This window comes from Tachyglossus aculeatus, chromosome X1 (assembly GCF_015852505.1).
Source record: "Tachyglossus aculeatus isolate mTacAcu1 chromosome X1, mTacAcu1.pri, whole genome shotgun sequence".
NCBI lineage: Eukaryota > Metazoa > Chordata > Mammalia > Monotremata > Tachyglossidae > Tachyglossus > Tachyglossus aculeatus.
In genome coordinates, this window is record NC_052101.1 from 84,259,751 (window position 1) to 84,482,630 (window position 222,880).

General features: G+C 47.2%; 5 protein-coding genes, 1 long non-coding RNA gene and 1 other non-coding gene across 16 annotated transcripts; 4 read left to right on the forward strand and 3 right to left on the reverse strand.

Moving 5' to 3' along the window:
- The first annotated feature begins 36,176 nt into the window (after positions 1 to 36,176).
- On the forward strand, positions 36,177 to 98,682 carry CBFB (core-binding factor subunit beta). Of its 2 annotated transcripts, none has more exons than XM_038740127.1 (6): positions 36,177 to 36,504; positions 37,148 to 37,234; positions 43,640 to 43,756; positions 83,306 to 83,422; positions 87,337 to 87,463; positions 96,457 to 98,682. In XM_038740127.1, exons 1-6 carry the CDS (start codon positions 36,427 to 36,429, stop codon positions 96,477 to 96,479), a joined length of 549 nt encoding a protein of 182 aa, XP_038596055.1. In that variant the 5' UTR covers positions 36,177 to 36,426; the 3' UTR covers positions 96,480 to 98,682. The 2 variants fall into 2 exon arrangements, with proteins under 2 accessions (XP_038596055.1, XP_038596054.1); XM_038740126.1 differs by having other exon boundaries at positions 87,337 to 87,432.
- Positions 95,732 to 139,592, reverse strand: LOC119919583. Its single transcript, XR_005447705.1, has 3 exons — positions 139,371 to 139,592; positions 133,694 to 133,806; positions 95,732 to 96,200 (listed from the first exon to the last, which is right to left on the reverse strand). It is a non-coding gene; the product is annotated as an uncharacterized LOC119919583 (long non-coding RNA).
- On the forward strand, positions 139,553 to 179,753 carry CX1H16orf70 (chromosome X1 C16orf70 homolog). 4 transcript variants are annotated; one of them, XM_038740122.1, is made up of 17 exons: positions 139,553 to 139,860; positions 140,017 to 140,137; positions 144,673 to 144,755; positions 148,415 to 148,498; positions 160,106 to 160,149; positions 162,170 to 162,249; positions 163,298 to 163,392; positions 163,894 to 163,991; positions 165,470 to 165,582; positions 167,806 to 167,939; positions 168,497 to 168,580; positions 169,617 to 169,699; positions 172,378 to 172,421; positions 173,324 to 173,406; positions 174,784 to 174,842; positions 176,938 to 177,010; positions 177,553 to 179,753. In XM_038740122.1, the coding sequence occupies exons 2-17, from the start codon at positions 140,074 to 140,076 to the stop codon at positions 177,637 to 177,639; spliced, it is 1,308 nt and encodes a 435-aa protein (XP_038596050.1). In that variant the 5' UTR covers positions 139,553 to 139,860; positions 140,017 to 140,073; the 3' UTR covers positions 177,640 to 179,753. The 4 variants fall into 4 exon arrangements, with proteins under 4 accessions (XP_038596050.1, XP_038596051.1, XP_038596052.1 ...); XM_038740123.1 differs by having other exon boundaries at positions 139,553 to 140,137; positions 173,363 to 173,406; XM_038740124.1 differs by lacking the exon at positions 172,378 to 172,421 and having other exon boundaries at positions 139,553 to 140,137; positions 173,367 to 173,406.
- LOC119920489 lies at positions 155,024 to 155,161 on the forward strand. The gene has a single exon (XR_005448231.1). It is a non-coding gene; the product is annotated as a small nucleolar RNA SNORA7 (small nucleolar RNA).
- An 8,750-nt stretch (positions 179,754 to 188,503) lies between the features above and the next one.
- B3GNT9 (UDP-GlcNAc:betaGal beta-1,3-N-acetylglucosaminyltransferase 9) lies at positions 188,504 to 191,809 on the reverse strand. Its single transcript, XM_038740006.1, has 2 exons — positions 191,514 to 191,809; positions 188,504 to 189,833 (listed from the first exon to the last, which is right to left on the reverse strand). Exon 2 carries the CDS (start codon positions 189,763 to 189,765, stop codon positions 188,566 to 188,568), a length of 1,200 nt encoding a protein of 399 aa, XP_038595934.1. The 5' UTR covers positions 189,766 to 189,833; positions 191,514 to 191,809; the 3' UTR covers positions 188,504 to 188,565.
- A 2,333-nt stretch (positions 191,810 to 194,142) lies between these two features.
- Positions 194,143 to 205,790, reverse strand: TRADD (TNFRSF1A associated via death domain). The gene is made up of 5 exons (XM_038772801.1): positions 205,591 to 205,790; positions 199,714 to 199,860; positions 196,408 to 196,685; positions 195,968 to 196,154; positions 194,143 to 195,689 (listed from the first exon to the last, which is right to left on the reverse strand). Exons 2-5 carry the CDS (start codon positions 199,850 to 199,852, stop codon positions 195,379 to 195,381), a joined length of 915 nt encoding a protein of 304 aa, XP_038628729.1. The 5' UTR covers positions 199,853 to 199,860; positions 205,591 to 205,790; the 3' UTR covers positions 194,143 to 195,378.
- Positions 205,791 to 205,946: 156 nt separating this feature from the next.
- Positions 205,947 to 217,026, forward strand: FBXL8 (F-box and leucine rich repeat protein 8). Of its 6 annotated transcripts, none has more exons than XM_038740080.1 (3): positions 205,947 to 206,004; positions 214,702 to 214,899; positions 215,694 to 217,026. In XM_038740080.1, exons 2-3 carry the CDS (start codon positions 214,748 to 214,750, stop codon positions 216,733 to 216,735), a joined length of 1,194 nt encoding a protein of 397 aa, XP_038596008.1. In that variant the 5' UTR covers positions 205,947 to 206,004; positions 214,702 to 214,747; the 3' UTR covers positions 216,736 to 217,026. The 6 variants fall into 6 exon arrangements, with proteins under 6 accessions (XP_038596008.1, XP_038596005.1, XP_038596006.1 ...); XM_038740077.1 differs by lacking the exon at positions 205,947 to 206,004 and adding an exon at positions 209,997 to 210,023; XM_038740078.1 differs by lacking the exon at positions 205,947 to 206,004 and adding an exon at positions 210,654 to 210,685.
- Positions 217,027 to 222,880: the final 5,854 nt, after the last annotated feature.

A 222,880-nucleotide genomic window follows, 5' to 3' on the forward strand; every position in this document is an offset into this window, starting at 1 on the left:
AATATCAGTACTGCATTTTGTTGTTTTTGTTTGGGTTACTGTAAAGCTGTGTACACTAGTCATAAGGACTGTTGATGTTTGTCAATATCAATATCGCATTAGCTGCCAGATTACACTGCACTTTGGGAGAAATTCTTTGGGTCAGGGTTACCACTCTTTTCAACCCATGTGTTGTGAGGTGTAGAATCTTGCCAATTCCCCAGGGCCATCAATTGGCTGCATCAGGTCAACAGCCCGGGTCACTCACTGAGTGACTGAGAACCAGTTGCTGACAGTGGTGTTCCTCATTTCATTGGAATTTGGGAGGAAGAGGTATTCTGGGGCCAACTGAGCTCTCCCGAGGTGTCTTCGAAATGAAGGAAGATTGGTCCAACACAAGTAGAGAGGTCACCCAGTGGTTGACTTGCTCTCATCTGCCAGGGATCTAGTCCCTCAAAACAGTTATATGCTATTTTGGCAGGTCATCATGCTCCCCTTGATAGGTGGTGGAATTTGCATAGCCATGTTGGAAGGCTGTTTCTGGAAATCAAATAAAGGTCCCAGCATCAAAGGCAGCATCTTCGTCCTTTAAAGCAAGAAGATGCTTATTGCACCTGGAGTTTAGGTCAGGTCTGAGACTCCATAATACTACCTGAATAAAACCCAAGAGCTGAACATAGTGGGCTTCAGAAGTAGGAGGACTAGATCTCTTCCTGAGACTCCAATTTTCATTAGGTTGATGATTTGGATATTATTTTAAATATAAGGACTATTGAGCTTGGGCTCATTCAAAACTTTTATTGAACTACACTATTAGATGAAGAGTAAGCTGGGGATTCGATGCCAGAAAATGACCTCTTTGGTCAAGAGAAAAATGGTTGTGGCTATAAGTAGTGCTCCAGTGTTATCTAGATCACACTTCTTAAAGATTAGGTTCATAAGCAAAGTTCTAACCAGGCAGGACCTTCTGGCTGCACTGGTCTGTATTGAGTTTAGTTGTTAGTCAAAAATCAATTGATGGTATTTTAGTGCTTACTGTTCTGGTAAGCACAACCATGTGCCAAAACCATGATCCCTGCTGTGGGCATAGCGGGGCAGCAGATGTCGATCATGTAGGTATAGCAGGAGCAAGAACAAGGATGTAGTGGTTAGTAACATCAGCATATTGGGGCAAAATGACCAAATGAATAATTGAATATGTGTATGCGTTATTGCTGAAGGTGGATGGCAAGAGCACGGGCTTGGGAGTCAGAGGCTGTGGGTTCTAATCCTAGCTCCACTGCTTGTCTGCTGTGTGACCTTGGGCAAGTCACTTGGCTTCTCTGGGCCTCAGTTGCTTCACCTGTGAAATGGGAATTAGGACTGTGAGCCACATGTGGGACAGGGACTGTGTCCAACCTGATTTCCTTGTATCTACCCCAGTGCTTAGAACAGTGCCTGGCACATAGGAAGCACTTAACAAATATCATTATTATTATTATTATTGTTATCTCTCAAAAATCATGCCCACCATGCCTAAGCAAGATATCTGGTCACAAACTATAGCCAGGAGCTTTCAAGAAAGATAAATGATATAATAAAATCTCCAACTCCAAACTCAAACTAGACATTTGCAACAGTTAGAACTTACTGTTGAAGCTTAGTACAGTGTTCTGCATATAGTAAGTGCTCAATAAATGCCATTAATTGAAGGAGCATCATTTTCTTCCTCTTCCTTCCAGTCAATTTCTTTCTTTCTCTTTGTCTATTTGTTTGAGACAAGTGTTCAATCTTTAACCTCCCTTCTCTTCTCTCCCCCTCCATCCCACAAAAAGTGTGTAAAACAGAAGGCTGAAAGCTATTTGGATAGCTGTTCCACCTTATATCCCCCAGCTGCCACTTTAGCCCTTCTGAGCGACTCACAACCCACCCCACCAGTGAACCATTTATGAACATATTTCATATACTCCAAAATCCAATTTATTTCCATGTCTGTCTCCCCCACCAGATTATAAATTCCTTGAGGGCAAGGATCATGCCTACTACTTTCTCAAGCACACTGCACACAAGAAGCGCTTAGTACAGTGCTCTGCACATAGTAAGCGCTCAATAAATACGATTGATGATGAGGAAGCACTCAATCAGTGCTATTAAATGATTGACTGATTGACTAATTCTGTAGCTGTCTGTAGAACTCCAGGGCTGGGGTCAATCAGTCAGTCATATTCACTGAGCACTTACTTTGTGCACTGGAGTGCTTGGGAGAGTACAGTGTAACAGAATTGGAAAACATATTCCCTGCCCACAAGGAGCTTACAGTCTAGGGTCAGAAAATGAATGCAGCTCTGAGGGCTCTCCGGAGAGCCCTCATTGGAGGTTTGCAGAAATCTGGCAGAAATGGGAACTCTAGTAATTGCCCAAGACACCTCAGGGACAGAGGAGGATATTTCCAAGAGACCTTCTCCACACCCCCACTTCCTGGGCCAACAATTAGCAGCAGTTTGGGTGCAGTTGTAAATTTTGTCTGCCCTAAATTACAGGCACAAATGCTTCATTGCACCCATAATTAGGATAATTATACAGCGCTTTGTATGTGAACAAGGTCTTTGATCTTGGGAGTTTAGTCCCTTCAAAACGGCAGCTAGTGGGGGCTGCATCTTCCAGGTGGGAAGACTGAGGCCCACATAGTATGGAATAGAATCATCTGGTCTGTCAGATCTGGAGCCTCAGACAGAAGAGGTTAGATATTTTACCTTCCTGCAGCTCATAAATGGGGCTGGTTAGCCATATAACCCCCAGACTGAGGGTATAATCGTCTCATTTCAGGTACAATTAAGCATTTGCGCCTGTAATTTTCCCAGCTCAAGGAGTGCATCTAAGCTAATTAGTATGCAAGACAGGGCAATCTGGGGTCACAGGGGATGGGGGAGAGCAGACCAATTGCCAGTACCTTTTGCAGAATCCCAGCCCTAGTCAGAATATAACAGACCTAGGGATGAGCAGATCTCCAGCTCCACTCCTAAGAAGAACACATGCCTCTGAGAAAGTCAGGGAGGACAGAACCTTAGAGGCCTTTTTAGTCCAAGTGTCAGGGTTTAAACTGTCTGCAGTCAAACCCTGCCAGTTGAGCAAGCAATCTCCCCAGATAATGTGAGGGTCTCTCTAGGAGGGACACCAACTCCTCCAGGCATCATTCATGATGTTACATTAATTACCCAAGCACTATCCAGGATAGAGCTGCTCCCTCAGGACTAAACCTCACACAAGCTTTCTTCAAAATTTACACCTCATCTCCATTTTCTTGTCCTCAGCATACTAGTGGATAGAGAGCCTGGGAGTCAGAAGGTCCTGGGTTCTAATTCCTGCTTCGCCACTTGTCTGCTGTGTGACTCTGGGCAAGTCACTTCACTTCTCTGTGCCTCAGTTATGTCATCTGTAAAATGAGGATGAAAACTGTGAGCCCAATGTGGGACAAGGACTGTGTCCAACCCAGTGACCTTGTATCTACCCCAGCATTTAGTATGGTGCCGGGCACATGGTAAGTGCTTAACAAATTCCACAAATATTATTATTATTATTATTGGAGTGTTTGGGTGGGGAGGAGGACAGAGGACATGCTCACCCATCAAACAAATGGCTATTTCAGCTACTGTGTGGGGGACTGAAAGCGGAGCGCACACATAAGCCAGGAAGACAGAATAAGTGAAATACAGAATGAATCAAAACTACATAGCAGAGGACTCTTGGTAGACCTCTGCAGCAGTCAGATGAACCTGGTGGCAGCAGTCCAGTGAGGGGTTACTCTTTTTTTTATGGTATTTGTTAAGCACTTTCTAGGTGCCATACATTGCACTGAGCGCTGGGGTAGATACAAGATCATCAGGTTGGACAAAGTCCCTATCCCAATCAATCAATCAATCGTATTTATTGAGTGCTTACTGTGTGCAGAGCACTGTACTAAGCGCTTGGGAAGTACAAGTTGGCAACATATAGAGACAGTCCCTACCCAACAGTGGGCTCACAGTCTAGAAGGGGGAGACAAAGAACAAAACCAAACATATTAACAAAATAAAATAAATAGAATAGATATGTACAAGTAAAATAAATAAATAAAGAGTAATAAATATGTACAAACATATATACATATATACAGATGCTGTGGGGAAGGGAAGGAGGTAAGACGGGGGGGTGGAGAGGGGGATGAGGGGGAGAGGAAGAAGGGGGCTCAGTCTGGGAAGGCCTCCTGGAGGAGGTGACCTCTCAGTAGGGCCTTGAAGGGAGGAAGAGAGCTAGCTTGGCAGATGGGCAGAGGGAAGGTATTCCAGGCCAGGGGGATGACGTGGGCCGGGGGTCGATGGCAGGACAGGCGAGAACAAGGCATGGTGAGGAGATTAGCGGCAGAGGAGCGGAGGGTGTGGGCTGGGCTGTAGAAGGAGAGAAAGGAGGTGAGGTAGGAGGGGGCGAGGTGATGGAGAGCCTTGAAGCCGAGGGTGAGGAGTTTCTGCCTGATGCGCAGATTGATTGGTAGCCACTGGAGATTTTTGAAGAGGGGAGTAACATGCTCAGAGCGTTTCTGGACAAAGACAATCCAGGCAGCGGCGTGAAGTATGGATTGAAGTGGGGAGAGACATGAGGATGGGAGATCAGAGAGGAGGCTGATGCAGTAGTCCAGACGGGATAGGATGAGAGCTTGAACGAGCAGGGTAGCGGTTTGGATGGAGAGGAAAGGGTGGATCTTGGCAATGTTACGGAGCTGAGACCAGCAGGTTTTGGTGATGGCTTGGATGTGAGGGGTGAATGAGAGAGCAGAGTCGAGGATGACACCAAGGTTGCGGGTTTGTGAGATGGGAAGGATGGTAGTGCCGTCAACAGTGATGGGAAAGTCAGGGAGAGGGCAGGGTTTGGGAGAGAAGACAAGGAGTTCAGTCTTGGACATGTTGAGGTTTAGGTGGCAGGCAGACATCCAGATGGAGATGTCCTGAAGGCAGGAGGAGATGCAAGCCTGGAGGGAGGGGGAGAGGGCAGGGACAGAGATGTAGATTTGGGTGTCATTAGTGTAGAGATGATAGTTGAAGCCGTGGGAGCGAATGAGGTCACCAAGGGAGTGAGTGTAGATCGAGAACAGAAGGGGACCGAGAACTGAGCCTTGGGGAACCCCCACAGTAAGGGGATGGGAGGGGGAGGAGGAGCCTGCAAAAGAGACTGAGAATGAATGACTGGAGAGATAAGAGGAGAACCAGGAAAGGACAGAGTCTGTGAAGCCAAGGTTGGATAGAGTGTTGAGGAGAAGCGGGTGGTCCACAGTGTCGAAGGCAGCCGAGAGGTCGAGGAGGATTAGGATAGAGTAAGAGCCGTTGGATTTGGCAAGCAGGAGGTCATTGGTGACCTTTGAGAGGGCGGTTTCTGTGGAATGTAGGGGACGGAAGCCAGACTGGAGGGGGTCGAGGAGAGAGTTGGTGTTGAGGAATTCGAGGCAGCGCGTGTAGACAACTCGTTCAAGGAGTTTGGAAAGGAATGGTAGGAGGGAGATGGGGCAATAACTAGAAGGTGAGGTGGTGTCAAGAGAGGGTTTTTTTAGGATGGGAGGGACATGGGCATGTTTGAAGGCAGAGGGGAAGGAACCAGTGGAGAGTGAGCGGTTGAAGATGGAAGTTAAGGAGGGGAGAAGGGATGGAGCGAGAGATTTCATGAGATCTCACTTGGGGATCACCGACTTAATCTCCATTTTACAGATGAGGAAACTGAGGAACAGAGAAGTGAAGTGACTTGCCCAGGGTCATACAGCAAGTAAATGGTGGAGCCAGAATTAGAACACAGGTCCTCTGACTCCCAGGCCAGTGCTCTTTACCGCTAGGCCACACTGCTTCTTCATTAAGCAAAGCCTTTGGGAAGAGCTGGATGCCAAGTGACAGCCTCGAAAACAGAGACAGGCCATGCCTGTGTGAGTGCACACAATGTGAAAGGGATGGTCAATTACATATTTGGCTTTTCGGGCACCCTGACACATGGATGGGGTCTCACCATCAGAAGCATCATCTTGGACAATGAAGGCCACTCAAGCCTAGCTACTCTCTCTCCCTTTTGCATTGCTCTTGCACTTGGATTTGTTCCCTTTTATTCACTTCACCCTCAGCACCACAGCACTTAATACATTGTATTGTAATGTATTGTAATGTCTGTCTCCCCCCTGTATCCTAGACTGTAAGCTTCTTGCGGGCAGGGAACATGTCTGCCAACTCTATTATACTTTCCAAAGTGCTTAGTACAGTGCTCTGTACACAGCAAGTGCTCAATACTTTTGATTGATTAATTGATACATCTCTGGACCATCCACACACCCCCACAGAAAAAATAAAACTATCCCTAGAGCCTAGACCAAGACAAGGAAGCAGCTGGTAGGGTGACTGTCACATATCCAGAATGTGAGCAGGAGATGGATAGATCTCATCACACACTCTGCTGCTCTACCTTTTCTGTTGCTGTCACTCTCTCCCGGCTTAGGATGGGGTCACAAATAGCCAGTCCTATTCCAGGATTGTCACTGTTTATTGTTGTATTGTACCTCCCCAAGTGCTTAGTACAGTGCTCTGCACACAGTAAGCGCTTAATAAATATGATCGAATTAATGAATGAATGAACTTCCACTATCACCCAGCATCTTGGAGTCTCCCCGCTCCTATGACCTTCTAGATAGTCCTTTCCACTCTCCATTCTCTTTTTTATGGTACTCGTTAAGTGCTTACTATGGGTCAAGCACTGTTCTAAGCGCTGGGGTAGGTACAAGTTAATCAGGTTGGACAGAGTCCCCGTCCCCCATGGGGCCCACAGGCTGAGTAGCACGGAGTTGGATTTAATCCCCATTTTACGGATTGGGGAACTGAGGCACAGAGAAGTTAAGTGACCTGCCCAAGGTCACACAGCAGACAAGTGGTAGAGCCGAGATTAGAACCCAGGTCCTCTGACTCCCAGACCTGCGCTCTTTCCACTCCCCAGATATCACAAGGAAGTCCATCCATTAGTAGCCTTCACAAATTGGCATGGAGCCCTTGCCCCATCACCCTTTCAGAAAGACATCTGGGTACACTATCCTAGAGTAACTTACTTAGGTTTAGTTCGAGCCCCCACCCAAAACTCCCAGCATCTCTATAGGCAGCACTGGCTCAGGGCTTCACAACGTTGCTAAAATCTGTCCTTTCCTCTCCATCCAAACTACCATGTTAACCCAAGCACTTATCCTATCCCCCTTGATTATTTTATCAGCCTCCTTGCTGATCATCTTGCCTCCTGTCTCTCTCCACTCCAGTCCATACTTCACTCTGCTGCCTGGATCATTTTTCTACAGAAATGTTGTCCATGTTTCCCCACTCCTCAAGAACCTCCAGTGGCTTCCCATTCACCTCTGCATCAAACAGAAACTCCTATCAGCTTTAAAGTATTCAATCAACTTGCCCCTTCCAACCTCACCTCAGTGCTCTCCTACTACAACCCAGCCCACACACTTTGCTATTCTATAATGCCAAACTACTCTCTGTACCTCCATCTCAGCTATCTCACCACCAACCCCTTGCCCACATCCTGCTTCTGGCCTGGAATGCCCTCCATCTTCATATCCCACAGACAATTACTCTCCTTACTTTCAAAGCTTTATTGAAGTCACATCTCCTCCAAGAGGCTTTCCCTAACTAAGCCCTTATTTCCTCTCCTCCCACTCCCTTCTGTATTGCCTGATTTGTTCCCTTTATTCACCCCGACATCAGTCCCACAGCGCTTATGTACATATCCATAATTTCTATTAATGTCTGTCTCCCACTCTAGACTGTAATCTCATTGTGGGCAGGGAACACATCTACCAACTCTGTTATATTGTTACATTACACTCTCCCAAGTGCTTACTACAGTGCTCTGCCCACGGCAAGCGCTCAGTATATACAACTGATTGATTGATAGTTACAGGAACGCTCCACCAGATGACATGGGTCCTACATACCCAAAGCTACCCTTGAGGATCAGTCCTGATTCTTCAGGCAAGAGTGCCCTTTGGCTAAGATGAATGTTGTTGACCCTTGTAATGGACTCACAAACAAGTGTTATTTACACCTGTGCTATTTCCACATTAGGCTCATGTCACAGCAAGTCTAGCCAGGAGAACCATTCCTAAATTGCCCAGACCCTTGCAGCTTCCATTGGATAATAATCCACTGGATCCCTTCTAACTAGTCCCACTTCATCTGGGATGATTTCCTTCTCTTCCCAACAAAGTTTCCTTGGTCTCACTTTTCCTAGGCCCCAGGTTTCTGAACAGAAGCCCCCTGATGGACAAGGCCTCACCTTGTTTATTCTCCTCCTCCCGGCAATGAAGCTTGTTGGCCCAGCTCTGTTACCCAGAATCTGGTGTCGTGAGTCCTTTTGTGGAGCAGGGACTAGGTTGACCCCAACGCTTAGGGCAATGCTTGATAGATAACATAATTAGCTACCTAATATGCAAATATGCGGGTGTGTTTGAGAGACAGATATAACACACATCCCTGCTGAGGATTCACTAGGTGACGGTAACAACCTCTTCTAAGACATCCTGTCACAGTCATTTTTTGGACAGCTCCAAAACCTAACAGGAGTGTTGGAATGATCAAGGGGCTGGGGCAGGGTGGAGGGATAATGAAGGGGGTGGGCTGCCAAATCTTCTTTAAAAAAAGAGACTTGCTCCCTTTGTTCTTCCCCCCTCCCAGCCCCACAGCACTTGTGTCCATATCTGTAATTTATTTATTTATATTAATATCCATCTCCCCATCTCTAGACTGTGAGATCCTTGTGGGCAGGGAATGTGTCTGTTTATTGTAGTATTTTACTCTCCCAAGCGCTTAGTACAGTGCTCTGCACACAGTAAGTGCTCAGTAACTACGACTGAATGGATGAATGAATGAAAGAAGGATCTTTTAAGTTGCAGTAGATTAGCTATAGTCAGAAGGTCAGTGCTGGGGAGGAAAAGGTGAAAAAAGAGGGTAAGGGAATGAAGCAATCTCCCTTTCTCTAGTCCAGCTGTCAAGGGGGCATTTCCGAGGCCCAGGAGGTCTCCCATTGGTTGCCCAGTTGTCCAGAGGAGAGGCAGAAGAAGAGAGGTCATTCTTCAGGCATTGGATGACTCCTACTACTGGGCTGTAGCACCAACCACCCAGCAGGCATGCTGCCCTATGTGACATCATCGCCTGGAGCCTGGGAAATGAATGTGGCGGGGCCAATTGGCCATTATGAATTCACGTAAAGAGCACGAGGCTCTTAAGGAGAGAGCCCCGGGTTGAAACCAAAGTGTTTTAGGAAATTAGCAAAGTGGCAGGAAAATTGATCAAAAACTGGTGGAAAGCAAATGGATTCCGGTTTCAGTCTGATTCATGAGTTTGGTCTAGCAGGTGTAGGTAATGAGCATCTCTCTCTGACAGACCATGAGTAAGAAATTGTGCCATCCCAAAGGAATGCCTTGGGTCTTGGTGGAAGCTGCCTTTCAGAGCATGGAAAACCAAGACTTCCAGGCTGGAATGGAAATCTCTTTGGGTCTTCTCTTCTGGCTTCCCTACCTTGGTTCCCTATCATGATTTCTTCAAATAAATGAGGTTTTTTGCTCCTGAAGAATGCTGACAGTGAGAGCCAATCTTAAAAGGCTGCCTGTCCCAACCACATGCACGATCTGTACAGGAATGTGGCATCCTCACTCTGGATAAAACCTCTTCCGAAGGAAATAATTCACCATGCATTAGAAAGACTAAGTGGCTCGGGGCATTAGTCATTGGGCTGTTGACCTCAGGGACTCAGGTTCAAATGCAGTTGTAACCACACTGACAAAGGGAAAATGTATCAGAGTGAGAACCCTGGGAGTGATTAACAGCTGAAGAGCAGCAGAAAGCCGGGAATTCCTAACGCACCTTGGGACCAGCAAATGGGGGAAGCAGGGGAGCTATATTTCTTTCAACCAAGGGAGCTTTCAATAATGGGAACAAATCTTCCTTCAGAACCAAAATAATCCATCTGGTGTTGTTTTAAAAGGCCCTTCACATGTAATATTACACCCCAAGTGGCAATTTTGTAAAGTAAAAACTTAAATAAGGTGAATGGGACTATTTCTGTTGTTTTCTAGTGAACTGTGGTGTTGATGGAGTGTTGGGTGTTTGGAAGAATGTTCCTATCAATCAATTAAACAATCAATGGTACTTATTGAGTGCTTGGGAGAGTACAGTGGAGTTAGCAGTCACCATCCCTGACCCTAAGGAGTTTACAGTCCAGTGATGGGGAGAGGGGGTGGCGGAGGTGTTTCGGGGAGAGGCAGTAAAAGAAATTACAAATAGGGGAGGCAGCAGATTATGAGGATATGAACATAAGTGCTGTGCGGCTGGGGTGGGGTGAGTATCAAAGTGTTTAGGTAGTATGGAGCTAAGTGAAGCAGAAGGAAGGGAGAATAAAGTGATCTGAGAAGTTAATCAGGGAAGGCTTCCTGGAGGAGATCTGATTTCAGTGGGGCTTTGAAGATGGGGAGTGTGGTGGTCCATTGGATATGAAGGGGGAGGGAGTAACAGGAAGGAGGAAGGACGTGAGCCAGGTGTCAATGGCAAGGAAGACAAAATCAAGGCCCAGTACACAGGTTGGGATTAGAGGAGCTAAGTAAGTTGAATTGAGAGTTGGTTTGTAATGCGAGAGGAGCAAGGTTATGCAGGAGAAGGAGAGCTGATTGAGTGTCTCAAAGACGACAGTGAAGGTTAGGACAGTGAGGAGTTTGATGTGGAGATGCGTCGGTAAGCATGGGAGGTATATAAGGAGTGGGGAGGTGTGCACAGAATGAGTCTTCAGAAAAATGATTCAGGCAACAGAGTGACTATATGGATTGGAGAGGGGGGATGCCAGAGGGAAGGAGGTCAGTGAGGAGGCTGATGCAGTAGTTGAGGCAGGATGTGACAATTGCTTGCAGAGTAGGGTGTGTAACAGCTCTGGAACGAGCGGCAGGCGGGTGGTGAAGGGATCCCCTTAAGCGCTTAGTACAGTGCTCTGCACATAGTAAGCGCTCAATAAATACGATTGATGATGATCCCCCTGGATAAACTTTCTAGGATGAACTTGGATGGACTTCTGCAAAATGGTACATATGATTGTTGCCAACTTGTACTTCCCAAGCGTCTAGTACAGTGCTCTGCACACAGTAAGCGCTCAAATATGATTGATTGATTGATTGATATGATGCCATTATGCTATGCTGTGTGCCCAGGGTACCACTTGTGACATCACTTGTGTCTGGGTGTCTGATATCCACAAAGACCATCAGTGAACCTCCGACCTCCAGAAGCCCCTTTCAGCTCTAGGACTCTAAAGATGAATCACATAATGCAACTGTCTCCTCTCGATCCAGAGAAACAAACCCAGATCAGAAAGCATTTAAGAGCATTTAAGAGCAGTGAATGCAAGAGGGAGAAATAGGAGTTGAGAGTGAATATAATAAAAATAGACATTTTTGCTCAAAATTGGCAGTTATAATCAAGTGGATGAGATGCTTGCTTTTGCTATGAGAGGATAGTGGATGGGGACAGTCTGGGTCTAGATCTGAACCAATGATCTGTGTGAGAAAGCTTCATCTCTCCCTAGAGGAGGCACGCCTGGGGCTCAGGCAGTCAGTTTATTCCGGCTATTTATGGAAAAAAATCATTTTGGGTAATGTATTCAAATGATTATCTTCCACCCTCATTGTCATTCAGCCAGCAGATGAAATTTTATTTTCTACAATAATATGCTGAATGGAGTTGAAAGCAGCATGGCCTATTGGATAAAGCATGGGCCTGGGAGTCAGAAGGATCTGCGTTCTAATCCCAGCTCTACCACTTGTCTGCCGTGTGACCTTGGGCAAATCACTTAACTTCTCTGGGCCTCAGTTACCTCATCTGTAAAATAGGGGTTAAGACTGCGAACCCTATGTTGGACAGAGACTGTGCCCAACCTGATTATCTTGTATCTACCCCAGTGCTTAGTACAGTGCCCAGCACATAGTAAGCACTTAGCAAATACCACAATTATTATTATTATCATAATAATAAAGGCATATCTACATTTACAATGTAAAAAATGTAGGTGTGTTAATCAAAACTCTTTTTTTGCTTATCATTGAATTTTGAATTTACATCAGCGTAGAGATGATAGTTGAAGCCATGGGAGCGAATGAGGTCACCAAGGGAGTGAGTGTAGATCGAGAACAGAAGGGGACCAAGAACTGACCCTCGGGGAACCCCCACAGTAAGGGGATGGGAGGGGGAGGAGGAGCCTGCAAAAGAAACTGAGAATGAACGACCGGAGATATAAGAGGAGAACCAGGGGAGGACGGAGTCTGTGAAGCCAGGGTCGGATAGCGTGTTGAGGAGAAGCGGGTGGTCCACAGTGTTGAAGGCAGCTGAGAGGTCGAGGAGGATTAGGATAGAGTAGGAGCCGTTGGATTTGGCAAGCAGGAGGTCATTGGTGACCTTTGAGAGGGCAGTTTCCGTGGAATGTAGGGGACGGAAGCCAGACTGGAGGGGGTCGAGGAGAGAGTTGGTGTTGAGGAATTCGAGGCAGCACGTGTAGACAACTCGTTCAAGGAGTTTGGAAAGGAATGGTAGAAGGGAGATGGGGCGATAACTAGAAGGTGAGGTGGGGTCAAGAGAGGGTTTTTTTAGGATGGGAGAGACATGGGCATGTTTGAAGGCAGAGGGGAAGGAACCAGTGGAGAGTGAGCGGTTGAAGATGGAAGTTAAGGAGGGGAGAAGGGATGGAGCGAGAGATTTCATGAGATGAGAGGGAATGGGGTCAGAAGCACAGGTGGCTGGAGTAGCACATGAGAGGAGGGAGGAGAGCTCCTCTGAGGATACTGCTGGAAAGGATGGGAGAGTAGCAGAGAGTGTTGAGAGCCGGGGGATTGGAGAAGGAGGGGGAGTGACTTTGGGGAGGTCGGACCTGATGGATTTAATTTTGTTAATGAAGTAGGAGGACAGATCGTTGGGGGTGAGTGCTAGTTGGCTGTTCACTCCTCTCCCCAGGTATCTCTGCTCCCTGGCCCCCTTAAGAGGTCCACCCTACTCCAGCACATAGTATTTTGTATCTGCTCTCTGTGACATCATTATCTGCCAATTTTATTATTGCCATAGCATGTTAATCGTTAACTACCCCCTGTGATGCCATCGCCTATTTATATCATCGCTACTGTTTTATCGCTTCTGCATCTCAATTGTTAACCTCCCACTGTACTGTCACTCGCCCTGCTGATCTCACCATGAACTTTCAATTCCGCTGCTCCCAACAGCCATTCCCATTCCTCACCTTTCCCTTCCCCTCTCCCACCCAGCTTTGTCCCTCCCTCTCCGCCACCAAGACCACTCCCCCTCACCCCCTACCAAGGATCCCTCTGTACCAGCGCCAATCCTCCGCTCCTCCCTCCCAGCCCCCTCCCTCCCCTCCTCCCCACCCCCACCCCATTCCAGTTCTCCTTTCCCATCGCCACCCCTCTTCCCACTCTCCCCGCCTAGGCCCCCGCCAACTCATCCCAATCCAAACCCTCCCCACCCCTCACACCCTTCCCCCTCCCTCCCCTCCCTTGACAGCTACTGCCAAGTGTGGCCTCTGGAACCCCGCTCCGTTTTAAGTAAGAACCCTTTCATCCTGGACCTATTCCTTTCCAGCTCTCTACTCCTCCTCACCCTAACTGAAACATGGTTGTCTCCGGACGACATGGTCTCTTCTGCTGCTCTCTCCAGTGGAGGCCTCTTCTTCTCCCACTGCCCCAGACTCACCGGAAAAGGAGGAGGTGTCGGTTTCCTTCTCGCCCCCCAATGTTGCTTTCACACTATCCCTCCTCCCCCTTCCCTTTCCTTCCCTTCCTTTGAAGCCCACATTATTCGCCTCTACCACCCCCTCCAGATTCTTGTAGCCGTCATCTACCGCCCCCCCCCAGCCCCACCTCCAACTTCTTTAACGATTTTGACCCCTTCCTCACCTCCCTTCTCTCCTTTTCCATGCCCACTCTGATTCTCGGAGACTTCAACATCCACATGGATATCCCTGATGACTCCTCTGCTGCCCGCCTTCTATCTCTCCTTGACGCTGCCAACCTCCTGCTACACCCCACCTCACCCACTCACCAACTTGGTCATACCCTTGACCTCATCATCTCCTACCCCTGCACTGTGTCCACCCTCACCAACTCTGAAATCCCTCTCTCTGATCATAATCTTCTCACCTGCCTCCTCACTCACACTCCTTTTCCCTGTAAATCCATATTACTCCCTCACAGAGATCTCTGTTCTCTTGACCCCATCCATCTTCCTGAGCGCCTCACACCCCACCTCGCCTCCCTCTCCTCTCTACCCAGGCTTGATGATCAGATTACTGCTCTCAAATCTACCCTTTCTACTCAGCTAGCCTCACTCGCTCCCATTTCCCTTCGCCGCTCTCGTACCACTAACCCACAGCCCTGGATCACTGCCACTGTCCGCCTCCTTCACTCTTATGCTCGAGCTGCCGAACGCTGCTGGCCAAAGTCTAAACACCATGCCAACCTCGTTCACTTCAAGTTTATCCTTTCCTGCCTTAACTCAGCCCTCTCCTCTGCCAGACAAAACGATTTCTCCTCCCTTATTGACACCCATGCCCATCATCCCCGTCAGCTCCTCCGTACGTTCAACTCCCTTTTCAGGCCCCCGGTTCCTCCCCCTCCTCCTTCCCTCACCCCCAACGATCTGGCCTCCTACTTCATTAACAAAATTAAATCCATCAGGTCCGACCTCCCCAAAGTCACTCCCCCCCTTCTCCAACCCCCCGGCTCTCAACACTTTCTGCTACTCTCCCATCCTTTCCAGCAATATCCTCAGAGGAGCTCTCCTCCCTCCTCTCAAGTGCTACTCTGGCCACCTGTGCTTCTGACCCCATTCCCTCTCATCTCATAAAATCTCTCGCTCCGTCCCTTCTCCCCTCCTTAACTTCCATCTTCAACTGCTCACTCTCCACTGGTTCCTTCCCCTCTGCCTTCAAACATGCCCATGTCTCTCCCATCCTAAAAAAACCCTCTCTTGACCCCACCTCACCTTCTAGTTATCGCCCCATCTCCCTCCTACCATTCCTTTCCAAACTCCTTGAACGTGATGTCTACATGCACTGCCTCGAATTCCTCAACACCAACTCTCTCCTCGACCCCCTCCAGTCTGGCTTCCGTCCCCTACATTCCACAGAAACTGCCCTCTCAAAGGTCACCAATGACCTCCTGTTTGCCAAATCCAACGGCTCCTACTCTATCCTAATCCTCCTCGACCTCTCAGCTGCCTTCGACACTGTGGACCACCCGCTTCTCCTCAACACTCTATCCAACCTTGGCTTCACAGACTCCGTCCTCTCCTGGTTCTCCTCTTATATCTCCGGTCGTTCATTCTCAGTCTCTTTTGCAGGCTCCTCCTCCCCCTCCCATCTCCTTACTGTGGGGGTTCCCCAAGGTTTAGTTCTTGGTCCCCTCCTGTTCTCGATCTACACTCACTCCCTTGGTGACTTCATTCGCTCCCACGGCTTCAACTATCATCTCTACGCTGATGACACCCAAATCTACATCTCTGCCCCTGCTCTCTCCCCCTCCCTCCAGGCTCGCATCTCCTCCTGCCTTCAGGACATCTCCATCTGGATGTCTGCCTGCCACCTAAAACTCAACATGTCCAAGACTGAACTCCTTGTCTTCTCTCCCAAACCCTGCCCTCTCCCTGACTTTCCCATCACTGTTGACGGCACTACCATCCTTCCCGTATCGCAAGCCCGCAAACTTGGTGTCATCCTCGACTCCGCTGTCTCATTCACCCCTCACATCCAAGCCGTCACCAAAACCTGCCGGTCTCAGCTCCGCAACATTGCCAAGATCCGCCCTTTCCTCTCCATCCAAACTGCTACCCTGCTCGTTCAAGCTCTCATCCTATCCCGTCTTGACTACTGCATCAGCCTTCTCTCTGATCTCCCATCCTCATGTCTCTCCCCACTTCAATCCATACTTCATGCTGCTGCCCGGATTGTCTTTGTCCAGAAACACTCTGGGCATGTTACTCCCCTCCTCAAAAATCTCCAGTGGCTACCAATCAATCTGCGCATCAGGCAGAAACTCCTCACCCTCGGCTTCAAGGCTCTCCATCACCTCGCCCCCTCCTACCTCACCTCCCTTCTCTCCTTCTACAGCCCAGCCCGCACCCTCTGCTCCTCTGCTGCTAATCTCCTCAGCGTCCCTCGTTCTCGCCTGTCCCGCCGTCGACCCCCGGCCCACGTCATTCCCCCTGGCCTGGAATGCCCTCCTTCTGCCCATCCACCAAACTAGCTCTCTTCCTCCCTTCAAGGCCCTACTGAGAGCTCACCTCCTCCAGGAGGCCTTCCCAGACTGAGCCCCCTCCTTCCTCTCTCCCTCGTTCCCCTCTCCATCCCCCCATCTTACCTCCTTCCCTTCCCCACAGCACCTGTTTATATGTATATATGTTTGTACATATTTATAACCTTATTTATTTATTTATTTATTTTACTTGTACATATCTATTCTATTTATTTTGTTTTGTTAATATGTTTGGTTTTGTTCTTTGTCTCCCCCTTCTAGACTGTGAGCCCACTGTTGGGTAGGGACTGTCTCTATATGTTGCCAACTTGTAGTTCCCAAGCGCTTAGTACAGTGCTCTGCACACAGTAAGCACTCAATAAATACAATTGATTGATTGATTGATTCTCTTCTTATCACTGCCTAGGCTCAGTTAATGATGATGCTGTTTCCACTTCTGCAGACTGGGGGCTTGGACATACATCAGATATCAATCACATCTGAGAGATTTTAAGGTCATCATGATGTTAGTGTCAGCAGCTTTGGTCTGGCTCCATCTCTGCAGTCTCCCATGTAAACCTCTTCTGCCCAAGCAGGCTTAGCCCCTCCTCCTAGGGTTGTGGTGTTTGTTTTGTTAAGTTGCAAAATTCTGGGTGCCTTAAGGTTAGAAGTAGCTGCCCCAAACAGAATGACTGGCACTTCGAAATGCTATTCTTGCCTACTCATAATAAATTTTTCAAACCTAGTGATGCCTAGAAAAAAAGTACAGCCTCAAAATATCCCTTAATCAATTAACTAATCAATCACTGAGAAAGGATAAATAATTCAGATCTTATTTCCCATTTCTCTTACTTCTTACCTCATCCAAACAAAGCCCTGTAGGCTTCCCATAGATGGCCTGCTGCCTCTCTCTCTAGGGTCATGCCTCGGCATTTCAATGCCAGTGGTGGCATTGGTCTGATAGCTTGCTCCCTTCAAGAAATTTTTTAGCGTGGCCCTCTGTATGGGTAGTGGCCTGCTTCATGGGGAGGGAGGGGAAAAGGGGACCAGAAGGGGCTCATTGGAAGAGGGTGTGTACTTCCACCCACTCCCCCCAAAACAGAGTTGTCTTGCTTCTACCTTCCTGGGGCTCTTTAAAGTTCACACCTGCCCATCTGGGTGGCAGCTTGCTGGATGCACCAGGGGAGTATGGGTGAGAGTTGGGGTCACCAGAACCTTTGTCCCAGCCCCGACTGCCTCAAGGCCACCCCCTCTTCTCAAATTCCCACCACCCTTTAAGATTCTGCAGTGGGTGAGGAGGCCTCCTTTTAGGCTCTCCAGGGTGAACCAAGGATGAAGGTAGCATGGCCTAGTGGATAGAGCTCAGGCCTGGGAGTCAGAAGGATCTGGGTTCTTATCCCAACTCTGCCACTTGGCTGCTGTGTGACCTTGGGCAAGACACTTCACTTCTCTGTGCCTCAGTTACCTCATCTGCAAAATGGGGATCAAGACAGTGAGCCACATGTGTGACATGGACTGTGTCCAAACTGATGATCTTGTGTCTACCCCAGCACTTATTACCTGGCACATAGTGAGCACCAACCAAATACCATGAAATCCACCATATTGCCATGCCCCTGGAGCTGCTGTCTCTCTCTGATACTTCTACCTTCTCCCTAGTTTCCCATCTAAATGCAATCTCTCCCTTCCAAAGCTGACCAAGGCAGGCAGCATTTTCATGCATTTCACAAATATCAGATCCCTTCTGCAGCCCTGCCATGCTTTACACAATCTTCTACATGAACATCCAAATGTAGCAGCCCCCTACAGTGTGGCACTGGCACTTAGAGGAATGGCATCAGTTTGCATGTCTACTTGTCCAGGACACATAATAATAATAATAAATAATAATGATGGTATTTGTAAAGTGCTATGTGCCAGGCACTGTACTAAGCACTGGGGTGGATACAAGCATATCAAGTTGGACATAGTCCCTGTCCCGTGTGGGGCTCACAGTCTCAATCCCCATCCCCTAGAGAAGGAGCATGGCTCAGTGGAAAGAGCACGGGCTTTGGAGTCAGAGGTCATGGGTTCAAATCCCAGCTCTGCCAATTGACAGCTGTGTGACTTTGGGCAAGTCACTTCACTCCTCTCAAGTGCTACTCCGGCCACCTGTGCTTCTGACCCCATTCCCTCTCATCTTATGAAATCTCTCGCTCCATCCCTTCTCCCCTCCTTAACTTCCATCTTCAACCGCTCACTCTCCACTGGTTCCTTCCCCTCTGCCTTCAAACATGCCCATGTCTCTCCCATCCTAAAAAAACCCTCTCTTGACCCCACCTCACCTTCTAGTTATCGTCCCATATCCCTCCTACCATTCCTTTCCAAACTCCTTGAACGAGTTGTCTACACGCGCTGCCTAGAATTCCTCAACAACAACTCTCTCCTCGACCCCCTCCAGTCTGGCTTCCGTCCCCTTCATTCCACGGAAACTGCGCTCTCAAAGGTCACCAATGACCTCCTGCTTGCCAAATCCAACGGCTCATATTCTGTCCTAATCCTCCTCGACCTCTCAGCTGCCTTTGACACTGTGGACCACCCCCTTCTCCTCAACACGTTATCTGACCTTGGCTTCACAGACTCCGTCCTCTCCTGGTTCTCCTCTTATCTCTCCGGTCGTTCTTTCTCAGTCTCTTTTGCAGGCTCCTCCTCCCCCTCCCATCCTCTTACTGTGGGAGTTCCCCAAGGTTCAGTGCTTGGTCCCCTTCTGTTCTCAATCTACACTCACTCCCTTGGTGACCTCATTCGCTCCCACGGCTTCAACTATCACCTCTACGCTGATGACACCCAGATCTACATCTCTGCCCCTGCTCTCTCCCCCTCCCTCCAGGCTCGCATCTCCTCCTGCCTTCAGGACATCTCCATCTGGATGTCCGCCCGCCACCTAAAGCTCAACATGTCGAAGACTGAGCTCCTTGTCTTCCCTCCCAAACCTTGTCCTCTCCCTGACTTTCCCATCTCTGTTGACGGCACTACCATCCTTCCCGTCTCACAAGCCCGCAACCTTGGTGTCATCCTCGACTCCGCTCTCTCATTCACCCCTCACATCCAAGCCGTCACCAAAACCTGCCGGTCTCAGCTCCGCAACATTGCCAAGATCCGCCCTTTCCTCTCCATCCAAACCGCTACCCTGCTAATTCAAGCTCTCATCCTATCCCGTCTGGACTACTGCACTAGCCTTCTCTCTGATCTCCCATCCTCGTGTCTCTCTCCACTTCAATCCATACTTCATGCTGCTGCCCGGATTATCTTTGTCCAGAAACGCTCTGGACATATCACTCCCCTCCTCAAAAACCTCCAATGGCTACCGATCAATCTGCGCATCAGGCAGAAACTCCTCACCCTGGGCTTCAAGGCTCTCCATCACCTCGCCCCCTCCTACCTCACCTCCCTTCTCTCCTTCTACTGCCCAGCCCGCACCCTCCGCTCCTCCACCACTAATCTCCTCACTGTACCTCGCTCTCGCCTGTCCCGCCATCGACCCCCGGCCCACGTCATCCCCCGGGCCTGGAATGCCCTCCCTCTGCCCATCCGCCAAGCTAGCTCTCTTCCTCCCTTCAAGGCCCTGCTGAGAGCTCACCTCCTCCAGGAGGCCTTCCCAGACTGAGCCCCTTCTTTCCTCTCCCCCTCGTCCCCCTCTCCATCCCCCCGCCTTACCGCCTTCCCCTCCCCACAGCACCTGTATATATGTATATATGGTTGTACATATTTATTACTCTGTTTATTTATTTATTTATTTATTTTACTTGTACATTTCTATCCTACTTATTTTATTTTGTTGGTATGTTTGGTTCTGTTCTCTGTCTCCCCCTTTTAGACTGTGAGCCCACTATCGGGTAGGGACTGTCTCTATGTGATGCCAATTTGTACTTCCCAAGCGCTTAGTACAGTGCTCTGCACATAGTAAGCGCTCAATAAATACGATTGATTGATTGATTGATTGATTCTCTGGGCCTCGGTTACCTCATCTGTAAAATGGGGGTTAAGACTGTGAGCCCCCTGGGGGACAACCTGATGACCTTGTAACCTCCTCAGTGCTTAGAACAGTGCTTGGTACATAGCGCTTAATAAATACGATCATTATTATTATTATTGTTTTACAGATGAGGTAACGGAGGCCCAAAGAAGCTAAGTGACTTGCCCTTCCAAGACAGCTTTCAAAGTTTCTTGCCCCACTCAATCCCCAAGTCGTTCCTGATATAGATAGAAAAGACTCCCCCGGCTTTCAGCATACAGAGTGGGACTACATCAATCGATGGTATTTATTGAGTGCTTACCATGTGCAGAGCACTGTACTAAGCGCCCGGGAGAGTACAACACAACAGAGTTGGTAGACACCTTCCCTGCCTACAATGAGCTTATATGCTGGGTCCCTTGAAATTTTTCAGCTAAGTTAGTCCCAGACATATCTTAAAGATGGTGGCAGGAATCAGCTTTATTCCGTGGCTCTATTCTTCTCAGTTACCAGGAACGAGTTTGGCGAGCTGGCCTTTTGTAGGAGACACAGGTGACACACTCTTGGTAACAGATCAACCTAGGGCTTTTGCCTTCGCTCTAAGCAATGGCCAGGCTGATGTCTGCAGTGGGTTGGGCTCAACAATATATGATTTTCATTGTTGCGTTTTCACTATTTTGTTTCTTCTGAAGGTAAAAACCAAAGGAAGGGAACAATAACCTTGAATTTAAAAGCCCTTGTATTTAAGAACCAACTGCCAAAGAAAAAAACAAAAAAAACAAAAGCACATCACCCAGTTATCAAGACACACCACTTGGTCCCTCATTCATAGAACCCCAGGAAGAAACCTCAAGAGGCCATCTGATCCAGCCTTTGTTTAATTCCAGGCAGGTGAATGTCCAAACCATCCAGGTTAGATGATTGTTCAGGACTGTAAGCTAGTTCTCTAGTCTGTAAGCTCATTGTGGGCAGGAAATTCATTCATTCATTCAATCGTATTTATTGAGTGCTTACTGCATGCAGAGCACTGTACCAAGCACTTGGAAAGTACAATTCAGCGACACATAGAGACAATCCCTACCCAACAACAGGCTCACAGTCTACAATGTCTATTGTTATGTTGTACTCTCTCAAGCGCTTAGTACAGTGCTCTGCACACAGTAAGTGCTCGATAAATGAATGAATGAATGAAGTGCTTGACAAATACCATTGATTGATTGATCGCTTGATTGATTCATCCCGTTTCTTCAACAAAGTGGCCATTTGTCTCAGTCATAAAAAATATTCCATTCTGGAGAGTCCAGGGAGCAGACTGCTGGGGAGGACAGGGCTAGAACAGAAAAAACAACACTGGAGACCAGCACTCTAAGAGTTAAAGAGGCAAACTATGAACTAAACTATGCCTATGTAAAAAAACAAAGTCCAGAGTCCAGAAATTGCTGAAAAATGAGTTAAAGAATCGGGATAGCTCTATAGTCTGATTAGTAAAAAAAAGAGATTAGAATACATTCATCTGAGATAAAGAATCAGTGAGAGATGTATAAGTTTACTTAGGCACAGAGCAAAGTTGAAGCCTCTATTTGTCTTATACGATCAGCTCATTAGGAGGTTTAGGACATTTTTTCCAAAAATAGAACTGAGGTAACCAGGATGTCAAAAAGCTTGAGCTTAATAAGTTTGTGTTGTCAGTGCTGTTTATAAATGTGGCTGCACATTTATGGGGTGAGTCATCATCATCATCCTCATCATCAACAATTAATATTTATTAAGTGCCCACAATGTGCTGTAATGAATGAATTTTGTCTGGCCCCAGCCTCTGCCATTTCTAAATTAAGATCCTTCTGGATGGGTTTAGATGAGAAGTAGCATGGCCTGGTGGAAAGAGCTTGGGCCTGAGAGTCAGAGAATCTGGATTCTATTCCTGTCTCTGCCACTTTCCTGCTGTGTGATCCTGGGCAAGTCACTTCACTTCTCAGTACCTCAGTTTCCTTATCTGCAAAATGGGGATTCATCACCTGTTCTTCCATCTACTTAGATTATGAGCCCCACGTGGGACCACGTGTTTGGCCAGATTACCTTGTATGTACCCCAGTGCTTAGAACAGTGTTTGGCACATAGAAAGCACTTAACAAATACCACTAGTATTGTAAGATCACCCAGGATCTTGATGATCCCAGAAAGAGGGGGCTGGATGATGCCCGTGAAAGGCTGGCACGTGTTGCCTTTGCCTCAGGGAATGTTTACTGTTATACTGTACTCTCCCAATGATTTAGTACAGTGCTCTACATACAGTAAATGCTCAATAAATACAATTGACTGACGGACTGACTTTGCCCTGGGAGCTCTGCTTCTAGGCCCTCTATGTCGAGGGGTCCATCTACTCTAGCCTCCATCCCCCCTTCATCCAATGGTCTGTTTACAGTCTGGTCTTGCTCAAGGAATGGTACGATGCCAAGCGTAGCATTTGCCCAGAATGTGGCCACTACCAACTTTGCCCCATCCCCACGATGCTGTTTTTCTGAATTGATCATGTGTTACCTTGTCTGGAACAGGCTACAAAAGTACAGACAGACTTCTGTGGGGTGCAGAGGTTGCTAGTGGCCACAATCGGCTGCCACATGAGGGTCCCATTCCCCTAGGTTTCATTCATTCATTCATTCATTCATTCAATTGTATTTATTGAGCACTTACTGTGTGCAGAGTAGTACAAATTTGGGAAGTACAAATCGGCAACATATAGAGACTGTCCCTACCCAACAGTCTCAGGGCTGTGAGGGTGAGTGGGAGTGTTGGGGGTGGGGGGGGGGAGGGGGCCTGGCAGGGGGCAGGGGAATCAGGAGTTCCAGGGTTTGTTCCTATTTCACTGTTTAAACCATTTGACAACTCTGTACAGCCTGGAGTTTAGGACTCTGGAAGGATTCTCTCTTTCCTCTTTGGGTTGTTTCATGCTGAAACAGCACACCTAGCAAAGCATCAAGGTATTAGAAGGTTAGGCAAGATAGAAAGATTAGCAGGTAGCCACAATAGACAGTCAGAGACAAGCAGACATAGAGAGACAGAGAAGGAAGAAATTTAGAATAACCTCAGAAACTGTGGGGAAGAGGGGATGAGGATCGCGATTCTCTGCAGCCCGATCCTTTGCAGGAGTACAAGGAAGCAGAGTGGCCTAGTGGAAAGAGCTTGGGTTTGTGAGTCAGAGGACCTGGATTCTAATCCTGGCTCTGCCTCTTGCCTGCTGTCTGTGACCTTGGGTAAGTCACTTAGTTTTAGTTACCTCGTCTGTAAAATGGGGATTGAATCATTCTCCCTCTTACTTAGATTGTAAACTCCATGAGGGACAGGGACTGTGTCCAGAGTGATTACCTTTAATCTATCCCAGTGCATAGTACAGTGCTTGGCACAAAGTGCTTAAAAAGTACCATATTTTCTTTTTAAAAAACAGTTTCCTCACCTGTTAAATGGGAATTAAATGCCTGTTCTCCGTCCTACTTAGACTGTAAGCCCCATGAGAGGCAGGGACGGTCTGACCTTCCTTTTCTTTTTAAATGCTTGTTTATTAAGCACTCGCTATGTGCCAGGCACTATACTAAGTGCTGGGGTAGATAGAAGCTAATCACGTTGGACACAGTCCATGTCCCACATGGGGCTCATGGTCTTAATCTCCATTTTAGGGATGAAGTAACCCAAGCAGAAAGAAGTGAAGTGATTTGCCCAAGGTCACACAGCAAAGTCAGGTCCTCTGACTCCCAGGCCTGTGCTCTTTCCACTAGGTAGGCCACACTGCTTATGATTACTTTGTATCTACCCCAGCGGTTGGCAAAGAATACACTTAACAAATGCCAGTATCATTGTTATTACTGTTAACTGGCTAACACAGTAGCTCAACCATTTGAGTTGGGAAGGAAAGATTTCAAGAAGTCAAACTTGCAATTTTATGGATGAAATCATCAGTCTCCTTTTAGGTAAACAGATTTATTGATCCTGATATTGAAGACATGCTATTTTAAGGGGAACTAGTTACTATTTTTGTTCCCTTTTTAATTGCAGGTCAGCAAGGCAAGCCAAAGAAGCCTGTGAGGAGACATTAACACATGGAAGGTTCTAGAAACTGTTCTTAAGCTCAGCTCCCTGAATAACCTTGGACTGTGCAGCTTATTTTAGGCTTGGAAAATAAAAACAAGAAGAGGCTCAAAACCGTGTGCTTTGGCACCAAGAAGGATTCCTTTTAATGAACTCCCCAAAATAAGCTTGAAGATTTATTTCGGAGCTCATTTTTGGCAAACAAGGTGAAAATATCTGTTTGTCTAACTCAAGGGAAAGTGACCCAATATCATAACTGTGCATGGATTTGAATATATAAGTACATGTTTATTGTTGTTCTTCTTGCGTTTTTGGCCTGATGGGTGCCTGGGTATAATGAACCCACACTAGACGCCACAGCAGAAAGGTTTGCAGCATTTGCAGAAGCCATTCCGTGAAGACAGCCTTTCTTCCTGCCTCAGGTCAAGAATCAGTGGGCAGGAAGCTCACCACACAGTTCATACTTTGACTTCTCTGTGGCTTCGTTCGCCCCAGACATCAAAAATCCATGTTCAGGGTGGAGCCAGACCCACCGAACCTTCAGCTCTCACCCCTAGGGTCCACAAACAGCCTTCTCTCTGCCAGGCAGATGGAGACATTAGAAATGTAGTATCTGGCTCTTGGGCATCAAGGACTGTGGATTAAATTCAGCCCGGTCACAAAAGATGCTTATTTGACTCCTAAAATAAGGCTTGGCTCTGCCTCCATTTCCCAAAATCATTCCCTCTTCCCCCCCACTCCTGGCCAACGCCAACGTAATAAGCCATTACGTGTCAGCCATTGGGGCAAATACAAGAGATCATCAGGTCGGACACAGTACCTGTCCCTCACAGTCTAAGTAGGAGGGAGAACAGCTATTGAATCCTCAATTTCCAGAGGAGATAACTGAGGCCCAAGGAAGTTAAGTGACTTGCCCAAAGTCTCACAGTAGGTAAGTGGTAGAGCCAGGACTAGAACTCAGGTCCTCTGACTCCCAGGCCCATGCTCTTTGCACTCAGCCCTGCTGCTTCTCTAAAAGAATGCAAGTCCCAAGGAAAGCAATAGGGAATAAAAACAAGAGCCAGAGTACAGTGAATTTATTCAGCCCCAGGACCTGGTTTTCAGAAGGCCTATTGCCTGACTTCCAGAAGCCTGGACGTGATCTAGTGGTAATAGTATTGGTGGTGGTAGTAGTAGTAGTAGTAGTAGTAGTAGTAGTAGTTGTAGAAATAGTATTTATTAAGTGCTTACTGTGGGCAGAGCTCTGTACTAAGAACAGGTGTGATTTAGACATGGTCCCTCTTTTGGTCTCTGAGCACATGGACCATTGTCAATTTGGATTGCTTGTTATTATAAATTTTTAAAGTTCTATTACGTTATAGTATATTCCTGATTCTACACAAGAGTCTTGTCCCCATAATCCAGTTGTGTGTTCCTTGTGCAGGGCCTAGCTAGGGTAAGGCTGACAGATGTTCTCCTGCTGTTATGCCTCAACTAAGTCAGGTTTCCTGTGTGGCTGTTGAAGCCACATAGGAAATGTGTGTTGCTAGTGACCACAGAGTGAGACTTCCCTTGAATCTGACAAATACCCAGGTCTAACAGAGACTTCGGTAAAGTGGGAGAAGGTTAGTATTCTCCCTTCCTATCCCAGCAGCGCAAGTTGTTAGCACTTTCCTTCGTGAGGAGGGGAAAATTGGGGTGATGATACTATACATATGCTCTGTTGAATTATACTGTTTGCCATTTATCTGTAAATGTTACAAGTAGATGATTAATCTGAATCACCCAACTCAAATGCGACTTCTATGTGTGTTCAGCTGGAGTGTGCGTGACTACCATGAAGGATGTCCAGTTTCTCTTTCTCCCTGGGCCATGACTCCCCTCGCCAGGGGCGAAAGCTAAAAATTCCCATTTACCAGAGTAGCAAGAGGGTGTAGGGAAGGGGCCCAAGGCATTTGAAACTGCAGCCACGGTGAGTGGGTGAGTAGGCATTGTTGGGGGATGGGAGGGCGAGGGGGCAGGGAGAGGACAGCTGAGGCATTTAAAACCACAGCAGGGACAACAAGCAGGTGGGTTTGTGCGAGGGGTGCTACTCCAGCCCGCCCACCCTGCCGTGCAGTGAGGAGCTTGATACAAGCTGGCCAGGAAGTAAGCAAAGGAGGAGGGAAGGCCGATTGATTTGGAACAGGCATCACCCGAGGACAGAAGAAATAATTATTACAGTAAAATAAGAGTGAGCAGAAAAACACTGTGATCAGGAATGTTGTCTAACACGGCAAACTAAGCCCAGGGCAGAAGGCTGCAGAAATGTTTTTCAGCCACTCCCCAAATCCAGAGGCGGCCAGCCGATCGTGGCAGGGACTGCAGAGCTGGCAAGTCATCCTGACCTGATGAAATATGGCCTTCTTTCTGGAAAGAAACCAGTGGTCAAAAAACGGTCCCCTTTCTTAGCCAAATTGGGTGATAGAGTGCGTTCCTGTTAAAGGCTCCTGGGGCAACACCTCATTATTCTGTGCCAGCCACTAGCTTTAACATAGGGATATGAATCTCTTCCGCCCTTTTCAGTGATGCCTGTTTCTGTTGACCCCTGCCAGTCTGTTCTCTCTCCCCATCCATGTTGGCTGTCCTCCCTGCCTGCTTGTTGTTTTTGTGGCTCTTGATTGAGGAAATTTGTTTCCAGCACCACTTCCTTCAGCTACTACATTGCAAAAACAAAAGTGATTCTTTCCAGGCTGAAAGGTCTTCTCAAATGCAATTTCGTTTTCTTTGTTTATCTTCTCAACTTGGCCGCTAGCTCACCTCCCCTGTAAAAGTTGACCTGTATTTCCCATCACCCTGTCTATACCCCCCAACCCCACTGCCTTTGCTACATTCCCCTTCTCCTCACTTTGGCTCCAATTTCTCTAATGCTGCTTTGCCCAGCTCCCATTTTCCTCAGATTAGCATTTTCAGATTGCAGCAGAGTCTATTCTTTCAGTTTTCTAGAGATTTGTTCTTTCTCTCCCACCTTTCCTCCCAGAGGTGGTTGATATATTGTCCAGGAACCAGAAACTAAATTCTTTCCTACTTCTCTTCTTTCCAATTGCACTCAAATTCCTTCCCTTCTCTCTTTCCTCCTCTGCAATTCATTCCTTTCTCTCCTGCTCTTTCATTCATTCAATCGTATTTATTATAATAATGATGGCATTTATTAAGTGCTTACTATGTGCAAAGCACTGTTGTAAGCGCTGGGGAGGTTACAAGGTTATCAGGTTGTCCTACACGGGGCTCAGTCTTAATCCCCATTTTACAGATGAGGTAACTGAGGCACAGAGAAGTTAAGTGACTTGCCTAAAGTCACACAGCTGACAATTGGCGGAGCCAGGATTTGAACCCATGACCTCTGACTTCAAAGCCCATGCTCTTTCCACTGAGCCATGCTGCTTCTCTATTAATTGAGTGCTTACTTTGTGCAGAGCACTGTACTAATTGCTTGGAAAGTACAATAAATCAAAAAAGAGAGACAATCCCTGCCCACAACGGGTTCACAGTCTAGAGGTGGGGAGACAGACATCAATACAAGTAAACAGGCATCAATATAAATACAATTATAGATATACTCTTCTTGGTTCCTGTCCCCCATAAGTTCCCAGCTCCCCAGGTTTCCTCTTCTTTTCACTTCACCTGCTCTCTTTTCCTCTTCTTCCCTTCACCTCCAGGCCCTGCTTCCTTCCTCATCCTCTGGCTCCCAAATCCAGCTCCTCTGCCACACCCAGCCAAACCTGCCTGGGGCAAATCCAACACTTAGGAAAAGAAAATCCCCAAATCAGAGGCAGTTTTGTTTTCAAACCAAAGGGAGACTTGCAGCTAGTTCTTTCTGTTGTAATTTTGCCAGGTTGACTGCAAGCTGAATGTTTCATGGATTGTTCGCTGTATGACTATGCATTTGTGAGGGCTTCTTGGTTGGCTGGAAAACCCACTGGATTGACTCTCCATTGCTTCTAATCAATCACTCGTATTTACTGAGTGCTTACTGTGTGCAGAGCACTATATTAAGTGCTTGGGAGAGCGCAACATAACAATGTAACAGACACATTCCCTGCCCACAACAAGCTTACAGTCCAGAGGGGCAGATGGACATTAATATAAATAAATAAATTACGGATAGGTACATGAGGGCTGAGGGACTCTGAGAGGAGATGAAAAAGGGAGTAAGTCAGGGTGATTCAACGGAGTGAAAAAAAAGGAAAAGAGGGCTTAGTCAGGGAAGGCCTCTTGGTGGACACACGCCTTCAATACGGCTTTGAAGTGGGGAGAGAGCAATTGTCTGTCGGATATGAAGAGGGAGGGCATCCCAGGCCAGAGGCAGGACATAGGCGAAAGGTCAGTGGTGAGATGGATGATATCAAGGTACAGTCAGTAGGTTGGTATTAGAGGAGCAGTGTGTGGGCTGTATTGTAATAGGACAGCAGCAAGGAGATGTAGATGTCAAATCTACATCTCTGCCCCTGCTCTCTCTCCCTCCCTCCAGGCTCACATCTCCTCCTGCCTTCAGGACATCTCCATCTGGATGTCTGCCTGCCACCTAAAACTCAACATGTCCAAGACTGAACTCCTTGTCTTCCCTCCCAAACCCTGCCCTCTCCCTGACTTTCCCATCACTGTTGACAGCACTACCATCCTTCCCATCTCACAAGCTCGCAACCTTGGTGTCATCCTTGACTCCGCTCTCTCGTTCACCCCTCACATCCAAGCCGTCACCAAAACCTGCCGGTCTCTCCTCCGCAACATTGCCAAGATCCGCCTTTTCCTCTCCATCCAAACCGCTACCCTGCTTGTTCAAGCTCTCATCCTATCCTGTCTGGACTACCGCATCAGCCTCCTCTCCGATCTCCCATCCTCCTGTCTCTCCCCACTTCAATCCATATTTCACGCCGCTGCCCGAATTGTCTTTGTCCAGAAACGCTCTGGGCATGTTACTCCCCTCCTCAAAAATCTCCAGTGGCTACCAATCAACCTACGCATCAGGCAGAAACTCCTCACCCTCGGCTTCAAGGCTCTCCATCACCTTGCCCCCTCCTACCTCATCTTCCTTCTTTCCTTCTACAGCCCAGCCCGCACCCTCCGCTCTTCTGCCACTAATCTTCTCACCGTGCCTCGTTCTCAACTGTCCCGCCGTCGACCCCTGGCTCACGTCATCCCCTGGCCTGGAATGCCCTCCCTCCCCACATCCGCCAAGCTAGCTCTCTTCCTCCCTTCAAGGCCCTACTGAGAGGTCACCTCCTCCAGGAGGCCTTCCCAGACTGAGCCCCCTCCTTCCTCTCCCCCTCCTTCCCCTCTCCATCCCCCTGCCTTACCTCCTTCCCTTCCCCACAGCACCTGTATATATGTATATATGTTTGTACATATTTATTACTCTATTTATTTTACTTGTACATATTTATTCTACTTATTTTATTTTGTTAATATGTTTTGTTTTGTTGTCTGTCTCCCCCTTCTAGACTGTGAGCCCACTGTTGGGTAGGGACTGTCTCTATATGTTGCCAACTTGTACTTCCCAAGCACTTAGTACAGTGCTCTGCACACAGTAAGTGCTCAGTAAATACGATTGAATGAATGAATGAATGAATGTAGGAGGGGCAAGGTGATTGAGTGCTTGAGTGCTTTAAAACTGTTGGGAAGGAGTTTCTGTTTGATGCAGAGGTGGATGGGCAACCACTGGAGGTTCTTGAGGAGTGGGGAAACATGGACTGAACGCTTCCTCACCCTGATGCCCCACTTTTGGTACACTGCGGCTCTTCAGGAAGCAGCTGAGGGAGAAGGGTAAAATACTCTCTTGTCAATCAGGCATGCTGTTATTATGGTTCTCAAGGTGAGCTCTAGGGAGGACTTTATGGTTCTCTCAATCAATCATATTTCTGAGCGCTTACTGTGTGCAGAGTACTGTACTAAGCACTTGGGAAAGTAAAATATAATAATGTAACAGTCAGTAGACACATTCTCTGTCCTTTGTCAGTTGGATACTGAGTGTTAGATTAGACCCATACTGATTTGGGGCAAAAATGAGTATTTCCACAAGAAAAAACACTCTAAGAAATACCCTTGCTCCACGCAGGCTTGACCAACATCTATCCTGCTTGTTAGGACTTGGTGCCCATATCTATACTCAATTCCTTATGCATGTTACCTCTACATCACCCAAGAAATCTACATTTTGATTACTTCACATTATAAAATTTAAAGCAGCATGTTTTAAGTACTACATCTACTACATGGAATGATACCTCTAGATTGTAAGCTCATTATGTTGTCTTGTACTCTCCCAAGGGCTTATTACAGTGTTCTGCACATAGTGTTCATCAGTTTTATTTACTGAGTGCTTATTGTGTGCAGAGCACTGTACTAAGCACTTGGGAGAGTTCGATATAACAGAGTTGGTCGACATATTCCCTGCCCACAACAAGCTTACAGTCTAGAGGGGGAGACAGACAATAATATGAAAGAATAAATTACGGCTATGCACATAAGTGCCATGAGGTTGAGGGAGGGGTGAATAAAGGGTGCGAATCCAAGTACAAGGGTGATGCAGAAAGAAGTGGGAGAAGAGGAAATGAGGGCCTAGTTGGGGAAGGCCTCTTGGAGAAAATGAGCCTTCAACACGGCTTTGAAGGTGGGGCGAGTGACTGTCTGTCAAATATGAAGAGGGAGGGCATTCCAGGCCAGAGGCAGGATGTGGACGAGAGGTCGGAAGCTATTGTTATTATTTTATTATTATGATTATGTTTTTATTATTATTATTTTACTATAAAGTATAATATATAGCCATTCTCCCAGATGCTCAGTAATTGATATAGAATAGAGTCATCCATCAGTGAAAAGATGATACAATCAGTTCTCCGGTAACATGGGCATAATAATACACTAACATTACACTTGTGTTATGGTAAGTGTGCCGAGATAGGTGCGGCGTGCATACGCACGGCCATTTCTTCTGACATCACAATCACTTCCTATTCAAATGAAAATACACTATCAAGAGAATGTTCCATAATTCCTTAACAACATTCTAATCAAAATGCACAGTGAAATGGATATTATGGGAGAGCTGAGTCAATCTGGTAAAACATCACATAGCACTGTAGATGCATTCAAGGAAAACTATATCATCTGAATTACTTCTTCAAAATTAACCAAAAAAAAATAAAAAAAACTTTTGGACAAATACAGAACTCAAAACGTATGCAGGGAGGAGAGGTTATAAGTATCTTACTATCTTTCTGAAATTTTTCTGCTCCTATGCCTATTTTCCTCTTTCCACAACTCCCACTCCAATCTTCTTTTATGATCTCCTATTTCTGTTCTGTACTTTTTCAGGACCTCCTGGGATGGTGCTGCTGAGAAATCCACAAACCCTTTCTTCCATGGCTTCAGAGAGAAGGGGGAGAGAGAGAGCCTCCCAACATGAAGCCCTAGCTTCCGGGAGCTGAAGGAATTTGACTTCAGGGCAGCAGTACTAGCAATGGTATTCATTGACTGTGTTCTCGATATTCTGTAATGTTTAAGAGTGTATGCAAAATGTAAGTTTTAATAATCGTGGTATTTGTTAGGTGTTTATCATGTGCCAAGCACCATACTAAGCACTTGGGTACATAATCAGGTTAGACACAATCCCTGTCCCACATGGGGCTTACAGTCTAAGTAGGAAGAAGAACAGGGATGTAATCCCCATTTTACAGATGAGGAAACCAAGGCACAGAAAACTGAAGCAATTTGCCCTGGATCACACAACAGACAAGGGGCAGAGTCAGTCAAGTCCACTGACTCCCAGGCCCGTGATTCTTCCAACTAGGCCTTGTTGCGTCTCTAAATCTGAAATCCCCTTCTAGACTGTGAGCCCACTGTTGGGTAGGGACCGTCTCTACATGTTGCCAACTTGTACTTCCCAAGTGCTTAGTACAGTGCTCTGCACACAGTAAGCGCTCAATAAATACTATTGAATGAATGAATGAAATGGTATTTGTAATATTTTTAGAAGGGTATCTAATAGTAATAGCAATAATAATAATAATATTTGTTAAGCACTTCCTATGTGTCAAGCACTTTCCTAGGCAGAGGTAGATACAAATCAATCAGGTCTGACACAGTCCCTGTCCCACATAGGACTCACTGGCTATGTAGGTGGGAGAATAAGTAATGAAACTCCATTTTACATATGAAGAAAGTGAGGCTCAAAGAAGTGACCTTCTCAAGGTCACACATCAGGCAATAAGAATCAACATGGCCTAGTGGCATGAGCACGGGCCTGGGAGTCATAGGACTTGTGTTCTAATCCCGGCTCCACCACTTCACTGCTGTGTGACCTTGGGGAAGTCACTTCTCTGTGCCTCAGTTACCTCATCTGTAAAGTGGGGATTCAGACTGTGAGCCACATGTGCGACATGGACTGTGTCTAACCTGCTTAGCTTATATCTATCCCAGTGCTTAATACAGTGCCTGACACATAGTAAGTACCTAACATAATTTTTCTTTAAAAAGTATCAAGAAAGCTCCTACAGCCACAAGTGATGGCCAGGCAACGTTCTTGTGGTTAGGAAGGGGAGGAAAGAGGAATGGCAATGGAGTGCTTAGAGAGGACCCAGACCAAAAACTAACTAGGGCTTCAAGGCTTAAAGCCAGCTAGTTCTTTAACTATAGTTGGGCACAAATGGGGAACCTGAACAATTGGTAGAGCACAAGAAGACTGGCCCCCATTTGGCTGGCACATTCCCTGACATGACCCAATTGAGTACTGCTCAAGGCCACGTGGACTTGAGATTTTGGTTTCAAAGGCAACATGCCTTTCTATAACCTACCCCAGCAGGTCTGCATCTATGGCCATATTCCTGTAGAATGAGTTATGTTCTGTCCTGATTAGTTAAAAAAAAGTCCCAAGCAGGTTTCTGCCCTTTCTCCTATCTCCTTCATCATGCTGATTCTTTTGTTTCCAACCCCTCCTTTGCTGCCTGCATATTATTTCCCCTTTTTACTGAATCTGTTTGAATTTCCTCAATTATAACACTATAATTTGAGACATTTTAAGAGACAATAATTCTTGATTTAAAGCAGCAAGCCCCAGTGTAGTGCAGGGTAGTGGGATGTACTCTGCACACAGTAAGCGCTCAATAAATACAATTGAATGAATGTGACATAACACCCCCATATCAGCCTCCTGAATATTTCAAATCACACGTTCTACCTCTATCTCATCTTGCCGCCAACCTCTTGCCCACGTCCTGCCTCTGGCCTGGAATGCCCTCCCTCCTCATATCTGACAATTACTCTCCCCCCATTCAAAGCCTTATTGAGGCACATCTCCTCCAAGAGGCCTTCCCTGACTAAGCCCTTCTTTCCCCTTCTCCCAATCCCTTCTGCATCACCCCGAATTGCTCCTTTTATTCACTCATCCCTGCTCCCAGCTCCACAGCACTTATGTATCTGTAATCTATTTATATTAATGTCTGTTCACACACACCCCAGACTGTAAGCTCGCTGTGGACTGGGAATTGTCTGTTACACACCCAAGCACATAGTACAGTACTACACCAACAAATATGTTCCCAGCTTCTCTCCTGAGACAGAGGGTGTAAGTTTTTAGCTATTACTTGGATAGAATTCATGAATTTATTAGCTTTTAAAAAATAGTGGATTTTATACAGTTTTAAATCATGTGCTGATTTTGCATCATATCTGATGGTTGATAACATGTTACACACCTCCAATTATTCTTTTCAGAATCTCCAGTCTTTTAGAAATGTTGATCACACTTCTCATGCCTTGGTCGCATATAAAAATAACGAGCGGCCTGACTTCCAATTCAGGGTAGAACATTTCTCGAGTAAGATGGGGTGTCGTTTGTGGGGAACCCGTTAAAACTGCAGATGCTTCTCCTTCCCTGTTGCTGCTCTTTTCTTCTTGCCCTGGGTGCTGAGATGAGACCCCTTCCCAACTAAATACTCTGGGACTCTGAGGTTTGCCACAGCCCCTGACTGCCAGCCTTTGAGTCAGCAATTCCCGGATTCTGGGGGTTTGTGGAATAGTTCTTTTCTTTCAGGGGCAGCCCTTTGAGGCCAGGTCAAATGTGGATCAGGGCGCGCAGTCCTGGCTCTTGCTCTTTTGGATTCGGTGAAGGGAGATATAGGGCGTCGGGTTGCGGAGGAAGAGAGGAGACCACTCTTTGGGGAGGTAAACTGGACTGCTGGCACGCAGAGGGTGAGGAAACGGGGGAAGAAGGGAGAGAAAGGGGGAGGGGGAGAGAGGAAGAAGAGGGGAAAGGAGATGAGGGGGGAAAGAAGAGGGCCAGAGGGGGAAGGGGGGAGAGAAACTGACTGTCGAGCGGAGGGGGAGCAGGGGTTTCCCCTTTACAGCGCACGGTTGGGAGGGCAGCCACAAACTGTTGGGGGAGTACCTGCCCGCTGGGGAGAGACACCGCCTTCCGTGGGTAGAAGGGGGTGGGTAGTGGGTTCAGGAATGGCATCTCCATCACCCCGGTGTCCGGGCTCCCCGGCCCGCCCCGGCCACTACTCGAGCCACTTGCAACGGGAAGCCGGAAACAAGCTAGACCGACCCACCCCCGGCGGTTCGGGGGGGGGGAGGGGGGAAGCTGCCCCCCTTGGCGAGCTTAGTACCCGGTTGCTGGAAAATACGCCCCAAGAGCCCCGCCGGCCCCTTCCCCGGGCACCGAGATTGCGCAGGCCTGCCGCTCGCAGCCGCTAAAGTCCAGCTCCGCCCGCTCGGAGGGGCTGCACGCGGGGCAGGCACAGGACAGGCGCATGCGCGGCAGTCCGGAGACTTGTGAATGGTGTGACTTGTTTGGCTGGAGTTTCCGAACGAGCGAGCCCAGAGGGGGGAAGGCAGGGAGGGGCGCGGAGGAGAGGGCAAGAGTGGGGGGAGAAGAGGAGAAGAGGACAAGAGTGGGTGGAGGAGAAGAGTGAGGGGTTGGAGAAGGGGAAGAGTGGGTGGGCGAGAATAAAACTCATGGGGAGAGAAGGGGAGAAGGTAAGGGTGAGAGGGAGGGAGGGTGGGGGAGCGGAGAAGAGAAGTAGAGGCAGGGGAGGAGGTAAAGGAGAAGGAAGAAGTTCGAGGGGAAAAGAAAAGGGAAGAAGTACTAGGGGAGAAAGAAGGGAAGAGGTGGGGTGGAGAAAGAGAAAGGAAGAAGTAGCATGGAGAAAGAAGGGAAGAAGTTGGAGGGGAGAGGGAGAAAAAAGTAGGAGGAGGAAAGAGAAGGGAATAAGTGGGGGGAAAGGAAGAAGTAGGAAGGGAGGGGAGAAGAAAGTAGAAAGGGGAGGGAGAAGGAAGAAGCAGGAGGGAAGGGAGAAGTAGGAGGAGGAAAAAAGAAGGAAAAGAGGAGGGGGAAAGAAGGGGAGGAGGGGGGAAAGAGAAGGGGAGAGGGAAGGAGGAGGAGGGAGAAGGAAGGAGGGGAAAGGAGGAGGGGAAGAAGGAAAAAGGAACGGGGAAAGGGAAGGAAAAGGAGGAGGGGGAAAAGGAGAAAGATGAGAGGAGGGGGGAAAAGGATGAGGGAGGAGGGGGAAAAGAGAAGGATGAGAGAGGAGGGGGAAGAGAAGGATGAGAGAGGAGGGGGAAAGGAGAAGGGGGACTAGGGAGGGAGGAAGGGGGGAGCAGGAGGGGAAGTGAGGGGGGGAAAGGTGGTAGGGGAGGGAGGGGAAAAAGAGGAGGGGAGAGGAGAAGGGAGAGGGAGGGAAGAAAAGGGAGGTGGAGGGCGGAGGCAAGGGCGGAGGGATAGCGGGCGCGCGAGAGGAGAGAGGGGGGAAACAAGAGGCTGAGACAGAGGAAGTCGCAGCGGCTGCAGCAGCGAGGCGGCGCGCGAACTCAGTCAGCGCGCGGAGCAGGCTCCGGCGGCGGCGGCGGCGCCACAGACGCACACCCCGCCGGGCAGGAGCCGGGGATCAGCAGAGTAGGACAGAAGACAAAGGGAAGTGCCGCGGTCGGTGATTCCGAGCCAGCGGCGAACAGCACTCGGAGCCCGGGTCCATCCCCCCGGCAGACGGCGGACCCAGGCGCCAGGCATCTCTCTTCAGCCCCGGCCGACCCCGCCCGGCCCTTTCAGGGCGGGAAGATGCCGCGGGTCGTTCCCGACCAGAGAAGCAAGTTCGAGAACGAGGAGTTCTTCAGGAAACTGAGCCGGGAGTGCGAGGTGAGGGGTCGGCGGGCGAAGGGCTGGGAGATTGGGTGGCCCCTCGTAGGACCGAGGAAAGGGCGGGGGGCCGCCTCTCGGCCCCCGGCCCCGGAGTGGGGGCGAGGGTAGAGGGCAGGGGGTAGGCGGTTCCCGGCGTCAGGTTTCTTGAGGTTCGAGGACCCGGGCGGGTAGGAGAGAAGTTTCGGTGCCTCTTGTCAAAGTGGCCCGTCTCTTAAACTTCCTGTGAGGCGGCGGTGGCGGCGGGATCAGGAGGCCGGTGCGTCCCGTCGGATGGCATTTTCCCCCCACCTCAGCCCCAGGAAGGGAGACTCCTCGCGCCTCTCTCTCTCTCTCTCTCTCTCTCTCTCTCTCACCCCCTTCCCCCTGGCACCCAGAGCGTTCGTCGCCCCGGACGAACCCCGGCTCTTTCCCACTCCCGGGCAGATGCTGCGGAGAGCCGGGGCCGGGCGCGGTCCCGGGTGAAATTCGTTTCCCGTGGTTTTGCAGGGCCGGGGGTGGGGGTGGGGGAGAGGGTGTCAATCTCTCCCTCCATGGTGTCTGTGCCGCAGACTTAGCTTCCTCTTATCTCCGCGCAACCAGCCCAGGCGGAGAGTCTTCAAGGATTTAACTTTTGATTTTTGGCTCCTCCTGTTCTTTTCAGATTAAGTACACGGGGTTCCGAGACAGACCTCACGAAGAGAGACAGGCGAGGTTTCAAAATGCTTGCCGAGACGGGCGCTCGGAAATCGTAAGTGCTGCTTGAATGAAATCACTCCCTCTTCCCGCCAACCCCTCCCTCCCCCCTGATTCGGAGGGTTTTTACCTGTTGAGTTTGGCTTCGCTCCCGCCTCTTCGCCCCCCGCCCCAGGTTGTTTCAGAAAAGCGTACGGTTCCAACCCGGAACTCTGCAGAGCTGTGAAACCCGACTCACTTCCTACTGAGAATTCGAAAATATGAAACCAAGGTCGGAGTAGTTAGCGTTTTAACAAGGAGGACGTCTGTTTCACTGCCGCCCGCATGTTTGTTGGCATGTTTCTTGATAGGGTTTATAATCGCGCAATAAAACAATGGTGCTAATAAATTTTACTCATTAAAACGAGAAACGGCTACTGTAAGGGCCCCTGAACCAAACCGAGCTAACGACCATTTTCACTTTAGGCTCGACGAGGGGCAGGTATGTTTCCTGAGGGAAAAGGACCACTTAGGAATTCAGTCAATCATATTTATTGAGCGCCTACTGGAGGCAGAGCTCTGTACTAAGGGTTTGGGAGAGTACAATAGAATTAATAGTCATCACCAGTCCCTACCCTTAAGAAGTTTGCAGTCTAGCAGGGTTGTAGCCTTCAGGAACTCGGAATTGCTTAGAGGATTAATATGAAATATTTGGTTACCTAAGAAGAGTTTATGTCTTGCATATTAGAAGCCGCAGTTTACTAAGCAGAGGACCTTGGTAGAAATACAAGCCAGTGAAAGGGTAGGCACATGTCAGAGAGCCTGTCAAGCACCCCTGTTTTTTTAACTAATGAAACAAGTCTCTCTCCTACCTTGGGGTTCTCGTGCTCATAAAAGATAAAACTTCGGAAACAGGAGAAAAGTGTTTTCTTAGAATGTAAGTTCCTTGTGGGCAAGAAAGGTGCCTCTCTGTTTTCTATTGCCTATAGCAAATTCGACTAACCTTTGATTATCTGTGGTAGAAGTCACGGATGGCATGCCCACATGGAAAACAGTTCACTCAAGGACCCCATTTTTGGCAGTAGTTGTAGCTTTCTCTGCCACCAAACCTTTTACTGGAGCTTTTAATAAGTAGCAAAATTGATTAGCTAGTTTCGTCTTTCATTTATCCTTTGTGCCGCTTGATGGAAATAAGATGTGTGTAGCTGTCCTTCATGTTTGAAGGTGATACAGCTGACTGAATTTTTATCAGATGTGGCTGAAATCGAGGCGCAACTGACAGTCGCTTCCATATGATATACGTGTAGTTTTTTTATTGGTTTTCATACCTCGAAGATTGCCACACCATCAGGCACAGTCGTGGTTCTCTGAAGATGCCTGGTTTGAGTTTGAGTGAGGCAGGTAATTTGGGGGGCATCATTTCCAACCCCTTTACCATGATGGGGTGAGTAGTCCCTTGCTGTGTAGGGCTGCTGAATGGTGCTGTCATTAGCACTAAAGCAACTAATGCTAATTAGCACTCAGTGACATGGCAACAGAAAGGATAAAGAAGAGAAGCCAGGGGCCTGGATACTCCACCAACTGGATAATAAATCTTTGAATAATTGAGTTAACTAGATTATTTAATATTGGAGTGCTGGCAGTCAATCAATGGCCTTACATTGTAAAATGGAGTATCTTTGTCTCAGAGTTTGGAACTAATTGTGGAGATTTTGTCATATTTATTTACAAACAGGAAGGAAATGTCCATAGCTTAAATATTGGGAGTTAAGCATTAGGAATCAATTTCTTGCTAAACAAAAGATGGATTAAATGAAAGAAAATGCCTTATCTTTTATATACGCTCCTTTTGCTTATAAACGCGATGTACTAATTTAGAGTTCTTTTTTTAGATAAAAGAATTATATGCCTAAGCAAGGTACCTTTTAAAAGGAAAAACTGACTAGCTTGTATATCTGTTTAGGGGTATAGTATGTGGATTAGATATGGCCTGAGAATCCACATGGCACAACTTTTTATACCATTGTTATAAAGTGCAAATATGAAGTTGTTTAAAGCTTCAATCAGTTGTCTAAAAATCTGATCTTTATCAAATAATTGGATTGGAAATAAATTAACGTTGTCATGCCAACTTTTTCTCACCTGAAAGGATTTCCTGTATCAGATATGGGGTACAGCAAATGCAGTGTAAAATTTTAGAAGTTATGGACTGTCAAACTTGCTATTTATATTTGTGCATTCTAATGGTTATCTCCAGGCATGTTTTTATAAATTTAGTAAAATTCATTGGACAGTTTAACTCTTCTATATATCTGGCATGTAAAAAAATCATACTTTGTAAAGACGCTCAAAGACAATCTGATAAGATTACAAAATTAAATCCAGTTATTTCCACTTGATGCTTTGATTTTTCAGGATGTGTGCATTTAAGAAATCTATTTAATTTGAGCTCCCCTGGAACTTTTCAATGTTTTAACACATAGTGGATTCATAAGCAGACAGTCTATTGTACTCTTGTATACCTGTGACTGAGTTGATTTGCAAAAGAATTCTAGTTAATATGATATTTTATTAGGACAAAAATCTATCAAATCATCAAATTCTAGAATTATGGGGAGAAACATTTTTAGTCAAGTCTGTGAAATTTGTGGCAAAACTATTTGGTTTATGGAAAAAAAAAACTACCTCCATCTAGTATACTCCTGGTACAGATATGGAAGGATGTCTGATATGATTGTTCAGTTATACATGGAGGAATGTAATGTGTGAAATGACTGCAGTTGGAACTTGATCAAACATTAAAAGGACAACATGCTAAAAATGTCCTAATTTTCTAACAGAGGATATCTATTCTATTTTTCATCTTTTACAAAGGGGTGTTTGGGTTTAAAAGGACATTCTACAGTTTTGAAACCAGGAAAATGGAAAGCATATCCTTTCGAGTTGTGCATTTTCTGGACAATGAGAAGATGAGTTACTTCACAGAAACCCTGTAGACTAAATAGTTGTCAGTTTGCAACAGAAGAAAATATTTTCATTCAGCTGTGTTCTTCGAGAGTACTGTTCCATTCTATCCATCATAACCGTTTTTTTTTTGTAGGGGGAGACTGGATTTATGGGTTTAGTAAAACTGGACTCCTTAGCAAATTACAAAAATGAGATTTAATATTTTAAAGAGATTTCTGTAGGGACAGCGCAGTGTTCCAATTTTGATTTTGAAAATAAAAAGGATAAGAGAATGGTAAAACTAGAATGTTGCTGCAAATTAAGATTGAATGCCTTGATTTTAATGGGAATAAGAGGACGACAGTTCTTAGGTAGGCAAAATTATGTTTTAGGATGTAGTTTTTTTACTTCATGGAGGCTCTTACATAATCCTTTTAAACATTTTATCTCAGTTTTGGAGGTGCTTTTGTGTGTATGACAATTTACATTAAAAGCCAACATTCTGAGAATATTATGAGGGATATCAAAGTTCTGTTTGGTCTGATAAAACTACTAAAACTGCATTTCTGAAGTAGATTACATATGTGCTAGGAAGACGTCAATATCATAATGGTACTATTCCAGTATATTTTGAAGGATTGTTGTGTGGGGCAAATATGTAAAGACATGCAAATCAGCATTTTCTTATCATTTTACTACCCCCTTGCCCCACACAACCTCTTTTGCCTGAATTTATGTAACTTGAAAATAATGGGAGAAATAGACTCTAATATCTTGAAATTTAGGAAATGTATCTAGTGCAGATGGAGTCATACTTCCAGGAGACCCATAACTTTAAAGTTTTCTTGTTCATGCATAGGCAAGTTTAAACCATCTATTAGTTTAGGTTTTGCATAGTATGGACTTCTCTACGTTCTCCCCCCTATTCCTTCTGCCCTGAGAGCAAGGAGTCTGGCAAAATAATTGGCATAAAATGATGAAACCTCCTGAGGTTGGCAGCTTCACAGGGGGTGAGGTAATACAGACTGATTTGTCTTTGTATGGCCCCCATAGACTCAGACATTAGGTCTTTGAGAGGTAGTAGAGGTGACTGTTCATTAGATGCACTGAACTTGTCTTAAAGAAGCAGCGTAGCTTAGTGGATAGAGCTTGGGCCTGGGAGTCAGAAGGTCATGGCTTCTAATCCCGGCTCTGCCACAGTGGCCTTGGGGAAGTCACTTCACTTCTCTGTGCCTCAGTTCCCTCATCTGTAAAATGGGGATTAAGACTGCGAGCCCCATGCAGGACAGGGACTGTGTCTGATCCGATTTGCATGTACCCATCCCAGTGCTTAGTACAGTGCCTCGTACATAGTAAGCACTTAACAAATACCACAATTATTATTATTGTTACTATCGTGCCAGCTTCCCCACTTCACACTGCAACATGTCTGTGGCATGTAAGTGTAGATTTTAATTATCATTTGATGCAGACTGACTTTCTCTTGGATACACCTGCTTTGGCTGCCACCATAGTCTATTACTATTTAGCATTTGTTTTGACTAGAAAGCTGAAAACATTTTTCTCTAATTCTCAATGGTATTCTCTTTTGTGAATGAATTGGTTACTTTTATTGCTTTGATTCAGTTTGGAGTTTCAATACATAATACTAAAGAGATTGAAAAAAATTATTAACTCTGAAGATTCAGTACCATGCTTAGACAAGTTTTTGTTTAATGTATTCCATATTCAAATTAAAATGTTTACAAATGGGTTCTGGTAATAAACTGATTTTACAATTCTTTTAGGATAACGTCTTGTGCAATGTTGGTTTTTTGCATTTATAAAATTACTCAGTCCCTCTTGGGAAATTTGTGTTGACATTCCTTAAAAAAAAAGGAAACTCTACCATGAAATTAAATGACTTATGTTTGCTGCTTTATGGAAATCATAAAGGGCATTGGAAATAATGTAAATGGAAGGCAACCCTGTCTTAGAATGCTAGATGCCTGAAGCGTAAATGATGGAGCAAAAGTATTTTCTAAGAGGCACACATTGAGCCTGTAGTCCAGTTTTGGGAGGTGACTTGAATGTACCAAGTAACCATGTTTTTTATCCTAATGTAATTACAGTACCTGAGGAAACAGTGCTAATTTGTGTATATTGTAACTATTTTCTGCATCCTGAATTTAATAGTGAACATGTTTTATTTGAATCCTGTTTCTGTAATATTTCAATCACCTTACCATCACTAATTGCATTTTCGCAAATGTCTAATGAATGATGAGCAGAAATTTATATGGCAAAAGTGATATGAAGTGTAAAGTTTGTCAACAGTATAATCAGAGCACTACATAATGGAAATAAAGAAAGCATTTGTCTTTGCGTACTTGTATATTCCCCTTCTTTTATAAATAAGGGGAACGCTGCTGCTACTGAATCAAAATAAGGAATGTAGCTATTTAAACAACTTGTCTTGAAATGTGAGCCTTTCACATTTAGTTGAAATAGGAGTATGCTACTTAAAAGCAAATTACTCCAAAGCTTGCCTCAGTTAAGGCCAAAAATGTTCTTTACCAGTGGTCTTGAAAAAAGTTCATTGGGCAACATTTTCATTTTGATGATGGAAACTCATTGTTTTAAGGAAAATTGTTTTGGAGTTCTTTTTTTTTTTTAAGTGCTTTTCCTTATACTGATTCCAAGAAGAAGAGCAGCATAATTATCTCCATTTTAAAAATAGGGAAACAGGCACAGTGATTAGGTTGTTTAGGGTCATAGAGCATATCAGGCACTGTTGCTTTGAATACTGAGCCAGACTATCTTCTATCGCTGGTCTCTTTGAAGAATAAATATTAGGTTAATATTTTTCTCCACTTCATTCTACCTCTTCCCCTTAATACAGATCAGACACAATTTACCTTTTTGGTAGATATCCAAGAGGACAGAATTTCAACCATTGAAGTTGTCTGGGATTGGCTACATGTGGAAGCATGAAGTAATTTCTATCAGCAGACCACACTCTTTGCAAAGGGGGAATGTTCCTGTTTCTGTTGAGATACTGTCATCTCGATCGAAGAGAAAGCAAGAAAAAACAGATTTTTTTTTTTTCCAAATGCTTTATGACTAAATCCTGAGAAGGTTTTGGAACTCCCTGTCTTTGTTTCAAGTCATGGTAGCCTGCATGTTGAAAACTGTTTAGTTTTAAGCAATTTTGGCATAGCTCTATTTTTTTAATAGAAATTTTAAGTGTAGGGTTGATAGCTTCTAGCCAGAATTTCGCAATATGAGATTCTAATGTCAGCAAAAAATGATCTGAAAGAAAGTATTGATTCCATGTTGAATTTTATATCTAAGCAGCCAATGGCAAATGTCATCAAAGTGGAATCAGATGTTTGTAACTTAATACTTAAGAAAAATGATGAGTGCATGTTTTTGACTTTAAGTATTCTCTGTGCTGCTTGGCTTAAGACATAAACTGATGTAAAAATAAATGACTGCCTGCATAATTTATGTAATGTCTTGCTCCTGATCCTGTTTGTATTGATTTTTCTAAAAGGCTTTTGTGGCCACAGGAACCAATCTGTCTCTTCAGTTTTTTCCGGCCAGCTGGCAAGGGGAACAGCGACAAACACCGACCCGAGAGTATGTCGACTTAGAAAGAGAGGCAGGCAAGGTAAGAAAAAGTGCTCCAAATTTTAAGAATATTTACATTAGTAGTTAGTAATGCCATTACAGCTTATCCGATCAAATATAAGTTAAGCCTTGAAGTCTTTCTTTGTATAATTCTAGGCATATTATTTTATCACAATAAAACTTTATTACAACATTCTTACATTTACATCCATGTAGCGTTCATTTTTTTAAACTCTTGTAGTCTTTCCATAAAATAAATGTTATGTCCATATAATTTCACATTTCACATTCCTAGCTGTGCTCCTGTAAAGTTATAAGTAACTTTAACTATTTTGTTACAGTGTGTTTGAAGTATTGTAAAGATGCTATTGGAGAAATGAGTTCAGGAGGTTCTGCAGGATTATAAATGCTTTTAAAATACCATTTAAGAATATTACCCTAAAAAGTATCCCTATATAGGATAATTTCATTTGCTTTTGTTTTCATTGTTTCTGTCATGCAGAAGTAATAAGATAAGGAAGAGCTAACTCTACTTTCCAGGATTTTGGAATCTAGTAAAAGATAAAACCAGGTCACCCAGAATTGCATTTTCGTTACCAGGGAGGGGTGGGGGTGGAGGACTTGATATTTCAATATTGATTTCTTCATTTTGTTTCAGTGAATCTTAATCGTGAGAGTGATGCTCATAAAATCTGGATTTTTTTGGTGGTTAACATAACATTTTATTTTGAATAAGAGAGGCTGCATGGGAGTGCAACTGATAAAATTGATAATTTAAAATATGGTTGGAAGAATTTGATATGGTAAAATGGGTGGACAAAATTATGTAGCAAATCTTTATGCAAACCCTCCATTAAAATATTTAAATCTGGTTTGTAGGAAATTTCAAGGTATTGTCTTGGTCTTGTATCATTGGAAGGAAGACTACTCTAATTTATGTATTTACTTAGTTTTAGTTAAATAAGAATAAATCAGCCTTTAAAATGTTTTAGCTTCAGTCATCTTCCAGTTTTTGAAATGATTGATCAGTGTATCCACTCTTTGAGGCAAATCATTTATTATCAAAAATTATGAAATACAATTTTGTCATTTACATTTTATTGTAGACTATGTAGTTAAGCAGTTATTCCAGAAAAACAGTATCACTGGGTTTAATTTTACCAGGAGTTTTTTTCCTCTACTTAAAAAAATTAAATTGGCTCTTAAATTTTTTTTCTAAAAGATAATTTCTTTTGAAAAATTTGACATAAATAGTCCATTCTTGTTCAAGTAATCAAAGGAAAATAGATTTTTTTCAGAGGGAATTAAGTATTCTTTTTCAGGATTTGTTTTTAATCAGCAAAAGGATTCCCAATAAACTGCATTCTAATCATTTTTTCCTTTTAAAAAAATTTGAGTATCGTTGGTAAGTTTTTTGTGGCCTGTAACCCAAGTTGAAATTGGTTTTGTGTTTTTAATGCAAATGTTATAGATTTTCTTATTTCATACTAACAAGGGGAACAGATTTTCAGTCTCTTGGTTTTTGTATGTTAGATATGGTGGGTGGGGCTGTGGAAGACTGCTTGAAGAATTTGAATTCTTTGGGCTACCTAACACAAATATTTCTGATATTCTGATATGTCTGAAATTACAGAATGGCCATAATTCACATACATTTCTAAAATTTAATTTAAACTTCCTAGAAAATCAAAGCAGTGCTATAAGGTTTGAACTGCTTTAAGATGTCAGCAGCCCTTAATATTAATGTCACGTAATTTTCCAAGGAACTATCATTTACTCTGTGACTCTGGTTTAATGTTGCAAACTCGTTTTGCTGTTCAATTTAAGGAAGTAACTTTTGTAGCTCCCGGAACAATGAGAAAATAGATTCTTGAATAGAGTCAATTACTACATTTATGCCATTTATGCAATTTTTTAAAAATTCAGACCTATACTGCTTAATTGTATGGGAATAACCATTTCAAGCCCAGAAAAAGATGTTAACTGTATAATAATACATTCCTTACATTTTTTAACATCTTTCCTTGAAGAAAGCTCTCTTAAATATTTTTTTAAAGCATTGGAATTACTGTTTTTCAGTAATTGATGAATGTGTGTTCCAGAAATCCTTACACTTGTTTTCAAAATGTGAATACATTGACTTAACTCTTCATCTATTGCTGTCAATATTATTGGAGAACAATATCTTCACAGAAATGATGCCCTATCTGCTCTTTTCAAGCCATATACATTTTTTTGCCAAGTAGGGAGATGACTGGTTTAAGGAAATAATGCTTTGGGTAAATAGACTTCATTGTTAAATTATATAATTCAACTGTTTACCAAATAGCATCTCTTATTCACTGTATATAAATGGATATGGATTTTTTTAAAGCAGAAAAAATGAACTCGGGAAACCTTGAGCTCTAGTTAGAGTGTCTTGGCATCCAAGCTTTACAGATGTGCAAAAGCAGATATTACATAAGGTTCTTTACTGTTGTCCCCAGTCTTTAAATATGTTCCCTGCTAAAAAAATAAAATGAAATAAAGAAAAGACGCCTACCATTATATTGGTCTATAAGTAGAACCCTACTATATAGCACTTGTCATGTATTCAAATTTCAGGATATGCGCTGAAGTCTTTCTCTTGTTTTATTATCCCTAGAGTACATAAGTAATTGTAGAACTTGCCCATTATTCTCTAAAATGTTGGAATCATTTAATTATGTTTCCAGATATGACAGGATGAGTCCCATTGGGACTTTTAGGCTTCTTGGCAGAATTAAAATAAGGACAGTCAGAAACTCATGATTTTAAGTGATGTGTTTATAACCAATAATTTTTTTTATATTTGTTCAGAATTGCACCCTTCTGTCCCAGTATGTTTTTGTTTGCTTTGTTAGATTTCACCAGAACCCAGATATAAAATTAATACCTTATAGATAAACTGTAATAGTAAAAGTGGCCCAAACAGTGGCCCAAACCAGAATTCTCTATTAAGCAGCACCTTATCCAAAATTCCTGCTTAAAAGCAGGAATTGGAACTTTATCAAATGAAGGCAAGAACAGAATGTTGTAAATGAGGACTTCCCACAGAAAGCTCCTTGACTCCAGATCCCTATATGTGGAATATGGATGGAAATAACAATTTTGAGTCCAGAATAAAAATAGGTTAATTTTACAATAATAAATTCCTTAAACTTTTTTAAGCATCATTCCTCAAAGAAGCTCTCTGAAAGAGAAGCACCAAGCTAATCTCAGATATTATTCATTAGAAGAGACTGTTTCTAAGTTAGCCAGTGAACAAACATTTAGGATGTAGAAATGAAAGTTGTCTTCTCAAACTGCAGTTGGCATTTCCAAAGTACTCACAGTTGTGTTCGATCTCTGTGTTCACATTGACTCAACATTCAAATTTCTGAAGAGGGTCAAAATGCTATCTGTCATGGTTGGAAAATTACACTTGTCGGATTGCCGCTGGCTACCAGATACTTCCAGGCCCTCAGTGGTTACTGAGCAGGTAGTCAGCCAAGGGTGCCCTGTTGAGAGACGAAAAGCACAGGCTGCACTTGCAGCTCAGCTCACCTTAATCTCTTTGTGCTGGACACCTTCCCCTTTCAACAGCCGACAGGGCTGGGCTTGGAGAAGGGACTGTTGCCGCCCCTGATGTGAATATTTACTCCTGAACTGGCTGGGCATTAATGAACTTCCTTCATTTCAGTTTGCCTTTTAAAAGCTCTCAGAGTCAGAATCTCTTTCGATTGTAGTTATCATCATCATTACAAGTAAATATTAAGAATCTACTTTTAAGTTGGCAGGGTAAATTAGTCAATTGTATTTATCGAGCGCTTACTATGTGTGGAGCACTCTACTAAGCACTTGGGAGAGTGCAATATTAGACACATTCCCTTCCCACAACGAGCTTACAGTCTGTTATAAGAAGGGTATAAAGGAGTTTAGGAGCTCAGACACCCGGTTTCAGAATCAGCTGTACCCAACAATGAAATACCAGCTTCAACAAAATGCTGCAACATACCCAAACAAGCCTTTTGTGGACATTAACTCATTCCCATCTCCAGAGCCCCCTGGGCAGTTCAAAAATTTTACCAACTTGTTGTTTGTTTTTCTGTTCTGTTTTGTGGTTTGTTTCTTCTCCAACATGATTTTTTTTCTATGTTAAATTCTAGTCTTTGGATTAAAACTTTTCACAAAATGGTTTCTGATTGAAACAGGGGAACATTCCAGGTAAAAAAAAAAAAAAGCTCTCGATACACCAGAGAAGCTTGATGTAGCTCAGTTTTAAATTCTATAAATGTATTTGAGGTTTCCTGTCCCATCTTGAAGTAGCAAAGGCAAACATGAGTGACTTTAAAATCAAAACCTCAATATTCTCACTTTACACTGCCATTATGGAGCACTCTGGACCAAGTGTTGCAGGTCCCATCCTCCCATCCCATGCCAGATTGACTACAGTGAAATATTTCTGCAAAGGTCAACTAGGGGCCAGGCTTAGGGTGGCAAATTTTAAATAGCAATTTAAAGACTTCAGTGGGCCCAAGACTGCACTCACTTGTGTTCACATGCCGAGTCTTGGCAACAGCATATCTGTTACATCTAGACTCTTCACACCTTCATCCCTTCCCCTCCTCACCCTTGACTGTCATTCAGCTGACCACTCACTTTATGAACATTTTTCAAACTCTGCTAATTCTGTTTTCTAATGTCACTGAGATAATGAGGATTAATAGCTCCTCATCACAGTTCAATAACCAACATCAGTGGAATGCCTTGTGCTCCTCAGTGTAACAGTAATGACAAAACTGATTCCTGTCAATTGTCTAAAATGTATACTGAAAACTTAAATTAGGGGAAAGTGTGATCTAATGGTTAAAAGTGAAATGCAGATGTTCAGCATTCTATTTCTTGAGCTACACCAGTAACTGGCTGAGAAGACAAAATATATATCAACTCCTCTTTGTAAAGTAACAGGGTAACTTTCTATTCATACCCTGCACACCCAGATGCCTCATGGGACCAGCAGGTCATGGGGAGAATTCTAAGCACTGTATGTAAATGCAGTACTTAGCAATAAATGCAGTAACTAGCTAGGAGGGCCAGGCGCCAGATTTCCTGCCTATATAAAACTCTATTTTCTTTTTGTCTCAGGGTAGATATTAAAAATAATTGGAGCAATTTTGGTAACCATGCTTTATGATAATAGCAACTTGTTTTGGTGGTTGTTGCTTCCATTCCTCAATATAAGAAAGAGAAACCTTGCATTTAGTCAGATTGGAACCAAGAACACAATGTATTTTCAAATACTTATGGATTTCTTTGTATAGACAAAATAATTATGTGTTTTGGATACCCTATAGTATTTCAAAGCCATGTCATTTCCCCTAATTGGGGATTTCAAAGCAAAATCCACACATTTCCTGATGCTTAAAATAAATGCATTTGCCCAAATTCGATTGAGGATGTGCAGTTGTTCTGTTCTGAAGCTAAGTCCTTTTTCCTAACTTCCCCAATAATGGTGTGATTTTTTCCACATCCTCTTTGGGGAACCAAGAGGAATGTTAAGAGAGAGGGGAAGAAGATGGAGAGAAAAGAGAGTGAAGCAAAACCTGGAGATGAGAAGGGTTAAAAATGGGCGGTCAAATATGATTCAAGAAGGAAGGAAGAGAAGATGATGGGGAAAGAAAGGAGGGTGAGTGGATATATATGAGACCTCGAAGTGATGGAAAAAGAAGGAGATTTGTGGGGATGTTCCCAGTAATGCCTAGGCCAGTGCTCTTCCAAAGTAGGCCCTCAATAATTACCCTTCATGGGGATGGTTATACTATAGGGGAGGCAGTGAATTGAGTCCAATTGACATTTATATTTGCTTTGCATACAGATATATTTAGATGAAATATTTCATTTGAATTCTTTAAAAATAGAATTCCACCAAATGGCATTACAATTATGTCTTAAATTGTATTCTTTCATTTTAATTTATCCAATAATATGCCATTGTTTCTAGGTTATTCTTATTGTCTTAGTTGTCTTGTTCTAGCATGGCAAGCACGGGTAGCAAAGGAGGGGTGTTGAAGTTTTTTCTTTCACAAATTTGATGTCAGGATTGAAATTTTTTAAAAAAGAGATTGAATTCTAACTGTTCACGTATCTAAGTTAATTCTAATTAATGTTTTGGTGCAAGTTCTTTCTGATATTTTATATATTGAAAAATCTATCCCCAAATTAACGTGATCAAGTTTTTTCATTAGGTGGGATGATCTGCCCTGCTGCCCCCCAGAATGATTTTGCTATCGGGCAGGGTGGCAGCTGCATTGGGGAGTTGAGAGGTGGTAGTTAGCAGCTTCAGGAGGGGGCAAGTGCAGTGAAAACCTCCTCAAAGACAGTCCCCGAGATTAGTAGAAGCCGCAGCATTTCATTCATTCATTCAATCGTATTTATTGAGCGTTTACTGTGTGCAGAGCACTGTACTAAGCGCTTGGGAACTACAAGTTGGCAACATATAGAGACGGTCCCTACCCAACAGTGGGCTCACAGTCTAGAAGGGGCAGATAGACAACAAAACAAAACATACTAACAAAATAAAATAAATATGTACAAATAAAATAAATAAATACGTACAAACATATATGCATATATACAGGTGCTGTGGGGAGGGGAAGGAGGTAGCGTGGGGGGGATGGGGGAAGGGGAGAGGAAGGAGGGGGCTCAGTCTGGGAAGGCCTCCTGGAGGAGGTGAGCTCTCAATAGGGCTTTGAAGGGAGGAAGAGAGCAGCAAGCATATTTGTGGTGGGAGAAGCTACATGGCATCGGCTGCAATTCCCCCTTATTTACAAACTCTTCTGAACTTCTTGCTGCCTGCCTTTGGAGCTTCTAGTTATAGGAGGTGCTGCTCTCCCCATCACCATTGAGGTTATAATCCAGGTGGATGGCTAATCTGCAGGGGAGTGCATATTGGTGTGGAGCAGAGTGTCAGGGGGAGAAGGAGGTATGTGCTGGTGTGGAGCTGTTGCCCGCCAACTGTCTATCCATTTATCCTTCCTTGTGGCACTTGATCACCTCCCTAGTATTTTAGTGCCTATTATGTGCAGAACATTGCATCAAGCAATCATATTTATTGAGGGATTACTGTATGCAGAGCATTGTATTAAGTTCTTGGGAGAGTAGAATATAATAGTTACATGTTCCTTACCCACCAAGGAGCTTACAGTCTAGAGGACTAGAGGATTGCTAAAGCTTACAGTCTAGAGGATTGTACTAGACACTTGGGAGAATACAATAAATGTAAAAGCCATAGTTCCTGCCTTTGAGCAGCTTGCAATCTTTAATGGGGAAAATAAGCAGACATAAATGGCAAATAAAGTGGGAGCAGGAGAAAAAAATGTAAATTCATTCATTCAATCGTATTTATTGAGCGCTTACTGTGTGCAAAGCACTTTACTAAGCGCTTGGAAAGTACAGTTCGACAACAGATAGAGACAATCCCTACCCAACAACGGGCTTACAGTCTAGAAGGGGGGGAGACAGACAACAACACAAAACAAGTAGACAGGCATCAATAGCATAAAAATAAATCAATAGAATTATCAATATATACACATCATAAATAAATAAAATAAATAGAATAATAAGTATGTCCATATATACATACACAAGTGCTGTGGGGCAGGGAGGGCGGTATAGCGGGGTGGGGGGGAATAGGGGTGATGGGGAGGGGAGGAAGAGCAAAGGAAAAGGGGGATTCAGTCTAGGAAGGCTTCCTGGAGGAGGTGAGCTTTGAGGACCTGGGCCTTTATCATGACCTCTGCAGCTTTGGCCTCAGCCATTCTCCTCTCTCACTGGTGTGTCAAACCACCCATTCCCAGCAACACACCTGTCACTTCACTCCCAGTCAATTCAGGCCCACACAATCTCAACCCATCCCCTGCACAATGTGGTCAACAAAATAGTGATTTTGCTCTCTTGAGGGCAAACTCTCCTTCCTCACCCAGTCACTGCTCCTCGTCACCTCCACCAAAACCTGGCTCCCTCCCTCTCTCAAGCAATCACCTGTATTAAGTGCTTAAACGTGTGTACTGTACTAAGCACCTGGAAGACTATGATACAACGGAATTGGCAGAAACGTTCTCTGCCCCCATGAGAAGCAGCGTGGCTCAGTGGAAAGAGCCCGAGCTTTGGAGACAGAGGTCATGGATTCATTCATTCATTCAATCGTATCTATTGAGCACTTACTGTGTGCAGAGGACTGTACTAAGCGCTTGGGAAGTACAAGTTGGCAACATCTAGAGACGGTCCCTACCCAACAGCGGGCTCACAGTTTAGAAGGGGGATTCACATCCTAGCTCCGCCACTTGTTAGCTGTGTGACTTTGGGCAAGTCACTTGACTTCTCTGTGTCTCAGTTCCCTCAACTGTAAAATGGGGATGAAGACTGTGAGCCCCACGTGGGACAACCTTGACTACCTTGTATCCCCCCCAGCGCTTAGAACAGTGCTTTGCACATAGTAACTGCTTAATAAATGCCATTATTATTATTATGTCACAGTCAGCACTTAGAACAGTGCTTTGCACGTAGTAAGCAGCGTGGCTCAGTGAAAAGAGCCCTGGCTTTGGAGTCAGAGGTTATGGGTTCAAATCCCGGATCCGCCATCTGTCAGCTGGGTGACCTCGGGCAAGTCACTTAACCTCTCTGGGCCTCAGTTACCTCATCTGTAAAATGGGGATTAAAACTGTGAGCCCCCCATGGGACAACCTGATCACCCTGTAACCCCCCCAGCGCTTAGAACAATGCTTTGCACATAGTAAACGTTTTATAAATGCCATTATTATTATTATTATTAAGTGCTTAATAAATGCCATCATAAATACAACTGCTGGTAGCCTAGTGGCCAGATTATGGGAAAATAAATAAAGGGAGCACAAAAAACAATATATATAAGTACTTGGGATGACTCTGGTGTTGACATGAATGGGTCAGTGGAAATTAAGTGGGGAATGTCCCCTGGCGGAGGTGGGTTTTCAGGTGAGCTTGGACCATGGAAAACTCTCGCCCCTTCCCTCCTCTTCTCCTTGACTTCCATCTTCAACTGCTCATTCTCCACTGGTTCCTTCCCCTCTGCCTTCAAACATGCCCACGTCTCCCCCGTCCTAAAAAAACCCTCTCTTGACCCCACTGCCCCTTCTAGTTATCACCCTATCTCCCGCCTACCCTTCCTTTCCAAACTCCTAGAACGAGTCATCTACACTCACTGCCTCAAATTCCTAAACTCCAACTCTCTCCTAGACCCCCTCCAATCTGGCTTCCGTACCCTCCACTCCACCAAAACTGCCATCTCAAAGATCACCAATGACCTCCTTCTAGCCAAATCCAATGGCTCCTACTCTATCCTAATCCTTCTCAACTTCTCAGCTGCCTTCGACACTGTGGACCACCCCCTTCACCTCAACAAGCTATCCAACTTTGGCTTCACATACTCCGTCCTCTCCTGGTTCTCCTCTTATCTCTCCAGGCGTTCATTCTCAGTCTCCTTTGTGGACTCCTCCTCCCCATCCCATCCCCTTACTGTAGGGGTTCCTCAAGGGTCAGTTCTTGGTCCCCTTCTGTTCTCTATATACACTCACTCCCTTGGTGAATTCATTTGCTCCCATGGCTCCAACTATCATCTCTATGCTGATGACACCCAAATCTACATCTCTGCCCCTGCTCTCTCTCCCTCCCTGCCTCCAGGCTCATATCTCCTTCTGCCTTCAGGACATCTCCATCTGGATGTCTGCCTGCCATCTAAAACTTAACATGTCCAAGACTGAGCTCCTTATGTTCCCTCCCAAACCCTGTCCTCTCCCTGACTTTCCCGTCACTGTAGATGGCACTACCATCCTTCCTGTCTCACAAGCCCGCAACCTTGGTGTCATCCTTGACTCCATTCTCTCATTCACCCCACACATCCAATCCATCACCAAAACCTACCGGTCTCACCTCCACAGCATCGCCAAGATCCTCCCTTTCCTCTCCATCCAAACTGCTACCCTGCTGGTTCAATCTCATCCTATCCCGATTGGATTAGTGCATCAGCCTCCTTTCTGATCTCCCATCCTCCTGTCTCTCCCCACTTCAGTCTATACTTCACTCTGCTGCCCGGATTATCTTTGTAGAGAAACGCTCTAGGCATGTCACTCCCCTCCTCAAAAATCTCCAGTGATTGCCTGTCAACCTTCGAATGAAGCAAAAACTCCTCACTCTCTGCTTCAAGGCTCTCCATCACCTCGTCCCCTCCTACTTCACCTCCCTTCTCTCCTTCTACAACCTAGCCCATACACTCCGCTCCTCTGCCGCTAACCTCCTCACTGTGCCTCGTTCTCACCTGTCCCATCATCGACTCCTGGCCTACATCCTTCCTCTGGCCTGGAATGCCCTCCCTCCACACATCCGCCAAATTAGCTCTCTTCCTCCCTTCAAAGCCCTACTGAGAGCTCACCTCCTCCAGGAGGCTTTCTCAGACTGAGCCCCCCCTTTTTCCTCTCCTCCTCCCCTCCCCATCGCACCCCCTCCCTCCCTCTGCCCTATCCCCTTCCCCTTCCTACAGCACTTGTATATATTTCTACATATTTATTACTCTATTTTATTTGTACATATTTACTATATTTTATTAATGATGTGTATATAGCTTTAATTCTATTTATTTTGATGGTATTGACACCTATCTACTTCTTTTGTTTTGTTGTCTGTCTCCCCCTTCTAGATTGTGAGCCTGTTGTTGGGTAGGGACCGTCTCTATATGTTGCTGATTTGTACTTCCCAAGGGCTTAGTACATTGCTCTGCACACAGTAAGTGCTCAATAAATATGAATGAATGAAGGACTGTGATCTGATGGATTTGAAGGAGGAGAGAGTTTCAGGCAAGGAGCGCATAAACGATGGGTAGGAGACAGAAGAGTGGAGAGTGAGCCACAGTAAGAATGTTTAGGAGGAGCAAAGAGTGTAAGCTGGGCTGAAGCAGGTGAAGAGGCTGAATATGTAAAGAAAGAGCTGTCGGAGAGCCTTGAAGCCAATAGTAAGGAACTTCTGTTTGTCGTGGTAATGGCTAGCCAGGGAGTCTTTTGAGGAGCAGAGTGATGTGTTCTGAAAAAAGCTTTAGGAAGATGACCTGGAAGCAGAGTGCCTCAATTAGTAGTATTTTTTTTTGAGCACTTACCTTGTGCAGAGCACTTTACTAAGCACTTGGAAAAATGCCATACAGTAGTTGGTAGGCACAATCCCTGACCACAAGGAGCTTAGTCTATGGGGGGAGACAGACATTAAAATAAATTACAGATAGGCGAAATAATAGAATATAAGGATATGTACATAAGTGCTGGGTTGAGTAACAGAGTGCCTAAAGGGTACGTAGCCAAGTGCATAGGCACTACAGAGGAGAGGGGGAGAATAGGGGAAATGAGGACTTAGGGAAGACCTCTTGAAGGAGATGTGATTTTAGGAGGGTTTTGAAGGTGGGAAGAGAAGCGGTTTGTTGTCTGTCGAATATGAAGGGGGAGGGAGCTCTAGGCCCAAGGGAGGATGTGGGCAAAGGGTCGGCAATGGGGTAGATGAGATGGGGGAATAGAAAGTAGGTTGGCGGTAGAGGAACAGATTGTACGGATTGGGTTGTAGTAGAAGATCATTGAGCTAAGGTAGGAGGGAGTGGGCTGATTGAGTGCATTAAAGCCAATGGTAAGGGGTTTCTGTTTGATGTGGGGGTGGATGGGCAACCAGGGAAGTAGTGTGACCTAATGGATAAAGCACGGGCCTGGGAGCCAGAGGGCCTGGGAGCCAGAGGACCTGGGTTCTAATCCCAGCTCCACCACTTGCCAGCTCTGTGACCTAGGGCATGTCACTTAACTTCTCTGTGCCTCACTTTCCTCAACAGCAAAATGAGGATTCAATACTTGTTCTCCTATTTACACTGTGAGCTCCTGTGGGACAAGGATTGAGTTCAACCTGAATAACTTGTGTGTACACCAGTGTTTAGAACAGTGTTTGACACATAATAAGCGCTTAACAAATACCATACAACACTCCAGAACAAACAAAAAGAAAACCAACTGGAGGTTTTTGAGGAGTGGAGAACTATGAACTGAATGCTTTTTTGGAAGAATGATCTGGGCAACAGAGTGATGTGTGAACTGCAGAGGGGAGAGACAGGAAGCAAGGAGGTCTGTGAGGAGGCTGATGAAGTAGTCAAGGCAGAAAATAAGTGCTTGGATCAGGTTGGTAGCGTTTTGCATGGAGAGGAAAAGGTGGATTCTAGAGATAATAAGAATGGTAATTTTTAAGCGCTTACTATGTGCCAAGCACTGTTTTAAGCGCTGAAGTAGATACAAGATAAGCAGGTTGTCCCACATAGGTCTCACAGTTTAAATCCCCATTTTACAAATGAGGTAACTGAGGCTCAGAGAAGTAAGTGGCTTGCCCAAGGCACTCAGCAGACAAGTGGTGGAGCAGGGATTAGAACCCATGTCCTCTGACTCCCAAGCCCGTGCTGTTTCCACTAAGCCACGCTGCTTCTCTATGTTGTGAAGATAGAATCAAAGTGGAGGTAGCAAGTGTAGACAACTTGCTTAATAGTAATAATAATAATTATGGTATGTGTTAAGTGCTTACTATGTGCCAAGCACTGTTCTAAGCACTGGGGTAGACACAAGGTCAGCAGGTTGTCCCACATGGGGCTCACAGTCTTAATCCCCATTTTCAAGATGAGGGAACTGAGGCACAGAGAAGCTAAGTGACTTGCCCAAAGTCACACATCTGACAAGTGGAAGAGCTGGGATTAGAACCCACGACCTCTGGCTCCCAAGCCTGGGGTCTTTCCACTAAGCCACGCTGCTTCTCAAGGTTTTTAAGCCACACTACTTAAGGTTTTTGGAGTGTTATAGATTGAAGAGGGGAGAATCTGGAGACAGGGATATCAGTGTAGAGGCAAATGTCTTGTACTTGGGAGGTGATGAAATCTTGAACTAAGGGTGGTACACTTGGAGAAGGGGAAAATTTGAGACCTATTGTGGGGGGAAAATCTCACAGATTTAATGACAGGTAAAAGACAGATAGGAATCAAAAGTAACTCTAAGCTTCTGGAACAGGAGCAAATGGTAGTGGTTAAGTGAGGAGAGTGGGTTTTACAGGGAAGGTGAGTTCATATTGAGTTGAAAATGCTTTCCAGACATGGATATCCATGCGCAGAGCTCCTGCAGGCAAGAGAAAATGTGAGAGAAGGCAAGAGATTGGGGCTGGTGATGTAGATTTGGGGGTCATTCATATAGAGTTGATAGCTGAAGCTGTTTGAGCCTATGAACTCCCCTGAATAGGGGATTTAGAACAAAGCCTTGTAGGACACCTGCAGTTATATAGGGTGAGATAGGGAAGAAGAGGTTGCGGAGAAGTAGGAAGAGAACCAGATGAGTACCTCTGTTTACAAAACCAAAGATGGAGAACATTTCTAGACGAAGGGAGTATCAAAGGCAGCTCAGAATTGATACTTTCCTAATTTGGTTCCTTATGCCTTTTTGCCCCCTGTTCACTAGAAGTTCAGCACTGTCTCACTTTGTACTTCAAATAAACGTGGTCACTTTATTGGAAAAAAAGGGCTTCATGTTTGAGGATCCTGTTTTTTGTCTTCCCCTCCATTCCCCTCCACACAATTTCCAGGATCTGCCACTTTTTCTCCATCCATCGAAATAGCCACCACAATGGTATCTATCATATTCCAGCTTGATTACTGCATCAGCCTCCTCACAGGTCTTCTTGCCTCAAGTCCATTCTTCACTCTGCTGCCTGGATCATTTTTCTAACATGTTATTCATGCATCTCTCCATTCCTCAAAAATCCACATCAAGCAAAAACTCCTAATTATTGATTGGCCGTTAAGGCACTCAGTCAGCTCTTTCTCCTACTTATCCACTCTCTACACCCCTGCTTGCACTCTTTATTGCTGTCAAATTAATCTAGTCACTGTGCCTTGTTCTTCCCAGCTGTCCTCTTGCTCATGCCCTCCCCCATGCCTGAAATTTACCTTCACCTTCAAATTTGACAGACTGTGCCCCATTTCCAAAGTCCTTCTGAAATTGTATGTCCTCCAGGACACCTTCCCTGATTGATTTCTAATCTCCTGTTTTCATATCCCTCCCCACCCCCACTGCCTTTTCTGCACTTCTAACCACTCACAACCACCTAAAGCAGTTTTATACATATCTTAAATACTCTATTACTAAAAGTGCATCCCCTTTTCCTTCTTCCTCTATCTACAGTTGATTTTGGGGCCTGTCTCCCCTGCTAGTCTGTATATTCCTTAAGGGCAGGAATCACACCTACTAATTCTTTCAAACATTCCCAAGCACTTAACACAGTGCTCTTCACACACAGGTGCTCAAAAAATACTGTTGTGTGGTTGAAAACCCATTTACATTGCATCCCAGTCAGACACCTTTATTGAGCTAGCCACATGGTCACTTAGGTTTGTTTTAATTAAAAAATGTGTGAGTACAGACCAGACCAGCCTTAGACTAGAAGTGCATTCCCTTGCATTTAAAAAAAAAAATGAGCATCATTCGATAGTATTTATTTGATGTCTACAGTATGCAGTGTGGAAAACTGGACACTAGAGAAGTAGTTTGACCTAGTGGATAGAGCTCAGGTTTGAGAGTCAAAAGGTCCTGGGTTCTAATCCTGCCTCTGTTACTTGTCTGCTCTGTGACCGTGGGCAAGCCAGTCAACTTCTCTATGCCTCAGAGAAGTAAAATGGGGATTATGACTGTGAGCCCTATGTGGAACTGTGTTTAACCTGATTAGCTTATATCTACCCCGGTGCTTAGTACACCACCTGGCACATTGTAAACACTTAACAAAAACCATATTTAATAAAAAAAAAACTTGTGTGAGTGCAGTAAAAGTAACTTCTATTAGTCCATTGTAAATTAGCTTAATGATTTGGGGACACGGGTCTTTATGCCAGGGACTTTTAGGTACTGTCATGGGTAGTTTGAGTTTAAGTGTTTTTATGATAGTGGTATTTATAAAATGAGGGGTGTGAGATTAGTATTTTTTAATTTTAAAAGTCAATTAAATTGCTCAAATGCTATTTCCTTATTTTTATATGGATTCAAAATCTGATGTGACGGAGGATCAAAGATAAACAGGTATTCACTTCATGTATGTAACTCAGAATTTGTCCTTTTTAGTTAATCAGTATTTACTGTACGCCATTTTAAAGAAGTATGCTACACTTTGTTTTTTTTGCTTCCTTTCCATCAATCTGTCAAATACCTCACAGGTGAGTGAATGCAAAATATCTAAGCTGAAATCTACAAGTACTTCTGGTATAATGAATAGTAACAGGATTCTTTTAGTCTTTATTTATTTGGTTTTCTCCCACATTTTGTGGCTCTTCTTTTCCCAGAGCCTTTACAGGAACTTGCCTGCTGGATCTTTGTCCCAGAATAAATATTGTTTCTGTCTATATACCACCCACAATTTGGCAAGGTATGATAGGACTCCTTGGATGTTAGCCCTGGGAAATGATTGTTCAGAGTTGGCCGGTCCCATTCCCTCTTTCTCCCCTCCCCAACATTCCAATCACTGAAATCAAAAATATCTGCTCCAAAGTTTCAACTGTAAGGGTCTCCCCAAGAGTAAGGCAGCTATGGTCAACAGTATCCACATTAGACCTAGTTTTTATTTGTATTCTGATTTCAAGTACTATATTGAACTGCTGTACTATGGGCTTTGGGGATTTTTTTGAGGGGGTGGTCAAGTATTGATCAGTGAGAATATTTGTTGAGAATAGCAACATTCAGTTGACAATCTTGGAGAGTGTCTCATTTGCTTTACAGTAGGAGCATACTGAACTAACAAAACACCCGTGCTGTGTACCGATGTAATACCCATTTGGATGTAGACATACAGTCACTAAAACAGTCAGAGATCCCTTGCTGACGCAGACGTGTGCAGACCTCCCCCATAGATGTCCAGACCCAGACTAGCAGGGAAGGGGAATGGAAGCACTGAATGGAGGAGGATCAGAGGGTAGGACATAGAAAAGTGGGGAAAGCACAGAATGAACGCAGTGAGGAAGTGTGAAATGGGGAATGCTCTGTGGAGAAAGGGCTTGCAAGACTTGGAGGGGATTTGGGAGAGGGTGGTATTTAATAATAATTGTGGCATTTATTCAGAACTTACTCTATGCCAAGTTCTGTACTAAGCACTGGGGTAGATAAAGTGCAGTCAGATTAGACACAGGCCCTGTCCCACATGGGGCTCAAGTGTAAGACAGGAGGAGAGAACAGGTATTTTATCCCCATTTTACAGATGAGGAAACAGGTAGAGAGAAGTTAAGTGACTTGCCCAAGGTCACAGGACAGACAAGTGCCAGAGCCAGGATTAGACCCAACTCCCCTGATTCCCAAGCCCATCCTCTTCCCAAAGAAGGTTTTGTAGGGGATAGGATCAAGGGAGTGGGTGACTCGGAGGTGGTTTGAAGGGGTGGGGGGATCAGAGCACCAGTCAGAGGAGAGGAGGGATAAGGACTTGCATGGGAGGAAAGAAACCCGAAGAAAGGATGAGGGGTGACCACTTTTCAATTTGAGCATAGGGTGAGGCCTGAGTGGAAGGTAGGAGAAGAGGGGAGAGAGGAAGAGGAAAGCAAAGGTCTTACCAGTTTTTCCTCCACTGCTGCTTTTGAGCCTTGTTGAGGGCAGGGGCTGGGCACAGATGATTTGAAGAAGGAATGGAGCTGTATGCCTTGCTTTTTTTTTCTTTTTTCTTTTTAAATAAATGCTGTCTGTTAAGCACTTACTATGTGCCAGGCACTGTTCTAAGTGCAGGGGTAGATACAGAGAAATCAGGTTGGACACAGTCTTTGTTCCACATGGGGCTCACAGTTTTAATCCCCATTTTACAGCTGAGGTAACTGAGTCACAGAGAAGTGATGTGATTGCCCAAGGTCACACAGCAAACAAGTGGCAGAGCCCGGGATTAGAACCCAGGTCCTTCTGACTCCTAAGCCCGTGCTCTGTCCACTAGGTCACGCTGCTTTCCAATGTGCCCCCGGTCTTTAGCAGCTCTGGCTTAGCTAGCCTGTTTTTGGCACTGCCGCTTTTTGCTGTTGCCAGTGGGCCTGAAGTGGGGCAGCTCACCCCCTTGGGAATGATGCAAAGGATGGGTCACCGCTTCAGGTCCTGGGGACGTGCTGTACCAGCAGAGGGCAGGAAATAGAACCACCATGCTGGCTCCACCTCTGGCCCCTTTACATCTTGGGTCCATGGTGGTCAGGCTATCCCAAAAAGCTGTGGTCACCCATGTCTCTGACTCTGCTGCCTCCAGGGTCATTAGCGGCGAGGCTGAGCTCAAGCATGCACAATGCTGCTTTTTTTCACTCCTCTGCTGGGCCATGCTCCTCCACAGCAGCTCTGGGAGGATGCACACTGTGCATACCCTTTCAGAGCACCAGCAGCAGTCCCCCCCCACCCCCCATGGCAGCTAGCTTGCCATCAGCCATGCTAACCAACCCCAACCATTGGCACCGAGCACTTCAACTAAATGCAGTCCGGTTGCTGTCTCCCAGTAAGTTACAAGTCCATTGCCCTTTTTGTAAATATCTCCATAATGTAAATGGAGAAAATAAGATTTACCCAGCTGAGTTCTAGTTTTTCTATTTACTCTTTATTGCCCTTATAGAAAGCTGTTCCTGTCATTTACTATAATTAAAAAGTCTAAATCGAACAGATCTAAAGTACCTTTCAAATGCATTGAGTTTACTTCAAGATGAGGCTTTCTGTGGGTAGCATGTTCTTCTTGCTTTGTGGTAAATGATGTAAATACGGTATTTTCCCCCTATAGTTTTTAGTATGATTTCATTTCGGGAGGCATAGGTTTGCTGCTTTACTCCTGGTTCATGGCTATAAATTTTCCTCAGGAGTCAGATTTTTTGAAAAAGAAAAACAGATGTTGCCTGAGTACAGAGCATTGGACTGAGACTCTGGAAACCCAGGTTTTATTTCTGCCTCTGATACAACCTTGCTGTGTAATATTTTAGTCATTTATCCACATTGTTTCTTATATTCCCCATCTAGCAAATGAATTTTAAAATTACCATTTAACTCATAATGATGGTGATCTGGATAAAGCAAATAGGAATAAAGTGCCTTTCTATTTAACGATTTACTCAATGTAGTACGCTTTACTTTTAATTTATATTAATCTTAGGAGTTCTCTGTTCTCTAAACTTCTTGCCCAACACAAACGTTGCATTTTGGATTACATTAAACAATTTTTGTTATAACTAAATAATTTTAATTGCAAGTTTTTTTTTTATCTGAAAGCTTTCATGCGTTAGAATGTTATTTACTCTTAGACTTGTAAGTTACTTCAGGTGAAGTAACTGTTAAGATAACCTGTGTGGTATGGGTAGTAAAATGAGAGTATGTCAGCAATACATTTAATCTGTAAAACCAGTTAACCTAGGAAACATTGATTATGCCTGACACAAGGGAATTGTCAAAACGCTTCCCTTTCTACTATAGAGAATGATTGTGTGAAGCATGCTAATGTTTTGTACCCTCTCCCCCCTCCCCCCCCCAAAAAAAAAATATCTACACTGCTTTTGGATACATCCTATCCCAGATTCATGGCTATAACTTTTTGGCTCCTGTCCCCGATGCTTTTTCACCCAGTTTTCTAAAGAAGATCACAAAGGACAATTCATTATTTCAGTAGTATTTATTGTGCACCCAGTTTGTGCAAAGTGCTGGGAAAAAAATATACAGGTGAGAATTAAGACATACCTGGCCCCTATGATGCTCACAATCCAAGAATGCAGAGGAGCGGCAATGGACACACAGGGCAAGATTGAAATAACTGAAAAATGACATAAAAAGACAAGAACATTCAATTTAATACAATAAGAACAACACCGTTGTGACTGGAGGAGCAGTTCAGACTTTTCACCATTCAGGCTGGCCTGTTCAAAGTCACAACACCCACAGTGAAGCTAGAATTCCATGAACATGTCCTCACCAGTATTTGTGCTGAAGAGTAGAATAGTTTCAATCTTCCTGTATCAAGAAATATGAAAACTGTCTTTAGACAGCTATACAGTTATTCTGTCCTGAATCTTAAGTCTTTCAAAAGTAAAAGTTCTTCTCTAATTTCCCACAGAATAATAGGGGGAAGTTGATTTTTGTGCTGGAATGAAGTATCTTTTGAATTGTTTGACTGAAAGACCATATGATTTTCGGAATCCAGTGTTTCTGCTGGAAAAGTGCATATGCTGTCACCTTTGTTTCCTCTATGCATAATTTGTTATATTCTTAAGCTTATTTTTCTGTTCGAAATTTAAGAAATTGCAGAGTAGAAAGCATCGTGTACTTAAAAAATGTTGAATAATGACATGGGGAATAACTAGTATGTTTCTAATAACTAATCATTTTGCCTTAATTGTTAAAGATAAGGCTCTTTATCATTTCAAAACATGCAGAATATTTTTAATTACCTATGCTAAAGGAGTGGGAGCATTAACACTACAAATGATCATGATCTACATGCACACCACTCAGAAACCCACACACATTAATCATTCCATAGGGACTCACTGCTCCAGCATGTATGCCCTACTTCCAAAACACATGAGTTAAAGGCATCCTGCATAGACCAAAAGTCCTTTACCTGACCCAAACTGAACTCTAGGATAGCACAACTAGATCCCTCACCCCTAGCCCCTACCAACTCCTCCAGACATTTAACTTCCTCCTGAAAACTCCAGTGCCTCTATTTCCTCTTTAACACCCGACATCCTTGCTAATTTGTTGACAGGCCATCAGGCTTAAACCCAGTTCCTCAATATTCTCCTTCTACCTGGCTTCCAAGAGATCTCCTGCCTTGGACCCCATCCCCTCTCACTTCTTAAAAACTTTTTTCTACCTTTCCTCCCCATCCCCCTTTTTATTATAATGTTCTCACTCGCCTCCAGCTCCTTCCTCTCTGGCTTAAAACAAGCCTAAGTCTCCCCCAAACTGAAGGAGTAGTAATAACAGCATTGCTCTTGACCACCTACAGAGTGAAATGCACTGTCCTAAGTGCTTGGGAAGAACAGCAGAAGCCCAAGACATGTTTTTTGTTCATAAGGATCTTACATTATAATGGAGGATAGACACATGAAAATATTTATAAACAATGGAATCAGAATAAAGTGACTGTTCATTCACTGATATGCTAAAGGTGGCTGTTGCTTGATAAAGCTTCAGGGGTTGGGAATTAGTTGGGGAGGTCTTGGAGGAGGTGGGATTTTCAGAAGGCTTTGAAGTTGGGGAGGGCTGAGTTCTGGCAGATTTAGTGGTTAAAGAAATTTCAGGCTGGGGCAACAGCATGCGCAAGGGGCTGGAAGTGGGTGAGATGAGCTGGGAAATGGTTAGTAGGTGAGGTCAGGTGGAACAAAGTGTGAACTGGGAAGTAGTGGGTAAAGAGAGTCGATATGTAAAATAGAATGAGACGGCTGGAGAACTTAGAAGCCAGTGGTAAGGGGTTTTTGTTTGCTGCAGAGGGACTTGGGCATCCATTGGAGGTTTATGAGGAGTAGGGAGGTTTGTGCTGGGTGACGTTTCAGGAAGATGACCAGGGCAGCAGCATGGAGTATGAACTGAAGAGGGGGAGAGGCTGAAGGCCGATCCATAAAGGAGCACCAAGACAGTGGTCAAAGGCAGAATTGCAATTTGTGGATGCACTCAATGCTGATTGGGGTCAGGTGAGACCTGATCATAATGTTGGGAGTGAGTCACTGTGTCGGCACACAGTTCTATAATGCAGAAGTCCTGAGTTAAGGCAAACCTCATGTTATACTCACAGTTGACTTTGTTAGAACTTTTCTGAGCACCAGAGTTCATGACATTAGGAGAGAAGGAAAGACTCTTCAAGAATCTGGACTGGAAACAGTAGTCTGTTACTTCTTTTGCCCCGACTCCCTATCTTCTCCATTAACTCCCTTGATCTAGCCAGAAGGGAGGAGCCACAACCAAAGAAACACCCGATTTCCTTGTTTCCATTTTGTTCTGTTGGGAAGGACTGGTCACACTGCCATAGTTCCTCTTAGATGTTCAGGCTACCCTATTGCTTATTTCCATGACTGCTGGTCCATTTAGATCTGGTTCTGGCCCTTGGACTCTCTGCAGCCTGGATGTCCTCGGTAACTGGCAGGTGAGGAGGGTAGTGGATACATTGCTTGATGCACTGGCTCGGGTGTGCTGTGGGAACAGCAGGAGGGGTTGGGAGAGAGTAAATTAGAAAGGTGCAGATCTGTTTTCTTTTTGGTTTTTTTAACTCCCTTCTCTGCATCCACCCCTCCCTTTTTCCTCCCCTTGGAAATAGCTTAAGCAAATTTACTGAAGAGATGAGGGTGTCCAGAACAAAAGCTTCCCATCCTCATTTTTTTTATGCTGTGTTCTCCAGATTTTCTGTTTCATGCCTGTACTCTTGTGATCCCTGGCAGGGACCAGGTTCCTTTTCCTCTGGCCCCTGCGGTTTGCTCTCTGGTTCCTTGCCATAGCTTCATCAGTCGTTTCGTCGCTGCCTTAGTCTATAGCTTTGACTGTCTTTCTGGGCCCAATTTGAAGCCCAGGAGCATTGGGTGGGAAGCAGGGTGAGCGATTGGGCCATCCACAGTGTCGTTCTCTGTGACATTTCCAACTCTTTTAACCTCTTTACTGTCTAACCTGTTCATCCTAAAGTCAGCACTGCTTTTGTAGGGGGAAGGAAAAGACTTGGCCTGAGAAGGGCTATGAGGGTGTGCCTGGAAAGGTCTGCCCAGAGTTCACAGGGCACAAGAAGGAGAAATTGCAGCTTTCTGCCACGTGGAGCAGGCCAAGGCAGGCATACCTGGCCAGGAGGGGAATTGTATTTGCATGCCCTCTTGGTCACTTCTGGAGAGGCTCCTGCTGGCCTGTTAACAATAGCTGAAGCTTAGGTGGTTCCAAGGGAAGATGAGGGCAAATAAGGTGAGACGGGGGTGAGGCGCTCTAGCCAAAGAAACCAAGCTGAAGACCTTCCACAGAAGAGAAAATGAATCATTCAAAGCTGTGTGTTTCTTTTGCAGCTTTATAATATGCAATGCAGTAATATAACAATCAGTTGCAAGGATGTAAAAACAGCGTGCTTACTGGGGCCAGGGAGAAGACCGATGTTTTGATTCCATGTGCACCATGGTGCACCTGTGGGTAGCCAGTCTTCTGGTTCTATTCCAGACTGATTTTTCAGCGATTCTGTCTCTGGTAGACACAGCACTGAATGCCTTTATGTCTAGTATCTTTACTTTAAGTACCTAGCCTCATCAATCAATCATTAATGGTATTTATTGAGCACCTACTCAGTGGAAAGCTGCACTGTATGTACCAAGCTCTTGGGAAAATACCACAGAAGCAATAATTACTGCCCTTCAGGAATTTACAGTATATTGGGGTGGGCAGAAAGACAGAAATGATGTACACATAATGGAAGCAGGTGGGAGATCAAAGATACAAAAGGAAGTAGTACAATGGATCAGAATGAAATAGTGGAATAAATAATTGAATATTCAAATATTCTTAGGTATATAAGTGCTGAGGATAGGAATGAAAGTGCTAGTGTGGTGTTGGAATGACTTGACCAGGGTGGTGTTTATTAATCAGGGAAGGCTTCCCAAAGGAAGTGGGCTGTGGTGTGCTGGATTAGTGGGGACAAGGAGTTCCAGGCTGGGAAAGCAGGCATGAGCAAGAAGCCAGAGGTGGGAGAGGGAAGACTATGGGACCGTTAGGAGGTGAACTTGGAAGGATCAAAGAGAGTAAACTGGCGAGTAGCATGGCTTCGTGGATAGAGCACGGGCCTCTAATTCCGGCTCTGCCACTTACCCACTCTGTGACCTTGGGCAAGTCCCTTCACTTCTCTGTGCTTTTGTTACTTCATCTGTAAAATGGAGATTAAGATTGTGAGCCCCATGTGAGACAGGGACTGTGTCCAACATGATTATCTTGTATCTACCCCAGTGCTTAGAACAGTGCCTGGCACACGGTAAGTGCTTAACAAATGCCATTTAAAAAAAAAAGAGTAGCAGTATATTGGGCTATGAGAGAGACCATCTTGTAAAGCCTGGTCTAGCCCAGCCTGAGCTATACTTGGGGGTTTGGTGTCCAGATCTAGACTTGGTTGGTCAGGACCAGGAAAGGACATGGGCCACAATTTGGGGGGGTGGGGGGGGGGCTACTGCCATGCAGGTGAAATTAACTCATGTATGTGTTGTGCTCCCCACTCTAACTGCGTAGGCTTGGTGCAAAAATAGAGCCTGGTCACTAGATAGTGGGACTCTGAATAGAAATTGCGGGAACAGCCCAAACCTGCATGGAACTATTCTTTAAATTATTCAGTTAGTTGTCAAGACCACCTCCCCTCCACACATCCCCAGCCCCCTTAGCATGTTTAGAAAGGAAGTGAAACTAATTTTTCAAATAGTGGCTCAGTGGAAAGAGCATAAGCTTTGGAGTCAGAGGTCATGGGTTCAAATCCTGACTCTGCCAATTGTCAGCTGTGTGACTTCGAGCAAGTCACTTAACTTCTGTGCTTCAGTTACCTCATCTGTAAAATGGAGATTAAGTTTGTGAGCCCCCCGTGGGACAAACTGATCACCTTGTAACCCCCCCCAGCGCTTAGAACAGTGCTTTGCACATAGTAAGCGCTTAATAAATGCCATTGTTATTATTAAAAATAATAATAATAATAATAATGGTAATAAAAATGTATTTCTTTAATCTAGTTCTTAACTGGTGAGTTAAAATCATGAAATTGAACTGTCACTTACTGGCATCCTTTTTGGCAGCTATGAACTCAAAAGTTGGCATGGAAGAAGGAAGCTCAACATTCAACACCAGAGATTGTCCCTCTGGGACAGAATAGTTTCAGTGAAATAATCAAATATCCCACTCTACGTTCATTAATTATTTAGTGCCTTTTGAGTGTCATGGGAAGGCAGGTACATTGTGGAGCAAGCAATATGAGTTTTTGCAGTTGTCACTGATTAAAAATACTTCAGCAAACTATTTCCTATCAATTAAACTAATTTATATTGATGAGAAATTGCAATGTTGGGAAAACTGAACTAATGCATTCATTTGTTCTGTGATGAACCTCATTCATGATCTTGGAATTTTCAAGATATTGTAATTAAAACAAACCTAACATGGTATGTACAAAAAGAACAATATGACATTCTTTTTTTTTCCTTATAGCTAGCCATTTCATTCAATCGTATTGAGCGCTTACTGTGTGCAGAGCACTGTACTAAGTTTCACTCTGCATCAAGCAAACACTCCTTTCCATTGGCTTTAAGGCTTTCCACTAGCTTTCTTTATTTTCAGGCTCTCTTCACTTTGCTACTCCCCGGTGCACACCCTTTTTGCTTCTTCCACACTCAGCCATTTCACTATTCCTCATTATCAAGTCTCCCACTCCTGACCCCTTGTTCACATTGTTCCCCCCAATCCGGAACTCTTTCCCCTTCCACATCCCCCCAGATACTCCAGACACAAGCTCTACTAAAATCCCATCTCCTCCAGGAAGCCTTTCCCAATTAATTCCCTACACCCTAAATCCCATGAACCCAACAGCTTCCTATAGCACTTATATGTCCAGGTAGATGAAATTATTTAGTCTGATATTTTTATCCTGACGTATTTGTACTACTGTCTATTATGTCCTTGTTCTTCCTCATGGCCCCCTTCTTTGTAAATCATTTTTATCTATCTTCTGTCCCAATAGATTGTAAGCTCTTTCAAGGCAGAGGTTGGGTGTTTAGCTTTGTAGTTTTCCAAGCGCTTAGTACAGTGCTCTGCCTTGAGGTGCTCTGTAAATACCATTGACTGATTAATAGCATCAAGAAGTATGTGCAATTCAATGTAAGGAAAACAATTTTTTTAATTAGTCTTTTTTCAAAGTTGGTGGGATGTAGAGGCAATTTTAAAATGTAAAGAACCCCGTGTGAAAGAAAACTCTCATTTTAGTATTCATGTTGTGAATACTAAATCCCAAATTCACACACATGTGCACAACTGTTTCTTTCAACTCTGAGGTCACATTCTACCGAGGCAGGCACATATTGTCGGAAGAACGTTCCCTAATTCAGCCACCACATTCTATCCAAAAAGCATAGCGAAAACACATGTTCTGGCAAAGTTATTTTTAAAAGTTAACGGATGCATAAGTGTTCTGTTGTAATGGATTTTTATTCAGTTGCTTTTGGAAAGACTTTTAATTTGAATAAAAAATGTGAAACTTAAGTTTTTCAATACATTACCACCATTTAGCAAAGTTTTATTAAGTTCAGAAGGATACTGTAATTTGATGTCAAATCCCTTTTGGTCATTTGCAAGAAAATTTTGAGATGTGGTACAGTCTTGCCTCATAACTTGGTTTTTTGGGTTGATGAAACTGTCTTTTCTTGAAACCATTGTAGATAAGTAACACAAGAGAATAGTAACAGGTGGTGACCAATTCTTTAAATGAACTTTGTCATAAAAATGAAAGTTAATATCACGTTTGCTGTTAAAGACACCCTAAGCTTTAAACCTAAGGCCTACAGGAAAGCAGCATGGCTTAGTGGAAAGAGCACGGGCCTGTAACTCAGAGGACCTGGGTTCTAATTCCGGCCTTACCACCTGTCTGTTTTATGACCTTGGGCAAGTCATTTTACTTCTGTGCCTGTTACTTCATCTGTAAAGTGGGGGATAAGGCTGAGAGCCCTATGCAGGACATGGACTATGTCCAATCTTATATTCACCCCAGCACTTAGTATAAAGCCTGGCACATAGTAAATGGGTAACAAATACCACAATTATTATTATTATTGTTATTGTTACTAATAATAATACTAATTTTTTTAAAAGGCCAACTGCTTCACAGGCAGGACCCCAGCCTACAAAAGTCAGCATCTGGATGTTTTCAGAGAAAATGGAAATAGCAGTAGAGTTAGTTCTCCCAGAACATGTGTTTTCACTACACATTTTGGATCGAACACTACTGGAGAATTAGGAAACTTTTTTTCTTTTTTTCTTTTTTCTGGACAACGTGCAGCCATCTGGATACAACGTGGGGTGTTGGCAGAAATGATTGTGCACGCGGACATGGCATAACACAATATGAGTTTTTCTTAATGCAGAGTTTGTCAAGAACATAATTCCCATGTTCTGGGAGGACTGACTCTATTGATGAGGGGGTGACGTTGTAGGAAGCAGAATGGCCTAGTGGAAAGGCACAGGCCTGGGAGTCAGAGGATTTGTATTTGAATCCCACCACTGCCCACTACGTGACATTGGGAGATTTGATTAAATACCAATTCTCCCACCACCTTAGACTGCAAGCCCCATATGGGGCAGGAACTGTCCAACCTGATTATTTCGTATCTACCTCAACATTTAGTGGCACATAGGCTTTAACAAGTACTGATATTATTAATAATTTATTATTGTTATTGTTTGGGTACGAGTGGTACCATGACTGAATAGAAAGGACAACCCACATTTGCCTACTCATGAATGTAACTATTCAATATACCTGAAATATTTATTGTCTTCTCCCTTTTTGGAAAATTTCATTCACTAGAGATATCAGTACATTACCATTCTAGTACATTAAATGATACTCTAGTGGCCTGAAAGACTGTAAGCTCATTGTGGGCAAGGAATGTGTCAGTTTATTGTTGTATTGTACTCGCCCAAGCACTTAATACAGTGCTCTGCACACAATAAGCACTCAGTAAATATGAGTGAATGAATGAATGAAAGAGATAGTACCCTCCAAAGTTATGTCTGGTTTGTTACCTTCACTTCTCCCTCTTCTGGGACATTAGATATATTATGGTTGGGTTAAAATTACTGACCAAATGATTAAGTAAGAAACTGAAGCAAATTGGAGATCAAGAGAAAGCCATGGACAAAGTCAGAAAAGGCCAGTCTTGTAGCCTTAACTTCCCAATGGTCCGACTGGGGCCACATCAGACTTTTCAGACCACCCCTTTCTCTTTATCCATTCTCCCCATTCCCTCCACCTAAAACACATACACGCACGCTCCCTCAAATTCCGAGAGACAAGGACCTGAAGCTGGGATAAACAGTGGTATTTTTCCTTTCTCAGCTCCCGCACCTATATCCCCTACCAACTATTCTAGACTTGAACTTCCTTCTGAAACCTCCAGGGCCCCCACCTACTCTCTCCCTAATCTCTGACGATCTTGCAAATTGTATGCAGAAGATAGACATCATGAATGATGAACCACCCCAAGGATCCCACCTCTCCATTTCCCTCCTTCCTGATATTCTTCCCCTCTACATTTACATTCTCCTCCAAATCAGCTGAATCCCCTCCTTCCTGATATTCTTCCCCTCTACATTTACATTCTCCTCCAAATCAGCTGAATCCTAAGACGAAACCTCCAACTCATAAAATCCACCCTCTGTACTTGTTCCTTGGGTTCCATATCCTTTGGGCCCTTAAAAAAAATCTTCATTTCCACCATCCTCCCCTCTCTGACTCCTCTATCTTCAACCTTTCACTCCTGGCTCCTTCCTGCCTGCCTATCAACACACCCAAGTCTTCCCTATGCTGAAAAAATATCCCTTGACCTTACCACATCCTTCTGTTATTGCTTCAGCTCTCTGCTCCCACCCCTATCTAAATTCCTTGAAAGAGCAATATTCATCTGATGCCTCTGTTTCCTGTCTGCCAGATCACTTGTAGCCCTACAATCTGGAATTTTCCCTCTCCTCTGTACTGAGACCATGCTCACCACGGAGTCCAAGCTTTCTTCTGCTGAAGTCTCTTTTCTGATCTAAACCTTTTTGACCTTTCCGGTACTTTTGACAGTCAGTCATTCTCTCCTCCTAGAAACTCTCCTGGTCTTGAGTTTAGACACAGTAAACTCCTGGTTTTCATCCTACCTCTCTGACCACTCTGTCTCCTACACTGACTCCTCTTCCTCTCTCATCCCACGAGGTTCACTTCTGGGCCATATACCATTCTCCCTTTATTGTCATTGCCTTCCAACTACACTCCTGTAATAGCCTCCTTTCTGGACTCCCTGCAACAGTGTCTACTCTCTTCAGTCTCTCTTCCCTAAGCTGGGAAAAAAAATCCCTCGACAGTACCACATCCTTCAGTTATTGCCTCAGCTTCCTGCCCTTACCCCTATTTATTCTAGCCATCAGGTCCTAGGCTGTCCATCAGCTGGCTTCTTCCTTTGTACTGTGGCTTCACTTTTTCCAAGTACATCCCACCACATCCCAAGCACATCCATTGTTCATGCTTTTCCCCTTGTCTGAAATGTCCTCCCCACTTAACTTTGCCAGCCATATCCCTCCCTTTTTCCAAAGTGCCCCTCTCCCCACCTCTCCCACTCCTTGCCAAAAATCTACCTCTTTCAGGACATATTCCCAGATTAACTCCCCACACCAATCTTCCTGGCCATGCCTTCTTATCAGTCAACTCATCACATGTAGTTATCTGTTCATTGGTTACTGGTTTATTCAGTTGTCTCCATCCTCTCAATCATTTGATTGATCATTTTATATCTGTTATTTCTCCCATTAGGTTGGAAGCTTTTCCAGAGCAGGGAATGCATCTTTGGCTTCTGTATGTTTCCCCAGGTGTCTAGTCCAGTGTTTTCACATACAGTAGGCACTCGATGAATACTTTGCAAGAGTTTTAAAACACATACACACATACATGACAGAGGGGTGTACAGGACCAGGAAAAGAGAGTAGAGCCATGTGTAGACTTTGCTCCACACACACTCACTGCCTGCCCATTGCCCAGTTAAGCAGTAAGAGGGAGGAAGGTGAAGGGGACATGTCCATGCTCTTTGATTTAGTTTTATTTACTTGCCCTTGCCTGGCATCAGCTGGGCTACATAGCAATTAATGATATTTGTTGAGCACTTAGTGTTAGGTACTCTAATGAGTGCAGTAGTTGCAAGGCACAAATTCCCTGCCTTCAGGGAGCATACAATTTAATAAGGGGGAGGGAGGAGCAGGGAATTCAGACAAAAAAATGTACAAATAGTAAAAGCAAGGGGGAATAGCAAGGATAAAGCAGAAAGCAGTGTAAACATATCGGGAAGAAACAGCTGAACAAATAACGGTGTGCTGATAAATATATAAATATCAACAAGTATACGTACATGAGTGCTGATGAGAAGATTAAAATACACAAGGGGTAGGGGTGGATATTGGGCTAATGGAGAGAGAGCATGGGCCTGGGACTCAGAGGACCTGGGTTCTAATCTCCACTCTGCCAAGTGCTTGCTTTGTGACCCTGGGCAAATCGCTTAATTTCTCTGCGCCTCCATTTTCTCAACTGTAAAATGGGGATTCAACACCTATTCTCCCTCCAACTTAGACTGTGAGCCCCCCTGCGAGGTAGGGATTGTGTCCAACCAGATTGACTTGTATCTATCCCAGTGCGTAGAACAGTGCTTGACACATAATAAGCTCTTAACAAATACCGTAATGATGATGTGACTGGGGTGTTGTGAATTAATTAGGGCAAGCTTCCTGGGGGAGGTGGGATATTAAGAAGGCTCTGAAGATTGAAAGAGCTATGGTCTGGAGGATTTGCGGGGAGAAGAATTCTAGGCCAGAGGAACAGCATGAGCAAAAAGTCAGAGGCGGGAGAGTTGAGAATGAGGTAAGTTGGAAGGAGCGAAGAGTGTGAGTTGAGTATCAGGTGAAGAGAGCTAATGTATATGATGGAGAGCCTTGAAGCTAATGGGTTGGGAGTTTCCCCTCAATGTGGCGATAGGCAGTTGTGGGAGATTTTTTAAGAAGCTGAGGCTTGTGTGCTGAGTGATTGTTTCAGGTTGAAGTATGGACTGAGCTGGGGAGAGACTGGAGATAAGGAAACCAGTGAGGAGGCTGATTCAGTAGTCTAATCATGATATGACAAGACCTTGGACCAGGGTGATGGGTGTTTAAATGGAGAGGATCTGGGAAATGTTATAAAGGAAAAAATCGGCAAGATCTGATGATTTACTGAATGTTACATCTGAAGAGCACATTCCTCTCTTAAATGTCGGCCTAAGCACAGGCGCCCTCCCCCCCCCCAAAAAAAAAATCAGGGGGGTGCACTTAAGTGAGCCAGGCTCCATCCAAATCTGCAAAGCACTGAAAAATTTGGGAAGAGCTTGGGCTGGGCTCTGAAAATTCAGCCTATGTAGAGCTGTAGAAAGCAGCATAGAGGGAGAGTGAGTACTGGGAGAAAAGCAGGGCAAATTGACAACATGTTTTTGACCTGGGCCCAGAATGGTGATTTCTGCTAACATTGTCTAAAGGTAAGAATTGTAATGCAGCAGCCCGAATATTCCAAACATCATCATATTTGGAATGATGACTCCTAAAAATGTATCTTTCTAGCTCTGATTTACAAGTTATGTGCAAACTATACAAAGAAGTGCATTTTTTCCCCACTGGGTTTACAATTCAAATTAAGGTTAAAATTCGCCAGGGTGAGAGACTGGGTTGAGAATAGTGAGACTTTGAAACTGGGTCTAGAGGGGTTAGCACCGAGAGGCAAAATGAAGATTTACAATTCATGGTGTTAGGATTGGTCAGTGCCTTTTTTTAGGAAAGAAATAGTCTTCATATAGTAAAAGTACAAATCATAGAATAGATTTGGAAGGCTGATGATCAAGTGGCCTCCCAGTTATTTGAAATAACAGAAGGGTTTTGCTAATTTGAAGAGTGACACGTCATTAACTGCTAATAGGCGCTGAAGCCGAAGTCACAGTTTGAGTAATTTGGACTCTCAGCAAACTGACCTTTTTAGAGCACTGGAAAATTGCTCTTTTAAGATCTGTTCTTTAAATATCTATGTCTTGGCTCTCTTTTATATTACCCAGGAAGCAGTGTTTGACAAATTAAGTTAAATCATTGTTGGAGAAATGATTTTAAAACATATGTCATATTTAATATGATTCGGGGGCAGGTGGGAGTAGCAGTGACTGCAGTAATCATCCAGCAGAAAAGCAACTGACTGTGTATTTATGAATGGGTGGGAGCATGTGATAAAATCTGGATGAGTCAGAGCTTAGTCCTGGAAAAATGACTGCAAATGAAAAGGAAGGGGCATACCACTTCACTGGGATCTCTTATTTCCTGGGGGCTCATGACTGTCACAGTAGTAACGGATTCCTGATGGCTGATTCACTAGTCAGTGGGAGTTGAGAACTGTAATGGTTGCCTGGTGACAAAGCTGGTGACAGCTTCGGGGAGGAAATGGTTCAGTTCCTTTAGAGAAGAGTCACCCTCTTTAAACAAAAAAAACCCAACAGGCTGTCTGTCACCTCTGTAAACTAATCCATTGAGACAAAGCAATTAGTAGAAATAAAAAGAGTTATTTAGTAAAAGAGTTGGGTTTTAGGTCTTTCGTGGAACTGGCTTTTCAATAGGAATACAATTATCTGAAACTAGCATGGGTCTTTGGAAAAGAAAGATTTAGAAAAGTGAACAAAGTGGCCATGTGCTTATCCAAGATTTCCAAAAGTTCAGATAACTGAGTTAAAAGTAGGTGTGGTTATCAGAACAAGACTAAGTCCCAATCAATTTGGGACACTGGGAATTGGGATGACAGCTAAATACAGTTGTGTTCAGTTAGGGACAGGTGCCTGTCCAATTTTGTTCAGAAATCTGGACTTTTTTTGGCCATCTGCTATTGGTGTGGATTTCCACCATTTAGAGAATGTGTTCCACTGTACTTTAGAAAAATATGAATTCCTCGGCAATGCCCCAAAGAGGCTTGGTTTATAAGGATGATTTATCATTACAGGCAGAGTGGACACTACCTACCCTGCCTACTCCACCATTTGAACCCTACTTCCGGCTCTTTGCCACTTGCTGCTTGCCTGAATGTTAGGGGGCCAAACCAGAAGCATGAAGGGGAGAGCTCTTGCTCTTGTGGTTCTGCTTCTGCCTCTTTCCTACTTGCTGTTTACATATGCAATGAGAAGACAACAGCTACCAAAGTGTATGTACAGGCAGTCCTCGACTTAACGACGATCCGAGTTAGGACGAATGACACTTCCGACGTCTCTGAATTTACACCCCTGTTTCAGGTTTACGACGTCGGGTCCGACTTTACGACGCCAGGCTCTTAAGGTAAGTATTATGTAACCCCATCCCCTCCCTCCTCCTCGCGGCTTTCCTGTTTCCCTTCCTCACACTCACCCCGTTGCCTCCCCACCCCCAGCCCCCCTCCCCAACCACCCACTCAATGTCACTCCTGCCATCGCTGCCAGCCCCTTCCACGGCCTGCAACCCCTACCCTCCAGGGCCGCAAATGCGAGGAATGGGGCTGGCATCCGTGGTGGCAGGAGCAGCAGCTGTAGGGGTTGCTACGTAGCACCCCCGCCCCCGTCCTTCCCCGCCACAGCTGGTGGTGGCGTGAGCAGCAGCAGCTGGGGGGTTGCCTCGCAGCCCCCTTCTGCAGCCACCCCAGTTTGGTCCCAGACCCCCGGCTTTGTGGTTCTGGAGGGCGGGGGCTGTGGGTCACAGCAGTGGCAGGGGGTGCGGAATACTCAAGCTCCAACCAAGAACCTTCTAAAAGTCCCTTGAAATCGCCTTAAAACCCCCTGGAATCCTCAGCTGATCAGACCCATTAGCCCATTTTTTGTAATAAATATATAAAGGGCTTAAAAATCTGTCTATGTGTTGTAGATCATTTGTAGGTAGGGAAAATGCACATTGAACAGAACAGTACTGTGCTAGTTTCCCTATGTACTGGATTTTTAATAAACTTTCTATGTGATTTTTATGTCCATGATTATTATTTACAATATGTATATACGAATGTGGCTACATTACTCATCTGTAATTGAATGAGTACTGGGTGATTTTAGTTAAAAAAAAAAAAAACCCGTCTTGGTTCAGGATCCAAGCCCCCACTTATAATATGGCTTCTGTGGGCAAGTTGGTTCCAATCTACAATGTTTTGACCTTAAGTTGCCTATAAGATGAAGTTATTATGTGCCAAACCTGAGAGGTGGCCACCCTCCCCCTTCATGTGGTAGTGTAGTTGGTCCTGGGTGAAGGGCCAAACACTGCATTGACAGTTGAGTACCTGAGTGGCAGTGTGTGCCCCTCAGGTCACAGGTGACTAGGAGAAATTGGATAGTTTTTAGCATCTTGTCATGTAATCTACTTCTTACTACTCTTGTGAGATTCCACATCTTCATATGAGCACCTGATAAGTATGATATGCCAACTCGTATGTTGCCAGGACACCTAGCTCTCTTTTAATGTGGGATTGCGTTCTTGTGGAACTCCATGTTCAGGAAAACTCGCATTGTAGTGCTCACCATGTCCTCCAACACGCACAGCTGGTTCTCCCAATACCTTGCCGCATAATATCTAGGCAGGTCTGTGTCGGAAGAGCGTTCCCTAATCCTGCAGTCGTATTCTAGTCAAGACCCGGAGTGAAAGAATGTGTTCTGGCAGAACTGAGTGTTCATCTGATCTTTCCACCAGTAGCATGTAATCAAAATCTCAGCAATTTATGAGATTCTCTCCCTAGTAATAGAGGATGAGGCAACAATGTTCAGTTAGGACAGTAATGTGAACACTTAGACTCCATTATGTAGTAAACCTTACTCTAGTACAGATCCCAGTTTAGTAGGATCCCTAAAGGACCTCTTCTCTCTCTCTCGCCACCCCCCAATACACACCCTTTTGGAAGGGGCAGGGGAAGTTGCTATTGCTTAGTTCCCAGAGTTCCTTTACCTCTAAGCAGTGGCAGTGAGCCAGCAAACTGAGGAAAAGGGAGAGAAGGGGGAGCGGGCTCCCCCTCTGTATCCATCCAGAGGTCTCCAGCTCACTGATACTTGGGACTGGATCCACTTGGAGAGGGGCCTTCAGTGGCAGCAAAGAGCCAACTCCAGGTGGGGAAATAGGAGGGGCAAGAGCCTCACTTATGTCCTGCTGGGAAAGTTTTTCTAGTTAGGTGCAATGTTCACATCAAAACTGTAGTCTGACATTGGGGGATCTCTGAGAAGTCGGTAGTGATGGAGACCCAGAAATCCACATTATAACATGGTACCCCATCTTGTGAGAAAATTTTTGAAGATATGGGAGAGGTAATAAAATAATGGTACCCAACCTTTTTTTTTTTAACTTTTCTGTAAAACTTCAGAAACACATTCCTGATCGTTAATATATGACCAGTTTTTTAAAAATCAAATTATTGCCTTGATTGAAATTGAAGTCCTTATGGAACCCATTGTAATTAAAATTTTAAGAAATTGTTTTAGAAAGGCAGTAAAGTGTTTTATTTTAAATGTCCAAGTGGAGCATAACCATATTTTTTTAGAGAAGAATCTGCGACTTTGTTAATATTAAATCAAGGTACTACTTTAAGGAGATTTATAGGATCTCATATTGAAATAAATGCACTTTAATGTGTATATCTTCAAATCCTACCTATCACATCAATTTTGATGGGGTATGTGTTTCCTGAAAAATGCAATCTTTGACTAAATAATTGGGAGGGAAAATTGAATATCGTATTTGATTTCCTTAACAAAAAGGGTATCTTCCTCAATGAAAAATTAGAGTGCTCCACTTGAACTATGCTATTTTGGTCACTTAAGAATTCTAAAGGGGAAACATTTTATGTCATGACTGGGCCAATGTCTTGGATTCAGAAGTAAAAAATAATGCTCCAGCCAGTCAGGAGATTCAAAAATCATGTCAATCTGGCAGAAGCACAACTCATGTAAGGCAAGCAGGGCAGCTGTTCATATCCACACACACGTATCTCTTCCCCTCCCACCCCTACCCTGGACTGAAAATGCATCGGTAGGGGTGCCATTCATGAAACTTGCCCCTAAGCAAAAATATTTTGTTACAGCATTGGCGCCAATATTCTTTTGCTTCCGAGAAGAATGCTGATCAGTTGATTTCGATCTCCATAGAGGTTGAATAAAGGAAAATGCATCAAGGAGAATTTGTTTTTACATAATGAGTAACTTCTGGACTTGGGGTGATAAAACCGGAATAGGCTATCAGGGAAGGTTTTTGGAGAACTCCAAAGAGAGTCTTTAATGGCCAGATAGTTTTAAAGGTGCTTAAGAGTATTACTTCCCAATTAAAAACAAATGCTGATGTATTGTGCATTGTTAGTAAAGAAAGGTGTTGGTTTGAGTAATTATCAAGGAAATTTAGATACTGTCCATAGAATTTAATCCCCTGAAATATTATATTAGTGACTGTCATTTTCAAATAATGTGTCATGGCTAGATTGAAAATTGGAAATGAATGGACAAATAAATGGCATGCTGGCACATTTATTCTACACACTCATTTTTCTTTGTTCTTTTCTCCTAATATTAAAAAGGGAAAGGTGTGGGTCTTGAGCAGAAAATGTGGTCAATCTGGTTAAGTTGGTATGAGATATAAAAGGTGATATTGTTTGGGCTTTTGTGAGGTAGAATGCTAAGTTAGTATATGCAGATATTTTGCACCAAGCATATGATAGGACCTCTGTGTTCTGTGTTGAGAATGGTAGAGAGGAACTTATCTGAACAGAAGGAAATGTGTGGTTAAACGGTTTCGGCTATAACGGTAGACTATTTCCCTTCATCCTAAAGTGGGGGGTGGGGGGAGAAATGAAGCTTTATGTTTCTTTCTCTGAAATGAGGAAATTGCATCAATATGGTTGATTGGATCTTTTGACAGGAAAAATGACTTTGTTCAAAAGTGGGAGGGGGTGGTATAAATAAATATAAACAGATGGTAGCTCAAGTTAAACACTGAAGAGTGTTTTAATGGAAATTTGTCAATGTATTAGAGTTATACAATAGGTCTCCTTTCTAGTTTCCAATCCGTTAGGAATGGGAGTCCTCATGACGCTCCTTGGGAGTGCCTCATGAAATTAGTTAATTGGATGAGTTAAACCCACCACAACAAACCCTTTTCTTAGCTTTTCATTAAACTTAAATTTGCCAAAGGATTTTTTTTCAAGTACTGCAAAATAGCATCACAAAATCAAAAAGTCAATATCCACAGATCAGAATGCATTGAGCCGAGGTCTAAAGCCTCAAGTCTAATAGGATCACCATTTCCCTGTGTATATAGTGGAAGCCCAGGGCACTGGCCCAAAAGAGCATGCATGTGCAATGTGTACTACTCCTTTAAATAGCCTGAGCAGTGGGGGTTGCAGCGGTCATAAGGGTGATGCTGAGAGCTGGGGCTTCTCACCTGCTCTTGCCACTTCTGATCTGCTTTTGCATCAGGCAGCAGTGAAAAGTGCAGGAAACCCATCAAGAAATGGAGCGGTACCAGTCAGAGCAGGTATGGCTAAAAAGAAGCCACAGTCATTGCCCACAATCAATCACTGCCGGGTTTGAGCATAGGGAACAGGATAGTTGGTGGCTGGGGTTGACTTATTCTTTTATGCTCCTGTTATGATTGCTCTGTTTTTTCCTCGGAACGGCACAAACTTGAGGGATCCAATGGCAGGAACAGGTTTTTTTCTCGCACGCTCTGACCGCTTTGCTCTACTTCATGCCGAAGACAGTTCTACTAATAGTAATAATCGTGGTACTTGTTAAGCGCTTACTATGTACACAGTACTAAGCGTTGAAGTAGATGCAAGAAAATCAGGTTGGAAACAGTCCCCATCCAACAGGGGGGCTCACAGTCTAAGTAGGAAGAAGAGCAGGTTTTGAATCCCCATTTTACAGATGAGAGAACAGAGGAACCTACCGAGAAGTGAAGTGACTTGACCAGGCAAGTGGCAGAGCCGGGATTAGAACCCAGGTCCTCTGGCTCCCAGGCCCATTCTCTGTCCACTAGGCCATGCTGCTTATCCGATGAGTATATCCCTGTGTCAGTCGATCGATAATATTTATAGAGCACCTAGTATGGGTAGAGCACTATACTAAGCACTTAGGTGAGTAAAATAGAATTGGCAGGCACGATCTCTGCCCTCAGGGAATTTACAGTCAAACGGTGTTGGTGGGGTGGAGGGAGACACTGAAATAAATTCCAATAGGAGGAAGTAATAGAGTATAAAGAGATGTACTTGAATGCTCAAGGGAGTTGTGAGTGCTTAATTGTTTAGGTGGCTTGGAAGTGCTGAAATGGCAGTTGGGGGTGTCAGGTGGGGAGATTAGAAATCTTTTGGGAGAGGCCTTCTGGAGATGTGATTTCAGAAGGGCTCTGAAGAAGGGGAGAGCAGTGGTCTGCCACATATGTATGGGAGGGAGTTCCAGGAAGAAGGGAGGATATGAGTAAGAGTGCCTGTGTGTTGCTGAGAGAATTTTTTTCAGTAGTGTACATTTTTTTTCTAATTCAAATATGAATCACTGCCTTTTATTTAAAAAATGCTCCATAAGCAACATTAAAAATGTATTTATGATTTTTGATTTTTTTTAATAGGACAGACTAAAAGGGAGGTATGGTGTAAATATATTGAGTGATTGTAATATTCAAGTTTCCTTTTTTATATAAATTTGACATTCCAAACATATGCACACACTTTGTAAAAGTGAAGTTATTACAGGAGGATGGCTCAAGTCAAACAGATTTCTAGAGTAAGGAGAAAGCAAGGGTAGTACAATAAATAAAGATTGTGGCAGGGGAAAACTTTAATTTCTTATCCTTGCCACCATCCAAAACAAAATATTAGACTAGATAGAAATTGGTCTGACCCAGCAGGGTATTGTTTGTGCCTTATATAACTATTCTTGCTCTTCAGGTCTAATTAAAGGCATTAATTGGCAGAAATTACAATTTTAGATCATAGTTTAAATACTCAGTTCTGCCATAGCGCTGATTTTCACACTGCATTTGAGCTAGAACTTGATGAGACGGCAGATATAGGGCAAGTTCCTTGAACATCGTGTGTCCATCTGGTTACAGCGCAGTGGGGTGTTGGACGAAGCTGTTGTGCACATGCACACGGCATCGGTCACAGGGTGAGTACTACGGTGTGTGTTTACCTAAATGTGGGTTTCTGCAAGAATGCAAACCCCCACAGTATTGGAGAACCGTGTGTTCTGTGTATAGAGAAAAATCAATGAAATTAAGTTGTATAAGAAAAATTGGAGGAAACTTCCTTACAGCTTGGTATAAACTATCCCTTTGGTTAAATTGCACAATCTGATTGAAGCCTACAAGGAAAAAATGCTAAATAAAAATAGAATATTTAGAGGGATCTTGGTCAAGGATCATTCCATAGAGAGGAGCAACGTAGCCCAAGGGGGTTTTTAAAGCCTCACTCACAAGCATTTTTGCCCCTTTTCACTCCCCACTCTCCCATCATTTTTGTCCCTTTTCACTCCCCACTCTCCCATCTCACATGGAAATGTTTGCCTATGTTGCAGCAAAGCTTGCTGGGTTGGATCAGCATTCTTAGCGAAGCTCAGTAGATATACTTGTCTAGTGAGTGATGAGTGAAAAATTAAGGTCAACGAGAGGGATGCCCCCTGTCTTCGGTGAGTAATTCACCATCATCGTAGAGTGGCACTGAGAGAAGATCTCAAACAAATTCAGGCAAACAAGCAGAGGAACATTTCATCTAACCAGTAGTAATTGGGTTTGACTGGTAAAGCAGGCCAACGTTTGTTACCCTTACTTGTTAGACTCTTAGGAACACGTAAAATAGCCCAGGTAGAAAGAAAAATAATTTTCACCACTTGGAAATTGCTGTTAATAATAATGATTACAGGGCTGAGTGTCTTCACTGATGTTTTTTCTAGTTAAACTTAAAATTCAAGTGTTTGATAAGCAATGACCTTTCTTTAATGCCCTCATTGTCACCTTTTGGAATATACAAGATTCTTCATTTGTTTGGAAAGTTTAATAGTTTTTGAGCCAAATAAATGTTCAAGATAGTGAAATTCTACAGTGAAATAATTTTTAATTAAACCCAATTAATAAAACTCGTTCTATTTAGCCTAGTTTCCACATTATCAAATTAGCCTATGTAATTTGGAGATCTATTATATAGAGATTCACACACACACACTCTCTCTCAATCTGTAATCAGTTCCAGGAGGTTTAAAGAATGGAATTATCTACCACTCCAATACTTCTGCTCCTTAAACTGCTCCCTCCCAGAATCAAACTCAGAAGAAATCAGTTCTGGGGTCCAACCCTGTGACAGGCTTAGTACACAAAGAGTGGAACTGCCATGGCATTGGTTAGTTCACTTTCTAAACCCCCTGGGCCTTGGGCCGTCAAATATCTGCACTGTCCGGGTAGGGAGAGGGATTCAGCAGGGAGATGCTATCAAGGGCTCTACTGCTCATAGGGAGGGTTGGGGCCTGGAAAGTGCAACCCCTTCAAATTTTGACACTCCCCACCCCTCAGGCAACCAACCACTTGAGCTCCTCCTGAAACCAGCTCTGTATAATTAAAATTGGTTTTGGATTTTTTGGTGTGGAGTGGGGAGGGGCAGGTGATGGCTTTTTTTTTACATCAGATAAACTCGAAGTTCTCTGAAGTTCAAATTTTTGAAATTCGATGCACATTGTGGAGTTTAGTTTTTATTAGTATTTTGTTTTGCCATGTTTTAGGTGTACTTGAAGGCTCCTATGATTCTGAATGGAGTCTGTGTTATCTGGAAAGGCTGGATTGATCTACAGAGGCTGGATGGTATGGGCTGCTTGGAATTTGATGAAGAACGAGCCCAGGTAAGATAGTTTCAGATTTCACATGTACATGCCTGTGTTACGACAACAATTTCAACTGACCACCAGGAACAAGGAGACAGCATGATCACTGAGCTGGAGTCTTGAGACCCGGATTCTGCTTCTGACTGCTCCTAATTTGGTCTATGGATTTTGGGGCTCTCCATTTACTAAATGAAATAAAATAATAGAAGCCCTACTATACAGATCATACTTTAAGGAATAGTGAAGTGCTTAGGTATTAACTGGGTGAGAGCTAAAAACAAAACACGCATCATTATTTTGGGGGGAAGGGGATGGGGGAGAGGGGTTATCAGGCCGACTCTAAGGAAGGGAAGTGGGATGTATGTCAACTCAGTGGCTGCAACTGCAGCGTGGCATTTAAAGTGCCCCCAGCATTATACCTCTGCTCAGGCAACTTTGTAGGCAAACTTTTGTTGCTTGAGCAGGGCCAGGCAGAGAAGAGCTGCAAGAAGTCCCGAATTTCTCTGGGGATGCCAGGGCAGCAGCAGAGTAGAGTGGAAGAAGAATGGGAATGCCAGGAGTTGATACACCGAGAAGGTAATCAATATTTAAGGTATGTCCTTAAGTAAGAAGGATTTATGCCTTAAATTTACCAAGTATAAATAACTCGGGTCACTCGTTTCCTATTTCAGAAACTAGTTCTTGTTACAGTAGTTATCAGTTAGTGATCATAAAACAGATTATTTTTAATATTGTTGAGAAATGAATGCTCTGATTTGAAAGCACACACAAAATACAACCATTCATATTTGTTACAACTTTGGCTCTTCTACCTATGTCAGAATGTCCAGTGGAAATATTTCTATATGAAATCATCTTGAATTTCTCTAGATCTGCATTGCATACGGTTACAGTTCTGTCCACTGTCTAGTATTTCTTTTAGGGATTTATAAATAAAATATGGAACTGGTTAAGTGTGGAGGGTTATATTCTTGGATAGGGAGTTGTGGGAAGAAATTGCCAACTCCCACAAAGAGAAGATGCAGCAAAGACTCCCGTTTAGTAGAGGAGAGTATTTAGTGGAAGAAGAATTAGGTCTTTCCTAGTTACCTTGTCTCACCTTACACCTAGCCACAGTGCCCTTGTTACTTCTGCCACCACTTGTTTCTCCTGTGTTGCCATAAAGTCACTTTATATCTTACTAAATACAGCATTCACTTTCCCCACTACCTATGGTAACTGTGAAAGAAACAATAATGCGGTTTTTTCCCCCTTGTGTAACCCCAGAACAAACAGAAGTGTAACAAATAGCAAAATGCAAAATCGAGTCTCCCTTGTTCCCTGGAACCAACTGGGGATGGATGACTTAGGCCAATATGAACTTCCCCGAGGGCTGCTACCAACAGGAGTGGTCACCAGACTGGCCTCAGGAATGCAGCAATTTGAACAGCTGTTAGACTCGCTGCGTTCATCTCCTCATCAGTAAGCCAGAACAAGAGTACTTCATAATTCCCTGATTGTCACTTAAAAGGAAAACTAATTGATAACTCTTGGTTAGCAATTTTAAGTTGTTCAGTGACTTCATCATTTGACTTTGAAAAGCACAGGTTTACAGGTGACAGTATTGACTGATGATTTTATTTAATGATGGCTACAAAGGACATTTTCATGTTGTTTCACAGGTGGCTTTAGGGTGCTGAATAATGCTTTAGGCCAAAAAGGCAATTTGCCATTTATTGAGACATAAGACATCTTGATTTTTAAAAATTAATCCACCTGGCCTCTTGGAATATTAAAACTTAGTTGGGTTCTTAAGGGGTGGATTATGTTGTTTTCTCAAAAAAAGAAACCTACGTTTTCAGTGGTATAGAACGAATTCGGGTTATCCAAAAATACTGTTGACCAGTTACTAAATTCCAGGGCCAGATTCTCTAATTCATAAATTACCAAGACCTGTCCCACACTGCCTAATTTTATTAGGTTTTGTTCAGTGCTTCAAAGCCTCTCTGCCTAAGGGTGGACAGAGGAGATTAAAGGAAATAAAATTTGAACAGACTCATTTTCATATTTGTTAGGACCTTTGCTGAGGGATTTGTGGGGAAGGAGATTAACACTCTTGGCTGAAGTCTGATTTTTTTTTTGGAAGGTCTATAAATTCCACTTATCTGAATAATTCCTGTCTCCCATTACCACAGATAATTAAATTTATTCTGTATTTAGTATGATAAATGCAGATAAGGTTCTTTTTATTTATGCATATAGCTACTGTTTTAATATTTTAAAACATAGCATCAATTCCAAAATGTTTTTAAATCACAAAGTTACAAGTTACAAGCCCAGTTACAAGTTCATTCTAGTGGGTATTGTTTAATATAAGTACTGTACATTAAAATATTAACACAGGGTTTTTTAAAGTTATTGTTAATTAATAACTGGCAGTGAAATGTTTATGAAGTGCCTTGAACTCTTAGGAGTAACGATAAATGTGAATTAAAGAACTGCACATTGTGAAATCCTGTTTTACTGCCAGATTTCAAGCTTTGACATGTATGTAATTGTATTTGTAAATTCTCAAGTTGTTCCCTCATCTTTCCTTCTCCTCCTGCCTTTTTGTCTTTTTGTATTCATTCTCTTACCATGTATACCAATAGTACACTATATATAGTTACCTATGTATTAGCAGCATAATATTCAAATATCTTAGATCTTTAAAAATTTGAATTTGAAACTGGGATAGCTTGGATTTTACAGTGACATCAGCCTGAAAGTCAGGATTTGGTTGATTAATAGCACAACATCCAATTTGAAAACAGTATTATCCTGATTCTCTGTGAAAATCTGTTCATCATAAAGATGAATCAATGGCATTCGGCCTACAATATTGATTAACTGCCCACTGTGGGCCAAGCACCATATTGGGTGTTGTCGACAGGGAGGGTGTCAGAAAGGAATGAATGAGAGAGAGGGGGCCTTTCTTCAAGGGTGAGCAAAAACAAAGAAAGGAAGCATCATTGTGGGAAGGGAAGGTGTCTATCAACTCTGTTATATTGTATTCTCCCAAGTGCTTAGTACAGTGCTCTACACACGCTAAGCGCTGAATAAATATCATTGATTGATGAATGCACGAGATTGATCAGGACATGATTGACAAACATGAACATAATCTAAACAGATGTGTTCCATATGCTTTTGGGCTGTTCTCAATCATTTGTGTTCTCTGAAAATGGTACAGAGGTGGAGAAGAGGAGCAAAGAATGATAAGCAGGTTTTTGCTTAGCTGGAGGTGAGGGCAAGGGAGGAGTGGGAGATGAAGCAGAGTGGCCTAGTGGAAAGATCATGGGCCTGGGAGTCAGAAGGACCTGGGTTCTAATCCTGCCTCAGCCACTTGCCTGCTGTGTGACCTGGGGCAAGTCACTTCCCTTTTCTGTGCCTCAGTTGCCTCATCTGTAAAATGAAGATTAAGATCATGAGCCCCATTTGGGTCATGGACTTTGTCCAAACTTTTTAGTTTATACCTACTCCAGCACTCTGTACAGTGCCTGGCACATAGTAAGCACTTAACAAATATCATAAAAAAAAAGAAAAAATGTAAACTGGAGTATGTAGTGGAAAGCCCTTCATTATTATGCTCAGCAAACTGAAACTGGATATACAGTGATCTGATCGTGATCTCAAAGGATCCTGTTAGATGGGTCGTCCTGCTAGTCCTTGACAAACCTGCACTCCCCTGGTCTACAGGCAGGTAATAGAATTTGAGTAGTAACTAGAATATTGGAGGTGTATGAACACAAAAAACGACAGCCTCTTTTTAGAAATAGCCCAGACTTTAATTTTTCTCTGTGGATGGTATTTGTGGGAGGGTAGAGCCATACTTTGAATTTTGAGTATTGTTTAGCTTCATTGTAAATGAAAATGAAGTTAATGGCTTCATTGCATTTGATTTCTTTTGATAGCAGGAAGATGCATTGGCTCAGCAAGCCTTCGAAGAGGCTCGGAGGCGAACACGTGAATTTGAGGACAGAGATCGGTCTCATCGGGAGGAAATGGAGGTGAGAGTTTCACAGCTGCTGGCAGTAACTGGTTAGTACTTTACCCACTCCCAGGCTGTATTTGTAATATTTGACTATATTTTCATTTAGTAGAATGATTTTGTTACCGTTTGAAAGTCTTATACTTTGATTTTAAGCATAATTGAATCCTAATCCTGTGGGAATAGAAAATGTACTATAATGAAAACCTTTAAATATTATTTTCTGGTGTTTTAATTTGTGGATATCCAAGTTGAGAATCATCACTGGAGCAAACTCCCATTTTTTCCCCAATTCTTTTGTTTAAACATCCTACCTTTTATCGAAGAAGAAGCGTGGCTCAGTGGAAAGAGCACGGGCTTTGGAGTCAGAGGTCATGGGTTCAAATCCTGGCTCTGCCACTTGTCAGCTGTGTGACTTTGGGCAAATCACTTCACTTCTCTGTGCCTCAGTTACCTCATCTGGAAAATGGGGATGAAGACTGTGAGCCCCACATGGGACAACCTGATCACCTTGTAACCTCCCCAGCGCTTAGAACAGTGGTTTGCACATAGTAAGCGCTTAATAAATGCCATCATTATTTATTTATTTTATTATTACCTCTTCACCCTTATTCTTTTCAAATTGTTTGGAAAATTCTACTTATGTAAGTAGAAAGAATTTGCTAGTTAGAAAACCAAACACTTTGATTTTATAACACATTTTTAAAGAAGTATGTGATTCTTTGACCATCATGCTACTGTATGCTTTTATATGCATGATTATCATCCTGTTTAGAATTATAGGTAACCTGATTTTTTGCAGTTTCTTCTAGGTTATTTCAGGAAAGCTCATGGTTTGTTTGTTTTTTTGTTGTTGGTTTTGTTTTATTTTTTCCTTGGTGATATGAAACTGTTAATGGGGTTAACTTTTGGTTGTTGGTTGTAAGGTTCCACTGCCAAATGTTCATAAAGTGGTTTTTTTTTTCTAAGGCTAGCATGTTGGTTGTTTTGCCAGTGCCAGCTGAGCGTCCATGATTTAGGAAAGACTTACCCAACACACAATTTCTAATCATTTGCCTGGAGTCAAAGGGAAACTGCTGTGAGCATTCTACTGCTTTCATGCCTACTCTACAAGAAAGCACATTTTAAAAGGCATATAATGGGTGCTCAGAGATTTACCAATCATTCTGGTCAGACCCCTGCTCCTATTTCTGTGCAAGTTCCTATTTCTCTAACAATGAACCTTGCTCCAGTGATCTCATTGTTATGAATATTCAGTCATTCATCACAATAAGTGGCTCCATCATTTATGTCACAAGCATTTTTCCCCTCTGGGCTTATTTGGCTACAGGCTTTTTGCTTTATTGCTTTTTTGCTTTACAACAATTGTTGTAATTGTTATTCATTCATTCAATCGTATTTATTGAGCGCTTACTGTGTGAAGAGCACTGTACTAAGCGCTTGGGAAGTACAAGTTGGCAACATATAGAGACGGTCCCTACCCAACAGTGGGCTCACAGTCTAGAAGACTGTGTTATCAATGGTTTGTTATGTATAATAGCCTTTGCAGTGATTTTTTTGGCATGTGTTCATTTTGAATATTATAGATAAATGCACAGTTATTCTTCAAGACATTATACTTCGAGATAGAGAATAAAGTCTTTAAATATTTAAAATCAAACAGACCATTTTCCCCCTTCAGTAGCCAAATGAAAGCCTAAGAAAACAATGTGCATCTGTTTACCAGTAGTACATCCTTGGAATCATATGTGGTTGGTCCTTGGGTAGCATTTTTCAGTATGGTCTCATCTGCTATTTTTTACTTTCAAGTACTGACACTTTCACCCTGGCCTTCTGGTTTGTTGGTTTAGCTTTGTCTTTTCCTGGTTGCACGCTCATGGAGCACCCTTAATCGTGGGACTTGAAACATTCTGCAAATAATAAATTGCACCTTATGCTCCCCTAGAGGTTATGTGACTTCAAATCAGCTAGTCCTGTGGAAGAGAACTGGGGGATCTTGGGAGTATTGAGGCGGGAAGACTGGTGGAAAAAGCCACCCTGGGGGAGCCTGGCCTCTTGTCCTTACCTGCCTTCCTGAAGGCTCCCCAGGCTGGTGGCATCCTCCCTGCCCCCCACCCCCACCCCCCTTCTGCTGTTACTCCTCAATGGGAGCTTTGGGCAGAGGTTGATTGGCCAAAAACTGCTCATTTATGCTCAAGTGTGTCTGAAAACCAACATTCTTCCTGCATTAATATAGTAGATGCAAAAATATTTCTGTGTGCCAGCGTTGGGTGTTTTTGTTTTTTGTTTTAGTGGTATTTGTGTGCCAGGCACTGTACTAAGCGCTATACAAGATAATCAGGTTGGACACAGTCCGTGTCCCAAGTGGGACTCATAGTCTTAATCCCTGTTCTACAGATGAAGTAATTGAGGCACAGAGAAGTTAAGTGACTTACCCAAGGTCATCCAGCAGACAAGTGGCAGAGCTGCCTGGTGGGTGTGTGTATTTGTATACACACATTCAGATGAATATAAAACCTGGAGAAAATTACTGTAGGAAAGTATTAAAAAGAGGCCCTGATGCATTACAACTTAATCAAGACTTAGTCCTGTTTGGTATAAAGCAATTAGTGATACTGGGGTCTATTAAACTTTGAAATGAGCCTCTTTACTGTTAAGAAGTTATCCCATGACTTGAAAAGTCTGTATAAAATTAGAAATAACTTAAGACTGTAGTAGTTAAAATGACTCTAATGGAGACCAGATTCAATGGGGTGGGGGGAATCCTCGCAATACTCCAGGCACCCCACCCCCTCCTCAAAGAGAGGCGCCAGTTCTGCTCTTTGGAAACATTCATCAAGTTTGGCAGCATATGAAAATAATCACATATATTTGGATCCCTGTATAGGGATTTTTTTCTTATCCTTTTTCATATCTCTATGCAAATTTTCCCCCTCCAGAACAAATGGGTAAATCATTGCATGAGAATGATCTCTATTTGAGATATTTCATCATTTTAAGTATAAGAATCATTGGGCGGGGGGGAAGAGTTCATTCATTCATTCAATTGTATTTATTGAGCGCTTACTGTGTGCAGAGCACTGTACTAAGAGCTTGAAGAGTTTAGTTTTGACTTCAAGAAAAGAAGAGTCTGTAAAGTTATAACCCTCAAATGATGGTTGCAGTGGCTATTTTTTTAAGAAACCCCAAATATATAATGCTTTTTTTTCTGGTTTCTGCAGTTAATTAACACTTCTACTATATTCTGCTGTGGTGAAAGAATCCAACATTTCACTCCGTACACACTCACGTGTGGGATGGTCGATTCCGTTTATAATCTTGGTATCTGAGAATAGATTCTCAACTAATAATCTGTCACTGACTTTACAACTAATTATGTTTGCGGGTCCATTTTCATGAGCAATCATGCATCTTCTGATTAACTTCTTTTTTTATTTATGAAGTAATAAAAAGTCAGAGAAAAGTTTTTCAAATGTGGTGCAGTTGCAACCAGAAATGCACACACAAATTGAGAACCTATTATTTTGGGCTCATGTGTGGCTGAGCTACTACCTTGCATTGTGAGGTAGTAGTAGTAATTTATACTTATAATCAAAGCCCAGTACCTTTAAAAAAAACAGGTAAATTCCAGCAAGAATGAAAATAAAATGAGCATTCCTAAAACTTTGATTCTCTGGGAGGAGATCCAGGACATAATAATAATTATGGTATTTGTTAAACACTTCCTATATGCCAAGCTCTGTATTAAGCCCTGGGGCTTCACAGTCTAAGTAGGAGGGAGAACAGGTATTGAATCCTTGTTTTGCAGATAAGGGAACTGAGGTACAGAGAAGTGATCTGTCCAAGGTCACATAGCAGGTAAAAGGTAAAGTTTCCATTTTATGTGGAAACTCTTTTTTTAATAGAAAAGGACAGAAATCTGTGTATGCTGACTGTCGGGGTGTGTGAGTGTGTCTATTTCTGAACCCTGAGATTCTGCATATTCCAAGGGGAAAAAATTCATCTCCTCCATTTATTTTAACTTCCAGCAAAGTTCAATTTACTGCTGACATTATATGAAAAATGTGTAAGGAACATGTTTATAAGGATGTAACTCCCCAGGGCTGCCTATAGCGGTGGGCAGGCAGAGGAGGAAACCATTCGGGGACCTGGAAAGATATGGAACTAAGACAGCTCTGAAGATGATAGCTGGCTGGAGGGAGTTGCACCAGGCCCCACTGTTGAATGAAGTGAATTTTACACATGCCCTGCTTTCTACTTATCTTCTCCGTCTACATCCTTTAAGCAAGTGAAAGTCACCAGAAAGTCCCTACAAGGAATGAAAGGCAGGGTTTTACAGCTCTCAGAAGAAATGAGAAGAAGAATGAGAAGCAGTATGGCCTAATGGATTGAGCGTGGCCCTGGGAGTCAGAAAGACCCGGGTGGGTTCTGATCCCAGCACTTCTCTGCTGTATGACCTTGAGCGAGTCGCTTAACTTCTCTGTGTCTATTACCTCCTCTGTAAAATGAGGATTAAGACTGTGAGCCGCATGTGGGACCTGGACTGTGTCCAACCTGATTATCTTGCATCTCCCCCAATGCTTTAGTACAGTGCCTGGCACATAAGTCCTTAATGATTTTTTTAAAAAAACAACAAATCCCTTTTGGGAGGGAGGCATCAGGAGAAGTGGTGTCTCCACCCTGGAATCCCCGCAGCTTGCCTACTGTTTCCCATGGTACACATCTTGGGACTCCATGCTGTACTGCTTGCCAACCCAGAGGTAAAAGAGTTCTGGAGCTTCAAAGAGTCTGGAGCTTCAGAGAGTCCTGAAGCTCAACTGAGTACCTTCCAACCCTTTCGTAAACTTTCCCATGGCACTACTTCCAAGTTTTCTTTTGGTTCAGGGGCACCACTTCAAACTCAGTAGAGTTGCACTACCGGAAGCAACAGGCGAGCCTCTAATTGCTCCCAGTCCTTGGAGCTCAGGGGGCATTGCAGATCAGACACCCCCAGCGTTTTTCCCCAAATGTCTTGTATTTTTCAAAAAGTATTTTTGGGTTTTGTTTTGTTTTCCTTTACTAGGGTGAAAATTTTGTCAGAAAGAACTTGATCATATCTGAAAAATCCAAACATTTTCAGCAAAAAATGGTTTAAACTGAAAACAAAGGGCACAGATAGATATTGTAGAAATCAAAACTGACACCATATATGCTTTTATTCCATTGACTGCTTGGTGGCCAGAGAAACAGTGGCAAATATTGCTTGTTGCCCCTCTTCCCCTACCCCCCATCCCTATTATTCTTCCTCCCCTTTTTTCATCTTTATTGGCCACTTCCTCATTTTTGCTGTTTTTTCTGCTACAGCCTCCTCTTTTCACTATATTTCTTGCCTTCTTTCTCTACTCTCCCTCCTAAAAGAAAACGTAATCTAAGATAAACAGCCAAAAAAACCTACACATTTGACCAAGCACGTTCATTAGCTCAGTACTTTAACTATACTTTAATTTTCCAGCTGTTAAATATAACACTTTACATTTATAAAAATTATTATCTTTCACAAAAGTACTATTCGTAGCCTGGTAGTGATGTTATAAATATATAATTAGTATTGACTTTTTTCAGTCAGTATTTCTTCATTGGTCAGCCCCTTTCTAACCTTCATTGACTGAAACAAGATGCTTATATTAGTGTTCCCTGATTTTGCAAAATTGATCTGTCCTATACTACAGTCAGCATTGATTTGGTCCAGAACATAAATTGTTTTTCTGATATATATGCATTCCATAGCACTTTTAGACCTCTGACCAGTCAGTGTAATGTTAATCTGATCAGTTAAATTAGAATATTTGTACATTCACCAAATTGCACAGTCTGCTAAAGAACTGTTGCAGATAGTTTGCAAAGTTCAAAAAAGTTGGTGTTGGATTTTATGACTGTACATTTGAAACTTCATGAAGTTGAAATTTATTATTTTGTCTGGGCAAATGTGATAAATAATGATTTAATGGGAGCTTTTGGATACCTAAAATAATGAGTATAGCTTCCAAAATGCTTACCTCCTGAAGTTATATAACTAACCTGGTGAACATGGTTCATATCAGAATCATAACCTGTTTAAAAAAAAAACCAAATATACAAATTGTGTACATAAACTCAAATAGTTGTGATCTCGAATAGAAGCCTCATTTATACAGTGACTATTTAGGTGAGGGTGTGGAACTTTCTGTTGCGGGTTCTTTTACTTTCAATATTCTGCACTTTTTAGTGGGAGCAATATTAATGACCTTTGAAGAGGTTGAATGATAAATTATCTAATATAGGCAAAAATATATGTGGAACAGCTAAGCAGCATGTGGTATTTCATCTGGATGATGATACGGTATATGTGTTTAGTGCTCTTTCTGAGGAGCCCCTCTCACGTTGTAATTTGTACCTTGTTCATTTTCACAATGCTCCCTGTGGGACAAAGGAGGCATGTTGAGCACCATTTTACAGATGAAGAAACTGAGACCCAGAGATAAAGTGACTTGTGTGAAATCAGTGGGAGCACAAGGGAAGGGGAGAATGTGATAGGGCAAAAAAAAGTTATGAAGGAGTGTGGTTAAGGATAAGTATGGCAACAAGTGGTGGGCCAAACCCAATCTAGCTTTGGAATCTATACTCTAGGGCAGGACTCCATAAACCCTATCCCAAAAATGTAGTTATCTCCCTTTTAAAATTCATTTTAGGTAGTCTCCCTTTTAAAACTCATTTTAGCTAGTCTTCTGTTTATAGTAGTAACTTAGTTCCATAGGAACTTCTTTTACTATTCTTTAGAGAGTTCATTTGTTTTAAATGGTGTGTGCCAGGCACTGGTAATAATAATAATAATAATAATAATAGCATTTATTAAAAGCTTACGATGTGCAAAGCACTGTTCTAAGCGCTGGGGAGGTTACAAGGTGATCAGGTTGTCCCACGTGGGGTTCACAGTCTTAATCCCCATTTTACAGATGTGGTAACTGAGGCACAGAGAAGTGAAGTGACTTGCCCAAAGTCACACAGCTGACAGTTGGCGGAGCCGGAATTTGAACCCATGACCTCTGACTCCAAAGCCCGTGCTCTTTCCACTGAGCCTCGGTGCTTCTCTGCGCACTGGGGAAGATACAAGATAGTCAGGTGGGACACAGTCCCATGTCCCACATGGGTTTTACAGTCTTAATTCCAATTTTACTGAGGAGGAAATTGAGGAACAAAGCAGTGGACTAGCCCAGGGTCACACAGCAGACAGGTGGCAGAGCTGGGATTAGATTCCAGGCCCTTCTGATTTCCTGGCCCGTGCTCAATATATCCAGTAGGCCACACTGCTTCTCATTCATTTTGTCATTCTAATACAGCAAAACTCTTTTAAGTCGGCGAGTTTGAGTAAAAGTAACCAACTGTCAGACTGTTCAATTTATCAAGTCTTCCTTACAGAAACACTGATTTTAAAAAAAATGCAATGTGAGATATAAATGGTCATGAATGTTCCATTTCAGAGTTATCTAGTGGGAAATATAAATATAAGCTAGTAGAACTAGATCATAGGGGAACTGTGCAAATGTGAATGTTACTACTAAAAAATGCTCTGAGACCCTAAATAATTTTTAAAGAACAGTTTTAGTAAATGGCTTCAATCCTTTGAAAGTAAACAAAGTCATCCTACTATCAAAATTAATGCAGTAAAATAAAATTAAAATAGGGATTTCTGATAGTCTTCTAAAGTGTTCCACTAATGTGGTGCCTAAAAAACAGTGTCATGCATACATAATAAAGGTCAAAGGAAGAGTATCTGATATATATCTTCAAACCAATTTTAAATATGTTACCTTCAAGAACAATAATTTTATGATGCAGATCTGTGGAATTACATGATTTCCTTTTTTAATCCTAAGAATTTTTACAGTTTACTCAAGTTATTTATTTGAGATTGGTTACACCCAGGTGTTTTTTGCTTTTTTTTTTTCCAAAGACATTTGGCAGATAGGAGTTATGAAGTATATAAAGGAGTTATAAAGACCCCAAAGTAGTTACCGTGCTCAGTAATGTGACCATTCAGAATAGGAAAGCAGACATCTCAGAAGTTAAGTGAATGGAGATTTTTCAAAGAACCACCCTGCTATGAAATAGCTTGTTCAGAGCCTCTCCCTTCCTCTGGCCTCACTAGCCCCCTCTCAATCCTCGGTTTCAATCAGGCTTATATTTGGAAGTCACCAGTTCTAGGTCTGATTGTGTATCTCACTCTATTTTCTCTTTCCCTGCCCCCAAATTCCTCTCTCTCACTCCCTCTCTCTTCCTCTGCCACCTCCCCCCCCCCCCAAAAAAAAAACAGAAAAAGGACTGATTACACATCAACCATCCTAACTTAAAGATGTACCTGCCTACTCATCTTTAGCACAAGTCCTCAGGTTTGTCTGAAGGTCTTGCAATTTTTAATATTTCTGAAGATCACTATTTTTTCTGCACATGGAATTTCTGAGTTTCAACACGTTCTAATTGTGGCTATTTTTCATGTGCTGTCATTTCTTCTATGTATATACACATTGTAACAGTAAGAAATTGAAATTGACTTACACGATATTCCATAAATCCTCCTGCTAGCCAAAATGAAGTTCGTATTTCTTCCTGTAATTAGTCGTTCATTATAAGTGAATGACTTATTCTTGATGAAGTTTAGCTGGTGATGCCTTTGGGGGATTAACTGTTTTCTTCATCAGCTTGACTGAATCAGAAAAGAGGCCTTCTGAAACTTGATCTTGCATTCCTGGTGTGAATTCTCTGTGTTCTGTTCTGAAGATAATAGAATCAATATTTGTTACTGATGGTTTGGATGTATATTCCTCTGTGCCACAATGTGGTTTTGCTTTGGTGTTCAGGATTTTTAATTTGATGCCTGCCTAATAAGCAAATAAGGTGAAATGTGTGAAAACTCATAAACCTTTACACTAGCCTTTACACGCTAGTGATTTGCTTTGTAGTTTAAGCGTATGTACTTCTGATTTCTAATTCACATTTCCAACCCAAATTATGATTGTTCTCATTATAGGCAAGAAGACAGCAAGACCCTAGTCCTGGTTCCAATTTAGGCAGCGGTGATGACCTCAAACTTCGTTAATTAGCAGCAGCAGCAGCTGTGCCATGGGTCTGCGCATAGGCATTGCTTCTTCTTGGCAAGGATAATTGAATAAAAGACCAGAAACTGTGATAGCTGGGTGTCTGTTTCTTGACCTGGGGCAGTCACAGCCAATCCATTTGGAACTGCCATGGTTTGCACTATGTTCGTGTTACAATACCTGCATTTCTCATTTTAAGCATGTAGCCAGTAGTTGAAATTTTGTTTTTCTATTCGAGCTTATTTTTTGTTGGCATTATGTTAGTGAAATGAGAACATATCTGATTGTAAAGTCATTTGTTCACTCAATTGTAATTAAAAAGTTGATGTCGCTTAAAAGTAGGTCAAGAAATTGCAGATTAAGTAGGGTTATTTTTTTCCTGCTAATTGCTTTCATTTTTATGGACTTCTAGAAATTTGGTTGTCATGCTCCTGCTTCATTTTAGATATGCATTCTTATATTTTTTATCATTTATTTTATGTTTTCTAAATGCAAAGCATTTTTAAAAAACTGCTGACATTTTTGCATTATTTACAAGCTAAACCTAGTAGCACAGAACTGTCTGCCTCAACTTTTTAACATATTTGTTTACAGCTGTTAAAGTTGCAGTATCCCTTAAATGCTAACAATTGGTTCCATATTTTTAAAACATAAAATGTTTGTTAAATCTGATGTATGCTGCATTCTGGCCCAGGGTCTGTTTTAGATTCTATTCTGTAGTAAATGAGTTCAGGTGGTGGCTTACTCCATAAATAATATTCTGCTGAAACTCAAAAGAAGTCACGGACTGGCTTCTGTTTTATTCAGGGATTTTTAAAGTCATTTAGAAAAAGGATACTGTAGCTTCTTCATGTTTGGATTTAACAGCATTTTAAACCGGAGACAGTGATGAATCAGCTACAAAGGTGATATTGTATTAAACATCTTGTTTAAGATAGCTGCTTTGTGTGTATTTTATATTACATGCTTTTTGTAAAAAAAAAAAAAAATATGCTGGATGATGAAAGGACAGACATATGCAGGAAATGTTCATCCTGGGCATAGGATGCATTTTGTTCTATTACATGTTCTGCAAAAAAAAAATCAGTTATATATGTATATGGCATTTCCAACAGGATTAGGGAGAGAAACCTTTTGGGATAAATTTGTGTAATAATATTTTTTTAAATAGGCCTATTACCACGTTATCTTTTTTTAAAACAAAACTGGAAAAAGTGCCATGTCAGTTGGTACCTCTTTACTGATAATTTTCACACCATTGCATTAATTGTTACTACATTCTTGATTTTGCAAAATATGTATTTAATCCTATTAAATGATAAGGGTGAACTACTTGTTTCAAGGGTAAATGGCCAATTCCTGGTCGGTTAAGTACATTTGCTAAAGTGATTTTTGGTAATTCCAGTAATATTGTGCACACTGTACTTGGTGGGAAAAGGAGTGACTTTTGATGCATAGAGATCTTAGAAGCCATGGGTGGATAATGTACTTATTGTATCTCGGGACAGAATGGCGCCTTGCATTTTAAAGTCAAGTATGGTGAGCAGTATGTTGATTAATAAGGCCATTAATAAAGACATGTGAAAAAAGATCACACTGATCTTTTCTAAAACTTAAATACTGGTGAATAAATTATTTTTAACTCGGTGATTATTTTGCATTGAGTGACTCACACACACATACACATGCCTTTTCTTGCTTTCCCTAAGGAAATCACCTTTCTAGCACCCTGATTTCTTACCATCTTGGACTCAGGTACATGTTATGCCAGACCTGCATTGATTCTGGCTTCTGAACCTGTTTTTCAATGGAATAGTGTAAGGATAATTTAAACATTTTTCCGTAGCAGTTTCAGCTAGGGGTTTCAATCCACCATAGACAGAAAATGATGCTATCAGATATTGACATTGACATCTTTCTGTAAATAAAGAAATTTTTCCTATCATCAGTTAGCACTATGCTGCTTACTATAGATCTTAATGCTGGCATTAAGATCATGAGCCCTTATTCTCTGCTAGTTAGTGCAGACTTAAAAAAAATACTTGTTTTTAAGTTATTGATGCAATTTGGTATTTTAAATCTCTATTTAAGCAGAAGTTGCATCATCTTTCTTGAAGTCATCTCCATTAGAAGTTGCCTTAAGCTACCGGATTGCTTCTGCCACCTTTAGTCATATCTATTGTTGTATGTTTAATTTACTTTCACAATAAACTTCTGTGTAGTGAAAATGTGTCTAACTCGTTATTTCCAAAAATTGGGCAGCTTCTACCAATTGCTAGGCTTGGGGCATTCAGTAATGAGAAATATCTGACACTGCTGTTTCAAGTCTGTTACCTTTTCACTATGGATACGCCACCAGAACGATTGCAGGTGGAGGTGGGACGTGCTGGGAGAGATATGCACTTAGTACAGTGCTTTGCACATGGTAAGCACTCAGTAAATACGATTGAATGAATGAATGGATGTGTCCATGCAGTCGCTATGGGTCAGAAACAACTCGACAGCATAAGACCTTTTTTCACTGCTGCATTTTTGTTACACAACTAGAATATTCTGTTATTTGAGCAACAGTGGCATCTAGTGGCCATTCTGCAAAACAGCCTATTCTCTGAACGTTGCAAATAACCCTAGTAAAATAACATTCTGCCCCCCAAAAAGAAAAATTATATCTGATTAAGGATAGAGATTAAAGTGAAACCTTACAGCACAGGCGTATACAGCTTATGGTCATTTTTCCCCCCTAATTGCAGATTGCCCCATTTTGACTCATCGCTCCTTTAATAGGGGACCACGTTGCCCATTTAATCTTGCTTTTAGCACTAAGGGGTCACCAATCAAAGTTTTTACTGACTTTACAAAGCAATAGGTAAAAAGAAATGTAAGCATTCGCAAGATGGCATTTCAAAATAAGATGACCACTAAAAGTATATCATGGAGTGTTTGAGTTAGAATTCTATAGATTCAGATGCAGATTTGGCACTCTGCAAGCGCACTCTTGGCCATAAATTAGCATAACCTAAGTTATAAGGTAGGTCATTGTTGAAAGGTGTACTTCAAATTTGAGGACGTGTTACAACAGCATATCTAGCATCAAGATTTTAATTCTCTATTGTTATGAAGTCATTCCTTCCTAATAATCATGTTTGTACTGATATGGTGTGGCTCTTTTCAATTAGTGTTTTCATAAAAATCTTGTATGCATCCTTTCCCCCATCCCAGCAACTTTGATAAGTTTTATTTTATTACTTGCAAAAGAACATTTATTAACCCTTTCTTTTTATGGGAATGACCCATACCTTTAATATTTATACCTAATACTAATAAATATCTCCTGATTTTTCAAGTTAACAAATCAATGTTAGCCCAGTTTTCAAAATGGCCATTTTTACCTCTATCGTTTTTTTTAATGTCTGCAATTGAGAGTTCTGTACTGCTGTCCTTGATAACTGAGTGGTGATTTGTACTAAAACAAGGCTTCTGTTTTATAAGCAATAATGTAGGTTGCTTAGTTTTCTTCTTTCCATTTGTGTAGCACGTTACAACCAATTTCATTCTACATTGTAAACTACTTAACAGATAGTTAAGTGGAAAAGGCCATTAGATATTTTGAACCTATTGTTGCTCTCTATTCCTAAGCATGTCTAATTCTTGGCAGGTTTATGGATTTTTAAACCAGGAGATAATCATCCAAATTCTGACCCAAGTCACATTACTAAGTCCTCATAGAGGTGTAATCTGGAAACTGGTCTGGGTACTATAAAGGAAACTGAGGGAATTTGATAAAAGAGAATTTACAAAAGTAGTAATATAATGAAGGGAGTATTATTTTCTTCTTGGCTAGCTCATAAGATGGAAATTTTCACATCCACAAATGTACCCTCTACAGGAGGTTGCAGCAGTGGGCAGCTGAATGCTGAAGGAAATAAGGATCCTGTACTGGATGGTCTGTTCCACCCCACCCCATACTCTCTCCCTCCAGCCTCTCCTTTCTCGGCATCCCTGTTCTTCCCTCCCATCACCATCACCACCCCAAAATACCTCACCTGATAGCTCCACCTTCTGTTCTCCCCACCTGGAACTTCCCCTCCCACAGTTCATTCCACTGTGGTCTGAGGAAGCCTCACTCCATCATGGATAAACACCCTTTCATCCTTGACCTGTTCCTGTCCCGCTGACTCCTCCTCACCATCATCACCTATCCCAGGCTATCACACCTCTTCTGGATTTCCTGCCCATCCTCTCCTCCCTTGACCAAATACATGCCCTCAACTCTGCCCTCTCCACCAGTCTGGACTCCCTTGCCTCCCCTCATTACTCTCACACCAGCAACCCCCCAGCCCTAGGACACCCCCACAGTCCACTTCCCCTGCTCCTGCACAAACTGCAGCTGGAAAACTACCAGCCCGACTTATGCTACAAGTTCACTCAGCTCCCTCATTGAATTACATGCTCACAACCCCTATCAACTTTTCCAAACTTTTAATTTCCTCCTGAAGTCCCCAGTGCCCCCACCTTCTCCCTCCCTGACATCTTTGCCAACTAGTTTGTTGGCAAAACTGAAACCAGGCAAGAACTTCCTCAAATTTCTCCATTACTTCCTCAACTAGCAGGGGCTCGCTCATCTTTCTCTTGCTTCCCTTCTGTTTCTCACGAGGCGTTCTCCCACCTTCTCTAAATCCACCCCGTCTTGCTGGCCCTTCTCACTGCCTAAAAGCACTTGTGCCCACTCTTCTCTCATCCTTCCCTACTTTTTCCAACCTCTCACTGTAGGTTCCATCTCTTGTACCTTCAAACATGCCCACGTCTCCATAATTAAAAGAACCCCTCGATCCCACAGTTCTCCAGTTCTTGCCCCACTTCTCTGTTCCCACTTCTATCCAACCTCCTGGAATGGGTCATTTACAACCTACTGCTTTCACTTTTCACCAACTTTCCTCGACCATTCATTCATTCAATCGTATTTATTGAGTGCTTACTGTGTGCAGAGCACTGTGCTAAGCGCTTGAAGGCTTCCAACCCCTACACTTGACTGAGGCTACACTCTCTTAAGTTGTCAATGACCTCCTTAGAGCCAAGTCTGATGGGCCCTAGTCTGTCATAACCCCCCTTGACTTCTTGGCTGCCTTTGACACGGAAGCCCACTCCCTCCACCTTGAAACACTTTTAGGCCTCAGTCTCGTCCCATCTGCCAGACTGCTCCCCAGTTTTGTTCTTCCAACAGCTCTTCTGCCTCTCATCCATTTACTGTAGGGTGTCCTGCAAGGCTTTGTTCTGGGTCCTGTATTCTTGCTTTACATCCACACTCTCAAACTCATTGGCTCACATGGCTACAGCTACTACTTCTGGGAATGACTCCCAAATCCCCCAAAACTCAGAATGTCTAGACTGTGAGTCCGTTGGGGGCAGGGATTGTCTCTGTTGCTAAATTGTACTTTCCAAGTGCTTAGTACAGTGCTGTGCACAAAATGGGACATGGACTGTGTCCAAACTGATTTGTATGTATCTACCCCAGCACTTAGTATAGTGCCTGGTATATAGAAAGTGCTTTAACAAATACCATTTTAAAAAAAACAAAAAGCAACCCACCATTCTCCCTTTCACAAAACCCTACAACCTCGGGACCGTCCTTGACTCCTTGCTCAACATCAACTCTCATATTCAATCTACTGTCGAATCCTTCCAGTTCTCCCTTCAAACATCTCCCAGATGCACCCCTTTCTGTCCACCCAAATAGCTACCACTGTGGCACAAGCTCTTGTTGCATCCGAAGCTGGGCTAGCCTATCATCATCCTCACCGGTCTCCCAACCCCCCAGCCTCTCCCCTCTCCCTTCTATACTGCACACTGCTGCCCAGATCATCTTCCCAAAGCATCACTTAGTACACAGATTTCCACTCTTCAAAACCCTCCACTTGCTCACCATGTCCCCTTCTGCATCAGCTGGCACCAAGGCTCTTCACCAGCTCGCCCCACTTTCCCTAGCTAATGTCTAGGTAATCTTCTACCTCTCTACGTCACTCTCAACTCTCCAGTCTCAGACCCCCCTCACTCACACTGTTCCCCTGACTGGAAATCCTTCCTTCCCCAAATCCCACAGGCCACTGCCCTCCCCATATTCACAGCCCTCCTGAAAGTCCTCCTCCCCCGGATTAATTCCCCGCATAAGTCATCTAAACCCATCAGCCATCTCTAGCACTTATGTACTTACTTTTATATCCATCCTCAGGTCTACGTAAATCTATTCAATTGTACATGATTTATTTGGACAACTGCTTGTAAATGCTTTGACGCCGGTCTCCCTCCATTAGAGTTCAAGTTCCTTGTGAGCAGGGAATGTGTTACTTCCTTGTTTTATACTTCCCAAGCTCTCAATACAGTGCATTGCACCCAGTGGATGCTCAAAAAATGCTTTAAAAATCATAAAAATGCAAAGATCTTTTTGTTGATTTGCCATAAACATGGTGTAGAATAATCCACTGAAATGTGAAGAAAAAGACTGTGTACAGTATTCCAGACCATAGGCTCTCACTGCATTTTACCCGTTAATGACTGCTTAGTAACAGAACCATGTAGGTATTTTAATATTGCCAGTGTGCTCATTGATCTCACCAAAGAAGGCTGAAAATCCATTTTCAGGTTTTTCCATATTAACTTTTTCCAGTGGAGAAGATACTCTGCCCTGTCCACCTTGCATACCTGAGCATCTCTTTCAACGGTTTGGACAAGTATTGCTTGGGATAGCGGTTCTGTCATCTACACCTCAGGAATTGGATATAAAATTTGTTCTTATAGTAAGGATTTAAAGGACACCGTTATTATAATGAACACTATGGGAAGTCTAGCAAAAGCCAAAAGTATCGATCAGTCATCAGGCATTTTCACTGTATCAAAGCATACATGCCTAAATTTTTTCCATTATTAAAGCAAAGTAGTGTTAATTCTCAAGATAGTCTAGACTGTAAGCCCCATGTGGGACAGGGACTGTGTCAAACCTGATTAACTTAATTAGCCTGATTAACCTTATTGTTTAGTACAGTGCCTGGCACACAGTAAGCATTTAATAAATACCACAATTATTATTATTATTAGCAGTAGTAGTAGTAGTGATAATAATAAAAATAGAATAGAAATGTGTGCATGGGCAAAAGGATACCAAAGCCCAGAAAGATGTGTTTTGGAAACTACAATGGTTCCCTTGAACTCCCTGCCCTAGTGTAAAATTCTCTGCAGTTGTGAGCAGTTGCAAGCAAAGTTTATTTCTTATTTTTTGAGCACCCACTTTGTGCACTGCACTGATTTAGGAGTTTGTGAATACAGAAAGAAGATATGGAGTGAAGACAGTCCTGGCCCACAAGGAGCTATTAGGATTAGGACAGGCAGAGACAAAAAGATAAACTAGAGCAGCACCTTGATGCCTCTGTCCCTCCTCCCTCCCCAGTCCAGTTAACAGAAAAATCCTTTCTCCATTTTCATTAATTATAATGATAACAATAATGATTGTGGCATTTAAGTGCTCACTATGTGTCAAACCTTGTGCTAAGCACTGGGATACATAGATACAAGTGAAATAGATTGGACACAGTCCCTGTCCCCCATGGAGCACAGTGTAAGAGGGAGGGAAAGCAGGTTACAAAGGTCACCCTCATTACTTCAACCACCCTCCATTTTAGTGGGTGTGGGATAGACCTTGGACAATGCCTCTGGGAATGGGGACCCGGTCTCAAGATTAAGACACTGGAGAGAGTTAAATTTAACCTCAGAATTTAGACAATTGCATGTCAGCCAAAAAGGTATAAATGTTGGTGAGGGAAAGTAGAGATGATTCATTCAGAAGTCTGGGTTGTACCAAATGGTTATCTTGCTGAGCAGTTGCTAAATTGTTCATAAGTACAGTGAAGTGGGTTCAAAAGAAAAGAGTGCCAGGCGCTACAAACATGAGGTACAACAATGCAACAAGGGATAGCCTTTTTGTGTGCTTAGTATGGTTGATATGGCCAGGACTGGGGGGGGCCCACATTGGCCTTTTCAGCCACACACACACTCATAAGTGTTCCTTGCTGTCACTGCTGTCCACTTCAGTCTATACTTCATTCACAGTGCCAGTGCTTAGAACAGTGCTTTGCACATAGTAAGCGTTTAATAAATGCCATTATTATTATCATCCTGCTGCCCGGATTATCTTTCTACAGAAACGCTCTGGGTATGTCACACCCCTCCTCAAAAATCTCCAGTGGTTGCCCGTCAACCTTTGTATGAAGCAAAAACTCCTCACTATTGGCTTCAAAGCTCTCCATCACCTTGCCCCCTCTTACCTCACCTCCCTTCTCTCCTTCTACAGCCCATCCCGCATACTCCGCTCCTCTACTGCTAACCTCCTCACTGTGCCTCATTCTCTCCTGTCCCGCCATCGACCCCTGGCCCACGACCTACCTCTGGCCTAGAATGCCCTCCCGCCTCACATCAGCCAACCCCCGTCAAAGCCCTACTGAAAGCCAACCTCCTCCAGGAGGCCTTCCCAGACTGAGCCCCCCTTTTCCTCTGCTCCTCCTCCCCTCCCCATTGCCCCTGCTCCCTCTCTTTGCTCTACCTGCCTCCCCATCCCACAGCACTTATGTATATATGTACATATTTATTATTCTATTTATTTTATTAATAAAATAATAATAGTCTCTATCTGTTGCCGAATTGTACTTTCCAAGTGCTTAGTACAGTGCTCTGCACACAATAAGTGCTCAAAAAATATGATTGAATGAATGAATGAGTTCAGTACTTTTTGTCACTTGACCGGCCTAGGTGGTATTACATTATTGAGCACTCCCTGTGGTACACTACAGTGCTCATTTCATCTGCACTCACCCAAAAGAGAGAAAGCACTTTCAGATTTCAAACACAAAGGCTAGCTGGACTCCAGAGGGCCCAAGAGACCGTGGGCTTGACTAATGCAACAGCCTCCTCATTGGTCTGCTGCCTCCAGTCTCTCCCCTCTCCAGGCCATACTCCACTCTGTTGTCCAGCTCATTTTTCAATCAACCAGTGGTATTTATTGAGCACTTACTAGGTGCAGAGCACTGTACTAAGCACTTAGGGAGAGCAGATCTTAAAGACTGGAGGTGGAGAGACAGACATTAAAATAAATTATAATCTCATGCAATACATCATTTTGCCTGCATCTCCCCACTTCTTGAAAATCTCCAGTGGTTGTCCAGTCCACTTTCAGATCTGCAAAGGCACGTCCTTAGGAGATGTCCCTCGTTCTCTCCTCTGCTCTGCATCAGGGCTCCTGGAGCACAGATGTCTGGCAGCCCCAGAGTGACAACCGCCTTTTGTAGAAGGGTCACAAAATTGTTGTGTTTGGCAAAGGGCCAGGAAAAGCAGCTATCATTTTGGGTTTCTTGGTTGTCAGACGATTCCAGCATCTGGTTCGTCTTAACCATCAGACTCCTCCCCTTTCCTTCCCCCCACCAAGTCAGCCATCCACCTGGGCCTAATATTTTGTGTCACACACTCTCTTTTTGCTGGAATAGCTCCCTGCTCCTAATAGCCTGGAACGTGTGCCAGAGGCCTGCTCAACCTTCGTCCTATGCTTCAGAGGCCCTGATGCAGAGCAGAGGAGAGAGGAAGGGGCATCTCCTAAGGACATGCCTTTGCAGTTCTGAAAGTTTTTCTTTATTCCCTGCCATCTTCCAGCTCTGCACCTAGTAAGCACTCAGTAAATACCACTGATTGATTTCTGAATGCACGAGGAACATCCCTAGTTACCGAATGCAACTTCAGAGAAAGTCCTTTAGACGGCAACAGGTTTCTACCAGCAGCCGCACTGATCCAAACTCCTGTCCTTCCTTGCTGGCATCTCCCTCACCAATCAGGAGAAATGCTTGGAAATGGATTGGTAACGCTATCCTGACAGAGAACTCACTTTGGTTGAATAGATGACCCTTCTCAACAAGTGACTTCAGAAGCAAGAGTGGGCCTAAGCATTGGCCTAGCGAAAATTGTGGCTGCTCTGTGATCTGTGCTCTCTCAGTATTCGGTGTTCATATAGAAAGATGTTGGGGCCACCAGAGTCTAGTAGAACTTGGAATGCCTTTCAAAATGACAAATACAAAGGCATCAGCCTCAAAAACAAACATACCTTTGGAGTTTTTTGTTCGTCATGAATGGCCATGTGGAATCCACTCATCCTGTTTGCTTGAAAAAGATAAAGAAATCCCTGCAACCTTATTGACTCAGGAAATCTAAAAATAACCCCTCCTCCCCATGCCTCTGCCCCCTTCTCCCACCTCCCCTCTCGGGGAACCCTTTTGGTGCCATGAATTGAATGGAAAACAACCTGGGATCCACATGTTAGAATGGTGGGTATTGCAATGCCTTCTCTGCTGAATGTCTGAATGATTAATTGCCAAATCAATCAGACAACCCTGGAGTATAAGAAACAGTCTCCAACCAAGACTGTGTGCTCCCGACATGTCAAGAGCTGATCCTCCACTGGCTGGGTCTGCACAGAGTGAAGCAAATACTTTCCTCCAGAAAATCCCCCCAAAACACGGGACAGAAATGCTTTCAGCCCCATTTGAACCCAATGAATGGGGGGATTTGCAATCATCTGGACTCTGTTTGAGGCCCTTAAATGCCAGTTTCCATTTCCCTTGTGAGAATGCCTCATTGGGTGTGGCTCTTGATTGGTGGGGAAATTGTGATCTTAGCAAAACTTTGAAGATGGGAGATCTGTGGTCTGTGGGTTAGGAAGCAGAAGGGAGAGAGACAAGAATGAGGCACAGAGAAGCAGGCTAGCTTGAGCGGACTGAAGCAGGAGCTGAAGGTAGTGGGTGAAGAGAATGCATAAGTAGTGGGGATAAAGAGCTGAGTGAGTGCTTTAAAGCCACTGGTCTGCTTGAAGTGGAGAGGACTGGACAACCATTGGAGGATTGGGGAGATGTGTGCAGAATGATGTTTTGCATGTGTCTGTAGTTTACTTTAATGTCTGTCTCTCCCCCTCCAGTCTTTAAGCTGCTTGTATTGTTTTGTGCTCTCCCCAGTGCTTAGTACAGTGCTCTGTACCTAATAAGTGTTCAATAAATACCTTTGACAGATTGATTGATTGATTGCTGTGCATACAGTGAGAGGTCAATAAATACCACTCGATTGACTGATTGATTGAAAAATGAGCTGGACAACAGAGTGGAGTATGGCCTGGAGAGGGGAAGGACTGGAGGTAGGGAGACCAGTGAGGAGGCTGTTGCATTAGTCAAGCCCATGCTCTACGGCCCTCTGGAGCCCACCTAGCCTTTGTGATTGAAATCTGAAAGTGCTTTCTCTCTTTAGGGTAAGTGATGAAATGAGCACTGTGGAGTACCACAGGGAGTGCTCAATAATTTTAATACCACCTGGGCCAGTCAAGTGACAAAAAGTACTGAACTCATTATTTGGCTATATCGTTGGCCTTCATATCCGTATTCGAAGAAGACACCACTGATGGTGTGTTCACCTATGAGTGAGTGTGTGGCTGAAAAGGCCAATGTGGGCCCCCCCATCATGACCACATTGCCCATACTGGGCACATGAAAAAGTTGTCCCTCATTGCACTGCCGTACCTCATGTTTGTAGCACCTGGCACTATTTTCTCTTGAACCCATTTTACTGTATTAACAAACAACTTAGCAAGTGCTCAGCAAGGTAATAATGATAATAATAATAATGGTTTTTGTTAAGCGCTTACTATGTGCCAAGCACTGTTTTAACTGCTGGGGGAGATACAAGGTCATCAGGTTGTCCCACATGAGGCTCACAGTCTTCATCCCCATTTGACAGATGAGGGAACTGAGGCCCAGAGAAGTTAAGTGACTTGCCCAAAGTCACACAGCTGACAAGTGGCGGAGGTGGGATTAGAACCCACGACCTCTGAGTCCCAAGCCTGGGCTCTTTCCACTAAGCCATGCTGCTTCTCTAACCATTTGGTACAACCCAGACTTCATTTCTTCTTTCCAACATTTAAACCTTTTTGGCTGACATGCAATTGTCTAAATTCTGAGGTTAAATTTAACCCTCTCCAAGTCTTAATCTTGAGACCACATCCCTAGGGAGTTTGAGGCCTTGGTCCCCTCTCCCAGAGGCATCATTCAAGCCCTATCCTGCCCCCACTGAAATGGAGGGTGGTTGAAGCACCGAGGATGACCTTTGTAACCTGTTCGCCCTCCCTCTTACACTGTGAGCTCCATGTGGGACAGGGACTGTGTCCAATCTGATAAATTTGTATCTACCCCAGAGCTTAGCACAAGGTTTGACACATATTAAGCACTTACCAAATACCACAATCATCATTATTATTATAATTAATAAAAATGGAGAAAGTTAATATTTTTCTGTTAACTGGACTGGGGAGGGAGGAGGGACAGAGGCATCAAGGTGCTGCTCTAGTTTATCTTTAATGTTTGTCTCTGCCAGTCCTAATCCTAATCCTGGTAGCTTCTGGTGGGCCAGGACTGTCTTCACTTCGTATCTTCTTTCTGTCTTTACAAACTCCTAAATCAGTGCGGTACACAAAGTAGATGCTCAACAAATAAGAAGCAAACTTTGCTACCACCTGCTGATAACTGCTGGTAATTTTACACTAGGGCAGGGAGTTCAAGGGAACCACTGTAGTTTCCAAAACACATCGCTCTGGGGTTTGGTATCCTCATGCCCATGCACACATTTCTATTCTATTTTTATTATTGTTACTACTACTACTAATAATAGTATTGTTAAGCACTTACTCTATGCCAAGCACTGTACTAAACACTAGGGAAAACGCAAGGTAATCAGGTTGGACACAGTTCCTGTCCCACATAGGACTTACAGTCTAGACTCTTTTTAGAATTAACACTACTTTGCTTTAATATTGGAAAAAATTTAGGCATGTGGGCTTTGGTACAGTGAAAATGCCTAATGACCGATTGGTACTTTCAGCTTTTGCTAGATTTCCCATAATGTTCATTATAATAACAGTGTCCTTTAAATCCTTACTATAAGAACAAATTTGATATCCAGTTCCTGAGGTGTAGATGACAGAACCACTATCCCAAGCAATACTTGTCAAAACCGTTGAAAGAGATGCTCAGGTATGCAAGGTGGACAGGACAGAGTATCTTCTCCACTAGAAAAAGTTAATATGGAAAAACCTGAAAGTGGATTTTCAGCCTTCTTTGGTGAGATCAATGAGCACACTGGCAATATTAAAGTGCCTACATGGTTCTGTTACCAAGCAGTCATTAACAGGTAAAATGCAGTGAGAGCCTAAGGTCTGGAATACCGTACACAGTCCTTTTCTTCGCATTTCAGTGGATTATTCTACACCATGTTTATGGCAAATCAACAAAAAGATCTTTGTATTTTTATGAATTTTTAAAGCATTTTTTGAGCATCCACTGGGTGCAATGCACTGTATTGAGCACTTGGGAAGTATAAAACGAGGAAGTGACATATTCCCTGCTCACAAGGAACTTGAATTCTAATGGAAGGAGACAGACGTAAAAGCATTTGCAAGCAGTTGTCCAAATAAATCATGTACAATTGAATAAATAGATTTAACAATTGAATAAATAGATTTACGTAGAGCTGAGGATGGATGTAAAAGTAAGTACGTAAGTGCTAGAGATGGCTGATGGGTTTAGATGACTTATGCTGGGAATTAATCAGGGGGAGGAGGGTTTTCAGGAGGGCTGTGAATATGGGGAGGGTGGAGGCCTGTGGGATTTGGGGAAGGAGGGATTTCCAGTCAGGGGAACAGCATGAGTGAGGGGTCTGAGACTGGAGAGTTGAGAGTGAGGTAGAGAGGTAGAAGATTACCTAGACATTAGCTAGGGAAAGTGGGGCGAGCTGGTGAAGAGTCTTGGTGCCAGCTGATGCAGAAGGGGACATGGGGAGCCAGTGGAGGGTTTTGAAGAGTGGAAAACTATGTACTAAGTGATGCTTTGGGAAGATGATCTGGGCAGCAGTGTGCAGTATAGAAGGGAGATGGGAGAGGCTGGGGGGTCGGGAGACCGGTGAAGGTGCTGATAGGCTAGCCCAGCTGCGGATGCAACAAGAGCTTGTGCCACAGTGGTAGCTATTTGCGGGGAGGAAGAGGGGTGCATCTGGGAGATGTTGTGAAGGGAGAACCAGAAGGATTCGACAGTAGATTGAATCTAGACTGTAAGCCCAATGTGGGCGGGGATTGTCTCACTTTGTTGCTGAATTGTACTTTCCAAGTGCTTAGTATAATGCTCTGCACACAGTAAGTGCTCAATAAATACGATTGAATAAATGAGAGTTGATGGCAAGCAAGGATTCAAGGATGGTGCCAAGGTTGTAGGGTTTTGTGAAAGGGAGGATGGTGCATTTTTTTAATGGTATTTGCTAAGCACTTCCTAAGTACCTGGCGCTGTACTAAGTGCTGGGGTAGATACAAACAAATCAGGTTGGACACAGTCCATGTCCCACATAGGGCTCAAAGTCTTAATCCCCATTTTACAGATTAAGGAATTGAGGCAGAGAGAAGTGGTGACTTTCCCAAAGTCACACAGCAGACAAGTGGAGGAAGCAGGATTGGAACCCAGGTCCTTCTGACTCTCAGGCCCATGCTCTATCCACTAGGCCATGCTGTTTCTATGCTTGCCCTTTATTTTCTATCCTTCCTGCACATTTTTCCCTTCCTTCGGGAGGAGGTTAGAATGGGATGAGATGGAGCTGTCTCCAGATCAACCACCCACAGGCTTTGGTTTGAAGTCCCTCTCCTTCTGCACACTCTAAGGAAGTTTGGGAGTCTGGGAATTCATGTTCAGACCATGGGCTGGGGATTTAACAGTGGGTACAGTTCCTAAATTTGGAGGGTTTATGGTGCTCAATTCTCTCACTACTCAAGAAGCACCCACAGCCCTGATGTGCTTGATTTTGAGGGGCCAAGATGTCCCAGGCTGTTACCTTCCCAAACAAACAATTTAACTGTCCAGGCTACCACATCTGATCATGATTTACATCCCAAAATGGGATGGGGAATGCCAGTCTTCTTGGCTAATAACCTTTGTCACCTAATCACTCCTGGTGGGATACAGTCCCTGCATGAAGTCATGGTCATGATCATAGTCTTAGTGGTAAAATATGTGTTTTTTCAATCCTTAAATCAGGGCCAGTTTTGGTCATTTGGACGTGTCCCTCCACCCCACTGCCACATTCCACGTGACATCCACACATCCTGCTGTGTGCACACACCTTACGCCACATTTTGCTGAAGAACATCTTTCAGCTCCTGTCCCTGTTATTGTGTTGTTGTCACTGCAGCTGCCAGGCAAATCCTAACTTAACAACTATGGCCGTGGCTGCCGTTGCCACAGAAACAATCCAACAACATTTCTGTGGCTGGGGATCTTATGGCAGCAATGCCCTCACCTTCCCAAAGAGCGCACACCAACGTGCTTTTAGAGCCCCAAATTCTACCCCAAATCGTTCCAACCACCAGATGGGGGAGGTGTGCGGCTCCTCCCCAAGGGTCCCTACAGGACAGAGGTGAGGAAGACCCCGCCTCCCCCATTCAGTCCCAGACAGGAAGCACAGCCATGGCATTGCCACCATCTTTCTCCTCCTGCCGGCAGGGGGGGAAACAGGTGGAGCCACCATCTTGCCTCGATCTCTGGTCCCTTTCTCTCTCCAACGGGTGAGGTGAGATAACTACAGCCACCCAAGAAGCTGTGGGGATGAAGCTGATGGTGACACCTCCACAGTGCACAGCCATGAAGTGTACGGCAGCGAAGGGGGGTCAGGGGGGAAGGCCAATGATAGTCCCTCAACAAAGCTCCTGCTCGGCTCAGCTCTGAGCCTCCGACCCGTGCCCTGTTCGCTGGATCACTTCCATCCTGCCGCTCCCTTTGAGCAGAGCATGGCCGTGAAAAGGGTTGGGCAGCCACCACCTTTGGGAAGCCCGGTCCAACTGCTCCCATCGCACACCGCGACGGCAACGGCTTCACTGACCATCGCAAGCCAGCTCTGCCCTCGGCCCTGTGGGATCCCACAGAGCTGGACCGCCTAGAGTGAGAGGGCAGCCACTAACTCCTACTTTTTTCCACTAGATTCCTCTGAGTGATGACAAGAAAAGCTGCACCAAAGTTCCCCAGGGGCAATGGAGACATTAGGCACCCACCCAGAGAGCTGCAACCACGAAGGCCTGGTCTCCTCTGTACGGACGGTGCTTAATTCCCCACAGACTTGCCAGGGTACAGACTTCCCCACGAAAAATGGGCAAACCTATGTTATGCTACTGCCCCTAAACCAGGATGGGGGTGGGGAGCACGCCCATGGGGGAGTGAACAAGAGATTCAAAGCCAAGGAGGAGGAGATCAGAGTTGGAGGTGGGTGCGGAGGGGAGGGGGAGAGTTGACAACCAGCTGGGCTTGGCCCTTCACCAACCAGGCTGAGTTCAGTAGCAGGAAGAGTTCCAGTCTCCCCACTAGGCACAAGGCCATTGTTTTCCTAACAAAGCCTGGCTCCCGATCCCCACAGCCAGCAATTATGAGGGAGGAAGAGCCCGACTGAGACCAGGTGTTTAAACAGCTGCTTGACCTGTAAATGGTGCCTTGAAGAGGAGAGAAACAGGTCACCCCAATTTATTCACACCGAAGCAGTAAACACACCTGGCACTCCAACCCACCCCCATCCCCTCTCACCACTCCTGACCAGAGAAGGTTCCATGAAGCATAGCGATGGGTCCAACAGTGTCTACAATAATAATAATAACAATAATAATAATAATAATAATAATGGCACTTGTTAAGTGCTTACTATGTGCAAAGCACTGTTCTAAGCGCTGGGGAGGATACAAGGTGATCAGGTTGTCCCACGTGGGGCTCACAATCTTAATCCCCATTTTACAGATGAGGTAACTGAGGCACAGAGAAGTTAGGTGACTTGCCCAAAGTCACACAGCTGACAAGCAGCAGAGCTGGGATTAGAACCCATGACCTCTGACTCCCAAGCCTCTGACTCTTTCCACTGAGCCACACTGCTTGCCTACAAGGCAGGCTCCCTCCCAACCCCACCTTTCCCCACCCACTCCCTGCTGCTCACTGCCTCCCCCAACCCAGAAAAGGAACTCAAAGAGAAAAGGCAACCAAACACCCAAAGCGAATGCTTTTTTCTTCTGGCCTCTTCATCCAAGGCTGACTGGCCCTGGCGAAAAAGCCAGCTCTAGGAGAGCCAATTGAAGTAGTATTCTGTAGGCATGAGACACAGTAGAACCCATGTAGGGGAAGCAGCATGGTGTAGTGGGCAGAGCATGGGCCTGTGAGTCAGAAGGTTGAAATCTCGGCTCTACCATTTGTCTGCTGTGTGACCTTAGGCAAGTAGCTTTACTTCTCTGTACCTCATCTGTAAAATGGGGATTGAGACTGTGAGCCCCACATGGGACCACGGCCTGTGTCCAACTGGATCTTCCTGTATCCACCCCAGCGCTTAGTACAATGCCTGGCACATAGTAAGCACTCAGCAGATGCCATAATTATCATTATTATTCCCAAAGTCAGATACCGTAGGATCTGCTTCCCGCCAGGAGCTGCACAACTAACCCAGGGAGTGCCTAAGAGCCAAGGAGATGACTGAAGAATTTGGGTTTCCTTTGTTTTGATAGAGCCTGAAGGACAGGGATGGGGTCCTCAACCTCCATCACATCCAGGCAGATTCAGCCCCAGAAAAGTCAAATATATATGTCTATACACACACACATACAGACAAAGGCATTGAGATGGCTATAAACAAATACCTACGTGTTAAGGAGCCTGCAGAGTTGATATGACTCAGGGTGTTTATTGGGAGTTAATCAAGGAAGGCTTGTTGGAGGAGGTGGAATTTCAGGAGGACTTTGAATAGGGAAAGAGCTGTGGTCTGTCAGATTTGGGGGGAAGGGGACTTCCAGGCTGGAGGAACATCCTGAGCGAGGAGAGAATGGCAGAAGAGTCGAGAGCAAGGTACAGTAAGAAGATCAACTTGGAAGGAATGAAGAGAGTGAGCTGGGGAGTACCAAGGGGTAGAGCTGGAGAAGAGCCTTGAAGCTGATTGTGGGGAGTACGTGCTTGATGCAGAGGGATATGGAAAGCCACCGGAGGGTCTTGAGGAGAGGGGAGTCACGTGGAGCAATGCTTCCATTAGATTATCCGAGCAGCACCGGATAGCATAAACTGGACACAGGGAGACCAGTGAGGAAGCAGAAACAATCATCTAGCCAGGCTATGACAACAATCTGGATCATAATGATAGAAGTTTGGTTAGAGAGGGACAGGCGGAGTTGGGAAATACTGTGGAAGAATCAGCAGGGTTTGGCAGTAATAATAAAGATAACAACAATGACTGTGGTATTTATTAAGCACTTTTTCTGTGCCAGGCATTGTACTAAGAGCAGGGGAAGATAATCAGGTTGGTGACAGTCCGTCCCACATGGGGCTCACAATCTTAATCCCCATTTTACAGATGAGGTGACAGGCCCAGAGAAGTGAAGTGACTTGCCCAAGGTCACACTGCTGACAAGTGGTGGAGCCAGGATTAGAACCCAGGTCCTTCTGACTCTCAGACCCATGCTCTATCCATTAGGCCACGCTGCTTCTGTGGAGTGCATGTGCAGTAGAGTGCTTGTAAGGATGTCACTGAAGTTGTGGGCTTCTGAGGCGGAGGTAGTGTTATCAACAGAGATGGGAAAGTTAAGAGGAGCAGCCCTCTGGCTTTCTCTTGATCAGGAGGCAGAACCCCACTGGCAAGACCTGGTGCCATGTCGGCACCAACTAGGGATGGCTTCTGGGTGGGGATGGCTATGGGGCGAGGGCGAGGGGGGCATCTCTTCTTCTCTCATTTTCCCACTAGAGGCAGGCTTCTAAAGAAACTAAACATGCCCTTTGCCTTTCCCTCTCCTTCACCGTGTCCCAGCCAAGGCTGGCCAAGGTTCAGACTATCCCATCATATCACTGGTCCCGTCTGTGCCCAGCTTTCAGGGTCATCCCCCTGCCCCCTCCCCTCAAGCTAAATAATCTGTCCAAATTCCCAGAAACAAACTTAGTCAGGGGCTGGAGAGAGGGGAGTGAGAGCAGGTTTCCCCAGCCCAGCAGGCAGCCCCTGAAACATTTAGACTCTGGATGCTTATTTTTTTGATGGTATTTGTTAAGTGCTTACTATGTGTCAAACACTGTTCTAAGCACTGGAATAGATACAAGTTAGTTAGGTTGGCCACAGTCCCTGTCCCACATGGGGCTCACAGTTATCCTTATCCATGCTTTAACTCTTTCCTCTGCCTGGAAAAACTATTTCTCTATCCTTATTGACTCCCATGCCCAATGGCCTTGCCAGTTGTTCCAGACATTTAACTCCCTCCTCAAGCCCCCTGTTCCCCCGCCTCCCCCATCCCTGGGCCTCAATGAGTTGGCCACCTACTTTATTAATTAAGTTGACACCTTCAGGTGTGAGCTCTCTAAAATCGCCCATCCCTCCTCAGTCCCTCCCGCTTCAGGCCTCCTCTTCAACTCGCCCATCCTTCCCAGCAGTATCTTTAGAGGAGATCTCCTGCCTCCTCTCAAAAGCCACTCTCTCCACACATGCATCAGACCCCATTCCTTCCACATCTTATCAAAACCCTCTCCCCCTCCCTTCTTCCCTCCCTACAGCCATCTTTAACCGTTCGCTCTCCAATGGCTTCTTCCCCACTGCTTTTACACATGTCCATGTTTGAAAAATATTCCCTTGACCCCATGGCTCCCTCCAGTTATCTCCCTATCTCCCTCCCACCATTCCTTTCCAAACTCCTTATGCGAGTTGTTTACACCCACTGTCTCAAATTCCTCTCTTCCAATTCTCTCCTTGACCCCTTCCATTCTGGCTTCCGTTCCCTTCACTCCACAGAAACCGCCCTCTCAAAAGTCACCTCAGTCCCTCCTTCTTGCCAAATCTAACAGTCTCTACTCCATCATTACCCTCCTCGACCTCTCACCTGCCTTTGACACTGTGGAACACACCCTTCTGGAAATGTTATCCAACCTTGGCGTCACTGACTCTGTCCTCTCCTGGTTCTCCTCTTATCTCTCTGGCCATTCATTCTCAGTCTCCTTCATGGGCTCCTCCCCTGCCTCCCACCCCCTACCTGTGGGAGTACCTCAAGGTTTAGTTCTTGGTCCCCTTCTATTCTCCATCTACACCCACTCCCTTAGAGAACTCATTCACTCCCATGGCTTCAATTACCACCTCTATGCAGATGATACCCAAATCTACATCTCCAGCCCTGATCTCTCTTCCTCTCTCCAGGCTCGCATCTCCTCCTACCTTCAAGACGTCTCTACTTGGATGTCTTCCCATCACCTCAAATTTAACATGCCCAAGACAGAGCTCCTTATCTTCCCACCCAAACCCTGACTTTCCCATCACTGTAGACGGCACCACCATAATAATAATTGTGGTATTTGTTAAGCAGCTTGGTGTAGTAGATAGAGCACGAGCCTGGAAGTCAGAAGGTCATGGGTTCTAATTTCACCTCTGCCACATGTCTGCTATGTGACCTTGGGCAAGTCACTTCTCTGTGCCTCAGTTACCTCATCTGTAAAAAATGGGGATTAAGAGTGTGAGCTCAATGAAGGACAGGGACTGTGTCCAACCTGCTTAATTTAACTAACCCTGGCACTTAAAACAGTGCTTGGCACATAGTAAGTGCTTAACAAGTGCCATAATTATTGAGAAGCAGCATGGCTTAGCAGAAAGAGCCCAGGCTTGGGAGTCAGAGGACGTGGGTTCTAATACCGGCTCCGCCACTTGTCAGCTGTGTGACCTTGGGCAAGCCACTTAACTTCTCTGTACCTCAGTTACCTCATCTGTAAAACGAGGATTAAGACTGTGAGCCCCACCCTGTATCTACGCCAGCGCTTAGAACAGTGCTTGGAACATAGTAAGCGCTTAACAAATACCATAATTATTATTATTATTATTATTATTATTATTTTTAAGCCCTTACTGTGTACCAGGCACCATATTAAGAGCTGGGGTGGATACAAGCAAATCGGGTTGACACAGTCCCTGTCCCACATGGGGCTCACAGTCTCAATCCCCATTTTACAGACGAGATAACAGAGGCACAGAGAAGTGACTTGCCCAAGGTCACACAGCAGACAAGTGGTGGAACCGGGATTAGAACCCATGACCTTCTGACTCCCAGGCCGGTGCTTTATCCACTATGCCTTGCTGCTTCCAGCCTTCCTGTCTCACAAGCCCATAACCTTGGTGTTATCCTTGAATCCTCTCTCTCTTTCAACCCACATATTCAATCCTTCACTAAATCCTGTCGGTCCCACCTTCACAACATCGCTAAAATCTGCTCTTTCCTCTCCATCCACACTGCTACCATGGTAATACAATCTCTCATCCTGTCCTGCATGGATTACTCTATCAGCCTCCTTGCTGACCTCCCAACCTCCTGTTTCTCCCCACTCCAGTCGATACTTCACTCTGCTGTCTGGATCATTTTTCTACCAAAATGTTCAGGACATGTCACCTCCCTCCTCAAAAAACTCCAGTGGTTGCCCCTCTACCTCTGCATCAAACAAAAACTCCTCACCACTGGCTTTAAAGCATTTCACCACCTTGCCCCCTCATACCTCACTTCACTTCTCTCCTTCTACAACCCAGCCCGCACACTTTGCTCCTCTAGTGCTAACCTTCTCACGGTGCCACAATCTCACCTGTCTCACTGCCGACCCCTAGCCCACATCCTGCCTCTAGCCTGGAAAGCCTTCCCTCCTCAAATCGACAATTACTCTCCCCCAACTCAAAGCTCTATTGAAGGCACATCGCCTCCAGGAAGCCTTCCCTGGCAACTCCCCCCACCCCCCACCTTTCATCTTCTCCCATTCCCTTCTGCATTGCCCTGACTTGCTCCCTTTGTTCTTCCCCACTCCCAACCCCACAGCACTTATGTACTTACCTGTAATTTTATTTATTTGTATTGATGTCTGTCTCCCCCATCTCTAGACCATAAACTCATTGTGGGCAGGGAATTTCACTGTTTATTGTTGCATTGTACTTTCCCAAGTGCTTAGTACGGTGCTCTGCACATAGTAAGTGCTCAATAAATACGATGGAATGAATAAATGAATGAATAAATAGGAGGGAGAACAGGAGAAATGAGGCCCAGAGAAGTTAAATGACTTGCCCAAGGTCACATAGCAAGCAATTGGCAGAGCTGGGATTAGAACCCAGGCCCTCTGACTCCCAGGCCCATGCTCTTTCCACTAGGCCATGCTGCCTCCCAAGACTGTAAGCTCCTTGTGGGCAGGGAATGTGTCTATTTATTGTTATACTGTACTCTCCCAAGTGCTTAGTACAGTACTTTGCACACAGTAAGTGCTCAATAAATACGATTGAATGAATGAATGAATGAATGAAAGAAAGATGCTTAGAGAATGAGTCTCCAGGCCACCCCACCCCAACCAATTAAGGAGGTTTGGTCTGGCCTCTGACTCCTTTTTTTCCCCTGGGCTCCCTTGGAGCGTAGCAGCAGGGAGGGAGCTGCCACAGAGAAGCAGTGGGGCAGGCCAGAGAGCCCAGGCCTGAGAGTCAGAGGACCTGTGTTCTAATCCTGGCTCTGCCACTGTCCTGCTGTGTGTCCTTGGGCAAATCACTTCACTTCTCTGGGCCTCCATTTCCTCATCTGTAAAATGGGGATTCATTACCTGTTTTCCCTCCCCTTAGACTGGGAGCCGCAGGAGGGGCAGGGACTGTGTCTGACTTGCTTATCTTGTATCTACCCCAGTGCTTAGGAGTGTTTGGCACCTAATAATAATAATAATAATAATTGTGGCATTTGTTAAGCACTTACTGTATGCCAGGCACTGTACTAAGTGCTGGGGTGGATACAAGCAGATCGGGTCGGACACAGTCCCTGTCCCACACGGGGCTCACAGTCTCAATCCCCATTTTATTTACAGATGAGGTAACTGGGGAACAGAGAAGTGAAGTGACTTTCCCATGGTCACATGGCCGACAAGTGGCACAGCCGGGATTAGAATCCATGACCTTCTGACTCTCAGGCCTGTGCTCTATCCACTGCACCATGCTGCTTCTCTAGACAATGCTTACCAAACACCTTCAGCATCATCAGCATCATCATATAATCATCATGCCCCCAGGGTTTCTCCATTTATTCAATCATATTTATTGAGTTCTTACTGGGTGCAGAGCACTCTACTAAGCATTTGGGAGAGGACGATACAACAATAAACAGACACATTCCCTGCCCACAGTGAGCTTGTGCAGTCTGGGGGGTGGCGGGGGAGACAAGTACTAACATAAATAAATAAATTACAGATATTTACTTAAATGTTGTGGGGCTGGGAGGCAGGGAAGAACAAAGGGAGCAAGTCAGGATGACACACTTGTGTATATATGTACATATTTAGTATTCTATTTATTTTATCAATGATGTGTATATATCTATAATTCTATTTATTTATATTGATGCTATTGATGCCTGTCTAGTTGTTTTGTTTTCCATCTCCCCCCTTCTAGACTGTGAGCCTGTTGTTGAGTAGGAATTGTCTCTGTTGCCGAATTGTACTTTCCAAGCACTTAGTACAGTGCTCTGCACACAGTAAGCGCTCAATAAATGCAATTGAATGAATGAGTGGGAGAAGAGGACATGGGGGGCAGTGGGTTTAGTCAGGGAAGGCCTCCTGGAGGAGATGTGCCTTCAATAATACTTTGGATGGGGGGAGAGTAATTGCCTGTCGGATTTGAGGAGGGAGGGTGTTCCAGGCCAGAGGCAGGATGTGGGCGAGGGGACGGTGGTGAGATATTCAGGTGAGAGAAGCAGCAGGCAGGGATTCAAACTGTAGAGTTATTACAGGTGTTCAGGACTGGGCTTGTCCTGAGGGTGGCTTACAAAAAATGGGTCCAGCCGCACTTAGAGATATTCTGCTCTGCGACCACAGACTGCACCCATTCTCCCAGCTGGCCGTCTCCCACTGTGTGTCTCCGTGCATGGGATGTACCTTTCCTCTCAACCATCGGTATCTGAGTAATCCTCACCCAAATGGTAAGGGGTCAGAAAAGCACTGCTGTGTTCTCATGGACAAAATGTTCAAGAGATTCTCTCTCAAAGACACTCACCCTCCTGTGAGATGCAGTCTCACTTTTGGTAGCGTCATCGTCAAACTGAAAACTCTGCATGTTTATAATATGCCGCTTTGGTTTTCTGAATCTAGATTTTAGCTGTCGATCTGGAAGTGCCCTGCCTCTCCCATTACAGTGTGAGTGCCTCAATCAATACTGACATTTACCCAGCACTTGGGCGAACTGTGCTCACAATCTCGATCGATACTGACATTTACCCAGGATTTATGTGGCTTTTCTCCTCTCCTTCACCACCTGTAGGACTTGGTTCCTGGGGTATCCGACAGGAGGGTGGAAGTCAAACTGGCCATCGGGCCTCCCCCTCCAAAGAGCTCCGGAGTTTCAGTGGTGGGAACCCTCCAGACAGTGCGGTGCCAGTTTCCTGCCCACTCTCTGCTCCTTGGATCAAGGATAGGGCCTGAGTTATGGCCACCCGCTGAACTGCCCCAAACCATTGGGTGCGGTATGTGTCCGAACCTGCCCCACCTCCCCCATCAAATTGTCAGCCCCTTGGGGACAGGGACCCTGTTTTCTGAATCAATCGATCATATTTATTGAGCAACTTACTGGGTGCCAAGCACTGTACTAAGCATTTGGGAGAGGAAAATACAACAGAGTCGGTAGACATGTTCCCAGCCCACAAGGAGCTTAGTCTATAAAAGGAGTCAGCCATTCAAATAAATTACGGCTATGTACATAAGTGCTGGGGGGCTGAGGGTGGGGTGAATAAAGGGTGCAAATCCAAGAGCAAGGGTGACGCAGAAGGGAAGGGGAATAGGGGGAATGAGGCCTTAATCAGGGAAGACCTCTTTTCTCCCTCCTCTGACCCTTCCCACGGCTTCAGTTTAGGGCTTTGACCACAGCGAGCATTCACCACTGACTGGTGACCAGCGGGGCTTCATTCAGAATTAAAAGTGAATAGCCGAGTTGGTGGGGAGGGGAGGAGGAAGTAAACTCTGAGAGACAAAACTCTGCCATTCCTCTAGGCTAGGGAGACTGCTGACTGGAGGCTGTGGGGGCCGGAAGCCCGGCTGAGAGGGAGGAAGGAGAAATGTGTGCAGACCCTGCCAAACAGAAGGCATAGTCTAAGTCAAAGGAACACAACTCAACTTTTACCACAGGCGACGGAGTCAGATCATGGATTTTCACCAGGTCTTGAAATGGGCCAGGGAGTTAAAAGGAGCAAGCTCCCTGACTCTGAAACCACTGGTCTTTTCTTGCTAGAAGCCTGCAAGCAGGAAATGAAGCTAAGGGCCTTGAGGGTCAGTCAAGGCAGTAGTGAAAGATGACTGATGACTTTCCCCCTTTCAGAGTTCTTAAGATTCTGTCTTTCCTAGCACAGGGCTACTTCTCGTGGAACTCTGCCTGCCATTTCTGACTAGAAGAAAACTGACTGGAAAGGTGCATGGGATAGACGATATGGTTTCTCTAAGGTGATCAGATACCCTGATTTAGGCAGAACGGTCCTGAAATATCGGGGTCTGTCCCACCTCCTGCTTTAAGTCTTTAGGACAGGAACGCGTCCCAAAAACCATAAGAAGAAATGTATTGGAAGGACCATGGAGGAAGGGAGGAGAGAAGGAGGGTGGCAGAAGAGATGGGAGGAAAACGTGCAGGTCCAACCCTCTGAGCTACTGTCTTGAGTGTCAAGCCTGGTGATGCGGGATCTGGGGTGCAGGAACCCCAGTACACGGGGAACCCCCACCAGACTGTGACAGGATCATAGCCAAGGGGCTCACAGTGCCTGGCTCCCTGTGCTGGACCCAGGACTTCAACTTATAGAGGTCAACAGCAGATGGGAGATACTGTCCTCATTTCCCTCCTTAATCTCTCACTCTTCTCTCCCCCCATCCCCCACCACCCCGGGGCTAACACCCAACTGACCAAATTTCTCTTGGCCCCCTCTTCTTTTGGTCTTTTTCTCTCTGCTCCTTTCCCCCTCTATTCCTTTTGCTCATCCTGTTTCTTTTTACGACCCTCCCCGCCTCTTCCCCACCCCTACCCCCCACCCCCCGGCCATGTTTATCCATCTCCAGCTCTCTATCTTTCTGTTTGGGGTCCTTGTCCCTCTTATAGCATCCAAAAATCGGGTCACTTTATCTGGCCTTCCTCAGCTCGGCCCTGACTTTCTTTTCTCGACACTGATCCTTGGAAAGGGAAATAATCTTGAGGGAAAGAGCCACACAATCAGTCTCTCTCTCTCTCTCTCTCTCTCTCTCTCTCTCTCGGGAGGCTGTGAACATCATCCACAGCAAGAGGAAAAGGGGGAGGGGACCACCCTAGAGTAAATATGATTGAATTAATGAATGAATGAATGGTACCCTGCTGCCCTATGATGTCACTTGCTGCCCAATGATCTCACCCCACTGCTGTGACATTAGCAGCAAAGAGTCTGGACCCAGTAACCCAAGGCTTAGCAACTCAGCAACCCCGGGGCTGACTGGATTAGAGGGAGTGAAAGGAAGCAATTGGGTCTGGGACTGGGAATACAGGAGTCTTCCAGGATCAGAGTGGGGCTGCCACTGGCATGTGTCCCATCTGCCCCCTTGCCCCCACAACCCACCCCCAATATGGCAACCTACTCAATATGGCTTGGGCTGAGCCATATGACTGGCGGTCGACACTTTCGGGGGAAGCAGAGAAGCAGTGTGGCTTAGTGGAAAGAGCACGGGCTTGGGGGTCAGAGGATGTGGGTTCTAATCCCGACTCCTCCACTTGTCCACCGTGTGACCTTGGGCAAGCCACTTCACTTCTCTGTGCCTCAGTTACCTCATCTGTAAAATGGGGATTAAGACTGTGAGCCCCACGTGGGACAACCTGATTACCTTGTATCTACCCCAGAGCTTAGAACAGTGGTCGGCACGTAGTAAGCGCTTAACAAATACCATCATTATTTTCAAGGAGGGGCCGGGAAGTCCCCTGGGCCCATGGGACTGCCAACACAGTGGCTCTGGCCTGTACATTCTCATGTCCAGTCAGGCCCAAGGGATCATGGGGCTTTCCCACACATACGCACAAACTGATCAACCAACACCCGGCCCCTGCTGCCACACCCTAGCAAGGCTAGCAGACCTGGAGAGGGTGTGGAGAAAGGCAACCACCAAGATGATCGGGGGTGGAGAGGCTTCTGGGTGAAGAGAGACTGAAAAGGGATAGGCCTCTTCAGCCTGGAAAGACCACTACATGGGCTGCCAAAAAGAATTTTGATATTAAATCATTTGGGAATTAAAGTTAAATCACTGGTGGAGGTCATGCATCAGTTTACTAAAATTAAGTTGTGACCCCACACACACACACATTCCCCCCACCACCACTGATGGGTCACATGGTAGCTCACACATTCAGGCTGCCAGGGGCTCTGCTTGAAGCCCATGAAATCTTGAAGGGTGTGGACAGAACCCACACAGAATTGTTGTTCACGAAATCCCTTGCTACCCACTGAAGCTTGTCTGCAGAAGGTTCAAAAACAAGCAAAAGGAAAGACTTTTTCATGCAGCGGGTGGCAAGCATGTGGAAGTTGTTACGCCAGAAAGTTATACAGGCTGAAAAATCTCAGCAGATTCAAGAGCGGATTGGATCGATTCATAAACTAGGGTCCATAAGGGGTGACTAGAGGGAAACTTAGGGATGTAGAGGGGAAACTAGGGACATTGGACTGTCCATCCCTAACCATTAGGATGGAGCCAAGGAGGGAAACCATCATCTGGGTTCTCCAGGCATCTTGTTTCCACTGTCAGAGACAGAAGCCTGAGCTGATGGACCAGTGGCCTGATAATGGCTGTGTTTACATCCTTATGTGCCGAAGCTTTATCGTCACCAAATGAAAACATTTCCCTGACAATGTCAAAGTCAAAGCTCAACACAGTCAGTTGCCGAAAAACAACAATACAGCAGGGACTAGTCTTGGGGTTGGGGCTAGTGAAGAACCAAGGCTACAATTAGGGTGGAGGCTAGAGTTATAATTAGGGAGGGTGCAAAAGTTAGGGCTTGGGCTAGGGTTGAAGAAAGGAATGGGAAAAGAAGAGCCTCGATCGACCAAAAAACAAACCTCATCTTGCCCCCCGTCCCTTCCTGCACCCCGTCTGGTGGCAGCCAGGCTCAAGCTGAATGAAGGACTCCCAGACCAGTGGCAAACTCTCCAATGCTTTAGTTCAAGTCTCACAGACGGTGATGATAAGGAACAGTAGAATTCAGAAAATGCTGTCCGGTGGAAATATGCTGAGAAGCAGCATAGCGTAGTGGATAGAACACGGGCCTGGGAGTCATAAGGTCATGGGTTCTAGTCCCGGATCTGCCACTTGTCTGCTGTGTGACCTTGGGCAAGTCACTTTTCTTCTCTGGCCCTTAGTTCCCTCATCTGTAAAATGGGGATTGAGACTGTGAGCCCCATATAAGACAGGGACTGTGTCCAACCCAATTTGCTTGTATCTACCCCAGCACTTAGTACAGTGCCTGGCACATAGTAAGTGCTTAACAAATGCCATAATTATCATAATTATTATTAAATCAGAACCAGGTTTTCATAGGAACAATGTTCCAGTCAATCAATCCCTGGCATTTTTGGAGTGCTTTCTTTGGGCAGAGCATTCGCCTTAAATGCTTGGGAGAGGACAACATACAATGGAGCTGGTAGACACAATCTCTGCCCTCAAGGAGCTTCTAAATGGAGGGCTCCCAAGGTCCACCCCTGGAGAGTAGTGATCACATTGGTTCTCCCAATGGCTTAGTGCAGTGCTGTGTGCTCAGTAGGTGCTAGATAAATTCTATCGTTGACGATGACGATTCCCAGGTCTCCAAACAAGCCAGTGATTCCCAGGTAAGGGGTCTCCTAATACAATTTTGGGGAATGACCTCCTGCCCGGAGTGGGTGGGTTGGATGACAGGATCTTTTAAGGCTCTTTTCAGTGGCTGCATGCCAAGAGAATAAATAATAATAATAATAATATGCTTAATATGTGGCAAACACTGTACTAAGCACTGGGGTAGATGCACCATCATCAGGTCGGAACAAAGTCCCTGTCCCCCCAGCTGGAGCCCCCATCTAAGAGAAAGAACAGGATTGAACTGAATCCCCATTATACAGGTGGGGAAACTGAAGCACCAAGCAGTAAAGTGACTTGCCCAAGGTCACGGAGCAGGCTGTTGACAGAGGTGGGGTTAGTACTCAGGTCCTCTGACTCCCAGGCCCGGGTTCTTTTCACTAGGCCAATCAGCTTCTCAAGATTGAACCAAGGGTTCAACCAGATCTGGAGTCTCCTCTTTCAATCAGTCGTATCTACTGAGTGCTCGCTGTGTGTGGTGCCCGGTACAAAGGGCTTGGGAGGGTACAATACGACACTCTCCCAGGAGTTCCTCTGTTCACTTAGGGTCTGTGCAGACCCTATCTGACCCTAGAGAAGCAGTGTGGCTCAGTGGAAAGAGCACGGGCTTCAGAGTCAGAGGTCATGGGTTCAAATCCCAGCTCTGCCAACTGTCAGCTATGTGACTTTGGGCAAGTCACTTAACTTCTCTGTGCCACAGTTACCTCATCCGTAAAATGGGGATTAAGACTGTGAGCCCCCTGTGGGACAACCTGATTGCCTTGCAACCTCCCCAGTGATTAGAACAGTGCTCTGCACATAGTAAGCACTTAATTAATGCCATCATTGTTATTATTATTATCTGACATGTGTGACCAAGAGGGTGAGCCCACCTCTATTTCTCTATAGGTTTGCCAGGCAGCCTGCCCATTAAGGATTATCCTTTATTTCATTTCCATATTCTGTTTTCCCAGAAAGACCTGGCCGAAGCGGGGCGGAGGGAAGGGGAGGAGGAACGACCCATATTTGCCCCGTTTCTGAGTGACACCAAGTCCCGGCTCTCGGCAGGAGTGGAGGGCAAGCGAAGCCAGACTGCAGCCGGTGTCCTGTAGTCTCCAAACTGAAATCTGGCAGTACTTTCCCCCTGAGGCAGGGGAGCTGGCGGCAGCCGGGAGCTCCTCTATAAACCCTGTTGAAAAGTCAGCAGTGCGCACATCTGGATCTAATAGAGCAAACGAACTTGGCTCAAACACAGACTGATTCATGGCTCTGGGCCAGACTGCGGCGATCCTACAGCCAGAATGGCTCGGGGAGGTGCGGGCCAGCAGGGGAGATTGGGGCAGCGGTGCTTGGCAAGGGAAGGGCTGGTTTGGGGTCAACCACCCCACCCCTTCCCACCCCACTTTATCGCTGAGTGAGTCACTCCTCCGCATTTATCTCTCTTCTTCAGTCTGGGCCCCAGAGCTGGCTGCCAGCCAGGTTGGAGAGCTCAGCCACCCGCCCGCCCGCCCGCCGGGGAGGGGGAGAGGAGGGGGCTGAGCCCAACCCCGTGCTCGGTGGGGATGGGAAGGGGGTAGGAGGAGGAATTCCTCCTAAATGGGAACCAGACTGTGGGGGCAGGAGCCTAAGGGGTAGTTTTGCAAAACAGGGCAGGGTTCTGAAGCTTAGAGGCATGATTTGGCCCCCCGATGAGGGGCAGAGGGCAAGAAATCGGGGTACTGGGCCCGGGGGCTGGGAGTGAAGCAGATTCTGGATGAGTCAGTTCTAGCCCAGGCTAGGGGAAACCCAGGTCCCATGCCAGAGAGGCTGATTTCTTCGGTGGGGGGCTCTGGGGAGATTATGCATTATAAATTATTTATCCATCAATCAATGACATTTATTGAGCGCTTACTCAATCGTAGTTATTGAGCGCTTACTCACTCAATCGTAGTTATTGAGCGCTTACTGTGTGCAGAGCACTGTACTAAGCACTTGGGAAGTACAAGTCGGTAACGTATAGAGACGGTCCCTACCCAACAACGGGCTCACAGTCTAGAAGGGGGCTTACTATGCGCAGAGCACTGTACTAGGTGCTTGGGAGAGTACAACAGAATTAGCAGTCACTTTCCCTGCCCGTGATGAGTTTACAGTCTATTTATTAATATGCATGCCTGTCTCCCCCTCTAGACTGTAAGCTTACTGTGGACAGAGAACATGTCTACCAACTCTGTTGTACTGCATTCTCCCAAGTGCTTAAAACAGTGCTCTGCACACAGGAAATGCTCAAAGAATACCATAAATATCCTCTAGACTGTAAGCTCATTGTGGGCAGGGAATTTGTCTGCTATAGTGTTACAGTGTATTCTGCCAAGCGCTCAGTACAGTACTCTGCACACAGTAAGAGCTCAATAAATATGACCGACTGTCTGACTGAGTGATCATCTCTCTAGCTTCAGGAACCGCCCTCTCTTCTTGGTCCCCATCTTCCAGAAGGTCGACCACCCAAATCCCACTCCTTCTCTCCCAAGGGCTCCCAAAACCTACCAGGCTCTATCTATCAATCAATTGATCGATCTATCCTCGCCCCACAGTCCCCATCCTGGGGAGTGGGCATTTAGCTTTAATTCTATTTGTTCTGACAACTTTGACACCTGTCTACATGTTGTTTTGTTGTCTGTCTCCCCCTTCTAGACTGTGAGCCCGTTGTTGGGTAGGGATCGTCTCTATATGTTGCCAACTTGTACTTCCCAAGCGCTTAGTATAGTGCTCTGCACACAGTAAGTGCTCAATAAATACGAATGAATGAATGAAAGAGGCCCCTCTGGCTCCGGGGAAGGGAGCATGAGAGGTCATCTGTCTCAACGCTTCCCCGTCTCCGGGTAGGGCTGCTCCTCACCCAGGCAGGCGTGACTCTCAACAGACCTGACCGACTTCCATCGCGCTTCCCCCGGGCTCCCAAGGTCCTCAGTTTTTGGACATTAGAACCAGGGCCCCTCTCTGCTCGCTTTTGCTCCTCCGGGGCAGAGATCCCGGAGATCTTTCACCTCTTGTGTATCTTCCCCGAGCCACAGCTCTGCACACCGTGCTCAAGAAATGCTGGTGCTGCTGACCTGGAGAACTCGTGGTTCCTAGATGCCAATGATGATGCAGCAGTTTCCCCCCCTCTGAGAGCCTCTTGGTTACAAGTTGGAACAAAGCCGGATTGAAACTGATTTTAATGTCTGCCTTCCCCAGCAGACTATAAGCTCCTTGTGGGTAGGGATCACACCTGCCAATGGTAGTACATCGTACTTTCCCAAGCGCTTAGTACAGTGCTCTGCACACAGTGAGCACTCAATCGATATGACTAATTGACTGATGTGGGATTCAAGAGGAGGGTGCAGTCCTTGGAGTTGTCCTTTGCTCGACCTGAGCCCTCTACCCCCACCTCCATTGTCTTCCCCTGTTTCCATGTTGGCCTGACATACTAACAATAATAAAAATAATGATGGTATTTGTTAGGCGCCTACAATGTGCCAAGCACTGTTCTAAATGCTGGGATAGATACAAGGTAATCAGGTTGTCCCACATGGGGCTCACACTTTTAATCCCCATTTTACAGATGAAGTAACTGAGGCACTGCAGAGCTAAGTGGCTTGCCCAAGGTCACACAGCAGACAAGTGCCCGAGCCAGGATTAGAACCCATGTCCTCTGGCTCCCAAGCCCATGCTCTTTCCACATACAAGGGGATCAGCTGCTCCCTTTACCCTTCCTTTTCAACCACAATAATGAGATTGGTGAGGAGTGAGGCTAAGAGTTGGATGCCTGGCCCTCCTGGGCAGGGGGATTAAGGAGAAAGAGCCCTGAGCAGAGATCAGGAGAGCTGGGATCTGATCCTGCTGTCCCACCGGGCCACCTCAGGCGAGATGCTTCCCCACTCGATCAATTCATGGTCTTTATTGAGCACTTACTGTGTGCAGAGCACCATACTAAGCCCTTGGGAGAGTACAATACTATTGAGTTGGTAGGCACATTCCACTTCCCACGAGGAGTTTACAGTCTAAGACTGGAAGGCAGACTTTAAAATATATAAATTACGGCTGAGAGCGGGGTGACTATCAAGTGCTTAAAGGGTACAGACCCTGGTGCAAGGGGGATGCAGAAGGGAGAGGGAGGAGGGAAGATGAGGGCTTAGTCGGGGAAGGCTTCTTGGGGGAGATGTGATTTTAGTAAGGCTTTGAAAGTGAGGAGAGTAGTGGTCTGCCCGATACGAAAGGGGACGGAATTCCAGGTCAGAAGGAGGACGTGGGCAAGGGGTAGGCGGCAACCTGTTAAGTTTGAGGTGCCAGCAAGACTTCCAAGTAGAGATGTCCTGGAGGCAGGAGGAATTGAGAGACTCAATGTCCCCAGCTACAATAGGGTAAGGCAAAAAAGACCTCTTATCTCCACAGGGCAAAAGAAATCTCAGGAAAGATGACTGTAGCTACCTCTTCCCCTCCTCAGTCTATTCTCCCCGCTGCTCCATTGATCATCATGAAGCTTCGCTCGGCACACCTCTGTCTCTACTCATCAAAAACCTTCAGCGGCTGCCCATTTTTCTCAGCATCTCACAATGGACTGCAAGGTTCCCTGTCAGCTTATAGTTTGGCTCTGTTTATCCGCTCTTCCCCAGCTCACCTTTTTTTTTTGTTTTTGCTTTTCAGGGTACTTGGTAAGCACTTAATATGTGTCGAGCACCGTTCTAGGCGCTGGGGTAGATAAAGAGTTTATCAGAGAAGCAGCGTGGCTCAGTGGAAAGAGCCTGGGCTTGGGAGTCAGAGGTAATGGGTTCTAATCCCGGCTCCACCACTTGTCAGCTATGTGACCTTGGGCAAGTCACTTCACTTCTCTGGGCCTCAGTTACCTCATCTGTAAAATGGGGATGAAGACTGTGAGCCCCATGTGGGACAACCTGATTACCTTGTATCCCCTCCAGCACTTAGAGCAATGCTTGGCACATAGTAAGTGCTTGACAAATGCCATCATTATTATTATCAGATTGGACACAGTCCTTCTGGCTGGAACTCGGTCTCAACACTCCTGTCTGTCCACCCTCACTTTGCTGTATCCCCCCAGCCCTGCAAGTTTACCAGACCACAGCTTTTCCCATCATCAAGGCCCTTCTTAAGACCCCACTTTCTTCAGGAAGCCGTCCCTAAATAATTCACAACACCCAACTCACGTCAATCAACGGCCACCCTTAGCAGTGGAGAAAGTAGACTTTTACCACGATGTCATAATAATCATGACAATAATTGTAGAATTTGTTAGGCACTTTCTCTGTGCCAATCACTGTACTAAGCACTGGGGTCAGACAGAATCCCTGTTTCACATGGACCTGATAGCCTAAGGGGAGGGAGGACAAGTACTGAATCTTCATTTTACAGATGAGGAACCTGAGGCCCAGAGAAGTGAAGTGACTTGCCCAAGGTCACACAGCAGACACATGGCAGAGCCGGATTGAAAATCCAGGTCCCCTGACTTCCAGACTAGTGCTCTTCCTACTAGGCCCCACTGACATCCCATGCCACTTCCTGGAAGGATGCAGACTTCCCAGAATCCTAGACTGTTTCTCTGGGGATGGGGGATGACCCCTGAAGCCCCACTTGCCCAGAGCAGGGTCCTAAATTTAAAAACGACAGAAAAGCAGCCAGTTTTCCTGCCAACAGGTTGCACTGACGTGACTGTTTTCCCAGCATAGTGTCCCAAGACCAGCCTGACTCCTATGGCACTCACGAACATATATTTTAATTTGTATACTTAAGGATTCATCTAGTTCATCCTAACTGAATGGCTTCCTGTTGTATTCTTGTCCTGCTCTCACTACTGGTAAATAATTTTATTCAGTCTGTCTCCTCCATTAGACCATAGGCTCCTAGAGGCCTTGGGTACTCTCCCAAGCACTTAGGACAGTGCTGTACACTTATATATGTGCTCAGTAAATACCACCGAGCGACTGAAACCTCTCAAAACTCTCCCCATCAGAGAGAGGCCCAGCACAACCCCGAGCAGTTAACCTCCTCTAGACTGTAAATTTGTTGTGGGCAGGGAACACATCTACTAATTCTGTTGGATTGTGCTCTCCCAAGCCCTTGTGTTCTGCACATAGTAAGCGCTCAAGAAACACCATCGACTGAGTGATCGATCATCGTTGGTGGAGAAAATAGATGATCCTTTAATGAGAAGCCCTGGTGGGAGACCACCAGCGCTTTCCCTTCAGGAGATTGGGGTGATGATGGGAAATGCATAGCTAAGCCCCCGATTGGGGCCCGCTGGCCTTGGGAACCTTGCTGGAGGGACTAGTTGTTGAGAAAGCCAGCGCTTAGAACAGTGCTTTGCACATAGTATGCGCTTAATACATGTCATTAAAAAAAAAAGTGGGGAACACCTGGATCTTCAGAAATGCTCCGACAGTGCCATCCAGTGGTGGAATCCTGAGTCGCAAAAGGACTGGACACCATGGAAAACAGAAAGGGCTCCCTCTTGTGGACAATAGAAGACTGAGCCACCCAAGGGAGTGGCCCAGGGAGCGGACCTCTGCTATATGAAGATGGTACACACTCCTGCCAAAGTCGGTCAGTCGTATTTATTGAGCACTTACTGCGCGCAGAGCACCGTACTAAGCGCTTGGGAGAGTACAACAGAATAATAGAACAGGCACATTCCCCCCCACAGGGCAGGGCGGGGTTCTGAAGCTTAGAGACAGAATTTTGACCCAGATGGGGGTGGACAGGCCAGAAAACAAGGGTACTAAGTCAGTAAAGGTTTACCTGCCTTTGCCATGGCTCTCTGTCCTGGTCTGAGGTCCCAGCTGCTGCTAATGCCAAAGCCACTCCTGCCATGTCAGTCGAAATCAGAACTTTAGGGAGCGGGGGGTGGGGGTGGGGGCAGTGGTGTCATCCCCAACTTGGGAAGTGGGGGAGCAGGGTCTCTAAAGGCCAAAGCAATTCCTCCCAAACTGCCACCTCTGTCCCCTTATCTGCCTCTGTCCCAGTTCCTGCAGCTTTTCCTGGGGAGGGGAGGGGAAGGGAGGTGGCGAGCTGAGAAGGGGTTGGGGGTGTCGAGAGCAGGGAGAGGAGTACAGGGAAAGAGGGTGGCGATGCCTGCATCTGTAGCTGCTGTCAACTCTCGTAAAAGTTAAAACAAAAAAATCCTGGTGCATGGGATGGGGGAGGGAAAGATAGGAGATGAGGTGCTGAGTTCAGGGTGAGGGGAGAGGAAGGAGGAACATCATGGAGGGCAGGGAGGAGAGGAGAGGGTGGAGAGGCAATTGACTGAGAAGCAGCGTGGCCTAGTGGATAGAGCACAGGCCTGGGAGTCAGAAGGACCTGGGTTCTAATTCCAACTCCACCACTTGTCTGCTGTGTGACTTTGGGCAAATCACTTCACTTCTCTGGGCTTCAGTTACCTCATCTGTAAAATGGGGATTGAGACTGTGAGCCTTACGTGGGCCAGGGACTGTGTCCAACCCCTTGTATCTACCCCAGCACTTATTACAATGCCTGGTACATAGTAAGCAAGCACTTAACAAATACCGCAATTATTATTTTATTACCTGCAGCATTGGATGGAACATCTGGGCCGGGCATACATATGCTGAGGTAAGTCAGCAAATACTGCAGGCGTGTCCCCAGGGCATATGGCTGTGGGACCCTAAGGTATGCCTGAAAGGAATAAATCAATGAATAAATGAACATTAAGGTGGCCAGTGGGATAATAATAATGATGGCATTTATTAAGTGCTTATTATGTGCAAAGCACTGCTCTAAGTGCTGGGGCGGTTACAAGGTGACCTACAAGGTTGTCCTACAAGGGGCTCACAGTCTTAATCCCCATTTTACAGATGAGGTAACTGAGGCACAAAAAAGTTAAGTGACTTGCCCAAAGTCACACAGCTGACAATTGGCAGAGGTGGGATAGCATGGCCAAAAAGCCAGGGGCAGGGGGGAAATTTGAAAATGTCTTTTATCAGAGCGGCAAGTGGGCATCGCAGTTGGCGAAGGAATCCGAGGCATTTAAAGCTATGGTGGCAGTGAGTGAGCCGGTGGACACCGTGTGCAGAGCAGCCTGGAGCAGACCCCAAACCCGCCACCCCCTGCCCAGAGCCACGCCGGCTCTGGGCCTTAGCTATCTACCCACCAGTGCCACCTTGGGAGTCACATCCACCCCCTCGCACTCACAACTATAAAACCCCACCAAACCAGTGAGTTCATTCAATCGTATTTATTGAGTGCTTACTGTGTGCAGAGCATTGTGGCACCTCAGTGCCTCCATGGAGCTTTCCCGGTCCAGAGCCCCCACCTAGGGATGCCGGCACCCCTCTGTGAGCCGTGGCGGAGGGTGACTCGGTGCTGAGGGGAAAAAAAAGGTCTATTTTGATTTGAAGTAATTCATACTGAAATTCCACACCAGCAGTTACCATTTTAACAGTGTGTTGTTCAAGGGGATTCCGGCTTACTTGCATTCCCGGAGGGTGGTATTCATCAGCAAATGCCTCCTGGAGGCCTTTGTGGAGGGGCTCTGAAGGCGAGGAGGGTCGTGGTTGGGCAAAACTGAGTGGGGTGGGCATTCCAGGCAGGGGAAAGGCAGGGGGAGAGGCATGGAGCAAAGCATTGGAGACAAGAGGATTGAAAGTGAGAGACAGGTAAGAGGTTTGCTTGGGAAGAATCTATCATACAAGAGCACAAGCTGGGGTGTGCATGGGAAAGAGAGCAAATAAGCAAAAGGGAGCCAAATGACGGAGTCTGGAAGCTGATGGTCAGGAATTTTCGACCGAGAAGTAATGGGGAAAAGCCTATGGCGATTTTTGAGTAAGAGGGTGATGGACTCTGATGGACATTTAAAGAAAGTGATCCGTGCAGGTTTTTTTTAAAATAGACAGAAGAGGGGGGAGAGACCTGAGGCAGGAAAGACCAATCCCAGGGGTGAAAGTAAAAGTTTTCTTTTACCGGGATGGCAAGTGGGCATTGCACGAGGCAGGGCAGGGGATGCTTGCTGCATGGCCTAGTGGAAAGATCATGGGCCTGGGAGTCAGGGGACCTGGGTTCTAATCCTGACTCCGCCACTTGCCTGCTGTGTGACCTTTCCTCTAATAATCGCCCAGAAAGCAATCTAAACCAACTGGGCAGGGTGGGGGAGGATGACTCAATTTGTATCATGGACTGCATAGAAAGAAACTGAATATCTACCTCCCCCTCTAGTCTGTAAGATCCCTGAGAGCAGGGATTGCGCCTACCAATACTATTACTGTATTGCCCTCCCCCAAGCGCTTAATACATTGCCCTTCACACAGTAAGTGCTTAGCAAATACCATTGATTTTTTTCTTTTTAATGGGCCCCATAGAAATTCTGCCTACTTACACTGTGAGCCCCATGTGGGACCTGGTCATCTTGTATCTACCCCTGTGCTTAGGACAGTGTTTGGTACATAGTGAGTATCTAACAAAAACCATAATTATTATTATTACTGCCCAAGCCTAGTTTTCATGAATGAGTGCTGTAACAATACTTCTTCCGGCCTGCTGGTAAAAGAAAGTTCCAGAAGCCCCTCACTCCGGGACCTGGGAGCAGGCAGAAGCACGGCTCCACAGAGCTGGGAACCCCCAAGCCACTGGGGATCCGGGAGACACAAGGAACCACAAGTTGCCCGGAGTCACCTCTCTCCTCCTGCCAAGTACAGTGGGGGCCAAGCTGGTCTTTCCAAAGTTTTCAAATACTGGGAAAGCCGTGGCAGTTCATAACTATGGACTGTTTATCAGGAGTTACGAGATGTCTGAAGGCTGCCTCCTCCGAGTACTGTTTAGTGGATACGATATATTTTTTGACTATTTTATTGTGGAATTTTAATTCATTTCCACTGCATTTACATTAGATCATGTTGGCCTACAAGGCTTAGATTGTGAGTTCCTGGCAGGCCAGAAATCAGGCCTGAATTTGATTTTGCTGCAACTACTCCAGCACTTAGTACAGCACTTCGCAGCCCAGCTGTGGGTCCGGTAGAAAGAGCAAGGCCCTGGGAACCAGTTCCGGCTCTGCCTGTGGTGAAGGTTTCTAACTAAAGGACCACTTGGGCTAGCCAATCTGTGAGGCAGACAGGCCCAACAGGAATCCTCACAAATACGTGGGCTAACGTTGGCAGAGGAGACTGCAGCGGTTACCAAGGCAACCGCCTTCCGGGTCACGGCGCTGGGGCCCAGCACCGGCACTATGCTGGGGTCCCTTTGGCATAAATGGGTCTTGTGTGTGAGAAACCTCTGGCTGCACTGCGCACGGGGCGGCAACTCTGCCCGCCTACTCCCTTGCTCAACTCTGTCCCCCAGCAGGAGCGTGGTTGGCAGGGAGAGAGAACACACAAACCACTGGCACTGTTATCAATCAATCATATTTATCGAGCACGTACCGTGTGCAGAAAGTACAATATAGCAGGGTTGGTAGACATGTTCCCTGCCCACAACGAGCTTACAGTCTAGAGGACCTTATCATCAATTTCTCTGTGCAGGTTCTCCGTCCTGTATTGTTCAAGACCGAGGCTCATCTTAATAATACTATCACTGTTCTATCACTCCTTTTGGAGCCTTCTAATTTCCCTACCCTTTCCCTCAAAACCCCCCAAAAATAAACAAAGAGGGGAGGAAGAAAGGGTCAAAAGCAACAGAGACAGTGAAGCCATTGAGCAGGATCAGGCTCAAATACTGAAGACTTCAGGGGAGAGAAGAGGCCTGTCTGGAACTGGGTGAGGAACAGGTTGGAAATGAGGGAAAGACAATGGGGACAGGGAGCTGGGCTTCAGAAAAGTGAACCATAGAAAACAAGTGAAATTGTAGCCAAGACAGCAGAGACAGAGTAACGAGAAGGGGCAGAGGCCTGAGTCCTGGTTTCTTAAGCACTGACTCATCCATGTAGCCATAATAATAATACTAATAATCAATAATTACGGTATTTGTTACGCAAGTACTACGGCGTAGTGGATAGAGCACGGGCCTGGGAGTCACAGGGACATGGGTTCTAATCCTAGCTCTGCCACTTGTCTGCTGTGTAACCTTGGGTAAGTCACTTCACTTCTCTGTGCCTCAGTTACCACATCTGTAAAATCATCAATCGTATTTATTGAGCGTTTACTGTGTGCAGAGCACTGTACTAAGCGCTTGGGAAGTACAAGTTGGCAACGTATAGAGACAGTCCCTACCCAACAGTGGGCTCACAGTCTAAAAGGGGGAGACAGAGAACAAAACGACACATACTAACAAAATAAAATAAATAGAATAGATATGTACAAGTAAAATAAATAGAGTAACAAATATGTACAAACATATATACATATATACAGGTGCAGTGGGGAAGGGAAGGAGGTAAGATGGGGGGGATGGAGAGGGGGAAGATGGGGGGGATGGAGAGGGAATTGAGATTGTGAGCCCCACTTGGGATAGGGACTGTGTCCAACCTGATTTGCTTGTATCCACTCAGCGCTTAATACAGTGCTTGGCACATAGTAAGTGTCCAACAAATACCATAATTATGAGAAGCAGCGTGGCTCAGCGGAAAGAGCACGGGCCTGGGAGTCACAGGTCGTGGGTTCTAATATCAGCCCCGCCACTTGTCATCTGTGTGACTTTGGGCAAGTCATTTAACTTCTCTGTGCCTCAGATGCCTCATCTGCAAAATGGGGATTAAGACTGTGAGCCCCACGTGGGACAACCAGACAACCTTGTATCTCCCCCAGGGTTTAGAACAGTGCTTGGCACATAGTAACATTTAACAAATACTATTATTATTGTTGTTGTTGTTGTTGTTGTTATAACCATTATCAAGCACTGTACTAAGTGCCAGGGTAGATAAAAGAGCATTAGGGTGGACACAGTCTCTAACCCATATGGGCTCATAGTCTATAGGGGAGGTATTTTATTCCCATTTTACAGATGAGGAAACTGAAGCCCAGAGAAGTTAAGTGACTTGTCCAAGGTCACACAGCAGGCAAGTGGCAGAGCAGTGGAGATTAGAACCCTAGTCCTCTGACTCCCAGGACTGTCCTCTTTCCACTAGGCCACACTGCTTCCTTCCACTTTTCCAATCTCTTCTTCCTCCCATGTGTAATTTATTATGTCTGTTTCCCCTGCTAGATTGCAAGCTCCTTGAGAGCGGGGATCGTAAATTAACAATTACGGCATTTAAGTGCTTGCTGTGCTGCTAAGCCCCGGGGTACGTATAAGGTTATGAGATCGGACCCTGTCCCTGCCCCAGGCAGGTCTCACGATCTATTGTATCCCCACTTGACAAATTCATTCATTCAACCGTATTTATTGAGCGCTTACTGTGTGCAGAGCACTGTACTAAGCGCTTGGGAAGTACACGTTGGCAACATATAGAGATGGTCCCTACCCAACAGTGGGCTCACAGTCTAGAAGGGGGAGACAGAGAACAAAACAAAACATATTAACAAAATAAAATAAATAGAATAAACATGTACAAATAAAGTAAATAAATTGAGTAATAAATACGTACAAATGTATATACATATACAGCCCAGGTGCTGTGGGGAGGGGAAGGAGGTAAGGCGGGGGGGGGGGATGGGGGGATGGGGAGAGGAAGGAGGGGGCTCAGTCTGGGAAGGCCTCCTGGAGGAGGTGAGCTCTCAGTAGGGCCTTGAAGGGAGGAAGAGAGCTAGCTCAGCAGATGTGCGGAGGGAGGGCATTCAAGGCCAGGGGGATGACGTGGGCCGGGGGTCGACGGCGGGACAGGCGAGAACGAGGCATAGTGAGATTAGTAGCAGAGGAGCAGAGGGTGCGGGCTGGGCTGTTGGGAGTCCAAATGAGAAAACTGTAGCCCAGAGGGGTTAAGGGCCACACAAGAGGTCACTGGCAGAGCTGAGACTCGACCCTGGGTCTCCTGACTCCCAGGACTGTGCTCGTTCAACTAGGCCACATGGCCTCCCTAACTCTATTGTACTCTCCCAAGCACTTAGCTCTGAGCAGAGCAGATGCGCAATTAATATTGTTAATTAATACTATTGATTGGCTGAGGAACCAGTGAGCCTGACTGAAGGGTGAGGGCGCAGGACAGTGAGAAGCTGAAATTGAAGGAAAGAGCAAAGGTTTGCTGCAGGTGAGAGAGCTAGGACTCAGGCATAGGAGGGCAGGAGTGTGAATGACAGCCCTAGCAAGACAGGCTTATTATTCTTTGAGAAGAAAAAGGAAATGTATTTTTCCCTCTAGACTGTATGCTCGTTGTGGCCAGGGAACGTGTCTATCAACCCTGTTGTACTGTGCTCTCCCAAGTGCTTAGTACAGTAAGTGCTCAATAAATACCACCGATTGACTGATTGATTTTTTCCCCAATCTGGCCAATTTGCCTGAATCCCAGGTGGCAATTTTATCCTACAAGATCTAACTAGCAGTTGCTAGTTCCAGTAGACTCTGGCTGGCCCCTGCCATCCATCCGCGTTGCCCCAGCTGGTCTACCACCCCAGACCCCGTACAGTTCCTACCCCATCAAATACCCTCCCCAGTTCCCGGAGTTCCTCATGCTACCCACATCAAGAAAAACTGAAACACGACGGGGTGGGGAAAGGCCCAGGTGCACTGTTAAGTGGGATCGAAACGTATGGATGCAAGGTCGGGGGGGGGGGGGGGTGTGAAGGATGCAGGGGAATTGAAAAATCGGGACTTCCACTGTCATTGTCCGTACCCCGGTCAACCAACGGGGCCAAAGACTGAATTTCTGTTAAAACATAAGGCTTCCGCGGCTGATCGGGGTGACGACCCGAAGTGGCCGGTAGCAGAGGCCCCGTGGGCCAGAGAGGGCAGATGGCCCTTCCAGATAACCTCTGTTGCCGACCCCAGGTCTTGGGGGGGGGGAGGGGGCGGGGGCGTGAGGTGAGATTTGGGGTGGTGGGGGAAAGAATTACTGAGAAGGATCTGACCTCTAGAAAAGGTTCTGCCGAGCGTCATATCCCCAGGGCCCACTGGGGGTGGCTCCCGCTCGACTTCGTCGGGGTGCTTTGGGAACAGGAGCCTCATCTGCTTCACCGGGAATCAGATGACCGACTGTTGGAGGGAACGAGACCAGCAGGGTTTATTTTCTGACTGAGCCCGTGGATTCGAGCATCGACCCCCAGCCGCTCCTCCTCCTCGTCTGTTTCCCAACCCCAGTCCCCCTCCTCCTTCCCGTGCTTAATCTGGCCCGGGAGAAATCTAAAGCCGCCCCCCTCTCCCAGAGGAGCGGTAGTGGTCAGCGTCGCCGCCGTCTCCTCGGACGCGACCGAGCGGAAGAGGAGGCCCCACAGTAAAGGCCGCTTCCGCCGCTCGCCCGGTGGCTTGTTTTTCCGGGCTCACGGCCTCCCCGGCTCACTGGCCCCCCATCCGCGCTCTTTACGGCCGCCGCACGGCATTTTTGCAGCCGCTGCCGGGGAGGTGAGTGGTGTGTGCCCCCCTCCCCCCGGCCAAGCCCCGTCGTGCCGGCGCCGAAAGAGGAGGGAGGGGAGCGGTGTGGGGGCCTGGGCCGGGTGCGGGGCGGCGGCGGCTCAGCTCAGAGGGCGGTTTGTCTTCTCTGCTACGGTCCCTCCGCAGGGTCCCCGCACCGTCCCCAGCCGCCACCGAGGCCCGGGCCCCCCGCTGGCCGAGCCAATGCTAGATCTGGAAGTGGTACCCGAGCGCTCTCTGGGGAACGAGCAATGGGAATTCGCATTGGGTAAGTGCATCTCCGGACCCTCTCGACGGGGCGACACCACCGCGGGTGCTCCCCCCCCCCCCCAACTCCACCCTCCCTGACATGTCACCGGGGTTGTTTTTGCTGCTCGGGGCCGGGGTCCGCCCGCAGGGGGCTTAGGCAGAGTCGTTGGGTTTGGCCGATGCCTGTCACGGTCCCAACCGACCCCCGTGCTGCCCCGTCTTGTGCTGCAACAGCAGCTGCTAACCCCTTCCCGGGGAGGGTGACCTCCACCCCCGGATCCGGCTCCCGAAAACCTCGACCGCTTTTTTCCATGTCGAGGCGGCTCGCCCAGGAAAATTAGTTTCCCTAGATATATGCGCTCTCTGAAACCCTGTGCCAAATACTTCAGGATGTCGGCCAGTCGTCTTCAAGGGACGCTCAGTTATGCCGCAGAGACCCAGGGGGTGGTCTTTGATCTTTGCCGTGAACGTCTCCGACGCATCTAAGGAGCCCGACCAGCTGACATAAGGGTTTTACGATCTGGTTGTTTTTTGTTACTTTCTGGCTTTGCTTTAGTGAGAGCCTTGCAAATGCTAACCCAAAGTCATGCAGTCTTTACATTTGGAAGACATAAGAATGCCTGTTAGAAGGATGCCAGAGGGATTCAAATGTCTCCTTTTTCTCAACGTCAGATGTTTCCTTAGAGCGCGAGGACAGTTGGTGTAACCCCCAAAGAAGGACCAGATTTTTAAGCTTGAGCGTAGAAGGGCGGGGGGGAGGAGTGGGTCAATGGATCATTTCTCTTATACGTAAGAAATGAAGTTTCCTGTTTGTCCTGCGGTCACCCGAGTGAAGTCAGCGCACCTGTGTTTACAACTGTTTGTGTTGAACATGTTGTTCCAGCATTCACCGATTTGAATGTGTGGCCTTATTTTTACTGACCAGCAAGTCAAGCAGAGAAAGTTTGCAGAATACGTCGCACTTGTTACTGCCTTTAATAAATTCCCGATGTTTTTATCTTGTAAATTCTCAGCTCTGTAGAGGTGTCCCAGACCGAAACCTCCCCACTTGTATTTCAAGAACGAGAGACTTGTTTGAAATAGGAAACTAAGTTTCTGTGGCCTTGGACTGCACGTTGAACCTCTGAGGGCGCCCTTAGTATAGTGCTCAGTAAATATTGACAGACTAAAATTGAGAATAATATCACTTCCCTCACGAGGGCGTTATTTGGGTTAATTTTCCATGCCTGGTGAGTTTGCCATTCTGTGGGCTTCTCAGACTCTTCTCAAAGATGGTTTGGTGGTTTTAGTCAGTGCCCTACACAGAAATTTAGTGGCGGGGATGTGAGTTGCAAAGAATGGGGCACCAGAACCTGCACCAGTTACTTATCTGCTTCTACTTGTAATTCAAGGTGCTGACCATCGGCCCGGTGGGGTTGGGGTCCTGTTATCTTAGTGTGTCTTGTCTTTCCTGTGCTAAAACATCATCCCCTTTAGTAGGGGAGATAAACCTCATGCTCAAGAATAGACAGTGGCATGGAGTTCACGTGCCTTTGTGGTGGCAAACCATCATGGTTCCCCAGGGAGTGGGAGTGAGTGGGGCGAAGAGGAAGAAGGTTGATTAGGATTAGGAGTGGAGATTGGGACACTGATGAAAGGAGGCCTAATTAGAGGAGAAACTCTTCTCCCAAGGGGGCTTCAGAACAGCACACAGTTGCCATGTATTCAGTTCAGTTCACCCCTCCTGTTCTCATTAAAGAATGGTTTGGGCATGAAAAAAGGCCAGGCTCTCTTCAGAAACTCAGTTCTCTCTCTATTCAACCTGATAGCCAGGTTAATTAGGATCACTTATGATCCAACCCTTCCCCTTCCCCCATCTGTGCACAGGGCAAACCAACCCCACTTCACAGCTGGTCCATCGGCAGGTATGCAGGCATGCTGCCCATTGCCATCTTGAGCATCGTTTTTAAAGTGCGGGTTTGGGGTTTTTTTTTTGTTGTTTTAACGGGCCCTGCTGTCCAATGAAATAATCTGTAAAATCAGCTATCTTCCTCCCCGACCCCCCCACCCACCCAATCTCCCTATGATTGTTTTTGCCAGTCATGACCTGAACTGGGTTTAGTGGGCCCCAGGTAATGTGATAGGGAACTGCAGGAGCAATGTGGAAGCCTTCAGAAGTGGCGCTACAAGGCAGGGATGCCCCCCTCTCCCATACCATTTCCCAACAGACGGCTTCTGAAAGGGGCGGGGGGAGGGGGTGGGAAACACGTTCCCCCCCCAGTTCCAGGGCCCACTACTGGACTGCTGCCTGGTGGGCTAACGTAATTGGCACCTATTGGATCCAAATTCTTGAAGATCTTACCTGTTACTGTGGACTAATGTCCATTTTCAGTCTTGAGTGTGTAGGAGAGCCCCGGGCTACGCTGGCTCTTAGAGTGGAGCCATCAACAGAGAATTCCTGGACTCCTCCTTTTGAGACATCAACCTCGTGTTTTTGGAAGCTTGTTTGATTACCCGTTTCCCATTTCAAATATGGAATGCCTTGGCATCGCCTCCATGGGGAGTATGTAGGGTTGGGAGGAGAGTAGAGACCTTGCCACCCTGAGCCTATCTGTCAGGCCCACCAGCAGTCGGCCTTCTTCCTGGCTGCTGTGTAATGCTGGAAGATTGAGGAAATGCCAGAGATGAAGGGGTAGAAAAACTCAGGATTAAACACTATAACCAAGAACCAAGGGAGTGCCCCATTTAACTGACAGCACATATTGCCCATCAGAAAAATCAGCCTTCTTTTTCAGTTTAAAGTCTGGATCATCATCCATGGAAGTGCAAATCAATGGGTTATTTTTGTGACAGTAATATTGACAAAGTTTTTGCAAATCACGATTACAACAGATTTCCAGCTTTGAGTTTGCATTTTCCTGTGTCCATCAATCCCCCTGAGGCAGCCCTCCTTGATATACTTCACTCTACAGTCTGCGCTCACAGGATTTGCTGGCTGATCTTTCCTCTTAACCTCCCCCCCAAACCCCACCACCACCCTTCTAGCCTGTACACTGAAGCCACAATTCTTTGGTCTGTGGCTGGCTGGGGAAAGTCTCGGTTGATGTGTTTTGGCCAGTTCCCGCTTTCCCTCAGGATGAAAGATGCTGATTGTTGAACCCTGGACTTTTACATGATAATGTGGAAAATCCAGTGGCTTGGTCTTCACTGTCCAAATGAGGTGGGGAACTGGGCAGTTGAATTGCTCCCTGTAGGCACCACCAGGGAATTAAACTGCCTGACATTCTCTCAGGAAAGAATTAATAAAATGAGGAATATCATTAATTTGTCACCCCCCCCACCTTTTTTTTTTTTTTTACCACACGCAGCAGTTAATTGTGCTATTTACATGGGGTCTGCTTTTTTCTCCCCACATTCCTCTGAGGCTGGCATAGTGAGGGTGGCGGTATCCCCATTTTTCAGGTGGGGTGGAAAAGCAAGGTTTAATGATTTGTCCAAGTTTACAGTCTGGTAGAGATGGAAATATATTCATGCATATAGCTATAATTCTATTTATTCTAACAATTTTGACACCTGTCTACATGTTTTGTTTTGTTGTCTGTTTCCCCCTTCTATACTGTGAGCCTTTTGTTGGGTAGGGACCGTCTCTATATGTTGCTGACTTGTACTTCCCAAGCGCTTAGTACAGTGCTCTGCACACAGTAAGTGCTCAATAAATACGATTGAATGAATGGAAATGGGGCCCAGGTTCAATGTTCTTTTGACTAATCAGTGCTGTCCATTAAACATGGGCAAGTTGGGATGATTCAGCTGACCAATCCATTCCTCTCTTTTTTTCCTCAACACCCTCTCCCTCCACCTTGAAAAACACAGCCCAAATTCAGACACGAGCATCTCTTCATCACCACATACCAAGGAAAGTTACGGCGAACTTCAGTTTACTACATGGTTGTCCAATTTTCCACACCTATTTGATATTCATCTTTTTCCCTGCCTCAGAAATAATCTTTGATATGAGATCAAAACAGGGGATCTGAAGCATACAGTCAAATTGCTCACTCCAGGAACATGTATGTGAGGGCATAAGTAGACAAATCCATCTTAGTAGGTGGGGGGAATGATCCTGCATATGCACAGCTATTGTCACCTTCCCATGTACAAAGCCATTGTGAGGCAGGTGTGAGTTTTGAGAGATCATGAGGTCTAGTTGTATACCCAGTGGAGCCCAAAAACTATGGAGGAGAGAGTGGGTGGGTACTGGGGTGATCCTCTTCTTTGGGGATCATCAGTTTGTTTTGAAATTGAAAAACAACATCCAGATACTAAGCATTCCTGTTAAAGGCCTCTCTCGGTCGGGGAATGACCATTCAGCACAACTTTTCGTGTATTTAATCCGAACCGAAATCCTCAGTGAAATAGGTTTGTCGTTGTGGCTGTGTATGACTGTGCTTTCATTTGAGTTGTTTACTCTTATTTATTCAGTGAGGGCCATTTCCTTTGCCTGTTGTCAATGCGTTTTTGTAAAATACCGTGTCATCCAAGTGGCCAGTTGGGTAACCATTTCTTGCATTTCAGGAATGCCACTGGCTCAGGCTGTAGCAATTCTTCAGAAATACTGTCGCATCATCAAAAATGTCCAGGTCCTCTACAGTGAACAGGTGAGTTGTGACTACTAGATCCAGTTTGGATGGCGGCTAGTCTGCCATCATAAAGTAGTGAGTCATGGCAGGATATGATGTGTTTTGTTATGTTGCTAAACATTCAGTCACCCACCAGACTATGCTCCAGCAATACCACATCAATACAAGATCCTGAGGCAAATATTCAGATCTCAAAATGAGTGTATATTTTGACCTCTCTGGTTTAGTTTAAGATGTTAAAAGTCAGTGCTGTGTTCTAGTAGCCACCCAATTTGGAACTACCATCGCCTTGTTTTGGACCTGCTAGATTAGGGAAGCAGGATGGCCTAGAAAGCGCGGGCCTGGGAGTCCGAAGACCTAGGTTCTAGTCCTGGCTCTGCCATGTACCTTCTGGCTGACCTTGGGCAAGTGAAGCAGCATGGCTCAGTGGAAAGAGCATGGGCTTTGGAGTCAGTGGTCATGGGTTCAAATCCCGTCTCCGCCAATTGTCAGCTGTGTGACTTTAGGCAAGTCACTTAACTTCTCTGTGCCTCAGTGACCTCATCTGTAAAATGGGGATTGACTGTGAGCCCTCTGTGGGACAACCTGATCACTCTGTAGCCTCCCCAGTGCTTAGAACAGTGCTTTGCACATAGTAAGCGCTTAATAAATGCCATTATTATTATTATTATTATTCTCTGGCCCTCAACTCCTTCATCTGCAAAATGGGGCTCAATACCTGTTTACCCTCCCCCTTAGACTCATGTGGGACCTGATGATCTTGTCTACCCTAGCATTTAGTACAGTACTTACACTACAGTAAGAGATTAACGAATACCACAATTATATGCAGCCATTTAGTGCTTTAGACATTTACCATGGGGATTTGGGTCAGATACCTAGGTGGTTTTTTTTTGTTTGTTTGTTTTTTTGGTTTATGAGGTTTTTTTGTTTTCTAAGGAACTCGGACCTTGCTGGGAGACTTGGGCCTCCAGGTGTGAAACGGACCAAACAAGTGTTGCCTGTTTTTGAAATGTCTATTTGGGCTGAGTCTGTGGCAGCTCAGCTTTCTCGATAGCAAAGCCGTGACTTCTTTACAGTCTCTTAAGAAACTATTGGTTCAACCCCTTCCAGTATAAGTGTTGTAGTGCTTTGAAATAGCAAGAGGGTTCTCACTGTCCATTAACTTTTGGTTCAGGAAAGTCCAAAAGAAATGCCCTCTGTTCTTTCTCTGGATTACTCAACAGCCTGCGGTGCATTAAGAAATCCTCCTATGTTTGCAATGGACAAAATGGGTTCTTGAGACCCTTTCCAGACCTAGGATTCTGTGATTCTGTTTCTCCAAAGAAACATACTTTAGAGCCCAAACTGAACAAACACTAGGTGCAGTGTATCTAAATTATTATCATCATTACTAATAATAATAATGTTTGAGGATTTTTAATTAGGCGTGGAGCATTATTAAATGGCATTATAGTAAACACTTCAGCAAAGACCGGTTGTGTCACCTGATAGCATTAAAGAGAAATGTCTTCTATGGGGAGAGGCCACAAGCCTTTCTTCTTGTCACAAATTCAGTCAAGTCGCCTGTAGTCTTGAGTTTAAATGTCTGATTGCTAAATTCTTAGAGGCTGATCTTCTGATAGGTATAGCCTGTACAATAATGAAGGGAGAACACCTTTTTCTGGTTCACCACCAGTCATGTTTGACTAGAGGAGATGAAGACTTTTATCACTACCAGATTAGATACATTTTCAAATCCCTAGTCACTTGTGGGACGGGGACTGTGCCTGACCTAATTATCTTATATCTACCCCAGTGCTTAGAACAGTGCGTGGCGGTTAGTAAGTGCTTAACAAACACCATGTCATCATTACCACTATTACCATTAATAGTACCATTATTAGTACTATTAATATTATTATTATTATAATCATCATATTCAGACAATGATTTTTGGTTTCATTACACTTTGAAAACATGCTTCGGGTGTTTATGTAGATTGATATTGTTATTGTCTCAGTAAGCTACAAATTGTGATCTTTCATATGAAAACAAATATTTGAGCGCCAGCATTCTAGGGGTGTTTTGATGAGGTAAATCCATTAAATAGATTAATTTAGGTTCCGGAGTAATCTTGGTCTCGTTTGAACATCTCTTTGGAAGACTTCTATTCTGTCCCAAAGGAGCTTTAAGCTGATCTGTAGTTCTCAAGAGATGGTATGTACTGACATTGAGCAATTTACATGGGCTTTAAAAATTTGTCCAAAGAACATTCATGATCACACTGCCAGAGAAAAGATCTGAACTCTTGGAGTAGCCAGGAATATTCTGAACTTTGCCTCGGTAAGAAGTCAAACAAATTATCACTGCTAACGTCCAAGAAATTATTACGTTCAATTGAGCTTTGTTCCAAGATTGATATTTGTGTGTGTCTGTCCATATTTGAAAAAAGATACTATTGCCCATAAGATCATATCTGTGGGTGTGAATGTGGCTGAAAAGGCCTGTGCCTGACTGACATTCCCCATTGCATTGTTTGCACTTAAAGAGCATTAGCCATCGAATGACCAATATCCTGAGCCTCCTACTTACATAAGGCTTTTGTATAGTGAGTTGGTGGACCGTACTAATAATGATGGTATTTGTTAAGCACTTACACTGTGATAGGCCCTGGGGTAGATCCAAGATCATCAGGTGGGCTATTAGTCCCTGTGCCCCACTGGGCCCAGGGTCTTTGTCACTATTATCTTTCCCCAAACTTTCCACTTTATCGAACATCAGCTTACTGCAAAATTTAAGACCTATTCTTCCTGGGTCTTCTCAGAGTGCTGCTTTCCTAGCCCCTGATGAGGCTGAGGCCTATCCATGCTACTTTTGACAAGTAGTACATAAAAATAACCATTCTGGTAAATAATCCTCACTGCCCCATAAAAGCCTAGTTTCAAGAAGCAGTGTGGGTGGGGATCCGAATACTGCAGTCAGGCAACTGCAGCTCTGAGCATTGGCTTCTTCCCAGCCCCTACAGAGGCTCAGCCGTACGTGCGATGATGAGAGGTTGAGGCCGTGGGTGCAAAAGCGCTTTCTTCACGGCTGGAGAGACCCTGTTGTCGAAGAATGCGTAGCTGTCCTGTTTCGCGGAAAATTGATCGGGAACTCAGTTCTTGGCCTCCATGAGAAGCTGTTTTGGCCTGACCCATTTTGTTCTACTGTCATGTAACTTATCGGAGAGGTTCTCTGTGCTTTGCTTAAGAATATGGCCATGGGAAAAGGGCAGCCCTACAACCTCTTTGGTTAGCCTGTTTTCCTCTCCTGGATGTCTGGCTCCACAGAGTCAGCATAGTAGGGGACGCATCTAAAACAAAAGTTTGAATGAAACTTTTGTAAGGAATGTGAGGAAGATGGAATCTTGCTCTTGCCACTCCTGCTGTTTTGACACAGAGAAGCCAAGTAAGGGGAATTAAAATATTTTCATTTTGCGCTCTATGGAGTCCCAGTGTCTGGGCTTAGATGAGCTTCCCCAGTCAAAAGAATTTCCAGTCACATATCTATCGCTTCAGGCAGCCTCATGCTAGGGAAAAGTAACCTTACTAATTGAACTTAAAGAACCACTTATGAATAAAACTGGCTCCTACCATGTCCAGATCTCATGTAACTTATAGGAATCATCAGAATATTTTTCCGTTTTTGTCTTGCAGGCTCCTCTTAGCCATGACCTCATCCTTAACCTGACTCAGGACGGGATCAAACTGCTGTTTGATGCTTTCAATCAGAGGCTCAAGGTAAGTGAGAATGATGGCAGAAAATAGAAATACTTAACTTTGGACTGATTACTGATTCAGTATTTCTTGAAGTAGGTTAGCATCAGAGAGGCAATAGAAGGAATAAGTTTAGAGTTTCTAGTTTTTTGTTTGTTTTTTTCTGGGGAAAAAAGCCCATCTTAGCCATCTAGACTTTTGTGATGTTGGACTTCAGAAATTTGCACAAGTTGAAATCCTGAGTCCAGGGCCATCCATCCCTTCACAGGTAGCAAGGGGGGACCTGCCTTCCCAATTCGATACAGTTGTGCTGCCACTATCATGCTTAACGAGGGCTGTGGTTTCCTCCCAAGCGGAGGAGGCCAAGGTCAAAGGGTGAAGACCGTCCAGCCTGCCTTTCTGGTCCAGTCAGGCCTGGGCCCTCGTGGGGCTCTACTCCCACTGAATCTGCCATGCTGCATTGCAACAGAGCTCAACATTACAGACGTAAGATGTTTTGGGGTGTTAGTGTCGATTGGGGGGGTTGTCAGGAGGATATTTAAGGAGGTTTGGCAAACCGGTCCCCACCAGTCGACGTTCTGCAACGATGGGAGTCGCTGAAGACCTGCCGCTGCTCCTGCTGCCTTGCAGCCCCTCCCCTAATGGGAACTCTTCAGACAGCCCGGTGCACTGGGGCTCTCAAGCAATGTGGTAATGTGGTGACCTACGACTCCTCGAAGGGCCTAGCCTTCCTGCTTCCTGCGTAGCCAGGAATCACCACCCTCCCCTCCCCCCACCCCACTTTGTGGTAATTGTTAAGCCCTTACTCTGTGCTGAGCATTGTAGTAGGCCCTGAAGTAAAAACAAATTAATCAGGGTGGACACGGTCCCTGTCCCACCTGAGACTCACAGTCTTAATGTGGGTGTAGGATTTAATTCCCATTTTGCAGATGAGGGAATTGAAGCCCAGAGAAGTTAAGTGACTCCCCCAAGGTCAGACAGCAGACAAGTGAGGGAGCCCAGACTGGAACCCTTGTCCACTAACTTCCAGGCCCGTGCTCTTGCCACTGGGTCATGCTGCTACGGCTAAACAAACTGTTGGATTGACTATTCTCAGAACTTTTCCTTGCTAGAGTACAGTGGAATGACTCGGGTAAATCACCATCGTGTGATGTAGTTCAGTTGTATTTATCAAGTGCTTACTGTGTGCAGAGCACTGTACTAAGTACTTGGGGGAGTACAGTATAACAATAATCAGACATTCCCTGCCCGCAACAACCATAGTTCTAGGCCCTCCACTCCCTCCTCCCCCATAGCTATTATCTGGGGCTGAAAACTAGGCTCAGAGGGGTTTTTGGGGAATCCTAACCCGACCCTGGACAGTGTGGTCTTGAGATGAAAGTGAGTGCCCAAAACACAAGACACAGAGGCTTTCCCTCTATATAGAAGAAAAGAGATGAGAAGCTTTTACCGATGCTTAAAAAAGTAGCTGAGTATTATCATAAACACCAATCGGTATTGAACCAACGTAGATACAAGGTGGCACCGGTACAGTGACAGACGACCATAAAATCCAATCCAGTTGCATTCCGTAGTACTCCCTGAGTACTTTCCATCCATAGGCTTCAGCTGGGTCTTTCCCTTTTTATCTATGTGTTTCCCCTGTCCTCCTGATTTCCCTCAGCTCCTCTTTAGTGGATAGTCCTTGGCCGTTCGCCCCCAAGCCCCTTATGGCAAAACGCTAGCGCTTAGTATATTGCTTGGCACATAATAAGCACTTTACAAATACCATAATTATTATTATTATCATTTATGGTATTTAAATGCATATTACGTGCCAGGCACTGTACTGAGTGCTGGGTAGATTAAGGCTAATCAGTCTGGACACAGTCCCTGTCCCACATGGGGCTCACAGTTTTAATCCCCATTTTCACTGAGGCACAGAGAAGTGAAGTGACTTACCCAAGGTCAGACAGCAGACAAGTGGCGGAGCCGGGATTTAGAACCCAGGTCCTTCTGACTTCCAGCCCTATGATCTACCTCACTCCTTTTCTCTCATCTGAGGCTAGCTTCTGACCCCACTGTTTGAACTGGGAACAGTGCCACAGTTGTCTTCTCTGTGTGCCCATTTCAGTCCCCCTTTTATGTCAGGCAGTGGTCTGGAAAACAAGAATGTGCCATGGATTTTCCCTCTGCTTTTCGGCCAGCTAACACCTTTTGAATAGGCTGGTCTTCAGGGTTTGCCAAACGGTTTAAAAGTTTATTTCAGAACTTCCCTATCACGTATTGCAGAGATGTGTGCGTCCAGATAGCCTGGCCAGGCCACCCCAGTCCCTCTTGGAATCCCTCTACTGGGTGGTACAAGGCGCATCGTTTTCTTTTTTCTTTTTTTTTTCTTTTTATGGTATTTAAGCACTTAGTATGTGTCAGGCACTGTACTAAGCACTGGGACAGATTCAAGCTAATCAGGTTGGACAAAATCCCTGTTCCCACATGAGGCTCACAATCTTAATCCCCATTTTACAGATGAGGTAACTGAGACGCGGAAGAAGTAAAGTGACCTGCCTAAGGTTACACAGCAGACAAGCGGTGGAGCCGGAATTAGAACCCAGGTCCTTCTGACTCCCAGGATTGTGCTCTGTCCACTAGGCCACGCTGCTTCTCTTGCAGGGCCTGGTTCAGTTGTCCCAGTCAGCTCTACCTAAGGGACAGCCTGGGCTCTCTCTGTACATCAATCATATTTATTGAGCGCTTACTCTGTGCAGAGCGCTGTACTAAGCGCTTGGGAGAGGACAGTATAACAGAGTTGATAGGCGTGCTGTTTTACTACATTTCTGTGCGAGGATACTCCAGTCAATCAGGACAGCAATTTCGCTTGCCTGAGTTCTTTGAATTTGACAGATCTTCAAAAGTCGGGTTGTGCCAGCCCCCTGCAGCTCCTCAATTCTAATATTAGCTCCAATTCCACCCTTAGCAGTCCCTGCTCCCTCGGTAGACTTGGGCTCATTCCTAAAGACTGAGAGCATCCATCTAATGATATCCAGTGCTCTCTGGAGCCCTGAAATTCAGGCCTTGAACTATTTGCTAATTCAGATTTTACAAAACCAACATTCTTTACCTCCTTAAGCCACATTAAAAGATTCATTCATTCATTCAATCATATTTATTGAGCGCTTACTGTATGCAGAGCACTGTACTAAGCGCTTGAGAAGTACAAGTTGGCAACATATAGAGACGGTCCCTACCCAACAATGGGGGAGACAGAGAACAAAACAAAACATATTAACAAAATAAAATAAATAGAATAAATATGTACAAATTAAATGAATAAATAGAGTAATAAATACGTACAAACATATATACAGGTGTTGTGGGGAGGGGAAGGAGGTAAGGCGGGGGGGATGGGGAGGGGGATCGTTCATTTGTATTTATTGGTGTGCAAAGCTCTGTGCAAAGCACTTACTCCCTCTCCCTACAGTGTTGACCTTGCTCTTGGATTTATACCCTTTATTCAACCCACCCTCAGCTCCACAGCATTTATAGACATATCCATAATTTATTTCACTCTCTATTTGTGGGCAGATTACACGTCTTCCAACTCTTATAGTATCCACTCCCAAGTGCTTAGTACAGTAATCTCCACACAGTAAGCACTTAATAAATACGATTACTTGATTGACTGAACCTGACCACTTTATCAGATGCATGCAGTATCTCTCAATAGATACCACTGATTGACTGATTAGACAACAGGGATCCAAATGCTCATTTCAAGTAACACTCTAAATCATACCCCCAAAACCAGCTGAGAAGTCACAAAATCTTGCTCTTAATTCCTCCTTTCTCTGGTAACATGACCTTTGACATCTGTGGACCTTGGATTCCTTTTCTCTAAAATTTCATAATAATAATTGTATTTGGTAAGTGCTTACTATCTGTCAAGCACTGTTCTGAGCGCTGGGTTAGATAAAAGCTAATCAGGTTGGACACAGTCTCTGCCCTACATGGGGCTCACAGTCTTAATCCCCATCCTACAGATGAATCTGAATAGCCAAATTTTCCACATCAATATTTAGCGTGGCGTCATGAACTACGAATACTGTAAAATATCTAGATTATTATGTAGTCTGAAACTTGGAAGAGAGTTTGGGGGGTGGGGGAGAAGCATAAGTTTTTCCTGACTTGTTTTTCTTCATTGTAGTGAAATCGAAACCAACTAACTGAGCCTAAGCCAGGTCCAGCTGTTAAACCAATGACACACCAGGCTCGCTTAGGTGACAATGGTTGAGAATCCTACTTCTCAAAATATTTTTTTCCCAGTTTGGGAACTTGGTGGTTGACAGACTTGTTGCTGGTAGTCCTTTCTGTTGTTTTAGTTCAAACAAATGTGAAGCAATGTAGTGTGTCATGGAGTTCCTTTAAAGCTTGGATCAATTCAGGGGGTGTCTAATGTAGTGGTTACAAGTTCCTTGATGCCTCCTGAGTTGGTCACAAGGCACCAAACCTTACACTTCCACATCACAGCTTCTCATTTAGGCTTCCCTGACAAAGCCCTCATTTCCCCTACCCACCCTCCCTTCTGTGTCAACTATGTACTTAGCTATGTACCCCTTAAGCACAGAGATACTCGCCCCAGCCCCAAGGCACTTATTTACATATTCTTATACTCCACTATTTCCCCTATCTGTAAATGTATTTTAATGTCTCTTTCCTTCCCTCCCCTCCCCTGAAGGCCGTAAGCTCCTTCCGGGCGGGGCTTGTGTCTCCCAACTCTGTTGTACTTTCCCGAGCGCGAAGTACAGTGCTCTGTACCCAGTAACCGCTCAATAAGTGCCATTCGTTGATTTGGCCAAAGTTGTAATCCTCTGGCTAATAGTGGAACCATTTATGAACTCAATCCAAATCGGAGGAGATGGGTGGATCAGTTCTTCTTAGGTCAAATAAGGGTGGTTAGGGAATGAAGACCAAACTTTCTCTCTAACCAGTGTCTCACACATGATCTCCTCACTCCTCCCATTGGGCCAGGACCTTCCACCCCCCCTTAAAGTGGGGATGGAAATCGAAGGTGGTGAGGAGCATCTTCTCAGACACAGGCTTGAGAGACAGAGAGGAATCAGTGAACAACTTTGTTTTGGACACCTACTGAGAGCAGAGCACTATAGTAGGTGTGTTGGGAATTACAAATCAGTCCTGTGGTATTTGTTGAGCAATGACTTTGTGCAGAGCACTGAATTAAGTGTTTGGAAGAAGACAGTACAGTTGGTAGGCCTCATCCCTGCCCTCGAGAAGCTAACAGTCTATTGAAAGGAAGATTGAGGCTGGAAATGGCCCTCGAGGAGTTGGCGGACTAAAGAAGGAATCAAGACAAACTACTGGTAAACAGAAAGCCCAAGTAAGGAGAGCATAAAACCTACAAACAAAAGAGCGAGCAAGGAGTCCAAGATGCAAATTCCCAAAGGTCTCAACTACAAGCTCTCTGGGTGGAACTGGGCAATCAGGAGGTGGGAAAAGCTGGCGCCTAGAATCTACCAGCTTTGACGGGACCTCTTAGGGTAGCAACAGGGCCACCCCGAGAGGGTGTGAGAGAGGTGCCATCCCTATGCAGTGGGCAAGCAGAATGGTTTATGTTTTCCCTCCCACTGACTTGTAGACAACCGGGCATTTGCTGTCTAGTGCCTGAGCAGTAGAGCAGTGGAGGGGCCCAGGCTTCAGATTTAAGGGTATAGATACGAAGCAGCATGGCCTAGTGGCAAGAGCATGGGCTTGGGAGTCAGAGGATGTGTGTTCTAATCTTGGCTCTGCCACTTGTCTGCTGTGTGACCTTGGGCAAGTCACTTCTTTGTGCCTGTTACCTCATCTGTAAAATGGGGATTAAGACTGTGAGCCCCATGTGGGACAACCTGATTACCTTGTATCTAGAACAGTGCTTGGCAAATAGTAAGCGCTTAACAAATACCATAATTATTATTATTATTTAAGTTCACAGGCAACGCAGAAATGTATCATGCCCACCTCCCAACGGGCAACATTTTAAAACTATCAAATGTTGCTGATGTTTGCTAGTAGTTGATGCCACTGATACTTGTCCATTTCTCCTTGGTATATTTGGATTGATCAGAACCAGTTTTAATTGGAGTGCATGAAAATTGGGGGCCCACAGCCAGGCCTGCCCTTAGGGTAGGGTGCACTGGGGTGATTGCCCTGGATCCTGTGCCTTAGGGGACCCCCTCTCCCCAAAAGCATCAGAGCTGGTGCAGGACCAGTGGCACCAATGGCTCATGAGCTCAGACTTCAGCGAAGCAGTTAAAGGAATGAAACTGAAGGACCATTTTCTGGAAAGTAGGCCCCACAGATCAATGGCTGATTTGTCCTGAGTCGTGTGCCACCTAGGCCTGAGACAGTCATGATAAGGCCAAGAATGCTCAGGGCTTCCTTGGGCTCCCCCCACCCCCACTGCAGCCAATCTATGATGTGCACGGCCTAGTTTCCTCCAGACCCTGTTCCTAGCCATGACCTCTCGGGAGGCATCTGTCTTTGAAGATTTCATTTGCCCGATAGCAGCCCAGATTCCCCCACTCAGGGTCACACCTGGAAAGTTTCCAGTACTCTGCCAGTCTCGGCTATGGGAGGGAGAGTCAAGCAGAGGCATACCCATTCCATTCCTAGCTTGGCCAGTGGCTAGCCAGTGGAAGGCAATCTGCTACAAGTCAAAACTCGGCTGGGCAACAGCAGCACAGGAGAGAGTCGAGGGTGGAGACTCAAGTTTACTATACGGAAGGAGGCAATGGTAAACCACTTCCGTATTTTTACCTAAAAACTCTATGGGTACACTACCAGAACAATTGCAGATAGAGAGCGGGGCGTTCTGGGAGAGATGTGTCTGTAGTGTCGCTATGGTTCGGAAACTACTCAACGGCATAAGACAAGACAAAGCCCAGATTCAGGGCTGATATTTCAGTGGAACCAACCAAAGCAGCATGGCCTAGGGGAAAGAGCACGGGCCTTGGGGTTAACGGACCTATCAGTCAGTCGTATCTATTGAGTGCTTACTGTGTGCAGAACACTGTACTGAGCACTTGGGAGAGTACAATACAACAGAGTTGGTAGACACATTCCCTGCCCACAGTGAGCTCAATCTAGAGGGACCTGGGTTCTAATTCCAGCTCCCCCACTTTTCTGCTGTGTCATCTTGGACAAGTCACTTAACTTCTCTGTGCCTTTGTAAAATGGGGATTAAGACTCTGAGCCGCATATGGGACATGGACTTTGTTCAACCTGATTAGCTTGTATCTACTCCAGTGCTTAGTACAGTGTCTGACACATAGTAAGCACTTAACAGATACCATTAAAAAAACACTGGTGGAAAGAGGCTGCCAGAAATGATTGTGATAACCTGAGAGGTCAGGTAAATGAGGGTGAACTGTACTTGAAATCTCCCTAATTTCACAAAAGTATCTGAATTCTGCCTTTTAAGCACCCCTTCTTTCTTTGTGATTCCTTTGGTATTCTGCAATTAAATTTTTGTATTCAAATATGGCTTATTTTCAAATAGAGAAGCAGCATGGCTCAGTGGAAAGAGCATGGGCTTTGGAGTCCGGGGTCATGGGTTTGAATCCCGGCTCTGCCAATTGTCAGCTGTGTGACTTTGGGCAAGTCACTTAACTTCTCTGTGCCTCAGTTCCCTCATCTGTACAATGGGGATTCATTCATTCATTCAATCGTATTTATTGGGCACTTACTGTTTGCAGAGCACTGTACTAAGCGCCTGGGAAGTACAAGTTGGCAACGTATAGAGACGGACCCTACCCAACAACGGGTTCACAGTCTAGAAGGGGGAGACAGACAACAAAACAAAACAAAATATATTAACAAAATAAAATAAATAGAATAGTAAATATGTACAAGTAAAATAGAGTAATAAATCTGTACAAACATATATACAGGTGCTGTGGGGAGGAGAAGGAGGTAGGGCGGCGGGGATGGGGTGGGGGAGAGGAAGGAGGGGGCTCAGTCTGGGAAGGCCTCCTGGAGGAGGTGAGCTCTCAGTAGGGCTTTGAAGGGAGGAAGAGAGCTAGCTTGGTGGATGTGTGCAGGGAGGGCATTCCAGGCCGGGGGTCGACGGCGGGACAGGCGAGAACGAGGCACAGCGAGGAGGTTAGTGGCAGAGGAGCGGAGGGTGCGGACTGGGCTGTAGAAGGAAAGAAGGGAGGTGAGGTAGGAGGAGGCGAGGTAATGGACAGCCTTGAAGCCGAGAGTGAGGAGTTTTTGCTTGATGCGTAGGTTGACTGGTAGCCACTGGAAATTTTTGAGGAGGGGAGTAACATGCCCAGAGTGTTTCCGCACAAAGTTGATCCAGGCAGCAGCGTGGAGTATAGATTGAAGTGGGGAGAGACAGGAGGATGGGAGATCAGAGAGGAGGCTGGTGCAGTAATCCAGTTGGGATAGGATGAGAGATTGAACCAGCAGGGTAGCAGTTTGGATGGCGAGGAAAGGACAATGTTGGCAATGTTGCGGAGGTGAGACCGACAGTTTTTGGTGATGGATTGAATGTGAGGGGATTAAGACTGTGAGCCCCCCGGGACAACCTGATCTCCTTGTAACCTCCCCAGCGCTTAGAACAGTGCTTTGCACATAGTAAGTGCTTAATAAATGCCATCATTATTATTATTATTAAATATGACTTTTGCCTAGAGAAGCAGCATGGCCTAGTGGATAGAGCGCAGCCCTGAGAATCAGAAGGACCTGAGTTCTAGTCCTGGCTCTGCCACTTGTCTGCTGTGTGGGCAAGTCACTTCACTTCTCTGTGCTTGTTACCTCATCTGTAAAATGGGGATTGAGATTCTGAGCCCCATGTGGGACAAGGGACCGTGTCTAACCTGATTTACTTGTATCCACCCCAGTGCTGAGTACAGTGCCTGGCCCCTCTTAAGCGCTTAACAAATACCATTATTATTAGTGAAGTGCATCATCATCATCCTCCCTGTCCTGTGTCAATTTCTTCTTTGACTTTCCTGCCATTCACCTCCCATATTCAGTGTCTCTGTCCAACCAGTTTTTCCTCTATTTTTCATGAATTCTCCACCTCCCCCACCCGCCTCTCTCTCCATCTTTACAACCACTACCTTGGTTCAAGCCCTCCTCATCTCCTGACTAAGCCCCCCTTTTCCTCTGCTCCCCCTCCCCATTGCCCTGACTCGCTCCCTTTGCTCTACCCCCCTCCCTGCCCCATAGCACTTGTGTATATGTGTACATATGTGTGATTATAATTCTATGTATTTTTGTTAATGATATGTATATAGCTATAATTCTATTTATAATGATGCTGCTTATACCTGTTTACTTGTTTTGATGTCTGTCTCCCCCCTTCTAGACTGTGAGCCCATTGTGGGCAGGGATTGTCTCTCTTGCTGAATTGTACTTCCCAAGCGCCTAGTACAGTACTCTGCACACAGTAAGCGCTCAATAAATATGATTGAATGAATGAATGAAGTATGGTAATTGGCTCCTTACTGATCTCCATCTTCTCCTCTCATGGTTCTATCCTGCATACAGCTGCACATGCCCTCCTTCTACAGTGCTGAGCAGAACACATCACCTCTATCCTCGAACATCTCCATTTCTTCCTACAGACAAGAAAAACCCCTGACTTTTGGCTTCAAGGCTCTCCATGGGTTTCTTCCTTTCATTCATTCCATCGTATTTATTGAGCGCTTACTGAGTGCAGAATACTGTACTAAGTGCTTGGGAGAGTACAGCAGAACAATAAACAGACCCAGTGCCTTTCTGCTTTTGTCCTGCTCCATCCCAGCTTGCATTCTTTGCTCCTTCCAACCCCACCTTCTAACTGTCCTCTCTCTTCCCCCGGCCCCCCTTTGCAACGCACAAGTAATTGCTGACACCCAGTTCTCCTGTAAAATATGGGGATTCCATCCTCTCCTCACCTGCGTGTGTGCACGAGGGCAGTTTCTTCAGACACACTGTGGTGCGATGCATCCAGATTGACTCTTCTTGCCAGGCAAATGATGTTCTAGCTAAAATGGGTTGTGAAAACATGTGTCCTGACAGAACTGGGTGTGCCCCTGTTTTTGATCATATGAATCCCCCCCCCCCCCCAACCTATTGTATAATTCAGCAAATGATGTCTCCTTGTCTCCCCCATTAGATTGTGAGCTCCTCCAGGGCAGTAACTGTCTCTTCTAATGCATGCTCCCCAAGTGTCTAGTATACAGTTCAGTACACTCTGCACATAGTAGCCACTCAAATGCTGCTACTGCTGGTGGTGACATAGGTAAGCATTATCCTGGGCCTGAAGTAATTGCAATCGGAATTATTTTCCCTCTGGATTTGATTAAATGCCATTAATCTAGTCGGTAATCAAATTATGGAGCTAATGGGATATGGTTTATTCTCAAGCAGATGCTTCTCTGCTATTTGATTAAAGCGAAGCAGATGAGGGTTTTTTTTTTCTCCGACAGGACATTTTTTTCATCTGTTTTTCTCTTGTGTGGCTGAAGGTTTAATGGAGTGAGGCACTGGCTACAGAAGCAGTTTTCAGCACAGCAGTTGCATTAAGCTAAGTGCAATTGTTTCCACCCCCAAAAGGTCTTGGGGAGGCAGGATTGCCTTGTGGAAAGAGCACAAGACTGGAAGTCAGCAGAATAAAACCAAATTCCAGCTGTGCCACTTGCCTCCCATGTGACCTTGAGCAAGTCACTTACCTTTTCTGTGCCTGCTTCCCCATCTGTGAAATGGGGATTAATCACCTGTTCTCCCTCCCCATTAAACTGTGAGCTCCAGATAGGGCATGGGAACTATGTCTCCCCCAGCACATAGCACAGTGCTTGGCACAAAGTTAGCGCTTAATAGTGCCATTCTCCCCCCCACCCCCCAAAAAAGTGCAACTTATTTACTTGCCTTCATTTAAATTTCTGAATCTCATGCTCCTATTCTCTGAGCAAAGTGGCTGGTTGGGGTCAAAGTGTTGAGTAACAAAAAGTCTTGCCAAGGGCTTTCTGTCCCTTCTAATTGTTCCTGTCCTCAGCAGTTCATCTCGTTAACACTAAGACCCCTTTATGGAGAGCTGGAGGTCCAAAGATGTCAACCCCAGTAAAGGGGAGACTATGTTGTAAGGATCTGAGAATTCCTTTTAAAGGTTAGAAATGGGTTTTTTTTTGGGGGGGGGGGGATGACACACAAAGACTTGCAGTTTAGCCCACCACCTCTAGAGAATTCATTCATTCAATCGTATTTATTGGGCGTTTACTGTGTGCAGAGCACTGTACTAAGTCGGCAACATATAGAGACGGTCCCTACCCAATGACAGGCTCACAGTCTAGAAACGGGCTCCTGGTGTAAGAACTGATTCAGGCCCCAGGGGTCTTGCTGGGCTGCCCCAGCAGTCAGATTTGCCCTCTGAACACTCTGTAAGGTAAATGGTTGGATTTCAGCCATTGGTTTATTGCTTTTTCTGAAAAGCCCATGTGTTTTAAAATTAAGTGGGGAATGTCTTTAGGAAACACAGGCTTTTCCTTTGTTGAGCAACAGATCTTAGCCTGTGAATCTTTATTCTGCAGATGTATGTATTGGTAACATTGTTCAGTTTGTCAACTTTCAAAATTTTGTGATGCAACGCTTTTTTTTTCTGTCTCTAAGGTAATTGAAGTTTATGACTTGACTAAAGTGAAGTTAAAATATTGGTAAGTTGGTTGAGAACTGATGTGTCATGAAAACTAAGCCTGTATGTCCATCTTCATTCCTCCTTCCTGATTGCCCAGTTCCTTTCCTCCTTAAGTTCCTCTTGAAATAACAGGTCCCTCCCTTCATCCCCCCCAATCATACCCCTCACCTCATCCGCATCCACCTTCCTCCTCCCGGCTCCCCTCTCTTCCCTCCCCCCCCCCCCCCCCCCGACTGAAGACTGATTCTAGGCTCTGGAACTGGCCAGGTCTCCTGAGGATCTCCAAGCCGTGAGTGACTCAGTCCACTCTGCCTCTGACTGCATTCTCCTGTTCTCTTCAGTGGGTGCTGGCTCACACTTCTCGTCCCCTGGACCTCCTCCTTGGTGAAGACACACCAAGGGCTGATGAGGGAAAACTCAGAGCTTTTGAACAAGGGCAGATCACACTCCTGTCAGCCCTCAACTCTGTGGATGAGAATCTGATCCAGAACTCACCATCCTGTTCCTTGACTGCACCCCTTCCCATTTTCTCTTCTCCTCTCCTCCCCTGGGGGCTCCTTTTGGAAGGGTGGAGCGAGCGGCCCCTGGCTACCACCAGATTGCCACTAGGAAGTGCCCAGTGATGCAGGCGTTGAAGGTGGGGTGGGGTGAGGAGGAGGTCGAAGTTGAATGTCTCCAGCATAAACACTTTCCCGTCACCTCTGCAGCCAAATCCCTAATCCTGAGCTACCGTACCCTGCTCCTGGACTGCCTTTATTCTAAGCGACCCTGGCCCTGTTTACCTTCTACTCTTCAGCTCCAAAGTCTTCCACCACCCTTTCTCCTCTTCCCAGTCTCCTTCCTAAGAGTTCTTCCTTGCCCCTTGCCTCTTCCTGAAAAGAACTGGGTCCCTACAGTAACACAGCCAACTCTAGCCTGGGTTCCATTCCCTAGTGGACACCCCCTCCCCCTTATTTAAGAAAGAAAATAATAATGATCACCCTACTCATTGCTAAGTTCCAGGCATGAATCAGTGAACTCCAGATGGGGTGGGGAGAGGGAGGAGGAAAGAGCTACTCTGTCCCATCCCTTCCTTCCCCTCCACCCAAAATCTCTGACTCACTGCTGTTGCTGGGGCTGGGACTACATGGTTCTGCACAACTACTGCAGGTGGGGGTGGTTTCCATCTCAAGTGGAGGGAGTAGAAGAGGAGCAGGTTCCTCCTTCTCTTCGCCCTTTGTTCTCCCCTGTCCAATGTTGACTGGCTCCCTACAGTTGCTCGGGAATAGGGACATTTGGCTTGGGACCCTGGACTATGTAGTGAGTGAGACAACTCTATGGGAAGAGCTGAGGGCCGGCAATTAGGTCGGATACAGTCCCTGTCCCACATGGGGCTCACGGTCTTAAGTAGGAGGGAGAACAGATATTGAATCCCCTTTTGGAAACTGAGGAAGCTAAGTGACTTGCCCAGGGTCACACAGCAAGCTGTTGGCAGTGTCAGGATTAGAACCCAGGTCCTCTGATTCCCAGGCCCATGCTCTTTCCACTAGGCCACACTGCTTTGGTGCTGTTGAATCTTGAGGGCCTCATGACAGCCAGGTCCCAACCAAGCTATTTCTCCCTTCCAGCCAACCTCCACTGTTTCAGATTGTCCCCTTGAGTTTAGTCCAACAATGAAAAACCGTACTCTCTGCCTCTTTTGGGATGGAGCAGCTGGATAAAACAAAGCCCCAACCAACTAGCCATGGTTCACCCGGGTTTTCACACACCACGATTTGGGCCCTGTTGAAGCTGACGTTCCAATAGGCGGGGACCAAGTTTCCCTTTGTTCCGATCGGTGCTTAGTGTGCCGTTAGCACTCAGCAAATGTTAGAAGACTGATTCTGGGAACTTAGCCTCTTTCCCGCCTAGAGAACCCCATGAATTGTTGGATGTTTCATCCTGAGTCCTGCAGCTTTGTCTTCCTGGGAGAGTTCTTCAATAATTTAAATAATGATTCATCCCTGGGACATAGCCCAGTCTTTGCTAACTAATCGGAGTGCATTTTGCTTCTTTTACAGTGGCGTCCATTTTAACTCTCAGGCTATAGCTCCAACCATAGAACAGATCGACCAGTCCTTTGGAGCTACCCATCCAGGAGGTAAGCAGTCAACACACTTAGTCAAAGGGACATATTCCATATGAGCAAATGTAGCAGTAGTAGTAATATAGTAATAGTAGTAGTAGCATATAGTGAGCACCTACTTGGTACGCAGCAATGTTTTAGGCGCTTGGGATGTACAGAACAACGGAGAGACTTTCCCTGCCCACATGGAGCTTACACTCTAATGGGAAGCTCGTACTGTGGCTGTTTGCTAATGTCCCTTTATGATATGTTTGCATCCAGAAGATAAATTCTGGAAGTTGAAGACCAAGTCATTACCAGTGATGACACACTAGGTTTAGGGTATCATCTGAAGTGATGATGATGATGGAGTCTCCCGTCGGGAATCCCGAAAGAACCTCGGTCCTGAAGCTCTAGGATCTCCATAAAAGAGTTGATTGTTGCATTAGTGGTTTGCCCGGTGCCACTCTCGCTCGCTCTTTTTCTTGCCAGTCATTTTCCCGCTGGGCACGGGAGCGGCGGTTCACTGCAGCATGCAGGCAAAGGCATTTTTTGTGCAGAACCCATTTACAGTGCAACGTCACTTTCCTAGCTCTTGCTGTCTTCGCTGTCCATGTCAGCCAGCTATCTTCCAGGCTTTCCCCTGGGCCCGTCCACCTTGCAGAATGCCCTCAGTGGTTGTTTGGTCAGAAACCTTCACAGCTAATGGCAGAACCCCAGCAGACCGAATGGGAACTGGAGCCCAGTTGTCCTGATTCCCGAAGCCGTGCTCTTTCCACTGGACCAACAGCCGGGCTCTATAGCAGTAGCTTCCTATTTGGCTTTTCCCCAGTTATTCTTTGAGCAGACTTTCTTTTAGCAGTGTGCTCTTCTTTTCATTAAATTGGTATCTAGTGGAATAGCAATACTATGTACAGGGGCCTGAGGAGCCCAGTTGCTGGGGATTTGATTATCACTATTTTGGACTCAGAGCAGGCTAATGGCACAGAAGACTAATAACTTTACCAGGGCAGAGTTAGCTCATTCACAGATGCTATTTAACTTCCTGTAATCCTTTTTTTTTTCTTTTTTCCCCCACCACCAGTGTACAACTCAGCTGAACAACTTTTCCACCTCAACTTCAGAGGATTATCCTTTTCTTTTCAGTTAGACTCATGGGCTGAGGCTCCAAAATATGAGGTCAGCAAGCTTGTCTCTAGTTCATGCTGCTTCTAAAAATGTATGGACAGCATTCATCTCTGTCAGTCGGACTGCAGAATGTTTGTTGGTTTAAAAATGTTCAGGAAATGGGAAAGGTGACTTTAGAATATCTGTGTGGGAAAGGAGGCAATGAGCTTGTGTGTTTGCTCCTGATAATCACTTGATGGGTCGCTCCCTTGATCATTTATTGTGAAACTGCCCAGAACCCTTGATAATACATTTAATCTCATGTTAAATACAGTTGTACAACTCTTTCCTTATTTGGACAATGGTAACATGTGAGAATGCCAATCCTGATGAAGACTATGGTAAACTGGGGCAAAGCGAACTAAGCAATGTCCACATTTTTAAGCTCAAATGGCTTGATTGCCTGACTCTGCTGTCTGCCCCAGGGGAAAATGTACTTGCAGCGATGCATGTATGAGAACCTCATTTGTGTGGTTGACTCATAGATGGGGCATGTGATTTTTGTATTCCCAGCCTAATTTTGCCCATGGCCTAGCTTCTCTACAAATTCCCCATGGAGCAACTGTGAAGCGTATGTACATCTATAATGGAAACAGCTTGCAAGATACCAGGTAAAAAAAGGAAGACTGGGCAGGAAGAGATATAGAACCCATTACAGGCTGAAACTGGGTTCCAGGTTCATTATTTACTCAGTCTTGGCAGAAGAAACCAAGTGGCTCAAGTGGGGAGGCTGGTGGGTGCAGAAAGAGGGGAGGTTCTGTTTTCTTTTGCAGTAAGAGGACAATTTTTAATTTTCTTTGTTGTTGTTGGGAGGAAGGGAGGGAAAGGTGGGTTCCCAGGAAATATGTTAGTTGTGGTGTTGGTATGTGTTCAGTGCTATGTGCCAAACGTCATACTTAGCACTGGAGTAGGTACAAGGTATTCATGTCAGACCCAGTCCTTGAACCAACCAGGGTTCAAAGGCTAAGTATGAGGGAGAACAGGTATTGAATCCCCATTTGACAGATGAGGAAACTGGGACAGAGAGAAGTTAAGTGACTTGCCCAGGGTCAGACAGCAGGCAAGTGGCAAAGCTGGGAGTAGAACCTAGGAAATGTTGAAAGAGTCACAGAAAAAAATGGCCTGTTAAGCTTTTCACCTCATGGAGTGGGCCTTTTTTCCTCATTTATTTAAAAATACTGTAGATGGAGCCAGTTAGTGGATGTTTTCAATGTTTAATGAAAAGCTTTTCAAACGGCAGTTCCTGGTGGCGAGTGATGTGGTTTTCAAAACTGCAGTACCCTGATGTACCTGTAGAGGACAGTCTTTCCTAACTTCCCTGTTTCCTGACTGATAAAATTCACCAGCAGTTTTGTTTTTCCTGACTCATGCTTTGATCTAAACCCAATGTCTCCCCTTCCTTCATTATCATCTCCATGAATTGTCCTAGGATGTGGCAAGCCCTACCCTAAGGCAGGAGAATGTACAGTGAAAATTAGTGAACTTCATTCCTGTGGTTGAATAGGTCAAAATTCAAATGAAGGGATGGACACACAGACTCTCTCCCTCTCCCAACTCAAAAAACCCAATATGCAGAGTGATAACAGCACAGTAAGGAATCTCAAAACAATTCAAGCAATCAGTAGCCTTCCTCTGGTCAGTTTCCTGCCAGGACCTCAAAGGGTTCACATTTTTTCTAAATGGCTTTAGAGGGTGATTCATTTTCAGGCTTTTTGCAGTTGGGCTCAGTCATTTTCCCTCCCAGTTGACAGCCTGAAGTGGGAGAGCTGGGTCTCAGACCTAACAGCTCTCTCCCTCCCTCATCTCCAGTGTTGGGGCAGGGGGAACCTCAAGACCAGAGTGGCCAGCTCCTCTTCCGCAACCGCCCTCTCAAATTCAGATTGCCTAGTTTTAGTTTTCCTATACTGAAGGGGCATCTGAATTGTGTGCGTGGTATGCCTCCTGGTTGGGTCCTGCTTCTTCAAATTCTAGAACCCCAAGTCTCCCAGTTAACCTAAAATCATTCTGGTCTGGAGTCTGTGAGTGTCGGTAACTTTTTCTAAAGAAAAAATGTGTCATACAGTCTGGTTCAACTCCCCCAACTTCTCAGGGCACCCGGAATGCCTCTCACCTGCTTCCTGGGGAATGTGTATGCAGAGAGCATTGATGTCTTGCGAGATGGAACTGGACCCTCGGGTTTGCGGCTCCGCTTGCTCACTGCAGGTAAAACCACCGGGCCGGGTGGGGGTGAAACTAGGGTAGCTCATCTTTGGGTTCTTGTTCTTTGCTCGGGAATCAATCAATCAATCAATTGCATTTATTGAGCGCTTACTGTGTGCAGAGCACTGTACTAAGCGCTTGGGAAGTACAAGTTGGCAACATATAGAGTCAGTCCCTACCCAACAGTGGGCTCACAGTCTAAAAGGGGGAGACAGAGAACAAAACCAAACATACTAACAAAATAAAATAAATAGAATAGATATGTACAAGTAAAATAAATAGAGTAATAAATATGTACAAACATATATACAGGTGCTGTGGGGAAGGGAAGGAGGTAAGATTGGGGGGATGGAGGGGGGAGGAGGGGGAGAGGAAGGAAGGGGCTCAGTCTGGGAAGGCCTCCTGGAGGAGGTGAGCTCTCAGTAGGGCTTTGAAGGGAGGAAGAGAGCTAGCTTGGCGGATGGGCAGAGGTTGGGCATTCCAGGCCTGGGGGATGACGTGGGCCGGGGGTCGATGGCGGGACAGGCGAGAACGAGGTACGGTGAGGAGATTAGCGGCAGAGGAGCGGAGGGTGCGGGGTGGGCTGTAGAAGGAGAGAAGGGAGGTGAGGTAGGAGGGGGCAAGGTGATGGAGAGCCTTGAAGCCGAGGGTGAGGAGTTTCTGCCTGATGCACAGATTGATTGGTAGCCACTGGAGATTTTTGAGGAGGGGAGTAACATGCCCAGACTGTTTCTGGACAAAGACAGTCCGGGCAGCAGCATGAAGTATGGATTGAAGTGGGGAGAGACACAAGGATGGGAGATCAGAGAGAAGGCTGATGAAGTAGTCCAGACAGTATAGGATGAGAGCTTGAATGAGCAGGGTAGCGGTATGGATGGAGAGGGAAGATATAAAGAATTCTTACCTCATTTTCTGCTGATGTGCAGAGGGTTCCCCGGGTTGGGTGAACCAGCAGCGCTACAGGAATTTACAGCCTTCACAAGACAGTCCGGAACAACAGTATCTGCCGATACACAAAGTGATTTTTTGTATGTTTGTGACTTTGTCTAGGGCAGTGAGGGAGGGCTGGTTTAGAAAGGACCTGGGTTCTAATTCCTACTCTGCCGTTTTTCTGCTTGGTGACCTTGGGTAGGTCACTTCTCTGTGCCTCAGTTACCTCATCTGTAAAATGGGGATGAAAACTATGGAAACTGTGAGCCCATGTGAGACGTAGACTGTGTTCAACCTGATTGTATTGTATCTACCTCAGTGCTTAGTACAGTGCCCAGCATAGTAAGCACTTAACAAATACTATAAAAAAAAAAGTGAAGTGATCTGGGCTGAGATGCATGGGATCAACATTCCTTGCGTAGAATCTTAATATGGTGTAGAATTGGCTTCCTAGAAGAGTCTGGAAGAGAACAGTCTTCAGGGAGGAGGACAGGTGCCTCTCTTCAATTTGTGTATGATGGGCTTTTGTCACTTAAAAGACTCAACCAATATAAAGTCTCCTTCCTCATCCAGTATTAGTCATTTTTAAGCTGCTCAATATGAAGTGGCTAGCTATTCTAATCGATTGGTATTTAGTGAGAACTGTGTTCAGAGCACTGACCTATGCGCTAGGGAAAGCACAGTAAGGTAAGTAGACCCGTGCTCTCCTGGTCTCACGCTCTGAAGTTCTCTTGATCTTCCCACCCTCCCCCTTCCATTCTGTTTCAAAATTCATATCAATGACATCGATGACTGTAATTCTTCATTTTGGGAAATGAGAAAGTGCTTTCTTGATCTGTACTTGACTGAAGTGAATCATGTTGATAATAATAATAATAGTAGTAGTACTTGCTGAGCGGTTACTGTGTATCAAGCACTGTTCTAAGAGCTGGGGAAGATACAGGATAATCAGGTTGGACATAGTCCCTGTCCCATAGTCTACATAGGAGGAAGTAGGATTTAATCCCCATTTTACAGATGAGGTAACTGAGGTACAGAGAAGTGAAGTGACTTGCCCAAAGTCACACACCAGACCAGTGGCAGATTCGGGATTAGAATCTAGGTCCTCTGACTCCCAGACATAGTTGCTTTCCACTAGGCCACATTGCTTGCCACTAAGGTCTCCACTTTGCCACCTGAAGAATGAGATGGAAGGTTCCGTCAGCTGGCCTTGGCAATTATTTTAAGAGGATCAAATGCAAAGAGGCTATGTGATTGAGGGATTCTGAGAGTTTTGTTTTGTTTTTCCCTCTTCAGGCTGTGGCCCAGGTGTGTTGGCTGATGCCAAGATGCGGGTATTTGAGCGCTGTGTGTACTTTGGTGATTCATGCCAAGATGTTCTGAGCACTTTGGGATCGCCACACAAAGTCTTCTACAAATCAGAAGACAAGGTGGGAAAACACATTTGTGAGACAGAAAATTGTCCACCTTTAACACCAAGGTGTCTCTCTCTTTTTTTTTTTTTCAATTAAGCAGCTTTCAATTATGCTTGAAAAACTGTCTCCATTTGATAGCTGGTGGAGATATTGCATGTGTGTTTCTAAGGTCATTGAAATCCTCAGATTGGCATTGGTGTGATGCTTTGCTGCTTCCTCCTCTTTGTTCTCTCCCTCCCCTCCATCCAGAGAGAAGGCAGATTTCCGATGAGCAAGTAACCTTCTGTTTGCCTATAGTCAGCATTTCTGTGCTGGCTGCTCACTGCCAGTAAAGAACCCAAAATCACAATATCGGATAAAGGTGCTCTATATTGTCATCTCCAGAAGTGGCTGGCCCTCGAGATTTGGTGTTCAAACAAAATTGCTTCCCAGAATTGTAGCTTTGAGGAACATAGTTCCAAAATGGGGGATGTTTTTTTTTGACCTGTTCCTGGGTGGGGACTGTATTGTAATTAGCATTGTAAGAACTGACCTGATAAAAGATGAATTTGGATTTTTTTTTTTTTTTGCAGATGAAGATTCATTCTCCTTCCCCTCATAAGCAGGTTCCATCCAAGTGCAACGACTACTTCTTTAACTACTTCACACTCGGAGTGGTAAGTGGTGGGCATTCTCCTCAAAGTACGTATAGATTTCCCAACTAAAGACCTAGCCATAACCTTTGGAAAATGTCCCACATTTCAGCTTTATGGTCTCATGCTTGCTGGGAAGAAGAGAGAGAGAGTGTGTGTGTGTGTGTGTGTGTGTGTGTGTGTGTGTGTGTGTGTGTGTGTGAGAGAGAGAGAGAGAGAGAGAGAGATCGGGGGTAGAGAATTTTCAGGTGCCTTATTGTTGGATGGGGAAAGAGGCATCCATTACTTTGCCTCCTTCAAAAGCCGCTAGGGAGAGAAGTAGAAGGGTTAATCTTCGGTCCCGTGCCTCCCATGACTTCTCCTAAGGCATGCCAGCCATGGAAACTAGTTGGAATTCATCAGAATCCGACTGTCTGTGGGGTGTCTGCTTCATCTAATGCATGCGCACATACCAGCAGCACTTTGGCACTTATATGGACTTGGTGCTTCTGAAGTGTGAGAAAAAGTGACAGGGGAAAGATGGTCGAAAGAGGCATGGGGGGAAAAAGAATGTGCTAGGAGTTTTGGGTGGCAGGTAAGAGGCTAGAGGAGTAGGCTGAGCTTCTTGGCCCAGTGGAGATATGGGAGTTGGGCAGGTAATGTGGCCAGGCTGCATTAGATTTCAGGGAAAAGTGCCTTATGAGCCTCACCACCACAGTGCTGTTCTCACTGTACAGGGTCTAAAATCCACATTGAGAAAATACTGTCTCTTAAGCAAATGGAACTAGAGAGACTTGATCATACACTTGATCTCAGGGGCAGCAGGCCTGGGCCTGTCTGTGTTGCTCTGCCTGATACTGTAGACATTACAGTACTCTCAGGCCTGGCTGTTACTCCCTGCATATGCACATGCGGCACAGAAAACCTTCCTTTAGAAATTCCTTAGAGTTTGGAGGTTTCAGGGAGGTGATCCTAACCTTCATATTGCATGGCCAGGCTGACCTCGGCAAAGTGCACGTGACTGTCATTGAGACAATTGAGTTCCATCTCAGTGATTTCAAGCTTCTGTTTTCTCCACTAGGATATTCTTTTTGATGCAGTTACCCACAAAGTGAAGAAATTTGTCCTACATACAAATTACCCTGGGCATTATAACTTCAACATGTGAGTACAACCTCTCTCGCCCCTTAGAGCTGCTCCTTACAGAAGGGCTCTGGGTTTGACTTCAGTAGACACCAAATCAATTCTTCTGGGGTTACTGCACCACAGTTCCACCTTTTCTGGCTGGCAGAGTCATTCCATTGTAGCGGTCCTGAGACAGATAAAACATTCCCTGGATTTGCAATGGTGTAGATGGTGTCCTGCCTTTGTAGCCCTGACTCCAAATCAGGCCTGCCCCAAAACTCTGTATGGTTGCCACTTTGCAAAGCAGAAGCTCCTGGAGCATGGGGTTGGGTGCTAGTAGCCATCACCACTTGACTTAGAAGTAAGAAGGGGCTCATACAGACAGTGGGTCCCCAAGGCATGATACCATTGCAAGGCAAACAGATGGAGTTTGTGCAGTTAGCTCAGTGGGGATTCAGTGTTGGGAGTCCTCCCCTCACCTGTGGAATGGGCAGGGCGGGAGAGAGGAGGTGCCGCTAACCCAGATGGCCGTGGCCACCACTTTCTGATGGTGTGCCTAGGTAGCCTGATAGGACTGGACTCCACAAGGCAGGCTAATGTAGCCCCCCCACGAGGCGCCCCATGCTTCCCTTTTCCCCCTTCTAGGGGCATTGAGGTTGGGGACCATCAGTTCCCCAGGAGAGTGGGGCTCCCTGCACCCAGCATAACCATCTTACGGGCAGCAGGTGGGGTGGGGACAGGACTGCCCTCAGTCCACCCCAACTGCATTGCACTTCCTGGCCCAGGAAAACACCGCGCCCAGGGTGTGTGGTGTATTGGCAGCCACCCACCTGATCCATCCTGAAACACGGGCCAAGGAGTCCAACACGTGCACGAGTCAGGGGTTTGCACCAAAGCCAAACCCGTGGCGCACCGAAGACGAGTGCTGGCACACGCCGGCTAAGGTGGGATCCCGTGCGGGGACACTGGGGACTCTGTCGCTCGTCGGTGTCCCACCCCAAGAGCACACCACCAGCCCGTCTTGCCCACCCCCTTGGGGAGGTGGAGCATGAGCGCACGTGCCCAAACCTGAAAGATGGTGAACCTTGCCTGGGCAGGGCGAAGCCAGAGGAAACTCTGGTGGAGGTCCATAGACGTCCTGACTTGCAAATCGGTCATCCAACCTGGGTATATAGGGGGCGAAAGACTAATTGAACCATCTAGTAGCTGTTTCCCTCCGAAGTTTCCCTCAGGATAGCTGGCACTCGACCCCCCTCCTTTTCCACACGCAGATTTATCTGGTAAAGCGAATCATTAGAGATCTTGGGGCTGAAACAGTCCCGATCTATTCTCAAACCTTAAATGGGTAAGAAACCTGGCTCGCTGGCATGGAGCTGGGCGGGTAACGCGAGCGCCCGGTGGGCTGCTTCTGGTAAGCAGATCCGGTGCTGTGGGATGAACCGAACGTCGGGTTCGGGCGCCCAATGCTGACACTCATCAGCCCCCGGAAAAGGCGTTGGTTGATCTAGACAGCAGGACGGCGGCCGTGGAAGTCAGAATCCGTTCAGGAGCATGTAGCACCTCACCTGCCTAATCAGCTAACCGCAAAGATGGCCATCGCCGGCTGTTGGGAAGATCTCGGCCTCTGGGTCTTTTGGCTCCGGGGCCGCACCCAGGGAGAAACTAGGTTGCGATGAATACGAGGGCTGTTGCAGTGTGCCCTGAAGCTTAGGTCGTGGGCACGGGTGGAGCAGGTGCAGGTCTTGGTAGTAGCAGATATTCAGATGAGAGGTGTGAAGGCCAAAGTGGAGATGGGTTCCATGAAGAGTGGTTGGGCACAGGTCAGCCGGTCCTGAGAGAGGGGCGAGTGCTTTTCCGTTGTCCTTGGCCAACGTGAAGGGAGTCGAGTTCAGATCGGCGGAAACGGGTGCCACGAGGTGTCCCGTGCAGTAATACGACTTACCCCGAAGAAGCTGGTGGGAGCATCGGGGAGAGTTCTCCCTTCTTTGCGAAGGGTAGGGTGCCCCAGAAGTAGTTCCCTCTCCTCCCCCTGAGAGAAGGGCCCCATGCCTTGGAAAGCGTCACAATTCAGGTGGCGTCACACCGGGCCGAACCCCTATCCATCTTGGGCTCCAGAAGACCTTTGAGCTGACTCCAAGTTTGTCTTGAAGCAAAATGATGTCTCTCCTCTAGGGTATGCCTCTCCTTTTGGGGATGTGAATAAACTTGCTTTTCATCTGTCACACCATTTTAACATCCTAAGCTCACAATTATAAATCTTGGGCCTCCATATCCTCAAAGTAAATGGGACTGAGCCGCATCAGTTTTTTTCTCTTGCCCTCTTTATTTTTGGGGTATGTCTCCCCCAGAATGAGACAGGATTTTTAGTTCTTAACCCCTCTTGGGAAATACTAAGCCAAACTCTTCGAGCAAAATTCTTTGGATAGATCTAATTCTATCTATAGGCTTATAAAAAAGGAAACACCCCTCTCCTCCCCTTTCCCAAAACAGTCCTTAAGCGAGCATCGATGCCATTCGGGCATTGCTTTTTAGCTTTGTGGCTCTTCTCAAGCTAATAAGCTGCCTGAGGAATGCCGGGTGCTCTGGTTGCTGTAGGAGGACACCACGCTTAGTGGTTCTGGGAGACTTCAGTCAGTAAGGTAGACGCTCCCTCTTGGGACTCTGCTTCTGTTGCCTGAGTTGCCCAGCTCTTCACCATGTGGATCTTCTTTCCCCAGTTACCACCGTTGTGAGTTCAAGATTCCACTTGCCACTAAGAGAGGTAAGCAGCGCTCCCTGCTTCAGGAGGTGTTTAGCAGCATAAATGGGGAAGGTGCTTGAGGGCCATCACATACACCATTGACCAGGTTCAAATATTGAGGGTCACGCCTTGAAGGCCCAGGTAGTTTCATGACAGAGAGAGGAAAATGACAGTTTGCCTTCCTAGCCATTGCAGTGATGGGCTTTTCCCCTTTATCCTGAGAGGTCTGTGTCTGGGGTTTTTCCATCACTTATGGCAGCTCGTGGATCTGACTGTAGGGATCGATCCAGTAAGGACTGATATTTTAAGATAAATCGAACTTGGTTTGTCCTTGATCCGTTTGAATGGATGTCAGAAAAGCATAGTTTAAAATGAAGTCCAGAGAATGGGTGACAGATTTTAAGGGGATCAGCTGCCACTTAAGACCTTTAGCATCCGGAGCATGCAGGAAAAGACAGTTCCCCCATCCCCAATTCCCTTCCTCTCCTGAGGTGGTTACAGCTCAAGCTGTTACATAAGGGAAGACATTTCCCCTAATAGTGGATAAAGTACCTAGCGGTATCCAAAATCAACACTCAATCACACACACACACACACTCTCTCTCTCTCTCTCACTCACTCACTCACTCACTCACTCTTCCCTGTCCCCGACAACAGTTGGCTCTCCCAAGTGTGGATAGAAAATGGAGTTTGTCTTGTGAGTTTACTTATATTTCTTTGGGAGCCCCGTTCCTCTGAACCATTGAAATTGGGCAGCTCTGTCCTGGGTGGGGAACGTGGGCTTGCCGATAAACGAAAAGTGGTATGTCTTATCCCAGCTCTTACTAAAGCACGCCTGTGGAAGGGAGGTTTGTACAGCATGATCCTTGGAAGTATTTCTTTACTGTGTCCCTGACTTGTGAATTTTGAAAACCAATGTGTAGATGCAACTTCCCAATGGTCTGACTGTGTTGTCTTCTCAGAAAGTGCTGAATCTCAGACCGAAACCTGCACAACTTACAGCAAGGTGAGAGCATTTCAGACACAAGGAAGGCGAGCGGAGGGCCTGAATCGGGGGCTCCTGGAGAGCAGTGGGGCTCAGCAGTATTCCCACCATCCAGTTGGTGGTCCCTGAGTAGCCTTTCCCCTCTGGCCCTCTCCCAAGGCAACGTGGTTGGCTCATGCCCATCCATCAGTTCCCCCTAAACTTCCTTCTCCTGGTCAGGGAGTCTTTCAGCAGCAGCAGCCAGATTGGGAGCCTCCCAAGCACCGCTTCATGGGAGTGGTGAGGACCAAGAGTGTCTCGGTGAAGCTGAGTGGTAGCCTGAGAGCCCTGTCTCTGGGAGCCCTGGACTCTTTACCTCAGCCCAGGCAGGACTCCCAGCTTTAGAAGCCTCTGGGGCCATTGAGCACATCTCAACTAAATCCACTGGCGGAGGGACAGGGTCCTTTCTTAACTCTGATTTAGGTCCATTCTTAACTCCCAGGTGCTTCTGGCTGAGGTGGGGGGAATTATCAGTTGTTTGTCATGGCCTTTGGGGGCCGGTGGAGTCTGACTGCCACCAGGAAGAACTAGATCACATAAAGCAGCAGGCCAAGATTTGCCCAGTGAAGCCAGTGTTCACTAGTATTACCTTCTTCTCTGTGGAGATTTTGGAGAGTGGGTTCCATGGCCATGGGGAGGGTTTGTCCCCTATGGTCCGTGAGTGACCTCCACTCTGGCTCCTGCTGTGCTCTTGAGTATTCCCTTTGAAGTCCTTGTCACACCTCCCTTCACCATTGGAGCCTGCTCCTTCCTGCCAAGTTCTAGGACCAGCCCCATGATGACAGCAGCCATTTCAGCCAAGGATATCCTCTTTCTCTACCCACCCCCAGATCATGCAGCTTTGCATGTGGCCCTCTATTTTTGAACTTGAAGCTCTACAGATGGGGGCGGTGGAAAGGGGGCACCTATTTTCGGTGCAGTGACCTGTGCCCTGGGGCTAGATTCCATGTCCCCGAGGTATCGTACAGCTTGGTTTTTCTTTCCGTGATCAACTAATCACTGTCCTATAGTTCCCCACATCAAATCCACAAAGATCTCCCACAAGAGGGAGACCTCCCACACCTTTGCCACCTTGCCTATTCGAATAGCTAGGAAGGGATGTTTTAGAGAAAGAAGCCAAACCTTGTAGCGGCCACACACACCCTACCCCCATGAGAATAAGCCCTCTCTGCTCTCTACAGCATATGCAGTTTGGGAAAGGGACTGTCCACTGTGAGGACAAATGCCGACCCTACCTTTGGGGGAGGGGTGGGGAGATTGTGTCCCCCCTCCCCCCCGCCGAGAAGCCAGCACCCCAAATTGGACCTCTCTGTAATGTCGTGTGTCTCCCCCCCCACCCACCCCCAACCTGTGTTGCAGTGGGACAGCATCCAGGATCTCTTGGGCCATCCTGTGGAGAAGCCTGTAGTCCTTCACAGGTAAGCAACCAGCCCCATCTCACCTGTCATCTGCCAAAGACTGGAACATCCCAAAGCCCCTAGGCAAAGAAAAACCGGGTCTGCTTAAAGAAATAAAAGCTGTGCAGTGCATTGCACCTTGGAAAGTTTCCAGATCTCCCTGTCTGCCTTTAAGAAGTATTCCGCTATTTCCTTCCCTTCAGCATACCGAACTCCTGATTTAGTACTATTTAATGTGGCTTTAAAATTGAGTGACCAGACGGGTAAGCATGTTCTTTTGTGATCCAGAAGACCAGCATGGGGCTTTAACCTTTCTCACGTAGGACAGATCAGCTTCTGTCTCTGGCAATCAGGCCCATTTGTGTAGCATTTTGGGCATTACAGCTATTTCTTTCCCATTGTACTGAAGAGTTTAGGCGGTGATTTACCAGTGAAATAGAGCTCCGGTCTGCTGGATCCCAGCATGTAATAATGCAGGGAAGCAGAGTGGCCTAGTGAAATGAGCTCAGGCCTGGGAGACAGAGGACCTGGGTTTTAATCTCAGCTTTGCCACTGGCCTGCTGCGTGAACTTGGGCAAGTTACTTAACTTCTTTGTGCCTCTGTTTCCTCATTTGTAAAATGGAGATAAAATATCTGTTCTCCCTCCCCCTTAAACTCCGAGTCCCAAGAGGACAGAGACTGTGTCTAACCTGATTATCTTGTTTCTGACCCAGCACTTAGTACGGTGCTTGGCACATAGTGAGCACTAAACAAATACCACAATTAGTAGTATTCATTGAATGCCCACTGGATTCAGTGCACTGTACCAAGTGCTTGGAAAATACAAAACAGAGAAATGGCACATTCCCTGCCCTCAAGAAGCTTGCACTCTACTGGAGGAGAATGACAGAAAAACATTTTCACACAGCGCAGTGAATATCACATTCAAAATGGCTCAAGATGGGTACAGATCAGTTTTGTAGATGCTAGAGATACTTTCTGGGTTCGTGCAGCTTGGGGTGGGGGGAACGAATCAGGGAAGACTTGTCAGAAGGTAGGATTTTAGGAGGGCTTTGAATATGAGGAGAGCTGTAGATTTGGGAAGGGAGGGTGTTCCAGTTTAGGGGAACAGCTTAGGAGAGGTGAGAGCAAAGTTCAGTCATAAGGCTAGCTTGAGAGGAGTGAAGAGAGGGAACTAGGATGTACTTTTGGGTGAACTGAGCAGATCTGTAAAACAGGGCAAGTGTAGGGACCGTCTCTATATGTTACCAACTTGTACTTCCCAAGCGCTTAGTACAGTGCTCTGCACACAGTAAGCACTCAATACAATTGAATGAGTGGTGGAGAGTCTTGCAAGCCAAGTTGGGGGAATTTTTGTTTAATGCAGAGACACACTAAAGTCACTGTGGGGTTTTGAGGAGAGGCGTGATGTGGGCCAGGTGGCACTTCAAGAAGGTCATTGGGGCAGTAGCATGCAGTGTAGACTGGGGCCGGGGGAGGAGGAGGATGGAGGCAGGGTGACCAGCGAGGAGGCCAATGCAATAGTCTAGCCGTGATGGGTTCAGAGCTCAGACCAGCATGGTAGCTGTTTGGGTGGAGAGTCAGTCAATCGATTTTATTTATGAAGTGCTTACTGTATGCAGAGCACTGTACTAAGGGCTGGGGAGAATACGATATAACACTAAACAGATGCATTCCCTGCCCACAAGAAGCTTACAGTCTAGAGGGGGGGAGGAAGGGACCCCAGATGGGCAGAATGGTATCCTGACCTTCACCTCTGACACGAGGCTACATGTAAGATTGTGCCAGCACATATTTCAAATTTGTACACTTTTCAGACCACTGAGATCCCCTCTCAGAACTTGGAGGACCCCGGTTCAGTCTGTGGGATCTTGTTTCATTCATTCAGCCATATCTATTGAGCGTTTACTGTGTGCAGCACACTGTACTAAGCACTTGGAAAGTATAATTCGGCAACAAATAGGGACAAAACTTACCGTAAGAAATGAAAGTTCATTTGATTTGCCTAGAATCCAACTCTGAGAATGAGCCTAGGGTCGGTCTCAAGAAGGTTAAATGGCACTGCTCCTATTGTACCTGTTCCCCAACCCCTGTTGGTTTTTGTCTCTCCTGAAGGTCATCTTCTCCAAACAACACCAACCCATTTGGGTCCACGTTTTGTTTCGGGCTGCAGCGGATGATCTTTGAGGTTAGAAAAAGATGTTTTCTGTACGTCAGGTTTTGTTGATGCGATCTGTTGAGTTTGCCTCTTGCGTAACTGTTGCCCCAATCTCTATGGAAAGCAGATTTGGGTGATGTTCCAAGACTTGGGGAAGGGGAGGCAGTAGGTATCTTCTAAGTGATGGAGCAGGAAGATTAGTCCTGTAATTCCTGTGATGCTCACCCCCTGGGATCCAAATTATGCTCTTTTCCACCTTCTTTCCGGATCCCATCCCTAAAATTCCTCTTTGGAAGAGTCTGCATCACCCCGGCATAGACCTGCCCGCAGTTATATTGTGTGCCACGCCCTGGGAACTTGGCCAGAATGGGTCCAATGGATGGTATTTATTGAGCGCTTACTGTGTGCAGAGCACTGTACTAAGTGCTTGGGCGTGTCAAAATGAAAGTGTCAGTAGACACGTTCCCCGCCCACTTCGGGCCTCATCACAGGGGTCCCACGTGGTGCTTGCGCTCGGGCCTCATTTCCCCCAAGTTCCCCGGTTTGTTCTGCCCTCCCCGTTTTCTCCGCAGGTGATGCAGAACAACCACATAGCTTCCGTCACCCTCTATGGCCCACCCAGGCCCAGTGGCCAGGTGAGAGCAGCGGATCTTCCTTAGTGAGCGTCGCCTTCAAAGCCAACTGATCTCCAATGTTCCAGGATTAGTACAGCGTGCCTTTATTTGCTTGTATGTGGAAAGCACGGTGTGATAGGTTTTCTCCATCTCCCCTTCCTCCGAGCGGTGCGAAGGGAGCATCTCTCAACTCTTCCCAAAGGCCTGGAAGTCTTGGTGAGGAACACGGCTGGCTGGCTGGCTGGCTAGCTAGCTGGCTAGCTGGATCATCTCTTTTGTACTCCCCTTGTCCTGCTCAGCTCAGCACAGCCCTGAAGGAACTGATTTGCTCATCTTCCCCCTTTTACTCTTCTCTCTGATGCCCTGCTGGCAGAAAAACGAGAGAACCTGGGGGGTGCAGAAGGACTGCAAAGTTTTAGAAGCACAAACTTTCTGAGCCTTGAAGCATCTGGACACAGGTATTGATTAGTCTGCGTGTTTGTGTTGCTGTATTAATGTGGTAGACACATTTAAGGAAGCAAAATCATATAGACTTCTATCTAGCTAGCTCTCTACATATATATAAATATATATATAGATAGATATATAGACAGATAGATATATAAATACAAAAAAAAACCATCGGTATTTCTGTGGCTTGGACAGTGTACCACATGTGACAAGGGTGTGTGTATATATGTCCGTGATTTCAGGCATCACATCTTTGTGTAACTTTAAAAAAAACAAACAAGTAGCATGTGCATAATACTTGGTTTGTAACATTTGCACTACATACACTTTAATTACTTGATCAACATTATCTTCATGGAGGAGCAGGAGGAAGAGGATGTGGACTTGGGTGACTTGGGTGTGATGGTTATTTAATGCGTGCTGTGTTTCAAAGCTTATTTATATGGTGGAACAAGCAATCCACTGTCCTGCACTAATATTTACTTGACATGCTGGAACAGTCGTTTTGGGGCCTTGCCTGACTCGCTAATCTTTCGGGGTTGGTTTTTGGGGGCTTTTTCTGTTTTTGTTTATTTACACAAGTCCAGTTCCCCCTGGAACATCGCAGCATAGGTAATATGGGCCTCCACCCCAGAGAGGGAGGGGCGGAGGGGAACCAGGGGGGGTCTCGGTCTGTTTCCCATGTGGAGGCCCCTTTCTTTTAACCTAAAATTTCCCGCCATGGGGTGGCCCGTCTTGAGCTCATTGGGGCTCGAGACATGGGCTCTGGAACTTGAAGCTCTACAGCTTTGGAGGGCAGGAAGGAGCAGGCCCTCCTTCCAGGTCTTGGTCCTGAAGCATCGCTCCCCAACACCTAGAAAGGCACGTGCGTGTGTGTCGCTTCGTCGAGACGGAGGCTCATTTGATTTGATGCCAAAGTTTTAGCCAAAGACATCGATGTCCTCCAGCCGTAGTTTCAGCATTTCTGTCCGTACAGTTGAACTGCACCCGCAGTCCCCAGGGCTTTTCTAGTTGAGGCTCTCACTGCTCGCTAGGTTTTTATCAGAGAGGATGGTCTGGGTTGGTGACTCTCTTGATCAGTCCTATTTGAGGAAAGACATAGTCTTCTTTTAAAACCTTAACCCTTTTTAAAAAAAAGAGAGAAATGTATAATTTTATCCCATTTTTAATATTTTGGTGTAGCAACTTGTGATACATAGATGACAATTTTGTGAGGTTTTTCAAATGTGTGTACAGATTTTTGTAAATATGACACTTTTGTAATTTTAACTCCTGTACAGTGTAATCCTGTATAGTTTATCAATGAACAAGATATAGGAAATCAAGTGATACTGAACATTTGAAACCCGGACCAGTAGCAGGGGCAACGTCATGTGTGTAGGGCATTTCTTCCATCACATAGTCTTCCTGTATACTGTGACGTTCGATACCGCTTGGCTAAAACACGAACCATTGGGAATCTAGCTGACAAGGGAAAACAGAGTACTGTCTATTCATCAGAGTGAATTTCTTTCCCGACCCCACTCTTTCCTACGCCGTTGTTTCCTGTGATCATTGCTGAGATCTCTGCACCCCACTCGATTCCTGCTTTCCTTTTGGGGTTGGATTTTTAGTTTTCCCAACCCTCCTGTAAGTGAAATGAATACCTAATGAGCATGTAAATGGAAAGACAAATAAAATGAAACTCTCAGTTACTGTTTTTGTGTTAACTACAGTGGCTGGGTGTGTTTTGTAATAAAACAGTGAAGGCTTTTGGTCATTCCTGGCCCGGAATATGGTTGTTTGCTTGTTTGTCGTGGGACATTTTATATATATATACATATATATATATATATACATATATATATTCTCTCTCTCTCTCTCTCTCTCTCTCTCTCTCTCTCTCTCTCTCTCTATCAGCTTCAGCACCCACTCATTGTACCACACTTGGTGTCTCTCCCATTTGATTCTTTCTGGGTGCGCCCTCACCCACCCTGACCGGATCCTGTTGCCCACTGTCGTTGAACAAACCATGTTCCTGGATGCTTCTTCCTCACCAAAAACCTAGCTGGGGCAGAATCCTGCCAGCCAGAATACCGCTTAGTTCCTCGGCTCTGGCTGTTCCTAGGCCCGGGCTTCTCGTCAAGAAAGTACAGCTTTGGGGCCAGTAATTACGAACAGACTAAGCTCTCTTTGCTGGATCTTGCTGCAATGTGCGGTTTCTGGACAGATGAGCTCATGGCTGCAGGATCCTGAAATGTCATCAAAAATGTTGAAAAGGCCCATTTATTTGAATGTAACTTGGCCTGCACAGCAGTCACCTCGTCTGGGTCCTGCTGTGGCCGAGCAGATTTCCTGCAAAGCATGAGGATTTTATGCCTTCTGGAGGGCTACATCTTGGATAGGATAGGTTTTTGGCCTGCTTAGTAAGAGACCTTCCAAGAAAGTCCTGCCTCAAAGCACTGACCCAAGCTCTCCCCACCCGTTCTGACTGAAGGATCTCATGTATTTCTTCTTCTGTCTCCTCTATCTCTTCCCTCCACTCCCTCTCTCCCTTCTATCATTCATTCATTGCCACATTTATTGAACGCGTACTATGTTCGGAGCACTCACCCCTCTCACCTCCCTCCCTCTCATCCCTCTCTCTCCGCCCCCTCTCACACACACCCCTCTCTCTCCCCTCCCCCACCAAGCCTAAAATGACCTAGCTTGCCCCACCTGATCCCAGAGATGCTGGCTTCTGGTTGGCCCCTATCAGCCAGTGACTTTGTGGCGATGAGATGTACGTTTCCCTAGACTGGATTAGGATCCTGGTGTGTTCCATTCCTTTGTGGCGCAGAGGGCTGAGCCCTGAGAGAAACAGTGATGGGCTCCAGAAAAAGCAAGTAGCAGGCAGAGTGGGACAGAAGTAGAAAATTAGCACCACTGTCCCTGCCTGCCATCAGTCTGGGGCCTCCCTACTAAGGCAGAGGGAAGGGCAGAAGCCTGGCAGCCTTTCTCTGAGGTGGCAAGTGATGACTACATGAATAGCCCAGCTAAGGCTAAAGCACACATCATAGATGTGGCCAGAGCGTTGAGCTCCCTCCAACCCAAGTCACATGCAGCTCACCAGCAACCCAGGGATGCCCCCCAACACACACCATCCCTAAGCTCATAATATCCTTTGGGAAGGAAGATGGAAAAGGGGGAAGAATATTTTTCTTTGGAACTAAGGTGTTACCAGGAAAACCTCACCTGAAGCAGGCAAAAAGGAATTCCGTGTTTTCTCTCTAATCATCTTGTTGTCTCTTTAAAACCAGGCTCATTGACTGACTGGAAAAGGCTATAAAGGAATAGCCACCAGCCTCTGATCCTAACTGCCTCTTGGCTTGGCTCCCTCAGCCCGTGCTTTGGCCCAGGCCCACTCTGTGTGGCTCAGGGAAAATACCTACAAATGACCCTGTGACTCCCTGGAATGTGCTGGGTCAAAAAGCATGGAGTCTGGAGAGCTGCAGGTGTGTACAATTTTTCCAAAGACAGTAATGAGTGAGGGGCAGGCCACCCAGCCCCAAGCCACAGAAAGTCCAATCCTCACAGTGATGGAGAATGCCCCACGAGCCTCAGTCCGGAGCTGTCAGCACTGGAAACCCGTGCCCAGGAATCAATTCTAGTGCCAGTGGTCTGGGCTGTGCCCTCACACTCTCTCACCCCTGCCAGTTTCCAGGTTCCAGCTTTAAAGAAAGCACGAGCTCTCCCCGAGCTTGGCGCTTAGGAGTCTGTATGGCAGGCAGGGGTTACGTGTCACTCCCCGGCCAGCTCCCATCCTCTGACCAAGCGGCTTCGCTAGGGCCTTACCAGTGAGTGGGCATCCCAGTTCTGCAGCGAAACTGCACAAGCCCTCCCTGGCAGGCAGGATAATCTAGCAGGCATTTGGAGAATTGGAATAAACCCTCCCCATGAGCACATGTTAAGCACCGGGAAGAGGAAGGGTGGAGTGGAGCGGCCAGACCCAGGGCTCTGTCTTATTTGCTTGTTGTGGACAGGGAATGGGTCTGTTTATTGTTGTATTGTACTCCCCCAAGCACTTAGTACAGCGCTCTGCACACGGTAAGTGCTCAGGAAATACCACTGAAAGAATGAATTTGTGAAATGGACTTGTAGCATAGTGCTGGGTTTTCAAGGTGATTAGTCCCAGGGGCCCTACCTTCCAGGAGATGTCTCCCTAAAACCATGCTGTACTCAAATGGCTCTCCCTTCCCCTTCCCCCCACAGGATGAGGCCAGAGCCCCTGCCTCAGGCTGAGGCAAGCGCCTGGGTTGTATTCAGGAGGTTGGGGGTCTGGGCACCCCTAGTGCAAGGTTCAGGGGTGAAAGTGGCCCAGGAAAGGCCTGAGCTCCAATTTTAGAATGTAGAGTGGAGAAAGGGGCCATTAAAGTGCATTTGGAATCCTCCCGAGCCAGCCTGTGGCCAGGATGTAACTGAGCAGCCCCCAATAAATTGGTGGTATTTATTGAGCACTTACTAAGTGTTTGGGAGAATACAATAGTGTTGGCAGACATGATTCTTGCCCTCCAGGAGCTTACATTACAGATAGGGAAAAATGGCTGGGTACCAGGATATGTACATAAGTGCTGTAGGGCTGAGAGTGGGTTGAATATCAAGTACTTAGGGGTACAGATCCAAATGCATAGACAATATAGAGGGGAAGTTTTAGTCGGGAAAGACCTCTTGGAGATGTGATTTTAGGAGGGCTTTTAAGATGGGGAAAATGGTGGTCTGTGGAACATGAAAGGGGAAGGGGGTGTCAGGCAGAAGGGAGGGCATGAGCAAGGGGTCGATGGTGAGAAAAATGAGATGGGGCTGAGGGAGTAGGTTATTAGAGGAGCAAAGTGTGTGAGCTGGACTGTAGTGGGAGATGAGCCAGGTGAGATAGGATTCAATTCAATCATATTTACTGAGCACTTACTGTGCGCTAAGCACTTGGGAGAGTACAATACAACGAACACACATTCCCTGCCCCCAACGAGCTCACAGTCTAGAGAAGAGGGGGTGAGTTGATTGAGTGCTTTAAAACTGACAGGAGTCTCTGATGCAGAGGTGGATAGGCAACCACTGGAGGTTCTTGAGGAGTGGGGAGACGTGGACTGAATCCTAAGCCCCAGAGCCTGTCCCTCGTGTCCTGGCCCCAAACTGGCAGGCTGTCACAATGGACCTCACTATCTTTTCCTTGGCCTGAGTGGCACTGCTGCATAGGAGGGCGAGGAGCCTGGCACAGCAAACCCAGACCCTCAGGGCGGGTCGGAGGGGGGCATCCGCATGCACAGGGGAGCTGGGCCGGGGCCTTCTCTGAGCACGAAGGTAGAGGGGGAAGGCTAACTGCGGATAGTGGGGAGTCACTGAGGCTCAGGGGCTGGCCGGTTCCCTAGAGCTCCTCACCCAGCAGAGCCTACCCACAGCCAGATGGATTGTGGAGGGAGTGGGACTACCTGAGAGGACTGCTGGATATACTAGTCCAGTCCAACTTTTCCCTGCCCCGATTACCCCTCTCCCCTCCATTTCCCACCTTTGCCTCCCCTTCAGCCCAGCCCTGCAGCCCCAACCCAGGTTGGGAGTGGATTTGCAGCCTGATCTTCTGCAGAATTCGAGCCACAGAGGGGAGCTGGAGGCCGACGGGAGAGTTGGGGAGAGGGTTGTAAGGAAAAATGCCCCTTACTTTTTTTTATGGTATTCGTTAAGTGCTTACTATGTGTCAAACACTGTTCTAAGCACTGGGGTAGGTACAAGTTAGCCTGTCCCACATGGGGCTCACAGTACAAGTAAGAACAGGAGAACTGAGGCACAGAGAAGTTAAGTGACTTGCCCAAGGTCACACAGCAAGCAAGTGGCAGAGCCTTAGAACCCAGATCCTCTATCTCCTTGGCCCGTGCTCTGTCAGCTAGACCATGCTGCTTCTCCCTCCTCTATTTGGGAAACACTTAGAAATGTGCTTATTCCTCCTCCTATATGTGACCCAAGACTCAGCAGCTTTCCCAGACAGCCCTCCCATCCAAGACCTCGGATGTAAAGCCCAACCAGCACCTGGATGGTCCAAGGCAGCCCTCAGGCCCGTGAGACGCCCCCTCCGCGGCTCCCTGACACCACACCCACAACAGTGGTCAGCTGGAGTCACGGGGCTCTCAGAGCAGGCAAGGAGTGGCCAAAGCCAGCTGGCACCGGAGCTGGGTTCAAATCAGGAGGGGGGAGAGAGAGATGCCTGCCAGAGAAACGGAATTACAAGGAACAGGAACGGGAGCACTTTCCCCTCCTTTCAGAGAAAACTGAAGCAGGCCTCGTCCCCTGCCACCGGCTCCTTCGGGTTCCCTCCTCTTCCCCACTCAACATGCCCCATGTGTCGGCACGGTGGATTGAGAAGTACTCCAATTTGGAAACCGGATGGCCTAGGTCTGAGTCTCAACTCTGCCTCTGGCCCACTGTGTAATCTTGGGCAACTCACTTAACCTCCGATTCCTCGTCTGTAAAATGGGGGAAACAATGTGAGAGTGCCACATCAAATCGAGCTACTATTTACCTCCCTCAGCATTCACCTCCTACATTCTCCATACTGGACCACCCCTTCTTTTCTCTACTCGTGTCCTCCTGTCCTTCCACACCCTAAGAGCCAGGCTGAGCCTCGTGACCGACCCATCCATCCATCCATCCACCCACAGCAAGGGTGGGGGGACCAGGGCCTGCCCCTCCAGCATTTGACCCAATACCTGCCAGTCTACCAGCTCCTTACTCTTCAGTCTTCACTCTGCATCCCATAGCCCCTTGCTACCAAGATGCAGGCACTGCGAGGAGAGGGGCCAAACCACACTACGCCAGGCTGGGGGCTACCCCCGCCATCACTGGTGTCATGACCATCACCCCAACCTAGGTTCAGGGTCTCAGCACCATCGCCAGGGGAAATGGGAACCAGCCTCTTCCAGCCGGGCTGTGGTAGGCCTGGGCTCCTTGCCACCTTAGCCCTAGCAGGCCCAAGCTCTAGTCCCTCACCAACACTGCTCCAGAGTCACAGCAGGGGACTTCTTCTAGGGCATGGGCCTTTCATGTCCCAGCTAATAATGGTAGTATTTGTTCAGCGCTTGCTATGTGCCAAGGACTGGGGTAGATGCAATACAATCGGATCGGCACGGGGCTCCCAGTTTAATGAGGAGGGAGAACAGGTATTGAATCCCCAATTTACAGAGGAGGAAATGGAGGCATGGAGAAGTGCAAAGACTTGCCCAAGATCACACAGCCGGCAGGTGGTGGAGCAAGGAGAGGAAAGCAGGTTTCCTGACTCTCAGGCCCACGCTCTTTCCACTGGGCCAGGCTGCTTCAGTCTATAAAGGTCTGTCTCTGTCTCTGTGTACTACCTTTCTTCTTTCCAATTCTCTCCTGTCTGGCTATTGTTCTCCCTCTTCTCTCTTACCCACCACCCCCCAGAAAACCCTGCCCCAAGTTCACCTCCACATTCAAATGAAAAGTTGGCATTTATGGGAAAGGATGCTGGTTTGGATTGTGGCTTTGAAAAGCTGCTGTGTTAAAGACAGACTATGGCAATCAATAAGCGCTCTATACTTCTGGTTGATTGATAACCAGGGAATGCTAGACTGTAGGAAATGCTAGGTGGATGATGGGAGATGGCCTGTGTTGCTGGTTGTATGAGTGGACAGTGAGGAAGAAACCTTTCCCTCTCCTCCCACCATTTGGTTCTCTCAGCAGTCTCTACACTCAGTCCCCATTCCCCCATCTTTGACCTGGTTCTCCGTGGAGGTCTTATGGCTTCTCACCTCTCCCCAGGAAAATGGCAGAGGGAGTGCTTTGAACCACACAGCCTGTCAACCTCAAAGGGCCCAGCCACTGCCGGGATCACAGCTCCCTGGCTTGCAGGGATGGGGGGAAGGTGATAGGAAGGTGGAAGTGGAGTAGCTCCTAAATCCAGAGCATCCACGGGGGCCTGGCTTTATACACCTAATCCATTGTGAGTAGAGGGATATGGAATCTGCTCCCTGATCCTCTCAGCCCCGCTGAGGCAAGCAAACACTCAGATCAGACCAATGTCTATTGCCCGGGACAGCCAGGCACATTCCGATCATCAATTTGGGCTCCTGGGAGTATGCGTCCCTTGGCCTATTGAGAAAGGGGGCTTCCCGCAGGAGGTGGGAACTGTGTATGGACAATCCCCCTGTCTTCCCCAGACCCCGTGTCTCTCCTGCTCCTATTGGAGTCTAGGCAGACTCTCCTCCCTCTTCCCTGTTCCAGAAGTCCTGGGGCAGGACTGTAATTCCTTAGCAACCTCCAACCCCCACCAGACCCACCTCCCATAGTCTCCTCCTTCCCCCACCCCTACCACCCTACTCCATGCCACCCAATGCAAGACAGAGTCATTCATAAAGCCAAACAGACAACTGAAATCTTAACTGACTTCTAGTCTACAACAGGTTTATAAGGGTGCTGACCAGTTGGCTCCATGTCCACCGAGGGCCAAAAGGAAATGGTCTTAAATCACAGCAAAAGAGAGGCACAGCAGGTTAGGCATAAGGAAAAGCTTTCTCTTGAGGGGATTCAACACCAGAAAGAGCTAAAGGGGAATGAAACCCCAGAGGGAGGCTGTGGTGCCTGAAAATGACACCCACCTGCCTGGATATTGGAGGGATTTACCTGGTGGGAGGCAGGGGGCTGGATCAGATGACTTCTTGGGTACCTTCCAGCCAGAGCCATCCCGAGGCAGGTGTGGGGCTCAGACAAGTCGCCCAGAATGGGCTGTCAGTCTGGTGGGAGAGGCAAAGGGAGGGTCAGGCAAGACACAGGAGAGGGCGGGGAGAGACAGGGAGGGGCCGGAGGAGCGGGGGTGGGGACAGTTACTTACCTTGACGAGAAGCACACATCCTCCTGAACAGTGAGGCGAAAGTCTCTGCGCTCTTGAGACAGCAGGATCTTCACCCCTGTTCTTTCCCCAGTGAGATGGACCACAACCCCACCCATCACCCTCCGGGCTGACTCAGCCCAAAACTTGGTCTTTGGCAGAACTGTTTGGAACACTTTCATTCCAGATCTCATTCTTATTCCTTTCCCATCTTTTAAAAGTGTCCTCTCCCCCTACCCCTACTCCCAGAGCATCACTCCCCATTCTGGGTATCCAATTTAAGGTAGTCACCCCCACCCTGGGCGACACACACAAGCGCGCCTGCAGTATCTTCTAGACTGTGAGCTCCATGTGGGTAGGGAGTATGTCTACCAACTCTGTTATATTGTACTCTCTCAGGCACTTAGTTCAGTGCTCTGCACACAGCAAGCGCTCAATAGATCCCATTGGTTGATTGACTGAATGGTCTCCTCCTCCTCCCCTGGCTCATCCCAGAGCTCCAGACTTTCCCTTCCCCATCCTCCCACCTGGCCAGAGAAGGAGACCCCAGCAGGGTCGAAGCATCCAATTCCCCCTCTCACACCAGGACTTGGAGAAACGAAGGAGCAGGCTTCGTGTTTTCTCGAAGTTTGCTGTGGGAGCCACGACCCTCAGGTTTCTCGGTCTCTTCCAAGAGTTCCAGCCCAAATGCTCGGTGGTGTCTTTGTGCTGTCCCAGCCCTCCCCAAGATCATTCTCCAGTTGATTCTCCAATCACCAACATTGGAGGGGCCAGGGGAGCAGAGTTGGAGAATCCCAATAAGTCCCCTGCCACCCCTATCTGCGTGCCTGGGATCAGATTGACCAAAGGAACTCCAGAGACCCACCAGCCCAGACACCCCTCCTCCGGCCCATCAGATTGCTGAAACCATGCAATTTGGGCTCCGAGGAGTAGGCTGGAAAACCCCTTCCTAGGCTAAGCAAAGAAAGCCAAAAGAGCCTGAGGGGGCTTGGGGAAAGAGCTAGGGCAGGGAGAAGAGAAGGGATGCAGGGAGGGTCTTGATGATCATCTCTGCCAGGTCAGGAATACATCTCCAGGGCCGGTGGTCGGCTCTTGAGTTTTGCTCAGCTGTTTGGGGTCATGCACTGCCCAGGCCCAACAGGCAAAGCAACATTTCAGATTCAGCTGGGCCCCAAGTTCCCCCAGAAGACAGCGGGGTGCCGCTGAGGATGCTAGAGGCAGCATCCCACCGGTCCTCTGACGGCTGGAGCCCACCCAGCATTCCCCACAAGATAAACAAACACTTCTAGCTGTTGCCTGGCGTTCTGACTTTGTTTTCCCGCAGCAGGAGATAAAAGTCTGAACAGGAAGGCAGGAACACATAAATGCATATTGAGCTCCCTTCCTTCCTTCCTTCCCTTCCCCTTCCGGCCTAGTGAACTATGGGGCAGAAGTTGTGGCACACGCGCACGCGCACACACACACCCCTCCCCCTCTCCCCACGACACACACTCACACCACCTCCTCCTCCCTAGCGCACACACATCTCTCCGCCCCCCCCCCCCCCCCCAACCCTGACTATATTCAGCCTCTCCCCTCTGAGGCAGGATCTGCCTCCCCACACTTGGCCACAGGGAGCTCCGCTCTGGAGTCAGAGCACCCCAACCTCCACCCCCAAGCTCAGCTTCCAGACACTAAGCGGCCCCTTTCCCACCGACCCAACGAAAGGGCTCCTGGACACGCCCCCGCCGCGCACAGTCCAGCGGGGGCCCGTGCAGCAGTTGCCACATGAGCCAGATCTCGGCTCCCGTCAGGCTGTGCACGACCATGAGGTCCTGGTAGAAGCAGGGGTCAAAGGGCTGGAGGTGCGGGGCAGCCGAGGGCCGCGGGATGCCGAAGGTCCGGAAGCCGCTGTGGGGCTCGGGCCGCAGGCCAATGCGCTGCAGGCACATGCCCAGGAAGACGTCGTCAATGGGGAAGAGCTCTACCTCGCGGCAGGCCCGGCTCAGCTGGTGCACGGCGGCTCCGGAGAGCAGGAAGCCCCCGCCACCCGCGTAGGCCGGGTATACCCCCAGCCCGTACACTTTCTTGGGGATGTAGTACTTGCTGTTCCGGGCCCGGATGGGCTGCGCATCCAAGATCACATCCCCGACTAGCAGGGCCCGGGACGGGTCCCGGGGCTCCAGGAAGGTCAGCAGGTTCTCCACATGAACGAAGACATCAATGTCACCTTGGAAAACAAAGTGGGCGGCGGGGCAGTAGGTGTCGGCCCAGGCCAGGAAGTGCAGCTCTTTGAGGGTCAGGTTGAAGAAGGTGTCCTGGAAGGCCCAGAGGAGGATGTCCCCGTAGGCCCCGCTCTCCTGCTGCAGCAGGCTCTCCCAGGAGCCCGGCGCCACCCCGGGCCGGGGCACCCCCAGCAGAAAGACCCGGCGCACCCACGCCCCGCGCACCAGCCCCTCCCGGCCCCATGTCTGGCGCACCACCTCCCGCCGCCCAAAGTCCTCCATCACCGACTTGACGGCGATGAGGAGGTCGGGCCCCCTGGAGGGCAAGCCCTGGCACTTGTGCGGCTGGTTGATGAGCAGGTCGAAGTCACGCCGGTCCTTGTCACGCAGGTACTGATCGAAGTCAAATGGGTCCGGGGGAGTGGGGGGCTCTGGCGTGTCGGCCTCGTAATGAAGCAGGGACCCCCAGGCCCCAACCCGCCCTTCCGCCTCCGGACCGGCCTGGGAGAAGACCCTTGGCGGCGCAGACGCTTTTGGGCGAGCTTTGGGCAGGCTGGGGCCCGGGGCCCCCAGTTCCAGCTGGAAGTAGAGGAGGCCACAGAGTGTGGCCCCCAGGAGCAGGGTGCAGAACACGTCCCCCCGGAGCCGCAGCCACCGCCACCGCCTCATGGTTCCTGGACGTCCAAGAGCCCAGATCAGGCGCTGCCCACGTCCCTCGGCCAGCTAGCCCCAGCCATCTGTAAGCAAGCAGAGTTCTCAGCCATCACAGCCAGCTCTGGGGCCCCCTCTGAGGGGTGGGGGGTGGACTGCCAGACCTCCCCCACCCGGCTCATGCTTTGGGGGCCCAGAGCAGGTAGAGCCTCAAGCCGGGACGAGCCCCAAGGGGACGGTCTCAGCGTGCGCTCGCCCCAAGGGCAGCCGGCACCCAGCAGAGCAGAGTCCCGGGAAGAAGCGAGCTAAACCAAGCCCGGAGGAGCCGGGCCAGAGCATGAGGCGTGTGCCAAGCCACCCACGCTCGCTCTAACTCTTCTGGCCCAGAATCCTTACCTTCTACCCCAGAATCCTTCCCTTCTACCCCCACCCCATGTCTCTGTTGCTGGGACTTTTTAATCTCCGCCCCCACCCCCCCACCCCAATGGCGCAGAACTCCCACCCCGTGGCTGGGCAGAGAGAGGGAGGAGCCCAGCCAGGTCAGACGGCTTGTGTCTGACTTTCACCAGCTGAGTCTTCTTTACCTCAAGCAGCCCCACAGGCGAGGAAGGAGAAGGTCCCCGGACTGGTTCTCTCACCTCGGACCCAACGGGTCTAAGGTGCCAAAGTCAGGGGAAGGTGAGTGAAGATGGAAAGCCAGAGGGGCAGGGAGAAAGACAAGGTTAGGGGGAAGAAGAGGGGCAGAAATAGTGAACAGTGGGCAGGGAATGGAGTGAGGGCTCTCTCAATGTGCCCCTGTGTAAAGTTGCTAATGGCTCCTGTTGCTCATAAATCCAAGCCCCGGGCCCAAATTTCAAGTGGCCAGACGTTAAGAGCGTGCCCTTCCCCCTTGCTCTCTCTTCTCCACCTCACACCCCCAATCTGGCTCCACTCTCCAGGGCTCTAGGCCTGTGGTGCAGCAGGACAACAGCCCTTACCTGGGGGCTGTCGGGGCTGCCACCTTAGCGGGGCAAACCCAGTCTGGCTAAGGTGGGGAGCTGGGTTTGTAAGCATAGATAGCGGGCCTAGGTAGGTTGGAACGGGCTAAAGTTCAGGGCAGCTATTGACTGCCCTCTCACATACCGGACACAGCAGCCCATTTGCTATCCCCACTCCCTGTGCCAGGCACGACATTTTGTGGAAGTATGCAGATCTTGCTTGGTCCTAGAGTTTCTCCAGGAGGGGCACAAATCCCCCGACTTGCTCCAGAGCCCTTGCATTCTCCCGGGTCAGGGTGAAGCTCTGGCCGCAGGGTCACTGCCCAAGCTGCAGCTGAATGCATTTCAAACCCCGAGAGGAAAGGATCAAACTTAGGTTGTCTCTCCCTTCTGCAACCAGGCAGTTGGAGAAGGCCCTTCGGGGAGCTGGGCCTCAGCCCCTCCCTTCCCTCCCTTCCCCTCCCCTAACCCCAAGCCCAGCTCTGTGTTCATTTTCCTGGCCTGGGTTTCTCTTCTGTTTTTATTTCTTGTTCTATGCAGATGTGAATGGGGGTGGAGGGAGGCACGGAGGAGGGTCATAGAGGAGGAGGAGAGAGAAGGAGGAGGAGGAGGAATAGAGAAGAAGTCTAGGAGATAGAAGACAGGAGGGAGAGCCTGGGTCTCGGAGGCAGCGGAAGCAAAAGGAGAGAGGGAGAGAAGCTTGGGCTGAACCCCTGGGGTCTTGTCCGCACCCTTCCCCTAGCTAAGGGCTGTGTGGACTCGGGGTGGGCTCAGGGCTCCAATACTCACGTTGGCTGGCAGGGGGGAACCCGGGTCACCTTGGGAACGGGGCATCCGCGGCTGGCCGAGCAGGCACATCTGGCTCCACTCAGCTTCAGCTGTCCTGGGCCTCCCACCGGAGTGGCCCGAGCCCACCAGGGTTTCCCAGAACATGCATGGGGGGACGTGAGGCTGGAGAGCGAGGGGCCGCACCAAGTGGCGGCTCGGATCCCAGGATGTGTGCGAGTGTGTGTGGGTCTGTGTGTGCAGTGTTGGCAGGGGGATGGTCCATGGGAGCGGCGGCAGCTCCAGAGGCCTCCCAGTGCCTGTCACGTGATGTCAGCAGATGTTCCAGCGGCCAGTTTGGGAAGCAGACGGCGCCCAGCTGGATGGCTGGGGCCTTGCACCTCCCCCTTCCCTTCCCTCCCCCGCACCCCCCCCCCCACCCCCCACCATCAGCCACCCTCATCGGAGGTCGGGGAGCCACACTCCGAGGAGGGGGTGCTGCCCTGGGCCTGCTGGGCCTGCGGAGGCTGAACAGGAGAGGTGGGGGGGGCCCAAAGTTGCAATTCAAAGCGACCTCCCCCCAACCCTGCTCCCTTTGCTGCCTTGCAGCCCTCAGGAGGTGCCTATATTGGTAGCCAGGTGATAACAATAATAATAATAATGGTATTTGTTAAGTGCTTACTATGTGCCAGGCACTATACTAAGCACTGGGGCTGATACAAGCAAATCGGGTTGGACACAGTCCCTGTGCCGCACAGGGCTCACAGTCTTCATCCTCATTTTATAGATGAGGTAACAAACACAGAGAAGTTAAGTGGCTTGCCTAAGGCCACACAGCAGATAAGTGGCAGAGCTGAGAATAGAACCCATGACCTTCTGACTTCAAGGTCTGTGCAATATCCACTATGCCATGCTGCACCCTATTCCCAAGGGGATCACCTTGATTAATAATAATCACTGGGGCATTTGTTAAGGACTTACTCTGTGCCAAGCACTGTACTAGACACCGGGGTAGATACAAGATAACCTGGTCACAAACAGTCCCTGTTCCACAGGGGGCTCATGGTCTAAGGGGGGAGGGAGAATAGGTATTGAAGCCCCATTTTACAGATAAGGAAACTGAGGCACACAGAAGTGAACTGACTTGCCCAGTTCACATAGCAAGCCAGTGGTGGAAACAGGACTAGCATCCAGGTAGGTCCTCTGATTCCCAAACCCATATACTGTCCTCTAAACCCCACTGCTTCTCTCAGGTCTATCCTGGATCCAACCCAGGAAAGACCTTGAAACCCTAGCCCAATCACAGAGAGGGCAGACTCCTCTTTCCCACCCCCAGATTCTCCCAGAGCCCCCGATCCTAACAATGTGGGAGGGAGGGAGGGAGAGAGGGAGCGGGTAGAACGCTTGCCAGGGAGGGGTGGGGGAATGGCAAGGGAGGTGGCTGGGAAGTGAATGCCCCAGGAGCAAGGAGAGTGAGGTGCAATCCCCCCTCCCACCCCCACCTACCCACTTGTAGGGAGTGTGATGGCCTGGACCAGGGAAAGCCCGGGGGGGCAGGGGGAGGAGATGGGGAAATGGATAAACAGCTCACTTCTCAAGACCCCTTCCCAGGGAAAAGTTCCTTTGCATGGGAGACCAACCACTCACCTGATGACAAGGGGGGGGGGGGGGGGGGAGGAGCGCAAGGAGGAGGGGGCTAAAAATGGGAAGAAACCCCTGAGCCACAAGGAGAAGGGTAGCCATGTTCAGAATATAGAGGTCCTGATGGGCATCTAATGCACATCTGAAGGGAAGGGGCGTGGGAAGCTGGTGCCCACCAGGAAGGCATAGGGCCAGCAGGGTGACCTTTCAGGGAAAAGCCCCATGGGTGGCGTGCCCGCAAAAGAACTGCTAAGCGATTCAGGGGGACGGGTACCCCTGAGTTTACGTGGGGAGAAAGCTCTAGATCAGGGGTAGGCAGCTGTTCCTGGATCTAGTCCTAAGGGATTCTGTTGCCGGTGCAACCTTGAACGAAGTCTATATTGGTCACCTGTGTATCACCCCAAGAGTGAGCTTGAGTGATCTGAGTGGAACCTGTCATACTGCTCTGCACACAGTAAGCGTTCAATAAATATGACTTGATTGATATTGGAGAGACTCATCATAAGGAGGAAGCTGGCATTCCCTCAAATCTCAGCAGGACGGTCCCTTCTGGGGATTCCAATTATAAGTCATGGGGGTGGTGGCAGCACACAACAGTGGTCATTTCAGGGTGCACTAACAAGCATGGACCCCCCCCTTCCCCCAAGACAGTTAGGCGACAAAGAGCCACGGGTACAAGGACCCCGGTGCTAGAAACAGGGCGTCCGACCTCAAAAGGGACCAAAACGTCACCATGAGCAGCAGTTTCTGAGAGGAAGGAGCAAAGAACGTGGATTTTCTTGATTTTCTTCCCTGGCGGAGATGGGCCAGGGCACCCCAAAGCTAGAGTCTCCCTGAAAGCACCTGGTGCCTCCCTCCACCTGGCCAGCCCTGTGACCGGCCACCCCGCCCCTACACTGGGAGGTAGAGGGAAGGAGAAGAGGCAGCTGGAGCTTCCTGCACCATAATCCTTCCCCACCATGGTCCAGGTGCAAGCAGCAGAGAGCCAGACCAGGAGGCTGGTGGGTTCATTTCTAAAAGGCACTTTACTCATATCATTTCTTGAAAAATATCCTCTAGTCCCGGGCATGAAACACAGGTTCTGCCCGCACGGTCATTTGGTCTCAGGAGACAAATGTGACATGGAGCTCTCAGTCTGGTTTCGGGGGGCAGGGGTGGCGACGAGAGGGAAAGGGGGTAGCTTCCCCCCACCCCACCATCCTCCACCCCAGCTCCAAACCAAAGATGGCATTACAGACGAGCTCGCCTGGTGGGATGGCTGTGGAGGTGCCGGAGACCGAGGAGGCCTGTCCAGCTGACTCGGGTAAAAGGAATGGGAAGGGGCTAAGAGCACTCCCCCCTTTCCCCACCACGGAGCTGGCAGCACACAGAGCACGAACCCAGCCCCCAGGTCCAAGGAAGGAAAATGAGGGAGAAATCGGGGGAAGGCCGTTCCGAGGCAGGGATGAGGGTGGAAGAATCTGGCCAGATCTGCTGTCAGTGGTCGGCCCCTGCAGATCATACTGGTCAAGAGGCACAATCTCATTCCCAGACCCAGGTGGGCCAAGGTTGTGGAGTGGGGTTACAGGATGCAGGGCTCAGGGCCCATCCCCGGCCTCGCTTTCAGGCATCTGAGCCCCAGAGCGACCCTGGCCCCCTCTTTTCAGAGAGAGGAGTGTTGATGCTGAGACCCAGACCAGAGGCATTTGGGCTCAGCTCCTAGGGCTGGGGGACGGAGCCAGATCAGTGGAGAAAGGGTGGCTCCGATGGTGGCATCGGGCCTGGTGCCACTGAGGCCCCCTCCTGCTGCACCCACTTGACCCCAGGTCAGGTTCGGGGCCCTGGCTCAGACCAGGGCACTGCAGTCCCCAGGCTCCACCTGGGTGGGAAACTGCAGCCTGTGTATGCCTCTCTGAGGGATGCCTACCCGAGGACTGGGTCTTGGCATGAGAAGACCAAGAGCCTGAGCAGTGGGAGGGCTGACACGAGGGAGGACACAGAGAAGTGCTGTGAGTTGGGGAGGGAGGAGAGGAGGCGAGTGGGAGGCTCCTTGGGTGGGGGACGGGGAGGAGGGGGCTAGGGTTAGGGATTGGGAAGGGATATCACTCGCTGGGGAGAAGCAAGGAAGGCAGATCCTGAAAATGCCAGGTGGCTAGGAAATCCCCACTGATGTCATTTTTCTTAGGCTCCCCCAGCCCCCGGTGGGAAGCTGTCCCAAGTGGGGCCAGGACAGCCGCAGGGAGGGGGATGGAGAGAGCGGGCGGGGGTGCTAGGAGATCTCGCTCTCTTGGTGCTGCAGACCCAGCAGATCCTCAGCCAAGCTGGTGAGGCTGTTCTCCTCCAGCGCCTCCACGAGCCGCTGCAGCGTGGCCCGCCGGCCCTCAGCCCGCACAAAGTGTAGCAGCAGCTGGTAGGCCTGTTCATACAGCCCCTCCCGCTCGTACTCGTAGGCCAGCGCATCGATCACTGGGTCCCGCAGAGCCCGGCAGCTCCGCTGCAGCGACCGGCCCACCTTCTTCCACTTCTTCCCCACCAGGCGCGCAAACCGCTGCTGGTCCTCTAGGCTCAGGGGCCGGTTGGCTGCCAGGCAGAGGAGGGCACTGAGCTGGGGGCGCCCAGGGAAGACGGCGAGGGGCCAGGGGCAGCGCTCAGACCTACCTGCCCGCCTGCCCTCTGGCTAGGCTCTGTCCAACCGGGCCCCTCCAGGGGGGCCCCCATGTGACAGAGGGCAGGCAGGGGGGCCCCGCGAGATCCCGGTGGGGATCTCTGGACTCTCCACCCCCACCAAGGCCCCTAGCTCATCCCGGGGCCTCCCGAGGCCCAGCTGCCCCTCCTCCCGCCCCGAGCAGCGCACTCACCGACGTGCTGTCCCTGGAAGACAAAGGTGTCTTCCGTCGTTGGGGCCGCTGGGGGCTTCCCACCCGTGGTGGGGTTGGGCTCCCATTCGCCCAGAGAGGGGGTTGCCTCCTTCCCCTCCTGCCGGCAGGTCAGGTTCCGGAGCGCATCCTCCAGGTCCGCGATCTCCTCATCCCGGAGCCGATCTGGCTGGAGAGGGGAAGCCGGGAGTCAGGCGTGGGGGTCGGCCCGGGGCCCCACAGGAAAGCACTCCCCTTGCCTGAGCCCCCCGTCCCCCGGGACAGCCTGGGGCTAATCCCGAGCCTCCCCTCGCAAGCAACGAGGTTGAGGTCAGTCAGAGGAACCCAGGGGGGTTGAAGCCGGGGGCCAGCAGGCAAGCAGGCAGACAGATGGAGACCGACTGCCCGATCCCGCCAGGCTGCCCCTCTCCATCTTCTCTCACCTTCTCTCGGTAGATGAGCTCCAGGCAGCGCTCCTCCTCCTGCATCAAGCCATCCAGCTGCTCTGAGCCCACCTTGAGCTCCAGGAGCAGGGGCCCGGGGCTGCAGCCCAGGACCGGCTGCAGGTGGCTTTGCAGAGCCCCATGCAATGTCCCCTCCCGATAGCTGCACAGAAAGCGACGGCAGCACTCCTGCTGGCAGAACTTCAGTTGAACAATGAGCTGGGGTTCACTACAGTGTATCTTCAGGACCTCCAAGCCAGGCTGGTTGCCCGTGGCCTCTGTGGGTAGAGAGAAGAGTGGGCAGGGGCAGGCAAGGGGGCATTAGGCTCCCCCTGACTGCACAAAGCCTGAGCAGGGCCTGGGTATTGCTTCTTGTGTTGAGCCCAGAGGGCAGCTTTGCTCACTCTGGAAAGATTGGGGGTGGCAGCAGCAGACAGGGCTCTCACTCAGGGAAATCTGGGTGGCTGGGAACCCCAGCGGGTGTCTTGGGGCCGGAGACGGCATATAGGGCCGATCCCTCAAAACGCGCCCCTCCCACCCTCCCCCCCCACCCCCAGAGCGGGGCCTACCTTTCCACTGCTACCCCAGCACCCGGGAGATGCTGGTTGGGAGGAAGAAGAAAAAGATGGACCACAGAAGGCGGAGCAAAAGGAAAGGAGCTGAAACTGCAGCAGGGAAGATTAAGCACTCCCCGACAGTGAGGGGTGTAAAGCCTGGACCAGGTGGCCAGTGGAAAGCTTTAAGACCAGGACAGATTGCCTCCTCGGACCGACCGGAGAAAGGGCCCCGGACAGGGTGACCTCTGACGTCCCTCCTCCTCACACCGCCGTGGGCGGGGCCGACAGACTCCATTCCCTACTGCCCAGCGGGTCCGAGCCAGAAACAGACCCGTGGTTCCGGGGCGGGCTAGTGGCACCTCTAACCAGCTGGAGGACGGTGGGAGTTCAAACTGGAACCCCCGCTGGACCTGACAGACTGCCACATCCTCCTTCTGTTCCCCGGTTCCTTCTGCTGCCTCCCCTCTGCCCTGCTGCCAGCCGCTGAGAGGAAAAGGAGGAGGAGGAGGAGAGAGGTGAAGGGGGAGGAGAGAGGAGAGAAGATCAGACAGAATGAAGAGAAGCAGGAGAGACACCTTATTGAGGGGAGAGGGGAAATCCAAGGCACTGTTCCCATTCCTAAAAGTGGCCCTCACAGAGAAAACACAGAGAAGCTGCATGGCTCAGTGGCTTTGGAGTCAGAGGTCATGGGTTCAAATCCTGGCTCCACCAATTGTCAGCTGTGTGACTTTGGGCAAGTCACTTAACTTCTCTGTGCCTCAGTTACCTCATCTGTAAAATGGGGATTAAGACTGTGAGCCCCCAGTGGGACAACCTGATCACCTTGTAACCTCCCCAGTGCTTAGAACAGTGCTTTGCACATAGTAAGCACTTAACAAATGCCATTATTATTATTATTATTATTAAAACTTCACGGAACTGCCCTCTCGAAGGTCACCAACATAATGATCTCCTTCTTGCCTAATCCAATGGCCTCTACTCAGCGCCTTCGATGCTGTGGGTCACCCCCTTCCTCTGGAAACATTATCCAACCTTGGCTTCACTGACGCTGTCCTCTCCTGGTTCTATTCCTACCTCTCTGGCACTCCTTCTCAGTCTCTTTTGTGGGTTCCTCCTCTACCTCCCACCCCCTAACTGGAGGGGTGGTGGGGACCTCAAAGCTCAGTTCTGGGTCTCCTTCTATTCTCCTTCTACACCTTGGAGAACTCATTCACTTAAATGACATCAGCTACCATCTCTATGTGGATGATTCCCAAATCTACATCTCCAGCCCTGATCTCTCACCTCCTCTGAAGTCTTATATTTCCTCCCGCCTTCAGGATATTTCTACTTGGATGTCCCACTGACATCTCAACCTTACCATGTCCAAACGAGAATGCCTCATCTTCCCACCCACACCCTGTCCTCCCCGTGACATGGCGTACTGGATACAGCACAGGCCTGGGAGCCAGAAGGTCATGGGTTCTAATCCCGACTCCGCCACTTGTCTCCTGTGTGATCTTGGGTAAGTCACTTAACTTCTCTGGGCCTCAGTTACCTCATCTGCAAAATGGGGATTGAGACTGTGAGCCTCACATGGGACAGGGATTGTGTCCAACCTAATTTGCTTGTATTAACCCCAGAGCTCAGTACAGTGCCTGGCACATAGTAAGCACTTAACAAATACCATAATTATTATTATTATCATCATTGTAGACAGCACCACTTTCCTCCCCATCTCACTAGCCCGTAACCTAAGCGGTATCCTTGACTCGTCTCTCATTTAACCCACATATTCAATCTGTGTCAAATCCTGTCGGTTCTACCTTCACAACATTGCTAAATTCCACCCTTTCCTCTCCATCCGAACTGGTACTATGCTGATCCTATTCTGCCTCAACTACTGCATCAGCCTCCTTGTTGACCTCCCTGCCTCCTGCCTCTCCCCACTCCAGCCTGCACTTCATCCTGCTGCCCAGATCGCTCTTCTAAAAACCATTCAGCCCATTTCCCCACTGCTCAAGAATCTCCAGTGGTTGCCCATCCACCTCTGCATCAAACAGAAACTCTTTACCGTCAGCTTTAAAGCACTCAATAGCTTTGTCCCCTCCTATCTTACCTTGCTGATTTCTTGCTACAACCCGGTATGCTCACTTTACTCCTCTAATGCCAATCTACTCACTATACCTCGATCTCATCTTTCTCACCACCAACTCCTCACCCACGTCCTGCCTCTGACCTGGAACTCCCTCCCTCTCCTTTTCCGACAGACCATCACTCTCCCCACCTTCACAGCCTTTTTAAAATGATATCTCCCCCAAAAGGCCTTCCCCGACTAAGCTCTCAGTTCCTCTACTCCCTCCCCACTCTGCACCGTCCTTGCACTTGGATCGGTACCCTGTAAGCAATTGCTATTCACCCCTCCCTCAGCCCCACAGCACTTATGTAATAATAATAATGATGGCATTTGTTAAGCGCTTACTATGTGCAAAGCACTGTTCTAAGCGCTGGATCCATCATCTATTTTACTGTCTGTCTCCCCTTCAAGACTGTGGGCGGGGAATCTGCCTACCAACTCTTGCTATACTGTACTCTCCCAAGCACTTCAAACAGTGCTGTGCACACAGTCAGCGCACAGTAAATACGATCGATCGATTGATTGATTGAAAGAGTGGCGGACCCAACTGGCACCTCCCCAGGACGACAGCTCTTTCCTCTGTCTTGCTAGGCCCTTCCCATCCGTTCCCCTGGGCCCAGGATGGGTATTTACCTGCAAGGGATAGCTTGAGAGCTCCAAACACACTTGGCTTCTGTGGGCTGGCGTACACAGCCGACAGCACCACCTCCTTCCGGGTCGACTGCACAAACAGGTACACGCTGCCAATCCACACCCCACAGTCCGTCGCCATCGCGGTTCCTGCCAGACATAGGCCGGGTCTGCTCCGGTCCCGCCTTTCCCCCTAGTCTGGGGGAAGGCGGGGTTCAATTAAAGAGCCCAAAATGCATCTTCTTGGGAGACAGAGATGATCTTGGGGTCATAGAAGACCATGATCTGGATATGAATCACCTGGATGGCACTCCCTAAACCCCCTGTAGCTCCCTGGTCAGACCTGATTTGAGTCCCAGCGCTGGGACTGAGCAATATAGTTAAGAGGGGAGGTCGGATGGGGCACAAGGAGAAGGGGGAGAGGAGAAACAGCCAGAGAGGGCTGGGGACAGGACCTGTGGGGGGAAGAGGGGAAGGACCTTCCACAGAAGAGGAGGCTGAGGAGTAAGTTTCAAATCAATCAGGGGTATTGAGTGAGCGCTTACTGTGTGCAGTGTACTGTATTAAGCGCTGGCAGGAGTACAATACAATCGAGTTGGTGGGCATGATCCCTGAACTCAAGGAGCTTACAGGCTGGTGGTCTTACAATCGAGCTCCTGAAGGGTTCATGTACAGAGGACCGGGACCAAATGGGCTCCATCTTCACCACAGCTGAGGCTGCAGCAGGAGGGATTCAAGTGAAACACAAGGAAGATGTATCTGACAATGAGGAGGTTGAGACCCTGGAATGGGAACAGAGGAGATAATGTGGCATCATCTTCCCAGGGTGGAGGAAGCAGGGGGAGTATTTACAAACAAAAGAGACCTGGTCTGTCTGGAATGATTTGGGTGTGGTTCTTCGTGTGGGCAGGGGAATGGACTAGATCAGGGATTTTTGAAGACAGTGACCTGTGGGCTCAAGGCTCCCATCTAAAGTCCCCTCCATTGTGTAATCCCTCTCCCTAACCTCCCAACCCCTACAGAAGACCATGCCTGCTCACGAGGAGCTTACAGCTTCGGACAGGGAGAAGACCAACACAAATAATTCAGTTTTAAACATTAAAATGAAAACTTCTCCTTCCCTCCTCCATCCCCAGGCCAGGAACAGCCAAATCCCTGAAGCAGCATGGCCTAGTGGAAAGAGTACGGGGCTGGGAGTCAGAGGACCTGGGTTCTAATCCCAGCTCTGCCACTTGGCTGCTGTGTGACCTTGGGTGAGTCACTTCACTTCTCCATGCCTCAGTTTCCTGTCCTGTGGGACAGGGGCCGCGTCCAACCTGATTAATCTTGTATCTACCCCAATGCTTAGGATAATGCTTGGCACATAGTAAGTGCTTAATAAATACCATCATTAAAATGAATTAATTATCTGCTTCCTCCAGCTTTCGCTACCTGTAATTTATTTTACTATCTCCCCCACCAGTTTGGAAGCTCCTTGAGGGCAGGGATTACGCCTACTAACTCTAATGTATTGTGTTCTCTCACGTACTCAGTAAGGTGCTCTGCACACAGTAAGTACTCAATAAATGCCACTGATAGATTGCAGAGGGGCGGGGCTTGGGCCCAGGCCACGCTCCTGGGGAAGACATGAACCCTCAAATGGCCCAGATCCCATCAGTGTAATTCCCTGATTCCATAACATAGCCCATGCTGGTTTTGAGGAATTCCCAGGAGGTGGGGCAGGGGTTTGGGGGGGAGGGGGGCTGGGGGGAGGCAGGGGGAGAGTTGTCTCAACACCCCTGTTGACAACTCCTAGACTAAATGACCTCATGGCCCCTTCCAACTCTAGGGACGCAGGAAGAGGGAGCCGACAGGTTGAACAAGCGAGTCGGTGCTGGAACCAGAGAACAGAACTGAGGTGCCCAGGTAACCGGAGCAATTTGGGCAACTAGGAAGTCCCCGGTCCAGGACCAAGGTGAGAGGAGAGGAGGTGAAACAAAGCTTGGAGACCAAACAGTAGCTCCCTGTCATCCCCTTCCTCTCAGCTGGGTCTCAGAAGGACCCAGCCATCCCTGGCTGGTGCCGTGCCCAGACTGAAGTCCCAGGGGCATGGTGGACTCCAGCCCTGACATCCCCCTTGGGAAGGGAAGGAAAGCCAGCGATAGGTCATCCCCAAGGGATTGGGAAGAATCGCCAGCAGGCTGAAATCACCAGTGCCCCAGCAGAGCCCGCGCCGGGCTCCAGAAAATTAGCCCAGACCTGGAGCAGACTGCCTTTCAGGCTGGCCTCCAGCTGCATCTGTCACCAGTCGGGGAGGAAGTCTGATACCATCACAGTTACCACCCGGCCCAGCCTCTGCAAGACCACGTGGAGGACCTTTGGCAGCAGGGGGACTGGTGGGGGAGGAAAGAGAATCAACCAGGGTGGAGGTGGGCGGGGTGGAGTCGACAGGAAAGCACCCCAGGGTGTCTTCGGCTCCAACCCCCAACCTTGGCACCAGGCCTCTTTCCCTGCCTTCCCTAGGGGCCAGCGGCCTGGTGCCCCGCCCCCATCCCCTCACCAGTCCCTGAGGAGAGGAGGATGTCTGCAGGGGTTGGGGGGCTGGGTTCTGGCTAAGGAGGATGTGAAAGTGTGAACTGTAACTACTGCAGAATCTCGGAGGAAATGCTCCGGAGTCGAGGGCAACAGCCAACTTTTAAAAGTTATTTGGGCTAAAATACCATTCCAGCCCCTCCCCACCACCCTTACCAGCCATGACGCTGCCCTTATCCTTCCAGGTCACCAAGTCCACAGGGCTCTTCCCCACCAACCAGGGCTTTGAGGTGACAGACTGTCTTCAGTCCCAGAGGGAGGGAGCCAGGTAGCTCAATAAGGTAGGATGGGAGAGAAGGGACGAGTCTGGCAGGAGGCAGAGTGGCCAGTGAGCATGAGACTAAGGGTCCAGAGAGAGTATCCAAAGTCAATGGAGAGAAGGCACACTCAGGTTCTGATGCCCTTTTTCCCTGCCACCTATCTCCCCAGACAGGCAGAACAGATCCTCCCAGGGAAGGGAAAAAAGTAGAAGCAGCATGGCCTAATGGTTAGAGCCCAGGCCTGGGAGTCGGAAGGACCGGGATTCTAATCCCGGCTCCGCTATCTGTCTGCTGTGTGACCTTGGGCAAGTTATTTCTCTGTGCCTCAGTTCCCTCATCGGTAAAATGGGGATTAAGACTGTGAGCCCCATGTGGGACAGGGACTGCGTCCAACCTTATTAGCTTGTATCTACCCCAGTGCTTAGAACAGTGCTTGATACACAGTAAAGACCATCATCATCATCATCATTACTGTTATTATCACTATTATTACAGTGCCTGGCACGTAGCAAGCGCTTATCCATAAAAAATAGTACTGGGGATACAATGCCCACTTCTATCCCAAATCCCTTCTGAACATCCTCCTGCCAGCTCCACCTTGGGAGTGTGGGGGCTACAAAAGTCCAGCCCAGTATTACTTCTGGGGAAACAGGGTGAGGTTCTGTGCTTGCCAGGAGCTAGTCACCCCTGACCCAGGAAGGCCTGAAACGCAGAGAGTGGGAGCCTTCACCTTGTTTTGTTGTCTGTCTCCCCCTTCTAGACTGTGAGCCCGTTGTTGGGTAGGGATTGTCGCTATCTGTTGTCAAATTGTACTTTCCAAGCGCTTAGTACAGTGCTCTGTACACAGTAAGCGCTCAATAAATATGATTGAATGAATGAATGATTCGGGGCATGGGGTACAAGGCAGGATGTCTTGGGTTTGGGGTGGGGGGGGGAGAAGGGAAGAAGGACTTACGGAGGGAAGGACACTTGAAGGGGAAAGGAGGGCCTTGGCAGGAGGAGAGAAAGGGGAGAAAGAGAATTTGAAGGTGAGGACAGGAAGGGCCCTAATGAGGTCACCTAGTCCATCCCCTTGCTTGAGGGCAGGGCAGGAGCTAAAACTATCCCGGGTAGATAGCCATCTCCCTTCTTCTAAAACTCTCTGGAGAAAAACACTCTAAAACCTTCTTGCCTAATGTGTCAAAGTGCCTCCAACCCCTCACTGTCAGGAAGGTAGAGAAGTAGGGTGGCCTAAAGGGTAGAGCATGGGCCTGGGTTCTCATCTAGTTCTGCCATTTGTCTACTCTGTGACCTTGAGCAAGTCACTTCACTTCTCTGTGCCTCAGTTACCTCATCTGTAAAATGGGGATTGAGACTGTGAGCCCCCTCATTGTCAGGAAGGTAGAGAAGTGGGGTGGCCTACAGGGTAGAGCATGGGCCTGGGTTCTCATCTAGTTCCGCCACTTGTCTACTGTGTGACCTTAAGCAAGTCACTTCACTTCTCTGTGCCTCAGTTACCTCATCTGTAAAATGGGGATTGAGACTGTGAGCCCCACGTGGGACAGGAACCGTGTCCAACCCGCTTTGCTTGCATCCACCCCAGCTCTTAGTACAGTGCCTGGCACACAGTAAGCACTTGACAAATACCGTTATTATTATTATAGAAGCAGCGTGGCTCAGTGGAAAGAGCACGGGCTTTGGAGTCAGAGGTCATGGGTTCAAATCCCGGCTCCACCAATTGTCAGCTGTGTGACTTTGGGCAAGTCACTTAACTTCTCTGTGCCTCAGTTACCTCATCTGTAAAATGGGGATTAAGACTGTGAGCCACATGTGGGACAACCTGATCACTTTGTAACCTCCCCAGCGCTTAGAACAGTGCTTTGCACATAGTAAGTGCTTAATAAATGCCATTATTATTATTATTATCTCCTTCCTCTGTTTCTTTCCTATCATGTGAGTAACAGGGAGCAATGGGGGGGGGGGGGGCATATGCTCCAGCTAAGAAAGGAAGGATCAAGTCCCTCTCTGCACCATCCAAAAGTCCAAAGGCCTGGTTTATTCCCCATCCTGGCCCCTCCAGTCCTTATCAATCAATCAATGGTATTTACTCAGTGCTTACTCTGTGCACTGTACTAAGAGTCGGTAGACATTTCCTGAAGAGCTTACAGTCTAGAGAGGGAGAAAACCATTAATATATATATATATAACTTTGCCTAGCCTGGCCCTCTTCCTGCTCTCTCCCCACTGAAATTCAGCTGTGTTGTTGTAAGGGAGGCAGGAATCAGGTAGAGGAGCTAAAAGAGCTAGCTGGTTAGTTGATGAGATCTGGTGTGGGGGGGAATAATGAGTTGTTATTATTATTAACTCATTATTCCCCCACACTCCAGCCCACCAGCTGTGGCTTAGTCAGGGGGTTAGGGAAAGCCAAGGGGCAGCGGATAGAACCAGGCTCCTGATCCCCACAGTCTCTCCCAGGTCCCTCCACTCTTCCTTCGGACGTCCCCCTCCCCAAGTACGACCCTGGTTCTGATCACCAGGATGTGAGTAACAGCCATGCCCAGGAGAGTTGGAGAAACGGCCGGGCAGCTCTCCCCACCCAACCCCTCCTCCCCCACCTAACTCCAGGGCGAGGGCATCAGCTCAAGGGGGCTCGGGATTGGAACACTCCTCAGCCCTCCAAATTTACACCTCCACCGCAACACGTCTCACACACCGCGTGACCCAAGCCCGTTCGGGGGGGGAAACGACAACCCCCAGCCCCCGTCCTGCCCGGGCACCTTAAGCGGGGCCTTTTCCCCCAAGCACTGCCACTCTGCCCCCACCCCCGACCGGGGCTCAACATTGATTCCAACCCCCTTGTTGCCCAACACCCGGCTCTACTCCACTTCCAGGCCCAAGGAACCCCGCTCCGGAGCGAAAATGCGGCTCCTGGGAGAAAGGCCAGGCTCCTGACTTCAGCTCTCTGGGCCACCCACCCCAGAGGCCTGGCCCAGCGCTCCCAGGCCATGCTCTTGGGGCCCTATTCGTGGCCCTCCCGGTTGCCACCCCCACTCCACACCCTGGCACTGACCTGGCTTCCCCGGGCTCTTGTCCCTCTCTCACTCTCTCTCCCTCTTTCCCCACCCCTGCTCCGCCTGCCAGAGTTGCCTGCTTCCGGGTCTGCGCAGAGCCAGCCCAGGGGGGAAAGGAGCTGGACACTGTTCAGCTTTCAAGGAGCTCAGAACAGCCACAAGACGCCTCAATCCTCACCACCCCAGGCCCCTAGTCTGTACCCCGAAGGCAGGGGGCAGGGAGAGAGGGAAAGGCAGGGAGGGGGAGGGGGAGGGACCCAAGAGGACCCAAAGGGAAAAACTGCTTAGTCCCGCCTCCGCCTGCTGATTGGCCGAGAGCGGCTGCCAATCTTTGGAGCGCGCCGCGCCTCACGTCCTTTAACCCTCTCCGTCCTGCATAGGAATCGGGACGGGGCGAGGACCTCCCTGGAGCGGTGAGTGGACGCTGCGAAATTTGACTGTGGAAGATTCTGTGGCTGGTGGCCAGAGAAGACTCTCTTCTTCACCGGATGTTTTCTGCCCTCCGGCCCAGCACCAGGCACAAATGCGGCTGGGTGCCCTACGACACCGGCCAAAAACTCAGCGGGACTGTCGCTGAGGGATCGGTCTATTTTTGAGCACCTACTGTGTGCAGGGCACTAGGGCCGAAAGCAAAAGTTATGGTCCCACAGCACCTATATGCTGTGTATGTATACACATATATGTATGTATATATGTTTGTTTGTACATATTTATTACTCCATTTATTTATCTTACTTGTACATATCTATTCTATTTATTTTATTTTGTTAGTATGTTTGGTTTTGTTCTCCGTCTCCCCCTTTTAGACTGTCAGCCCACTGTTGGGTAGGGGCTGTCTCTATATGTTGCCAACTTGGACTTCCCAAGCGCTTAGTACAGTGCTCTGCACACAGTAAGTGCTCAATAAATACGATTGATTGATTGATTCCTCCTTCCTCTCCCCCCCTTCATCCCCCCATCTTACCTCCTTCCCTTCCCCACAGCACCTATATATATATGTATATATGTTTGTACATATTTATTACTCTATTTTACTTGTACATATCTATTTATTTTGTTTTGTTAGTATGTTTGGTTTTGTTCTCTGTCTCCCCCTTTTGGACTGTGAGCCCACTGTTGGGTAGGGACTGTCTCTCTATGTTGCCTACTTGTACTTCCCAAGTGCTTAGTACAGTGCTCGGCACACAGTAAGTGCTCAATAAATACGATTGATGATGATGGTCCCTGTCCACAAGGGGTGTCAAATCTATTGGGGGCCCGGTGTGGGCAGGGATTGCCTCTCTTTATTGCTGAATTGTACTTTCCAAGCCCTTAGTGCTGGGCTCTGCTCCGCCCACAGTAAGCTCTCAGTAAATACGATCGAATGAATGAATGGGGGAAGCAGACGGACATAAATGATTTACAAGTACAGGGTTAGAAGTAAGACTTCAGGAAGAACTTCCATTGCATGGCAGAGCAGAGAGACAATTTCCTGTTCTGCAAGAGCTCCTGGGAGAACTTCGTCTGTATCAGCTCGGTGAGCATGGGACCCTGCTTGGAGACGAGGGAATGGGCATCCCAAGGGCCCTTCCGGTCTGAACGATTAGGTCTGAGGGCTAAAGGACCTGGCTGCGGAGACTGGAGGACCACGCAGACCAATTTGATAGAGGTTGCGTGAGAAAGGAAATGGCAGTGGGGGCGGGAGGGGAGGACGAGGCAGCTGTCATTAAACACCCCTTCTTTGGGGAGCTCCAGGACGCTTTGTGGGCAGGGAATGTGTCTGTTTATTGTTATATTGTACGCTCCCAAGCGCTTAGTACAGTGCTCTGCACACAGTAAGCGCTCAATAAATACGATCGAGGGAGGGAGGGAAGGAGCGGGCCATGCGGGAGCTGAGGGAGAGGAGAAAGAGGACGAGACTGTTGTCATTTAACACCCCTTCTTTGGGGAGCTCCAGGACCCTTTGTGGGCAGGGAATGTGTCTGTTTATTGTTATATTGTATTCTCCCAAGCGCTTAGTACAGTGCTCTGTGCACAGTCAGCTCTCCATAAATACGATCGAGCGAATGGATACTCATCATCAATCGTATTTATTGAGCGCTTACTGTGTGCAGAGCACTGTACTAAGCGCTTGGGAAGTCCAAGTTGGCAACATATAGAGACAGTCCCTACCCAACAGTGGGCTCACAGTCTAAAAGGGGGAGACAGAGAACAAAACCAAACATACAAACAAAATAAAATAAATCGAATAGATATGTAAAATAAATAGATAAATAGAGTAATAAATATGTACAAACATATATACATATATACAGGTGCTGTGGGGAAGGGAAGGAGGTAAGATGGGGGGATGGAGGGGGGGACGAGGGGGAGAGGAAGGAAGGGGCTCAGTCTGGGAAGGCCTCCTGGAGGAGGTGAGCTCTCAGTAGGGCCTTGAAGGGAGGAAGAGAGCTAGCTTGGCAGATGGGCAGAGGGAGGGCATTCCAGGCCCGGGGTATGACGTGGGCCGGGGGTCGACGGCGGGACAGGCGAGAACGAGGTACAGTGAGGAGATTAGCGGCAGAGGAGCGGAGGGTGCGGGATGGGCTGTAGAAGGAGAGAAGGGAGGTGAAGTAGGAGGGGGCGAGGTGATGGAGAGCCTTGAAGCCCAGGGTGAGGAGTTTCTGCCTGATGCGCAGATTGATTGGTAGCCACTGGAGATTTTTGAGGAGGGGAGTAACATACCCGGAGCGTTTCTGGACAAAGATAATCCGGGCAGCAGCATGAAGTATGGATTGAAGTGGGGAGAGACACGAGGATGGGAGATCAGAGAGAAGGCTGATGCAGTAGTCCAGACGGGATAGGATGAGAGCTTGAATGAGCAGGGTAGCGGTATGGATGGAGAGGAAATGGCAGATCTTGGCAATGTTGCGGAGCTGAGACCGGCAGGATTTGGTGACGGCTTGGATGTGAGGGGTGAATGAGAGAGCGGAGTCGAGGATGACACCAAGGTTGCGGGCTCATGAGACGGGAAGGATGGTAGTGCCGTCAACAGAGATGGGAAAGTCAGGGAGAGGGCAAGGTTTGGAAGGGAAGACAAGGAGTTCAGTCTTCGACATGTTGAGCTTTAGGTGGCGGGCAGACATCCAGATGGAGATGTCCTGAAGGCAGGAGGAGATGCGAGCCTGGAGAGAGGGGGAGAGAGCAGAGGCAGAGATGTAGATCTGGGTGTCATCAGCGTAGAGATGATAGTTGAAGCCGTGGGAGCGAATGAGATCACCAAGGGAGTGCGTGTAGGTCGAGAACAGAAGGGGACCAAGCACTGAACCTTGGGGAACCCCCACAGTAAGAGGATGGGAGGGGGAGGAGGAGCCTGCAAAAGAGACTGAGAAAGAACGACCGGAGAGATAAGAGGAGAACAGGGAGAGGACGGCGTCTGTGAAGCCAAGGTCAGATAGTGTGTTGAGGAGAACGGGGTGGTCCACAGTGTCGAAGGCAGCTGAGAGGTCGAGGAGGATTAGGACAGAGTATGAGCCGTTGGATTTGGCAAGCAGGAGGTCATTGGCGACCTCTGAGAGGGCAGTTTCCGTGGAACGTAGGGGACGGAAGCCAGACTGGAGGGGGTCGAGGAGAGAGTTGTTGTTGAGGAATTCTAGGCAGCGCGTTTAGACAACTCGTTCAAGGAGTTTGGAAAGGAATGGTAGGAGGGATATGGGGCGATAACTAGAAGGTGAGGTGGGGTCAAGAGGGTTTTTTTAGGATGGGAGAGACATGGGCACGTTTGAAGGCAGAGGGGAAGGAACCAGTGGAGAGTGAGCGGTTGAAGATGGAAGTTAAGGAGGGGAGAAGGGACGGAGCGAGAGATTTCATGAGATGAGAGGGAATGGGGTCAGAAGCACAGGTGGCCGGAGTAGCACTTGAGAGGAGGGAGGAGAGCTCCTCTGAGGATACTGCTGGGAAGGATGGGAGAGTAGCAGAGAGTGTTGAGAGCCGGGGGGTCGGAGAAGGGGGTGAAGTGACTTTGGGGAGGTCGGACCTGATGGATTTAATTTTGTTAATGAAGTAGGAGACCAGATCGTTGGGGGTGAGGGAAGGAGGAGGGGGAGGAACGGGGGGCCTGAGAAGGGAGTTGAATGTACGGAAGAGCTGACGGGGGTGATGGGCATGGGTGTCAATAAGGGAGGAGAAATAATAGTTTTGTCTGGCAGAAGAGAGGGCTGAGTTAAGGCAGGAAAGGATAAACTTGAAGTGAACGAGGTTGGCATGGTGTTTAGACTTCCTCAGCTCCGACTTTGCCTTCAGCCGACCAGCTCGGTGAGAGCCGTGGGGTCATCCCAGTCCTGGGGGTGTGCTGGCGTGTAAGAATGCGGGACATTCGGTGGGGGGGGGGGGGGGGGGGGGGCGCGTACCAGGCTTCTGCCGGCCACGTTCACCTCAGCCCTCACTGCCCCGGGCCCATCCCTCGGACGCTGAGGTAAGGGGCAGGGGGGACCCGAGGGAAGAAAACGCTTCGTTAGGGCAGGGTCCTGCCAGTCCCGCCTCCACCTGCCGATTGAGACCAAGAGGGATTGCCAATCCAGCAGCTCCCCACGGGCATCTCTCTGCCTCCGTGAACGTACTGGGCGCCGGCCTCCCGCCCCGGGGGATCCCCTCAAGGGCCAAGAGGGCCTGCCCCGCCATCCAGCCCCCTCCAAGCTCGTCCCCTTGGCCGGCTGAGCCAGCCCCAGCGCCTATCGGCCGGGCCGGGCCGGGCCGGGCCGGGCCGGGCCCGGGAGGACGTTGGCAGCGTCCACCCCAACAGGCAGGGGAGGGGAGGGGAGGGGAGGGGGGGGGGGAGGGGAGGGGAGGGGAGGCTGGGCCCCGCTACGTCGAGACCGAAGTTCTACCGCAATTGTGGGCCCGGCCGTTCCGGGCCCTGTCACCCCTCGTGCTCGCCCCCGCCCTAGCTTCGGCCGCCGCGGCTCGCGGCATGGCAGGAGGGAGGGGCGTAGAATGCCAGGGGCGCGCCCCCCGGGGGCTGACAGTTGGGGAGTCTAACGGCCGATCCTCTCTGCCTGAGGAGCCTCCCGCTCGGACGTCCCAGCAGCAAAGATGGCATGCTCTAATTACTCAACTGCTCTCCAGTCAGAAGCCGTGGTGGTTACTGGTGTTTTCTCCATCAACCCTACTCCTTTCTATTCCTCCCTCTCCGCTCCCCATTTCCTCCCTCCTCCCCACTTCCCTCCTCCTCCCCACTTCCCTCCTCCTCCCCACTTCCCTCTTCCTCCCCACTTCCCTCCTCCTCCCCGCTTCCCTCCTCCTCCCCGCTTCCCTCCTCCTCCCCGCTTCCCGCCTCCTCCCCGCTTCCCGCCTCCTCCCCGCTTCCCGCCTCCTCCCCGCTTCCCTCCCCCTCCACCCCGCTTCCCTCCCCCTCTTTGCTGTTTCCCTCCCCCTCCCGTCTGCTTCCCTCCCCCTCCTGGCTGCTTCCCTCCCCCTCCTGTCTTCTTCCCTCCCCCTTCTTGCCATAACCTCCCTCCTCCCCCCTTTTAGTTTCCTCATCCATCCTCCCTCCTTCCTCTTTCTTCCCCGTTGCCAACTCCCTATCCCCTCCTCTCCGCCGCTTCCTTCACTCCTTATCCCTACGTCTTTGGCCCCCCTCTCCACCCCTTCTCCATTATCTCCTTCCCCCCCCACCCCACCCCCGCTTCCTCTTCATCTTCCTCCTCCCCTCTTTCCCTCCTCCCCCCCCCCCCAACTCCCTTTCCTCCTCCTCTCTCCCCCTCCTTCCCCTGCTCCCCTTCCTTTCCTTTCCTCCCTGGGCTTCCTTCACCTTCCAGTACAGGAAGCCAACCAGATGGAATATAACACCAGCTACCTCCACCATAACATTTTCAACACCTCCTGGACAAGTTCCTCATGAGCCATCAGACTAGAGCTCTGCACTTGTTTAGGTCAGTCCCTAGGTCCAGAACCCAGTTGGCCTGCAGGTAGTCGGTAGCCTGCCCACCTTGACATTTTCCAGTGACTGTTAGGCTGGGGCCTGGTCAAGAAAATGTGTTAAACCCTAAAATTTAGGCCTGTGAAGGACAAAGTGTCTTCTGCGATATTCCAACCCTGAGAGGACCTCCCAGGATGGGTAATTCCACCTCCTCCTGTCGAGCCTCACCTCGCCTCACCCACTCACCAACTTGGTCATACCCTCGACCTCATCATCTACCGCTGCACTGTGTCCACCCTCACCAACCCTGAAATCCCTCTCTCTGATCATAATCTCACCTGCCTCCTCACTCACACTCCTTTCCCCTGTAAATCCATATTACTCCCTCACAAAGATCTCCGCTCTCTTGACCCCATCCATCTTTCTGAGCGCCTCACACCCCACCTTGCCTCCCTCTCCTCTCTACCCAATCTTGATGATCAGATTACTGCTCTCAACTCTACCCTTTCTACTCAGCTAGACTCGCTCGCTCCCCTTTCCCTTCGCCGCTCTCGTACCACTAACCCACAGCCCTGGATCACTGCCACTGTCTGCCTCCTTCCCTCTTATGCTCGAGCTGCCGAACGCCGCTGGCGAAAGTCTAAACACTGTGCCAACCTCGTTCACTTCAAGTTTATCCTTTCCTGCCTTAACTCAGCCCTCTCCTCTGCCAGACAAAACTATTTCTCCTCCGTTATTGACACCCATGCCCATCATCCCCGTCAGCTCTTCCGTACATTCAACTCCCTTCTCAGGCCCCCGGTTCCTCCCCCTCCTCCTTCTCTCACCCGCAACGATCTGGCCTCCTACTTCATTAATAAAATTAAATCCATCAGGTCCGACCTCCCCAAAGTCACTCCCCCCACTTCTCCAACCCCCCGGCTCTCAACACTCTCTGCTACTCTCCCATCCTTCCCAGCAGTATCCTCAGAGGAGCTCTCCTCCCTCCTCTCAAGTGCTACTCCGGCCACCTGTGCTTCTGACCCCATTCCCTCTCATCTCATGAAGTCTCTCGCTCCGTCCCTTCTCCCCTCCTTAACTTCCATCTTCAACCGCTCACTCTCCACTGGTTCCTTCCCCTCTGCCTTCAAACATGCCCATGTCTCTTCCATCCTAAAAAAACCCTCTCTTGACCCCACCTCACCTTCTAGTTATTGCCCCATCTCCCTCCTACCATTCCTTTCCAAACTCCTTGAACGAGTTGTCTACACGCGCTGCCTAGAATTCCTCAACACCAACTCTCTCCTCAACCCCCTCCAGTCTGGCTTCCGTCCCCTACATTCCACGGAAACTGCCCTCTCAGAGGTCGCCAATGACCTCCTGCTTGCCAAATCCAACGGCTCCTACTCTATCCTAATCCTCCTCGACCTCTCAGCTGCCTTCGACACTGTGGACCACCCCCTTCTCCTCAACACGTTATCCGACCTTAGCTTCACAGACTCTGTCCTCTCCTGGTTCTCCTCTTATCTCTCCGGTCGTTCATTCTCAGTCTCTTTTGCAGGCTCCTCCTCCCCCTCCCATCCCCTTACTGTGGGGGTTCCTCAAGGTTCAGTTCTTGGTCCCCTTCTGTTCTCGATCTACCCTCACTCCCTTGGTGACCTCATTTGCTCCCACGGCTTCAACTATCATCTCTACGCTGATGACACCCAAATCTACATCTCTGCTCCTGCTCTCTCCCCCTCCCTCCAGGCTCGCATCTCCTCCTGCCTTCAGGACATCTCCATCTGGATGTCTGCCCGCCACCTAAAACTCAACATGTCGAAGACTGAACTCCTTGTCTTCCCTCCCAAACCCTGCCCTCTCCCTGACTTTCCCATCGCTGTGGACGGCACTGTCATCCTTCCCGTCTCACAAGCCCGCAACCTTGGTGTCATCCTCGACTCCGCTCTCTCATTCACCCTTCACATCCAGTCCGTCACCAAAACCTGCCGGTCTCACCTCCGCAACATCGCCAATATCCGCCCTATCCTCTCCATCCAAACATTGCCAAGATCCGCCTTTTCCTTTCCATCCAAACCGCTACCCTGCTCGTTCAAGCTCTCATCCTATCCCGTCAGGACTACTGCATCAGCCTCCTCTCCGATCTCCCATCCTCGTGTCTCTCCCCACTTCAATCCATACTTCACGCTGCTGCCCGGATTGTCTTTGTCCAGAAATGCTCTGGGAATGTTACTCCCCTCCTCAGAAATCTCCAGTGGCTACCAATTAATCTGCGCATCAGGCAGAAACTCCTCACCCTGGGCTTCAAGGCTTTCCATCACCTCGCCCCCACCTACCTCACCTCCCTTCTCTCCTTTTACAGCCCGGCCCACACCCTCCGCTCCTCTGCAGCTAATCTCCTCACCGTGCCTCGTTCTCGCCTGTCCCGCCGTCGACCCCCGGCCCACGTGATCCTCCTGGCCTGGAATGCCCTCCCTCCCAACATCCGCCAAGCTAGCTCCCTTCCTCCCTTGAAGGCCCTACTGAGAGCTCACCTCCTCCAGGAGGCCTTCCCAGACTGAGCTCCCTCCTTCCTCTCCCCCTCGTCCCCCTCTCCATCCCCCGCCGTCTTACCTCCTTCCCTTCCCCACAGCACCTGTATATATGTTTGTACATATTTATTACTCTATTCATTTATTAATTTATTTATTTATTTATTTTACTTGTACATATCTATTCTATTTATTTTATTTTGTTAATATGTTTGGTTTTGTTCTCTGTCTCCCCCTTCTAGACTGTGAGCCCACTGTTGGGTAGGGACTGTCTCTATACGTTGCCAACTTGTACTTCCCAAGCGCTTAGTACAGTGCTCTGCACACAGTAAGCGCTCAATAAATACGATTGATTGATTGATTGACTTTGGAAAGATGCTTGCTGGACAGGAAAACACACTCTCTCCCTTTGGTTCCCTAGGATGGTCAGAAAATCTCCATTCTGAACGTTATTCACCCCAACAGACTAGCACCCCCAACCCCCTCCCGCCACCCGGGAGGACAGTGACCGTGTCTAATTTGCACTTGTGTATTCTCTCCCAATGCTTAATGCAGTGCTGTTAATAGCACTTAATAGGTATTGTTACTACCAGTACTACTACTCTCTCCCCTTATTTCTCAGTCCCCTTTCCCTCACTCTCTCCCAGGATCTGGCCCCAAAGTGGGAGGGGGAGCATAGGAACTTTCGTATCACCCCTGTTGACCCCTCCCATCTTTGTCTTCAGTGAAGGGCCCTGGCACTCAGCCCAGCACCCTCAACTGTGTCATCTCATGGCCAAGCCCTGGACATCCCTCCCGGAAGAGATTCTGACCCACATCTTCCTCTATTTGTCTGTGCGGGATCGGCACGCAGCCTTTCAGGTATGCCGGCCATGGGCCACGGCCGTCTCAGCCAGTTCCGTGTGGCGGACCACAGAGATCAGGTGAGTCCCTGGGGGCTGTGTTTCTAAGTAGACAGGGGGTTGAAGGGTCCCGGGACCCCCTCCTCACTATGGGGAGTAGGGGTAGCAGAGGCACAACTGCCTCCTTTTAGCAGGAAAGGAAGTTTTAACTCAAAGTAAATTATCTCACGGTCTTCCAGCTCTAAGTGTCCCAAGACACATGAAGGAGAGTGTCTGTAATAGAGTGAGATGGGGTCATTTCTCAGTATCTCGGCAGCCCACTCAGGCCTCGCCTGGCTGCAGAGTTGAATTACGTCTCCTGTGGGTCCAAGACAAATACATATCGGGTTGGCGCCTTCTCCTTCTCTACCTCCTCCTCCTTTGTCCCTTCCCAGAGATGATGCTGGTACCACTCTCCATCTAGCAGTGGGGGGTGGGGGGAAGGTGCAGCAAGAACCGGGGCAGGGGCTGCTGCGTGGCTGGGAAGCCTGTGGCCGAGGAGAGGCCAGTGCCGCTGCCACTCAGGCTCAGAGTTCCGGCACTGCACGCATTGACTGATGGTTGGACAGCCTGTAGGTCTGCCTTGAGTCACCCTGCACATGCAGCCCTCCACCTGGTCACAGAGATAGAGAGACTGGTCACCGGCTAAACACCGGGGTCAGTCAGGCCAGGGAGCTCCTCGTGATGGGAGGAGTCCCGGGCCCACACGGTCACGCTAACAGGGCAAGGAGCCATGGGAGAATGGGATGAGGGGTGGCAGTAGGGGGGGCTCTTATTTTTTCCCTTGTAAAACTATCTACCTCCTTCCATTTCCTGCCTCCTCCACACCCGCCAAGGTGTGAGGGAGAGGACGAGGCTGAGCAGGACATGCTGCACTGCTTGAAGCACTTCCTCGGCCAAATCCGCCAGCTGAGGATCGTGTTTGACCAGTCCAAGGAGCCCAACCGACGCACCGTCGCTGAGATCCTGGCCGCGCTGGCCCGGGAGAATAGCCAGCTGCAGGCTCTGAGCATCGTGTGCTGCGGTGAGAATCCCCTCTTCTACTCCGGCCGAGACTTCCTGCAGGCTCTGCGGGGCCTCTGCCTCGGTCCAGTCCCCCGCGACCTCCGCCACGTTGACCTGCGTTCCATGCCTTTCACCCTGGATGCGGGCCTGGTCACGCTGCTTGCCCGCAGCAGCCCGAATCTGAGCAGCCTGTTCATCAACAACCGCACCCTGGTGTGCAATGTGGGGCCAGAGACGGTTCAGGAGGCTCTAGCCACCTGCCCCCGGCTGGCCACTCTGGGCCTCCACTACGTCAGCCTCTCGAGTGCCGTCTTTGCCGAGCTGCTGCAGCCTGCTCGTGCCCCCTTGGCCCGCCTGGACGTGCTCTGTGGGCGGCTGGACAAGTACACCCACGTGTTGACTGAGGAGCAGTGGGGCGCCCTGGCGCAGCGGCACCCAGGGCTGCGGGTGGACCTGGAGTTTGATCACACAGTGCCGATGAGCCGCATCCCCCAGATCCTCCAGCCCAGCATCCCTCTGGCCGTGCTGCAGCTCAACACCTTCACCTACCTGGTGGACCAGGTCCATTTTGCCAGCCGCAGCTACAGCCAGACGCTGCGCACCCTGGTGCTGCGCACCACGCCATCAGGCGCCCTGGATGCGGCCTTGATGGAGTTGGCCCGGCGTTGCCAGGACCTCGGGGAGGTGCACTGCTACTGCGTGGTGAGCCCCAGGGTGGTGCAGGCCTTCTGTACCCACTGCCCACGGCTCCGCCAGTACACCCTCAAGGTCACCCGCGAGCCCCACCCTTGGCGACCCACTACTGTCCCGCTCCCACCCTGGAAGGAGGACACTGTGGGTGGGGCGAGTGTTTGGGGCCGGGGGGAGCACTAAGGCCCCGTGGGTGGGGCGGGGATGCCAGCAGTTCAGCTCCCTCCCCTTTAAGGTCAGGCAACCTCAGAGGAGATGGGGCAGGGAGCACTGCCCACCTCATGGCTGCCCCTGATGATATCGGACCAGAAAATACCAATCCCCAAATATCCCGCTTCTAGAAGCTCCACCAGAGTGCCTGGCATCCCACGAATTTTTCTGAGCCTAGACCACTCCCTTGTATCCTCTCCTGGCCTCTGCTGTGTTTATCTATCGACCAGGTTCCAGAGATAAATAAAATAGGTGTCAACTGTTTTCTCGTGCTGTCTCAATCCGTGAATCAATCAACACAGTAGTAGTCAGTCAATCATATTTATCGAGCACTTACTGTGTGCAGAGCACTGTACGAAGTGCTTGGGAGAGTACAATATAACAATAGAACAGACACATTCCCTGCCCACAACACGCTTACAGTCTAGAGAGGGAGACTGACATTAATATAAATAAGTAAAATTACAGATAAGTAGTAGAGTAGTAGTAGTAGTAGTAGTGGAAGAGAAGCAGCTTGGCTCAGTGGAAAGAGCGCAGGCTTTGGAGTCAGAGGTCATGGGTTGAAATCCCATCTCTGCCAATTGCCAGCTGTGTGACTTTGGGCAAGCCACTTAACTTCTCTGGGCCTCAGTTCCCTCATCTGTAAAATGGGGATTAAGACTGTGAGTCCCCCGTGGGACAACCGGATCACTTTGTAACCTCCTCAGCGCTTGGAACGGTGCTTTGCACATAGTAAGCGCTTAATAAATGCCATTATTATTATTAGTAGTAGTAGTAGTAGTAAAAGTATTTATTGAGCTCTCACTGGGTGCGATGCACTGTATTCGGTGCTTGGGAAAGTACCAACCCAAAGAAGTAATACGTGTCCTGCCCTCAAGGAGCTTGCGCACTAATGGGACAGGGATACGTAAAAATCTTTAAGACTGAAATGATCAAAATAAATAATCAAATATATGGCCTCCCTCTTACTTAGACTGTGAGCCCCATGTGGGACGGGGACTGTGTCCAACCTGATTAACTTGTAAATACCCCACTGCTTAGAACAGTGCTTGACGTGTAGTTGGTGCTTAATAAATACAATAATAATAGTAATAATAATAATCAGAAAATAGATACAAGTGCTGAGGATGGGTATTAATAAAAGTGTTGGAAATGGCTGGTGGGATTGTATGGTTTGGGTTGTTGGGGATTTAACAGGGAAGGCTTGGTTGAAGGAGGTGGGACTTGAGGGAGCTGACTGTGGGGAAGGCTGTGGTCTCCTTGATGGAGGGAGAGAGTTAGGGGGCTGGGGAAAAGTGAGCGAGGGGATGGAGACGGAAAAGTTTGAGCATGAGGAACAGTTAGAAGGTTGCCTTGGGAGGAGCCAAGAGAGCGGACCGAGTAGCAGCCGGCGAAGAGAGCAAAAATGTCAGTAAGGCGGGGAGACTTGGTGGAGAAACTTGAAGTCAATCGTGAGGAGATTTTTGCTTGATGCAGAGGGAATGGGGGAGCCATTGTGGGGTTTGGAATAGAGAAGACATGAGGGCCGAGCGATGCTTCAAGAAGATGATCTGTGCAGTAGCATATAGGATTTACAAGAGCGAAGAGAGACCAGCGAGGAAGCTGATACAATCGTCTAGCTATGATATGACAAAAGTTTGGACCGAAGCTGGAGCTCTTTGGGTGGAGAGGAAGAGGCAGATCCCGGAGACATTATGTAGGCAGAACTGACAGGATGTGGTGATCGATTGGATGTGAGACTTGAAAGATAGCAATGACTCATGGTAGATGCCAAGGTTGTGGGCTTCTGGGCCGGGGAGGACGGTGTCTTGGGTTGAGATGGAATGGTTGAGGGAGGACTGGGTTTTGAGGAGAGTGGTTGCAGTAGTAACAGCCTTTATCAAGAGCCCACCTGGGGTGGTGGAGTGCTGGACCAGTGCTGGCGCTTGGGAAAAACAGAATAACAAAGTGACCCAATCTCTAAACACACATAAACAGAAACAAAAATACAACTAGAGTGGTCAAAATAAATAAAGGGAACAGACACCTACCCATGAGTGCTAAGGAGAGGGCAAATCAGTTCACGAGCGCTAGAACTGGCTGAAGGGATGATATGACTCAAGGTGCCGAAGCGAACAGTGTGAGAAGGAGGTGAGAGTGCAGAACAAAGCATAGCTAGACATTTGGCTTGGAAGAAACAAAGACAGTGCACTGGGGATAGCACGTGAAGACAGCAGATAGAGAAGGTGGGGCCACATGGTGGAGAGCTTTGAAGCTGATTCTGAGGAGTTTTTATTTGATGTGGAGAGACACACAGAGCCGGGAAGGAGGGTTTGAAGAAGAGGAGAGATGTGGGTCGAGCGACACTTCGGGAAGACGATCCATCCGTGCAGCGGCGATTGGATGGGGGAGAGGCTGGATCCTGGGAGAGCTGTGAGGAGGCTGATGTAATAGTCGAGCCGAGGCAAGACCAGAACTTGTACCAGACTGGTAGCAGTTGGGGTGGAGAGGAAGGGGTGGATACGAGAGATGATGTACGGGAAGAATGGCAGGATCATCATCATCATCATCATCAATCGTATTTATTGAGCGCTTACTATGTGCAGAGCACTGTACTAAGCGCTTGGGAAGTACAAATTGGCAACATATAGAGACAGTCCCTACCCAACAGTGGGCTCACAGTCTAAAAGGGGGAGACAGAGAACAAAACCAAACATACTAACAAAATAAAATAAATAGAATAGATATGTACAAGTAAAATAAATAGAGTAATAAATATGTACAGACAAATATACATATATACAGGTGCTGTGGGGAAGGGAAGGAGGTAAGATGGGGGGATGGAGAGGGGGACGAGGGGGAGAGGAAGGAAGGGGCTCAGTCTGGGAAGGCCTCCTGGAGGAGGTGAGCTCTCAGCAGGGCCTTGAAGGGAGGAAGAGAGCTAGCTTGGCGGATGGGCAGAGGGAAGGCATTCCAGGCCAGGGGGATGACGTGGGCCGGGGGTCGATGGCGGGACAGGCGAGAACGAGGTATGGTGAGGAGATTAGCGGCGGAGGAGTGGAGGGTGCGGGCTGGGCTGTAGAAGGAGGGAAGGGAGGTGAGGTAGGAGGGGGCGAGGTGATGGAGCCTTGAAGCCCAGGGTGAGGAGTTTCTGCCTGATGCGCAGATTGATTGGTAGCCACTGGAGATTTTTGAGGAGGGGAGTAATATGCCCAGAGCGTTTCTGGACAAAGATGATCCGGGCAGCAGCATGAAGTATGGATTTAAGTGGAGAGAGACACAAGGATGGGAGATCAGAGAGAAGGCTGGTGCAGTAGTCCAGACGGGATAGGATGAGAGCTTGAATGAGCAGGGTAGCGGTATGGATAGAGAGGAAAGGGCGGATCTTGGCGATGTTGCGGAGCTGAGACCGGCAGGTTTTGGTGACGGCTTGGATGTGAGGGGTAAATGAGAGAGCAGAGTCGAGGATGACACCAAGGTTGCGGGCTTGTGAGACGGGAAGGATGGTAGTGCCGTCAACAGAGATGGGAAAGTCAGGGAGAGGGCAAGGTTTGGGAGGGAAGACAAGGAGTTCAGTCTTCGACATGTTGAGCTTTAGGTGACGGGCAGACATCCAGATGGAGATGTCCTGAAGGCAAGAGGAGATGTGAGCCTGGAGAGAGGGGGAAAGAGCAGGGGCAGAGATGTAGATCTGGGTGTCATCAGCGTAGAGATGATAGTTGAAGCCGTGGGAGCGAATGAGGTCACCAAGGGAGTGCATGTAGATCGAGAACAGAAGGGGACCAAGCACTGAACCTTGGGGAACCCCCACAGTAAGAGGATGGGAGGGGGAGGAGGAGCCTGCAAAAGAGACTGAGAAAGAACGACCGGAGAGATAAGAGGAGAACCGGGAGAGGACGGAGTCTGTGAAGCCAAGGTCAGATAGCGTGTTGAGTAGAAGGGGGTGGTCCACAGTGTCAAAGGCAGCTGAGAGGTCGAGGAGGATTAGGATAGAGTATGAGCCGTTGGATTTGGCAAGCAGGAGGTCATTGGTGACCTTTGAGAGGGCAGTTTCCGTGGAATGTAGGGGACAGAAGCCAGACTGGAGGGGGTTGAGGAGACTGAATGTAAGAGTATACCGATAGCCAAGAGTGGAGGATGGCACCAAGGAAGTGGGCTTCTGGGATGGGGAGAATGATGGTGGTATTATTGTCTGAGATAAAAAAAAAGTCAAGAGGAGGAGTGGATTGGGAGGAAAGATGAATAGTTTGTATTTAGACATGCTAATTTCGAGGTCACCTCTTAGGGTCGCACCTGGAGAGTTTCCAGTACTCGACTAAGGGAGGGATAGTCAAGCAGAGGTATATCCATTCCATTTCTAGCTTGGGCAGTGGCTAGAGAGTGGAAAGAATCTGCTACAAGTCAAAACTCACCCGTGCTGGGCAGCAGTGGCATGGGAGAGAGTCGAGGGCGGAGATTCGGGTTTACTGCATGGAAGGCGGCAGTGGTAAACCGCTTCCATATTTTTACCAAGAAAACTCTATGGATACACTACGAGAACGACTGCAGATGGAAGCGGCGCGTTCTGGGAGAGATGTGTCCGTGGCGTCGCTAAGGGTCGGACACAACTTGACAGCATGAGACAACAAAAGCAATTCTGAGGTTCAGGGGGGATGTGCTGGATACAAGAGGAGAGGCGGGATTGTAGATGAGAGTTAAGGGCTGGAGAGGTAAATTTAGGAGGTGGAAGCTGAAGCCAGATGAGCGGATGGAGACCCAAAACAGAGCCTTTGGAATGCCCACAGGGAGAAGATGGAAGGTCACGGAGGAGCCAGCGCCAGAAGCAGAGAAGGAGCACTCAGGGGAAGGAGTGGAACCAGGTTAGTGCCCTTTCAGCAAAACTAAAGCCCGATAATGTTTCCTAGAAGAGGGTGTAGTGCCCAGTGTCCTGGTTCAGGGGAAAGGAATGGTATCATTTTAGATCCATCTGCTCTGACATATTCAAGAGTTTGGCCAAATCAAAGAGCCTCAGGCTCTGAAGAATCCACAAAACCTTCTATTTACTTAATACTAATAATTGTATTTGTTAAATGCTTGCTAAGTGGCAAGCACTGGAACAATAACAGTGGTATTTGTTAAGCAGTTACTATGAGCCAGGCACTGTACTAAGCGCTGAGGTGGATACAAGTAAATCGGGATGTACGCATTTGGGATAGACACAGGATGATTAGATTGGCTCCAGTCCCTGTCTCAAATGGGGCTCACAGTCTAAGGGGGAGGGTGAACAGACATTTCATCCCCATCTTACAGGTGAGAGAAGTGAGGCACAGAAAAGTTACTTGCCCAAGGTCATGCGGCAGGCAATGGGTGCAGCTGGGACTAGAACGTGGATCTTCTGACTCCTAGTCCAGTGATTTTCCACTAGACCATGCTGCCTCTCTGGAAGGTAGTATTATATTCTTGATGAAATTGTGTAACTCTTTTAGCTTTTGGGTTGGAGTGGGGAGTGGTGTACCTAGTACAGTGCTTACCCCACAATAAGAGCTTGATAAATACTATTACTACCACTACTACTAGAAGAAGAAGCAGTGTTGCCTAGTGGAAAGAGCATGGTTCTGGAGTTAGAGGACCTGGGTTCTAATCCCAGCTCAAATATGTGCCTGATATGTGAGATTGGGCAAGTCACTTCACTTTTCTGGGACTCAGTTTTTTCATCTGCAAAATGGGGATTCAATACCTGTTCTTACTCCTACTTGAAAATCTCCAGTGGCTTCCAGTCAATCTGCGCATCAGGCAGAAACTCCTCACCCTGGGCTTCAAGGCTCTCCATCACCTCGCCCCCTCCTACCTCACCTCCCTTCTCTCCTTCTACAGCCCAGCCCGCACCCTCCACTCCTCTGCCGCTAATCTCCTCACTGTACCTCGTTCTCGCCTGTCCCGCCATCGACCCCGGGCCCACGTCATCCCACGGGCCTGGAATGCCCTCCCTCTGCCCATCTGCCAAGCTAGCTCTCTTCCTCCCTTCAAGGCCCTACTGAGAGCTCACCTCCTCCAGGAGGCCTTCCCAGACTGAGCCCCTTCCTTCCTCTCCGCCTCATCCCCCTCTCCACCCCCCCATCTTACCTCCTTCCCTTCCCCACTGCACCTGTATATATGTATA

Excerpts from the sequence above, each read along its gene's own strand:
- CX1H16orf70 (XM_038740122.1), top strand. The coding sequence starts at position 140,074 with ATGCTAGATCTGGAAGTGGTACCCGAGCGCTCTCTGGGGAACGAGCAA. Across the intron at positions 148,499-160,105 it reads CTTTCAATCAGAGGCTCAAG|GTAATTGAAGTTTATGACTT; the intron begins GTAAGTGAGAAT and ends TCTGTCTCTAAG. Across the intron at positions 169,700-172,377 it reads GGGCATTATAACTTCAACAT|TTACCACCGTTGTGAGTTCA; the intron begins GTGAGTACAACC and ends TTCTTTCCCCAG.
- B3GNT9 (XM_038740006.1), bottom strand. The coding sequence starts at position 189,765 with ATGAGGCGGTGGCGGTGGCTGCGGCTCCGGGGGGACGTGTTCTGCACC.
- CBFB (XM_038740126.1), top strand. The coding sequence starts at position 36,427 with ATGCCGCGGGTCGTTCCCGACCAGAGAAGCAAGTTCGAGAACGAGGAG. Across the intron at positions 43,757-83,305 it reads TAGAAAGAGAGGCAGGCAAG|GTGTACTTGAAGGCTCCTAT; the intron begins GTAAGAAAAAGT and ends GCCATGTTTTAG. Across the intron at positions 83,423-87,336 it reads TTGATGAAGAACGAGCCCAG|CAGGAAGATGCATTGGCTCA; the intron begins GTAAGATAGTTT and ends TTCTTTTGATAG.
- FBXL8 (XM_038740076.1), top strand. The coding sequence starts at position 211,445 with ATGAGCCATCAGACTAGAGCTCTGCACTTGTTTAG. Across the intron at positions 211,480-214,701 it reads AGAGCTCTGCACTTGTTTAG|TGAAGGGCCCTGGCACTCAG; the intron begins GTCAGTCCCTAG and ends CTTTGTCTTCAG. Across the intron at positions 214,900-215,693 it reads TGGCGGACCACAGAGATCAG|GTGTGAGGGAGAGGACGAGG; the intron begins GTGAGTCCCTGG and ends ACACCCGCCAAG.
- TRADD (XM_038772801.1), bottom strand. The coding sequence starts at position 199,852 with ATGGCGACGGACTGTGGGGTGTGGATTGGCAGCGTGTACCTGTTTGTG. Across the intron at positions 196,155-196,407 it reads AGCTCATCTACCGAGAGAAG|CCAGATCGGCTCCGGGATGA; the intron begins GTGAGAGAAGAT and ends TCCCCTCTCCAG. Across the intron at positions 195,690-195,967 it reads CTTCCAGGGACAGCACGTCG|CCAACCGGCCCCTGAGCCTA; the intron begins GTGAGTGCGCTG and ends TCTGCCTGGCAG.